The 288,358-nt window shown below is 40.6% G+C and overlaps 3 protein-coding genes and 2 long non-coding RNA genes across 8 annotated transcripts; 3 read left to right on the top strand and 2 right to left on the bottom strand.

Annotated features, from left to right (window-relative positions):
* Positions 1 to 25,352: 25,352 nt before the first annotated feature.
* Positions 25,353 to 217,687, bottom strand: klf8 (Kruppel-like factor 8). 3 transcript variants are annotated; one of them, XM_034177916.1, is made up of 7 exons: positions 217,393 to 217,687; positions 121,795 to 122,112; positions 62,337 to 62,609; positions 61,943 to 62,177; positions 41,873 to 41,984; positions 26,721 to 26,860; positions 25,353 to 26,622 (listed from the first exon to the last, which is right to left on the bottom strand). In XM_034177916.1, the coding sequence occupies exons 1-7, from the start codon at positions 217,417 to 217,419 to the stop codon at positions 26,441 to 26,443; spliced, it is 1,287 nt and encodes a 428-aa protein (XP_034033807.1). In that variant the 5' UTR covers positions 217,420 to 217,687; the 3' UTR covers positions 25,353 to 26,440. The 3 variants fall into 3 exon arrangements, with proteins under 3 accessions (XP_034033807.1, XP_034033806.1, XP_034033808.1); XM_034177915.1 differs by having other exon boundaries at positions 62,337 to 62,612; XM_034177917.1 differs by having other exon boundaries at positions 62,346 to 62,612; positions 217,393 to 217,685.
* On the top strand, positions 192,050 to 207,216 carry LOC117517011. The gene is made up of 3 exons (XR_004562615.1): positions 192,050 to 192,178; positions 195,011 to 195,013; positions 207,202 to 207,216. It is a non-coding gene; the product is annotated as an uncharacterized LOC117517011 (long non-coding RNA).
* A 77-nt stretch (positions 217,688 to 217,764) lies between the features above and the next one.
* On the top strand, positions 217,765 to 232,360 carry rbm41 (RNA binding motif protein 41). Of its 2 annotated transcripts, XM_034177912.1 has the most exons (8): positions 217,765 to 217,896; positions 218,178 to 218,282; positions 220,766 to 220,882; positions 221,735 to 221,936; positions 222,301 to 222,505; positions 225,861 to 226,405; positions 229,455 to 229,602; positions 231,468 to 232,360. In XM_034177912.1, exons 2-8 carry the CDS (start codon positions 218,275 to 218,277, stop codon positions 231,605 to 231,607), a joined length of 1,365 nt encoding a protein of 454 aa, XP_034033803.1. In that variant the 5' UTR covers positions 217,765 to 217,896; positions 218,178 to 218,274; the 3' UTR covers positions 231,608 to 232,360. The 2 variants fall into 2 exon arrangements, with proteins under 2 accessions (XP_034033803.1, XP_034033804.1); XM_034177913.1 differs by lacking the exon at positions 217,765 to 217,896 and having other exon boundaries at positions 218,156 to 218,282.
* Positions 232,361 to 238,325: 5,965 nt separating this feature from the next.
* LOC117516515 lies at positions 238,326 to 240,706 on the top strand. Its single transcript, XR_004562440.1, has 3 exons — positions 238,326 to 238,421; positions 238,526 to 238,723; positions 240,109 to 240,706. It is a non-coding gene; the product is annotated as an uncharacterized LOC117516515 (long non-coding RNA).
* Positions 240,707 to 270,275: 29,569 nt separating this feature from the next.
* Positions 270,276 to 277,164, bottom strand: cldn2 (claudin 2). The gene is made up of 2 exons (XM_034177414.1): positions 276,326 to 277,164; positions 270,276 to 271,155 (listed from the first exon to the last, which is right to left on the bottom strand). The coding sequence occupies exon 2, from the start codon at positions 271,145 to 271,147 to the stop codon at positions 270,317 to 270,319; it is 831 nt and encodes a 276-aa protein (XP_034033305.1). The 5' UTR covers positions 271,148 to 271,155; positions 276,326 to 277,164; the 3' UTR covers positions 270,276 to 270,316.
* Between the last annotated feature and the right edge of the window lie 11,194 nt (positions 277,165 to 288,358).

Below are 288,358 nucleotides of genomic sequence, written 5' to 3' on the forward strand. Positions count from 1 at the left end.
AAACCAACGCCTGCACCGCAACTCAAATAGTTCTGAAACTTTCACACATTACAACTGTCATTTTTCATGTGCATTTCTGTGCTTTGTTTTTTTTTTTTCTCCACTCTGCTTTTATTGCCTTTGTTATTTAACTGTGGCAATTTATTGCTGCTGTACATTTACCATGATTTTTTTTTTCTTCTTCTTTCTTTGTCTACACTTTATTGCACATGTGTGAAGGGCTGTTTGTTAATATAAACAGTGGTGGGCACAGCTAACCAAAAAATTTGCTTCTATAACCATTAAACCATTAACTGAAACATTAACTTTTATAACGTTAAACTGATAAACTGCTAAAAAAAAATTTAGTGGAAGTTACCGCTAACCACTAACTTTTAGTATTGACTCGGTACACTGTCGGCTACTGATAAGACAGTTTCAAGTTTGAGTGCTGCAAGGGCTGCTGGGTAAATTCAAAGGTGATCACAAACACAAAACAAACACACGAAAATTAAATAAATACAAAATAAAACCCCAAACACTGTCATCATCTTTATCAAAAGCAGTAAATCACAGTATTAAAAGTCACAGTTTCTCTCTATATCTTTATAAACTGTTAACGGAGCTAAGGCTTACCAGTATTGCGTTCACAAACACAAAACAGATGCACGATAAATAAATAAATAATAATACTGACTTTTGAGCTGCTTGCATACTATTTTTGTCCACAGTGTAAGTTCTTGTCTTCTTACCAGCGCTTGTGTGCTTTGACCTGTGAACCGGAAGTGTTAGCTTGCTCTCTGCATTCATAAACAAGAACTAACATGTATGATTTTAGGGTTTACAAGCATTTTTGACCATTAAATTGACTCACTTTACCAGCAAAAAAAAAGTTAGCAGACTGAAAGTTAGTGGAACTAAATTTAGTGGAAGCTAATTGGTCCGCTGATGGTTTTCAAAGTTAGCTGAAAACCTAATCCGCTAAAGAAAATGTTAGCTTTGCTAATTAGCGGTTAGCAGATTAGCTGAACTGTGCCCACCACTAAATGTGTGTGTGTGTGTGTGTAGTGTTCAAATTTACACAATGACAATTCATTACTTCCACCATTTTTCCTCAGGTTAACGTGTCCTGGTCACAATGTTTAACTGCATCTTTCATAATTTTTATGAAATCCTTTCTACAATCATGTTTTTTGAGTTTTAGACTGTAATCGCTGTCAAGCAGAGATCAAATACGAACGCAGTTGATGTCTGTGACTCAGGGTGTTACTGTGTGGAAGCAATCGGTCATTTTCACTGACAACCACACCTGCTTCTAATCCATCGTCAAACCAGCATCTATTAACGGTCTAGCTGGTGGCAGACATGTCTAAGAGCTATTGCATAAGGAAGACAAAGTTACTTTTTGGGTTGATCTGGTGCATCAAAGTTCACCAGATTTGAAGTTTGTCTATGTACCCTTTGAATTTAGTGAGTTACAACAATATAATATTTATTGCGTTTGAGTTACTGTGTTAATCTGGAGGGGATGAACTCATTTATCCATCTATTCACTCACTGCATTTACAACGTACATGCCTTGACTTTTCTAAAGCCTGGGAATTGCTGATTGTACACGTTACAAAGGGCTAAATTACTGTGCAAATAAGATAATTAGTGTATATCTGACAACACGAACTTTAGGTACAATGTAAAATAACAGTTCTGAGCTCCCTGCTGGCACACAGTGGCTGAAAAGGAATTTCTTTATCTTTTTCTTTGTTGAAAGTTAAAAGAATGTTCATGTTTTTACCTGTTTTCACATCAAGTTGTCTTTTGGAATGGATCACCACTTTAACTGAGGTAACCCCGACATTCATCTCAGCAAAGCCTTCCATCTCCTTGATGATGTTTGAGCTGAGGGTGGAGTCTAGCACTGTGTTGGTGGTAGCCACTAGATGGCACCAAACACCAGCTGTCAAAAGTGACAGCTTTTGTCATGTTATAAATGGTAAATGGACTGCATTTATATAGCAATTTTCCATCTGCATCAGACACTCAAAGCACTTTACAATAATGCCTCACATCCACCCTGATGTGAGGGTGCTGCCATACAAGGCGATCGCTACACACTGGGAGCAACCTGGGGTTTTAAGGACCTTGGTGATTTTCCGGTCAGGCTGGGATTTGAACCGAGGATCCTCTGGTCTCAAGCCCAACGCTTAACCACTAGACCATCACCTCCCCAAGACATATTCAGTAACTTGGAAATGTTTGTGTATCCATTCCATTGACTTGTTAAAAAAAACTATCTGTAAAAGTGATGATTTTTCATCATATTTAGTTTGTCCAATTCCTTATGGCTTCTGAAAAAATATATGTAACTTCTCAGTGGTTAATAGAATATTTTTGTTAATATAAACAACTTGTTACAACTTGTGTGATAACTGTAGTGGCAAATCAAATCAATTTTATTTATATAGCACCAAATCACAACAAACAGTTGCCCCAAGGCGCTTTATATTGTAAGGCAAAGCCATACAATAATTACGGAAAAACCCCAACGGTCAAAACGACCCCCTGTGAGCAAGCACTTGGCAACAGTGGGAAGGAAGAAACCTCCAGCAGAACCAGGCTCAGGGAGGGGCAGTCTTCTGCTGGGACTGGTTGGGGCTGAGGGGAGAGAATCAGGAAAAAGACATGCTGTGGAGGGGAGCAGAGATCAATCACTAATGATTAAATGCAGAGTGGTGCATACAGAGCAAAAAGAGAAAGTGCATCATGGGAACCCCCAGCAGTCTAAGTCTATAGCAGCATAACTAAGGGATGGTTCAGGGTCACCTGATCCAGCCCTAACTATAAGCTTTAGCAAAAAGGAAAGTTTTAAGCCTAATCTTAAAAGTAGAGAGGGTGTCTGTCTCCCTGATCTGAATTTGGAGCTGGTTCCACAGGAGAGGAGCCTGAAAGCTGAAGGCTCTGCCTCCCATTCTACTCTTACAAACCCTAGGAACTACAAGTAAGCCTGCAGTCTGAGAGCGAAGCGCTCTATTGGGGTGATATGGTACTATGAGGTCCCTAAGATAAGATGGGACCTGATTATTCAAAACCTTATAAGTAAGAAGAAGAATTTTAAATTCTATTCTAGAATTAACAGGAAGCCAATGAAGAGAGGCCAATATGGGTAAGATATGCTCTCTCCTTCTAGTCCCTGTCAGTACTCTAGCTGCAGCATTTTGAATTAACTGAAGGCTTTTCAGGGAACTTTTAGGACAACCTGATAATAATGAATTACAATAGTCCAGGCTAGAGGAAATAAATGCATGAATTAGTTTTTCAGCATCACTCTGAGACAAGACCTTTCTAATTTTAGAGATATTGCGCAAATGCAAAAAAGCAGTCCTACATATTTGTTTAATATGCACATTGAATTACAACATGACAAAAGTGACCACTGTCCAAATGCTTAAGGTCCTGAGTGAAATTTCATACATTTTAATGTTGAGAAGCCAAAATGTATGTAATTGGATTGTATTTTGTGTCATACCAAAAGAAATTGTGTTTAAAAAAGATTACTGTTCTTGTGACAACAACTAAGGCACCAACAATGGCAGTGGAGAAAAGGAGAGAGAAACAATCAATCAATCAATCAACTTTTTTTTTATATAGCGCCAAATCACAACAAACAGTTGCCCCAAGGCGCTTTATATTGTAAGGCAAGGCCATACAATAATTATGTAAAACCCCAACGGTCAAAACGACCCCCTGTGAGCAAGCACTTGGCTACAGTGGGAAGGAAAAACTCCCTTTTAACAGGAAGAAACCTCCAGCAGAACCAGGCTCAGGGAGGGGCAGTCTTCTGCTGGGACTGGTTGGGGCTGAGGGAGAGAACCAGGAAAAAGACATGCTGTGGAGGGGAGCAGAGATCAATCACTAATGATTAAATGCAGAGTGGTGCATACAGAGCAAAAAGAGAAAGAAACAGTGCATCATGGGAACCCCCCAGCAGTCTACGTCTATAGCAGCATAACTAAGGGATGGTTCCAAGAAAGGGAGGATCCAAGAAAATTGGCCAGATTTCTAGAAATGAGAGCTGCTCCATCTAAAGTGGGATGGATGCAGTCTCTCCTAACAAGACCAGGTTTTCCCCAGAAGCTTTGCCAATTATCAATGAAGCCCACCTCATTTTTTGGACACCACTCAGACAGCCAGCAATTCAAGGAGAACATGCGGCTAAACATGTCACTCCCGGTCTGATTGGGGAGGGGCCCAGAGAAAACAACAGAGTCCGACATTGTTTTTGCAAAGTTACACACCGATTTAATGTTAATTTTAGTGACCTCCGATTGGCGTAACCGAGTGTCATTACTGCCGACGTGAATTACAATCTTACCAAATTTACGCTTAGCCTTAGCCAGCAATTTCAAATTTCCTTCAATGTCGCCTGCTCTGGCCCCCGGAAGACAATTGACAATGGTTGCTGGTGTCGCTAACTTCACATTTCTCAAAACAGAGTCGCCAATAACCAGAGTTTGATCCTCGGCGAGTGTGTCGTCGAGTGGGGAAAAACGGTTAGAGATGTGCACGGGTTGACGGTGTACACGGGGCTTCTGTTTAGGGCTACGCTTCCTCCTCACAGTCACCCAGTCGACCTGCTTTCCCGACTGCACGGGATCTGCCAGGAGGGAACTAACGGTGGCTAAGCCACCTTGGTCCGCACCGACTACAGGGGCCTGGCTAGCTGTAGAATTTTCCACGGTGCGGAGCCGAGTCTCCAATTCGCCCAGCCTGGCCTCCAAAGCTACGAATAAGCTGCACTTATTACAAGTACCGTTACTGCTAAAGGAAGCCGAGGAACAACTAAACATTTCACAACCAGAGCAGAAAAGTGCGGGAGAGACAGGAGAAGCCGCCATGCTAAATCGGCTAAAAGCTAGTAGCTACGCAACCTAGTGGATTCCTAAAAACACGCAAAGTGAATAATGTGTAAATAATTTAGAGGTGATTCAGCAGAAGGAGTGCTTTAGTTAAACAACAAGCAGACAAACAGATGAACAGACAACTGACCGTATTTACTGAAGGAGGAAATCAGGATGGTGGTTGTGATCCCAGAAATTTGCAGTATTTTATATGAATTACTATGAATATTCAATCAATCAATCAATTTTTTTTATATAGCGCCAAATCACAACAAACAGTTGCCCCAAGGCGCTTTATATTGTAAGGCAAGGCCATACAATAATTATGTAAAACCCCAACGGTCAAAACGACCCCCTGTGAGCAAGCACTAATGATTAAATGCAGAGTGGTGCATACAGAGCAAAAAGACAAAGAAACAGTGCATCATGGGAACCCCCCAGCAGTCTACGTCTATAGCAGCATAACTAAGGGATGGTTCAGGGTCACCTGATCCAGCCCTAACTATAAGCGTTAGCAAAAAGGAAAGTTTTAAGCCTAATCTTAAAAGTAGAGAGGGTGTCTGTCTCCCTGATCTGAATTGGGAGCTGGTTCCACAGGAGAGGAGCCTGAAAGCTGAAGGCTCTGCCTCCCATTCTACTCTTACAAACCCTAGGAACTACAAGTAAGCCTGCAGTCTGAGAGTGAAGCGCTCTATTGGGGTGATATGGTACTACGAGGTCCCTAAGATAAGATGGGACCTGATTATTCAAAACCTTATAAGTAAGAAGAAGAATTTTAAATTCTATTCTAGAATTAACAGGAAGCCAATGAAGAGAGGCCAATATGGGTGAGATATGCTCTCTCCTTCTAGTCCCCGTCAGTACTCTAGCTGCAGCATTTTGAATTAACTGAAGGCTTTTTAGGGAACTTTTAGGACAACCTGATAATAATGAATTACAATAGTCCAGCCTAGAGGAAATAAATGCATGAATTAGTTTTTCAGCATCACTCTGAGACAAGACCTTTCTGATTTTAGAGATATTGCGTAAATGCAAAAAAGCAGTCCTACATATTGTTTAATATGCGCTTTGAATGACATATCCTGATCAAAAATGACTCCAAGATTTCTCACAGTATTACTAGAGGTCAGGGTAATGCCATCCAGAGTAAGGATCTGGTTAGACACCATGTTTCTAAGATTTGTGGGGCCAAGTACAATAACTTCAGTTTTATCTGAGTTTAAAAGCAGGAAATTAGAGGTCATCCATGTCTTTATGTCTGTAAGACAATCCTGCAGTTTAGCTAATTGGTGTGTGTCCTCTGGCTTCATGGATAGATAAAGCTGGGTATCATCTGCGTAACAATGAAAATTTAAGCAATACCGTCTAATAATACTGCCTAAGGGAAGCATGTATAAAGTGAATAAAATTGGTCCTAGCACACAACCTTGTGGAACTCCATAATTAACTTTAGTCTGTGAAGAAGATTCCCCATTTACATGAACAAATTGTAATCTATTAGACAAATATGATTCAAACCACCGCAGCGCAGTGCCTTTAATACCTATGGCATGCTCTAATCTCTGTAATAAAATTTTATGGTCAACAGTATCAAAAGCAGCACTGAGGTCTAACAGAACAAGCACAGAGATGAGTCCACTGTCCGAGGCCATAAGAAGATCATTTGTACCTTCACTAATGCTGTTTCTGTACTATGATGAATTCTAAAACCTGACTGAAACTCTTCAAATAGACCATTCCTCTGCAGATGATCAGTTAGCTATTTTACAACTACCCTTTCAAGAATTTTGAGAGAAAAGGAAGGTTGGAGATTGGCCTATAATTAGCTAAGATAGCTGGGTCAAGTGATGGCTTTTTAAGTAATGGTTTAATTACTGCCACCTTAAAAGCCTGTGGTACATAGCCAACTAACAAAGATAGATTGATCATATTTAAGATCGAAGCATTAAATAATGGTAGGGCTTCCTTGAGCAGCCTGGTAGGAATGGGGTCTAATAAACATGTTGATGGTTTGGATGAAGTAACTAATGAAAATAACTCAGACAGAACAATCGGAGAGAAAGAGTCTAACCAAATACCGGCATCACTGAAAGCAGCCAAAGATAACGATACGTCTTTGGGATGGTTATGAGTAATTTTTTCTCTAATAGTTAAAATTTTGTTAGCAAAGAAAGTCATGAAGTCATTACTAGTTAAAGTTAATGGAATACTCAGCTCAATAGAGCTCTGACTCTTTGTCAGCCTGGCTACAGTGCTGAAAAGAAACCTGGGGTTGTTCTTATTTATATATTGAGAAAACACTGAATGTACCTGTGCATACATGACAGAAAAGTTATGAATCAATGTTCCAGATATGAAAGATAAAGATGCCCTGCAGAGCCCTGCAGCCACAGCAAGCACCAAGAGCCCACAACTGCAGGGACCAACCGTCCAACAAAACACTGGACATGATCCCTTCATTTTGAATCCACTGTAGCGGTGTGCAAGTCAAAATAATTACACACACACACACACACACACTGTGGATGGAGCAGAAACATGATAACGACTTCAACTAAAACCCCTCCCAGTTACCTCAAAGTGCCGCCAAGCTGAGGCGCATTCCGGCTTCACCGTACTTATTCTGTGAACGTGGTCTGACTGGTCTACGGCTGTTTGAAGTACTTACATTTGTTGTGCTGTATTATACTGTAAAAGTGTTTTTACAGAGAAACTGGAGGAGGGAAACCTGCGAGCAGAGATGTCAGCACCTGAACACTGAAACATGTCCTGCAAAGATCAGCCGGATTGTTCGCCAACTCGTTAACGTAAACCCACACACTTCATACAGCGACTATGGCATAAAAAACAACAACCAGTTTTACAGTGCAAACTGTACCCGGGTCCATTCATGACAAGGCATGCTTCACAGTACTTTTCACAGGAGCATGTTGTAGTTTTTTTTCCTGTTAATATTATTTGCACGCATACACAGTGTACTATGCACATGAACACACTCACTGCTTTTGGGCTTTTATATGTCTTTGCTGTGTCATGACATTAAATCACTATTTTTAAAAATCAGTCATATTTATTTAATAGTTTGAAACATCTTGTTCTTTAACATTAAAAACTCATCTTTGCAGTATGATCATAAACGCCATCATTTGAAAAATGTTTGTCTCTTCGTCCTCCTGCTCCTTCAATGTCCTTTAGCACATTCCCACCAAATTTGGTAAGTGGGTGAAGGTCAAGCTCCAAATTGTTCTTAAAGGTTGTCAAGGTCACTGGGGGGGTCAACATTTTGGTTTGTTTAACTGTTGGTTCCTCTACTCCTCCCAGGTCCTTCAGCCAAATACCAGGAGACTTAATAGGTGGGTGACAGTCCCCCCGGAATTGTCCTTAAAGGTTTTATTTTGGCAAATGTAAGAGTCTTTGGGGTCAAATGTCAAAATTTTGATTTAAATATGTAGTTGGGTTTCGGAATTGCCTGAGCAAGATCAAATTTACCGTTTACTGTCACTGACGTCAAAGGTCAAAATATCAAGTTTTCACTCCAGTTTGCACCAAGCTTTGCACATATATGTTGGTAGGTTCTGGGACGACCACGGCCAGATCAACTTTACCAAAGATCAGTCAATGCAATTCGGGTCAAAGTTCAAAATTTAAGGTTTTGATTCTGATTTGCACCAAACTTAAATATGTAAAGTTTGGTTCTGGTATTGCTCAGGTGAAATCAAATTTACCAAAAGTCAGTCACTGGAATCAAAGGTCACTGAGGTCAGAGTTTTGACCAACCTTGATATGTCAGTAAACATTGACTCTAAAATTACATTTAAATTTAAATCATTCATTTTGCAATGGTCTGGGTTAAGGAATCTGATTTTCAAACTGTTTGGGACCAAAGGTGGGACAGACTGAGGTGGATTCCACAAACTGTGGAAGTGCTGTAATTTGCAAGTTGACCTGATTTGAATGGATTTACTCTCAGATTAAAGTTTACATAAATGATCCTGAATGAATGATGTTCTTGTTCTTTGTTGTATTTGTATGATGTGTGTACGACTGGCGCAGCCTTATTTTGTTTCTTTTCTTTTAAGCTGCACGGTGCTGTATTTTAGTTGTTCTCTGCTCCAGTCAGCTGTTGTTATCTTTGCTTTTAAATATTTTGGCTGTCAGGCCTATAGTCATCTCATTCTCAGGTGCAGTGCGCCCCCATGTGGTCGACAAGTCAATTGTCAGTATTCTTCACTGTTGGGAGTCTCAATGTGAGTCCACCAGTGTGTATTCTTTACCTGTAATGTGAGTGAGTCAGACAGTACAGGAGGTTTGTTCACACAAAAACAAACAAATAAACACATCAACTTGCAGTTTTGAATAAGGATGAATTTTAATATGAGGATGACCTGATTAGAATTTGGTGCATTTGTGCACAATCAGTCCTGACATTTTAATACAGTAGTGTTCAGAATAATAGTAGTGCTATGTGACTAAAAAGATGAATCCAGGTTTTAAGTATATCTCTTATTGTTACATGGGAAACAAGGTACCAGTAGATTCAGTAGATTCTCACAAATCCAAAAAGACCAAGCATTCATGATATGCACACTCCTAAGGCTATGAAATTTGGCTATTAGTAAAAAAAAAAACATGTAGAACAGGGGGTGTTCACATTAATAGTAGCATCTGCTGTTGACGCTACAAACTCAAAACTATTATGTTCAAACTGCTTTTTTAGCAATCCTGTGAATCACTAAACTAGTATTTAGTTGTATAACCACAGTTTTTCATGATTTCAATCAATCAATCAATCAATTTTATTTATATAGCGCCAAATCACAACAAACAGTTGCCCCAAGGCGCTTTATATTGTAAGGCAAGGCCATACAATAATTACGGAAAAACCCCAATGGTCAAAACGACCCCCTGTGAGCAAGCACTTGGCGACAGTGGGAAGGAAAAAACTCCCTTTAACAGGAAGAAACCTCCAGCAGAACCAGGCTCAGGGAGGGGCAGTCTTCTGCTGGGACTGGTTGGGGCTGAGGGAGAGAACCAAGAAAAAGACATGCTGTGGAGGGGAGCAGAGATCGATCACTAATGATTAAATGCAGAGTGGTGCATACAGAGCAAAAAGAGAAAGAAACACTCAGTGCATCATGGGAACCCCCCCAGCAGTCTAAGTCTATAGCAGCATAACTAAGGGATGGTTCAGGGTCACCTGATCCAGCCCTAACTATAAGCTTTAGCAAAAAGGAAAGTTTTAAGCCTAATCTTAAAAGTAGAGAGGGTGTCTGTCTCCCTGATCCAAATTGGGAGCTGGTTCCAGAGGAGAGGAGCCTGAAAGCTGAAGGCTCTGCCTCCCATTCTACTCTTACAAACCCTAGGAACTACAAGTAAGCCTGCAGTCCGAGAGCGAAGCGCTCTATTGGGGTGATATGGTACTATGAGGTCCCTAAGATAAGATGGGACCTGTTTATTCAAAACCTTATAAGTAAGAAGAAGAATTTTAAATTCTATTCTAGAATTAACAGGAAGCCAATGAAGAGAGGCCAATATGGGTGAAATATGCTCTCTCCTTCTAGTCCCTGTCAGTACTCTAGCTGCAGCATTTTGAATTAACTGAAGGCTTTTAAGGGAACTTTTAGGACAACCTGATAATAATGAATTACAATAGTCCAGCCTAGAGGAAATAAATGCATGAATTAGTTTTTCAGCATCACTCTGAGACAAGACCTTTCTAATTTTAGAGATATTGCGCAAATGCAAAAAAGCAGTCCTACATATTTGTTTAATATGCGCTTTGAATGACATATCCTGATCAAAAATGACTCCAAGATTTCTCACAGTATTACTAGAGGTCAGGGTAATGCCATCCAGAGTAAGGACCTGGTTAGACACCATGTTTCTCAGATTTGTGGGGCCAAGTACAATAACTTCAGTTTTATCTGAGTTTAAAAGCAGGAAATTAGAGGTCATCCATGTCTTTATGTCTGTAAGACAATCCTGCAGTTTAACTAATTGGTGTGTGTCCTCTGGCTTCATGGATAGATAAAGCTGGGTATCATCTACGTAACAATGAAAATTTAAGCAATGCTGTCTAATAATATTGCCTAAGGAAAGCATGTATAAAGTGAATAAAATTGGTCCTAGCACAGAACCTTGTGGAACTCCATAATTAGCCTTAGTCTGTGAAGAAGACTCCCCATTTACATGAACAAATTGTAATCTATTAGATAAATATGATTCAAACCACCGCAGCGCAGTGCCTTTAATACCTATGGCATGCTCTAATCTCTGTAATAAAATTTTATGGTCAACAGTATCAAAAGCAGCACTGAGGTCTAACAGAACAAGCACAGAGATGAGTCCACTGTCTGAGGCCATAAGAAGATCATTTGTAACCTTCACTAATGCTGTTTCTGTACTATGATGAATTCTAAACCCTGACTGAAACTCTTCAAATAGACCATTCCTCTGCAGATGATCAGTTAGCTGTTTTACAACTACCCTTTCAATAATTTTTGAGAGAAAAGGAAGGTTGGAGATTGGCCTATAATTAACTAAGATAGCTGGGTCAAGTGATGGCTTTTTAAGTAATGGGGTCTAATAGACATGTTGATGGTTTGGAGGAAGTAACTAATGAAAATAACTCAGACAGAACAATCGGAGCGAAAGAGTCTAACCAAATACCGGCATCACTGAAAGCAGCCAAAGAGAACGATATGTCTTGGGATGGTTATGAGTAATTTTTTCTCTAGTAGTTAAAATTTTATTACCAAAGAAAGTCATAAGGTCATTACTAGTTAAAGTTAAAGGAATACTCGGCTCAATAGAGCTCTGACTCTTTGTCAGCCTGGCTACAGTGCTGAAAAGAAACCTGGGTTTGTTCTTATTTTCTTCAATTAGTGATGAGTAGTAAGATGTCCTAGCTATACGGAGGACTCTTTTTCCAGGCTAAGTGAAGATCTTCTAAATTAGTGAGACGCCATTTCCTCTCCAACTTACGGGTTATCTGCTTTAAGCTGCGAGTTTGTGAGTTATACCATGGAGTCAGGCACTTCTGATTTAAGGATCTCTTTTCAGAGGAGCTACAGCATCCAAAGTTGTCCTCAATGAGGATATAAAACTGTTGACGAGATAATCTATCTCACTTACAGAGTTTAGGTAGCTACTCTGCACTGTATTGGTATATGGCATTGGAGAACATAAAGAAGGAATCATATCCTTAAACCTAGTTACAGCGCTTTCTGTTCTACTGTAATGAAACTTATTCCCCACTGCTGGGTAGTCCATCAGGGTAAATGTAAATGTTATTAAGAAATGATCAGACAGAAGGGGGTTTTCAGGGAATACTGTTAAGTCTTCAATTTCCATACCATAAGTCAGAACAAGATCTAAGGTATGATTAAAGTGGTGGGTGGACTCATTTACATTTTGAGCAAAGCATCGAGTCTAATAATAGATTAAATGCAGTGTTGAGGCTGTCATTCTCAGCATCTGTGTGGATGTTAAAATCACCCACTATAATTATCTTATCTGAGCTAAGCACTAAGTCAGACAAAAGGTCCGAAAATTCACAGAGAAACTCACAGTAACGACCAGGTGGATGATAGATAACAACAAATAAAACTGGTTTTTGGGACTTCCAATTTGGATGGACAAGACTAAGAGTCAAGCTTTCAAATGAATTAAAGCTCTGTCTGGGTTTTTGATTAATTAATAAGCTGGAATGGAAGATTGCTGCTAATCCTCTGCCTCGGCCCGTGCTATGAGCGTTCTGGCAGTTAGTGTGACTCGGGGGTGTTGACTCATTTAAACTAACATATTCATCCTGCTGTAACCAGGTTTCTGTAAGGCAGAATAAATCAATATGTTGATCAATTATTATCTCATTTACTAACAGGGACTTAGAAGAGAGACCTAATGTTTAATAGACCACATTTAACTGTTTTAGTCTGTGGTGCAGTTGAAGGTGCTATATTATTTTTTCTTTTTGAATTTTTATGCTTAAATAGATTTTTACTGGTTATTGGTGGTCTGGGAGCAGGCGCCGTCTCTACGGGGATGGGGTAATGAGGGGATGGCAGGGGAGAGAAGCTGCAGAGAGGTGTGTAAGACTACAACTCTGCTTCCTGGTCCCAACCCTGGATAGTCACGGTTTGGAGGATTTAAGAAAACTGGCCAGATTTCTAGAAATGAGAGCTGCTCCATCCAAAGTGGGATTGATGCCGTCTCTCCTAACAAGACCAGGTTTTCCCCAGAAGCTTTGCCAATTATCTATGAAGCCCCCCTCATTTTTGATTTGCATGATTTCTTCACATCTGCGAGGCATTAATTTTGTTGGTTTGGAGCCAAGATTTTTTTTTTGGGGGGGGGGGGGGGGGGGGGTCCATTTTAAAGCATTGGAGATCATTGTAGATGAACAGCCTATAATTTTATGCACCTGCGTATAGGTTTTCCCCTCTCCAATCAACTTTTTAATGAAACTACGCTGTTCTTCTGAACAATGTCTTGAACGTCCTATTTTCCTCTGGTTTTCAAAGAGAAAAGCATGTTCAACAGGTGCTGGCTTCATCCTTAAATAGGGGACACCTGATTCACACCTGTTTGTTCCACAAAATTGACGAACTCACTGACTGAATGCCACACCACTATTATTGTGAACACCCCCTTTTCTACTTTTTTTAACTAATAGCCCAATTTCATAGCCTTAAGACTGTGCATATCATGAATGCTTGGTCTTGTTGGATTTGTGAGAATCTACTGAATCTACTGGTACCTTGTTTCCCATGTAACAATAAGAAATATACTCAAAACCTGGATTCATCTTTTTAGTCACATAGCACTACTATTATTCTGAACACTACTGTATGTTATTAATTACATGTCAATCAGGCATTAAATCCCCTGATGCACTGAGGGTGTACATCCTGACTGACAGCGTTAACAACAGGAATCCCGCTGCCTTAACATCATCATAATTATTATTTCAGTGCTATTGATGTTGAAACAAAACACAAAGGAAATACAAGCCCAATCCCAATGAAGTTGGAATGTTGTGTAAAATGTAAATAAAAACACAATACAATGATTTGCAAATCCTCTTCAACCTGTATTCAACTGAATACACCATAATGTAAAGATAAAGATATTTAATGTTCAAACTGATAAACGTTCTTGTTTTTGTGCAAACAATTGCGCATTTTGAAATGGATGCCTGCAACACATTTCAAAAAAGCTGGGACAGTGGTATGTTAACCACTGTGTTACATCACCTAAGCGTTTGGGAACTGAGGACATAATTGTTGAAGCTTTGTAGGTGGAATTCTTTCCCATTCTTGCTTGATGTACGACTTCAGTTGTTCAACAGTCCGGGGTCTCCGTTGTTGTATTTTGCACTTCATATTGCACCACATTTTCAATGGGCGACAGGTCTGGACTGCAGGCAGGTCAGTCTAGTACCCGCACTCTTTTACTACGAAGCCACGCTGTTGTAACACGTGCAGAATGAGGCTTGGCATTGTCTTGCTGAAATAAGCAGGGACGTCCCTGAAAAAGACGTTGCTTGGATGGCAGCATGTGTTGCTCCAAAACCTGGATGTACCTTTAAGCATTGATGGTGCCATCACAGATATGTAAGTTGCCCATTCCATGGGCACTAACACACCCCCATACCATCACAGATGCTGGGTTTTGAACTTTGTGCTGGTAACAATCTGAATGGTCCTTTTCCTCTTTTGTCTGGAGGACACAACGTCCATGATTTCCAAAAACAATTTGAAAAAGAAATGAGCCACAAAATATCATTGCTGATGCTCTCTCGCATGAAAGTGATACTCCTTATCTTAATCTCCCTAAGTACCACTCATTTGACAACGTCATTCAAACGGTACCCAATGATCATCCGAAGAGACACAGTACCAAAGTCATCCAGTCCTCACCTTCAATCGCTGGTTCGCGCCCAAGTATCGCAACTGTACATTAAGACAGGAAGATCCAAGACTGTAAAAATTTGAACATTAGTTCTCTTGTAAAGATAGAGTTTGCAAAACTCCTCTGTTTAGCAACCTCATTATCTTAGTCTTCATCCAGGACCATCACAAACCCAGACACTCAGCCAACGTCTTTACTCCATTTCATTTTACTCAAAAGAACGTGCGCAACTTCTAAACAATCAGGGTATCCACAGAGTCAAAGGTCACAGCATTGTCTGTGAAGGTCACTACACCTTTCCTTGCCTTATTTGTCGCTTCGTTGATTACTCCATGGTTGCTGCCAGGTTCACTACCATCACAGCAATGGTCCTCTGTGAACCAGAGTTTCACAGTTCAATTGGAGCCCAACCTTCAAGTGATTTTCCAAGGTACCAAGTAAGAGAATGGAAATTTTTTGAGTTCCAAACTTTCTAGAACACAGTATGAAATATCCTGTCTTGTATATTTGTCAGGGTGCTTTAACTGTAGTAAGTTGTTCAGAGCATTTGTTTACTGTAAACAGGCGTTCTCTCATCCTCAGTCATTTTTACTTTTGCTGTGTCTTTCCTTTGCAAGAACTCTGGTGATCCTGCAACCTGGGTATGGCAACCACCACATCAGAAACAACACCAAGCCAGCAAATGTTCAATTGCACCAAAAACATTTTATTCTATAAAAGAAGAAGAGAGGGAAAGGGCAAAATAATCACAACTGTACAGGGACAAACTGACTTTGAAATACCATGAGTCGCAGTATCAAAAACCTCATGTTTTCCTCACTGATCTTTACACATTTGTTCTGTACAAAAACAAACAAAAAAACTATTATTATAATGATAACTGCATTGCACTGAGTAAATATAGTACTGGCCCATAAGTTACTGCATTCAATAGAAAATACCTAAAAAGTGTGATTTGTTGAAAAAGTGATTGATGGCGAGTGGAGGCGCTATTACACAGTCAGCGACCCTCAAACATCAACTTTAGCCCCGTTAGCATCTCAACGCGTTTTGCAGTCTGTTCACAGGTGAACACTCCTGCTGCATGTGAGAACAAAATCACAGAGAAATACCAAAATACCAAGGAAAACAAGCCCCGGTACAAAACAACAACTGAACCCAAAAAAAAACCAAACAAAAAAACAACAAACAACAGGAAGCAGGAAAAATACACACACATGCTGCAGTCTCACAGGAAAACTTCAAAAGGTTTTAACTGGGTCAAAATATTAGCAGGTGGCTGATCTGAAATGACTGAATGTTGTTGTTGACAGCACGTCTATAATGTGCAGGAAAATCCTCCAGCTGCCGCCGCGAGACGGAGCCAATCGATGTGCTTCTAAAGGCTGATACCGACACATAATGTGTGCTCTGTGGGCTTCAACATTCAAAGAAACAGGGACTAGGGTCTGTACTCTTGCATACAATATTTCAAGTGAGTTATCACCTGGAAAAAAGAGGCCTGAGCATTTCCAAAGGTTCTCCAACTAGTTTGGATCATTTGTTAGGAACAGTTAGCTTGTTTGCGTCTGTAGCTCAATGTCACTTTTCAGATTTTCTTTCACATCATGTTTCAAAATACATATTCAAAGTTGATATTGTCACAGCCAAGATAAACTGATTTTTTTAATGGCAATCAATGAAAACATATGCTATAAGCCTTAGCCATTAACATACAGAGGAAACCAATGCAGAGCAGCTGAATGCTAATAAATTTATGACAGTTACTTTCTTCAGAGTACAGGAATACATGTCAATATGATCTTCAAGAACATGTTCACATCCTGATGAAATTAAGGGAAAGGATGAAGTGGTAGGGCCAAGGGAGAGTAGTGGGATTGGGACAAAAAATGCACTACAAGATAACGCTACATATGCTAGCGCACCAGAAGCTAGCAATAGGAAAGTGACTGCAGCTCGCCAAAGTTAGCTAGCTGAAGATCCAATAAAACAATCACCACAATCCACTTATCTCCAATGAATTGCTCTCTATTTTTTTTTTTTTTTCACTTTCTGAATTTTCTACATACCCTAAGCTGAGTGTACAATTTTGCAACAAATCCGTCAGGCAAACTGTGTTGCCAGATCGAGATCGCTTCCACCATGTTGGGCTGATTTTGAGTATAAAAAACAACACTGGTCAGTTTTGTGAAATTTAGGCCGCTTTTGTCATCTGTGTTGTCATCATCTTTATTTATGTTTTAACAGATTGTACTGTATCTGTGAGACATCATATCAACTTGCTGGGGATATAAGGAGCATAGTTATACTAATGTGCCAGTAGATGGCAGCTAAGCTTTGTGAGCTGTTTTGTTATTTATTTGTTTATCCATAGTGCAGTAAATTGCCACCCTAAGACTGTTATTGCTAAAAATGTCAAATGCAAATGTTGAAATCTGTTATGTCAAATCCCAAGATGTCTTAATGCAGTGGACCTTTGAGGTAACAGAAGTAAACGGCATCTAAAATTACAGTGGCCGTCATATGAGTTAGCTGTCATGTAATTTCTAAAATTTATTCACCAGTAGAAACTGTTCTAAACAGAGACCGATGAGAATGTAAGACAAGTGTATTTGCGTCACGCATTTTCTAAGTTATTAAACCCTTTCTTTCCATCTAGCAAGCTAATTAGCATTGCACAGTACATGATGGCTAACAAAGCCTTCTAAACTGTGTAAATGCTACATTTCAAGTCAAACATTAAGCTGTCAAGTATTCCCAGAAAAAAAAAAAAAAACATAGAATGTGAATGGACAACTTGGTACAGCACTTCCAGGATATTTGTGTCGGCAAAAGCTACGTAACAGCTACGTTTTCTCTTCTACTTATAATTTGCAACATGGAACATACACCAGCCACTTTGATATTTCAATGTGTAGACATGGTATGCGTTGTGTTACTAGTAACAATTTTTCACACTGTGTATATGGAACACTAACTTTTTTCAAACCTTTCTCATGTTAGATGTGTTTTGAATTTGTGGAAAAGGCTTGCTGGTATTGTAACGTGTGCGCGCGCTAATTGTACCTAATAGGCTGCATCAAACTGACTGCAACCACAACAAATTCAACTGTTCAACAGTAGCAAAGTTGTTTCTAAATGTAAAAAAAAAAAAAAACATTCAAAGCCAATGTTTTAGCTGGTTTAATTGTCCAAAAATGTACGGCCAATCAAAAATACATTAATCTACAGGTCAAATAAAATGAACCAATATGTCTTAAAGAAAAGTGGAACTTCCCCAATGGCTAATGCTACTTGTTATCGCACAATATTCTGTTAGCACGTAGTACCAGAACAACACATTTACAGAGCCCTTATTAAGAGGACTACATTTCGGGGTATATTATATATATATATATATATATATATATATATATATATATATATATATATATATATATATTAATAAAAAGCAACAGAAACTCAGCTAATGGTGCTGGAATCTAACATTAATCTGTCTTCAGTTAGCCACTTCTGAATATGGAACTTTAAGAAGAAAAATATTTAAAAACTGTCACACTTGTAAACGGGTAATGAAGACTAAATCTTTGCTGTACTTACCAGAACCCTAACGTGATTTGTCAGGTTTTTTTTTTTTTCCTTCCTTCACGGAGGATCAGACAAGCCCAGTGTCTCACACACACCAACATGCTCACCAACACCACTGCAAGGAAACAAGAAGGCTACTCTCCATGCAACACCAGTGCACACAACACAAAACATTGGAAGAAACTACCAAACAAAACGCATTATTAGATTTTTTTTTTCTTTTTTTAAAGAACATATGAAGAAACACATTTGCATCAAACAGACTTTTTTTCACATTATCTAGTCAGTGTTAAAAATAGAAATTCACCCGTTACATGTACTCTGCACTTTTTGATTATATACACATTTATATACATTGATTCTCTTAATTATTTGTCATTGTCCTTTATGTATTCATTAATAGTTTATAAAAGAAAAGAAAATTGCAATCAAATACATATACTCTTCTAGAAAGATGTGCTTAGTACTGTTTTTTTTTTTAAATGTTTGAGTTGAAGCAGAGAGGTGTTAAGAGAAACGGTTACATTGCATTGCTCTGCAAAAGACAAGAAATCAGTTCATCAATACAAATGACTGGATTTTATTCCCCCAAACATCAAGTTTCTCTCCTATAAATGGAAATCATCTGCCGAATTAAACTTAAATTTGACACTTAATGAAATCTGAGTTTTCACGACAATATCCCCAAACACCAAACAAAGCTGATGTTTTCCTTATTTCTATGCTGTTTCCAGAAAAACAAGTCTTATTAAAAAAAAAGAAAAGAAAAAGAAAAATCAGATTTACTGAGATAGATTTTTTTTTTTTTTTGCAGTATGCAGACAATGTGCTGCGCTCATGGCAACATGATTTTCATCATTCTAAGACACATCACAGTTACACTTCGCATTCATTTAATAGTGTTTGAAATGATAACACCTCTGAACAGTGAAGGAGAACAGCATCACCAAAGAGCAAAACGTCTGTTTGGGTTCAGATTAAGCAGTTTAAGAAGTGTGACCACATCTTCTGCACCATGATTAAGACTTCATGTCTGTGCTTTGTGCCTCTGAGCAAACAGCACTGAGGACTGAAACATGTCGCTAAAAACAAAACAAAACAAAAAAAACTTGATTTTTAAAAATGCTTCTGAAGATGATGGGACTCTGGGAACAAACCAGAGAAGTGATGGTAACACTCTGGCACCCAAAGGTTCCCAAAAATGTTTTTGACTGAAACTGATTTGGAGGTTTTCTAGAAAATACTGCACCATTTAATGGGACTTACATACACCAAAAACAGAATCACATCGTTATGTACATAACTGGCAATGATGAAATATGACTAAAATGTTAAAAAAAAAATAATAGATACAGTACAGTGCAGAAGTCTTTAGCACCCAAATCAATACACCATATCTGAAATTTACAAATAATTTTCAAATGTGCCAGCTTTACATAATTTTCTCTGTTTTATCAAAGAAAATATGACAAAGTAAAATACCTTTACAGATTAAGGAAAATGTGATTACTTTGTATGTTTACAACCCAATATGCGATTTCACAACGTGGTGGGGTTGCTAGCAATTTCATTTGATTGTGGTACTATGGTGGTCTACACATTACACTCACCAGCCACTTTATTAGGCACACTTGTTAAACTGCTTGTTTACACAAACAGCTAATCAGTTACATGGCAGCTACTCCATGCATGTAAAGATCTAGATGTGGTGAAGATGACTTACCAAAGTTCAACCCGAGCATCAGAATGGGCAAGAAAGGGGACTTAAGTGACTTTGAATGTGGCATGGTTGTTGATGGCAGATGGGCTGGTCTGAGTATTTCAGAAACTGCTGATCTACTGATATTTTCACACACAACCATCTCTAGGATTTACAGAGAAAGGTACAAAAAAGAGAATATATCTGTTGAGCAGGAGTAGTGTGAAATTGTTGATGTCAGAGGTCAACAGGCAGACTGGTTGAATGGGTGACTGCGTGATGCCATCATGTCAATATGGACCAACATCTCTGAGGACTGTTTCCAACACCTTGTTGAATTAATACCACAAAGTTCTAAGGCAGCGCTGAAGACAAAAGGGGTCCAACCCGGCACTAGCAAGGTGTACCTAATAAAGTGGCCGGTGAGTGCTTTTAATCTTAATATATTTACAAGTTGTAAATTTCATTCATATGCATGTACAATGTTTTGTAATGACAATAAAATCTTAAAATAATCAATGAGAAATTACTTTATCAATATGTTCTTGTAAAACTGTAACTTTCTTTTACGAAAATACTTCTGCTTAAAAGTGTAATTACACATCTGTATTTTGTTTAGTCTTTCATGCACTCTACTGTAAAACTGTTTAAGATCCTTAAAAAACCCAAAGCCATGCTAAATCTGTTTGCACAGTACTGTATATATGTGGGTGTAGATGGCTTTCAATGAGATTTCTCAATTTTTTCAAGAACTTCTGTAAACCTGTGACTTCTTATGGATTCACCCAATTCTGTCTTCTGATTTTGGTGTAACTCGTAAATGATTTTTGGTTCTTTCGTCAAACGTAACGTTTACTTACTACCACCTCAGAACGCTGGTGGTAATTAGAACCACATCACACAGTCCTGTCCGAGGAACCCGTGAAGAAGTAAAACCACTGCCAACGTGACTTCGTCCCCCACAAAAAAACACTAAAAGACTCTACTGTGAAGACGCCACCCTAAATGATTTCAGAGGGTCTCGTCCATGGACGCAACTACAGTAGTGTTCAGAATAATAGTAGTGCTATGTGACTAAAAAGATTAATCCAGGTTTTGAGTATATTTCTTATTGTTACATGGGAAACAAGGTACCAGTAGATTCAGTAGATTCTCACAAATCCAACAAGACCAAGCATTCATGATATGCACACTCTAAGGCTATGAAATTGGGCTATTAGTAAAAAAAAAAAAGTAGAAAAGGGGGTGTTCACAATAATAGTAGTGTGGCATTCAGTCAGTGAGTTTGTCAATTTTGTGGAACAAACAGGTGTGAATCAGGTGTCCCCTATTTAAGGATGAAGCCAGCACCTGTTGAACATGCTGTTGGTTGACTCCATGCCTCACAGATGTGAAGAAATCATGAAAAACTGTGGTTACACAACTAAATACTAGTTTAGTGATTCACAGGATTGCTAAAAAAGCAGTTTGAACATAATAGTTTTGAGTTTGTAGCGTCAACAGCAGATGCTACTATTATTGTGAACACCCCTGTTCTACTTATTTTACTACAATTTCATAGCCTTAAGAGTGTGCATATCATGAATGCTTGGTCTTGTTGGATTTGTGAGAATCTACTGAATCTACTGGTACCTTGTTTCCCATGTAACAATAAGAAATATACTCAAAACCTGGATTAATCTTTTTAGTCACATAGCACTACTATTATTCTGAACACTTGGAGCAAGGTCTGCATCATGTTGCATAATCAAGTTCAGCCCAGACCAGGAGCTGAAAAACAGCTCAGTTAAGACATGGACAATGCGGGGACAGACAGCAGGGTCTAGGACGGGGGTCGCTCCTGTTGCAACTGCAACTTAGCACAACGTATAAATGAGCCGCTTGGATTTGGAGCCTGTTAGCAGTGACGCATGTCAGCAAGTTTCATGACAAAAGCAAAAGTATGGGATTCTTTGTCGAAGCATTCAGTTAAAATCAAAGCGACCCCCCCCCCGGTGGAAATGTCAGAAAGGACAGCTCTTAGTGTCCCCGTGACATAACGCCAGCAACGCCGAGCCTGACAGCCCGACTCAATGCCTGGTTTTGTATAGAATCACTGACAGATTCCCTGACAGACGGCAAGTTCTGGGTTCATTATCCATCTATTCACTCAACTGCATTTTACAGGGTATGTGCTGAGGTTTTTCAAGAACCGAGGCACGTGACTGTGACCGTCACTGAATCTGAATACATGGACGCCGTCCATCTGTCAGTGGTTCTGGGTTCGCCCTTACAATTCGACTTCAGTTATTAAGGCTCAACGGGCAAGCGGTAAAAACAAGTGCCCGGAACACACACGCGGAGTAGAAAAAAAAAAAAAGTTTAATTCTGATAATGTGTCTGTCTCAAAACACACATTCAAATAGATATACACGCACATGAATGACACGCAAAAACACACACACACAAACTCAGAAAAACTCCCAGATTCCATGAGCAAGTTTCACGTGCAATCTTAAATGTGTCCGTTTCCTCTGCGTGGTTCACAGCCTCACAACACAAACCAACCATCTCAAATCATTAAAAAAAAAAAAATTAATAATAATTCAGTTACGGGCACCAACACCCAACAAAGAAAGAAAAAGAAGAACACACAACTAAAGGTCTTTTTTTTTTTTCTTTTTCTGCAACTGCAACGACAACACATCAAAACCAAATACTGTTACTGAAGGAAACGTCACAAAGGTGTGTGCGCTGGGGGGAACTCACCAATGATTTATGCCATGAAAATAACTTGAAAATGTTCACAGTCTCATAGCTCCCTGTCCCAGTGGGGGGGGGGGGGGGGCGCTAATGTTTGTAAAAAGAGGAAGTGATATCGAACATCACTTCAGCTGCTTTGAAAAAGTTGGCTACACAACTTTTGTCAGGCACCTGTAAACAAACAGTGAGTCAAATAACAAAAACCACCAAAGCTACTTTTCAGATTCTGGGGCTCATTTTGTCCATAGACACGCCCAGTGCGTTAGCCTTGTTCTGGCCATGCGCGAATCACATGTGTTAAAAAGTCCTGAAACATCCTTTGCTCTGTGTTCATGCAACTCATATTTTTACCAAAGTATATATATATAAAAAAAAAACAAGCCTCCGAAACACATTTGTGTTAGCTGCTATTAGCAGTAACATTAGCAGCCTGCTAACATTAGCGGCTAGCTTAAAACCCGCAGTATGTATGACCATATTGTACATGTGTATATTCTGAAAGAAATGTGGTTTGTAGATCCAACTGACAGTTTGGATTTCTTTCTGCTGCTGTGTAAATTGTTTGGGACCGAACACTTTCTTCTTTCTCTGCTCACAGCCTAAATACATACAAACAATTCTACACAGCCTCCCAATGGTTTTAGGCACATTTAGTGTACAGGGCACCTACACTACACATCACTCGGTTGGCAGCGTGTACTACTCGGAGGAACCGGAATGATAATACAATTGACGGAATGATTGACAGAACAGCAGCTTACGATGCCCCCGACACTCAAGATAATGTAATAAGATATTATTATATAAAGCAGAAAGTCTCCCTGTCATGTTCAAAGCACAAACCTATCTCTTTTCTGTCCCAATTAGCACTAATAGCAGATCGCCACAGTGGGAAAAATTGACATTTACTAACACTAGATGGCACCACACAAGCTCCCATTCTGCCATTCTGTCGCTCTTCTGTCAAGCGTTTGTAATGCCAACCTATAGCTTTATATAGTGGTTAAATAACGTGATTATTTTAATGGTGAGACCTGATCATCTCATCAATACTTGTCCTGGGTGTAATATATGCAAAAACGACATATTCTCCCAATTATCAATTGTTCCAGTTCCATTCCGCCTCTAGTTCCGGCGATTAGCAGATCCCCAAATGCCTGTGTCACACACCGAACGGTTCCCCCTAAAAATTGGTGCATCCTGCCTTCACTGCACGTTTCATCAGCTGCGGTTCACTGATTTCACCTCGTTTCTGCTTCAAACTGCACTCCAGTCATCATCTGCCTCAGCGACAGATATCTGAAGCATTTGTACAACAATCACTTACACATAAATTCAGCATTATTTCATCATGAAAGACGGAGGAAGCGATCAGAGCACCGCGGCTACACGAGCTGCTAGCTGATGGGTTCACTGCGCGTCGGTCATTTCAAAGCCTCACAGGTTATCACCTCGTTTCTGCTTAAAACTTACTTTAGAATGATTTAAGAGGTTTTACCTTTATCATCTGATGGTTAATAATCCCATTAATCCATTTGATTGCTTTGGGGGAAGAGACTGTCTCAGACAACCGGCTGAGCTCTGAAAGGACACATGCGCAGTGGAGGCAGGGCGGACCAATTTTTAGGGGCAGACCGCTCGGTCTGCGATACCAGTCAATTTAATGGCCCAAAACCACAAGGTCCCTCGCTATATCGCGGTTCACCTTTCGTGGCCTTGCAGTTTCGCGGATTTTTTTAGTGCAATTTTGCGTGCTTTTTTTTTTTTTTAACAGCGCATTGTGTTCTGCGTCCTTATCAGGCGGGTCGGTCGCGGCACCGGTCGGCATCACCACGATTGCTCTCACTGCCTCCAATGCGCTTACTGAGTCTGCGGGCTCGGTAAACGCCACAGCGAGCCACTCACACCGCCACGCTGTCTGCTGTGTGGAGCTGCGTCCAACTCTGGCAACAGTCCAGAGACTACGCTCACTGTTTTGATACGGAGCGCTCCAGCAGCCCGCAAGAATAGACTTCTTGCGGAAAAATCTGCAGTGCCATTGCATGGTCTTGGTAACTGCAACCGCAGAGCTCCGTGGCCATGACCCCCGGAGGCAGTGAGCGAAGGGAGAGCACGCGCACTGTGTTCTGCGTGTGTCTGTTTATAATCTTCTCGCCCAGAAGAAAAAAGAGTGTTTACACAGGAGAGAAAAGTGAGAAGTGTATAAAGTGTGTAGTGAGGGGTTTTACAGCCTTAAAACATCTATAATAATTGTTAAAAAAAACTAACGCTGACTACTTCGCGGATTTCGCCTATTGCGGGTTATTTTTAGAACGTAACTCCTGCGATAAACGAGGAACCACTGTGTGTGTATATATATATATATATATATATATATATATATATATATATATGTATATAAATTTCAAACTTGATTTTCTGTTTCATCACTGAAGAAGACGGTGGCCTCAAACAGGAGACTTATAGCAAATTTCCCAGCTCTGTTTTATGGAATTAATTTCCAATTGTAGCCTGACAGCCTGTCTGGGTGTTTTTTGTTTTAATCTAAAAGCTGTCACTTTGTTTCTAAACAATCAGAAAATTTAATATTTTATCTTTATTATCTTTGGATCATAACCTCCCGACTGTAGATACAATTTCATGGAAACCTTTTTACACTACTGTGAAAATTATGACATGTTTTTAATTGCATCATTTGGGGGGGGGGGGGGGGGGGGGGGGTTGGTGTCTCTATACAAATCATTTTAAAATTATGTTAAACTGAAAACTGATTTTGAAAACATTGTCTATATTAAATAAATATCCTGTGACATACTCTTTGCTCTGGGAAATGTTTTTGTATCAACTGACTAAAAGCCAAGTTGCTGTAAAACTGATGATTGTTTTGTCATATTATAAGGGGGGGGGGGGGGGGGGCATGTACTTTTTGAAAATACCAGTTTAGTTAGTACATATGAGTATGTACACACACATCTGGCTGATCGGTTGGACAAGAAAGAAAATAATCTATAAAAAAAACAATGTAATCAAGAGGACAAATTGGTGTGTGTGTGGGGGGGGGGGGGGGGGGGTAATCATAAAATATGCTGTTTTGTTAGTGGAATAGTAAAGAGCAGCTGAAGAGATGTGCACCACTCCCTCTTATTTTGAAAATAAGACACACACATGCGGTTTCTCCTTTCATCGACGACTCCTCCTCCTCACCAAAGAATGGATGGATGCATGTGACAGATGGATGAGCGTCCCTGCTGTGGTCTGTCTGTCTATTCGCCTTTGCTGTCTTCAGTGGGGGGCTGTTTGGTAAAAAAGAAGCAGCAGCGCTGGACGGTGATGCCGGGAGCTAAAATCCTACATGCACGTGCAGAATTCCTGATGTTGCTGTGATGTCTAGATGGAGAGGAAAAGGAGGAAGGGCGTGTGGCCTTTTGTTAAATCATCTGCTCCAGCAGCTTAAAATCGTGAGGGGACAGGACATTGCTTCAGAGGACAACACCAGTACAAGATGTGCTGCAAAGGAGTTTGGGAAGGTCAAGGGTTCAAAGGTCATAGCAGGCAATTTGTAAGTGGGTAAAGAGGCGGCAGGTAAGGGAGGAGTCATGGGTCGTGGTTTGAAGGAGGTCAGAGTTCACATCATAACGTGGCGGCGGCGGTGCAGAGAGAGGTGGTCGGACCTGGAGAAGGAGCGGTCGCACTCAGTGCAGCGGAAAGGTTTGATTCCCGTGTGCTTGCGGAAGTGTCGGGTCAGCTCGTCAGAACGGGCGAAGCGCCAGGTGCAGCCCTCCCAGGTACAGTGGTAGGGTTTCTCTCCTGGAAGAAAGAAGAAAAGTAGAAGAGGAGGAGATGTGGAGTTAGAGAGGAGGAGGGAACATGGGGGGGGGGGGGGGGTGCACGGAGGCAGGTCTCACCTGTGTGTATCCTCCTGTGGGCTTTGAGGTGAGAACTCTTGGTGTAAACCTTTTTACAGCCTTCATAGTCGCACATGTGGATCCGCCTCCTCTTGGTGTCCGGTGAATCTGGATCCACGGGCTCTAAGTCTATGACCGACCTGAAGGAGACAAAAGAAAGGAAATGAGGGACATGCTTCTTTCAAATCCCATCACAGATCACAGGACTGAATGGATCAAATCCTTCTCACAACACAGCTGAAATGCAGCAGGATTTTTTTTTTTTTTTTTTAATGTGGCCGTGTATCATGTTCAGGCTTCTGTATCCTGCAATACATTCAGCTTGATTACTCTGTAAATATTACATGACCCCCATCACTAATTTATCTTCAGGGGATTAATTGCTTATTAATGACATGTTCCCTTTAGCTATACAGTTACACAAAACAGCCACCAGGGGCAGGAAACTGAACCGTTTATTCTTAAACTGGCCTGTCTGAATGGTTATTTCGTTGTCTATTACTCAGACAAATAATCCATTATTAAATAATGTGTTTTATCTAGATAAAAGTAGAAATGTAGCTGTTGATTATCCTGTTTTATTAACATTGCAGACTTTTTGAGAGCAATTCGCCCTTTTTTGTCTGCAACTTAACACAGAACTCTTATGACGATGACAACATAAAGCAATGATGCTGAAAAAATAATTAAAACCTAAATATATACAGATAATTTTCCATCAATAATGATGAGCATTAAAAATTAAACAAAATAAAGAACTGTTGTGATGACCTTCTACCTTCAGAGCTGATTTCTTTTGGGAAAACAGTGGTGCTTTAAAAAAAAATAAGAAAACCATGTTGATCAATTCAGTATTTACTGATTATTGACTTGTTTGTTGTCTTTGTGGAGACACACAATGTAAACCTACAAAGTAAAAGTTATGTTTTGAAACTGTAAAATGGATTTATATATATATATATATATATATATATATATACTTACAGAATTTACTGGTAAAATGAATTAAAAATCTGATTAATATTCAAACTTTTTTTAGTATTAATATTTAGAAATGTCAACTTTTGTTTGTTTTGTTACTAATGAAAACAAAAACACCAGCAATGCTACACACAAACATTACGGTGCTTAATAGTTTTGTGCAGTCAAAGCAGAACCTGATGAAGATGTGGTGGATTAAAGTACATTATTTATCACAAAAACATGCAGCTGGGTTTGTTTTATACAACTATTCCAAATGAGGGATTATCACTGCAGCGCAATGGTTTTTTTTCTCCACCATCTGTTTGAGGTCGTAGGCCACCAGGGGGCGGCAGAGTCACTCTGTGGTTGTCAGTTCACCATGACTGGATCTTTCTTTGGTTTCCTCTCCTTACAGCTTCCAGTTTTTTTTTTTGTTTTTTTTTTTTACATTTTCTCCTTTAACAAATAAGCACAAGGACAAAATAAACCACCATCCCCTCCGTTCCATCTTATTCTCATTCCACACCTCATTAACCTGCCCTTCAATGTCCAAAATCAACTTCTCTGTCTTCGAAGCGACATGATGATGAATATTTCTGATAACCTGATATAAATGCTTCTTTAATCCCATCTCTCCCCCCACCCCCACCCATTTTTCAAGGAGGTGTGACGGCAAAGTGAATTACGTAACCTTGTTTACATCACAGTTCAAGGGTGGCTCTGCCCAGCAACACACACAAACAAGCACACACACACACAGAGATAGAAGCATACTTGTACACCCTAAATGTCTGTTACAGTTGAGCGGCCTCACCCTCTGGGCGTGGCAGCAGCTCCATCATCATTCACACAATGGAATCTCAAACACTCCCAACTTCACCATTCACCTCGCACCTCATCTTTGAGAACAAAAACAAATCAGTAAGAAGCATAAAAACACAAGAGTGTCATATTGGTGTAAAATGAGTTTGTAGTCAACTTATATATATGGACTTTGTGTTAAACATCCTCGAATCCAATATCCTCGAATGGCCCACGGCGTCGGTGGAGGCGGTTCATCCAGGCCCGCTGCGTTGGTGGGGGTGATACATCCAGGCCCGCGGCGTTGGTGGGGGTGATACATCCAGGCCCACGGTGTCGGCTACATCCGAGGCTGACGGCGGCTACATCCGCGGCTAGCAGCGGCTACATTCAGGCCCGTGGTATCGGCGGAGGCGGTTCATCCAGGCCCGCGACATCGGCAGAGGCGGTTCATCCAGGCCCGCGGCATCAGTGGAGGCGGTTCATCCAGGCCCGCGGCATCAGTGGAGGCGGTTCATCCAGGCCCGCGGCATCAGTGGGGGCGATATATCCAGGCCCGCGGCATCACCAACATCCGAGGCTAGCGTTGGCTATATCCGCGGCTAGCGTCGGCTACATCCGGGGCTGGTGGCGGCGGCGACATCTGAGGCTGGAGGCGATTACATCTGAGGATCCCTACGGTTACATCCATGGTTAGCGGTAGCTACGACCGTGGCTGGGGGCGGCTGTGAACGAGGTTAGCAACGGGGAGGGTTGGTGTGCGGCGACCAGACCTGTGGTGTGGAGGCTAACGGTGAGAATTGTTTTTGTAATCAATAGTGGCCATACTGAGCCACGATAGTCGGCATGGCACCACCCAGGAAAACAGATAAACTCGAGGAAGATATAGAGGAGATAAAGACCTCATTAAACCGTATATCAAAAGACATGTCTAATTTAGACAAGCTGATGGTGGAGATTAAAGAACTCCAAAATCTGGTTAAAGAGAAGGACAAGATCATTAAGAAACTTGAGCAACGTGTAGATGAACAATTCACTAGAAAAGATGATGTTATAATATCTGGACTAGAAACAAAACATTGGACATACGCAAGGGTGGTGGATTCTGGTGGAGCTAGTGGGGAGGATGCACTACCTGAAGAACGACAATCATTGGAACAAGTTACAAACTTTTTATATCAAAAACGTGTTGTCATCCATCAAGACACGATATTGGACTGTTATACTGTTCCAACTAAAGATAGAAAAAATAAACTACCTAACATTGTTATACGATTTACAAGCAGAAAATATAAGACAGGCAAAGAATTTGAAAGGAACGAGTGTCTATATAAATGAGCATCTAATGAAAAAAAAATGCAGATATTGCTAGGGAAGCAAGACTACTAAGAAAACAAACACATTGTTGCTACATGGGTCTGGAATTGTAGGGTGTGGATTAGAATAAAAGAAGGAACAAACGGTATACAAATCAAAAACATGGAGGACCTTACGAAATACAGACCTGAATAGACAATCAAATATGACGTCTGTTGGTAATTGGACCAACAAAAAAATCAGATCAAACATGGAAACAGATGATAAAATATATGACAGACATTAATATTGATGAAAGTATATTTGACTTAAAAACGATTGGTTGTGAGTATTATACGGTAGAACAGCTGAATAGTGAAAAAAATTGCAGAAGATACCCTGTCACTCATACATATAAACAGCCGAAGCTTGTATTGTAAAATGTCACAAATAAAAGATTATTTAAATCAGTTTAAAAATAGATTTAGTATTGTTGCAATCACTGAATCTTGGCTTAAAGATGATCTCATGGATGAAGTTCAAATGGAGGGATATGAGCTGTATTTTGTAAACAGAAGATATAAAAAAGGCGGTGGTATTGCTCTGTATATAAAAACAGATCTGATGTTTACAATTGCTGAAGAAATGACAATTATGAATGATGTCATAGAAATTGTAACAGTGGAACTTGTACATGAAACATCTAAGAATATTCTAATCAGTTGTATATACAGAGCACCAGTTTCTTGTGTTGTGAAATTTACAGATAAAATAATAGAATTATTCCATCAAATTAAAAACAAAATGCTCTCTATGTGTGGGGACTTTAACATTAACATAGAAAGCTCCAGTTGCCAAAGATTAAGTGATTTTGTGAACTCAATGTATAGTTTGGGGTTATTCCCCTTGATAACAAAACCAACCAGAATTACATCGCAAGTGCAACGGTAATCGACAATATATTTACAAACAGAACAGATGAAATTATCAAGAATGGGATCTTCATGACAGATATTAGCGATCATTTACCAATTTTTTCAATATTTAAATATAAAAATGGGTACAACAAAAAAACTTATAAACTTTAAAAGAGATAAGTCAGTAAAAGCCTTAGAGGCATTAAAATATGACCTTAAAAATCAAAATTGGGAAGAAGTTTATGTCAGTGATGTTAATGTAGCATATAACTCATTTATGAAAATATTGATGAAATCATACAATAAAAATTGTAAATTAATAGAAATTAGTAATAAAAGAGTAAAACCATGGCTGACAAAGGGAATAAAAATGCTTGTGCAAAGAAAAACTATTTATACAGATGCTTTTTAAAATTGCAAACAAAGGAATCAGAACATAAATACAAAAAATATAAAAATAAACTATTAACAATAATTAGGAAACAAAAAAAAGATTATTACAGTGAACAATTAAATAAGAGTAAAGATAATATGAGGGTAACATGGGGAATTATAAAAAGTGTGATTGATAGTGATGGAGCGAAAGCAACTATTCCAAATTACTTTGTTAAGGAAAATAAAGAGATATATGACATAAAAGAAGTTGCAAATGGGTTTAATAATTATTTTTCAAATGTAGGATCAAGTCTGGTGGGAAATAAACCAATAATAGAAGATAAATTACATACACTGGTAAATACGGTCAATAGTATTTTCCTGGACAATGTGGAAAAAGATGAAATAAGAAATATTGTAAAAAAACTGTGTAAGCAAAAGATCAACTGACCATGAAGATTTAGACATGATGACTGTAAAAAGTATAATAGAAATTGTTATTGAACCATTTACTTATATTTGTAATCTGTCTGTCAACTGGCATTTTTCCAGATGAAATGAAAATTGCTAAGGTAGTCCCATTATATAAAAATGGAGACAAACATAATTTTTCTAATTACAGGCCAGTATCATTGCTTCCACAGTTTTCTAAAACTATGGAAAAAGGTTTTGTGACAAGATTGGATAAATTTATTGAGAAACATCATATTTTAAATAATGCTCAGTATGGATTTGGAACAAAACATTTGACAACTATGGCAATTATGGAACTAATAGAGAAAATATCAACAATAGATAATAAGGATTATTTTGTAAGTATTTTTATCGACCTGAAAAAGGCTTTTGATGTTATAGACCACTCAAGACTGCTTCACAAGTTACAACAATATGGAATAAGAGGTGTTGCACATCAGTGGGTAAAAAGCTACTTACAAAATAGAAAACAGTTTGTTCAGATAAATAATACCAAATCAGAATTGTGTAACATTATTTATGGAGTACCACAAGGATCGGTACTTGGACCCAAACTGTTTATTTTGTATAGCAATGATTTTGTGAATGTATCCAATGTGCTTGGCAGCATTTTATTTGCTGATGATACAACTCTGTTTTACTCTGGATCAGATATACAGGAAGTAGCACAAGTGATAAATACAGAGTTGGAAAAAGTTAAACATTGGTTTGATATAAACAGATTGTCACTAAATATTAATAAGACAAATTTTATATTGTTTAATGATAGAGCGAAAAAAAAATAATGTGTCATTACAAATAGATGGAATGGATATACAAAGGGTAAAAGAAACAACATTTTTAGGAGTCATGATTGATGAAGATCTTACATGGAAGTCACACAAATTACATAAAAGGAAAAATAGCGAAAGCCATTGCTGTTTTGCATAAAGTAAAATATTCATTAAATAGTTATGGTTTATTAACATTGTACAATTCAATGATTGTCCCATATTTAACTAATTGTGTAGAAATATGGGGATCAACATATACAACCTATATACAACCTTTATTTATTTTTCAGAAAAGAGCTTTAAAAGTGATTAGTAACAGTGGTTTTAGAGATCCATCTAATCCATTGTTTATTAAGTATAGGGTACTTAAATTTCATGATTTAGTCGATTTGAAAATATTACAAACAATGTACCAAGTTAATAAAAATACTTTACCAACAAACATTCAAAATATGTTTGAAAAAAGAGTAAGTAGTTATAAATTGAAAGGAATAGAAGTCTTTAAAAAACCAAGATTTAGAACCAAAGTAAAGGAAAGGAGTATTGCAGTAAATGGTGTCAAATTATGGAACAATCTTAAAGAAATTAAAGAATTAAGGTCGCTTAAATTATTTAAAAAATGTATCAAATTAGATGTATTAAGTAAGTATGAAACTATGAAATAAGTCAGTGGGCTGCAAGAAAGTTAAAAAAAAAAGGTAATCTGTTAATAATGTTTGGAGTCTTTTAAGTTTAAAATGTAACCTGTCAGAGATGTAATCTATTAATTAATGGTCATAATTATGAAATGGGTCAGTGGTATGTGACAAGTTAAAGAAATGCAATCTGTTAAATAATGTTGACTATGATGCTGGATACTGAAAGATTGTATTGTTAAAAGAGGCAGAAATCATAAAACTTGTTCTTCTTTCTGCTCCTTTTCATTCTGGTGTTGTGGGGCTTTGTTTCTGCTTTTCTGTTTTTCTTTTAAATGAATGAAATAAATATTAAAGAAAGAAAGAAAGAAAGAAAGAAAGAAAGGAATTCTGTGAGTATTTGTGAATAAACAAGCGAGCTTTAAGATAAACATATGTCAGAAGCAGCTGATTTTAGACCACTGTGACATATGTCACAGAAGACCGTATCTGATCCACTGCTTAACTAGAAGCCCTGCTTGGCACTGTCAAAGTTGCGAAAGCGTTCTTCTAACAGTCTTTCCGATAGACTCTTAATTTAATTCAGCACCCCTAACCCTCTCTGCACATGCGGGCCCGCAACGTCAATACATAGGTGCAGAAACTTTCCTTTAATACGTTGTTGCTTTGCATTTCCAGGTTTCTGTTGTTGTTAGACAAAAAACAAACAAACACAACTTTATGTCCGAACACGTCAGAAGCATCTGGACTACAAAATAAGCGGCCATCTTGTACTTATCTGCACACATGCGCGTGTGTAGTTGTAGAATTTACAAGCTATCGTGCATATGTTAACCTCCTGGCCAGCATGTGCGGATCAGTACAAGACTGCTGCCTAGCTTGTATTCCAGCCGCTCGTGAAACAATCATATTCGCCACAGGAGATGTGGTATGCGACTTGGCAGTGACCAGAAATGCGTTTGTGAGTGCGTGATGGCTCAGGTGACAGATGCTGCTGTTGTGAGGTAAACAAAAGGTGATTTCAGTCAGGAATGAAGCACTGTACCATAACCTGACTATATTTTACGATACATGCAATATAAACCAGAAAATATACAAAACTATCATTATACACTAGTATTAATTATATAAACACTGCAATAATGAAAAGGATTAGAAGAAGGTTGAGAAGACAGAAGAGGCTGGATTTGCAATGCATTATCGGATAAGTAGTTCCTTCTTGCTTTGGCAGAATTATGTACACAGTCTTGTACCCTTGCCTTTTTTCCGCATTGTTCTTTCTTCCTTTTTTATCCAAGTAAAATCTTTTTATGGTCAATTCATCTCATAACTGATTGACTTGGTTAAAAGTGTAAAACACTTTAGGATTTAACAAAACATCAGTGGAGAAAATGAATGGGAATTTTACTTTCAGAACTTGAGCCCTTAAAAAAGTGTGTGATCACTGTTGAGCTCTATGCAGGAGGGCGTGGCCACAGGCAGCTCCTTTCCATTTAAAGTGACAGGCACAGAAACATGTCCGATCTCATATCTCTTTATTATTTACAATGTAAGCTGAGTACCTTCTGTTCTGGTGTTAGGTAGGAACAAAATCCAGTGCCGTGGATACAGACTAGTGGCTTGGTGTTTCTCTCAACACCTGATGGACGATCACACGCCAATAAATTCGGCCACAGGTTTATGTACCTCATTATATACAGACTGGTTGTGTCACAAAATTAGGCCAAAACTATATAGATCTGGCCTGTTAACAGTATGTTAAACAGGGTGTCAATTTATTTCCAAAGTGCAGACATGACATAAAATTTGAGAATTTGATCAGAAAACAGGACAAAAGTGACCCAAAGCCTGAACTTTGGATCCGATCTCTTTAGTATCAGGTTTTATTTTATTTTTATATGTGAGAATCTGATAAGCTTTTTACCAGACGAAAGATTTTTCATTCCCAAAGTCACATTATTATTATTATTTATATCTGAAACTCATGTTTCAAATAAAAGCCAGACTAAAACAAATTATTATCATTATATGTGACAAAAACTAATTTGTAAATGTCTGTCATTACCAGTTAGACCAGAATCTCGTCTCTGCTGTTTGCGGACGATGTGGTTCTGTTGGCTTCGTCAAATCAGGACCTTCAGCGTGCACTAGAGTGGTTTGCAGCCGAGTGTGAAAATCAGCACCTTCAAATCCGAGGCCATGGTTCTTGGCCAGGAAATGGTGCTTTGCCCTCTTCAGGTTGGTGGGATGTCCTTGCCTCAAGTGGAGCAGTTTAAGTATCTCGGGGTCTTATTCACGAGTGAGGGACGGATGGAGCGTGAAATCGATAGACGGATCGGTGCAGCGTCTGCAGTGATGCGGTCGCTGTATCGGACCGTCGTGGTGTAGAGAGAGCTGAGTAGGGGGCAAAGCTCTCGATTTACCGATCGATCTACGTTCCGATCCTCACCTATGGTCATGAGATTTGGCTCATGACCGAAAGAATGAGATCACGGGTACAAGCGGCCGAGATGAGTTTCCTCCGCAGGGTGGCTGGGCGCTCCCTTAGAGATAGGGTGAGGAGCTCGGTCACTCGGGAGGAGCTCGGAGTCGAGCCGCTGCTCCTCCATGTCGAAAGGAGTCAGTTGAGGTGGCTCGGGCATCTTTTCCGGATGCCACCCTGGACGCCTCGCTGGGAGGAGGCCCCGGGGAAGACCCAGGACACGCTGGAAGGATTACATCTCTCGGCTGGCTTGGGAACGCCTTGGGGTTCCCCCGGAGGAGCTGGGGGAGGTGTGTGTGGATCGGGAGGTCTGGGCGGCTTTGCTTGAGCTGCTGCCCCCGCGACCCGACTCCGGATAAAGCGGAAGAAAATGGATGGATGGATGTTCAATTTGATGCAATCACAATAAAAGGAGTAGCCATTCTCCACTTTGGGAAGAGTTAGTGAGCGTGCACTTCCATCATGGACGCAGTCTGTTAAAAACTGTCTCTGCTAGAGGCTGAGCTTTGTGCACACTTATAAGTGTTGTCATCGATATAACTATGAAAAATCTAAGAAATACATCTGTGTGATCACACAGCCTAAAAAACAGCTGAGAGTTCCATGTGCACATTCACGGTGGGAGCTAAAACGGGGTTAAAACAGCATCCTGCTCCGGTACAGACAGCAGACTCCGCACACATCAAGATCCCAAATCTGACAGACTCTCTCAAAGTAAAATAAAATTAACAAAGCCCCCCGGCTGTACTGAGGAGAACAAAATACAAAAGAGGAAAAAAACTGAACAGGCACTCACCCACTTGTAGAATGATTTCCAAGATTAAATACACTCAACAAAAATATAAATGCAACACTTTTGGTTTTGCTCCCATTTTGCATGAGATGAACTCAAAGATCTAAAACTTTTTCCACATACACAATATCACCATTTCCCTCAAATATTGTTCACAAACCAGTCTAAATCTGTGATAGTGAGCACTTCTCCTTTGCTGAGATAATCCATCCCACCTCACAGGTGTGCCATATCAAGATGCTGATTAGACACCATGATTAGTGCACAGGTGTGCCTTAGACTGTCCACAATAAAAGGCCACTCTGAAAGGTGCAGTTTTGTTTTATTGAGGGGGGATACCAGTCAATATCTGGTGTGACCACCATTTGCCTCATGCAGTGCAACACATCTCCTTCGCACAGAGTTGATCAGGTTGTCAATTGTGGCCTGTGGAATGTTGGTCCACTCCTCTTCAATGGCTGTGCGAAGTTGCTGGATATTGGCAGGAACTGGTACACGCTGTCGTATACGCCGGTCCAGAGCATCCCAAACATGCTCAATGGGTGACATGTCCGGTGAGTATGCCGGCCATGCAAGAACTGGGACATTTTCAGCTTCCAAGAATTGTGTACAGATCCTTGCAACATGGGGCCGTGCATTACCCTGCTGCAACATGAGGTGATGTTCTTGGATGTATGGCACAACAATGGGCCTCAGGATCTCGTCACGGTATCTCTGTGCATTCAAAATGCCATCAATAAAATGCACCTGTGTTCTTCGTCCATAACAGACGCCTGCCCATACCATAACCCCACCGCCACCATGGGCCACTCGATCCACAACAGTGACATCAGAAAACCGCTCACCCACACGACGCCACACACGCTGTCTGCCATCTGCCCTGGACAGTGTGAACTGGGATTCATCCGTGAAGAGAACACCTCTCTAACATGCCAAACGCCAGCGAATGTGAGCATTTGCCCACTCAAGTCGGTTACGACGACAAACTGGAGTCAGGTCGAGACCCCGATGAGGACGACGAGCATGCAGATGAGCTTCCCTGAGACGGTTTCTGACAGTTTGTGCAGAAATTCTTTGAATAATGTCCAGATCCACTCCATGAAAGAAGATGTCACGCATGGATGGCACGCGATCGCCAGATGGAGAACAATGTCCTACAGCAGCTCTGCCATCAGCTCCTCACAAAGTTCTCTCATGATTCTGGCATATTAGATAGAAAATCCATTATCTCCTGAAAATAACGTATTCTGACATTTTCCAATGTAAGAACTTCATCTGCATGTTCAGGCAGCCTGTAAAAACAGTGCCGTGGAGGCATCCTGTGACACAAACAGCACAGTCAGCACACGTTAGGATCCAAAATTCGACAGACTCAAAAAATTAAGAGTTTCTGGATGAAGTGTGTCTCCTCCTCTCTGTACATTTTATGTAAATCCAAACCGTCACTTTCGAACGGAAGCTCAGAAGCTTCGTTATCAGACGTAGCAGCCTTCATTGCACTCTGTCTGTTGGCTATCAGGATGTTTCTGCTTTTCCTAAAATGTATGTTGCATGCGGAGAAATGCAGAGTAAGACGTTTTCCAGAAACACACCTGCTGACTTGCTGAGTGATAATTAGCAATAAAATACACTAGCGACGACTAATTATTACCATATGTGCACGTATAGATGTACAATCAGGAATACTCTGATGATGTATTACTAACAGAGATGTTACGTAACGTGCCACTTGTCCTTTAAAGTGTTTCTGAGAAAAGTGTTGACCTACATTAACCCCATAAGATATACTAACACATGCAGACATAAGACACCACAAAATGACACACATTAACACACTTTGTATTAACGCAGACCTTTCCCTTCATCGACATTCAAACATTCATAGTGAAAACAAACCATCTTTCACATGTACACTTTCCTTAAGGGGGACATGTTTATCTTTTTTCCATAAAATGTTCTGTCCATAAATGCCTATAAATTTTGGCCATTATTTTTATGAACAAAACAAACATTTTATGACAAATTTCTGCAATATGAAGTAAGTGCTTCTGACTTTTCCCTTTTTCACCACAGCAGATCCATTATGGATCTGTATGTTGATTCGGCACTAGTTTTATGCCAGATGCCCCTCCTGATACAACTCCAAATTACATAAGTGGAAGGGGCAGGTGTAGTCTTGAACCAGGAACCATCTACTCTGAAAACATGCTCACTAACCGCATGGCCAGCACGCTGGTGACAAATTTGTGGTAAATGGTAAATGGACTGCATTTATATAGCGCTTTTCCATCTGCATCAGAAGCTCAAAGCACTTTACAATTATGCCTCATATTCACCCATTCACAGAAACACACTCACACACTGATGACAGGGTGCTACCATGCAAGGTGCTAACTACACACCGGGAGTAACTAGGGATTAAGGACCTTGCCCGAGGGCCTTTGGGTTTTGAACAGAGGATCCTCTGGTCTGAAGCCCAACACTTAACCACCATCACCTTCCCATGGAGGTCATGGAGTATAAGGTTAAAAAAAAAAATTGGTAGAAGTTATGATTATTGTTTATGACCAAGTTAAACAAACCCTATGACCCTTAACAGGAATAAGCAAGTTTGGAACATGGATCACTAGTTGCATGTCGAGATAGGAGGACAAAATTGCCCACTGGGTTCAGAAAGACAAACGGAGGCTTGTTAAAAAAAATATGGCAGATTAAATGTTTACACCAACTCTCCTGGCAAAAACCTTTACAGATGTGTGTCTTATAGCGTACACACAGGAAATTAAGGTAATCAATCAATCAATCAATCAATTTTTTTATATAGCGCCAAATCACAACAAACAGTTGCCCCAAGGTGCTTTATATTGTAAGGCAAGGCCATACAATAATTATGTAAAACCCCAACGGTCAAAACGACCCCCTGTGAGCAAGCACTTGGCTACAGTGGGAAGGAAAAACTCCCTTTTAACAGGAAGAAACCTCCAGCAGAACCAGGCTCAGGGAGGGGCAGTCTTCTGCTGGGACTGGTTGGGGCTGAGGGAGAGAACCAGGAAAAAGACATGCTGTGGAGGGGAGCAGAGATCGATCACTAATGATTAAATGCAGAGTGGTGCATACAGAGCAAAAAGAGAAAGAAACGGTGCATCATGGGAACCCCCCAGCAGTCTACGTCTATAGCAGCATAACTAAGGGATGGTTCAGGGTCACCTGATCCAGCCCTAACTATAAGCTTTAGCAAAAAGGAAAGTTTTAAGCCTAATCTTAAAAGTAGAGAGGGTGTCTGTCTCCCTGATCTGAATTGGGAGCTGGTTCCACAGGAGAGGAGCCTGAAAGCTGAAGGCTCTGCCTCCCATTCTACTCTTACAAACCCTAGGAACTACAAGTAAGCCTGCAGTCTGAGAGTGAAGCGCTCTATTGGGGTGATATGGTACTACGAGGTCCCTAAGATAAGATGGGACCTGATTATTCAAAACCTTATAAGTAAGAAGAATAATTTTAAATTCTATTCTAGAATTAACAGGAAGCCAATGAAGAGAGGCCAATATGGGTGAGATATGCTCTCTCCTTCTAGTCCCCGTCAGTACTCTAGCTGCAGCATTTTGAATTAACTGAAGGCTTTTTAGGGAACTTTTAGGACAACCTGATAATAATGAATTACAATAGTCCAGCCTAGAGGAAATAAATGCATGAATTAGTTTTTCAGCATCACTCTGAGACAAGACCTTTCTGATTTTAGAGATATTGCGTAAATGCAAAAAAGCAGTCCTACATATTTGTTTAATATGCGCTTTGAATGACATATCCTGATCAAAAATGACTCCAAGATTTCTCACAGTATTACTAGAGGTCAGGGTAATGCCATCCACAGTAAGGATCTGGTTAGACACCATGTTTCTAAGATTTGTGGGGCCAAGTACAATAACTTCAGTTTTATCTGAGTTTAAAAGCAGGAAATTAGAGGTCATCCATGTCTTTATGTCTGTAAGACAATCCTGCAGTTTAGCTAATTGGTGTGTGTCCTCTGGCTTCATGGATAGATAAAGCAGAAAAATATTTTCCTTGCAGTTTTGTCAACTGCATTTTGCTGCTTGCTCCTGGTTATCCTGCTTGGTTCAATTTTAAAAAGAACAGTTTGAAAAAGCTCCAATTTCAAATCAAACTTATCTTAAAGCTACAACTTTATATATACAGTAGTGTTCAGAATAATAGTAGTGCTATGTGACTAAAAAGATTAATCCAGGTTCTGAGTATATTTCTTATTGTTACATGGGAAACAAGGTACCAGCAGATTCAGTAGATTCTCACAAATCCAACAAGACCAAGCATTCATGATATGCACACTCTTAAGGCTATGAAACTGGGCTATTAGTAAAAAAAAAAAAAATAGAAAAGGGGGTGTTCACAATAATAGTAGCATCTGCTGTTGACGCTACAAACTCAAAACTATTATGTTCAAACTGCTTTTTTAGCAAGCCTGTGAATCACTAAACTAGTATTTAGTTGTATAATCACAGTTTTTCATGATTTCTTCACATCTGCGAGGCATTAATTTTGTTGGCTTGGAACCAAGATTTTGCTCATTTACTAGTGTGCTTGGGGTCATTGTCTTGTTGAAACACCCATTCAAGGGTATGTCCTCTTCAGCATAAGGCAACATGACTTCTTCAAGTATTTTGACATATCCAAACTGATCCATGATACCTGGTATGCAATATATAGGCCCGACACCATAGTAGGAGAAACATGCCCATATCATGATGCTTGCACCACCATGCTTCACTGTCTTCACTGTGAACTGTGGCTTGAATTCAGAGTTTGGGGGTCAACTCACAGACTCTCTGCGGCCCTTGGACCCAAAAAGAACAATTTTACTCTCATCAGTCCACAAAATATTCCTCCATTTCTCTTTAGGCCAGTTGATGTGTTCTTTGGCAAATTGTAACCTCTTCTGCACATGTCTTTTATTTAACAGAGGGACTTTGCGGGAGATTCTTGCAAATAAATTAGCTTCACACAGGCGTCTTTTAACTGTCACAGCACTTACAGGTAACTCCAGACTGTCTTTGATCATCCTGGAGCTGATCAATGGGTGAGCCTTTGCCATTCTGGTTATTCTTCTATCCATTTTGATGGTTGTTTTCCGTCTTCTTCCATGCGTCTCTGTTTTTTTTGTCCATTTTAAAGCACTGGAGATCACTGTAGATGAACAGCCTATAATTTTTTGCACCTGCGTATAAGTTTCCCCTCTCCAATCAACTTTTTAATCAAACTACGCTGTTCTTCTGAACAATGTCTTGAATGTCCCATTTTCCTCAGGCTTTCAAAGAGAAAAGCATGTTCAACAGGTGCTGGCTTCATCCTTAAATAGGGGACACCTGATTCACACCTGGTTGTTCCACAAAATTGACAAACTCACTGACTGAATGCCACACTACTATTATTGTGAACACCCCCTTTTCTTTTTCTTTTTTACTAATAGCCCTGGATTAATCTTTTTAGTCACATAGCACTACTATTATTCTGAACACTGCTGTACACACACACACACACACACATATATATATATATATATATATATATATATATATATATATATATATATACATATATATATTTAAAAAGACACATAAGGACTGGACTCACCCTGCGTCGATGCTCTGGGCACTAAGGGAAGCTGATCCAGATTCTGTCCCGCTCTCTGCGTCACTGTCACTGTGATACTCCACCGGAGACGTAGAACCGGGTTTAATGCGAACTGCAGAGATGAACAACAACAAAAAAAGATAGAAGAATGAGGCATGATCAGAAGATGGGCAGATGATGTAAAAAAAATTAAGGCAGGAAGAGTGCGAGTCATACAGCAAGGAAGAACGGACAAAACACATGGAACACGAGGGAGGCCACGAGAGGCAAGAAGAGATGAATCAGTAAATGAATGAAATGATGAAATGGATGAAGTGCAACAGACAGAAGTAGGAGAAGGCGGCACTGCAGCAGGGGGTTAATAACTTTTTAACAATGCCTTGATTCCAGCAATTTTCCATGACAGACTTAAACTGTTCTAACAGTCAAGTGATCTATCAAATCTGCAGCCAGTTCTCATTTCTCAGGCTTTCTCTCAAACATCCATCTTTGTTTCAGTGTTTCTAATCCTCTGTTCAGTGAGCATTTTATTTTAATGTGGAAAACAACAAAGTCCAGCCAAAATGCCAAGCTTTCAGACAGAATTAAACATTTTACAGTGTCAAAGTGTGAAAAAGACAAAGTGAACAGATGTTAATAGAAACATATTCTGCAGAACTCAAAGCTAATTTGCAATTAACTTAGACAAATCTCTTGAGGAAATTACAAGTCTGTGTTCACTGCCATCAACATCTGACAGAAGTTTTTAATACCAATACCGGCTCTTCACCAAAGGGAGAAAAGTCTGTTTTACACTGAGGTCCTGTTGAGTCACATATGTGCACGCACGCACGCACACACACACACACACACACACACACACACACACACACACACACAGATGCAAAAGTTTGGGCAAGCTTGGATTTTTACACAATTAAACATTTTGTGACACTTTTTTTTTTTTTTTTTTTTTTTTTTTAAAGGTACCATATTTTCAGGAGTATAAGTAGGAGTATTTTTGTTTATACATGTTTGGGAGGCCCTGCGACATACTCTGGTGCAACTTATATACTGAAAATGACATGTTTTTTTCTTAATTCAATTTATTTAAATTATATAGCACCAAATCACAACAAAGCTGCCTCAAGGTGTTTCACACAAGTAAGGTCTAACCTTACCAACCCCTAGAGCAAGCACATAGGTGGCAGTGGTAAGGAAAAACTCCCTCTGAATCATCAAGCAGACCAGACTCAGAGGGGTGACCCACTGCTTAAACCATACTAACAGTTACAAGGTTTTTACAAAGCTTTGCAAGAGGCAAAAAAAACAAACAAAACAAAACAGAAAACAGGAATTCATAACATGACATAATAACAAAAGAATATGTATTGGATGAGAAGTCCATGCAGGTGGTTATGCCACAGGCAGGGGTCATCCAGCAGCCCCCAATAATTATAATGATTATTTACGTAGGACTTTCCCAGGAATCAAAGTATTAAACAAAATAAACCATAATAATAATAATAAGATAAATGACAGCAATAAAAAGTACACTACAACCAGTGTTGGGCACAATTCCGCTAATCCGCTAACTGCTAATTAGCAAAGCTAACTTTTTTGTTTGTGGATTTACTTTTCAGATAACTTAAAAAAAAAAAAAAAAACATCAGCGGACCAGTTAGCGTCCGCTAAATTTAGTTCCGATAATTTAGTCCGCTAACTTTTTTTTTTTTAAACACAGTAATGGTGAAATATAACACATATCTTTTAATTTTAAAATAATGCACTAATTCTGAAGTTTTGAACATTAACACACAGATGCCAAAATGCATTATGGGTAAACTGAACCTCCGATCACTGATTCCTCCATCCCCTCATTACCCCATCCCCGTAGAGACGGTGCCTGCTCCCAGACTACCAATAACCAGCAAAAATCTATTTAAGCATAAAAATTCAAAAAGAAAAAATAATATAGCACCTTCAACTGCACCACAGACTAAAACAGTTAAATGTGGTCTATTAAACATTAGGTCTCTCTCTTCTAAGTCCCTGTTAGTAAATGATATAATAATTGATCAACATATTGATTTATTCTGCCTTACAGAAACCTAGTTACAGCAGGATGAATATGTTAGTTTAAATGAGTCAACACCCCCGAGTCACACTAACTGCCAGAACTCTCGTAGCACGGGCCGAGGCGGAGGATTAGCAGCAATCTTCCATTCCAGCTTATTAATTAATCAAAAACCCAGACAGAGCTTTAATTCATTTGAAAGCTTGACTCTTAGTCTTGTCCATCCAAATTGGAAGTCCCAAAAAACAGTTTTATTTGTTGTTATCTATCGTCCTCCTGGTCGTTACTGTGAGTTTCTCTGTGAATTTTCAGAACTTTTGTCTGACTTAGTGCTTAGCTCAGATAAGATAATTATAGTGGGCGATTTTAACATCCACACAGATGCTGAGAATGACAGCCTCAACACTGCATTTAATCTATTATTAGACTCAATTGGCTTTGCTCAAAATGTAAATGAGTCCACCCACCACTTTAATCATATCTTAGATCTTGTTCTGACTTATGGTATGGAAATTGAAGACTTAACAGTATTCCCTGAAAACTCCCTTCTGTCTGATCATTTCTTAATAACATTTACATTTACTCTGATGGACTACCCAGCAGTGGGGAATAGGTTTCATTACACTAGAAGTCTTTCAGAAAGCACTGTAACTAGGTTTAAGGATATGTTTCCTTCTTTATGTTCCCTAATGCCATATACCAACACAGTGCAGAGTAGCTACCTAAACTCTGTAAGTGAGATAGAGTATCTCGTCAATAGTTTTACGTCCTCATTGAAGACAACTTTGGATGCTGTAGCTCCTCTGAAAAAGAGAGCTTTAAATCAGAAGTGCCTGACTCCGTGGTATAACTCACAAACTCGGAGCTTAAAGCAGATAACCCGTAAGTTGGAGAGGAAATGGCGTCTCACTAATTTAGAAGATCTTCACTTAGCCTGGAAAAAGAGTCTGTTGCTCTATAAAAAAGCCCTCCGTAAAGCTAGGACATCTTACTACTCATCACTAATTGAAGAAAATAAGAACAACCCCAGGTTTCTTTTCAGCACTGTAGCCAGGCTGACAAAGAGTCAGAGCTCTATTGAGCCGAGTATTCCTTTAACTTTAACTAGTAATGACTTCATGACTTTCTTTGCTAATAAAATTTTAACTATTAGAGAAAAAATTACTCATAACCATCCCAAAGACGTATCGTTATCTTTGGCTGCTTTCAGTGATGCCGGTATTTGGTTAGACTCTTTCTCTCAGATTGTTCTGTCTGAGTTATTTTCATTAGTTACTTCATACAAACCATCAACATGTCTATTAGACCCCATTCCTAGCAGGCTGCTCAAGGAAGCCCTACCATTATTTAATGCTTCGATCTTAAATATGATCAATCTATCTTTATTAGTTGGCTATGTACCACAGGCTTTTAAGGTGGCAGTAATTAAACCATTACTTAAAAAGCCATCACTTGACCCAGCTATCTTAGCTAATTATAGGCCAATCTCCAACCTTCCTTTTCTCTCAAAAATTCTTGAAAGGGTAGTTGTAAAACAGCTAACTGATCATCTGCAGAGGAATGGTCTATTTGAAGAGTTTCAGTCAGGTTTTAGAATTCATCATAGTACAGAAACAGCATTAGTGAAGGTTACAAATGATCTTCTTATGGCATCAGACAGTGGACTCATCTCTGTGCTTGTTCTGTTAGACCTCAGTGCTGCTTTTGATACTGTTGACCATAAAATTTTATTACAGAGATTACAGCATGCCATAGGTATTAAAGGCACTGCGCTGCGGTGGTTTGAATCATATTTATCTAATAGATTACAATTTGTTCATGTAAATGGGGAATCTTCTTCACAGACTAAGGTTAATTATGGAGTTCCACAAGGTTCTGTGCTAGGACCAATTTTATTCACTTTATATATGCTTCCCTTAGGCAGTATTTAGACGCCATTGCTTAAATTTTCATTGTTACGTAGATGATACCCAGCTTTATCTATCCATGAAGCCAGAGGACACACACCAATTAGCTAAACTGCAGGATTGTCTTACAGACATAAGGACATGGATGACCTCTAATTTCCTGCTTTTAGAACTCAGATAAAAGTGAAGTTATTGTACTTGGCCCCACAAATCTTAGAAACATGGTGTCTAACCAGATCCTTACTCTGGATGGCATTACCCTGACCTCTAGTAATACTGTGAGAAATCTTGGAGTCATTTTTGATCAGGATATGTCATTCAAAGCGCATATTAAACAAATATGTAAGACTGCTTTTTTTGCAATTACGCAATATCTCTAAAATTAGAAAGGTCTTGTCTCAGAGTGATGCTGAAAAACTAATTCATGCATTTATTTCCTCTAGGCTGGACTATTGTGATTCATTATTATCAGGTTGTCCTAAAAGTTCCCTGAAAAGCCTTCAGTTAATTCAAAATGCTGCAGCTAGAGTACTGACGGGGACTAGAAGGAGAGAGCATATCTATTGGCCTCTCTTCATTGGCTTCCTGTTAATTCTAGAATAGAATTTAAAATTCTTCTTCTTACTTATAAGGTTTTGAATAATCAGGTCCCTTCTTATCTTAGGGACCTCATAGTACCATATCACCCCAATAGAGCGCTTCGCTCTCAGACTGCAAGTTTACTTGTAGTTCCTAGGGTTTGTAAGAGTAGAATGGGAGGCAGAGCCTTCAGCTTTCAGGCTCCTCTCCTGTGGAACCAGCTCCCAATTCAGATCAGGGAGACAGACACCCTCTCTACTTTTAAGATTAGGCTTAAAACTTTCCTTTTTGCTAAAGCTTATAGTTAGGGCTGGATCAGGTGAGCCTGAACCATCCCTTAGTTATGCTGCTATAGACTTAGACTGCTGGGGGGTTCCCATAATGCACTGAGTGTTTCTTTCTCTTTTTGCTCTGTATGCACCACTCTGCATTTAATCATTAGTGATTGATCTCTGCTCCCCTCCACAGCATGTCTTTTTCCTGGTTCTCTCCCTCAGCCCCAACCAGTCCCAGCAGAAGACTGCCCCTCCCTGAGCCTGGTTCTGCTGCAGGTTTCTTCCTGTTAAAAGGGAGTTTTTCCTTCCCACTGTCGCCAAGTGCTTGCTCACAGGGGGTCGTTTTGACCATTGGGGTTTTTACGTAATTATTGTATGGCCTTGCCTTACAATATAAAGCACCTTGGGGCAACTGTTTGTTGTGATTTGGCGCTATATAAATTAAATTGATTGATTGATTGATTCATTATATGTAAAATGTCATTTTTTCCCAATTTTTAAAAAAGGCATTTGCAAAACTGAAAATTCTGTTTAAGTTGCGATTCAGCAACAACCGTGTGTCATTCACACTGCCATTCAGCAGATGGCAGTGTTCTATGCATTTTGACCCATCTACTGCATGGCTGGACCGCTGTATGTTGTGAAGAGAAATGACTGTTTCTTACAGCAGTTGGCAGGGCGCACAAAAATAGAAGCGCTGGCTCCTTGATTGTGTTGGGTTTGTGATAGTCTTTGATTCTAATCAGAAGCATTGGCGGTGCTTAAACTCAAAAGTGACTTGTTGGTAGCTGAGAATGTACTGACAACAATACTGAAAGTTAGCGGTTAGCAGTAGTTTCCACAATATTTTTTTGTGGTTTATCAGTTTAGTGTTATAAAAAATAACTTTTCAGTTAGCTGATTAGCGGTTATCAAGGTTAACGTTTTGGTTAGCTGTGCCCACCACTGGCTACAACAATGCACGAAAATCCCAAAATTAAAGAGCTGATGATACAGAAACAAATGTGCGACTTATACTCAGAAAAGTATGGTAATTCGGGCTTCTTCATATTAAAATTTAAAAAATGATGCCTGAGGCAGATCTCAAAAGTGAGGGACCATTTAAGCAGGAAAGTATGTAATGGTGAAAGCCACTAAGTCACTCATATGTGTTACCTGTGAAAACTGCAGGCGTTACTAAAAAGGATGAGCCAACGTAAAAGAGGAGCAATTTATTGGGTTAAAGTAAGGCATTCTGGGGGTGAGAAGTTGAGAACAGAGGGGAAGCCAAACGGAGGCATTGCACAAGCACTGAGCATAGCTAATACAACAATTAGGAGAGTTCCGAAACATTAAGGAATAACGGGAGTACTGGGTGACACACAACGAATTGATCAATCAAGGAAAACAACAGTGACAGAAACCATGTTAAGAAAACCGCCCCAAACAACAGTTAGTGACTTCAACAACAACCTGCGAAGAGCAGTGGTGAGAAGGTAACACAACTCACTTCATGAAGACTTTGACATCAGATGTATACAGGCCAAAGCACAAGATACAAACTGCTCAACAGCGGTAAGAAGGAAAGAAACACTGGAATTTGTCAAAGAGTACAGAGATGGGCCAAAATGGATCTGGAACAAAGTTTTATGGACTGATGAGACTCTGGACTAAATTCTACCGACGTGATGGTATGTCCAAAGTGTGGGGGGAGAAAGGATCTGATCACCATCCAAAACACGCAAGGTCGTCTGAAATGTGGAGATCATTTTATTGGGATTGAATGGCAGCTTCTGGAAAAGGCTCACATATCGTTACTGGTGATGTACACAACTCATGATGGCAACAACAGACTGGGCTGAGACATCTACAACAGCATTCTGTCAGCCAGTCTACAGATAAATGTACCCAACACAGACAGATGGAACCTCAAGAAGATGGCCCAAAATAGAGAGCAAAGAGTGAAGGTTCTAGACTGCCTACTGAAAATGAGGTTGAAGCAAGAAAACACTCTACAACAATCACTGATATGTAAAGGCTCCTGTAACAGACTGGAAAAGCAGAACAAACCAACAGTTTAGTATCGTCAGTGAGCCACAGGTTATCGGATACATGGGATATGGAGTAAAATAATATTTTTGTTCCCCTAAACACTGTGCAGTCTGACACTAAAGGATCCATGTCATTTAACTAATTCTATTTTTCTGATAATCAACAGTTAATCTCAAACCAAATTCTTCAATGTAAGTATGTTGGCAGAAAATAGGTAATTAACAAAAACTGATTGAAAAAAAAAAACCCTTAACAACATGTTCAATAAGTTAAAATCAACAAAAGAGTATTCAAGCACCTGCTGACCTACAAACAGAATTAACAATAATAAATGAATATGTTACAAATCTTTAAACATAAACAATCTCTTTATTATATTGTCAGAGCATCCTCTGAACTACACAGCATGTTCATCTTGTACACATTTAGGGTATGGTTTACTAAAGGTTTGGGTCCATCCATCCATCCATTTTCTTCCGCTTCATCCGAGGTCGGGTCGCGGGGGCAGCAGCTCAAGCAAACCGCCCAGACCTCCCAATCCACACTCACCTCCTGCAGCTCCTCCGGGGCAACCCTGAGGCGTTCCCAAGCCAGCTGAGAGATGTAGTCCCTCCAGCATGTCCTGGATCTTCCCCGGGGCCTCCTCCCAATGAGACATGCCCGGAACACCTCTCCAGCGAGGCATCCAGGGGGCATCTGGAAAAGATGCCCAAGCCACCACAGCTGGCTCCTTTCGACGTGGAGGAACAGCGGGTCAACTGCGAGCTCCTCCCGAGTGACCGAGCTCCTCACCCTATCTCTAATGGAGCACCCGGCCACCTTGCGGAGGAAACTTATCTCGGCCACTTGTACTAGCGATCTTGTTCTTTCGGTCATGAGCCAAATCTCATGACCATAGGTGAGGGTCGGAACGTAGATCGATCGGTAAATCGAGAGCTTTGCCCCCCTGCTCAGCTCTCTCTTCACCATGACGGTCTGATACAGTGACCGCATCACTGCAGACACTGCACCAATCCATCTGTTGATCTCACGCTCCATCCATCCCTCACTCTTGTGAGCAAGTCCCTGAGATACTTAAACTGCTCCACTTGAGGCAAGGACACCCCACCAACCTGAAGAGGGCAAAGCACCTTTTTCTGGCCAAGAACCATGGCCTCGGATTTGAAGGTGCTGATTTTCACACTCGGCTGCAAACCACTCTAGTGCACGCTGAAGGTCCTGATTTGACGAAGCCAACAGAACCACATTGTCCACAAACAGCAGAGACGAGATTCTGTGGTTCCCAAACTGGACCCCTCTACACCCTGTCTGCGCCTAGAAATTCCATCCATAAAGGTAATGAACAGAACCGTTGACAAAGGGCAGCCCTGGCGAGGCCAACATGCACTGGAAACAGGCTCGACTTACTACTGGCAATGCAGACCAAGCTCCTGCTGCGGTCGTACAGGGACCGGATAGCCCTTAGCAAAGAACCCCGGACCCCGTACTCCTGGAGCACCCCCCACAGGGCGCCTCGAGGGACACGGTCGAATGCCTTCTCCAGATCCACAAAGCACATGTGGACTGGTTGGGTGAACTCCCATGAACCCTCGAGCACCCGATGGAGGGTGTAGAGCTGGTCCAGTGTGCTGTGACGAGGACAAAAACCACGCCGCTCCTCCTGAATCCGAGGTTCGACTATCGGTCGAATTCTCCTCTCCAGTACTCTGGAATAGACCTTACCAGGGAGGCTGAGGAGTGTGACCCCTCCTGTAGTTGGAACACACCCTCCGGTCCCCCTTCTTAAACAGAGGGACCACCACCCCGGTCTGCCATTCCAGAGGCACTGTCCCTGACTGCCACGCGATGTTGCAGAGACATGTCAACCAAGACAGTCCCACAACATCCAAAGACTTAAAGTACTCCAGACGGATTTCATCCACCCCAGGAGCCTTGCCACTGAGGAGCTTTCTGACCACCTCGGTGACTTCGGCCTGGGTAATGGATGAGTCCGCCTCCGAGTCCCCCATCTCTGCTTCCTCTTCGGAAGATGTGATGATGGGATTGAGATCCCATCGTAAAGGTTTGGGTGTGTTTGTAAAAACTATGAGTACATGAGACTCTGACTCATGACATTCATGTCCATGATGAGTGTATGTAAATGTCTGACCACAACTGTATTAACTACATTCACCCTTTCTTACCAGTTTGAATTTACTGATCTCCTCATACACTGCTCAAATGACAATATTTTTACTGACCTTAAAATAAAATGAATACGACAAGATTCAGTTAAGAATTTGTCCTCATTTTTTTAACTTTTATTTAACCAGGTTAGTCCCATTGAGATTGAGATCACTTTTGCAAGGGAGACCTGAGCAATTATAAAGTTTCCAATTCACCTAACATGCATGTCTTTAAATGTGGGAGGAAACCGGAGCACCCAGAGGAAACCCACACAAACACTGGGAGAACATGCAAACTCCACACACAAAGGCCTCAGGTGGGAATCAATCCCTTGACCTTCTTGCTGTGCGGCAACAGTATAAGTAACCGTGCTGCCTCATGTCCCCACACATCTGAATCATACAACAAGATTCATGGAACTACTTGATCAAACTACTTTTTTTTTTTTTATTGGGGGGGGGGGGGCATTTAGTCAACATAGTGAAAAATCATTTTGTAGTTTGAGCTCCCTGCTTCTTAGTGGCTTTTTAAAAGCAATAATTATAGTTACGCCAAGATATTTTTGGTTCTCCAGTACCTTTAGTACATTATATTTGCAAAGTTAAAATCACACTATTTTCTGACCACTTGAGAAAATTACTAACATGCTTGCTTTTTATATTTTGTTTGACAAACAGAGAGATGCACAGACACCTGACTGATTCAATGGATGGACAGACATAAAGGTATAACGTGTCATAGCTATGGGGTATTTTTTATGTCAAACATTGACACCGTTTTAAGATGCCTATAGCCAATAATACCTTATTATAAAAGGTGTAAAGGTGGGTAAGCATGGGAATGTTAATAAACAAGTATCTTTTGGGTTCTCTGGGTTACCAAAGTTGATCTGGTTTATGGGCTGCATGTTGATTTGGCCCATTTTACAATGGATGTCCTTCCTGGCAAAACACTAGAAGTACATGGAAGATGGGGCAGTTGTGGCCTTGAACCGGATGTGTCAGTCCAAACGGACACATCCAGAAGTGCACACCCATTAACATAAACATAAATCTGTCTTTTTGCTAAAAGGAGCAATTGCATGTATACATAAAGCAGGTAAAATAAGTATTGAACATGACACCTTTTTTCTCAGTAAATATATTTCTAAAGGTGCTTTGTTTCGTAAGATGTTGGTAATAACCAAAGTAATCCATACATGCAAAGAAATCAAACCATAGATGTCCATAAATTAAGTTATGTGTAATCATGTGAAAAGACAGGAAAAAAGTATTTAACACCTGACGAAAGAGAGGTGCAAAAAGGCACGGAAAGCCAAGACACCAGCTGAAACCTATCAGTAATTAGAAAACAGTCCTGCCCCTTTCCAGTGCAAATTAATATCAGTAAGTTTAGTCCCAACTGATGGCCTATAAAAACATGCCTCATTACCAAGGTGTCACACAAGAAATCTCATGATGGGGAAAAGCAAAGAGCTCTCTCAAGATCTAAACAACCTTATTGTTGCAAAACATACTGATGACATTGGTTACAGAAGGATTTTTAAACTTCTGAATGTTCCATTGAGCACAGATTTCTGACAAAGGACTGAAAAGAATTATCAGAAGAGTTGTCCAAGAGCCAAGGACCACTTCAGAAAGACCTGGGATTAACAGATACAATTGTTTCAAAGAAAACAATAAGTAATAGATTCAACCACAACACCCTGTATGCATGCTCACCATACAAGACTCCATTGCTGAAGAAAAACATTGTTGAAGCTTGTTTAAAGTTTGCTGTAGAACATTTAGACAAGCCTGTGAAATACTGGGTCTGGTCAGATGAGACCAAACCTGAATAATTTGGATGTCAAAATACGCAGTGAAGTTTAGAGGTCATGGTGTGGGGCTGTTTTTTTCAGCATCTGGCACTGGCAAATTTCATATAATTGAAGAAAGGATGACTGGAAAAATGTACTGAGACAGTCTTGATAAAACTCTACCAGGATGATTAAAAATAAAACAAGGGTGGACATTTCAGCAAGACAATGATGGCAAACACACAGCCAAGGAAATTTTCAGTTGGTTTCAGAGAATGAAAATAAAGCTGCTAGAATGGTCCAGCCAATCACCTGACTTCAATCCAATGGAAAAATCTGTGGAAAGAACTAAAGATCAGAGTTCACAATAGAGGTCCACGGAACCTTGAAGACTATTTGTGTGGTAGAATGGGGCAAAAATCACACCTGAGCAATGCATGTGACTAGTTTCAACATACAGGAGTTGTCTTAAAGCCGTCATCGCCAAGAATGGCTTTCATATGAAGTATTAAATAAATTTCAGAAAGCGTGCTCAATACTTTTTCACTATGTCATTTTGTTTTATTACACATAATTTCTGTACTTGTTTGTTTTGGTTTCTTTGCATCTATGAATTACTTGGGTTGTTACTGACTAATGGTGGAAATTTCATGTCAGTAGCACCTTTAGAAATGTATTTACTGAGAAAAATGTTGATGTGTTAAATACTGTATATACTGTATTTATAATAGTAAGTATGAAACTTGTACATGTCTGGACATAAACTGAAAATGTCATGTCTTGCTGTGTACCTTACCAAATTGATCAGCCTTACCAAAGCAGTGCACCCACCGGTCAAAAATATAACTGCTAGCAGAGTGTGAATGTGAGTGATTAGACGTGAAGCCCTGATGAATGAAAGCTGCCTTCCTCCGTCTCGCCGTTGGAATGTGTCAGTCACACCGTCCACCCGGGAAGGGCGGGGCAGCTGGACGGGTGACACAAGGAATTTGGGTTGTGTTTATGTCTGAGTGCACTGGTACGTGTGAGAGTGAAGGGGGTGAGCCGATAAGAGAGGTGTTCTTTGTCTCTGGAGACAATTAAAGCACCCCCACTCCTCCATGGACGTAGCCTCCTTCATTCAAAGGCAAAACGACCCATCTCCTTTCCTCTGGACCTCTGCTCCTCACTGAGCCTCCCCAAACTCTCACTCCTGCAGCCCCAGCCCAGTACTGCTCCCATCCTCCCCCTGCATCTACCTATATACCCCCCCCCCCCACCCCCCACACATTGCCCGCTGTCCTCCCACAAAACTCTGCAGCACAAAAACAGCAACATTGGCTCCCTCCTGCTCCTTCCAGGTACAACAACATAACTATCAATGTTCCCATCACCTACACTCGCTTCCTCACTCCACTTATCTTCTGGTTCACTTGTTCAATCGTTTGCCTGCCTCTACTACAAAGTGCACCAAAAAAACTGAGCTATTATTCATTTTCAACTAAAAGCACTCAGATAATACTCAGATATACATATTCTATTTCTACCTAATTTTCTTATTTTATTGTATTATTCCAAGTATTATTATTATTGCTTATCCTTACACAATTTGTTTTATGCACATCTTCCTCTACTCGCACCCATCTTGTGTGTCTTTTTAAGAGCTGGCGTAAAGTGTGAATTTCTCCACTGTGAGATCAATAAAGTCTTATCTTATCTTAGTAATGAGCATCAGACTCATCGCCAATCAACTTATTGTGTTTCATTACATATTATTACCTCAGTTTTCACATGTGTTTGAACTCTGAGTCCACGAGGGCTACTCAAAAACTCACAGGCTGATTTTGAAACTCACTGAAGGGTTGGAGTGGGGGTCAGCAAAGACCCCCACTCATTTAGGTGCGGAACCAGGAATTTTATTTTATTATTTTAACATTCATCATCAATGCCGGACAGAGCATACCACTGTAATGGATCTAGGCAAAGACCCCAACGCAGAGAACCACAACAAAAGGCAATTTGAACAGGTTTTACTGTCCACAGTAGGAGTAAACACAGCTAGGAGTTGTAGGCAAATGGGTATTCAAAATACAGCCCAGGTTCAGAACAGAGGTGAACAACCCTAATGGAGAAAGTTATCCAAAACATGGCATTCAGCTACGGGAGTTCTGTACAGTGACGGTCTTTTAAGGGGTTAGAATAGTAAATAAATGGTAAATGGACTGCATTTATATAGCGCTTTTCCATCTGCATCAGACACTCAAAGCGCTTTACAAATAATGCCTCACATTCACCCCAATGTGAGGGTGCTGCCATACAAGGTGCTCACTAGGCCTAGGTCAGCAGACTTATCCAAAGCAGCAGACTTATCCAAAGCACAGATCAGCAGCCAGACATCATCCTCATACCATAAAGTCCAAGATGCCACACGAAAGACAGGAGCCCAGAATGGCGGCAAGGGTTTGTAATGTGGAATCAAAAACTAACTAAAGCCTAAGTAAATTGGGACAGTAGAAAGCAGGGTGGAATCTAATACAATCTGGCGACTGGAAGATTTTCAAACCACGGCTATAAAGGAAGCCGGTCAATTAATCCCAGAACTTCAAGGGGGCATATAAACACAGAAGGGAAAAAATACAGACACCCAGAGTGAACACTGGGAAAACAATGCATTAACAGCATAAAAATAAATATTACAGGAAAATTCCAAATAACAGAGACAATTACCAGCAACAGGAAAATACTAAACAACATGGAGGAAGATTACCAGAATTACCACAAGAGGAAAATACTAAATTACACATGGGGAAAAATTATCAGAAATTACCATAATATTAGACCAAAACAACTACAGCTAAAACGAGGACGATGCCACATCCTGGCATTATTACCAATTTCTAAATAAAATAAAATATGGACCTCAATTTAAATGTAGTTTGGAGCAGATCTGAATGACTGCTGATCCCCCTGCAATGAAATCTGGTATCTGGGATGTGATGTGTTAAAGAACAGGGGATCATGGTTAAGCCTGATTTATGATTCTCCATTTTCAAAGCTCCATAGCACCGTACCCTCTCCCTAGCCTGACGTGGACCTTCCAAAAATTTAAACTACACGTCAAAATGATGGAGACCACAAGGACCTATGACTGGTCACTTTTGCAGTTTCACACCTTCCTCTCCCTTCAGATTTAATAGTTTTTGCAGTGCACATGCCAATTACATTTCGATCATGGATGAAATAGAGGAAACGTTTAGCAGAAACATCCCCAAATATGACCAACTTTAAAACAGAGTCAAAAAACTACAAAGTTGCTCAAATGACCTGTGATTCATGGAGAGAAATTGCAATTAACATTGGTTTGGAGGTTGATGATTGTATAAAGAAGTGGCGGTCATTGAGAGACAAATTAGTCCAGAAAAGCAAAGAATCAACAACAAAAAAAGACCAGGAACAGGGGCGGTGCAGGTGGAAAGAAAGTCTCTGCCTTGTAGTTAACGTTGCACCCCCAACTATTCTGAAGACATTGGGGAAATTTTGACTTGGAAACATTTTGAAGTTCTTGTAAAGTGGGTGACTGAAATTCTTTTTCTTCCATCTGTTTAGTCTTGCTCCCCCTTTTTTGTTCATTTTAACCAGCACAGAGCAGCCATGCAGATAATTATGATCATGTTGTGTTCACTGTACTGTAAAAAGTGTAGGAATCTATAAAGACAGAATTTACACTGCTGACATCCCTGATGAGTTATTAAAGACTGCCTTCACTGATTTTTCCATCTGGGCTCTGTACGTGTATCTGGAGGACAACCTGTGATTAAAAAAAAACAAACAAACAAACAAACAAACCACAGCTCAGTTGGCAAAGCGCTTGGTCCACTAACCAAACCACCAGTTGTGCCTGAATGTCAAAGTGGAATAATGCTGGACACTGGACCCATAAACTGGGTAGCATTGGCACAACGAATTGCGCGGCAGTGTGGGGTTTAAATTTGTGTAAGTGTCAAGGCACCTTAAGATTCTGTTTTTTAACAACTTCCTGAACTCAGCCATTGTACATCCTTCAGGTATCTCAGCAGTGACATACATGTTTCTGGGTTCCTGGGCTTTGACACAGAGGCGCCTGGGAAGAGCTGATGGAGTCATGAGGTTGCTGGACAGAAGTGTTTGGCGATGCCGATATTTTTACAGGTGAATGAAAGTCCAAGTCTTTAGGGTTGTGGTGTTGCCCGTCTTGCTGTATGGTTGTGAGACTTGCATGCTATGCAGTGACCTAAGGTGACGACTGGATGTCTTTGGTACTAGGTGTCTTACAAGGATTCTTGGGCACTGCTGGAAGGACTTTGTATCAAACAAAAAAAGTGTAGTTCGTGGCAGTAGAACAGGGCCTTTAGCTCCTGCGGTTGAGTCTATTTGATGAAGTTTTCAATTCATTGATAGAGATTTATTAAAATAGATGTTGGGAAATTAAATCAATCACCAACAACATTAGAAGATCACTAAAGCACTCAGCATTTTCAAGAAGGAGAGTGTGCCAGAGACTCCTGTCAACGTTTACAACAGCCATTGAACTAGTTTTCATTCTGGGCTATCGTGGTTCAGGCCGACTCTACTGGGGAACTTTCCTACAGTTTTTCAGAGGGGCGGAGGCTTGACTTAGTGGCCTGCCTGAGCAAATGTCGGCCTTCCCATGCTGTTTGCTCAGGGATAAATTACACCTCCTTGTGCCTCACAGTTCACTACCACTAAACGTGAACTGTCCAGCTCGTTGTTCAAGGTGGACAGTGTGATGACTAAAGACAGGAGGTTAAAATTCAGAGTATAGTTCAAAGAAAGACATCCTCACATCAGTGTTTTTCCACAGTTTCATCGTACACCACCAAATTATACCCTGTGCCCAAAAAGGTCAGGACTTTTGAGGAACAGAATATGTTATGTTGTGACAAAGTTCACTCTCAAGGAAAGGTTAAAGAATAACAGGTGTTTAGTTACTCAGTAACTGTGTTGCTTAGCCTACACAAAGCTAACACACAAACAGCCTAATTTAGTAAGATCCCATATAACGAGTGCTAATTTGTGTGGGCTTTCCAAACGTTTACATATTTTTTTTACATGTTACATATTGAGAATGCTTTGTAGGTCATTTACTAAGGATAATTGTGCACATGACTGTTGGTGGCAACATCATATTAAAAGCAGTGTGTAAATAAGGATTTTCAATGTGTTAGCAGCAGTAAAGGCAAAAAATTAAATTCAAATAAACCACTTGCAGCTATGTGGCTTAAGCTCAGTTACGCAAGGATTTTACCACATAACTGAGCATGTTCACATCCTGGTAATTAAAAAAAAAAGCTCAATGCAACTATCTGTGTGTGCAAACTAAAAAAACAATAAAACACTTTTTAAAATGGTGTTATTATATTGTTTGTCCAGCAGAGGGCAATCATGGCTGAGACCCCCATCACCCCTTAGTCACATTGGCTACAGGAGACAGAGGCAAAGCGACCAGCTGCCATTCATTTTCAATGAGAGTGTGCATTTTACTGTGATGAGAGATGAGTGTTCACTATGCTGCCATCTAGGTGGGGCAAAAATGGAACTCTATTTTATGCAAAAATTCAACTATTTTATGCAAATACAGAACAATGCAACACGGCATCTGCCAACCTAGTGAAGGCAGAGTGACTGCAGCATGATGTACTTTGGTTGGTTGTTGGTTACATTTCTATTTATCTGTAATAAAGTTCATGTTTAAAATGTAAAACATCAAACCTCAGTTACATTTCTTTGTCATAAGGGTTTGATAACAAAATGTTTATAATCATTGCTAACTTGTGTATACATTACCAAATATACCGGTATCGTAATTTTTTTTCTCCCCAATATGGGTATCATATTGGCACTCAAAAATTGATATGGGTCAGGTTCTAGTACAAACTTCACCTATTGGCATGTTCAACACCCACAATTTCGTGCACTCATGTGGACACACTCCATCCCACAAATTCATGAAGGTAAATGTGTTTCATGAATAATGCACGCCATTTTGCACATTAGAAATACGTACTAAACCTTAGTGTGTGCCGTTAGTAAATGAGCATGCCCTGTTTTGCGGGAGCTATGGTGTTTGTCCATGCATTTACGCATGCAAAACTTTAGTAAATCAGGCCACAAGATGTGTTACTATGCTTAAGGATTTATCTGTTTTTCAAAATGTTGGCAGATTTATGACAAGATAATTCTTGTACGAGAAATTTTGCCCTCAACAGTATTCCCTTCATTCATAACTGTCTTCATCTTTTGGGGAACATCAATCATCGAGAACATTTGGAAACTTTCCAGAGTGTGAAGGATAGACAAGGCAGAAAGATGGGAAGTCAAATATAGCACAAACCACAAACACAGATCATGTCCTTGTGTAGAGAGACACATTACTCCTCAGAGACCAAAGGCACACCATAATTTCACTACAGCCTTCACTATTACTTTAGTGCAGGGGTGGGCAATTAATTTTTACAAGGGGCCACATAGGGAACCTGAATTATGTCCGAGGGCCACGCCATCGATAACTCGGCTGTCTCCCATTACAAATTTTACAAAAAATTACCTATTTATAGGTAATTTTTATTATTGTAATAATATGTAAATATTTAAATATACCTAAATAAACCTCTCTAATGATTTGCAACACACAAGCTTGACATTTTTAATATATGTAATAATAATCACAGACCTCATGAGGGCCAGACAGAGACATGCAAAGGGCCGCATGTGGCCCCCGGGCCGCAGTTTGCCCAGGTCTGCTTTAGTGGCTTTTCAACCCATTCAGACAGCAACTCTCTGAGCAGAATCTGACACAGTGTGAAGTACAAACATGGTCCATTTAAAAAAGCTTTTGGAGGCAAAATGGTGTAAAGTGTGTAAACATTTTCCAAAGCTACAAACAAAAAATGCATTCAACAGAAAACACTCCTGCGTAAAAAAACAAAAAAACAAACAAACTAGAAGCTGTGAAAAGGGAGTGTGGTTTAGACAGCGCTAACTAGCTGAAGCTATGCTGATTAGATAGCAAGGATCATATGTAAAAACAAAAGGGCTCATGGTAGCAATGTGTATCTTCAGTCTTGTACTTTAATATGCTATAATATCAACAAATTGTTAAAGTAAGTGAATGTGCAACTCTAGGCACGGTTTTTGTATGAAGACTCCAGAGTTAACGTATACTTGCTAGTTAGCCTAAGATTTGATACAGTAGTGATGTTCCATTTATAAACAGATTTTAAACACTGACTTTTGAAGTTAACATGAGGTCTGGAAGATCAGTTTTCTGTATGAGTTGGTCTTTTGCCTCCCGATTTATTAAAACTTCCACCGTTATAGTCAAACAGCACAAGTTGGGGCTATTAGCTAACTCACTAGCTGCCTACCAGCTGCGTTATGAAGACACTTCATACTGTGTCACAGTGTGGCCTGCACATGTTTATGGACAACAATAATTCAGACTTCAGCAGAACTCATTTTTGTTTTGTTTTGCTTTTAACTAATGTCATTCAGTAAAGTTAAGCAAAGGCTATACGCCCAACCATTGGGCAGATAAGTCATACATTGAACATTACACGTCCAACCGTTGGGCAGATAAATATAATGTCTTACCTTATTCGCCCAACCGTTGGGCAGATAAGTCATACATTGAACACTACACGCCCAACCGTTGGGCAGATAAATATAATGTCTTACCTTATTCGCCCAACCGTTGGGCAGATAAGTCATACATTGAACACTACACGCCCAACCGTTGGGCAGATAAATATAATGTCTTATCTTATTCGCCAACCGTTGGGCAGATAAGTCATACATTGAACACTACACGCCCAACCGTTGGGCAGATAAATATAATGTCTTACCTTATTCGCCAACCGTTGGGCAGATAAATATAATGTCTTATCTTATTCGCCCAACCGTGATCGTGTATTTGAAATGTTTTGTGCATCTAAACTACGTTTTTACACGTTTTAAGGCTCTATTGTGGCGTATGTTTGACACATTTAACAGCGCCGCCTTTAATTACTGCGAAAACACCACAATGGATCAAAAGAGACAAACTTCATAAGCATTTTGAAAGGAAGTCTGTTAAGGACGACGAAACAGTTTTTGAACAAAATGCTGCTTGTTGGCTGTAAGATGGTGTTAGTTTGACACAGTTCCCTGGGTGCGATGAGCCAAACAGAACCGCTTTAGATCACAGCCCCTCCACAGGGTGTGAATCCTCCTGCAAAAAAATATCCGCCTTTTTACCCTCCCACGTTGAAACCGGAAGTGAGTTTAGAAGCACGCGCATTGGTCGGTTGTGGGTGGCCGTATATGCTCGCGTATTTACTTTATTGAACCAACGGTTGGGCGTATAGCCACTCCGGTAAAGTTATTATGAAAAGATAGTTTAATTTTCTCATTGTTAGCTAGCACACAAGAATAACACCACAAGGCAACAAGACAAAAAAATATTATTATTAATCACCCGATTAGTGAATTAATCAATGTGGTAATCATTAATTTTATCAATTATCAAAAACAATCCTTTGTTGTAGCCCTACAGGAAACAGAAAAGATTGAGTACAGTGAAGAGACACCAAAATTAGTCAATTGTTATTCATATGGTGGGCTTTAAAGAAACAATAAAAAGAAACAACAAATAAAGAAACAATGAATGATTAGTTCAAAAAGGTCTGAAATTTCAACTACAGTGGGCCAGAAGAGTATATCAACCCTGTAGTCGTAGGTAGCTACTTAGTTAGCTGTGGCCAGTTCATTTACTGCTGATGTAATGCACAGTAAATATTCCCAACAGAAGTATACATTAATAACTGCAATAAGCAATTATAGATGGCGGAGACTTTAATTATTTTCAAGCTCTACTGTAGATACCCAACTGTCATCCAAGCATTTACTTTCTAGCAGTTTGTGAAAAAAGGAATTTCTGTCACACAAACCAATCATCAATAATCAGTAAGGACCCTGAGGCTTAACTGTCAAAAATGGTTACTTGTAATTAAGATGGTAAAAAGTAAACTTATCTATTATGGAGTTTTCAAATGTCAAGGTACAGTCATCGTTTTTTTAAATCCATTTAAATTTTTATTTCCTTAGCACCATGGTGCTGACATGGCTAAAAGGTAGCACTAATACTGCAGCAGTTATTGTCATAATAGCAATAAAGTAGACAAACATCAGAAGCAGCACTTTCCAGTGTTTATGTCCTGGAAATCCATACATTATGCCACTCACCAGATCCCTCTGAGCGTCCATCGCTGCCGATAAGAGGCACGGTAATGGCTGCTGTAGCAACGCCGTCAGTGGGCATAGTGGTGTAGACAACGGGCAGCGACTGCACCACCACAGGGATGGTCTGTAACTGGCCCACCTTACTGGGCATGCTGACTGAAGGGATGGTGTGGATGACGTGGAGGATCTGCTGGCCTCCAGCACCCTGTGTGGCCAAGATGGAGCCTGGAGACAGAACCTGAGGAGGAGGGAATATGAGAATTCATTACAACATCTAATGACCATTTTATTATACCTGGCATAGTTATATTGATTCTCACAGTTAAAGTGTTACTACTGTGTACCCTGGTCTATAAGCCACTGTTAATGGTGGCAGTAGGTGTTTGTGTGTGTATGCCATAGTTACCATGGAGCCTATTGATTGTACAGTGGTGGGGACGGGTGTGGCTGACAGACTGGGTGGGACCACAATACCACTGGGAGCAGGGTTGACTGTAGCGCTCATCGCAGAGGCTGAGACTGGAGAGGGACGGGGTTTATTGAGTGACAGGTCCACAGGCTCCGTCTGATCGTCAGCAGGGCACGGCTCCGGTGAAGACGGCTCCACCTTACAAGTTATTAACTCCATCTTCAAGTCTGTCTGCTGTGAGCAACTGTGTCCTACATCTGCCTGCTAGAGAGGAGACAGGGCAGTGGGGGGGAAAAAGGTAGCAGTTTAGGAAGTTGCTGGATTAAACAAGTTTCTCTACATTTACTGAACAGTAATTGTAGAACAGTAATTGTGCAAAGGGGAGGGGGGATTGTTTGTTATATTTTTGTTTATTGTGCCATATTTCTATTCATTTTTATGCCGGGTGTTTATATTGGCTGTGGTTTTTATTGTTTTTAATCGTGCGTTGTATGCAGTATATGGGTCCAAAATGAATTTCCCTTTTTGGGATAATAAAGTATATTGTGAACCTTGCTCAGCTGTAGCACCCTTAGTGCACGGTCCTATGTTGACAATCTGCAGTGCATAAAGCAGTTGGATTTATCTGCATGATTGGTCGTGAAGGTGTTTTGGACACAACATGAAATAAACCAATCAGTCTTGTTTAGCATGCTCTTTAAGCGCCACAGTGCACCCGCAACTATTTACAAAGTGAATTCAAGTGAGTTTTCTGGATCATTAACGGATTTGCACCTGACATTACAGCACACCAGTGGAGATCAGCCACCAAAAAAATCTCCCTGATGTCAAACAGTAAGATGAAGTTTTGTATTTTCTGTGTATATTTTGTTTTTGCAGGCATCTGAATGCTGAGTCATTTAAATACAAGAAAAAAAAAACAGCTGCTTTCTGCTGCCACACAAAAGCAATGCTCCAACACAGCGCCTGACCACACCTTAGCTTTCGACCAACACATCCATTTGTGCACAAATGTGCGCTGTTCTACTGGTTGTGAAAATTACAACTGTGCCAGTTGTACAGTGTGAGTTACAGTGCCCTCCAAAAATATTGGGCCCCTTGGAATTGCACACATTATAATTTGTTTATGCCATTTCAAAGGCATGATATGTGATGAAGGGGACTAGAGGAGGATTTTCTTAAAAAGAAAAACATGAAAGTTCAGCTACAATTTGCAAGAAAGTACATCTGAGATGCAAAGCCCTTCTCTGCCCCACTTCATCGTGAAGCTGTATAACTGGTGATACAAAATGCATGATGCACAATTTCTCCAATCACAGCCAGAGAAGCCTGTAACTTCTTCTGGGTTGTCTGGGTGTCTTGGTGGCTTTCCTCACTCTTCTCCTTCTTGCACAGTCACTCAGTTTTTGAGAACTGTCTGCTCCACACAGATTTACCATAGAGTGTCATACTGTTTGTATTTCTTCATATCTGATGTAAATAAAATCCAAAACATATTCAGTAACTTTGAAATGTTCATGTATCCATCCCCTGATTTGTCTGAAGGAAACTGGCAATAAAATTGATTATTTATAGGTATTATACCAAAGAGGCCCATTACTTATGCAACCCATCATCTTGGCTTTTATATTTTTTTTAATTCATTTGCATCAAGTTGTACATATTTGCTTTGAGTTTGAGGAACATAATTTTAGACTTTTATATTAAGAAGCCCGATTTACTTTTTGTATTTGAAATGCCGTAAACAAATTAAAATGCATGAAATACCAAGCGGCCCAATACTTATTGAGGGCACTGTATATTTGCACCACGCCATGTGCTGCTTTGCAGCGGGTGGATGATCGGACCCTTAATGACGGTATCAACTGTTGTCTGCAGTACCAGGTGACATCAAGGGGAATCGACAGATTACAAATGTGGCTGAGTCACATCTCCACCAGCTTTGAGACAGTTGTTACCCCTCTGATTAGGAGCAATGCAAATGAGCCTGGATATATTCTCCTCTATATCAGATGTGCTGGATAGAACAGCATGTTGTGCATCACTGATCATGTGATGGTGCTCAATGTCAGAGTTCAGGAGTGCAAAAAATCTGTTTTTGAACAATATGACAGTCAGTGTTATGAAAAGCAATGAAATAAGGCCCCAATAAGGTGCTGTATCAGATTAATTTTTCCTTTTGCACATGTTAAAAGGCCCTTTGTCTCAATTTTTTGTGTGTGTGTGATTGGGGTTAAACCCACACATGACAAATGTGGTCTGATAGACAACATAAAGGATTTTTAATAATCATCTAAAACCACTATCAGGGTCAGGATGTCCTTTTAGAATCAAAAACCCGAGAACATCTAAATTCTGGGTTTTATTTGATGTGGACGTGGATGCAGCTGGTGCTAAAAGCTTCGGGCCACAATGCTGTGTTTCTGTAGGTATACATCATAAAAACACAAATGAAACTTGAAATTCAAGACGGGTGTGACTCTGTTACTCAGAAACAGAAGAAGAAACTCCAGAACTTTTTCAGGTTCTTTGTCAGACCTTTATTAAAATAGCCTGAGATTTGTTTTGAATTAGTCTCTTTCAACTCATTGTCACACTCTCATAAACAGGAAAAGAAACACAGACGATGTTATTTTTTGTGGACTCAGAATACTCACACCCATACCCTCCCCATCCTCATCGAGAATTCTATATGTGATTTTTGAAGAGTTATCAGCAGACTTGCAGCCATCAAAACCACAAAAATATTTTTCTATGTGAAGGACATTTTTCTTCTTCACCGTCTTGGTTGTTTGTTTTTTTTTTGTTTTTTTTATAAATCTGACATTGTGGAATCCCAGCATCTTGGACTGATGTATTCATGTCACTTGCATCAGACTGGCTGATGCTCCGCCCTGCATGGCCTGCTGGGAGGAACGGTGCGCCCAGCTCGCTCCCAGAACCACCCGGGGCTCAGCTGCAGCATCGCCAGAAAACACAGCGAACAATGGCAGCAGTGTAGGACCCTGGGGGAGGAGGTGAAGAGAGAGAATGGGTGAGAGAGAGAGAGAGAGAGAGAGACTGGCACCAACAGAAAAACAAAAAGACGCCAAGAGAGAAAAGAGAAGAGTGGAAGTGAAACAAGAGGAGTGATCGGGGAATCTGAGCCACCAGTCCAGGTGCTGGCCTCAGTCCAGTTCAGCTGAGCACAGCTCGGCTCTGGGTGAGGCCAAGAGGGCGGAGCAGAGCCTCCGCCCTCTTATTGGGTCACATGCAGCTGGAGGCCGAAGTTCCAAATATAAACTGCTTTCACACATGCAGCCGAGTACTTTTATGGAAGATAATCACCCCTGCAACGGCAGAGAAGTGACGTTCATGCTCGAGTTGTTACGTAGAATTTCCGTACCGCTGTGCTCACACGTTACAGACACTGTGAAATCATGTTCATGTGTGCCTGTCTCTGTGCATCTGCTGTACCATGCAGAAAAAGAGAAAAAATGAAATTAAAATGTCAGCGGGATCGGACACCTTCACGTTTGTCAAAGAGATGGATTCCGCCTCAGAGTGGAATTAAATTTACTGTAGGAAAGCACACATTTATTAAGATGACACATTTATTAAAAAGTCAGCAGGATGGCATACTTGTGTTCCCCATTTTTAAGATGCAATGTGTGAGAGAGAGAATGACAGAGCACACAAGAGATTTATAAAAAGAGCAGTATACAACATTTGTGGCTTTCTCAAAACCAGATACCGTATCTTCTGGAGAATAAGTGATACCAGTGTGTAAGTGGCAACAAACAGGAACTCAGTAGCACAAGCACACAATACATACAGCATGTGCTATTACTTAACATAAAAACGAAAGATAAGAATAAATAATGGAGGTTTGCAAGAAGATGTGAACATGTTGGACAATACACTGGATGTAATTTGACACAGATGAACATTGATTGTTGGTGCACAGTCTTAGAAACACTACAATCAAAACATGTTCAGTTGATTTTTTTATAATCTTCTCTTTAATTTGTGATTTTGTGCAGTGTTGTAGTCATCATTAAGTTCCTTACTGTGTACATGTTATAGTTCTCTACACAGTAATTTCACATCACTACATCACAACTGAATGTTTTAGCTTTGTGGTGCTTTTAAAATACTCTGATAAAGAAACAGATGTATAAGCTTTGTTTTTTCACTTCATCATTGTTGGCAATTTGAAGATGCCACCAACACTATTTTAAGATATATCAAAGTAATCTGCTGCATATAATATTTAAAATATTTTGCCTTATGTCATTTGTCTTTTTTTTTTTTTTTTTTGGTTCACTAAAACTTTGAAACTGTTGGACATCTTCTCCTGATCCCTTATGAAAATGAAGGGAGGGAGGAATGATGGAAAAGCACCAGTACTGAAGACGCGCCCACCACACCAGCTGTCTGAATCTGCCGATTAATGTTCATTTGCATATTAGGCTGTGATTGGCCCATTCTCTTTGTAATGAGCTCAAATTGAGCTCATTTGTACTTGCAGTTTTAAAACAAGGACTACTGTAGAAAAATGTGGACATAGATCACAGTGTGTAGTGAAAAGGTGGGTGGGTACTGGCATATGAAACATGTTTTTGACTGGAATTTATATTTGGCCAATTTTTGACTTTGTTAAGACTAGTATAAGTTGCTGGATGAGAAAATGTGTAGACATTAACGTGTCCGCTGGGTGGTAGTGTTGGAATTCATAGTTGTAGGCATCCTGCAGTCCCTTAGGACCATTAGATCAGCGTTCCTGGTTGTCCACTGTGGAGCTGGAACAATGCCTCCTAAAGCTGAAAAGTCCCACATGGGAGGGGTCAGTCTTTCTGGCACTGTTCACAGAAGAAGGGAGTGGCTGGTCTTTCATTCTGGCTTCTTGTGTTTCTGGGGCCTCTCTTCTTGTCCCACTGAAGCAGCTGCTGATCTTCAAATCTCTGCAGACCCCTTTGGATTTTGCCTTCAGGTGTCACTGTCTTTTGCTAAGGCATCACAAGTGTTTGTGCTGACAATGGTGACTTTCAGATCATGTCTGCATACACCTTTTTAATCATAGCTGTGCTCATCTTAATGCTACCCATTAAGAAGGTCTTCAGGGGTTCTGCCATCCTCCATATGGTGCACGAGCCAAATCTGGGAGCATGCGCTGGTGCCACACTTCCACACATCCATAACACCATGCAACAGCCTTCAGGCAGACAACTGGTCCATCCCCACATTTCTAAAACCACCTCCTATCCGCATCAGCCAGGTGAAGCGCGGGTGTCCCCTTGGCCTTCTCCAGCCACTAGGGTCCTCAACACTCCTATGTGCTGGATCATGCACATGACCAAACCAGAATAATGTCTGTGTTTGAGGAGTGTGGACATTAACAGGATCTTTGCATGGACCAGGAAATTCTTGTTGGGCACTCAAAATAAAATGGCGATCATTCTGACCATTAATTATAATTTAAAAATAAAGTCCAGAGGGTCATCATAAAGGCAAAGGACTAGACAGAAATGAGCAAAGTCAGAGAATTTACCAATGTGGTTGTTTCTGTTTTTAACTGGTTATGTGGTTCTTAATCTATGTTGGTTAGCGTTAGAAGCCTGTGTGTTTCAGATTGTTTATTTGTGCACAAGCAGAAATAAAAGTTGGCCTTAATTGTGGCGGTTACACCCATCTGGGTGTTTGAATAGGGTTCCTGTCCTGTAGGTTTGCTCGTTATGTTCCGCTATTGTCTCGTGCTCCTGTATGTGTGTGGGTGTGTCTCCCCTCATTTGTCATGTGCACCTTACTCCTTGCCTCCTGTGTGTGGGTGTGTCTCCCCTCGTCGGTCGGGTGCTCCTTCCCTGTGTGTGTGTGTGTGTGTGTGTGTATATATATATATATATATATATATATATATATATATATATATATATATATACACACACACACACCATCCGCCTCCCGGCCTCATGTATATGTGTGGTTGCTTCGTGTGTCCAGTCCCCGGTCTGTGCTCCTGCATCTTCCACCTGCTTCTTGTGCGCACTGTTTATTCTTATTTCCATGTCTTAGTTCTGTTGTATTCTGGATTTTGGTTTTGATCATGGTTTTGTTTTGATTGTCTTTTATGTATGATCATTCTTAATTTTTCGTATTGATTTGCTTTTCGTGCACCTCCGAGTTTGTCATTGATTTCCAGGTTTTTATTTCTCTTCTTTTGCAGTTTTGGTTGATTATGTTATTCATTTTCTACTCACCCTTGCTGTCCACAGTATTATCTATCACCGGTTACTGTCCGTTTAGTTATTTATCTCCTTGGGTTCTGTTCGCTCACATGCATCTTTTAGGTCCGCCTCTGTTATTTGCACACCTGTTGTCACTTAGACCTTTGTTATTTAAGTGTTCACTTCCTAGGGGATGTGATGGTCTAGTGGTTAAGCGTTGGGCTTGAGACCAGAGGATCCTCTGTTCAAAACCCAGCCTGAGCGGAAAATCACTAAGGGTTCTTGGACAAGGTCCTTAATCCCCTAGTTGCTCCCGGTGTGTAGTGAGTACCTTGTATGACAGCACCCTGACATCGGGGTGAATGTGAGGCATTATTTGTAAAGTGCTTTGAGCATCTGATGCAGATGAAAAAGCGCTATATAAATGCAGTCCATTTTTGTCTGTATTTGACGGTTCATTGTAAATGTGAATGTCAAAGTCAAGGTCCTTGTCTTTGCCTTTGCCTTGTTTTGCGCTTCCCAAACTTCGTGTAAGCACCTGCTCTCTGTGATCACCTCGCCGTGGTCTTCGTTAGCTGTTTTTGGCAGTTCTCCGTGTAATCTCCTGAGTTTTAGTCTTCGATGTGTTGTGGATATTTTTGGACACTAATCTCCTTTGCACTGTTTGATCTATTTGCTTGTTTTGTCACAATAAATCACCTGGATTGTTACACATCCTTCACTGGCTTGCTGTCTGCATATTGGATTCATCACCGCCAGAATCCATAACATTAATGGACCACATCAAATCCTTTAGATGCTTGAGCTTGAAATAGAGAAATATCATACGTTATGTTGTTGTTAAGTCAGGTGTGCTTAGTTACAAAGAGCTAATAAACACCAATCAATCAATCAATCAATTTTTTTTATATAGCGCCAAATCACAACAAACAGTTGCCCCAAGGCGCATTATATTGTAAGGCAAGGCCATACAATAATTATGTAAAACCCCAACGGTCAAAACGACCCCCTGTGAGCAAGCACTTGGCTACAGTGGGAAGGAAAAACTCCCTTTTAACAGGAAGAAACCTCCAGCAGAACCAGGCTCAGGGAGGGGCAGTCTTCTGCTGGGACTGGTTGGGGCTGAGGGAGAGAACCAGGAAAAAGACATGCTGTGGAGGGGAGCAGAGATCAATCACTAATCATTAAATGCAGAGTGGTGCATACAGAGCAAAAAGAGAAAGAAACAGTGCATCATGGGAACCCCCCAGCAGTCTACGTCTATAGCAGCATAACTAAGGGATGGTTCAGGGTCACCTGATCCAGCCCTAACTATAAGCTTTAGCAAAAAGGAAAGTTTTAAGCCTAATCTTAAAAGTAGAGAGGGTGTCTGTCTCCCTGATCTGAATTGGGAGCTGGTTCCACAGGAGAGGAGCCTGAAAGCTGAAGGCTCTGCCTCCCATTCTACTCTTACAAACCCTAGGAACTACAAGTAAGCCTGCAGTCTGAGAGCGAAGCGCTCTATTGGGGTGATATGGTACTACGAGGTCCCTAAGATAAGATGGGACCTGATTATTCAAAACCTTATAAGTAAGAAGAAGAATTTTAAATTCTATTCTAGAATTAACAGGAAGCCAATGAAGAGAGGCCAATATGGGTGAGATATGCTCTCTCCTTCTAGTCCCCGTCAGTACTCTAGCTGCAGCATTTTGAATTAACTGAAGGCTTTTTAGGGAACTTTTAGGACAACCTGATAATAATGAATTACAATAGTCCAGCCTAGAGGAAATAAATGCATGAATTAGTTTTTCAGCATCACTCTGAGACAAGACCTTTCTGATTTTAGAGATATTGCGTAAATGCAAAAAAGCAGTCCTACATATTTGTTTAATATGCGCTTTGAATGACATATCCTGATCAAAAATGACTCCAAGATTTCTCACAGTATTACTAGAGGTCAGGGTAATGCCATCCAGAGTAAGGATCTGGTTAGACACCATGTTTCTAAGATTTGTGGGGCCAAGTACAATAACTTCAGTTTTATCTGAGTTTAAAAGCAGGAAAGCACCAGACTTCACTAATCAGCTGTAGTTGCAGCAGGTACAAATGGGAAAACATGCAAGGGTTGGTGGCTGCCATTTTAACCAGTCTTCACTCATCAGTGGGTTAATCCATCATACCGAACACTATGAGTGCTTTTTGATTTTTTTCTACAATTCATTATGCGTCAGGTCCATAACTATTTAATCAGTGACAATTTTGCCTCTGTATCCACCACAGTGGGGTTCAGATGAAACAATGATATGCTTCCAGTATGACTTTCAACTTTACTTCAAAGGGTTTAACAGACATATAACATTAACCATTTCGGAATTACACCTATTTTATACCTAGTCTGTAGAGCAGGTAGCTGAGTGGATGAGGAGCTGGCCTGCCAACACAGACCTGGCGTCACCCCTAAAAAAAAATCGGTCCCCACTGCCTTCACTGCACATGCGTCATTTCGGAGCGTCAGCAGCAATTCACTGATTATCACCTCATTTCTGCTTAAAACTGCACTCCAGTTATCATCTGTCTCAGCGACAGTTATCTGAAGCTTTTGTGCAACAATCATTTCTACATAAATTCAGCATTATTTTGTAATAAAAGATGGGGGAGCAATCAAAGCGCATAAAGACTATACTACACACACATCTTAAAGGATTCATTTTGACTCCATTCTGATGATGCACAAAGGAAAAATAACCAGAGTGTTTTCAATGACATCAGAATTTTTGGCGCACCAGCCATTTTGGCCATGTCGGCGGTATCGGCGCCTAAATAATAGATAGACATTCTACCCTCTCCGCTGGCAAATGTTTGCAAAACTTTGTGAGACAGCCGTGAGACAGAGATGGATTCAGTAGTGAAGCAGGATCGCGCTATGAGATGAAGTTAATTGGTGATGAAGATCATGTGAAATCTCGTCATTTGCTGGTCAGCGAATGAGAGTTCACTGGTTGCTGTTATGCACATGGACATTGTGAATTATTATTTTAACCTGGACCTTTCAGAGGACTTGAAAAACTATAAAAGCTTGGATGACTATAGCCAGTTTGTTCATGGCTGGGTCAGAGAAAAAGTGTCACTGATCGTGGAGGACAAATGGAAAAGTAACATTTCAGCACATCCACAACGTGCAGGTTATCTTTGTTCTTCTCCCTCGTTAATGTTTCCTCCTGCTCTGCCACACATGCAGGTAAGATACATGTTAAATACTTTTCAAACTGAAGTTAACTTGCTTTAGTAACAGTCACTGTTAAATCTCAAATGTGGGTGTTTGTGCTCTTGCCGACATTCACGGTCTGTTCAGCTTAATGGTGGTTAATTGTCAGCCTGGAGCTCCGACAGGCTTAAAATAGTTTAAAAATGATTGATTCATGATTTGTCATCCAGATTTTAATGTTCAATGGACAGATTTCAAAATTAGAATGGTCTCGGATCCAATAAGATAATGATTGAAGAGGCCATATTGCAGAAAATCCCCTTTTACATTCTCGCAGAGTTTTCCCCCAAACTTCACCCTGATTCCTGATCACCTTCAGCAATCTAAAGTAATGCAGGTCAGCTCGCTGTCTGATGATGGTGGCAGCCGATGATGCGATAACAATCAGAATCAAATTTATTGCCAAACAAGTTCTCACATAGAAAGAATTTGTTCTGGTGTCATTGGTGAATAAACAACAATAAAAAGAAAAGGAAACAATACTTCTGTAAGACGTAAAGGAGTCAAATAGATTGCTCAATAGTCAAACAGCAAAACTATGTTCACTGTCAAATAAATATAACATAGTGGAATGGGGCTGCGCAAAGGCATGCAGGGATGATCAGTCTGTACTTTGTGGGAGTGGAGGGGGCAGGGTAAATGGGGGTTCTCTGGCATTATTTATGTCTAACTGCGTCTTGAGGTTTTGATCCTGATGGAACTCAGCCGTCTGCCAGAGGGGAGGGTTACAAAAAGTTTGTGTCCTGGGTGAGAGGGATCAGCCACTATCTTCCTTGCTCTCCTCAGGGCCCTGGAGGTGTACAGGTCCTGTAGGGATGGCAGATTGCAGTCAATCACCTTCTCTGCTACGTGGATGATATGGTGCAGTCTGCACCTGTCCTTAGCAGTGGCAGTAGCGTACCAGACAGTGATGGAGGATACACTATTGAGGATTCATCATGAAAGCATCTGAACGCTAAAAACAGATGTAGGTATATACAGAATGGATAGCAGCATACTGCCGAGATGGCCACTTCCGGGTTTGTGACATCACATAAATACACTCTATAGTGTCACTGTCCAAATACCTATGGACTTCGCTGCAATCAAACTGTTATTTGCTTTTAAGCGTGTCTTTAAGCAATCTAAAGGCCTTTATTTATCATATGACTGTACGGGTCAGGACCTTTAAGAAAGCACAGTTAGTGGCATGAAACAAAAGACACTGAGAATCCAAAGAGGGATGTGGCAGACTCAGCCCTCAGCTTCCGGTTTAGCTATTTTAATTATGCAATATTGTAATTTTGTGTGTGTGTGTTCTTGATGTAACATTCACAGGTGCCCTGAATTGTGCTTCACACAGAAATAAATGCAGAGCGTGTGCCAGCATGGGTTGGGCTAAAGAGGCGAAAAGGAGAAATCTGCGAAGGTGGCAAAAAAAAAAAAAAAAAGGGGGGAGAACAACAAGAAAGAGGAAGCAGGTCCATAACATGATTATAGACAGCAAAAAAGAAAAAAAACTGAAAAGAAAATGAAGTGTGAAAGAAGTGCGGGAATGAAGAGAAAGAGAGTGGGTGGGAAAGGCCTCGTGTTGCTATGGAAACTGCGAGCTATCAGCTGACTCCATGTTTTCCACTCGTTCCCCACCCACCAACTCCCTTCCCTTCCCCTCCAGGTCTGTTCATCTTTCCATCACTTCACCTTCCTCCTCTTGTTTTCTTTCTCTCCCCTCTCCAGCGACCACACCTCTTCCCACCCCCTCCCTACCCCATCCCTCACTCAGCCACACCCTTGTTTTTTTCCTCTCTTACAATCATGTCTCATCCTTTGCATTTCCGCCCACCATTTGTTTCTGCAGTGCTCCTCTGTTTTTCTGTTTTCCTCTCCTCACCATTGTTCATCATCTTCACAAAAATCCATTAAAGAAGAAGGAGGATGAACTTGACTCAGACAAAAAAGAAAAGTCCTCTCTCTACTCCTCTGAGCATAGTAATCTATAGAGAGAGAGCGAGAGAAGTTGGAAAAAAGGGATGTAAAACAGCTCGTTATCCTTGCGAAAAAAAGACATCTCAACAACCTCAACACACTTAATAACGTATGAAAGAGTGATGCGCAGAAAGATGTCAGGCTCGTCCCCATCACAATGAAGGATGGCAACATAACCGTTTTGTGGTTTTCAAAAAGCAAAATTAAGATGAATTAATTTCAGCTGTGTTATTTTTACTGTTTCTGCAGGTTTTCTCATGTAGTGATTATCTGTACCCTGGTGATAACAAATGGCTTAACGCCATGTGATAACACCCACAGACACGTTGGGCACGCCACACAGACAAAGCACACGGTCAACATACAGCAGCAGCAGCAGCAAAAAAAAAAAGTTCAATCTGTGATGCTGCTAACTGTCTGATACACTGTCACACACTAATGCTGGAAAATATCTCTGGTACAGTAGTGTTCAGAATAATAGTAGTGCTAAGTGACTAAAAAGATTAATCTAGGTTCTGAGTATATTTCTTATTGTTACATGGGAAACAAGGTACCAGTAGATTCAGTAGATTCTCACAAATCCAACAAGACCAAGCATTCATGATATGCACACTCTTAAGGCTATGAAATTGGGCTATTACTAAAAAAAGTAGAAAAGGGGGTGTTCACAATAATAGTAGCATCTGCTGTTGACGCTACAAACTCAAACTATTATGTACAAACTGCTTTTTTAGTAATCCTGTGAATCACTAAACTAGTTTTAGTTGTATAACCACAGTTTTTCATGATTTCTTCACATCTGCGAGGCATTAATTTTGTTGGTTTGAAACCAAGAATTTGCTTGTTTACTAGTGTGCTTGGGGTCATTGTCTGTTGAAACACCCATTTCAAGGGCATGTCCTCTTCAGCATAAGGCAACATGACCTCTTCAAGTATTTTGACATATCCAAACTGATCCATGATACCTGGTATGCGATATAGAGGCCCAACACCATAGTAGGAGAAACATGCCCATATCAGGATGCTTTCACCACCATGCTTCACTGTCTTCACTGTGAACTGTGGCTTGAATTCAGAGTTTGGGGGTCATCTCACAAACTGTCTGCGGCCCTTAGACCCAAAAAGAACAATTTTACTCTCATCAGTCCACAAAATATTCCTCCATTTCTCTTTAGGCCAGTTAATGTGTTCTTTGGCAAATTGTAACCTCTTCTGCACATGTCTTTTATTTAACAGAGGGACTTTGCGGGGGATTCTTGCAAATAAATTAGCTTTACACAGGCATCTTCTAACTGTTACAGCACTTACAGGTAACTCCAGACTGTCTCTGATCATCCTGGAGCTAATCAATGGGTGAGCCTTTGCCATGCTGGTTATTATTCTATACATTTTGATGGCTGTTTCCGTAAAATTCCACACGTCTCTGTTTTTTTTTGTCCATTTTAAAGCATTGGAGATCATTGTAGATGAACAGCCTATAATTTTTTGCACCTGCATATGAGTTTTCCTCTCTCCAATCAACATTTTAATCAAACTACGCTGTTCTTCTGAACAATGTCTTGAACATCCCATTTTCCTCAGGCTTTCAAAGAGAAAAGCATGTTCAACAGGTGCTGGCTTCATCCTTAAATAGGGGACACCTGATTCACACCTGTTTGTTCCACAAAACTGACGAACTCACTGACTGAATGCCACACTACTATTATTGTGAACACCCCCTTTTCTACTTTTTTTTACTAATAGCCCAATTTCATAGCCTTAAGAGTGTGCATATCATGAATGCTTGGTCTTGTTGGATTTGTGAGAATCTACTGAATCTACTGGTACCTTGTTTCCCATGTAACAATAAGAAATATACTCAAAACCTGGATTAAGCTTTTTAGTCACATAGCACTACTATTATTCTGAACACTACTGTATGTATATCAGCCATAGCAACATCATTCATAAAAGATGCTGCCATTCCATTACGCTGTGGCAAAACTTAGCGTCATTAGCATGAACTCCTGTCACAGTGGTGCAGTGACGTTGTGTGGAACTTTCTAATGCTACCGTGTGGTCCAAGAGGAGATAATCAAAAGCAAATTACGCAACATCCCAACTAAAGATTCAATAATTTAGCAAAATCACTAGCTGAGTAGTGGCCTGATATTATCCGAAGAACACGTACTACCAGGACAATTTTTTTTTTCAATTTATTTTTCATTTATATAGCGCCAAATCACAGCAGAGTTGCCTCAAAGCGCTTCACACAGGTAAGGTCTAACCTTACCAACCCCCAGAGTTGAACAGTGGTGAGGAAAAACTCCCTCTGAGGAAGAAACCTCAAGCAGACCAGACTCAAAGGGGTGACCCTCTGCTTGGGCCATGCTACAAACATAAATTACAGAACAATTCACATAACAATTCACGGACAAATATATAAGAAATGCTATTGGCGCACAGGACAGGAGGATCGCCAACACGAATACAACTCCCATTTCTGGATGGAGCTGCACCTTAAACAGAGAGAAAAAACAGAATCAGGCATCAGAAAGACAAAAAAATACTGTATAATTTGCCACCATTAAACAACAAGAAAAACAGAGAAATACTAAGGTGATCGCCGGCCACTAGCCCTAAACTTTACTAAAAGACCCAGAATTTAGGTAAAGTTGAGGCCGTGGCCCGCTCCAATTACTAATAAATGAATTAAAAGAGTAAAAAGCGTAAAACAAAACTGTACCAGTATGCTAGCCATATGAAAGGGAAAATAAGTGCGTCTTAAGTCTGGACTTGAAAGTGTCCACAGAATCTGACTGTTTTATTGATGCAGGGAGATCATTCCACAGAACAGGGGCACGATAAGAGAAAGCTCTGTGACCCGCAGACTTCTTATTCACCTTAGGGACACAAAGTAGTCCTGCACCCTGAGAACGTAAAGCCCGGGCCGGTACGTAAGGTTTAATTACGTCAGCTAGGTAGGGAGGTGCCAGTCCATGAATAATTTTATAGGTTAGTAGCAGAACCTTAAAATCTGATCTCAGTGGGACAGGAAGCCAGTAAAGGGATGCTAAAATGGGTGTAATGTGGTCGAACTTTCTGCTTCGTGTCAAACGTCTGGCTGCAGCATTTTGAACCAATTGGAGACCCCTAATGCTAGACTGCGGTAAACCAGAAAATAGAACATTGTAGTAGTCCAATCTAGAAGAGCTAAATGCATGGATCAGGGTCTCAGCATCAGCCATAGACAGGATGGGACAAATCTTCGCTATATTTCGCAAGTGGAAGAAAGCAGTCCTAGTAATATTTCTAATCTGGAGGCCAAAGGACAACGAAGGATCAAAAATTACCCCAAGGTTCCTCACTCTGTCAGTGTGATGTATGACACATGAGCCGAGGCTGAGCGTTAACTGGTCAAATTGATGCCGATGTTTCACTGGACCAAGAACCATCATTTCAGTCTTATCAGAGTTTAAAAGTAGAAAGTTTCTAGACATCCAGCTTCTCACTGCTGCAAGGCAATCTTCTAAGGATTTTATGTGAACGCGATTACCAGCAGTTATCGGCATGTATAACTGAGTTTCATTTGCATAGCAGTGAAAGGTAATCCCAAAACACCGCAATATGTGTCCAAGGGGTGCTATATAAAGGGAGAAAAGCAGGGGGCCTAAGACAGACCCCTGTGGAACCCCAAATTTCATGTCACTAAGGTTAGAGGTAGTGTTACTGTACAAAACACAGTGAGAACGACTGGTCAAGTATGACATCAGCCATGCAAGGGCACTCCCAGTAATCCCAAAGTGATTTTCCAGCCTATCAAGTAGAAAATGATGATCCACTGTATCAAATGCAGCACTGAGATCTAACAGCAACAGAACTGTAGTGGTGTCTGAATCCATTGTAAGCAGAAGATCATTCACCACTTTAGTGAGAGCTGTCTCTGTGGAATGATATTTTCTAAAAGCAGACTGCAGTGGCTCAAAGAGATTATTCTCAGTAAGAAAGTCTACGAGCTGCCGTGACACCACTTTTTCCAGAATTTTAGAGAAAAATGATAGATTTGATATCGGCCAATAGTTTGTCAATACACTAGGGTCAAGATTTGGTTTCTTAAGTAATGGTTTAATCACTGCAGATTTGAAACATTTAGGAACAGATCCAGAAGTTAAAGAAAGATTAATAATTTCCAGCACAGTCGGCCCAAGAGTGGGCCACAGGTCCTTAAACAGTTTTGTTGGTATAGGATCAAATAAACAGGTTGTGCTTTTTGTTGACATTACGAGTTTTGTCAGCATGCCTAGTGAGATACTGTCAAATTCTGTAAATCTAGGTAATACCTCAGTAGTGGCGCCCACATCGATAACAGGATGTAGTGAACTGAAAAACAACAAAATGCATTCATATTATCCAATATGTTGTCCTAAGTGGCTGCAAGCTCCACTGGTCTATTTTTATAATGGTTTATACCCCATAAGAACATAATTTTGCAAAATTCAACACATAATAGGGCTAGCCAGTTGTATTATGTTGTGCAAAATGTTGAGCAAGCACACTGATGAGAATGTCAAGAAAAAAAAACCCCTCCATCTTAAAGGGGAACATTACACAGTGAGAAATGCAATACTTTCCTATAAGAAACATACCAAAGAGCTGATGTTCCACACTTTTTACACTAGTCCCGCAAGTACATTTAACCTCAAAATGGTGTTAAAATGACAATGTTTAGCACACTTATTTTGGGGGCCAATATACCATTCAACAAAAAAATAATCATCTACAGCAGGCCTAGTCAACTCAGAAAATGAAAATGACTGTGTAAATCAAATTCTTAAATGTACAAAAAAAAAGATTTAAGGGGATTTTGAATTTGTGACTAACTCACATCTAAATAAAATCAAAAGCTTTCTGGCCAAATAGCACTGCTTTCACTCGCACAACTACACTTTGAAAAAAGCGCTCTGAAATTGACTCCTGCAGAAAAAGAGCATTTGCATCTTTTGTGACTCACAAAATAACTTGAGACATGAAATGCAAGACATTAAAAACAGTGTGCATGTGCTTTAACATCAGTCAACTTAAACAACAGGCCTGTCTGAACGCAACATGAAATGAACACTCGGCGTGCACGTACTTCCTCTGAGTGCAGCCTGCACGAGTGTTGAGTTCTCAGCATTTCTCAGTTCTGCAGCCTCGCCATAAATTGGGTCACCAAGTCTTTTGCTCACAATTAATTAATATAATTGTTAAACTTAAACTTGGGGATGCATAACATGGCCTCAGACAGGGGACTCATCTCTGTGCTTGTTCTGTTAGACCTCAGTGCTGCTTTTGATACTGTTGACCATAAAATTGTATTACAGAGATTAGAGCATGCCATAGGTATTAAAGGCACTGCGCTGCGGTGGTTTGAATCATATTTATCTAATAGATTACAATTTGTTCATGTAAATGGGGAATCTTCTTCACAGACTAAGGTTAATTACGGAGTTCCACAAGGTTCTGTGCTAGGACCAATTTTATTCACTTTATACATGCTTCCCTTAGGCAGTATATTAGACGGCATTGCTTAAATTTTCATTGTTACGCAGATGATACCCAGCTTATCTATCCATGAAGCCAGAGGACACACACCAATTAGCTAAACTGCAGGATTGTCTTACAGACATAAAGACATGGATGACCTCTAATTTCCTGCTTTTAAACTCAGATAAAACTGAAGTTATTGTACTTGGCCCCACAAATCTTAGAAACATTGGTGTCTAACCAGATCCTTACTCGGATGGCATTACCCTGACCTCTAGTAATACTGTGAGAAATCTTGGAGTCATTTTTGATCAGGATATGTCATTCAAAGCGCATATTAACAAATATGTAGGACTGCTTTTTTGCATTTGCGCAATATCTCTAAAATTAGAAAGGTCTGTCTCAGAGTGATGCTGAAAAACTAATTCATGCATTATTTCCTCTAGGCTGGACTATTGTAATTCATTATTATCAGGTTGTCCTAAAAGTTCCCTGAAAAGCCTTCAGTTAATTCAAAATGCTGCAGCTAGAGTACTAACGGGGACTAGAAGGAGAGAGCATATCTCACCCATATTGGCCTCTCTTCATTGGCTTCCTGTTAATTCTAGAATAGAATTTAAAATTCTTCTTCTTACTTATAACGTTTTGAATAATCAGGTCCCATCTTATCTTAGGGACCTCATAGTACCATATCACCCCAATAGAGCGCTTCGCTCTCAGACTGCAGGCTTACTTGTAGTTCCTAGGGTTGTAAGAGTAGAATGGGAGGCAGAGCCTTCAGCTTTCAGGCTCCTCTCCTGTGGAACCAGCTCCCAATTCGGATCAGGGAGACAGACACCCTCTCTACTTTTAAGATTAGGCTTAAAACTTTCCTTTTTGCTAAAGCTTATAGTTAGGGCTGGATCAGGTGACCCTGAACCATCCCTTAGTTATGCTGCTATAGACTTAGACTGCTGGGGGGTTCCCATGATGCACTGTTTCTTTCTCTTTTTGCTCTGTATGCACCACTCTGCATTTAATCATTAGTGATTGATCTCTGCTCCCCTCCACAGCATGTCTTTTTCTTGGTTCTCTCCCTCAGCCCCACCCAGTCCCAGCAGGAAGGCTGCCCCTCCTGAGCCTGGTTTGCTGGAGGTTTCTTCCTGTTAAAGGGAGTTTTTCCTTCCCACTGTCGCCAAGTGCTTGCTCACAGGGGGTCGTTTTGACCGTTGGGGTTTTTACGTAATTATTGTATGGCCTTGCCTTACAATATAAAGCGCCTTGGGGCAACTGTTTCTTGTGATTTGGCGCTATATAAATAAAATTGATGATTGATGAAATTGATAACAGCTGAGACTGTTGTGTTGAGAAGCGCCTGGGAGACAGACGCAATATGTCTACTGGATACGGAGGGCGCTTTAACCATCCTGAATCTGCTTCCTCTCATTTTCCTTCGAGTTTTAGTGTGTAAGAAACACCTCATCCAGGAGTAGAAGCCCGTGTGTGTGTGTGTGTGTGTGTGTGTGTGTGTGTGTGTGTGTGTGTGTGTGTGTGTGTGTGTGTGTGTGTGTGTGTGTGTGTGTGTGTGTGTGAAGCAGAGACAGGGTACTCTACCAGTTTACAATCAGGACACGTGAAATGCCAAAAATTCTGGCAGTGACAGACCTCTCAAACCAGCTTAGTCAGCAGCTACATACTGTATTTATGGGGCCAACATAAACAGCCTTTCTATCAAAGTTCTACCAGGAAATGATGTTTCAAACACTAATATTCCCAAGCAAGTCTATTGCAATTGGGAGTGAGAACTGAAGTAGACTGTTAGAAACTAGACATCCTGCAAACCATAATCACCATCCATTTGAACTGACTTGAACTTATTTGGGTAATCTAAGTATCTCAGAAGTGAAGTATTACGATTGAAGTTTGCTGTCAATATGTATACGAGTACACCTTAATTGTGCCAAAGTTTTCACAGAATTCTGTAACTCATACGGCATTGGGGATGGAATCTGCTATCCCGTGTAACATGTAAACAGGAAAATGAATGGCACATTCTTTATGTAAACAGCATAACTGAAATAATGTACTATTTCAAATATGGTCAGTATTATTGCTGTCCATGTAAACGCAGTCTATGTCTTTGTAACACTATACATAAATAAGCAGCATGTTCTACCTGATATTTTGTCAAGAACAAAAGAAAACTGGCAGTAGAGTAAGCCCTACTAAATGATCTACAGCAATGGTTACCAAAATGTGGGCCACAGCCCTGGAGCTGACCGTGAAAGTACTGTGGGTGGGTTGTTGAGAGGTCTTTAAAACAAATAAATAAAACATGTTTGATGTTCAATTTTGAAAAAAGGTTCAAATTATTCAAAATATTTGAATATTTGTAAAATGTCAGCAGAATAGAGCCCAACTGATATATTGTTTGGCTGATAATATCAAGTGATATGAGTCTCCCAGATACATATCGGTATTTGTGTTATTTTTGACAGTATGAAAACTTGTTTCACTGAATAAACAATGCAGAAAAACACTGACTAATGGATATGGTGCCATTACATAATTTGTTATGCACTTTTTACAATGCTGTCAAGCTTGGCTGGGACCCCCATCAGCCCTTGGTAACATCTGCTACAAGAAGAGGCCAACCAATTGTCATTCATTTTCAGTTATTGCTGTGCTACCAGACAGGCAAGTGCCAAAATAGACGGGAAGTTTATTTTATGCAAATCTTGAGCATTACAACAGTTTTTCCTTACCACTGTTGCTCTGGGGGTTGGTAAGGTTAGACCTCACCTGTGTGAATTGCCTTGAGGCAACTCTGTTGTGATTTGGCACTATATAAATGAAAATAAATTTAAAAAAAAATCACAAGTGAAGGCAGCATGATGGAAGTATGATGGATTTTGGTTAGTTGTTGGTTAGATTTCAATGTTTTTTTTTTTTATCAGATATTTCATGTTTAGACTGTAAAACATCAAGCCTCAATTGTATTTCTTTGTCAAAAGTATTTGATAAAACTGGTATTGTATCGGCCCCTCATGAATCCATGTCAGTCTGGCTCTAAAGAAGAAGTAATAAAACAAAGCTAAGGGATTTAAATTACACTCAACAAAAATATAAACGCAACACTTTTGGTTTTGCTCCCATTTTGTATGAGATGAACTCAAAGATCTAAAACTTTTTCCACATACACAATATCACCATTTCCCTCAAATATTGTTGACAAACCAGTCTAAATCTGTGATAGTGAGCACTTCTCCTTTGCTGAGATAATCCATCCCACCTCACAGGTGTGCCATATCAAGATGCTGATTAGACACCATGATTAGTGCACAGGTGTGCCTTAGACTGTCCACAATAAAAGGCCACTCTGAAAGGTGCAGTTTTATCACACAGCACAATGCCACAGATGTCGCAAGATTTGAGGGAGCGTGCAATTGGCATGCTGACAGCAGGAATGTCAACCAGAGCTGTTGCTCATGTACTGAATGTTCATTTCTCTACCATAAGCCGTCTCCAAAGGTGTTTCAGAGAATTTGGCAGTACATCCAACCAGTCTCACAACCGCAGACCACGTGTAACCACACCAGCCCAGGACCTCCACATCCAGCATGTTCACCTCCAAGATCGTCTGAGACCAGCCACTCGGACAGCTGCTGAAACAATCGCTTTGCATAACCAAAGAATTTCTGCACAAACTGTCAGAAACCGTCTCAAGGATGCTCATCTGCATGCTCGTCGTCCTCATCGGGGTCTCGACCTGACTCCAGTTCATCGTCGTAACCGACTTGAGTGGGCAAATGCTCACATTCGCTGGCGTTTGGCACGTTGGAGAGGTGTTCTCTTCACGGATGAATGCCGGTTCACACTGTTCAGGGCAGATGGCAGATAGCGTGTGTGGCGTCGTGTGGGTGAGCGGTTTTCTGATGTCAATGTTGTGGATCGAGTGGCCCATGGTGGCAGTGGGGTTATGGTATGGGCAGGCGTCTGTTATGGACAAAGAACACAGGTGCATTTTATTGATGGCATTTTGAATGCACAGAGATACTGTGATGAGATCCTGAGGCCCATTGTTGTGCCATACATCCAAGAACATCACCTCATGTTGCAGCAGGATAATGCACGGCCCCATGTTGCAAGGATCTGTACACAATTCTTGGAAGCTGAAAATGTCCCAGTTCTTGCATGGCCGGCATACTCACCGGACATATCACCCACTGAGCATGTTTGGGATGCTCTGGACCGGCGTATACGACAACGTGTACCAGTTCCTGCCAATATCCAGCAACTTCGCACAGCCATTGAAGAGGAGTGGACCAACATTCCACAGGCCACAATTGACAACCTGATCAACTCTGTGCGAAGGAGATGTGTTGCACTGCATGAGGCAAATGGTGGTCACACCAGATACTGACTGGTACCCCCCCCCCAATAAAACAAAACTGCACCTTTCAGAGTGGCCTTTTATTGTGGACAGTCTAAGGCACACCTGTGCACTAATCATGGTGTCTAATCAGCATGTTGGTATGGCACACCTGTGAGGTGGGATGGATTATCTCAGCAAAGGAGAAGTGCTCACTATCACAGATTGAGACTGGTTTGTGAACAATATTTGAGGGAAATGGTGATATTGTGTATGTGGAAAAAGTTTTAGATCTTTGAGTTCATCTCATACAAAATGGGAGCAAAACCAAAAGTGTTGCGTTTATATTTTTGTTGAGTGTATGTGTTATTCTTCATTTCTCTGACATAGTTTAACATAATATAATCTAGGGAAACATTTTATCTTAATCTCATGTGCTGATCAAAATTCTGATTAAAGGTTTGGGTAAACAACCGGTGAAATTCAGATTTCCAAGTGTTTTTAAGTGTAGGAATGGCCAATCTAAATACTGAAGTAAAAATAAAATAAATAAAAGTGTCTACTGTTGGAAATATAACAAAAAACTAAAAACTGCATAAATTTGTTTCTAGTTTTCTAAATAAAAAGTAAATATAAATTCCAGTTTTTCTGTGCAACACTGACAAGTTGTGCTGTGACCAAAATTCATAACCCCAAAAAACAATCATATTAAATACATGATAAGGCATGTTGTAGGCTACACGTAGCCCCCAGGACGCCAGTTTGAGAGGTTTGACTTACAGTGAATGTAACAAAAGTCTTTGGGATCACATCAAATTTGGCAGCCACAAAGTAAGCAGTCTTTGCTTCATCCAGACTGATATCAGCACTACATCAGAGTACTGCTTGCTTTCATAGTAGTAGTAGAGTTTAGAAATGACTGTCTATTACAGTGGTATTACACATTACACATTAGTAGAGGCACAGTGAAGGGATAGTGGCTACATGTGTGTGTGGCCATAATGGATCTAAATTCCAGGTTTGGGATCAGACTGTGTAGCGCGTAAGTGGTTGTGAGTGCACGTGGAAGCCACAGAGCAATATAACGGAACATGAAAAGCATCGAGGGATGAATACACAGAGATCATGTCTGAGGGGTTTCCATGTAGTGTTAACAGTGCCACATGTAAGTGTGCTGGCTGTTTGCACCCAAAGACGTGCTGTGACGATACAATAAAGAGCGAGCACAAAAACAACAGCTGGGAGACATATTAACCACAAAGCACCCACTCTGTGCTTAATGCAGCTCCACCCTCTGCAGCCGCACCCGCCCAATTTAACACCAACTGCCCACACCCTAGATTAAAGACTCGCCCACCTGTTAGCAGGGCCTGCATGCACATGCACACACACGGTTTAATCCCAGCACAGCGCTGTGTGTTTATCCACCGTGTTCACTCTCAGCCTGATGTTACCTAATAGGAGTTGCCAGTGTTGATTCCTCAGGTGCTTAGTAACTTGTTTGTCTCCACCACCCACTCAGAATGGCCTGGCTTGACCCTTAAAGCAAGCTCAAACTGTGTTTTAATTAAAGTTCTGCAAGTCATTGATATGACCACACACTGAAATCTCAGTTTACTCAAAGGATTTTGGGGGAGCTGGCCCTTTTATTTATTTAGCTTTTTTTGTGTATTTGTTTAGCCGGGGTTTGGTCTTTAGGTAGACGACATCAAGATCTGATCAAATCCAAATTTCCATCCAAATCAACCCTTTCCTTGCTGAACCTTAAAGCCCCTGAAAAATGGTATTTTAAGGGTCAAACACAATTTGAGCCAACTTTTTTCAATGTTATAAGCAAAGGAGAGGGAATGTAAATACATAATCTATTCCAATTACATTTTTTCTGCAAATCTGATTAGTTATCGTGTGAGATTTCAGACCATAAATATCACGTAAACGGTGGCAAAATATTAAAACCGTATCACATTTAATGTATTAGTTCGCGCCCTGACCGCGCACACTGCTAAGCAGATGTAAATAATTGCGCTGTCACCTGAGGGTGACAGAAACTAGTGCAGTGAGGACGGTGCTGAACTGTGTGAATTTAATGGATTTAACTGGATTAACTGATGGATTTAACTCAATGCAGCTGATGACATGGAGAAATCTGTGAGTCTACTTACAGAATTTCCAGTTTGGCACGAAGACGCTGTTGCAACGGTAAGCTTTGAAGAGCTGACCACACCCTTTCACAACGATTCGCCGACCGAATGACTTACAGAAAAATAAACCAATAAATCAAAACACTGAAATTTGGTTAGAATGGTGACAACCCCCTTGTGTCTGATGATTTGCTGACGTTAATGCTGGATTATGGTCGCAAATAGCCATCTTACCAGCTCCACTAACGCGTCGCGGGTAAAACTCAATTTGCGACAGTAAAATCCAGCATTAACATCCGCAAATCATCAAACACAACACGGTTATTCTCTAATTAGGTTTTAAGAAATTTAATAACACAAAGACAGTCAGTAAAACTGCCAAAATGTCAGACTAGCATGTTGAAACAAGTTAAAAGTGAACATCTATTGCTCTTGCTTAAATAAGGGTTTTAATAAATTGCAACATTTTTAAGTCACATATAAGAGATTGCCCATTTCCAATGGATCCTGTCCACTTCAAACTAATGATGTTGCAGAATTGGCAATGCGTGGTCCAGTGCAATACCTATGTAAGTGGGTCACAAGAGTTCATTCAAAATAAACAAATAAATGTTGTTGATTTTGAGTTTTGCAATAAAGTTCAAAAAGACCCAAAAATATTCATGATGAGTTAAAATGTCAATAACAAAGTAAAGCAAAGGCATAGGACTAAGTTATGGGTTATCTATTTATGTAAACATAGGCTGGAAATACATATTTGCAATTTTTTTTAAACAAAAAACTAAGAAATCACATGTACATAAGTTTTCACAGCCTTTGACCTAAAGCTCAAAATTGAGCTCAAGTGCAGCCTGTTTCCACTGATCATCCTTGAGATGTTTCTACAGCTTAACTGGAGTCCATCTGGGGTAAATTCATTTGACTGGACATGATTTGGAAAGACACACACCTGTCTACATATAAGGTCCCACAGTTGTTGACGGTGCATGTCAGAGCACAAACCAAGCATGAAGTTAAAGGAATTGCCTGTAGACCTCAGAGACAAGATTGTGTTGAGGCACAAATCTGGGGAAGGACACAGAAACATTTCTGCTACTTTTGAAGGTCTCAATGAGCACAGTGGCCTTCATCATGCATAAATGGAAGACGTTCAGGTCCGCTAGGACTGTTCCTTGAGCTGGCTGCCCGTCTAAACTGAGCGATCAGGGGAGAAGGGCCTTAGTCAGGGAGGTGACCAAGAACCCAATGGCCACTCTGTCAGAGCTCCAGCATTCCACCATGGAGAGAGAAGAACATTCCAGAAGAAAAACCATCTCTGTAGCAATCCACCAATCAGGCCTGTATGGCAGAGTGGACAGATGGAAGCCACTCCTTAGTAAAAGGCACATGGCAGCCCACCTGGAGTTTGTCAAAAGACACCTGAAGGACTCTCAGACCATGAGAAACAAAATTCTCTGATCTGATGAGACAAAAATTGAACTCATGTTTGGAGGAAACCAGACACCATCCCTACAGTGAAGCATGGTGGTGGTAGCATCATGCTGTGGGGATGTTTTTCAACAGCAGGAACTGGGAGACTAGTCAGGATTGAGGGAAAGATGAATGCAGCAATGTACAGAGACATTCTGGATGAAAATCTGCTCCAGAGTGCTCTTGACCTTAGACAGGGGCGACGGTTCATCTTTCAGCAGGACAATGACCCTAAGCACAGAGCCAAAATATCAAAGGAGTGGCTTCAGGACAACTCTGTGAATGTTCTTGAGTGGCCCTGCCAGAGCCCAGACCTGAATCCGATTGAACATCTCTGGAGAGATCTGAAAATGGCTGTGCACCGACGCTCCCCATCCAACCTGATGGAGCTTGAGAGGTGCGGCAAAGAGGAATGGGCAAAACTGCCCATAGATAGGTGCACCAAGCTTGTGGCATCATATTCATGAAGACTTGAGGCTGTAATTGCTGCCAAAGGTGCAACAACAAAGTATTTAGCAAAGGGTGTGAATACTTATGTACATGAGAGTTCTTGGATTTTTATTTTTATAAAGTCACAAAAAAAAAAATACTTATGTACACGTGATTTCTTAGTTTTCTTATTTTTTTAAAATTTGCAAAAATTAAAAAAATTCATGTTGTCACTATGGGGTGTTGTGTGTAGAATATTGTGGGAAAAATGAATTTACTTAATTCTTACTATCACTGTGTGCGTACTTTAATGCATATAAGATTCATTGATTCTTTAAAGTGCTGCAGCCTTTACTAAACCATCAATTAAGAGCACCGCTAATACTGTAATGGATTACACTTTAAGGTCTTCCACTGTATCACCAAAAATGAAAATATATGAACACAAAAATCCTTTATTTTTCTTTTAATGGATATTTGCACTAACTGTGTGCACATAGTAAGAACAACAGGTTTTTGTTTTCTGGCACTCTGATTCATTCAAAACCCACAGTGGTCCTTTCTGCTTCTGGACCTTGTCAGAGCTGCTTTTTGCACTTCATCGAAGCTCTCTGCTGGAGAAAGTGGGCAGGCAGCAATGACATCATCATCCTGCACCAGAGGAGAAAACTGCACCCATCCACTCTGTGCATCCGTTTCCCCCTCAACACGCACGCACGCACGCACGCACGATTCCTCTTTCTCTGGCTGTCTTATCTCAGCCTTTCCATCTCGTATTTATTCTTTTCTCTTCCTGCTGCATCCCAAAAAAGGGGAATGTGCAGCTATTTGAATGGACTGAAAGCTAGAGCATGCACGCACACTCACACCAACAGCGGCCCGCTGGCAAAAGCACAGCAAATAGGCCTCTAACCGACCGTGCACACACACAGCACAAACGCAGTGTTTGACCATGTGTGCTCGTGTGTGTGTGTTGCTGCCCATTGTTGTGCATAAGTGCTCCAGTTTACTGGAGGACAACCGACTTGTTTATTTGTATACATTAGTGTGACACACACAAACACACACACACAGGGCCTCATTGTGTGTCTCAGTACATATGTATATCTCACAGAGAGTTAGAGAGGGAGCGATTACATGGCTGTTCACTGTGCTATGCTGGCAGGTACTCAGCGTGTGTGTGTGTGTGTGTGTGTTAGCCTTTGGCTGAAGTGGCGAGTTTAAACTGGAGAGAGAGAAAGTCCTCTGGAAAGGTGGAGGCTGAAGAGCAGAACTGTGGGGAGGGGTGGGATCAGGCTACACTGCATAGTCTTTTTGGCAACTCCCGCCAGAGCCGCGGTTGCCACGGTGACAAGTGAGCGGAAGCAGAGCCTCCCTCGACATACCCTATTAGGGGCGAGAGAGAGAACGAGAATCAGGGCGAGCGCTTGAATGTGAAAGCAGGGGAAGAATGAAGAGAAAGAGGGAAAAAAGAAACACTGCAATAAGTTTTGCCGAGAAGTCATAACGAGGCCACAGAATGACCTTTGACCTCAAACACACAAACACCAACTTGTGTGAACCAATCACAGGTGTCTACTGGACAATCATCCCCTCCCTTTTTTATCCAGACATTCTCTGCTTTTGGTCAACTTTTAACGACCAGTGACAGACAAAAAGGTGCCGGTGAGCAAAGCACTGCCTCGCACCCAGTTAGGGTGCTTGCTTCTGGAGCAGAAAATTCCCAGTTCAAGACCCCCCCCCCCCCCTGCCCATTCACCATGTGATATGGAATTGCTTCAAGAAGGGCATCGGATGTAAAACCTGTGACAAATCAACGTTTAGAGACTTATCTGATTTTAAGTCCACTTAAAGATGCTGGACCAAAACTATTTTCATTCACGCACATCTTCATGTTATGAGCCACCATTATGTAAAGTGCCACTGATGTCCATAAAATGGTTTAAGGGTAACCGTATTAAAGAGTCATAGACAGAGTGATTCATTTATACACCTGAACTTTTGCTTGTAGGATGTATGATGCCATATTTTAAAGTCGCAGCTTTTTTTTTTCACTAGTGTGGGAGGTCCTGTGATGTATACGTAGGTGTGACTTGTATACCAAAAAAAAAAAAAAAAAAAAAATCATGAGTTCATCAACAAAAGAATAAATGGCAATAACAATACAGAAAAAAAAAATTAAGTTGAAGCACCGGGGCACACCTTTTACTCCAGTAAATACAGTACATAAAATATTTGTTTATAATTAAAACTGTAATTCTGGAAAAAGAGTAAGTAAGTAAGTCCCTTCGGCTGCTCCCTTGTTTGCACTCGGGATCACCACAGCAAATCCAAGGTGGATCTGCATGTTGAATTGGCACAAGTTTTACGCCGGATGCCCTTCCTGACGCAACTCCACATTACATGGAGAAATGTGGCAGGGGTGGGATTTGAACCCGGAACCTTCTGAACTGAAACCAAGCGCATTTACCACTTGGCCACCACCCCTGCTAATTTTGGAAAAAGAGTAATAGACAATATATGTTTAATATATTTCCAGCATAATTAGCCATTTAACCATCATTGAAGCAATCACAAAAACATTTTAATATGCAAATAGATATTTATGTTAATTTGAAAATATCTGACTGGTACTGTACACTGCAGAGATTAAAATTTCTGCCATATCTGTTGGATCAACAGCAAGACTGCATTAAAAAAAATGTGAAAATGTTGGTGAAAAGGTTCAGTCTAATCTGGAATCAAAATCAGAAAACTCTGGGATTTATCTGCCAAATATGGCAGCAAAATAGTAAGAAAACCAAACCAAGGCACAGTCATGTGCTGAGCATCCTTCGCCAGTAATTTGTGCCAGGGCATTAAAACGGTTTGGCTTGATCTCTTTGATAGATACATTAAGAGATATTCAGTGAAGTGTGCCTTTGTGTTCTGACATTGTATTTTGAAATTAAATGAACCAGCTGTTTTGCTGACCAAACCATACTGCTACATCGGGATGCCGTGCACCTTTTGTCATTTAATCTTCTCCCACTATGCACCTTGTTCAGGGTAGGGGTAAAAAACTGATGTAAAAATTCACTTGAGGCGCCAGAAAACACCACCACTTCTCTTACCAGACATGTTTGCTTACAGCGAGGACTCTAACCAAACACAAGTAATGAGCTGGACTTTAGACGACACATTACTTGTGAGGTGTGTTTGTGAGCTCCCAGCAGAAGGAACAGCAAGAGACTCTGCCTCATGGAGACTTTATCTTCAGACGGGAAGCACCACACCCTACTGCTCAAGGAAGCCGCAGAGGTGTGGTCGCTTAATGATCACTTAGGCAACACTGCTCCACTCTTCACCAACATTAACTACAGCACAAACCATTACACGACCCCCCACCCCCACCCCCTCTCACACACACCGATATGACCACAATTCTGCTTTATTGTGTAAAAACCATATATATATGTCTTATTTAAACATGAATTTGGAACAGCAGGTGTAGAGTCTGTCGTGCCTCAGTGTTGTAACCAGACACTGAAACCACACACACACACACACACACACACACACACCTGGAGCCATCACAGCCTTCATTCAGCCTGACGACGCCACACTATCAACACACCCTCTGACAGTCAGCTCCTATATCAGCACAATGAACGATCAATGCACGCGATCAGTTAAAATTAATAATAGCTCAATTCATTTTATTAGTAAACGGAGCGTGCCGCAGCCTAAACTTTATCTAAATACTGGGTCTTTTAGAGAAGCTTAGGGCTAGTGGCCAGCGATCACCTTAGTATTTCTTCTGTTTTTCTTGTTGCTTAATGCTGACAAATTACACTGTATTTGTTGTCTTTCTGATGCCTGATTCGGTTTTTTTCGCTCTCTGTTTGAGGTGTGGTTCCATCCAGAGATGGGAGTGGTGTCTACTTCTGGTACCCTCCCGTCATGTGCATCGGCAACATTTCCTGTATATTCATTTTGTGAATTGTTTTGTAAATTGTGTCTCTAGCATGGTCCAAGCAGAGAGTCACCCCTTCAAGTCTGGTCTGCTTGAGGTTTCTTCCTCAAACCATCACAGGGAGTTTTTCCTTACCACTGTCACCTGTGTGCTTGCTCTGGGGGTTGGTAAGGTTAGACCTTACTTGTGTGAAGCACCTCGAGGCAACTTTGTTGTGATTTGGTGCTATATAAATGAAAATAAATTGAAATAAATTGAAATAGTGGAATTTGGAAGAGCCTCAAAGGCAGAAGCAGATCTGTTCCATTAGCCATGGAAGTGTGTCATTGTGTTGACATACAGAGACAGTCAAAAAGCAGCTTAGCATAGTAAATAAAATAAAAAAACATGCAACAGAAATGACATGCTTCTAAATATGAAATAAGTGTATGTAAAGAGTCCTAATCATTAAAAACTAAATAACTATCCTGTGTGACAACACTTTAGCTATACGTCTGAACTGTTTCATGTAATTTATTCTTCAGGTTTACAAGTTTACAAGAACATCATCATGTTACATTCATTATTCATTGATTATTATTGTTTGTTGTCTTTGTGCAATCATGCAATGAGACATAATCAGAGTATTCCTTATCAGAAACGTGTTGCTCTTTTCAGCAATCTTCTACTTAGTCCCCCTCACCCCACCTTAAAAAAATAAAATAAAATAAAAAAGATTCTTTTAATTTTTTTCACCTTTACAGCACCTGGATGCTAAAACATTTGGGCATAGCATATCTCCTGTTTTGGTTGCCAGGTGATTGTGTAACTATTGACAGTGTGCAGCCACGCCCATTTCTTGTGAAGGAATTTTCCGTTCTGTACCCTCTTATTACAAAGATTTAAGAGACTGAAACTAATACAAACGTGGTGGTATACAACAATTTGGGTTCAACACTAACAATACCACACATATCTGTTGAGGCAATGGCGTGAGGAGCTAGTTTAAATACGGAGGGTGTTTTTTTTTTCTACTTGGGCAATTCTTTTTCCTGTAAATCAAATCAAATCTAAAGACTGATTAAATATGGTGAGTTGTACTAGCTTTTAATAGCTGTATGAACTTTTACTGTACTTACTTCAATGGTAATCAAGTTTATTATAACATAAAGAGCAAACTGAATATGAATTTGTGCAAGTGTTACTTTTTTGCTATTCCTATCAAGAAAACGTTTGTGTCAGAGATAATGCAAGTACACCCTTTCAAAGAGAAAATCAAGTATTAATCCTAAAGAATATTCAGATACTGAAACTGGAATGTACAAGAAATACAGTAAAACTGTCCTAAACCGTCACTGTATAAACCGGATACTCGCACTCACCAGACAACAGCAAAAGTCCCAATGCTTCTGTACAGTTTACTGCCAAAACACACTGAAATGGTGTACAGGGTTCTGTTAAAATTAGAACTTATTTTTGCACTTAAACAAAGAGACTTTAAACAAGGTCGACATACAGGTTAGTTTGCATTAGGTGACTCATCTCTCATCAACTTAAACCCAAAATATTTCCACACCGGAGCTGTGAAGTGTGGCTTTGAAACAGATTCTGTCTGAACTTATTCTTATTCTCAAGAACTTTCTGTCTGGCATTACGCAGTCATCTGCAAAAACATCTATTAGTCTCGAGTAGCACGTTATCTTCACATGGATCACTGACCCTTTGGGTGGGTGCACGAGCACATGTGATGGAGCTGCTGACCATCGACAGAGTAGCTAAGCTGGCATCTGCGACAGCAGTAAGTCTCATTTATTTCTGTTCATTCATCTTTGACGCTGCGCTTAAGTCTCATATCCAACATTAAGCCAATAAAATAATTCTCGTGGCAGCCCTACGCGTTTCACCTGACTTTCCACCAGCTATGTTGTTAAATGTGTATACAGTGACGAAGTAAGAGGAATACTGAAAGAAAAACATACCACAATCCCACACAAACTGTCTTCTTAACATCATTTCTCATCAACGGTGGGAAACGATTATGGCTAACGGCAGCGACGGCAGTGCAAAAAGTCATGACAGAACTGGATCATGAATATAGATACAAGTCTGGGCACAAATTCAGCAACTTTGCAATGACAAGAAAAGTAAACGTCACAGATGTGGTCACCACGAAGCCAAAGATAACCACCAAAACCACCACTAAAAATAAACAAACTCTACCCAGACTCAACCACAATCCCCACACAAACCTGTCTGTCAACCAGAAATATCAAACCCGGTTTCTTGTTCTATAACCAACAACTCCACAGGTTGTTGGTTATATGTTGGTATGGTTGCTGGTATGGTTGTCGCACCTGTCTGATCTTTCTTACTCTAATTAGAAATCTAAAACATTAGAGAATATGACAGCGATTCTTCAATATATCAACTCCAAAAGACACGTTTGTACCGTATATCACTGAGATTTACACAATCAGGCCAAAATGATCAATTTACTCACAATAAGCAATCTTTGTTACAAACGGCTGTCTTTTAAAATCACTCAAAATGCACCACATCACGATGACAACATGCGTTAGTGCCAAGAAGCCTGACTCTGGGCTCAACCTGCCCATAAGCAACAGTCCAATATGGCAGTTCGGTTTCAGTAAAAGGAAAAATGTGGGTACGTATAAATGACAAAGCAAAGTGAGTGACCGATTTTATTAGGTCACAGAATGTGATGTTTTTTTATTTTTTTCATTGTAGTTTTCTGAACCATGTGTACACAGTTTGTGGGGGGAGAAATGGTGGTGCCACCATCATGAGGTCTGGTTACACAAACCTTCACTGTAAGAGTGGGGGGCATGACCTAAAAATTAATATCACGATATTTTTCCACTTATGCTGATGATGGTGATTCATGATGGGAACTGATGCATCTTAAAGTGACAATATTTTTAAGTTTATTAAATTAAAATTTAAGTGTTTGGGGGCCCTCGTTGAAACAGCCTTCAATCAATAGTTTCAGATTTGAAAAAAAAAAATAAAGTGTCAGGAATTGCTGTTCACAATAACTGAATCGCACACCATTTACCTACATTGTACAATATGATTGTAATCGGGTTTTAAAGGCCCACATCAGACATGTAGCCCAAAGGCCCATGGCCATTTTATGGCCCCGATCACAAAATGAACAAACATAAATATCCATGTACCACACAGACTGTATGAAGGAGTAGCAGAGTTCAGACGGTCTGAGTGAAGCAGTTTGAACCAAGACTAAACACACAACAGGCTCATGTCAAAGTACTACTGAGTTATTTTAAAATAATGGTTCATATTAGAGTTGCCAAACATGAGTGTGGCAACTAGTGGAATTTTTATTTATTTAATCAATATCACTAAGCAATTTGCCATGTGGCTAATTGAAACTGCCACAAATTTGCTAATCGCTGGACCGAGGAAAGCAGACGCAGTCTGTACACCAAGACGTCAATACATGCATCAGGTACGGGCTAACAATTTTGGATTGGATTGGATTGCTATTTAAAGTTTGTGTTGGACTGTTTGGAACCTCCTGACCTCAAAGGACCAGTGACGCACAGCAAAATGCAATCCCCTTGTCTCTTGTTTATAAATTAATAAAATATCAAATGACAAGGATCTATTTTAAGTGTTATATAATTAATGTTTTTCATTGCCTCCTTGAATGGACCATTTCATCTTTCACCGCATGAAATATTCTTACCATTGCACAAATGAAAAAAACATTCATTATTTGTGTACTATAACATCGAATGCTGTGTTTCCGTAGGGATGCTTTCACTTCACGCATCAGTCCCCACAATGGAAAACTAACGTCAACATGGCTAGATGCAATGATCAATTTTGGTGTTGTTCATTGGGACACATATCAAGCAAGTTAGGAAACAACATGGCACCTCAAACAGTTATTGTTGGCATGGTAAATGGGCTGCAGTTCTGCATCCTTTTCCATCTCAAACAGAATTCAAAGCACTTTACAATCACATCATACATTCAACCATTCACTTACACACACCAATGTCAGCATGCTGCCACACAAGGCGCTCAACGGCACAACGGGAGCAACTTGGGGATCAAGAACCTTGCCCAAGGGCTCTTACTGATTTCCCAGCCTGATAGAAATTTGAACAGAGGATCCTCTGGTCTCAACTCTAAAGACCTATAAATATAATGCAGCTGCTAAAATACCCTCAGCCGTATGAGCATTGTGTTCTTTGTAATTTGTAGTTGTTTAATTGGTATCCCAGTGTAAAGTACACACATATATGTAATTAATTAATTATATGTTCATTGTTATTTTCATTAATTATTAAGATCCTACTGCCTTATGTACAATTTGTACATGTTAAATAAAGCCCCTCTAGTTATCAATCAATCAAGACAGTATTCTGTTTACATTTTAACGGCGTTGGGCAGGAGAGCGTGCGTGTTCGCATACATGAGCTTTTGACAAGCGCGGAAGTTAGCTTAGAGCTTGCAGAAGTTAGCATGCACACTAACATCCACGACATGTCTTGTAAATCACTCCAGAGGTGGTTATCTGGTTACAAAAACAGCCTTTTCAGTTTTAGAAGTGTGTATTTCTCACTAATTTCTACATAATATATGAGAAACGTTATATTTACACATAAACAAAGTGGTTTGGTAGCACCAGAGAGACCAGCCACTGACGTCACGGTGCCACTCTATGATCGGCTGTCGCCCCCCAAATAAATAAATAAAAAGGATTTGCATGATTCATAGCATAAAAATATGAAACAGAATGTGACATTTTAACTTCTTAAAATTAGTCAAGGTTAGCCATGTTTGAACTTTTCCAAGGTCTGTGTCCCAAGAATGTTCCCTGTGAATTTGAAGACTCTGGCAGTAATAGGAAAGGACTTAGCACAGACAGACGGACGGACAGACGCAAAGGCTTCGCAATACTCGATGGCCATATTTGATGGGCTCAGGTATAAATTTATTGGATCATGGCTGTCAGGTAATTTTGTACAATTTAATTAACAGTAATATGCAAATTATGAAATTCTAAATATACTCAACAAAAATATAAACGCAACACTTTTGGTTTTGCTCCCATTTTGTATGAGATGAACTCAAAGATCTAAAGCGTTTTCCACATACACAATATCACCATTTCCCTCAAATATTGTTCACAAACCAGTCGAAATCTGTGATAGTGAGCACTTCTCCTTTGCTGAGATAATCCATCCCACCTCACAGGTGTGCCATATCAAGATGCTGATTAGACACCATGATTAGTGCACAGGTGTGCCTTAGACTGCCCACAATAAAAGGCCACTCTGAAAGGTGCAGTTTTATCACACAGCACAATGCCACAGATGACGCAAGATTTGAGGGAGCGTGCAATTGGCATGCTGACAGCAGGAATGTCAACCAGAGCTGTTGCTCGTGTATTAAATGTTCATTTCTCTACCATAAGCCGTCTCCAAAGGCGTTTCAGAGAATTTGGCAGTACATCCAACCAGCCTCACAACCGCAGACCACGTGTAACCACACCAGCCCAGGACCTCCACATCCAGCATGTTCACCTCCAAGATCGTCTGAGACCAGCCACTCGGACAGCTGCTGAAACAATCGGTTTGCATAACCAAAGAATTTCTGCACAAACTGTCAGAATCCGTCTCAGGGAAGCTCATCTGCATGCTCGTCGTCCTCATCGGGGTCTCGACCTGACTCCAGTTCGTCGTCGTAACCGACTTGAGTGGGCAAATGCTCACATTCGCTGGCGTTTGGCACGTTGGAGAGGTGTTCTCTTCACGGATGATGCGAAGGAGATGTGTTGCACTCCATGAAGCAAATGGTGGTCACACCAGATACTGACTGGTATCCCGCCCCCAATAAAACAAAACTGCACCTTTCAGAGTGGCCTTTTATTGTGGACAGTCTAAGGCATACCTGTGCACTAATCATGGTGTCTAATCAGCATCTTGATATGGCACACCTGTGAGGTGGGATGGATTATCTCAGCAAAGGAGAAGTGCTCACTATCACAGATTTCGACTGGTTTGTGAACAATATTTGAGGGAAATGGTGATATTGTGTATGTGGAAAAAGTTTTAGATCTTTGAGTTCATCTCATACAAAATGGGAGCAAAACCAAAAGTGTTGCATTTATATTTTTGTTGAGTGTATAACAGGATATCCTTTCATAACTGATCAGCAAAGTGATTCATTCGGATCTGACAGGCAGAAATACACGTAATTAATTACCATGTATGATGTTTCAGCACAAAAGATCTTTTCTTAAGAAGCAGAAGTGATTCAGCACAGGCAATGACATGGTTTGAAAATTTTTTTGGTTCTCTTTCCTTGTTTTCCCTTCTTACTCCTGCCCAATAAAACTATGTTATCCAGATAGTTTGACCAATGATACAGTGTTGCGTATTCGATGTTAGTAAAGCACACCGATGCTATGTGTGCGTATTCGATGTTAGTAAAGCACACCGATGCTATCTGTAGTCTGTCTGAATGCTACAACGTGTGATTATAAGTAAAGGATGAAAAGCAGGTGTCCTGACTTGCACAGGACTTCCCTCTTAACACTGCCTTCTATCTTCTCCCCAAACACACCACACCCTGCAAACAGAGCAAGTTCTGCCGATTCCACATTCTCACACAGTCATAAATACAAATCAAAGTCTTTGCACATTGTCTTGTGGGTGATGGAGTTTGCGTCACAGGAAGAGAGCAGTCTGTGGTCCAACTTCACAAATGCAGTCACCTGTTAAATTCTAATCACAGGAATGCTGGTAGAACAAAATATACGTGATTTCAAAAACAAGCATGGGGGGGGGGGGGTATACACATTAGGATTTATTTACCATATCTTCCAAACTATGTCAGGCCTTATTTATTTTTACTTATTTGGCTGGTTCTGAGATTTACGTCAAAGATATACTGCATTATCATCTACAGCCACAAGAGGGCACTGTCTAAACACATGACCACTGCTCATGTACACTGATCTGAATGAGGAGCAGCTGGTTCTTAGAAAACTAGCCCCTACTTGGTACTCAAATTGTTTGTACTTTGCGGGACAGCCACAAACTCACTGGAGGAGGATGGCTAGGCTAAGGTAAGGCTAACGGTAAAATAAGTTCTTTTTAAAAGTCTATCAATAGTTAGTGAGGTAAATGTGCATGTTTAGCTCTGCAATAACATTGGGTAGCCTGTTATCTTCTGCATAGTAACAGTGTTTATATTATAAATGATGTGCTGAAAAAATTAATTTTGGTCCTGAGTGGAAAAAACAGGGCCTATGTTGTAATAAGATGGAATTTGAATTCACAATCTGACAGCCAGAAGCTAAAATATGCAACTATGTTTAGTCTCTTTGCTGACGTTCAAATAATCTAAAAAAAAAAGGAAAAAAAAAAAGAAACACTGACACAATAATACAAATCAGAAAGTCTTAACAAGGTGTCCTTCTGACTGGAACACTGTGGGCTATCCAAAGAAGGGACAGGGAATTACCAAAGAGGCCTGGCAGAGAGTTTGGCCTCCCTGGCTTCAGAAATGTCAACAGCAAACTCAAAGGTGGAGATGTTAAAGGGTAGAATCATTCTGAACCCATGAGAGAGTCAATCAGGCCAACTTTCATATCACTCAGGACAAACCAGTAACGTCTTATGTGCACATTAGCTGAGGAGAGGTAGAAGTGAAAAACAAACTATTTAATTGCCTCACACCACACTTAGTGTTCAAAACAAAACTTTTTCAATATATGTGATCAAACTTTCTCGCACACATACCATCACTGTTTTTGACACTTTTGAGTCACATGGCGAAATATGTGCAACGTTTCCAAAACGCCAACGTTTCAATCAATGTTCTATCAATGTTTTTGCTCTTTATGAAAGGGGAACAGACCTGCTTCAAGCTGCATCCATTGCCTACTACAAAGAAGTAGTCACAGCGGAAAAAGAAATGAAAACAACACTAATCCTTCAGCACATACTGTCCTTATCTGAGCATCCACACCCTCTCCAGCTCTCGCTTTATTCCTACACCTTCACTTCTCTCTCACCCTTCCTGCACTTCCTCTCGCCACACTGCAGCTGATCTCTTTTACGTCATTTTCTCTTTCTTCTCACTCTCTCGTTTGCTACAGTTCTTCGTGCCTGCTGTCTTCTTGACTCCCCTCTTCCAGCGTGCCTATAGGAATGAAGCTCAGGTGCTTTTGTGTGACGGTGACTCCTGCAAGCCTCGTCTTATCATCACTGTGCACACCCTTTACTCCATAACCTCTTCTGTCTCCGACTGAAGCTCGATATACAAACCTACCTGCCAACACCAGATGCAACAACTTGCCTGCACTGCCAACTGGTGAGTTCAAGTGGTGTGAAAGCAACACTGTATCACTTTTTAGTACAGAAAATCATCAACAAGAGTCTCTGCACCTGTAAACCTCAAGGATCTGGTTGAGTCCCTGCAGAGTCCAATCTGGCATATTCTCAGTTGTGGTGCAAAGTGCAAATGCCAGCAGAGTCACCGAACCAGGTAAGCGCTAACAACACAAGGCAGAGTTTGAGGCTCAGTAGGAGACAACTGTCAGAAATGAGAGGAAAAAGTCTCCAGCCCCTAAAATGGGATTCAAACAATTTAATCATTTTCACCAGTGCAAAGGTGAATCCCATAAACAAAAATGAGGAGGATAAAGTCAAATACCTTCTGACAAAGCAAAAAAAAAAAAAAAAAAAAAAATGAAACAACACAATAGGAAATGATACACTAGGCAGATGGGAAACACACACCATTAAAAAACATCCATTAGCAAGCAGTGAAGCTGGAGATGAGGGGTGCCGGTGATGAACAAGACCCTTCACATTTGCAGACTTCCTAGTCAATGCAGTCAGGGCAAACAAAGCTTTATGGAGGGGTGTGGCGTACTAAAGTGAGAGCACATTTCAACCAAACCCTCATAAACCAGACGTACAACAATATTTATCTCTTCTAACAGCTGCATTTCTTATGATTCACCTTTGGAGTTGATGCAACACTGTGGCACGTTTGGTGGTGGAGACAATAATGCAAACACCTCACAACAGGTGAGATAGACTACTGAAGAACATACTCCATGGACATCTAATCTGATCAAGTTATACAGCATCACGAACCTGATATTAAATGGCTGTTTTCTCTTTTTTTTTCTGTGCAGCATTTCTCATATGGTCACAGGTGTAGGTTTAAACATATAGTCTAACCATAGGTCAGGAGTTACTGTATGTTCATAAGGTACGCTGCGTCATGAAACCTACTATGTCCCACTAATGTAGCACTGCTTGTCAAAGGATTTGATTACTTTATGATTCAGATAAACACATTAGAACAAAACAGGCTGTCAACTGCCTCGTCTGGCCATTCACATTCCAGATTCTGCCTGATTCTGACTTAATAATATCTCAGTGTAATAACAGAATATTCTCATACAACCCCCATTCCAATGAAGTTGGGACATTGTGTAAAATGTAAATAAAAACAGAATACAATGATTTGCAAATCCTCTTCAACGTATATTCAATTGAATATACCACAAAGACAAGATATTTAATGTTCAAACTGATCAACTTTATTGTTTTTGTGCAAATATTTGCTCATTTTGAAATGGATGCCTGCAACATGTTTCAAAAAAGTTGGGACAGTGGTATGTTTACCACTGTGTTACATCAAATTTCCTTCTAACAAAACTCAAAACGTGTTCGGGAACTGAGGACACCCAGTCTAGTACCCGCAAGTCTTTTACTATGAAGCCACGCTGTTGTAACACGTGCAGAATGCAGCTTGCATGTCTTGCTGAAATAAGCAGGGACGTCCCTGAAAAACACATTGCTTGGATGGCAGCATGTGTTGCGCCAAAACCAGGATGTACCTTTCAGCATTGATGGTGCCATCACAGAAAAGTAAGTTGCCCATGCCATGGGCACGAACACACCCCCATACCATCACAGATGCTGGCTAACGCTTTCGTTTTTATTTTTTTATTTTTATTTTATTTTAGCGCTGTTGTCGTGCGTTGCCTGTGCTGCTTCATGGCCTGTTTGGTGCCTTGATTGGGGCACTCCTTCTGCTGAATCACCTCTGGATTATTTGCACATTATTCACTTTGTGTGTTTTTAGGAATCCGCTAGCTTAGCGCAGCTACTAGCTCTTAGCCGATTTAGCATGGCGGCTTCTCCTGTCTCTCCCGCACTTTTCTGCTCTGGGTGTGAAATGTTTAGTTATTCCTCGGCCTCCTTTAGCAGTAATGGTACTTGTAATAAGTGCAGCTTATTCGTAGCTTTGGAGGCCAGGCTGGGCGAATTGGAGGCTCGGCTCCGCACCGTGGAAAATTCTACAGCTAGCCAGGCCCCTGTAGTCGGTGCAGACCAAGGTAGCTTAGCCGCCGTTAGTTACCCTCTGGCAGATCCGTGCAAAGTCGGGGAAAGCAGGCTGACTGGGTGACTGTGAGGAGGAAGGTAGCCTAAACAGAAAGCCCCGTGTACACCGTCAACCCGTTCACATCTCTAACCGTTTTTCCCCACTCGGACGATACACTCGCCGAGGATCAAAACTCTGGTTATTGGCGACTCTGTTTTGAGAAATGTGAAGTTAGCGACACCAGCAACCATTGTCAATTGTCTTCCGGGGGCCAGAGCAGGCGACATCGAAGGACATTTGAAATTGCTGGCTAAGGCTAAGCGTAAATTTGGTAAGATTGTAATTCACGTCGGCAGTAATGACACTCGGTTACGCCAATCGGAGGTCACTAAAATTAACATTAAATCGGTGTGTATCTTTGCAAAAACAATGTCGGACTCTGTTGTTTTCTCTGGGCCCCTCCCCAATCAGACCGGGAGTGACATGTTTAGCCGCATGTTCTCCTTGAATTGCTGGCTGTCTGAGTGGTGTCCAAAAAATGAGGTGGGCTTCATTGATAATTGGCAAAGCTTCTGGGGAAAACCTGGTCTTGTTAGGAGAGACGGCATCCATCCCACTTTAGAGGGAGCAGCTCTCATTTCTAGAAATCTGGCCAATTTTCTTAAATCCTCCAAACTGTGACTGTCTAGCGTTGGGACCAGGAGGCAGAGCTGTGGTCTTATACACCTCTCTGCAGCTTCTCTCCCCCTGCCATCCCCTCATTACCCCATCCCCGTAGAGACGGTGCCTGCTCCCAGACTACCAATAACCAGCAAAAATCTATTTAAGCATAAAAATTCAAAAAAAAAAAATAATATAGCACCTTCAATTGCACCACAGACTAAAACAGTTAAATGTGGTCTATTAAACATTAGGTCTCTCTCTTCCAAGTCCCTGTTGGTAAATGATATAATAATTGATCAACGTATTGATTTATTCTGCCTAACAGAAACCTGGTTACAGCAGGATGAATATGTTAGTTTAAATGAGTCAACACCCCCGAGTCACACTAACTGTCAGAATGCTCGTAGCACGGGCCGGGGCGGAGGATTAGCAGCAATCTTCCATTCCAGCTTATTAATTAATCAAAAACCTAGACAGAGCTTTAATTCATTTGAAAGCTTGTCTCTTAGTCTTGTCCATCCAAATTGGAAGTCCCAAAAACCAGTTTTATTTGTTGTTATCTATCGTCCACCTGGTCGTTACTGTGAGTTTCTCTGTGAATTTTCAGACCTTTTGTCTGACTTAGTGCTTAGCTCAGATAAGATAATTATAGTGGGCGATTTTAACATCCACACAGATGCTGAGAATGACAGCCTCAACACTGCATTTAATCTATTATTAGACTCTATCGGCTTTGCTCAAAAAGTAAATGAGTCCACCCACCACTTTAATCATATTTTAGATCTTGTTCTGACTTATGGTATGGAAATAGAAGACTTAACAGTATTCCCTGAAAACTCCCTTCTGTCTGATCATTTTTTAATAACATTTACATTTACCCTGATGGACTACCCTGCAGTGGGGAATAAGTTTCATTACACTAGAAGTCTTTCAGAAAGCGCTGTAACTAGGTTTAAAGATATGATTCCTTCTTTATGTTCTCTAATGTCATATACCAACACAGAGCAGAGTAGCTACCTAAACTCTGTAAGGGAGTTAGAGTATCTCGTCAATAGTTTTACATCCTCATTGAAGACAACTTTGGATGCTGTAGCTCCTCTGAAAAAGAGAGCTTTAAATCAGAAGTGTCTGACTCCGTGGTATAACTCACAAACTCGTAGCTTAAAGCAGATAACCCGTAAGTTGGAGAGGAAATGGCGTCTCACTAATTTAGAAGATCTTCACTTAGCCTGGAAAAAGAGTTTGTTGCTCTATAAAAAAGCCCTCCGTAAAGCTAGGACATCTTTCTACTCATCACTAATTGAAGAAAATAAGAACAACCCCAGGTTTCTTTTCAGCACTGTAGCCAGGCTGACAAAGAGTCAGAGCTCTATTGAGCTGAGTATTCCATTAACTTTAACTAGTAATGACTTCATGACTTTCTTTGCTAACAAAATTTTGACTATTAGAGAAAAAATTACTCATAACCATCCCAAAGATGTATCGTTATCTTTGGCTGCTTTCAGTGATGCCGGTATTTGGTTAGACTCTTTCTCTCCGATTGTTCTGTCTGAGTTATTTTCATTAGTTACTTCATCCAAACCATCAACATGTTTATTAGACCCCATTCCTGCCAGGCTGCTCAAGGAAGTCCTACCATTATTTAATGCTTCAATCTTAAATATGATCAATCTATCTTTGTTAGTTGGTTATGTACCACAGGCCTTTAAGGTGGCAGTAATTAAACCATTACTTAAAAAGCCATCACTTGACCCAGCTATCTTAGCTAATTATAGGCCAATCTCCAACCTTCCTTTTCTCTCAAAGATTCTTGAGAGGGTAGTTGTAAAACAGCTAACTGATCACCTGCAGAGGAATGGTCTATTTGAAGAGTTTCAGTCAGGTTTTAGAATTCATTATAGTACAGAAACAGCATTAGTGAAGGTTACAAATGATCTTCTTATGGCTTCGGACAGTGGACTTATCTCTGTGCTTGTTCTGTTGGACCTCAGTGCTGCTTTTGATACTGTTGACCATAAAATTTTATTACAGAGATTAGAGCATGTCATAGGTATTAAAGGCACTGCGCTGCGGTGGTTTGAATCATATTTGTCTAATAGATTACAGTTTTTTCATGTAAATGGGGAATCTTCTTCACAGACTAAAGTTAATTATGGAGTTCCACAAGGTTCTGTGCTAGGACCAATTTTATTCACTTTATACATGCTTCCCTTAGGCAGTATTATTAGACGGTATTGCTTAAATTTTCATTGTTACGCAGATGATACCCAGTTTTATCTATCCATGAAGCCAGAGGATACACACCAATTGGCTAAACTGCAGGATTGTCTTACAGACATAAAGACATGGATGACCTCTAATTTCCTGCTTTTAAACTCAGATAAAACTGAAGTTATTGTACTTGGCCCCACAAATCTTAGAAGCATGGTGTCTAACCAGATCGTTACTCTGGATGGCATTTCCCTGATCTCTAGTAATACTGTGAGAAATCTTGGAGTCATTTTTGATCAGGATATGTCATTCAAAGCGCATATTAAACAAATATGTAGGACTGCCTTTTTGCATTTACGCAATATCTTTAAAATCAGAAAGGTCTTGTCTCAGAGTGATGCTGAAAAACTAATTCATGCATTTATTTCCTCTAGGCTGGACTATTGTAATTCATTATTATCAGGTTGTCCTAAAAGTTCCCTAAAAAGCCTTCAGTTGGTTCAGAATGCTGCAGCTAGAGTACTGACGGGGACTAGCAGGAGAGAGCATATCTCACCCGTGTTGGCCTCTCTTCATTGCCTTCCTGTTAATTCTAGAATAGAATTTAAAATTCTTCTTCTTACTTATAAGGTTTTGAATAATCAGGTCCCATCTTATCTTAGGGACCTCGTAGTACCATATTACCCCATTAGAGCGCTTCGCTCTCAGACTGCGGGCTTACTTGTAGTTCCTAGGGTTTGTAAGAGTAGAATGGGAGGCAGAGCCTTCAGCTTTCAGGCTCCTCTCCTGTGGAACCAGCTCCCAATTCAGATCAGGGAGACAGATACCCTCTCTACTTTTAAGATTAGGCTTAAAACTTTCCTTTTCGCTAAGGCTTATAGTTAGGGCTGGATCAGGTGACCCTGGACCATCCCTTGGTTATGTTGCTTTAGACGTAGACTGTGGGGGGGTTCCCATGATGCACTGTTTCTTTCTCTTTTTGCTCCGTATGCATCACTCTGCATTTAATCATTAGTGATCGATCTCTGCCCCCCTTCTCGGCATGTCTTTTTCCTGGTTCTTTCCCTCAGCCCCAACCAGTCTCAGCAGAAGACTGCCCCTCCCTGAGCCTGGTTCTGCTGGAGGTTTCTTCCTGTTAAAAGGGAGTTTTTCCTTCCCACTGTGGCCAAGTGCTTGCTCATAGGGGGTCGTTTTGACCGTTGGGGTTTTTCATAATTATTGTATGGCCTTGCCTTACAATATGGAGCGCCTTGGGGCAACTGTTTGTTGTGATTTGGCGCTATATAAGAAAAAAGTTGATTGATTGATTTTGAACTTACCTCTGGTAACAATCTGGATGGTCTTTTTCCTCTTTTGTCCAGAGGACAAAACATCCATGATTTCCAAAAACAATGTGAAATGTGGACTCATCAGACCACAGCACTTTTTTCCCACTTTGCATCTGTCAACTTCAAATAGCTCGGCCCAGAGATTGTGGCGGTATTTCTGGATGTTGTTGATGTATGGCTTTCACTTTGCATGGTAGAGTTTTAACTTGCACTTGTAGATCGGAATCGGAATAAGAATCAGAATTGCCTTTATTGTCATTGTAATTTGCATTACAACGAGATTTGAGTGCAACTCCAAAAAGGTGCTTTCCGTGGTGCGAGTAATTTTTAGCCAAATAAAAGATAGTGAAATCGGTAAATTATTCAGAGTATATGTACAACTAATACAAACATAAGGTAAAATAAAATAAAATAAAATGTGGACCAAGTAAAATGTAAAACGACAATTATATACAACTGCGGAATCATATTGCACAGGAAAATTGCACATGGTTTACAGATATTGCACAAGAAACTTGAAAGGTGCGGATTAGAGTGATTTGTTTTTGTTCAGTGCAGTGATCGCTCTGGGGAGAAAGCTGTCCCCGAGTCTGTTTGTCCTAGTTTTGATTGATCTATACCGCCGGCCGGAGGTAGTAGGTCAAACAGGTGGTTGCTGGGGTGGGATGTGTTCCCTGGGCCATTTTGATCACCCTCTGCAGCGCTCTCCTGTCTGCTGCTGAGCCCCCCTGTACCACGCTGTGATGCAGTACGTCAGGATGCTCTCAATGGTGGCTTTGTAGAACAACACCAGCAGCTTCTCCTCCAGATTGTTTCTCCTGAGCACCCTCAGGAAGTGGAGTCGCTGCTGGGCTTTCTTCACCACCACTGTGGTGTTGGCAGTCCAGGAAAGGCTGTCAGAGAGCTGCACTCCCAGGAACCTGATGGAGCTGACCCTTTCCACACAGTCCCCTTGGATGTAGAGCAGGGCTGGGTCAGCCCAGTTCTTCCTGAAGTCCAGGATTATTTCTTTTGTTTTTGTGGTGTTCAGCAGCAGGTTGTTAGCTGAACACCACGCTGTCAGTCGATTTACCTCGTCTCTGTAGTCGGTCTCATCCCCCCCGAGATGAGCCCAATCACGGTGGTGTCAACCACAAACTTTATGATGGTGTTTGTGGGATGGGTCGGAGAGCAGTCGTGCGTGTAAAGGGTGAATAGGAGGGGGCTCAGTACACAGCCTTGAGGGGAACTGGTGCTGAGTGTGATGGTGGAGGAAAGGTGGGGGCCAAGTTTCACGGACTGTGGGCGGTTTGTGAGGATGTCCTTGATCCACTGGCAGATGGGGTGGAGACGCCCAGATGTGTCAGTTTCTGGACCAGGATCTCCAGGATGATGTGGTTGAAGACTGAGCTGAAGTCCAGGAAGAGCATCCTCACATAGCTCCCCTGGTGCTCCAGGTGGCTCAGCATGGTGTGGAGAGCTGTGGTGATAGCGTCCTCTGTGGAGCGGTTTGCCCTGTAGGCAAAGTGGTGGGGGTCCTAAATGGGAGGCAGACAGGCTCTGATGTGCTGAGAGACCAGTCTTTCAAAGCACTTCATGACCACAGGCGTAAGTGCAACAGGCCTGTAGTCATTTATGCTCTCCACTGCTGACTTCTTTGGGACTGGAATGATGGTGGAGGATTTGAGGCATGGGGGAATGATGGCCTGTGACAGGGACAGGTTGAAGATGCAGGTGAAAACTCCAGCCAGTTGGACAGCGCACGCTTTGAGTATCTTACCAGGTACACCATCAGGGCCGGTGGCCTTCCTGGGGTTCACCGCCTTCAGCACACGTCTCACTTTGTGTTCCTGAAGTGTTAGCGTGCTAGTGCTGGAGGGTGGTGGGTGTGGAGTTGCTGCTGGTCTGTCGGCTTTGAAGCAGGCAAAGAAGCGGTTCAGCTCGTCTACCAGCAATGTGTCAGACCTAGCATTTCCTGGGTTGCTGCTTCTGTAGTTGGTTATATGATTTATTCCCTGCCACATCCTTCTGGGGTCATTTACAGCGAAGTGGTCCTCTATCTTTTCCTTGTAGGCAGCCTTGGCCTCTCTGATGCCTCTTTTCAGATTGGACCTGGCCGTGCTGTACAGGGCCCTGTCTCCTGATTTAAAGGCGGTGTTGCGGCTTTTTAATAGGGACTGGACTGCACTGTTCATCCAGGGCTTCTGGTTTGGAAAAACCCTGACCCTTTTGTTGACAGTGACAGTGTCAACACAGTTCTTAATGTAGGAGAGTACGGTGTCGGTGTACTCCTGCAGGTTGTGGCTGGAGAATAAATCCCATACAGTCCATGAGAAGCAGTCCTATAGCTGGGAAAGCGCTCCCAGATGTTGTGACGAACTGTGTTAACTGACAGTGGTTTTCTGAAGTGTTCCTGAGCCCACGCGGTAAGATCCTTTACACAATGATGTCAGTTTTTAATGCAGTGTCGCCTGAGGGATCAAAGGTCACGGGCATTCAATACTGGTTTTCGGCCTTGCCGCTTACGTGTAGAAAGTTCTCCAGATTCTCTGAATCTTCTGATTATATTATTGACAGCAGATGATGGAATCCCTAAATTCCTTGCAACTGAACGTTGAGAAACATTGTTTATAAACTGTTGGACTATTTTTTCATGCAGTTGTTCTCAAAGTGGTGATCCTCACACCATCTTTGCTTGTGAACAGCTGAGCCTTTTGGGGATGCGCCTTTTATACCCAATCATGAGTGTCCTCAGTTCCCAAACATTTACTGAGTGTTGTTAGAAGGAAAGGTGATGTAACACAGTGGTAAACATACCACTGTCCCATCTTTTTTGAAACATGATGCAGGCATCCATTTTAAAATGATCAAAATATTTGCACAAAAACAATAAAGTTTATCAGTTTGAACATTAAATATCTTATCTTTGTGGTGTATTCAATTGAATATAGGTTGAACAGGATTTGCAAATCATTATATTCTGTTTTTATTTACATTTTACACAACGCCCCAACTTCTTTGGAAGTGGAGTTGTAAATTCAGTTTTTCTGTACAAATGTTTCATGCAGTTTGTTCTGATTGTACTCCAATAAAACATATTATTCTATGAATGATCAAAATAAGAACCTCTGGGAAAATAACTGGGATCATTTGCACTGAGGGTCCAGTTCAGAGCCCTGCTGAAAATTATGGCCGCTCTCTTGCTTTAAAGAAACTCCCTAAAACTGTAAATCATACGGAGAGGATACAGCTACAAGCATCTACTGAATTTACTGGCAAAGCAGAGACAAGTGTTCAGCCCAGAACAGTCACAGCCTGAGAAATAATACCTCTTGCAACCAAATGACATACACAGTAAAGCTAGGTTGGTTTTAAGAGGACCTGAAAAAAGAAGAAAAAAAGTTGGGTTGTTTTTTTGTAGTTTGTTTTTTAGCGCATTCTGAATTCTTGCTTTAAGATTTTTATCTCATATAAGCAATTAAATTTCATTGAGCAATGGATACATGAAATACAAAATTGAAAACATGAGTGTTAACATTGAAGAGATAATCTTCTAAAATGGCTTTTTGCAACCTTCTAGCTGTCCATTCATCCACCGTAACGTCCACCATAACATTGCTAGGTCTTCCTGCTCCATCACTGTTTTCACCTTGTAGAAAGTAAAGAATGTAAGATAACCTTCCCAGAGTGGGAAATATAGAGTTCTTAAGTGTGACGTCACATATCCAACACAACGCTCAAGCTGGTTCTACACTATGTTTTCAACATGGCCATTTTGTGTTTTGAACACGAATCTGAGTGCAATGTGTGGACTTTTTTGATGCTCATGTAAAGCAGTGATGGACTAAATAAATAAGGGGATGTATTTATACAATATTAACTGAGTCTGTGCCTGAACCACACGCAAGTGCCACCGCTGTTCACAAAGCTTCCAAATCAGAGTTTATACACCAGGAGGATTCGGGTTTTATAGCAGAGCAGCCACTTTTACCACCCGATCAGCCTACTCACTTATTACTGACCATATGAGTACATATAGAGGTATTAAATCAACAACTTTGTGAAAAAGTATACAACAGGCCGTAGACAGATGAAGGTCAACAACAATCATGCAGTTCTAGTCATGTCGGTCTCAGCATTTAGCTTTTAGAAATGAAATGTAAAGAGTAGCACGGCTGTAAGCAGAAGACTCCATCACCCATAGAGACATAACAGAATGGAGAAAAGTAACATTTACCACAACGCAACACTGTTGATTCATGCTGGCTCGCACAGTTCCTCACAGTCACCTGGAAAATAACGACATCTTTCCCCATGATGTTGTCATTTTCCCCTTGTGGTTTTGGCTCATCAGAAAATAAGGACGTTAACAAGTCTATTGTGATGGCATTCATTATTTTCCCTAGCACCGGTTTGTGTCAGGTGGTTGTCAAGGGGCTGTGACGTCATGACTTCGGAGCTCTATAGCCAGATAACAGTTAATTCTCCCTATTGCATATATGCAAAACTGACCCAGAATGCATTGTATTGTCAGCGTCCAGTGTTGTTATTAATTTATTTTTTTCCCTCCAGTCAGGCTAAGTTTCAGTCTCTCTCACATAATAAACAGCTTTGTTTTAAAGTACCTGGTGATAATTCTGTTTTATTTGTTACGTGTCTACAAGAAAGCCGTGCAAGTGTATGATTTTGGAAGAGTGTGACTATGAAGGCTTGCAGATGAAGCTGTGTCAGGTGTCCACAGTAGACGGATCCGTTAACGATCTCAACACAACAACAGCGCTGCTAAGTGCTATTATATGCTAACTGGCTATGCTTGGACAAATGAAAGAATCAAAAACAACAAATGTGATGATGGCTATCGGATGTTTAATGTGAAGCCCAAAGCAACGTCAGAAAGCAGGATGATATTCTCCATCGGTGCTGTGCCACTTCAGGAGAAATAAAATCAGCGTGACGCAGATGTGCTAGAATTTATGATGAATTACTCTGTCCAGGCGGGTTTATACTTACTGGATCTACTTTTAACGTTCGTGTTATGAACACTCTGAGTGACAACACAACCTTAATACGGCTGACACAAATATGGCAAAATAAGAAAAGAATAATAGTACGCCCCTATGGTAACTCGTGACTATGTGCAATGAAGATATCCAATAAGATAATAACATAATCCAAAAAGATAGCATTTGTACCATCAACTTAAAAAAAATAAAAATAAATTGGCGCTTGTAAAAATTTTGAACACTGTACAAACTGGAACTGGCCTTTATATCAAACATGCGCAGCATTTAAATATAACGCAATGCTAAGATACCCTCAGTCGTATAGGCATTCTTCTTTATAATTTGCATTTGCTTAATTGGTATCCCAGTGCAAAATATGCAATGTAATATAATATTAAACATTTCTTCCAATTTACATTAATTATTAAGCTCTTGCTGTCTTATGTTTTTCCTTCCCACTGTAGCCAAGTGCTTGCTCACAGGGGGTCGTTTTGACCGTTGGGGTTTTACATAATTATTGTATGGCCTTGCCTTACAATATAAAGCGCCTTGGGGCAACTGTTTGTTGTGATTTGGCGCTATATAAAAAAAAAAAATTGATTGATTGATTATGTACAATGTGTACATGGTCAGTCAAACAGTCTATTTTGTCACGTGATAATTTCACAAGCACCACAATGGAAATAAGCATTTATGCTTTACTGTGTCATCAGTGTATCATTGATACATTCACCTCTGTATGTTTACTCGTATGTTGATGTTGCAGAATAAACTCAATCAATCATAAACAATATTTTATTTACGTTTTAATGGCATCTGTAGGAGGGCGTGCGTGTGTGCATACATGAGGTTTTGACAAGAGTGGTAGTTAGTTTTGAGTTAGCAGAAGTTAGCATGCACGCTGACATCCGTAAGAGGTCTTGTGAATCACTCCAGAGGTTTTATCAGGTTACATAAACAGCATTTCAATTTTACAAGTGTTTATTTGTCATAGCTTTTATATAATATATGAGAACAAGGTTATATTTACACACAAACAAAATGCAATTAGCAGCTAGCTAGACCAGCCAGTGATATCACCATGCTAACATCCGCAAGATGTCTTGTAAATCACTCCAGAGGTGTTATCAGGTTACAAAAACAGCATTTTCAGTTTAACAAGTGTTTATTTCTCATTAGCTTTTACATAAAATATGAGAAAAAAGTTATATTTACATCTAAACAAAGCGGTTTTTGAGCACCAGAGAGAGACCAGCCAGTGACGTCACAGTGCCGCTCTACTCTGATTGGCTGTCACCCCTGCCCCTCAAAAAAAAAAAAAAAAAAAAAAAGACGGATTTGCATGATTCATAGCATAAAAATATGAAACAGAATGTGACTTTTAACCTCTTAAAATAGGTCAAGGTCTTTGTCCCAAGAATGTTCCTTGTGAATTTGAAGACTCTGGCAGTAATAGGACTGAACTTATGCTGAGCATAGACAGACGGACAAACAGATGCAAAGCCTTCGTAATACCCAATGGCCATATTTTTGATGGCCTCGGGTAAAAAAAATAATAGCTATAAAGACACTGCTTCCACCTGGGAAGGTTACTATACATTTCTGAGTAGACCATGACACACTGAGCCTGGACTTTAAGTGTAGTTTTGCCAACATAGGTGTACCAAAACCTGCTTGGTTCGTTAACTAAGACATTTATACCTACTTGAGACCAAAACACTGATGGATGCCACACTTCAGCCATTTTAAAGGATCAACAAGCATCAAATGACATGTGTATTACCAGTTGTATTGGATGTTGCTTCTGACCTTCATCACAGCCACAATCAAACATTTTTACTAACTCGGTGTAAAACCAATCAATTACCACGCTTCATTCTCCTCCTTCCTCTTTCTGCTGTACTACTCCACCTCTCTGCACTCACCCGTCCACCAATATTTCCTCTTATACTTCCTTATCTCCATCTATCACTCATTCATATATCAATTTATGCTCTGCCCACACTACCCAGACTGCCTTTCACACACTACTTTCATCCCTTCTCTCCAGTCAAGACTGCATCCACCGTCTTTCCCCCAAAATTATTTTCTGTTAACTTTCACCAGTTTGGTGATCAATGAGATACCAATCATATGTGCGATGAATGATCAGAATTTATTCTAACATGATACAAGTTACAGTTTACACAAACCATTTGAACACTACTTTGAGTTGACTGGAATAATATAGGCGGCATTTAAAAACCTAGCCACAGTGGCTCAGATTTGATCTTTCCACCCTGTGACACAGATCTGATTTCATCTCGGCAATGTAAACAAGCAGCATCTGACATTTTTCATGTCAGATTTGAGTCCCTTTCATATACAGTGGCAGGTCTGATACAGATCTCTGGCAAAACTCGAGCACCGTCTGGGTGGATTTTATGCTGTACATTTTTTCCGCATCTCAAATTTCACCTCTTTTCTCTCTGCACTACATTTCCAGCAACATCTGCTAGTAAAATACAGGGAGAGCGTTATTCTGTTCTGGATGTCTTCACCGTTGTTCTCAACATCACCATCTGATGAGTTGATGCCAACAGCGAATAATCCTCGATTCATGCTTCCGAATAATTTACTATAATTGACAACTGGATAACGACTGTAATGTTTTTCATGGACTGCAGACAATGACACCACCTATGGCTATCACACTATACTCATCACCGCGATGGAGACTTCAAACTCTCCCACGGTAGACACCCTTGATGTGGCAAAACCTTTTTTTTTTTTTCTTTTTTTTTTTTTAAATCAACTGTCATATCAAACAGTTACTTCCTTATTTCAGTGACTGGGTTTGGCTATCAGGTGAATTGGTATTAAAAGAACTCTTGTTTTTGCTGCCCCATTCATTGGTTTTAGCAGGTTCCTGAATTCCATTTTTTACACCATCAAAAATTACAGGTGTGTTATGTGATTAGCTCATGAAGTCAGTCTCCTTAATAAAGTTCAACCTTGAAGAACAAAAAAAGAAAAAGTTACTCTGTGGCACTGATCCCGGTGTTCTGACTGGACACCTCTGGCATTTATAAGTGGGGCGTGTATTTGTGGAACATTATAGTAATTTTCACTGATACACATCCACAAGGAATTCAACAGGCTTCCACGTGCAATGTAACAGACATGGGGTCAAATACTTTGCATTATATTTAAATACAAATACTTTAGATTTTCAAATTCCAAATACAAATACTTTGTACTTTTTCAAATACAAATACTTTATATTTTGAGCATTTCAAATACAAATACTTTCTATGAACTATAAACAACAAATCAACACAAAAACTGATAAACCGGTGACAATTTATTGTGAAAATAGCATGACCAAATACTATTGATAAGTAGGATTGAATGTTTTATCACAAATTCACTATTATAATGTCACACACAATCAAACTATCACAATATATATTCTGTTTCCATCAATATTGCATCCTTTTGTATCCACCATACCACAAAACAATAATAAAATGTCATATCTGGTGTGTCTCAACATGGTGTCACAGAGATTCCCAAGTTTGAAAAGTATTTGAAAAAGTATTTTCAAAAGTATTCGGAAATACTTGGGATCGGCGATGTATTTGAAATACAAATAAATACTTTGAATTCAAAATCAGAAAATACAAATACTCCGAAAAATGTATTTAAGTATTTTCAAATACAAATACTTTTGTATTTGGCCCCATGTCTGCAATGTAAGCATTTATCTGGATTCACAAGTGAGAAGTAATAACCAAGAACATGCATCACTCTATCAAAACTGGAATAACTTTAACTTTTGACCCCTATACAAACTGCAACTGATCTTTGTCACCATTTTCCTATTTTTACCCAATAACTCCATAATATTCAGTCAAAGATGGTCCAAAATATACCTTTTGTGATCTTTGTGAACAGACAAATAATGTAGTATACTTTTTAATACGATTGGAGCATTTTTAAATGTTGACCCTTCTGTAATCCTTCATTGACCCCTACCCGGCTACACCTGCCATCCTTGGATGGCCACGATACATTTTTGTGAAGGCCACTGTACACCGAGGCTGGATTGTAAGTGCTGTTTAGTCGCCTGAAGTGGTACTAAAAACCTTCTTGGCCCGTGGACTTTAGAATATAAAGTAGCATTAATTGGACACACAACACTGTCAACTCTTTGTGATGTTTATTTCTTTGCCAAAAGACAAGCTGTGTTGATCTGTGGCTAATCTCATGTTTTTGTAAATTTTTCAATCTGTAAACTGTTGTACTAGTTTAGTTGAAATGAAGCCTCTAACTTCAATTTATCAAGCTGAAAGTTAAAACTAAACATATGAATATTTTTGGTCAAAGTTCTGGTATACAACTTACACATTTCCTTTAATTTCAGACTTAATTTGTTAAGCAGTGAGGTGCTGTACATATGAGAAGCGATTCAGAAGTTTTGAGCCTGGCCCAGAAAACATAGGGCGTGGTTCTTCATCTTTCGCATTCTGAGAAACCAAAAATTTTCAACATTGCACCTAATGAGTCAAAAGGTCACACATTTTTGGGAAATGTTGCTTTCTCAGAATACAAAAGATGGAGAATCATACCATACTTTTTCTGGGCCAGGCTCAAAACTTCTCAATTGCCACATCACAAGCAAAAAGTGCTCTGGTTAATTTTTTACAGGTTTCCGAGTCATGCAACAACTAATAAAACCCTGATACTATTAATGTTGGAATGCAGTTAAGTTCACTAAATGTGAAGCATCAGATTTCACATCTGAAGACGCACGGTGTAAGTCCATTTAAATTTAAAGAATTCTGATCACATTCAGTTGAATTACAATACTGCAGAACAACAGTTTTATAGTCATATAAAGTACAGTGCATACTCCTGCAGACAGCCTGTGTGTGTGTTTATCAGCATTTTATGCTGTTCATCACTTTCTGGTTCTCCGCTTAATATAAAATACATTGAGTTTACTCAGGGAGTAATGAAATGTGCTATATAAATAAAACTCCATTCTCCTGTTACACCAGCAAAGAAAAGCCTCCTCCCTATAGTGTTTCAGACAGAGAGCACTTGTCCTTGGTCCTCATAGAAAGGATCATATTTCATGAGGAACCCTAGTCTCAATTCAGCGTTTATCCTCATCATTGTGATTCATTTATCATTTTGCTGACGTCTCACTCTTCCGCAGAAGAAACTTTGAGAAACGCTTTGACAAACATGAGGAGGAAGGAACGGAGCAGCTGGCTGACACCTGCAGATACCTGACCAAAAGACTTCTGTGTCGGTCAGCGACAAATGTTCATCTCTCTAAAGGCCAACTCAGTGGGTGTGTCTCACACAGTACAAATACCAGCTGTGATGTCACATGACTGACAGAGTGAATGGATTAGACATGCATTTAAATATTGTGTCCAGTGGCAAAATCGTGTAAGCAGTTAGTCTCTGGTGGATTATGGGCTCTGATGGACAGATGACGTCACGTTTCCACTGGCAACATGGAGAACTGCATTCGGCAGAATGGTTTTCAAGACATCTATGCGCGCTGGAGGGAGCCAGATTTAAGCGGGATTTAATGAGGTCTGAACACAAATGTGGACAGAATCCGGCTCGCTCGCAGATGATGTCATACTTCCTTACTATGTTCATGCTCAGACAGCATCTTCTCACTATGCTGGTGTTCAGTGCAGCTGCAGCAGTAACGACATCAAACAACTCTGCGGCGCCTTCTCGTCAAGAAAATCTTCCAGGTGCTCTGATGTGCAGATTAAAAATGCACACAGTCGCGTTGTCTTTATCTTCAGTTAACTCTGGGCCTTCGCTAAATGAACAGCTGTGTTTGTATGTTACCTGCATCTGGACCTCTCTCCGCTTATGCCAAAGCGCCGCTGTGCCAGAGCTTTGGCATAAGCCGATGTCCTGATGCACTAGACAAGCCACGTGATATGAATACACGAGTATCATAGAAGTAAAAAAAAAACAAGTAGAGGACAAAAAACACAAACCTTTCCCTCTGGGAAAGCTATCCACCTGGTGTCGTCTTTGAAGCACACACAAAACTAAGAGACTTAGCAGACATCAGCTGACAAGGAACGCATTTAACAAAAGGTTAGAAGAACTTTTGCAGGACAAAAACGGATAACCAAAATTTGTATCAGTTCCTTATATGTTTGCTTGATCCATCGTGTGTGTAAGAGGCACATTAGCTATGATGTCATGTGCAAGCAGTTAGCATGCTTTCCTCCCAAAGAGAAGGTCTAAGCTTTCAAGCAACCTGTGCCACATTCTGTAGAGTCATACCAGGAAGGGCATCAGACATCAAATCTGTGCCAATCCATATACGGCTCCATGCCAGGCCTGCTGTAGTGACCCAGAGCAGCCAAAAGATAGAGAGACTCATGATGTCAATGTCACCTGACATCCTTGGTCATCTAGTTCCAGACTCAATTAAAAAGTAGCATTCTCATATAAAGCAAAGAAGTCAAAGGCCAGTATGAAGGACTACAATGTGCAAAATGGTAGGGCGAAGAGAGAGTATTGTGACTGGACCTAAGCCTACATTGTTCAGGTAGATCGAGATTCGCCAACTACTCTTGGCCTACTGTATGTCAGTTTAACCGATCAACCAAATATGTCTTGTAAATATGTAACAGTGAGGACCAGGACTGCGTGATTAGCAACAAGTCTTCATAAATCCATGCAAAGAAAAGTCATACTTAATATCTGTGTGTCTGAAGAAGCCCAAACATGTTCCACTGTATCAACATTCCTATTTAAGCTAATATAAAAGAAAAAGTATAAATTATTACATTAAATGAAGCCAACACAGCAGAAAATAAGAGGTTCTCTGGTCCTCACGTGTTAATCAGAACCAATCATTTCAAAGCAGAATACAGCCATTTTTATGATCTTACTGATGGAAATTTTGAGGAGCCACTGACTGACTCCATTAATCCTTTGCATCCCTGCTAATCACAGGGAATTAGGCCAAGCTGTTGTCTTGATGAGTGTCTGAATATGAACATTCAGAGCCAGAAGCTGCTGTCACAAAAGGAAATAACTCCAAACTAAACTGGTCGATAAGTGTTCAAACATGAACTTTAGAGATATAAGTAACTTTTCAGGCGAAAATTTATGATATAGCTATCTGTGCAGTTTCTAGGGATGGGTATCGAGAAACGGGTCCTTTCGGGTATCGTTAAGAAATGATTCGATCCACCAACATCAATAACCTTTTACTTAATGATTCCCTTATCGGTCCTTCAGAGTGGCCGTTGTTTTGAGGGTGTTTGTCAGGAAAATTATAATTTCTCTACATTGATTACAGACCCTGCAGCGGGTCTGTAATCAACTTTTCTGCAGCGCGGCTTTGCTTTGAACCTTGAACCAATCAAAGCAGTGCTTTGCAGATCGAAGCAATGCTTCGATCATTGCTTCGTGGATTAATTTTTTTTTCTTTCGCTTTACCCCCGCTAAAACCCTAAAGAGCATATGGCTGTGGAGTATTATTTACCTTTTGTTATGTTAAACCGACTGTTATGGTCTTCTGAAACAGTTGATGTATTTTTATAACAAAAACGGGACCGATGCTACCACGTTAGCATGTCTATGACATTTTCAATGTTAAAATTAGCATTAACAGTTGCAGCTGTCAAGCGTTGTTGTTGTAAAGAGTCAATGTATTACAAATGTATATTTTGGAAATTTGTTTTTGTTTATATATTATAATAATAGCAAGCACAACAATAATAGTAATAATAAGTAATCTAATGATTATATACAATTTTAGAGAAAGAGATAAAAAGAACCTGAATAAAAACACAACAGAAAAAAATATAAAACCAACTAACATTGAACATACATAAAAAAATAAATACATACATATACTCAACAAAATATAAACGCAACACTTTTGGTTTTGCTCCCATTTTGTATGAGATGAACTCAAGATCTAAAACTTTTTCCACATACCAATATTACCATTTCCCTCAAATATTGTTCACAAACCAGTCGAAATCTGTGATAGTGAGCACTTCTCCTTTGCTGAGATAATCCATCCCATCTCACAGGTGTGCCATACCAAGATGCTGATTAGACACCATGATTAGTGCACAGGTGTGCCTTAGACTGCCCACAATAAAAGGCCACTCTGAAAGGTGCAGTTTTGTTTATTGGGGGGGGATACCAGTCAGTATCTGGCGTGACCACCATTGCCTCATGCAGTGCAACACATCTCCTTCGCATCATCCGTGAAGAGAACACCTCTCCAACGTGCCAAACACCAGCGAATGTGAGCATTTGCCCACTCAAGTCGGTTACGACGACGAACTGGAGTCAGGTTGAGACCCCGATGAGGACGACGAGCATGCAGATGAGCTTCCCTGAGACGGTTTTCTGACAGTTTGTGCAGAAATTCTTTGGTTATGCAAACCGATGTTTCAGCAGCTGTCCGAGTGGCTGGTCTCAGACGATCTTGGAGGTGAACATGCTGGATGTGGAGGTCCTGGGCTGGTGTGGTTACACGTGGTCTGCGGTTGTGAGGCTGGTTGGATGTACTGCCAAATTCTCTGAAACGCCTTTGGAGACGGCTTATGGTAGAGAAATGAACATTCAATACACGAGCAACAGCTCTGGTTGACATTCCTGCTGTCAGCATGCCAATTGCACGCTCCCTCAAATCTTGCGACATCTGTGGCATTGTGCTGTGTGATAAAACTGCACCTTTCAGAGTGGCCTTTTATTGTGGGCAGTCTAAGGCACACCTGTGCACTAATCATGGTGTCTAATCAGCATCTTGATATGGCACACCTGTGAGGTGGGATGGATTATCTCAGCAAAGGAGAAGTGCTCACTATCACAGATTTAGACTGGTTTGTGAACAATATTTGAGGGAAATGGTGATATTGTGTATATGGAAAAAGTTTTAGATCTTTGAGTTCATCTCATACAAAATGGGAGCAAAACCAAAAGTGTTGCGTTTATATTTTTGTTGAGTGTACATACAGAAATAAATACGTGTTTCCTGTGAACACCTAGTGTTTCTTACACCTCCATTTCATCCCTGTCTTATTTAAGTTTAATGACAGTTTGTTTCGGTCAAACCATATTTTCAATGTGTTAATTTCTTCAGTGATTTCCTCCAGAACTATCTGCCAAGATGGAAAACTGCTGCATCCTAGTAAGAGCAGAATACTACTGGAATTAATCTGAATAAGTTTTTTTTTTTTTTCTCACCTAAATGGATGCTGCACTCACTCCAGTTTATTGTCTAGAATAGTCCCAGATTGCATTTCAGAGCTTCTAGAATTCAAACATTTTCATGTGGGTGGTGTTGGGGAGTAATTTTGGGTTTCAGGTTTTTTTGTTTTCACCACTTTCATCCCTGAATATGTGAAATCGTTGAGTCACTTTTCTGCAGATTAAAGTTAGTAACTGGGACTCCCTGTCTTGTTGCGAGAAAGAAACGAGAATCATCCTCCGTTCTGTTCACACAGCTCCAAACACTGTGCGGCTCTCTGCCGAGTCAAGTTAGAACGATAGAATCCAGTTGGAATTAATAACTTTAAAGCGAAACACTTATTTTTATTTATGTCCAGAGATCAAGGATACAGTGACCAATTTCATATTTATTTACTTTAAGACTCAATGAAATACATAGAAAACCTGTAAAGCCTACTTTTAGTACAAAATTCACGAGGTATCGATAAGGGAATTGATAAGGAATCGGATCGATAAGCAGAATCAATAATGGCATCGATATCGATAAAATCTTAATACCCATCCCTAGCAGTTTCAAAGTTTTTTCAATCTCATTCTTATCACCTGGGATACGGTAACACAGAATGAGTCAGGAGGTAAGAGGACTAGGGGCTGACGGGCAACGGAGTCTTTCTGTTGAGTCAGAGTAAACCTAAGTCTAGTCGAACTCGGCTCCATGACCGGGAGTGCGGCCTGTACTCTGACACCTCTCTCTCATTACAGTATGTGTGAAGGTTTTTACCTTTCAGAGATTAGAAGCTATATTATACTAACAGACTGAATAGATCCTCCTCCTTATGTGCTTCTTACACGTTGCAATTTCAGGTAGTGTGTGTGTGTGTGTGTGTGTGTGTGTGTGTGTGTGTGTGTGTGTGTGTGTGTGTGTGTGTGGCACTGCCCCCGGCAACAACACGGGACGGGACTATAACGACAAGTCGAACACTTGAGCTTAAGTCATAGAAATGAGGAATGTGAATTTAAAAATAATAATGATGATAATCTAATGATAATTGCCTGTGTAGGGCAGATAAACCTGATTTCGGAGCATGTAAGCAGGTTTAAATTGTGAATGACAAACACGAGCTTCCTGGTAAAATGTTCCTGCTGTGTGATTTTAATGCTGAAGGTTTGAACTATGAACCGGACATGTTCTGACACGTCTGATCGTAGGCGTTCTGAAACACAGCCACACCCGCTCATACCCACCCAACACCCATCCACACCTCAATCTGTTCATCAATCCCTCCACTTCCTCACCCACAACTCCTCCATCCCTCATAACCCGCCCGCCAGTAACACCTCTCCACCCCGCCCACACCTCCTTCCACATCCCCCCTCCTCACCGTGCACTCCATCTCCTCTGGCTCTGGTTTGATCTGTACCGAGGGCATGTCTGTCCCGCCCTGCTCCTCCTGCGGCTTCCCTCGCCGCTTCGTCTTCCCAGGCTTTCTCGTCTCCTCCTCGCTACCTTCCTCCTCCTCCTCCTGTGCTGACTGAGGTATGGACACTGGCTCCTCCTCCTTCTCTTCTTCTTCTTGGGCTGTGAGTGATGATGTTGGTGGAGGCGGCGGCTGTTGGTGCAGGGTCAGGGCACTCCTCCGCTTCTTCTGGGCGCTGCCAGCACTGCTGCAACTCTTCTTAGATTTAGGAGTTGAGTGGCACTGGAGGAGAAGAAAGAGACATGAGGTGAGAGGTGGAAGAGATGGCAGCTGAAGGAGAGCATGAGGTAGGAGGTTGGGGGTTGTAGAAAGAAGAGGAGGTGTCACATGTGGAGTGGTTGAGGGGAAAGGGGGGGTGGGGAGAAATGGAAGAGCAAAATGTGGAAAAGAGATCATGTGGGAACAAGGTTTTTGGAAAAAAGGTGAAAACCTCCAGGTAAATGGGAAGTTAAAACAGCTAAAATAAAAAAGCAATGAAAAGAGAACGAAGCAAGAGAAGAAGAAGAAGAAGAAGAAGAAAAACGGAAATGTGAAGTTCAAAGGGCAAGGGAGGAAGAGGAGGAAGTCAGGTAGGAGACGTAAGCAAGACAGGAAATGTGAAAATTTGGAGGGAAAAAAAAACAAACAAAAAAAACAGCATTACCTCCTGCTCTCAAAACAGACCCCCCCCCTCCCAAAAAACAGACCTGGCACAAGGGGCAGGGGGGTTAAAAACAGACACACTGAGGTTTAGGTTTGTCTGAAAGAGATAGAACAGAAAGAGGCAAAGACAAAAATAAAATAAAGAAGAGTGAGAGGAAGAAGAGAGACAAATGCCGAATCCTGAGGCTGCCAGCGAGAGAATGAGAGCGAAAGAGAAATAACAGAGAGGCAGAGGGAGCAGGGAGGAGTAGCTGTGAGCTGACCCCTCCCTCCCTTTCAGCGGCAGGCAGGCGGACACACCCTTTTCTGGAAGGAGAGAGAGAGAGAGAGAGAGAGAGAGAGAGAGAGAGAGAGAGAGAGAGAGAGAGAAATAAAGAGAGAGATGGGGAGTGCCGAGCCAGGAGGACACAACACACCCCTTTTTCTGTCTCCATTTTCTCTGTCGTTTCTCCCACATTCAAAGTTCCCGCAGTCTCATCCTCCAAACAAATCCACAAATTAGCAACTGTTGATTTCCAACAGTTAATCGATTTCCAACTGACAAAGCTGTGAGAGTCACAGACTGCATATACAGACTGAGCAAACCCTCCGCCATGTCACCCGAAGGTTCATTGGAAGAGAAGGTTTTGAAGCTGGAATAGGACGGTGCCAAAGGTCACCATCCTGGCAGTGCTGAATGCTGCCCAACTCCCAGCCAGCCTACAAAAGGGCAAAGAAGTGGAGTGAGGGCAAGACCGGTGTGACCTGGGAGGGACAAATGAATTCAGAACATGCCACTCCCCATCAAATCTGGGCACATGCGCTGGTGTCACATGTCACTGCATCTGCAACACCACAGAATCACGTTGGGTCCTGGATGACAATAAAGTAATCTACTTAGATATTCCTCCCATTTGTCAGCTGATGCTGTTACTGTGCTCGTAGCTTTAAGCAAGACCCAGTCTCTGGCTGTCTAAAATTAAACTCAGCCAGAAGAGGACGAAGTTGCACTTCCTTGAATGGCCGCTGGAGGCTGGCTCCAAAAGACAGCACATTCCCACAGAAGCCCATGATAAAATGTCCAAAATTAGAGGACAGATATATGATTACAGAGTGGAACGAAAAGCATTTTTGGTTTTAAAAGCTAGTTTCCTCCTTCATGACAAATTTTCTTTTATATCTCAGTTTAAAATATTTAAATCATAAAGTTATGAATAATTACGGGTGTGTTCAGGTACTGTGCGCACCGCTCAGTCAAGTCACTGCTCCACTCCACCAGCTGTGGCTGCTAGCTGTTGTGGAGGACTGTGTTTATCCTTTCTGAGGATCAGTTTCTTATAAATATCTGTAAAATATCCTAACAGATCATCAATGCTGTCTGTGCGGCAGCATTTCCACAGTCACATTTTAATGTTGTTTTATTTTGCAGGTGATTAACTGATAATGTTAGTTAATTGTCAGTGAGTGAGGAAAAAAGGTCATACTATTTTTATTGCCACCCCAGCCACCCATCATAAAACCACCGCCCAGTCCCCAAAAATATGTTTTACGCAAACACTCGAACTAACGTTAGCCTGTTAGCATTAGCGTGTTTGATAACTCTGAAATGGAGGCATATTCGGCTTCATTTACTCCCAACCAAGTCGTGCAGAGTCTTGCTCATTAAATATTGAGCTAATCTGAAGTTAATTTTGTAAATGAACATTTTGTAAAATTTGTAAATGTATATTTTGGCACAGGTGGAATCTTCTAGAAGTAGTTCTCAACATGATGATGATGATGCAACATTTAGTTCAGGACTTATGTATTATATGATGTAAGAAAAAAAACAAAAAACAAAATAAAACACTGCAGACAAGCACAAACAGTAACGCAATAAACAATAACATACCAATATGAAGAAACATAGCTGAGTTGGTACAGCAAGTTTCCACCAAACAGTAGGCTACGGGTTTGATTCCTGGTTGTGGCAGAGTGTTAAAGTAACACTGAACTTTAAACATCCACAACTATGGTGCACACTGAAAAATGTTCAATATAAAGAAATACGTAGTGATAGTATAACTACATAAAAACACAAGTAATCATAGATGTGACTAAAAATCTGTTAATGGAGCCAATGACACGTTGCAAAAGTGATTTCTGCTGCCAGATTTAGCGGTCATCATTAGTGTGAAACCAAGTCGCTTCCCCTCACTTCCATCCAACATAGTTCAGGTCTGAAAGTCTAAGAGCTGCAGTTTTCAAACCGCTGGTATATGAGAGTGGAAGCTGTGAAATGCAACTTCTTTTTTGGTTTGATCTTTTTCTTCCTTTTTGAGCAGCGTGCTCATCAGCTGCTGCAGAGTCTCTGGCTGTGGTTGCGGCTGAGAGTTCCATGGAATTCTTGGAGAACATAGTCTTCTGAGATCAAATCAGTGTACATCTACACATGGACTGAAAGTGGATTTCCTCCCACCCTGCCGGGACTGTACTTCTTTAAGTCCACCTTCACGTGGAAGCAGATACGATCAAACTGGTATCAAACTCTCTTGATGGGTCTCTCGATGAGTATGGTGCACACGTCATCAATGCAGATAAATGTGATGAAGATCAATATGCCCTACGATGACAAGAACAGAAGCCCATAAAGAAGAAAAGGAACTAACTAATTAACTGACTGACTAAGAAACCACAGCAACACCAGGGCAAGGCCCACTGAAGTTGTATTTCTTTGAAGTCGCACGACAGGCTTTCTGAAAATTTCTATAAGGTTCATCTTCATGCTTCACTATCACTCAAAACATGGGTGTATATTGATTTAAAGTGTATATATATATATATATATATATATATATATATATATATATATATATATATATATATATATATATATCAGGGTTCTAGCTAGCACAAACTTGCGTTACGGTCGTTACAATATAATTTTGGACCATTACGCTTATTTTGGACAGTTACGCTTAATTTCAATACAGCGTAACAGGTCTGTAACCAACCGTTTCTGCAGCGCAACTCCAGTTTGAAGCGTGAATCAATGAAGCAATGCTTCGATTCAATGGCTCGTGGCTCTTTGATTTGCTGCTCTTCAGAAGCGGTAAGTCCGCTTCTTAAACCCTCTGAAAGCCATTAAAATATCATGAGTCATTTTTGTGTGTATTAAAGTCACTAACTGGAGCTCATGTCTTGTTGCAGTCAACAAACGAGAATTGTCCTCCATTCCTTTGGCACAGCTCCAAAGGCTGTGCGGCTCTTTGCTGAGACAGAGTCCGCTCGGAATTAATAACTTCAACACGAATTGCCGCTTAAAATAAAATGACACCTCTTACAAACGTTGCAATACAGACAAGAAACTACAATCGACTAAAATGTTTTTTCCTCCCAAAATGAGACGTCCTGCATTCTTTATGAACCTGACGTGGAGCGCAGCGAGCTGTAGAGCTCAGCTCATAGGTATGGAAAGACATTCATGCCACTAATAATGTCTGAAAGGAAATGCTTTTGACAAAAACTACAGATTTTAGTTCTGTTTATGTCCACAGATCAAGGATCCACCATGTAGAGTTTATTATGTCCAGAGTTTAAGGATCCAGTAACCAATTTCATATTTATTTACTTTAAGACTCAATAAAATGTTGTTCAATTTCAATTTAATCAGCTTATAAAGTGCCAAATTACAACAAAAGCCGTCTCAAGGTGCCTCACACAGAACAGTTCAACATAAAAAAAAAATTAAATAAATAAATATAAATTTAAAAAATAAATAAAAAAATCAAATACCTAATTAAAAACAGAAGTAAAAGAATAAAACATAAAATAAAAACTACTCATAAGAAAGAGAATAAAAATAGGTTTTAAGTCTTGACCTAAAAATGTGCATGGAATCCGACTGCCTCACTGAGGGCCATGTACTGGCTAACCCAGAATGAGATTGCCCACTCAACAAACTTCCCCAGCCTTCTGGACATGATGAAGGGATTTGGGCTGTCGTACCTGGCTTTTCCCCTTTGGGCTTTGGGTACCCCTAGAATGGCCAATTTTAGCTTAAATTTTCAAAATTTTCTTAAATTTTTCAAAAACTGCCCCCCCCTCCCTTTGATGGCAATTTTGGCATTAGTACAATAACTTCAACCTTTCAGCTTTCTATCCAGACATACATCTATTTAAAAATATATATATTATGACAATCTCTTTGCAGGTGAAAAGTTGTGTACTTTTTTGGGACACCCTGTGTAATGACATCATTATGTGCTCTCCTGCAGTTCTAATTATGCCGACATTTTTTGGTAAGTCTACTTGCTGTGCCTGTGGCTGCAAACAGAGACGTATGACCCAGCACAGGTAGATTCCACACTGAGGTGTGGCCTCAACCAATCGGCAAAGGTGGGGCTTCAAGCTCCGCCTCATCCTCTCACAAAAACACACACCCGCACGCACACAGACTGTGGCATTGTGAGGGGACCGAACACCCTCTGTGACTATAAACCAAAGTCAACGAGCTCGGTGTCACACCCTCCCCCCCAACAGAAGAACCACAAGCTCAAAACACACACACACACACACACACAAAACTGCTTTTGCCATGTTCACAACACTGTCGTGGCTTCCCAGCGCCTCGTTTTTTTCCACATTTTGTTATGGTACAGTCTTAATTCTAAAATGGATTAAATACATTTTTTCCTCAAGGTTTTACACACACGACAATGTAAAAAATGAAAAATAAAAAAACTAAATCACATGTATATAAGTGTTCACAGCCTTTGCCATGAAGCTCAAAATTGAACTCAGGTGCATCTCGTTTCCATTGATCATCTTTGAGATGTTTCTACAGTTTAACTGGAGTCCACCTGGGGTAAACTCAGTTGATTGGACATGTTTTGGAAAGACACCCACCTGTCTACATGTAAGGTCCCACAATTGACAGTGCATGTCAGAGCACAAACTAAGTATAAAGTCAAAGGAATCGTCCGTAGACCTCCGAGACAGGATTGTTTTGAGGCACAAATCTGGGGAAGGGTACAGAAACATTTCTGCTGTTTTGAAGGTCCCAATGAGTACAATGGCCTCCATCATCCGTAAATGGAAGAATATCCACCAGGACTCTGCCTAGAGCTGGACACCCGTCTAAAATGAGCAATCGGGCATCATGTTTGGAGGAAACCAGGCACCATCCCTACAATGAAGCATGGTGGTGGCAGCATCATGCTGTGGGGATGTTTTTCAGCAGCAGGAACTGGGAGACTAGTCAGGATTTTTGGGAAAGATGAATGTAGCAACATACAGAGACGTCCTGGATGAAAACCTGCTCCAGAGTGCTCCTGAACTCAGACTGGGGCAACAGTTCATCTTTCAGCAGGACAATGACCCTAAGCACACAGCCAAGATATCAAAGGAGTGCCTTCAGAACAACTCTGTGAATGTCCTTGAGTGACCCAGCCAGAGCCCAGACCTGAATCTGATTGAACACCTCTGGAGAGATCTGAAAATGGTTCTGCACCGACACTCTTCATCCAACCTGATGGAGCTTGAGAGGTGCTGCAAAGAGGAATGGACAAAACTGCCCAAAGATAGGTGCACCAAGCTTGTGGCATCATATTCAAGAAGACTTGAGGCTGTAATTGCTGCCAAAGGTGCAACAACAAAGTATTTAGCAAAGGGTGTGAATACTTATGTACATGAGAGTTCTTGGATTTTTATTTTTAGAAAGTCACAAAAAAAAATAACTTTTTTCATGTTGTCATTATGGGGTTTTGTGAATTTACTCCATTTGGGAATAAAAGGCTGTAACATAACAAAATGTGGAAAAAGTGAAGTGCTGTAAAAACAGGAGGTGGGAATAAGTCACAGTCAAGTCATTCTCAAGTCATGAATCAGCAAGTCCCAAGTCAAGTCTCAAGTCAGCTTTCAAAGAAATGGTGGTCATTGTGACTTGAGACTTGCTGATTTGTGACTTGAGAGTGCCTTGATAGTGACTTTGTCCTACCTATGGTGAAAACTTTCTGGATGCACTGTATATATATATATATATATATATATATATATATATATATATATACACACACACACACACACACGCTACGCAGCTATTAACATGCAATATCATTTTTGAATGCCTGAAGATAGCACGTCCATCAGGGTGAGGACCTGGGCACATGTGCATGGGCACACACTCACGTATGTACACACGGACGGACACACACACACACACACACACATCCTCAAATGGCATGTATAATATGGAATATTTTACTTCCTTATCTAAAGTAAAGTACTGGACATGCAGTTATTGCTTGTACACATGGGTTTTCATACCCAAAGACTTGAAAACAACTTAACTTAAAAACAGAACAGGACTTGAGAGGTGAGAGGTCCTTTGGGAGACGCCCACAGCCTGACATTATCGATCCTGGACTTCAGCAGTAACCTCCAGGAGAGGATCTTTGTGGGACAACTCTCTATTCCTGTCAGCTGGTTGGATTCATTAATGCTAAAGATTTACACATTTAGCCTAATATTTACAAACATCAAGCTAAATATTTAGCTAACTGCTCAGACGAATATGCACCTTAATAAAAGAGCTAATTGTTCCTCCCTGAAAGTCACATTTAAATAAAGCATCTAATGACAGATATTTAACATGTAAGGGTGTGTTTATTCAAATTTGCAACCTCATGGATGTTTTGAGCTATTTTGTAGCCTGCAGTCTTTTAATATTAATTTTAATTGAAGGGGCACTTTTAAAATATTAATAATAAAATGATAATTTTAAAAAAATGGCTGTTTGTGAAAAATTTTGTGGCAGGGGGCGCTCGGAGGGGGGTCTTGCCCTTGGAGTAATTCAGTGTAGAACCTGCTTACACAAACCCGTTAAGGCACAGCTCGTCTCCTCCTCTGTTACCAATAGTAGGATCAATATGGATGCTGATCTGACTCCTAGCTGTCTCCATGGTGGTTGCTATCCAGGAACAGAGATGATTCCTCTGTGCTGTGGAAGTAGCAATGCACAGCACCAGTGTAAGATCTCAGACTTGACAGATTACATATTTATGAGCATTTGCCTTGTGAGCGTATTTCGTGGACTACACACACATGCACACACACACCACAGTGCACTGAGTTTTACCACACAAGCATCAGTGGTATATGAAGTAAGCAGACGTGGTAAGAGTACAGAGCTGTGACTTTCCCAGACATGTGCACACTCAATGACTAAAATGTTTCAAGGATCTGGAAGTCACGACTTAACAGGAGTGTCCCTGGTTCAAATCCCAGCCCACACAACCGTGTTCCATGTATTTCCTCAGTTTGTCATTCTTTACTATGTGATACTGAATACATGTAAACACATTTGAAAAATACACATATGAAACAGTACACTTTCTATTTAGAAAGTACATCAGATTGTTGGGGGTTTTTTTTGTTTGTTTTTTGAGTGGCTGTTCAATTTGATTGTTCTACTCTGGCGGGCTTGTCGTCACCATCTGTTCTCTTTTACAATTGACCACTTCACATGCTGAGCTCATCCATTCACCTTTGGGGAAGCAGTATGAATACTAATTGTTTTTCCTTATGAATCCAACGAGCTGCCACCTTCATGCTGTGCTAATCAATATAACGTGAGAGAGTCAGCGCAAGAGAAAAAACTGAAATGGCTTATAACTGCCAAGAGTCTGCAGACTAAAGTCAAAAAGTCGCTGTTTGAGGTCAAAAAGTAAATGACTGTGACCATCATCTGGGGACATTTGACATCTGTGCCAGTCACGTGTGTTGATAAGTCAGTTGTGCATTGGGCTGATATTTTCATCTTCTACATTTCATACATTTCTTTTTTAGATGGACAAAAGACACCAGCAAAAATGATGATGATAATGAGAAATCCTCCGTAATTATAGGAGAACAAGCACAGGATTACTGGAGTCAGTCACGTTTCTGTGTAGGCTCTCAGTTGTCCAGGTGGTTTCCATAGTACTATGGAGCCAGTCACTCAACATTTGTCAAAGTAACCCAGAAAAAGTACTGCATATTCAGCTCTGAACATTCCAGCTCTTACAGATACAGGTGAGGACCAGCGAGCCTCCTATTTTGGGTCATGTTACCATTTTTTAACATGGGACCACAAAATAAAGAGAGAGTGTGCAGGATGCTGTTGCATGTGTGTCAACAATTCTACAAGTATCCTCGTGTACATCAACATGCCAGCCTAAGTTACACCTAGAGCCCGACCGATATGGATTTTTTGAGGCCAATGCCGCTAACGATATTTGGGTGAAAAAATGCTGATAATCGGTAAATCGGCTGATTTGCCGATAGCCGATAAATCAGCCGATATATATATATATATATGAATAAAATGTTATTTTTTGGACCCTTAACAAAAAAGGTATGAGCTAAAAGCTGAAGCTTTGTTCTCATATTGATTAACTTTATAACAGAGAAGAATTCTCAAGTTCAAAAAATGCAAAAATGCAATTGGAGCAGTTAGGGGGCTATTCAAATGGGCCAACTATTAAGATATCACTCCTGAAAATGATCTTTGCCATATCACATGAGGTAAATCTGCCGTACGATTGGATTTTGAAAAACCATGTGACGGAGAACCAATTCGGATTGGACACTCACATTGCGCATGTCATCACATATCTTCTATGAGGAGTACCAAGATGGCCGATGGTGGATCAAAAGTCCGCGGAGTTAACTTTTCAGCAAAAAAAAAAGTAAGTTTCTATCTCATATCATTAAAAAGTTATTTACAATTTAGTAAAACTTGGTCCCAGCCGTCGTATACGATGGCGCCGGCCCCAGAGGGTTAATGGCGAACAGCAGTAATTCCCAGAACCAGTGAATCTGAATGTTTCAACCTCTTAGCAGTAAACAAAAATTTTTCATGCTAGAATAAGGTCTACACAACGTGGGCTTAATAAAAAGTGTGACCGACGCAATGAAGCACATTTGACACATTACTACATAAACTGAGTTAATCAAACTGAGTTGAACTGAAACGGAAGAAATGTGGGGTGAATGTAATCACAAAGTTATTACAAACAACATCCTTATAAACTTACTTGTATGCTTTTGTTAGCCGATCAATGCAGTGTGATGGCGAACTATGGGGGCTGTTGATGAACACATTTAAGCAGGGGTGTAAGCAGCTCTCAGTTGAATGGAGTCAGAGCTCCATCTACTGGACAAACGGTGCAAAGACATTTTACATTGCCAACACATACATTATTTCAGTAACTGTTCTGTTTATGAGAAATTATCAGCGTTCTATCGGCAAAATTTCGGCCGATAGTGAGTACTTTGAAAAGGGCTTATATCAGCCGATAATATCGGTCGGGCTCTAGTTACACCTGTGCAATAATCATGCTGTCTAATCAGCATCTCGATGTGCCACACCTGTGAGGTGGGATGGATTACCTCAGCAAAGGAGAAGTGCTCACTAACAGATTTAGACAGATTTGTGAACATTTGAGAAAAATAGGTCTTTTGTGTACATAGAAAATGTTTTAGATCTTTGAGTTCAGCTCATGAAAAATTCAAGCAAAAACAAGTGTTGCATTTATATTTTTGTTCAGTGTATCAAAAGTATGTCAGATTTCAAAGAAGTTCAGAGCGTTCTTCAGTTTGTGAACGGCTGCATGAAAGGATAAGATTTATTTTTTCAACCTTTGCAATAAAAAAAACACAACTCAAGTCTTCCATGACTCTACTCATTTTTGACAGTTATTTCCCATTTATTTTGAAAGGCAACAAAATAACGCCTGCAACCCACTGTGGTATTATTAGTGGTACAACAACACCTGGCAAATATGGCCTGTAAGGTGTATTTTTCTGATATACCAGGTTAGATCAACCCTTCATCAGATTTAAAATCTGGCTTTCGCGATTTTGCTTACAGTGAATGTTGAGGACATACATAGATATCACACTTTCTCAATACAATCTTTATCTTTGTCATCTTCAAGTAGTGTTCCGCAAACATGGCGCCGTTTTAACTGCGTCCACACGAAAACTCTGCAATGATGGAAAACACTGTAGTACATATGCCAGGCCTGTATTTGTCACTGTAACACTTCCACAGAAAACAGGTAAGAAAACACGTGTAAGGGGTCAATCTTGAAGAAATACAAACAGTATGGTACTGTGTGGTAAATCCGTCTGGACGAGGCAGTTCTCAAAAACTGAGCAACCGTGCCATAAGAAGAACAGAAGAAGAAGGGCCTTTACTGTCATAGTACATACATACATATATATAGAACGAAATTTGTCCTCTGCATTTAATCCATCTGAATTAAAAGTAAGCACAATCCAACCACTAGGAGCAGTGGGCAGCCACAGTCCAGCACCCACTGACACACCCACGCCGCCACAAGGAGACCAGTGAGAGAAGCCACCAAGACACCCAAGATGACTCTAAAGAAGTGCTAAGCTTATGCAGCTGTGATTGGAGAAATTGATCATAATGCATAGTGCATTTTCAAAAAGTATCATTTTCGGCTGCCAAAAATGTTGTTTCCGTGTGGACAAAACGTCAATACGATACAAACTTATGCAGGTCCACCTAAACCCGTTTCTGTGTGGACAGGGCCTTACTGTCCCCCAGTCTCAAGGCTCTGAAGGCAATCTTTAAATACCCAGTGAAGGTTTACAATACGAGCATCATCAGAGTTGACAGAATATTATAAGTAACAACATGCCAAAAGTGATAATTGTAAAATACAACATGTTATAACTACACTATGCAACAGAGTTTGTTTAGAGCTCTAAAATGCTGCCACATTCACAGTTATTCATTCCTGCCAAAACAAATTCATAGAAGACCGTCTCTCACATGCAACAGAATCATCAAGGGATAAGTCGAGCACTCAGAGGCTTCACTGCTAACAACGTTTAAATATAACGAAAGTTTTAAAAAAAATTCTAATCCAATTACATTTTTTCCGCAAATCTGATTGGTTAATCGTGTCAGATTTCAGATAGTATAATATCGGGGTAACGGTGGCAAAATATTCAACCGTTTCACATTTGGATGTATTGCTCCGCGTCCTGACGAGATGTCATTCCTGTCAACAGGCCAATATTGCGCAACTGCACATGCGCAATATTGTCAGAATGCTGAACTGTCGATTTTTGCGATGAGACACATAATTTGACAGAACACCAGCTGTGCATGCTGCTAGGCAGATGTCATAATGTCGCTGTTAGCTCAGAGCGAGAGAAAGTCGCGTACCAAGGATGCCACCGAAATGGGTGAATTTAAGCTACCATATGAAGGTATTGATGTGGATTCTGACACAGAATTATCGTTTCACATTTGATGGATTTCCACACGTGATGGATTACTCTGCACCCTGTCCGCTGTTGTAGCGATGCTGCCTCACCGACCAAATTACCTACAGAAAAATAAACCGTGCAAACGATGGGAATAACCCCTTGTGTCTGATGATTTGCGGATGTTCATGCTGTTATACGGTCGCAAATATCCATTTTACTGACTCCGCAATGTGATGCTGATAAAGCTCAATTTGCGACGTATAACAGCATGAATGTCAGCAAATCATCAGACACAACAGGTTTATTCCCTAAGTGAACTCATCCTTCAAGTTTTTTTTTTTTTTTTAACTTTCCCATAAATCTGATTTAGACCTTGAGAGCCAGATGTGATGTGAAGCACGTCTTTTAGATATGAAAGCACTGCAGTATACTGTTGACATTTTTAGCCAAGAGAGCGTCTGCAGGAGGGAGGATTTGTTTTTGTCTGTTAAAGACTGCAGACGGTGCAGCTGAAGGGCAAAACTTCACCAGCTGTTAGAGTTAAACTCACTCCCTGACATCTACCTCCTCGCTGAAATTTAATAAAGCTCTTTAACCATTTAAACATGATTTCCACAGTTCTGCCTCAAGACTTCAGCAAATACTTCACTCAGATAAACACAATAAGCTGTTGTGTGGGCCGCTGAAGAGGAGGTACTGCTGGCCCACCACCACCAGAGGGCACCCTGCCTGGAGTGCGGGCTCCAGGCACCAGAGGGCGCTGCCGCCTCACAGGAGCAACCAGGGTGACAGCTGACACTCATCACCTGTGACAGCTGTCACCACTCATCTGATCTGTATCGGTATATCAGCAAGACGTCATCTCCACCTCTTTGCCGAGATATCGTTCTACCTGAAAGGTAATATCCTCAGCCTGACTGCTTGATAGAAAGCCCTTTTTGTGATTTTTGTGAGTGATAGACTTTTTCTCCAACGAGAGGTGGAGGTAGCTTCCCTGCCGTGCAGATTGCTGGGTGCAGACGCACCCACGTTTAATTGTGTTTTTGTTCCTCGCCAGCAGTACCAGGTCCGACACGCGGAGGCAGTGGCCACCTGGGAGTTCGGGACTTGGCGGCTCCAGTATTCCCGGGGTCTGGTGGCGGAGGAAATCGTGTGGTTCCGGTTCTGCTTTGGACAGGCGTCTCCTATCTTCGAGCCTGCCCACACGACACCTTGTAATTGGACCTCTGATCTATTGTGTAATCTGTTGTGTTTGTTGTGCACGTTCGCAACAGTAAAGTGTTGTTATTTGACCTATTCCATTGTCCGTTCATTTGCGCCCCCTGTTGTGGGTCTGTGTACTTACACTTTCCCAACAATAATCAATAGAAAGAAAGTCTGCATGGACTGTTGAATTAAATTATTCTGCATGTTTTGACATTTTCCACTGTGAAAACACATCAACAATCTGTTGTTATGGACTGAAATAAGGTGGCCCCAGCTGCTTCTGACGGAACATTGTGACCAATGCAAATGGGCAAAACGACTACATTTGACAGGTGTTCTCTTTAGACATGAGAGTCCTAAAGACAGTGAGTACTTAACAGAAGGTGACGATTAAAAAAATGTTCTTTACTGGTTAGACACATTAATTGACCATCTTCATCTTTCTATAATGATCCAAGGCACCACAACACACAATAACTGTCACCGCAAGAGTATCCAACCCTGCAGAGTACCTGGTTAACATTTTTAATAACACTTCCTGTACTACCAATTGATAATTTACATACATACAGACACACAAATACACAGTCACCAGCCACTTTATATAGTCAAACCTATACCTTTCTGGAATCTTTGTGATCAGACACATAATGTGGCATAGCTTCCAATATGATTGGAACATTTTTGAATTTTGACTCCTGTGTAATTCTTCAATTGACACCTACCTGGCTGCCTATTGAAAATTCAAGTGGATAATCAGTTTTTTTTTTTTTTCAAAAGACTAATGTCTAAGGATTATGTCTGCCAATTTTGGTGCTTGTTTCCAGAAATGAACAATTGTTACAGTTGTCTGCTCCACTAATGTTCAATGTCACTTCAGTCATCTTTCTCCCCCATTCTGATACTCGGTTTGAACTTCAGCAAGTCATCTTTACCAACTCAAGATGTCTACATGCACTGAATAGCTGCCATTTGATTGGCCAATTAGCTATTTCTGTTCACAAGCAATTGAACAGATGTACCTAATACAGTGGTGAGTGCGTGTATACTTGTAGTAATACGAGTTCCATGCAGCAGATAAACCCAGACGGAATAGAATGTGGAGATAATAACTCAGCGTTTGTTTTATCTTACCCAACGCTCCATCTGGGTGGTACTCAACGTTTCAGGACGTTTTGAATAAAATTATAAATCTACAAAAAAGATAGAAAATTAAACTTTTAAACAGCATGGACTGTGTGAAACTTGTGTTGTGTGTCAGCATACAAACTACACCCATTCTGTCAATCCGGAAAGTCTGACACAAACTGAGAATCTTTTGTAAATCCCATATGATCCACATCTGCTGCTTGGACAAGCAGACTTTCTCCAGGGGAAGGCAGTACAGTTAGGGGGCAGAGAGTTTAGGGAGTCTGTGTGCATGTGTGTGTGTGTGTGTGCGCGCATGTCATACAGCAGATTTCCAGGAATAAAAGGGTGGGGTGGGTGTGACCCACTCTACCCCTGATCCCTCCACAGGAAGCTCATGTGGTGGTCGCGAGGAAGCAAGAAGAAGACAGAGAAAACAGACCCACAGGACTTTCTTGCTGAGACAGACCGAGTTGGTTATACTTAAAAACCTCTACAGTTAAATCCATATGACAAAGATTTCATTTCACAGCTGACTCCTTCTCCCCCCTCAGACCCCCCTCTCTGTCTCTTAAGAGCCACATTTGTGCAGTTTAAGGTCACTGACACCTCGTCAAAGTTACTGAGCGTGACCGAGGTCCTCATCGTCAGGAGGCAGATATGTTTGTTCTTAAATTGATGAGGTTGTTGTCGCGTGGGTGCCACGTGGTGCTGGACTTCTCCCATAAGTCGTTCTCTTGCTACTTTATCATGTTTCGTTGTACGTCTGTTATTGATACTATATGCTTCCCTTCATGTCTGTGGAGAATGCAGCCTGAAGTAAATAATGCATCCTTAGTTACATTTTCATTTTTACCTAAATATCATTTATGAATCCACACAGCCTACTTCATTCACTTCTATTGTACTGTGTCTCAACACCAGAGGGTGCAAAACTGGAACACCTGGAAGCATTTGGTGGGGTAATGAGGTCCATATGTCACAGCACTTGATATCTTCCTTTAGAGAGGGTGTCCGGAACAGTTTTCAAACACGGGTTTGTTCTGAACAGTGTTGTGGGATTACAATCAGTTATCTACAGTACTGATGAAAAAAGTTTCTATCATCCTCAGTGACAGGTTTTAGTCATTCTTTAATTCTAGTTTGTGTTTCTTCCTGCAGTTTGTACTTTTGAGCGGACAGTCACATAGAGGCGCCTGCTCTCTGATGGTCAGGTGAAGGTGGTTACTAGTGGACAGTAGGGATGTAACTATTTGATACGATTTATGAGTCCGAGTTCACAATATGATTTTCCCACAAGTTTTTCTTTAACAGAATGAGCTGCAGGCAAATTATGATTGTAAAAAACTGTGCAAATGAAAATTGTATTTATTCTGAATTAGAAAACAAGAAATTGATTTTTGAAACAAATCCCAGAGACAAAGTAAATAAATAAAAAAAAAAAAAACAGAAGCCACACACCTGACTTAAAAAATAAGAACAAATAGCAAAATATTATATAAATTGTATTTATTTTTCTTGCACCCCCGCCCCACCCCAAATTGGTTCAAAAGAGTCATGTGATTTAAAAAAAAGCGCACTGTGATTGGCTGTCAGGTCAGCCCTGCTCCAGTTTGGAGAAAATGCAGCATTTATCAGTTTATACATTTGGATTACAGCTTGGAAGTTCACGTGAGTTAAGCTCTAAAATATGGTATGCATCACCCAGCGCTGGAATTAAATTAATCTTATTGTGAAAGTGAAGTGCAAAAGCTGTGCTCGGTGAGCAGAATGGTCGTCCAGACCAAACAGTGTACCATGGCAAAATTGGATTTAGGTTGGTTATTTGATAGTAGTTCACTTGTGAATGGCTGTTTAACCAACCTGAAACAAATGTCACTTCAGTCTCTGGTGTGTGTGCGTGTACTCCAGATAGTGTTAAATAAAGTGACTTCAAGCCTATAGTGTGATGGAGATAACACCCATCCTGGTGGTTTACCAGTGTTTGTACTGCTGCCAGTGGGGGTTTTTTTTCAGCCACTTAAGCATTTTCACGTGTTTCACTAGTGCATCAGGAGCTCTATCCCAGAATTTACACTAACAGATGATGCACCGTATCTGGTGATCCATTAGATAGTGTGATTTGTAGCGTATGCTTGGTTGGATTAATCATGAGACATGTCACAGATTGTGACATGCACCACATACAGTATAACACCTGTAACAACAACATCATGGCAGACATTAACACCAAGTCAAAACCTGTTGTATTTTCCCCGCTAATGTTTTTCTATTCAGGTTGATAAAGTAACCTTTAGATTCCCATTTGTGGCCAGTTCACACAAACACCCAATTTTGAAATTTGGTGACACTTTTTTCCTACTGTCCCAGACACACTGTGTCATTGTGTCTCAGGAGCTATTTTTATGGTCCCCCAGGACATTGTTGTTTTCAAGCCTCGTCACCATAAAGCAATCGCTTTATAACTGTCATGTGCTCTTCTTGGCAGACATAATCCTTAGACATTAGTCTTTTGAAAAAACTCATTATCCACTTGAATTTTCAATAGGCGGCCAAGTAGGGGTCAATTGAAGAATTACACAGGAGTCAAAATTCAAAAATGTTCCAATCATTACTGAAAGCTATACCACATTATGTGTCTGATCAAAGATTCCAGAAAGATATAGTTTGGACTATTTATGACTTCTCAGAACGGTGAGCTATAAGACGATTACATTTATTGTTTGTGAATTATTGTATCCATTAACTGGCTGGGAGGGACTAACTCACCCAACCGTTCATCTATATTTTTCCATCTAGAGATGCAAGGTGTCAGTGCAAAAACCACTGAGACATTCAGTAATTGTGGGCTACATCTGTAAAAATGTTAATTCCTTTTCTGTAGAAAAAAAATGTTGTAGGCTGAATACTATTTCTGACAATTATTACTTTTTCAAACAGAGAAAAAGAGAGGGTGAGACAGACAGCCTATATCTGGGTCACTGCTGCCTCTCTACAACCCCCAGCCCTGAGCGTGCATGTGTGTGTGTGTGTGTGTGTGTGTGTGTGTGTGTGTGTGTGTGTGTGTGTGTGTGTGTGTGTGTGTTGGGAGGGGGACTGGGGGGAAAATAACCCACTGTCACACTCTGTTCGTGCCCAAACACACAAACACACATGGTTCAAGCAGAGACATTCCCACACACATGGAGGAGACAAGGCAGCTACCTCCAGCACCCACCCACACACACTTCCTTTCATTAAGACGGGCACATTAATGTAATTTGGCTCAGTTTCTACAGCAAAAACTCTTCTTTTTGTGTTAATATCAAACTAAAACGGTCCTTTTATAGAATTATTATTCAAATGTGCAGCGGCAGTAGCTTCAGTTTAGAGGATCGCAACATAACCAGTGAGAAGAGGAGGAATTAAATTATGCCACCACAAAAAAAAAAAAGAAGAAAAAACCCAATAAAACAGCTGATTCCTCTGATACTGGCCACATACTCACAGCTATGAGAGTTCAATCTTAGTTCACAGTATAAAGTTGTCACGGCTCTTCGACAGTATGCAGTCTTAAAACATCGGTGGGACACCAGGCTAAGAAACTCGGCAGTAGAGTTTACAGAATAATTTACATTATTTCTCACATAGACACACACTTCAGCAGAGCAGACATAAAGGTTCGCGCCCAGGCTAGTTTGAAGTATCGGCAGAAAAAAGGATTCATCAGTCGCTACTTACGTAAAACCGAGACCAGTTTTATAATATTTTTGTGGGTTTGTTGGTATGAGAAAAGAGCCTGTTGTCCCTGCTTCATCTATAACTTCTTGATTAAATGTTGGTGTAAAATAGTTTGACAAAGAAAATCATGCCAAAACTTTTAAGAGATAAGAGAGACTTTATTATCATTGTAATAAACAACGAACCTTCATTGGTGACAACCAGCCAGCAGCAGCAAAGATTAAATATAAAAGATAAAATAAAGAAAATATAAATGCAATAAGGTGCAAGAGACAACAATAGACATGTTATTTACAGTGTAAACTAAGATGTAAAAATTGCACTGTTTAACACAGCATTCGATGAGTAATGTCTTGATATCAAACACGGCTGAAGTTGATGTGAACAATCGTTTACATCACTTGGACTTTTGCTCTTCTGCTAAAGTATCAGTTTATTTACTTATTTTGTGAAGGGACAGCGCAGGTTCACGTACGTATGTCTCCATACAGTGACGTAAACTAGCCAGATTACAGATCTATTGTCCCTGGTACATGTTCCACAGCATGTTTTTTGATTGTGGGAGGAAACCTGAGTGCCGGAAGGAAACCAACACAGACATTGAGAGAACATGCAAACGCCACACAGAAAGAACAGGAAGTGACCCCACAACCTTCTTGCTGTGAAGCATCAGTGCTAACCACCAAGCCACAGTGCCTTCAGCATTGCCAAACACCTGTACCCATCGGCGTAAAGGTGGAGAACCCAGAGAGACAACATGAATGTCACTGTTGAGATGTGCAACTCTCGTGTTATGTGTGCGGTGAAACTGTGGAACCTTCACCACATACAGGTGCACTTCTGATGGCCGAGTCCGGGAAGTCATTGAAATCCTGGATCTTAGTCTTGATCCAGGTCAATCACAAATGCAGACACCTGGACTCCTCAAGCAGAGTCATCAAGCTGTGATCAGTTCATGCCTAATAAACAGGTAAACCACTCTAAGACAACATTAACAGTTACAGAAATAAGCAACCTTAGAAAACCACAGCAGCAGGAAAGTCACAAACAGAGGCCAACACCTGAACTTAAAGGTCACCAGCGTGGGAACTAAAACATCTTACACTTCCTGCGGTGAAACAAGCAGCGAGCACAGAAAACAGACTTGTACAGGACTGCAGTGCTTATGAAATGGACCAGTGACGCAACCTACAAATGGCCTTCATCACCCAGTATGTCCCAAGCCATTTTTTTCCGCTCGAGGCCAACGTGCACTTGGCAACCATCAGTGTGCAACATATTAAATCGTTTGAACATATTTTCATTTTATTGATGGAAATCTGTACATTTTCAAATGCGTTTTTCTTTAAAATCCCCATTCTAAAAAAATGCCAGAGGGTTCTGCATCTCAACTTGCTTCAAATGGATCTCCTAAGCACTGAAGCCTCAACATAAAACACACTTATTCTTTTAAACATTCAAGTGGTGACTCAGCATGAAAAGCAAAATGGTGTATCTCACATGTTCGAAAATTATTCCTAAATCTAATTTTTTTTTTTTTTGCATGCATGCATGCATGCATGCAAAATGTCCCTAACATAAAGGAGCCTTTGTGTTACTCCTTCAGTCTTTTTTCAGAATCCTAGCGCTATGGTCACATTAGCGACAAGTGACAGCAAGCGTCAGAGGAAACATGAGGACTTGCCATTCCTTTTCAATCAAAGGGGCGTTTAGAAGTGGCAAGAGTCGCTCTAAAAATACTGTGCGATGTGACGTAGCAATTGCCAATCTGAGTGACATCAGCTGGATGTTAGCACAAACAAAATAATCCAAAATGGCAGAATACCCTCCAAAACAGCTGTATTTCTGTAAAAATCTAATAAGTTGTTGATATAGTTTATTAAAGGTAGCGAGAAATAAACACTTCTAAATCTGAAAACACAGTTTTTATAACCAGATAACACCTGTGAAGTGATTCACAAGACATCTCACGGAGATGTTCGCGCACACGCCCCAGGAATGTCCATCAAGCGACAAAGCCAACTGATTGTCTCTGCCATTCGTAGCTATCGTAGGGTAACAGTTAAGGGTTGTGTGATGCACCAACAAACAAGGATGCAAAAACATAAGCTTAGATGCAATGAATACACACACAGCACCCTGTTAGAGAAGCCCATCTGAAACACGACTCAGAGGCAACACCACATACAAACACTATGTGAGTACTGCTGGGTCATCAGTCTGTGCAAAAATTGCAGGACCGCTGGCTTCAGTTCTCCAGAAAGTACCTCCCCCACCCAGGAAATTATTGTATTAATTTGATGGTGCCTTTAATATAGAAAAGCAGTGAATTAAATCTGCGAAGAGAAGAAGAAGTGGATACGTTTGGAAGGGTGCACAGGTCAGTTCCCGCTGTCTGATCCAAATATTACACAACTCCTGAAACTGGAGTCTTTAAAGCTCCCGGCCTCCTCCCTTTTAGGCCTCACCTCCAAGAAGGGAGCAGAAGGGAGCCGGACCCCCTCTTAGAGGAACTCAGCGCAAGGCTTTGTGTGCATGAGCCGTGTGAACTTCCTTACGTAGACACACACACACACACACACACACACACACACACACACACACACACACACACACCACACACACACACACACACACACAAACCCCTCCCTTTCTTAATTTCCCTCCTCCTCTGTGTGCGTGTTCAGGAGGGTGGGGTTTGGTTAATAAGTGGCAAAAATGAGTTGGCCAGTTGGGTGGAGGCTGCAAGGATTCTAAACAAAACACCAAGTAAACACTCAAAAAAAAAAAAAGAGGAAGAAGCTGCATTTCAACAAAAACAAAAACTACAGAGCTCCAACAAAACAAATGAAGCTCAGCACTCAGCACAGCCTGTCTTTGCCAAACAGAACCTCTCAGGTGACTCTGGGTCTGCTCCAGTGCTACAATTATGGTAAATGCACAGAAAGCCGCATTATCTCAGATATCTGATAAAATGCTCACAAAGGACAATCGCGGTCGAGTCCAAAACAGCTACCAGCTGCTACTTGCAGCGGCCACTCCGTCACTGGAACCACGGACAAGGTCTACCGACAAAAAGTAGAGATGTACGATATAGGATTTCTGCTGATATTCGATAAGTCAATATTGTCTTATTTTGGCTAATACCAATATATAAACAGTGGGGGATTAGGTCCTTACATTTCACTGAAAAGCATCAAGTCTCTCCTGTAGTGAACTGACACTTATAGAGATGGACGACTTGTTCTACAGTACGTAAGTCCATTTGGCTGCTCTCATGTTTTCACTATAATGTATTTCTCTGGGAACTAATGGCACCGTTTATCTGCCACTTGTCTTGAAAAACAAGACGCTGATGTCGGACCTGCTCTTACAGGGAGAGTCACACGTTGGCCACGGCCATAATTATTCATAACTTTATTGTACCAGGCTCTAAACATGTTTATTTCTGGTGTAAAGTTTGGCTCTTTCATACGAGTGTCTACAGGCACTGGGGAGTGACTCACCTTAGGAGACGGCCTCAAGTGCTCATTCAACGAACTGCAAGATTTGGCATTTCCACATTAGTTTCATTTATCAGCACTCCAGGGCCCAGTTTCAAAAAGCAGTCTAATCTTTAAGTCTACTCAACTAACTTAAGGGGCATTTACACAAGCATGGTTTTGATTCACGACATATCACGACCCGTGTCGTGCTGGAGAGTAAACTCGTCTTTAATGGGTGCAGACAGGACGCTAGAGGGGCACCGGTGTGTGCTATTGTGCACAGAGAATTTTGAAATGTTCAAAAAAAATCTTTCACGCACAAATGTCGTGCTAATCACCAACACGACGTGCAGCTTGTCAAGTGGAGTAAACAGGCAGTGAAAAGGGCGAGTGGTGATGTCAGCGGATCGCATCAGAGCGCAGCTCGTCTGAACGATTATAACAAGAAGTTAAATCTGTTATCAACATAAAAATAAATACTTTAACAGCTGCACACAAGAAGGAAAAACATGCAACTGTTTTATCAAGCCGTGACAGTGTAAACAAGTCAAATAATTACCATTATAGACAGCTCAAAATGCTTTCTGCAGCTTGTTAGGTGCCCGCGTGCGAACGGCTCCAGCTGCAGCCTCCTCTGTGATTCAAGAAATGATTAGATCCATTTTTAACTGCAAATTTGCAAAAAAAGATTAAATAAAATAATTACAACCCCTGGCAATAATTATGGAATCACCGGCCTCAGAGAATGTTCATTCAGTTGTTTAATTTTGTAGAAAAAAAGCAGATCACAGACATGACACAAAACTAAAGTCATTTCAAATGGCAACTTTCTGGCTTTAAGAAACACTATAAGAAATCAGGAAAAATAATTGTGGCAGTCAGTAATGGTTACTTTTTTAGACCAAGCAGAGGGAAAAAAATATGGACTCACTCAATTCTGAGGAAAAAATTATGGAATCACCCTGTAAATTTTCATCCCCAAAAGTAACACCTGCATCAAATCAGATCTGCTCGTTAGTCTGCATCTAAAAAGGAGTGATCACACCTTGGAGAGCTGTTGCACCAAGTGGACTGACATGAATCATGGCTCCAACACGAGAGATGTCAATTGAAACAAAGGAGAGGATTATCAAACTCTTAAAAGAGGGTAAATCATCACGCAATGTTGCAAAAGATGTTGGTTGTTCACAGTCAGCTGTGTCTAAACTTTGGACCAAATACAAACAACATGGGAAGGTTGTTAAAGGCAAACATACTGGTAGACCAAGGAAGACATCAAAGCGTCAAGACAGAAAACTTAAAGCAATATGTCTCAAAAATCGAAAATGCACAACAAAACAAATGAGGAACGAATGGGAGGAAACTGAAGTCAACGTCTGTGACCGAACTGTAAGAAACCGCCTAAAGGAAATGGGATTTACATACAGAAAAGCTAAACGAAAGCCATCATTAACACCTAAACAGAAAAAACAGGGTTACAATGGGCTAAGGAAAAGCAACTGTGGACTGTGGATGACTGGATGAAAGTCATATTCAGTGATGAATCTCGAATCTGCATTGGGCAAGGTGATGATGCTGGAACTTTTGTTTGGTGCCATTCCAATGAGATTTATAAAGATGACTGCCTGAAGAGAACATGTAAATTTCCACAGTCATTGATGATATGGGGCTGCATGTCAGGTAAAGGCACTGGGGAGATGGCTGTCATTACATCATCAATAAATGCACAAGTTTACGTTGATATTTTGGACACTTTTCTTATCCCATCAATTGGAAGGATGTTTGGGGATGATGAAATCATTTTTCAAGATGATTATGCATCTTGCCATAGAGCAAAAACTGTGAAAACATTCCTTGCAAAAAGACACATAGGGTCAATGCCATGGCCTGCAAATAGTCCGGATCTTAATCCAATTGAAAATCTTTGGTGGAAGTTGAAGAAAATGGTCCATGACAAGGCTCCAACCTGCAAAGCTGATCTGGCAACAGCAATCAGAGAAAGTTGGAGCCAGATTGATGAAGGGTACTGTTTGTCACTCATTAAGTCCATGCCTCAGAGACTGCAAGCTGTTATAAAAGCCAGAGGTGGTGCAACAAAATACTAGTGATGTGTCGGAGCGGTCTTTTGTTTTTCATGATTCCATATTTTTTTCCCTCTGCTTGGTCTAAAAAAGTAACCGTTTCTGACTACCACAATTTTTTTTCCTGATTTCTTATAGTGTTTCTTAAAGCCAGAAAGTTGCCATTTGAAATGACTTTAGTTTTGTGTCATGTCTGTCATCTGCTTTTTTCTACAAAATTAAACAACTGAATGAACATCCTCCGAGGCCGGTGATTCCATAATTTTGCCAGGGGTTGTATTTCGTGGTGGAAATAATTATTTTATATACGCAGCATCCAGCGCAGAGCACGTGGCAGCCGGTAGAACAAAGAACGGCATCCAGCTGTGAACACAGCGGGTGGGCTCTTCACGACACAGGTCGTGCTGTTGTGTGAAGCAAGGGCATGCTATTGTAAATGGGCCTAGCCAACTACAGTTAGTCGCCCAACATTATCAGTCTAATCACCGTTTCACATCGATGGCTAAACTTGAAGATTAGCCGTCTTACATTAGTCAATGATTTTCACCAGCATAACGGCCTCGCAAGTGCTGTTGCATCCAAAGTGCGAGAGTTTTGTTTACTTCTGGGTTGATCATTGTCATGAACTATTCAGCCTTTGTTTCGTTAACAGGCTTCATTAACATTTACGGACACATACGAACTACAGAATGACGTGCTTAGCTCTCAGCCTAGCAGTTCTTCTTCTACAGCACTTCTGTCAAGACTTTTTGCGCACACAACTCTGCTCATGGTAACAGTGACACCCGGTGGCTATATGCCAGAACTGCCACCACGGCCAAAAGCAGAGGAAGCTCTCCTTTTAGAGGAATACAAGCGGCATAGGGGTGCTCTTTCATGTTCCATCAAGTGGTGGGACATGATATCCGTCATTTCTTCCTCAGACGTTCTTGTGCAAGTCGGGAGGGCGAGGGTGTCTCTGAAGAAAAATATTTGGGAACCACTGCTAAAACACCTTATAGTTCTTAATTCCGTCAATACTGATGAGATAAAGTGCACTGATGTCTTGATTAATCCCTCAGATTGATTTGACATGTCCTGTCTGAGAAGATCAAAGCTATTAATGAATAGCCTATGTTTTAATTTAGGTCATAACTAAATGCTCAAATGAGATCGGTTAGTCAGGTGGCAAGAGATTTTTTTATAATGATTTTCAGCTGATCGCAGTGGAGTAATGAAACAGTGATAAATGGTTCTGAGTCCTTATTAATATTATAATATCAATAAAACAAAAGAACAACATCTAAAGTGTCTCCAGCTCTTAAAACTGACTGATCGAGCTGTGATCAGCTGCCAACATGTGACCTTGAATATGGATTTATTTAAGCAGTTTGTTGAGTGAAGAACAGCCACTAAAAAAATAAATAAATAAATAAATATAAATATATATATATATATATATATACATACACACACACACCTCGCCAGCCAACATAAAAAAAAAAAAAACTTCAGGCCACACACGAGGCTGCCAAGAGGCAAAGGCCCTGTGCCGTCGCTCAGTTCAGCCCATTCAGTACTTTAACATTTCCCATAATCCCCCTCACGGCCCCTGTGCTTCCCAGTATGCACCGTGGCACCAGCAGAATTCTGGTGTCACAGACCGAACGGTCCGCCCCTATACATTGGTCTGCCCTGCCTCCACTGCGCATGCATCATTTTGGACCTCAGCCACTCGTCTGAGACAGTGTCGCTTCAACCAAAGCGATCAAATGGATTAATGGGATTATTAACCATCAGATGATAAAGGTAAAACCTCTTAAATCATTCTAAAGTCAGTTTTAAGCAGAAATGAGGCAATTCCCTGTGTCACTTTGAAACGACCAACGCGCAGTGAACGCATCAGCTAGCAGCTCGTGTAGCCGCAGCGCTCTGATCGCTTCCCCCATCTTTTATGATGAAATAATGCTGAATTTATGTGGAAATGATTGTTGTACAAAAGCTTCAGATATCTGTCGCTGAGATAGATGATGACTGGAGTGCAGTTTGAAGCAGAAACGAGGTGATAATCGGTGAACTGCAAATGACACATGCGCAGTGAAGGCAGGGCAGACCGTTCGGTCAGCAACACCGGCGTCTCATAGCGCATGTAAACAATGGCTAGCGAGGATGCAGGCGGCATTGATCCAGAGAGTTCATGGGCGATTATGATGATGACACGTTCTCTCAAGTTGAGAGGGTTATCTAGAGGAGGTGTAGCACCTGTGATGGACTTCTGCCATGCCCCGATGTTTTGTTGTCCACACTTCACGAGGTGTGTTTACATTGTGGCCTAAACCGGAACTCTGCTGAAACTGACCTCTTGTGTGAGTCACGGACCGCGAGATGACGCGAGATTCACAACTGCAAAACAGCGAATGCAACAGATCTGCAGTAACATCTCTCTGAGAGCCACGCCCAATGTGGAGGGGGGAAATGAGGGGGAGAGAAACAGAAACAAGTCAGGAAGGGAAAGACTAGAGAGATTGTAATGAAAGAAGACAGGAAGGTAAAGAGGAAGTGCACAAGAGCACAAAGGTAAAGACAAAGTATAAAGAAGCTAAAACAGGGAGAGGGACAAATGTATGGAAGGAAAAGCAACAGAGGATAGAGGAGTAAAAGGAAGAAGAATTCTGTCCCTCACATAGTGTGATCTCACGTCTTCCTCCTCTCTCTTCCTCATTACCCCACAGTCCTCTGCATCCTGTCTGTTTGCACACTTTTAAAAGTTAGCATATTAGCCACCACTAAGCAGTTAAAGAATATTTCCTAAAATAGTCTCAATGTCTGTAAACGCCTCTCCCCCTTACCAGAAGACCACAAGTGATACATCTCTGTGTAACTGGTTACAGCTTTTACTTACTTGCTAGCAAGATACCATCTATAAACCCTCTTGTAGCACTCAGCGGCTCAGAGACACAATGCATATTATATATATATATATAAGCCCTTAACTTTTGTTATAACCTTATTCCAAAATGGAGTCAATTTATTTTTCCCCCCAAAATTCTACTCACAACATCCCATAATGACAACATGAAAATTTTTTTTTTTTTTTGCAAATTTATAAAAAAACAAAACAAAAACTAATAATTCACCCTTTGCTCAATACTTTGTTGATGCACCTTCAGCAGCAGTTACAGCCTCAAGTCTTCTTGAATATGATGTCACAAGTTTGGTGGATCTCTTTGGACAGTTCTGCCCATTCCTCTTTGCAACACCTCTCAAGCTCAGTCAGGTTGGATGGGGGCGTTGGTGCACAGCTATTTTCAGATCTTTCCAGAGATGTTTAATTGGTATGGTCTCTGTCTGGGCCACTCAAGAACATTCAGAATTGTCCTGATGTTGCTCTATCTTGGCTGTGTGCTTAGGGTCACTGTCCTGCTGATAGATGGACCATCACAGCAGTCTGAGGTCTAGCACGCACTGGAGCAGGTTTTCATCCAGGATGTCTCTGTACATTGCTACATTTATCTTTCCCTCAATCCTGACTAGTGTCCCAGTTCCTGCCTCTGAAAAACATCCCCACAGCATGACGCTGCCACCACCATGCTTCACTGTAGAAATGGTGCCTGGTTTCCTCTAACCATGACGCCTGACATTTACACCAAAGAGTTCAATCTTTGTCTCATCAGACCAAAGAATTTTGACGAAGAATATTGATGACGCAATCTACTCACAACTCACAGAGGTTAGAGCCAGTAGCTGCAACATGGCTGAAAGCGAAACAGAGAAGCTGTTGAAAAGGCCAGTGCAACATCCATTATTTGGACTTGGTTCAGATTTAAGCCACCCGACAAGCAGCAGCAAACTCTGTAGAGTGTGTGGGGCAACATTTCCGGCTACAAGAGGTAACATGACTATGAATTATGGAGAAACCTATGCTTTTTGAACCACTGAATGAATACAAAGCAACTGTGTTGAAATGATTCAGTGTTTCAAAGCATTTGATACAATTAAATATGGCGACGCCTGCTGGCCAATCTTCAGTATAGCACTTGCATGGAACAATAAAGGGCAAGGTGTCATGAAACAGTAAGGCACTGTTATGCTAAATAAAAGGTTCTATGTGCATCTTGAAATTTTTGACTATTTTTTTTTGTTTAAAGACATTAATAATATACTTGTGTTATAATGTGATTGTGGCATCATAAAATAGTGTATGTAAGTAGCGATATAAATTGAGAAATGCTTGTGCAGCTAGGAACTGTTATGAAAATAGTTGTACAAAATGATGGAGATTTTGGGGCTTCAAAGATTATTTAAACACAAGATCATTTCAGTGGTGTTAGGCTTGAGTATGTTCCTCTTCTTTAGTACTACCTGTCCAGTTTTGGAAAAGACCCTCTCACACGGCAAAGAAGTTGCTGGCATATGCAGACAGATTTTAATCAACTTGTAAAAAGTTGGATAAACAGCAGTTTAGAAGTTTGGTTTTCCTTGGGGTCTAATGTAACCCATTATGAAATAGTTCTATATATATATATATATATATATATATATATATATATATATGTCGTTATCGAAAGAGGCTGCAATGTATATTGCAATGTGGGTTTTAGACCATATCGCCCTAAGGAGATAAGTGCATTGCAGCGTAACACTACAATGGCAAAACACCTGCAGATAAGAAGAAGAATTCACCAAACTGCTTCACTAGTTCAACAGGCACCATTTTTCCTTAAATGGTTGTTGATATGATAATACTCAACAAAATGAACAGCTGACATTAACATCCACTCTTATTCCCTAAGAAATAATTAGGACGGAGCATTCAGAATTAGATCTTGACTTATATAAGCCCACATTCAGTTTATTTTAATTATGGACCATTACAAATACACTTTGTTTTTGAAGCAGAAAGTCACCACACAGTGAGAAAACATCACATACAGCAAAAAACAGACCCATCAAAACACTTTGAATATCTTTTTATAACTGAACTGCAGCCCCCTGAATCATATTCGAATGGGGAGGTGCTGGGATGTGAGAGATACTCCCTCCTGCCCCTCCATCCATCCATCCATCTTTAGGGCGTGGATCCAAATGCAAAGACAGCCAAAACAACAGCTGACAACTGACTGTCCAGCTCATAGCAACAGGAGGGACACGAGTCAACAATGAACAACCAGAGCTGTTGGCTGGACATGGGGTCAAGGGTGACTGCTGTGACAATATTAGCCTGCATGGATTACTTCAGAGCTACAAAGACACGGAGACAGAAAGTCAGATGTAGAAGAAGAAAAATGTGAAGGTGAGAAGGTAGAGTTCAAAGAAAGAGAAACAAACAGAAAAGTCAGAAAATGAAAAGTCCTGAAGATAAAGGAACAAATCTCAGGTAGCAAGGACAACAACCCAACGGGGGGGGGGGGGGGGGGAAAGAGAGAGAGAGAGAGAGAGACACACAGGTCAGAGGTTGTTTTTCCAAAGTACAAATAACATGGATAACAATGGGACATATTAAAAGGTTATGTCGTTTGAGTTTTTTGAAGATTTACGTTATAAAAACAATTTTATTTGGCACCACTATAAGTTTATTTATTAACCTTTAAATAGGGCATTCATAATATGACATTGCCAATATAATCAAAATTTACGCTGTCTGGAAAAAATGAATAAATACTTCCCCTGAAGGGGAAAAATTCATCCCATAAAAATTCAAATGAACAGATTGCTGTTAACTGCGGTTGGTAGCGACTATAGCAATGTCACATTACATTGGGGCATCCCTCGACTTACAAGAGGGATGCTGGGAAGCACACAGCAACAGCCAATCAGAGTAAAGAGGTACAGTGGTGTCAGGTGGCTGCTTGCACTTACAAAATAACCCAATATGGTGACAAATGCTCCAGAACAGTTTATTTCTGCATAAATCTAATATAGTTCTCATATATTTTGTAAAAGCTGGCAAGAAATAAACACTTCCAAATTTAAAAATGCTTTTGAAATCAGATAACACCTCTGAAGTGATTTACAAGACACCTTATGGATGTTAGCATGCACGCCCCGGGTACAGGCATCACGTGAGGTCAAAGGTAACTTCAAAATCTCAAGCATGCGCACACGCACAGCCTCCTGCAGATAGCATTAAAAAGACAAGAAAATATTCGTTATGGAATACATCAGATTTGTGAACTTGGAAAAGCTGTACAGCTTTAAATAAGTGAAAATGTTTGTGGATCCATATCTGGCTGAAACTCTGATCAACCCTTCTTTGAGCCAAATCTCACCTTTTTTTTCCTAAATTAACTGAAATCTGTTTGTCTTTTTGAAATATCCTCTTAACAGAAAACATTATGTCTTTAGTGGAGTCAATTATGGCATTTAATGTAACTTCGATATGTCCAGTACGTTTATCAAAACTACAATATAAGCAGATTCATTAACATCTAAAAATGCATAACGTGAGCCATTCTGCTTTAAGACATTGCCCGTTAATTTGGGGGTTATTTCACTTTGCATTGTATGCTTCTCTGAATGCAGATGCTTTTAGCACTTTCCTGTTTTTCTCCCCTCTGTTGTTGCCAATAACAACAGATGGAGATTTTCACTTCATCATTGAGTATTTGGTAAAAGCATTCTAGCCTTTTTCCCTAACTGCATGTTCTATCTTCAGTGGTCTCTTTGCACCTATTTGTTGGATTTATTTTTGATGGAAAACAGATATACCACCTTAATTATAATTAAAAATATTCACTCATTAGACATTACAGTAGCTGGAAAAACAAAGCACAGTGTCGCACTGCACTTATCAGCTAGTAACAGCTTGGAAATAGCCTGACTTTGGATTGTAGGTTTTAAGGGGACGGAGCACGCATACACTTTATATATTAAAGTATACGCAGTTCATTTTAAGTTTGTTGCTGCAAAAGGTTATAATAAAATATTAATTGATTATTAATCATCAGCTATTTTGGCAATCAATTAATGATTTAGAGTCATTTTTGATATGTCCAAATTCTCTGACTTTAGCTTCTTAAATGTAAATAGTTTCTGGTTTCTTTACTTCTCTGACAGTAAACGGAATATCTGTGTTGTAGACAAAACAGGACATTTCAGGATGTCATCTTGTGTTTGAAAAATTACAATTGGCATGGTTACGGTTCTAACATCTCAACCTGGATTTCAAAGAAAACAAACTCCTACGTGTATCCACATTACAAATCACAGAGTGTTACCACGTTCTTGTGTGTTTAATTATTGGCTCGAGGTCTTTTCTGGAGTTCTGTTAGCCAGCTCATGTTGCTTCTTTCTCAAACGGTTGATCGCCTCTTCAACAGCTGACAGATGCAGCTAAATGGCACGTGGAAACGTCAGCCAGGTGTTTTGTGTGGAGCGTTCATATTATTTTGTCCGTCTCCCTATTGTTGGCAGAGCGAAGACTCACCGTCCCTGTGAGGGTTTAACTGAGCATGCTGGTAGGAGAAAGAACATACTGTGCATAGAGAGAAATGTACAGAAGAACTGGGTGTGTCACCCAACTGGCTGGCAGAGCGAGAGAGAACGAGCTGTTATCGCACCACACCCTGCTGACGCAAAGTCAGCCACTACTTCCCTACACACCTTCTTATCCACACACACAAACACACAACTAAGAATAACACACACTCTGCAGCAATCATCAAATACACAGATTGTCCTCACACACACACCCACACACACACACAAACAGAGAGCTGCGGTCAAGGCACTTCTCTAAAGGTGACTGACTTCACTGCACTTCAGTTGGAGTGAAGCTCAAACACGACCAAATAAGTCCACATGCAAACAGCTGACAAGAACAGACTCCTGTGGGCGGGGTGATGACTTTTCTGTTGACATTAATCACCTTAACAAGGTTGGTCAACCCACGCACACACATTTAAAAAAACTTTTTATCCTCATTCCTCCCAAGCTGAACCTTGCTGTTATGCTACGGTCTCCAGCTCCTGCAACCGTCCCAAAACAACCAACAGATAGTATTCATAGGCTTCAAGTAAACGGATACAAAATCATGCCCCATTCACCGATCCTGCAGAAAACTGAAGGGAAAGCAAAGCTAACACTAAGGCAGGGTTCTCCCAACCAGGAGCTCTGTGGTTTGCTTAGTGTGCCTCAACCAAGTCAGGACAGGCAAGTTAAACTTGTACAGGTTTAAAGTTCTTTGGAGGTCAGCTGGACTTCCTGGTCCCGTGGCTCTACTTGTGCTTAGCTCAGGGTGGTCTGGTGCAGGCTCAGTGCAACTCTGTCAAACTTTCACACAGAGGACTTAAAAACCTCAAATACCAAGATCTGAGAACAAGTTCCCCCGGAAAACATCCCCACAGCATGATGCTGCCACCACCATGCTTCACTGTAGGACACGGTGCCTGGTTTTCTACAAACATGACGCCTGGCATTCACACCAAGGAGTTCAGTTTGTCTCATCAGACCAGAGAATTTTGCTTCTCATGGTCTGAGAGTCCTTCAGATGCCTTTTGGCAAACTCCAAGTAGGCTGCCATGTGCCTGGCATTCACGCCACCGTGCTCATTGAAACCTTCAAAGCAGCAGGAATGTTTCTGTACCCAGATTTGTGCCTCCAGACAAATCCTGTCTTGAAGGTCTACAGACAGTTCCTTTGACTTCATGTTTGGTTTGTGCTCTGACATGCACTGTCAACTATGGGACCTTAAGGGCAGACAGGTGTGTGTGTCTTTCGAAATTCTGTCCAATCAAATTAATTTACCCCAGGTGGACTCCAATGAAGCCGCAGAAACATCCCAAAGACGATCAGTGGAAACAGGATTCACATGAGTTCAATAGCAAAGGCTGTGAATACTTAAGTACAGGTAATTTCTTAGTTTTTTTTTTTTTTTTTTTTTTTTTTGAGAATTTTGCAAAAACCAAAAAGTTTTTCACATTGTCATTCTGGGGTATTGTGTGTGTTTGTTAAGTTTGAGGAAAAAATGAATTTCATCCATTCTGGAGTAAGGCTGTAACATAACACACACACACACACGGTGGGCCAATAAAATGTTACCGCTTTTTTAAAATTTGTACAATTTCCAAAATAACAAAGACTTCTTTTTCATTTTCAACATTTCCAACATCTGTCAGGAAATTCGGAGAATCCCTCTTGAGATGTGTGGCAATGTCATCACAAACTTCAATGTGCGTGATGCAGCTGTAATCCAAAGAAGAGGAGCGTGGATTCAACATGTCAATTATTGAACTGTGCGAAAAACAAGAGACAAAGTGGGAAACCTTTGATATCAAATGTTAATTTGATGCTTCTGTTACAAGTCTGTAAATAAAATTTTAGAATAAGTTCTCATTTCAAAAACTTGTGTACGATCAAAAAGTGGTAACATTTTATTGGTCCACCCTGTATTTATACATATACACACACACACACACACACACACATACATATATGGGTGATTCTTTAACTACGGGCACTATTGGCCTTGTAAATGTAATTTCCACCACACCATTGCCTTACAATATAAAGCGCCTTGGGGTAACTGTTTGTTGTGATTTGGCGCTATATACATGTGCTCTGATGTCACTGTTTATCTCCATAGAAACTACCCCAACAATCTTTCATACAAACTGTTTAGGGACATTACAGTGTTGTGGTGGAAATTACGGCAATAGTGTGGGACAACTACATTTTGATAAAAAAAAAATCACAACAGTTGTATGACATTGAATATCCCAATTATGTTTTGATTATTTTACTGATATTTTATTCAGAGATATTTTAAAACATTAGAAAAAACGTTTCTTTACCATTCATTTTTATCATTGAAGATCAAAAGTCTGGGTGTGGGACAAGCACAAAACGGCAATATTTGCATATAATGATGCTGAAAAAAGGTGAAAAAGTCATCATAGACTACTAGAACAAATTTCTTAACACACTTTCATTGTAAAGATAACTATAAAAATGTGAAATTTCCCCTTTTTCTGTTTTCATACAATATGATCAAAGGACATAAGTGCCTGTAGTCTAAGAATCACCCATATATATATATATATATATATATATATATATATATATATATATATATATATATATATATATATATAAATAAAATTTGTCCCCCCAAATTTCCCTGGCACGTCAGTATGGAGAGATGAGGCTAAAGTCCATCTTCTTGTGTCACTTGAAATACACATTTCTGTGTATTTCACAATTATTATTACTAATATTATTACTATTTATTAAACATATGTGAACTTCCACATCGACTGCAGGTCACCTTACAAAAGCTCAACACAAGTACAACCAAAGCATGAGGATGTAAGATCATGTTTCTGTGAAATCCTGTGTGTGTGTGTGTGTGTGTGTGTGTGTGTGTGTCTGCCTGCCTGTCTCTATCTGTTTACGAACGTGTCCCTGTAATCATTATATAAGTCATGTGTCGTTCCCATAACCCCTATCTCTCAACACACAGACACACCCTCCCCACCTCACCCACTGCCCCACCTCATATCTCTCTCTCTCTCTCCTCATCCCTCCCCCTACCCCTTCTCCTCCCACATCCCTTTTCTTTTCATTGTGACCGTTTTGGCAGCCCGGCTGTGGTTGCCATGGTGACAGTATTCTTTCCCTTGGTTAATGACCGTGGCGTGGTTGGTTTTGGAGTGGGGGGCAGTAGGGGGGGAGCCGGTGGGTCATCCTCCACCGTCACCACCACATCAGGACCTAATGTGAGGTGACACTGCCAATATCCTCACACAAACTCCGGAGAAAGCAGAACGCACGTCAGCGTGCATGCTGGCATGTGGCAAATGTTCACACACTTTGCACAAGTGCATGCACATACAGCACAGCCACCTCACCCCCCTACACACACACACACACACACACACACACACACACAGTCCCACTTAGAAGCCCACACTGAGCCTCACTCGACCTTCCAACGACAAAGTGTCACCATACGACTGAACGTTCAGCACCAAACCCCCTTCTTCTCAGGCCTCCAAACAAAGTCCAAACACCTCGGAGTTCTCACTGCTGTCATCACCTAAACATACAACACCGTTTCAACTGTTCCACCACATCTAACGTGAGGATTTGCCCTTTTTTTTTTTTTATTCTCTTTGGTTTACATGGCATTTGACTGGTTTCAAAGTGTCCCAAATCACAACCGGGGGAAAAATGGCTTTGCTTGTTTTTCCAACCACTTCAATGGTGCTTTAAACATTTAACAAGACATTAATTTTCACTGCTGTTGGTTGTAAACCAAAAGTAAAATGTAATCTGGCTAGCTCAGATACAGTCTGGGTATAAGAGGTTTTAAAAGCGCTCCGTCAAGGACGCAGCTCGTTTAAAGTGCTTTAGTTTTATGAAAATTGCTTGTAAACCAGATATAACTTGTTTTCGTTCAGGATTTTTCACAGCTATACGCCAATTCACCAACAGGGCTGTCTACACAGTCGCAAATTTTGGTAGTTCCCATGTCGGCCGCCAGCAGCATACAAGTCATGGTGAGGTCCTAACAACAAGAGAGCAACAGCAGTGGTGTTACAATGTCATACATTATGACAGCATTATGATGAAGTGCCACTGCACTGAAAAATTTAAGGTTTTTTACCAAAAATAGGCAGAGGACATAGACATTCCAATTTTAAAACTTTACATCCTGAATTTGAACATTGAAATTTCCTTGGCTTTGAGAAAAAAACAGCTCCTGGCAGTAACTGCTAGACAGTTAACAGTTACGAACTGCTGATGATGACCACGACAAAATTGTGTTTGGGCTAGTAGATGGTAACATTTGAGGATTCCCTCAAATTAGGGCTGTTTGATTAAACGTTGGGATTTTTCTGCCTGCCTGAACCTCACCCTGTAGATTGTGTATTTTGTGTTAATCTGCTAATTTTATGAAATCAGGGAAGTAAAAAGGCAGCGGCCTTCTGTGAAGAAGTCGTGTGCACAAGTGGCTCTGAAATTCTCAGCCACACGGATTCAAATGATTCATTCGAGCAGGTATTACTCAATTTGACAGCATAGTCCATACCTGGATATGCCGACATAATTCAATCTGCTATGCAGATGAAGGTGAGCACATAAATGACTGACCTCTTTAGTAAAATTGTGAAAACACCCCTACAGGGAAAGAGCATAGTCAAAACGCTAGGAAAATTAACCATAACTATAAACCTAAAGCAGACAAACTACATTAGTAAATCCACAAACCTACAAAGCATAACAGACGTTGATAAGTCGGTCACCCTAGTGGGGGGTGGAAACTGTCTGATTAAAATTTAAGTTAATTTTGACTTTTAACCACGGTAGTCCCACTGACAGAGATCTTTTTTATGAACCCTGGAATGAGAGCAAAAAATAACCTTACTTATACAAATAATAAGAATTAAAATTAGTGATAACAAATTCATAAAATAAATGAAATAAGTGAAATGAATAAAATATGACGCCAGGCCAAAGTTAGTAACTAATGGTATGTTGATAAAACATGAATAACAAAGGGGCTACAGATTGCAGGTAAAAAGAAAAATATATTGTATACGTGATTTAAAAAAATACAATTAAGGATGCTGAAAGAAGAAAAAATAAGGATGTACAAAAAAAATTATTTAACCAGCCTCATGAGATCTTGCAAGAAGCGGTATTACAGTGAATCATTAGAAAAAAAATAAAACTAATGTTAAAAGCACCTGGTAAATTTTAAATTAATTCATAAAATAGAAAAAAGTTGTTGAAGACTGCCCTGCTTACTTTTACTACTGACACAATCTTTGAAGAAAAAAAAAACTATAGCAGCTCATTTCAATGAGTACTTTGTTAAAAATATGGGTAAAAAAATTTTGCCAATTTAACTGCATCCCCCAAAACGTTTTCCGGGAATAATAATGTAATCAATATAATCAGGTTTTGTTGTTGTTTGTTTTTACAAAAAAAGGTTAAATAATTTCATGGCTGAAAACCAAAATATGTTGTGAACAGTAATAGGGATTCAGGAACACTTGAACCACCTTATTAGCTTTAATCGACTTTGTTGAACAAATAACAAATGTAACTGGTAAAAGGCAATATGTAGTAGGGGGGGATTCTTAATTTATAGAAAACATCTGATGCCACAGGACGCACCTTACTATTAAATAAATTAGAAAAGTATGTTGTCAGGGGACTGGCACAGAGTTGGACAGCTGGCATATTAATAAATTCAGAATTTTTGAAAATTACATGTGAGGATCATTTGGGACAGCTTTTGGATATGGTGGGGAAGAAACTACAGACATTCATACAATAGTTTGACTCAAACAAATTATCAATTGAAACTGGTAAAACAAACTGCATTATATTAGAAATAAGCCCAGGATTTCAAGCAGAAAAATCAATCAAACTTCTTGGAGTTACTATTGATGAGAAACTAAGACGGAGAATGCACACTAATTATGTTAACTGCAAAATGTCAAAACCCATTGCAATCCTGTGTAAAGCCCATGGTTTCCTCTATTAATATTCATTAATCACTTCATACTATACATTAATAGTGCCATCTATGACATACTGCATTGGGGTTTGGGGAAACACATAAAAACAAACATTAACTCAATATTGTTATTGCAAAAGAAAGCCATAGGAACTGTCAGTTATAAACCTTCCCATGAGCCAACCAACCCACTATTTATCTGCTTAAATATTCTGAAATTCATGGACTTATTTGATTACATTACCATACAAAGCAAAAAAAAAAAACCCACAATCTTCTATTTCAACATCTGTTTAAATTGAAGGACTCCAGTTATAACTTGAGAGGAACATTATTGTTTGGTAATCCAAAGACTAAACTACAAAAAAAAAAAAAATAATAACTGTGTCTCTGTAAAAGGAGCAAATATTTGGACCAACTGTCCTGAAACTATTGACTTATGCTGTACTCTAGCTAACTTCAAAAATACTGTCAACAAACAAAATAATATCTCTTTACAGTATGGAAAATTAATCTTACTGAAGTTGTATTACATGCTAAAGCTGCTTAGAAACTAAAGAAAAACCCAGGAAACCTAAATAAAATGTTTAGCTTCAGGCCGGAATTCACCCAGGTCAGACATCTGTCTGGACCCCATGAAACAACAACGTTGGCACGGTCTAAACCACCTAGACCCAGGTAAATTAGTAGGAAGGAAAATTAGTGAATTTAATAAAAATTTAATTAAGCATACTCATAATTTACAGTTATGGTGGACAGTTAGTCATGAATTTACTGAAATACAAAATGTGTGGACTTCCTTGAAATTTAAATGTAGATGATATGGACTCTACTGATTTATTTAAAGCAACAAGAAGACAAGGGGCACACCGTAAACAAACCATTATGAGACATCGCAACTTAATTGTCTGTCAGCTGCCGTCTCTGGCCCCAACCTTCGTTTTCAACAGAAATTAATCATTGTAGGGATGGTGTTCAACAGAAATGTTCAACATTGTAACAAACATCTGAGTTTCACAACCTGCAAGTTTGAGTTTGCATAACAGTACTGAGGAGACAAAACACCCCAATTATTTGATGTTTTTGGATGTGGAGGTGTTGTCAAATATGCAGAGTACCTATTGCCTGACTTTCCTCATGATAATTGAAAACATGGGACACTAAGCGTGGTTAACATGAAACAATGAGCAGCTTTAACACTGAAAATGTCAAACGTTATGTTACATGATATGACTCCTTTAAATTCTGGGGCATTTGTTCTGGGGAAGTACACAACATGCTGGTCGGAGACATAGCCAACATTGCAAAATTGATAGTCAGAAAATACTCATACATTCCTGCTATGAACCACTTCCAAAGCCTCCAAGAAGGACCACCAGCAGGTTTCAGGTTCCCGTTTCTGTTCCGGTTCAAAGATTAACACTGCAAGCCTCTTACAGGGGCACAGAAGCAAATACCTCAGACAAGAGGAATAACACTAAAACAAAGGACCGTACAACATCAGCAGAAATCTGTACAGATAATCTGGACTGAGCAACACCACAAGCAAGTATCAACTCGCAGACAAACCTGGCTCAGAGCACTGGAGATGCACGGTACAGTCACAGTAGCATTATTAGCATGACTGAACTAGAAGGGCATTCAGCGGAGCGCAGTCCACTGCACTATTGTGTTGTGGTTGGACTGAAATAAAATGGTTGAAATTATATACAGTGTTTTCCCCGAGTATAATTTTTGTTTTCTGTGTTTGGGAGATCATGTGACTTACAGTACCAGCCAAATGTTTGGACACACTTTCCCATTCAATTGATTGGGAAACTGTGTCCATTTTGATTCTGATGCGATATTCTGATACGACTTGTTTTTCGTAACTATTATAACTATCTTTGTAGTACTTTCATAGGAATCAAAGCATTAAACATAAACTCCAATAATCAAAGAAAAAAAAACACAGATTATAAAAAGTGCATTACAAAAATGCACAAAAACTCCAAATTAAAATGCATATATATATATATATATATATATATATATATATATATATATATATATATATATATATAGTTTTTAATATTTACTGTTTTATTCATTAATTGGATCATTTATCAGATCAGAAAAAAAAATATGGGAGACAAATAAATTGTGTGTGTGTGTGTGGACTCCCAGCCACCTTGGGCTCGACCCCGCAGGCCTCAGTTGGTTCAGGACAGCATGGGAAAAGTGCCCTGCACACTCTGCCCTCAACTCCTGATATTTTAGATTGATTCTGTCCATGCTTGGCCCTCCATGTGCATCAGGCCTGCACTAGGGTGCCTCAAAGTGAGCGAAAGAGTTTGGGTCAGAGACCGTCTGCTTTCACCATGCTCTGTTCACATGAACGCTCAACAGCTTTGATGTAACTGCAACAATATTTATGCTGTTATTACTTTAAAAGCAAGTCACCATGACAACAAATCTGTATTTCACATGAGAAATGGTTCATCCCAGAGCATCACCTAAGCACTCAAAAATAAACGGTACTCCTCTTTGGATTTGTTTTTATGACAATAAACAGCTAATAACTAGCTTATAATGTGTCAGGTGATAAAATCAGTCACCCTCAGCAGGACACAGTGTCCTGCTGAGGGTGAGTAATTGTTTAAAAAAAATAAACAGACAAAGTTTTTATTTTTGTTTTAACTGTTACAGATTTTGTGTCATATCAGCTGACTATAGACAGAAACATGAAAACAAACTTCTCCTTCCCAGACTGACAGCTTTATTTTTCTGCATCTGGTCGGTTGGCTGAAAACGTGCTGCAGTGATGCAGTGACTTCAAGAAACGTTTTGAGATTTTGACCTTAAAGCATTCTGTGTGGTCAAAAAAGTAACGCTCTGATGCTGGATGCATCACTTTTTCGCAAGGCAGCCACATACAGCTGCAGACACTTCTTTCTCATTTACAGCAACTGAAAAATAGATGCTGAGAAAAAAAAACGTTATATGGACACCATAACATGCTACCATTTCCAGTGGACAGAACTGGGCTACCGCGGAAAACAAGTTGGTGGACTGTGTGTCTCTGTATAAAAAGATTGAGGCACAAGGTGTTCCTTTGTGAGTAGAAAGTGCACAGATGCAGCAGACCTTTTACCAGTTAAATGTCATTCTCCTTATTTGATGCAGGAGTTTACAGCAGTCTGGATCACAGTCACTGAAATTTCCTCCTGTGTTAAAGCAAAAAAAAAAAAAAAAAAAACACACACACACTACCAGTGACCTGCACAGCAGCAGTGGCCCTCTGCAACACAAACATCCCACTGCAATTATTTCAGTCTAAGTGCAAGTGTATGAGCTCTACACAGCTGAAAAATGCATATCGCCCCCTTTTTGTTAGATCTGGCATTGAACTGGTACTAAAGTAAAGCATGGATACCTGCAACAATACTGTTTTTCCATAATACAAAAAAAGGTAACATCAATTTAGATACAAAAAGTGACGTAAAGTAAATCTAGTACATAGAGAACTCTGATCCAGGTCAGGCGGTGGGAGCATAAGCCGTTATAAACCAGAGTCCTAACACAGCTGAGCCGTCTGAAGCAGCTCACGACAGCTCTCTGACCTCCAGATAAACTTCAACTCTGTTCCTGCCTTGAGTGCTCGTATTGTTTTCTGCACAAGACCATAGGCGTCTCCTTCACAAAGAACAGCCACGCCCGTCTGCATTCACAGGCCGGCTACTGTACAAACCAGCTAACCTACTCGGAAACATGTGAGCCAGCCGTCAGGCTCAAATACCAACACACAACTATAGTATAATCATTTAATTAACTCTACTGAGGATGCTAAAGAGTCACCCATTTTAATGAAGAAAACTTTCTGCAGGATCCAGATCAAAGGATGGAGCCACAAATTTTTTTTCCCCACCTTCACCACCACGCTGTTGTAACACGTGCAGAATGTGGCTTGGCATTGTCTTGCTGAAATAAACAGGGACGTCCCTGAAAAAGACATTGCTTGGATGGCAGCATGTGTTGCTCCAAAACCTGGATGTACCTTTCAGCATTGATGGTGCCTCACAGATGTGTACGTTGCCTATGCCATGGGCACTAACACACCCCTATATCATCACAGATGCTGGCTTTTGAACTTTGCGCTGGTAACAATCTAGATGGTCTTTTTCCTCTTTTGTCCAGAGAACACAACATCCATAATTTCCAAAAACAATTTGAAATGTGGACTCATCAGATCACAGCACACTTTTCCACTTTGCATCTGTCCATTTCAAATGAGCTTGGGCCCAGAGAAGGCGGCGGCGTATCTGGATGTTGTTGATGTATGACTTTTTGCATAGCAGAGTTTTAACTTGCACTGGTAGATGTAGCGACGAACTGTGTTAGCTGATAATGGTTTTCTGAAGTGTTCGTGAACCCACATGGTAAGATCCTTTACACAATGATGTCAGTTTTTAATGTAGTGCCGCCTGAGAGATCAAAGGTCACGGACATTCAATGTTGGTTTTTGGCCTTGCTGCTTACGTGTAGAAAGTTTTCCAGATTCTCTGAATATTCTGATTATATTATGGACTGCAGATGATGGAATCCTTAAATTCCTTGCAAATGAACATTGAGAAACATTGTTCTTAAACTGTTGGACTATTTTTTCACACAGTTGTTCAAGTGATGATCCTTGCCCAATCTTTGGGGCTGCTCCTTTTATACCAACTCATAACACTCACAATTAGTGTCCTCATTTCACAAACGCTTACTGAGTGTTGTTAGAAGGAAAGGTGATGTAACACAGTGGTAAACATACCACTGTCCCAACTTTTTTGAAACGAGTTGCAGGCATCCATTTCAAAATGAGCAAATATTTGCACAAAACAATAAATTTGATCAGTTTGAACATTACATATCTTTTCTTTGTGGTGTATTCAATTGAATATAGGTTTAACAGGATTTGCAAATCGTATTCTGTTTTTATTTACATTTTACACAATGTCCCAACTTCATTGGAATTGGGGTTGTAGAATCAAAAATCTCCTCCCAATTTTTTACCTTATTACTCTGTTTTATGACACATGTATCCAGACTGAAAGATAAATGGTCAAACTGACTTTTGTTCCTCAAGGGACCAATGACCATTAAATCAGTCTTGGCTGACTTCAAGAGTACACTCTAAAAAGTAAAAGTGACATTATTGTACAAAATGCACTGATATCTGTGAGATATGTATCACATCAAGCAAGAACCCGACCATTAATGCAAAAACCACACCACAAAACTGCCTTTGGTCCTGGACAGCAACCACGCAGGCAGACAACTGGCCCATCCCCACCTCTTAACAGTAACCATATATCTGCTGCAGTCATGTGAAAAGTACAGGAGTTACACTTTTGTCTTTTGAAATATTAAGTGCTGTGAATAAATGATTTCTTCTTTTATATTAATTTGACCGATACCATAGTGTTTATGCTTCTTATGATGGTTGCCCGATGTGTGGCGCAAGTTTGCTCAGGCAATTACCATAAGAATAGCATTATAGAGAGTGTTTTGATTGATTGATTGATTGATTGATTGATTTAGAAATTCCAGACAAAACAAACAAAAACACGTTAAAACATATGTCTAATTACAATTCATGGTATTTCAAGGATAACACAAGAATGCAAAATTAATTATTTCCATTGTGGTCCACATAAAACAAACACAAGGCAACAAGATAAAGTCTACATAAATAAATAAAAAAATAATAAAAACACTGAATAAAAAAACACTAAGAAGCAAATAAAATAATACAGTTACACAAATTGGCTGGAATGACTTTCTAGAATACTGTTGAGCAGAAATGACAATCATTTTCTTAAAACAGCCCAAGCAGAGGGTCTGCTTGAGGTTTCTTCCTCAGAAGGAGTTTTTCCTTACCACTGCTGCTCTGGGGGTTAGTAAGGTTAGACCTTACTTGTGTGAAGCGCCTTGAGGCAATTATTTTGTGATTTGGCACTATATAAATGAAAATAAATTGAAATTGAATTGAAAACAGTTCAGATTATCACAATTTTGTACATCGGATGGCAACTGATTCCAACTAATAGCACCAATATATTTAAAATAATTTTTATAATTTGTGATGTATCTTGGAATAAATAATGATGAGTGACTAGAGCTAGTTCTGATGTGTACCTCAGAAACATAACAAAAATAGTTCTGGAAATATTTAGGACAGATTTTAAAGACTGAAATTGGATTTCACTCACTCACTCACTCAGTGAGTGAATCTGCAAAATTTCACCAGCAACTCCTTAAGTAAGTCCCTCTGGCTTCTCCCCCCACTCTGGATAGTCACAGCAGATCCAACAGGAATCTGCATGTTGATTTGGCAGATGTTTATGCCAGATGTCCTTCCTGATGTAACTCCACATTAAATGTAGAATGGGCAGGGGTGATCTTAGGGGCAGTAGGGACCTTCTGCTACTGATGCAAGTGCACTAACCGCTTGCCCACCACAAGTAACTCAGTCACTACTGAACATTTAGGTTTAAAAATTTGGGTTGTGATAAATGCAAGGATCAGCAAACCTCCTGCTTTGATCTGTGTTAGCATATTTTAACATAAATTGCACTTACTCATATGAGTTATGTGCAGGGTTCTGGTGGCTAATAAGATGACTGTTGACTGTTTTCTGATCTGGATATGACACCACCTTTTACTGTGAAGTATGACCTTAGTCTTGATCAATGAAACATCAATATGCGATTCATCTGAGAAAGGTTGGGTGGTGGGTAGCAGATACTGCACCACACAGACTCCGTGCAGCTGGCATCATTAGATCACATGACCATCATGTTGGTTGACATGACGAGTAAGTCACTAATCATATTCTTTATCATTCCCTCATTTTGAACCTTCCAGTTCAAAGGACACATGGTGGCTTTCAATTTTCAATTCAATTTTCATTTATATAGCGCCAAATCACAACAGAGTTGCCTCAAAGCGCTTCACACAGGTAAGGTCTAACCTTTCCAACCCCCAGAGCAACAGTGGTAAGGAAAAACTCCCTCTGAGGAAGAAACCTCAAGCAGACCAGACTCAAAGAAGTGACCCTCTGCTTGGGCCATGCTACAATCATAAATTACAGAACAATTCACAGACCAATTCACGGACGAAAGAAATGCTATTGGCGCACAGGACAGGAGGATCGCCAACACGAATACAAATCCCATCTCTGAATGGAGCTGCACCTTAAACAGAGAGAGAAAAAAACAGAATCAGGCATCAGAAAGACAAAAAAATACTGTATAATTTGCCAGCATTTAACAACAAGAAAACAGAGCAATACTAAGGTGCTTGCCGGCCACTAGCCCTAAACTTCACTAAAAGACCCAGAATTTAGGTAAAGTTGAGGCCGCAGCCTGCTCCAATTACTAATAAATTAATTAAAAGAGTAAAAAGCGTAAAACAAAACTGTACCAGTATGCTAGCCATATGAAAGGGAAAATAGGTGCGTCTTAAGTCTGGACTTGAAAGTCTCCACAGAATCTGACTGTTTTATTGATGCAGAGAGATCATTCCACAGAACAGGGGCACGATAAGAGAAAGCTCTGTGAACCGCAGACTTCTTAGTCACCTTAGGGACACAAAGTAGTCCTGCACCCTGAGAACGTAAAGCCCGGGCTGGTACGTAAGGTTTAATTAGGTCAGCTAGGTAGGGAGGTGCCAGTCCATGAATAATTTTATAGGTTAGTAGCAGTACCTTAAAATCTGATCTCACTGGGACAGGAAGCCAGTGAAGGGATGCCAAAATGGGTGTAATGTGGTCGAACATTCTGCTTCGTGTCGAAAGTTTGGCTGCAGCATTTTGAACCAATTACATGAACCAATGACACACGAGACGAGGCTGAGTGATAACTGGTCAAATTGATGCCGATGTCTCACTGGACCAAGAACCATCATTTCAGTCTTATTAGAGTTTAAAAGTAGTAAGTTTCTAGACATCCAACTTCTCACTGCTGCAAGGCAATCTTCTAAGGATTTTATGTGAATGAGATTACCAGCAGTTATCGGCATGTATAACTGAGTATCATCTGCATAGCAGTGAAAGGTAATCCCAAAACGCCGCAATATGTGCCCAAGAGGTGCTATATAAAGGAAGAAAAGCAGGGGGCCTAAGACAGACCCCTGTGGAACCCCAAATTTCATCTCACTAAGGTTAGAGGTAGTGTTACTGTACAAAACACAGTGAGAACGACTGGTCAAGTATGACGTCAGCCATGCAAGGGCACTCCCAGTAATCCCAAAATGATTTTCCAGCCTATCAAGTAGAATATGATGATCCACTGTATCAAATGCAGCACTGAGATCTAACAGCAACAGAACCGTAGTGGTGTCCGAATCCACTGTAAGCAGAAGATCATTCACCACTTTAGTGAGAACCATCTCTGTGGAATGATATTTTCTAAAAGCAGACTGCAGTGGCTCAAAGAGATTATTCTCAGTAAGAAAGTCTACGAGCTGCCGTGACACCACTTTTTCCAGAATTTTAGAGAAAAATTATAGATTTGATATTGGCCGATAGTTTGTCAATACACTAGGGTCAAGATTAGGTTTCTTAAGTAATGGTTTAATCACTGCAGATTTGAAACATTTAGGAACAGATCCAGAAGTTAAAGAAAGATTAATAATTTCCAGCACAGTCGGCCCAAGAGTGGGCCACAGGTCCTTAAACAGTTTTGTTGGTATAGGATCAAATAAACAGGTTGTGCTTTTTGTTGACATTACGAGTTTTGTCAGCAAGCCTAGTGAGATACTGTCAAATTCTGTAAATCTAGGTAATACCTCAGTAGTGGCGCCCACATCAATAGCAGGGTGTAGTGGCTGGATTAAGGCATGCCGGGATATGTTTAACCTGATGTCTTCTATTTTCTTCTCAAAGTAATCCAGGAAATCTTGTCTTGTAAAAGGAGAGCGAACTACAGGTGGTTGTCCATGCAAAAGTGTTGCCACCATGTCGAACAAGAACTTTGAGTTATGCTTGTTTTTGTTGATCAAATCATAGTAGTAAATCCGCTTTGTAGCCAATAATGCATGCTTATAGTCTAAGATAGCATCACGCCACGTAAGGTGAAATACTTCTAATTTTGAATGGCGCCATTTCCGTTCTAGACCTCTTGCTTTATGCTTGAGGTCACGCAGATAATCACTGAACCAAGGTGACTGTGATTTGGGGGAGCGCGGTTTTAACACAGGTGGTGCAATCATGTCAAGTGTAGTTTTGAGCACTGAGTTTAAACTATCCACAAGTCTCTCTACTGACTGGGTATTTGTCAAATGTGAAGCTAAGACATCAGGCAGTCTAGCTTCGAGTTCAGTCTTAGTCGAGGAGTTGATGCATCGCCATAATGATATATAAAGTTATTGTTCCACTAAACACGGCAGCGAAACTGTAAACTTAATAAGTGAGTGATCAGACACCACTGATGTAAGAGGCATGATGTCAATATTCGTGACAGCAACACCACGTGCGAGAACCAGATCCAGGGTATTTCCACTAATGTGCGTCGAATCCTGAATGCATTGCCGAAATCCTAATGCATCCACAATTTCCATAAATGATTTGCAGAGGGGATTAGAAGGCTTATTTATATGAATGTTAAAGTAACCAATGATCAGAATGTTATCTACACTAGTTGACAAGTTAGAGATGAACACACCAAATTCATCTAAGAATTCAGAATATGGGCCAGGAGGCCTATATACAGTGGCAAAGTAATACGACTGATTTTTATTCTTCTGACCTTGGCAATGTGTAATATCTTGAGCAGAGCGGAGAATCAGCTGCTCAAACAAGTGATATTTGTAACCCCCAACAGCTAATAAGCTAAACCTAGATTTATAAATAAGAGCAACACCCCCACCTTGCTTCGCATCACAAGGGACGTGACTAAATGTATATGCTGGTAGGCAGGCCTCATTTAAGGGTGATTCTTTAACTACGGGCACTATTGGCCTTGTAAATGTAATTTCCACCACAACATTGCCTTACAATATAAAGCGCCTTGGGGCAACTGTTTGTTGTGATTTGGCACTGTATACATGTGCTCTGATGTCACTGTTTATCTCCATAGAAACTACCCAAACAATCTTTCATACAAACTGTTTAGGGACATTACAGTGTTGTGGTGGAAATTACGGCAATAGTGTGGGACAACTACATTTTGTTTAAAAAAATCACAACAGTTGTATGACATTGAATACCCCAATTATGTTTTGATTATTTTACTGATATTTTATTCAGAGATATTTTAAAACATTAGAAAAAACGTTTCTTTACCATTCATTTTTATCATTGAAGATCAAAAGTCTGAGTGTGGGACAAGCACAAAACGGCAATATTTGCATATAATGATGCTGAAAAAAGGTGAAAAAGTCATCATAGACTACTAGAACAAATTTCTTAACACACTTTCATTGTAAAGATAACTATAAAAGTGTGAAATTTCCCCTTTTTTCTGTTTTTCGTACAATATGATCAAAGGACATAATAAGTGCCCGTAGTCTAAGAATCACCCTTAAGGGGAGGACAGCTGTAGGTTTAAGCCAGGTTTCACATAGCCCAATCATATCTAAGTGATGATCAATAATTAAATCATTGATCAACAATGATTTTGAGGACAGTGATCTTATGTTAATGAGACCCAGTCCAAGGACCTCAGTGGGGTTGACAGTTGAACTGTTTGGGTTTAGGGGTGGTTCCAGAGTAGCATATATAAGATGCCTAGAAGTAGGTTTAGGTTTAAGACATTCCACACGCGTTGTAGGTAGCAGACACGAAATCTTTGCTATTGCTGGACCAACCACTGGGCCATCCTCAATTTCAACATCATCCAATATAGTAATGGGTATTAAGTTTGGAAAGCATATCCCTCTATGATTTTTATGGACACGACTACGGACATAGGCCACAGTCTCAACTTGTTGAAATTCCCTCCCTGGCAAATAAACTGCACTATCACCATAGTGGATTTTCTGCACTAAATTCCCCGCTAAGCTAATGGATTCCACACCCATATTTGTCATAAGCCTTGCAGGGTCTCTAATCACCTGCTCGGTGGCCTGCTGTAGATTCCTAATGTTACCCTCCCTGTAGAGCTCTATCTATGTTCGCAGACAAGATGGCGGCGCCTTCCCCAGTAGGGTGGAGGCTGTCTGGCATCAACAAGCCACGGCGGCCCCAGAACGAAGGCCAGTTATCAATAAAGCTAAAACCTTGCTGTCTACAAAACTGCGCCAGCTACCTATTTAACAATGTCAGCCTGCTAAACGCCTCATCAGTACCCTGGGAGGGGAGGGGACCAGAGACTATTAATCGATGCCGACATTTTCTGGCAAGGTCACAAGTCCTCTCTATGTCCATTTTTGTGACCTCTGAGTGCTTCATCTTGATATCATTGGTGCCAACGTGAATAACTATGTGACTATATCTCATGTCATGTTCCTTCGTCTGTCTTCCCTTCTGCAGCATCAGCACCCTAAGATGAGATGCAATGTCGGGAGCTCTGGCCCCAGGAATACATTTAACGTCAGCCGGCATCTGTAACCTGACTTTGCGGGTGATAGAATCCCCTATCACTAAAGTCCGGTGTTTCGGCCTGGAGACAGGAGTGGAAGTCACTTGTGGGCTCAGAGAATTCACATCTGGCAAATCCAAGGGGGAGAACCGATTCACAGTTCACACTGGCGAGTGTGATCGGGGTGCCACAACCGGGCACCAAGCCCTACGGGGCTTCCTCCGCCTAGCCACAGTAAGAAAGCCATCTTCCACACCCGGCGTTTCTAAGATGATGCTAATGGGCTCGCTAGCCGGCCCAACACTAACCTCATCTGGAGTGCCCGTAACATCAAACTCCACTGCGCTAAGAAGCTGCTCTAACTTACAGACACGGCTCTCAGAGAGCCACCCTATTTTCCAACATCACGCAGGATTTACGGAGGGTGTAAAGTAGAATTAGTAGTGTACTTTGTGCACTAAGAAATTCAAGAATGTAGCCAAGCAAACACGAGCTAACCAATAATAAATAAGCTAACCACTCCTAAGGCTCACACAGACGCAAATAAATGAATTAAAATTCACAGCAGTTACACTGAAAAACTAACAGAAGTATTAAACAGGTAAAAACGCAGCAGCTATAAAATACACTAAACACTTGCCGAATGCTAACTGCTAGCGATTCACAACAGGACTGTTGTTAAATAAGGTTCAGAGTAGATACAATTAATAACCAGAAGGGTGCTAAACAGAAATAAAAGAAGCGTATACAACTGTGTGAAGTTCAGAGTGGCGTCACAGCAACAAGCAATCCGTCAGAAGCAAGTTGCCAAATCTGTGTAGTACTTTGTGGTCAGACTAAGGCTTCACCAGTTAAAAAGAGACAGATATTTCTTCCTACAGGTTTCTGTCAAACTCAGAAAGACAAGTTCAACGATTGGAAGTAATGAAGCAGAAGAACTGACAGGCAACTTCTACAAGGAGAATATTTGGTCTTTTAATCTCTGCTGCTTGTTAACGGCTGGTGCATCATGTACTGGTTCATCTTTCTGGTTCTTTTCCACTGCACTGCAAATGCGAGTGCATTTACCCTGAAGATAATTTGCACCAGCGTTCCTTAAAGGTTGGATTACTTTTGGACTGGGTCTTAAGATTTAAAAATTTAGGTATACCCATTATGTGTGCTGATAAGAGTTATACAGGCAAATTTCATCTTTATTCAAAACGTGTTAGTTGTTCATCAGTCAATATGACAAGCGTGTTGACATGCTGAACCAGTTTTACGTGATTGTTGTGTAGTTTGAGGAAGAAAAGGTAAAGTATCCTAGCGCAGTTCGAGGGAAGCCCCTATGCGATTTACGTCACTACTAAAACTGAGGTCATGGGTTTACATTCATCACGTCAGGGGTCGAAATTTCAAATGTTTTCCAGACAGCATGATTTTTGATCATACTGACAGTATTATATTATGAATCCCCTATTTCAATGATAATGAATAAAATTACAGTGATGGCAAAGAAAATTTAGTGTCATGAGTCTAACATTTGTATACTGAGATTAATGTGCCCAAATGTAAATCCTGTTAATATGACATTAGAATCAGCCAGCTGCGCCTTCACCGTAAAAAAGATGACTCTATAAATAGCCGCAAAGCCCTGGGGCAGGCTAGCTTGAGCAAGACCACCTTGCAAATACACTGAGGGGAAAAAGACAGACACCACCAACAAAACTACTTCCCTCTCTTTACTTCTCAGTTAAATTCAGGCTCCCAAAGTTTGCTAACCCACCTTCCCTCTGAAATGCTACAGCACAGATTATTCATAAGAAGACGTCCGCATGACACAGTATCCAATAGCCGACCAATTATTAACAAAATGCATCACTGCCTCGTGTCTGAGCAGACCCAATGCAATTAATGTAGGTTAATTGTGTCACAAAGGTCACATTTTGTTAGATTTGTGGTTGCTTACGTACACAAGAGCATGCAATCAGTATATAATCAGTGTACCTGCTGAGCGATGAAGAACAACTAATGCCATTAGTAGTAGACAATACTAAAGTGTAAGCCTGCTATGCTAGAAATGGAAAATGCAACACGTCAAATAATAACAAAAAATAAGACAAACACTTGATACGTCCCAGTCCAGCCCCAGTGTGCCAAATCCAAAGAGGTCCGTGCAGTCAACAAACAGTGTGAGTTTTGATGCCCAGTAATTTACAAATTAAAAGTTAGAGGGATACTTCACTGATTGCCCCCAAAATATCAGATTTTCCTCAGTGATTACATGAGGCTTGTACTTCAATGGACATCACCATGTTGGCTTGTCATGTGATCACCTTATCTACCAGTGATGTAAACAGTGATGTATGACCCACACAGCATGGTAGCCTATATGTCCTGCAATGATAGAAGTGCTGTTCCTCTCAATTTTGCCAATCAAGATGAGGGGTAGAGTCTTATTGATTTGGAGGAAAAAAAAAAAAAGAGTGGAGAAATGGAGCAGGGGCAGATGATCTGTTCAGACAAGAAACTGACATCAGCCCAAGTGTGGATCAATCAATCAATCAATCAATTTTTTTTTATATAGCACCAAATCACAACAAACAGTTGCCCAGCACACTATAGGCCCTTTTCCACAACACAAAAGTAGCACTCGGCTTGACTCTACTCAGTTTTTTTTGCTTTTCCATTAGGGTTAGTACCTGGTACCTGGTGCTTTTTTTTGGTACCTGCTCAGGAGCGGTTCTGAGCGAGCCGAGCTGATACTAAAATGTGACGTCAACAGGCTGCCGGCCACTGATTGGTCAGAGAATGTCATCACTGGACGGGTCATGAGCGTGCCGTCCGACACGAGAATCAAACCCGCCATTTTTAAATAGTCACAGTGGTATTACAGCGACCATCCTTTTCTTTAATTTCACGGCGAGTTTCTTTACTCGCACAAAATCACACCGTCATCTGTGGATGAGTTGCGGACGTTTCTGTGTTTGGTGGCGGAGGAGAGAATACAGAGAGGTGGATGAAGCGATCCGAAATGAGAAAATCTCCCAGTCTTTGGCTGCTCACGGGTACCGGACATTACAGCAATGTGGAGAACAGCTGAAAGAAAAACTTAAAAGTGAATAGAGAACCACAACAACCAGAGTAGGTCAGACCGTGAGGGCTGGAAACTGCTCAACTGCAGGAAAACTGTTTACGGACACCGAACGGCGAGCAACGGGAGGCAGGATGACCACAACTCAGCCACGGCTTTGTTGGAAGCAACGGATGGTAAGTGTTTTTGTGACTGTAGTCTGCTTGAAAGCACCGTTTAATGTTACTTATCCCATTGGTGGGAAGCACACTTTAACAACCGAAGATTTTGAGTCTAAACTTGTGTCAAAGTAAAGTCGTCTCATGTATGCGGAAATGTGAGCTAGCTGATTGCTAACTAGTGAGCTAGCTAACTCCGTGCTCCGCTTTAAAGTATTAACTTCTGATAGAAAAACACCTAAAGTCAGCACGACAACAAACGTGTACATATGACTAATTTAGTGCCATTACTGTGATGGGTTTTCATGTTCTTTCAAAATTATGCTCCAAATAGTGTGATATGTTGGAGGATAATTATCAAAGAACATAACTTTTATGCAAAGTGACCAAGGGGCAATTCTATGGTAACGGAATTACAACAGCAGCAAAATCTGGACATATGGCATCTAACCACGACAGAATTCTGTTACTTTAGAATTGCCCCAAGATAACTGAAACTCTGGGGAATAATCATACAGAGACTAAAGTGGTTTTTTTTGGGGGGGGGGGGGTCACTTTGTATATATATTTTTTTCTTTTTTTTTTTTTTTACTTGCTTTTGTTAATCACTTCCCATTTCTACCTTCATTACTGTCCAGGCAAGAGAAAAAGGAGCCTGTTCCAGCAGGCTCCCATTAAATGTAAAACTTACTTTACTACGGGATTATGCTTAAACAGCTTTTCAAACTGTTACCATTTAATATAAATCAGTAAACCTTGGTAACCGTTACAAATCAAATTGATGTTACACAAAAGTGGAGACATTTTAGCAAAAAGTACAAAAATGTATTCAAAATTCACAGTGAAACACAGGGGTGTCGGACTGGGGGGGTAAAAGGTACTATGTACCCAGGGCCCAGAGCATGGGGGGGCCACAAAAAACTGGCATTAAATACATTTTTGTGTTGCATGTTATTAATCTCCATACAATTCATGTTGTAAAAGAATATAATTAGAATGAATGTATAAATGTTGCAAAACATAATTGTGTTCTAACAATAATATTGAAAGATCTCTGAGGGCCCTTCCACCCCTGCACAGTTGTACAATGGTTTAGTCCAGGTGCACAGGTGGCACACGCTGCCACACACACACACACACACACCCCCCAAACGGGATCTGACAGAAAGAGGAGGTGTTTAGTAGTGCTGAAACAACTAATCGATTTAATCAATTATTAAAATAGTTGTCAACTAATTTAGTCATCAATTAGTTGTAAAATAACTTTGTTTTACCACAAATGTTTAGTTTCTTCCATATAAATCAACCATTTCTGCAACGCGGCTTTGCTTTGAACCAATCAAAGCAGTGATTTGCAGATCGAAGCAGTGCTTCGATCATGTGCTTTGTTGATTCAGTGTTTTATTTCAGTTCATCTTAATTTTTCCCCTCTAAAACCCCAAAGAGCATATGTCTGAGTAATATTTACTTTTAATGTTAATCTGACCTATTATGGTCTTCTGAAACAGTTGACAAATGTATTTTATAACTTAAAAACGGGACAGAGGCTAACGCGTTAGCATGTCTATGGCGTTTTCAATGTTAAAGTTAGCATTATCTGTTGCAGCTGTCAGCACATTTGTTTTCTGTATAATAATTCATGGTTCAGCATTTGTTGATGTAAAAGAGTCAAATGTATTACAAATTGTAATATTTTATTCATTTATTTTTATTTATATATCAATAATAATAATAATAAAAACAACAACAATAATAGTAATCATAACTAATAATGCCACAATACAGTTTTAGAGAAACAGACAAAAAGACTGATAAAACAAAACAGAAAAGATTAAACCAACAATAAATATAAATAAATATAGAAATAACTGTTTCCTGTGAACACCTAGTGACTCGTAAACCTCCACTTCATCCCTGTTTTATTTAAGTTTAATGAAAATTTGTTTCGGTCAAACCACATCTAAGCTGTGTTTTTACACAAGAAAAAAATAAAATGCAGTAAACTGCACATTTGTGTCTTTTTTCATTAAAATATCTTATTACATATAACATAATACACTTTCGTCAGGCCTTTAAAATACTTTTGTGGACTCTTGCTGTAATATGTTGTCAATGGTTGACATAGCTGCTGTAGGCATCTAAAAATGCTCATAATCGGGTGAAACCTGATAGAAATCTCTTTGTGGTGTGTTGATGATGTATGTATGTGCAAAATAAAACAAAACACCAGGTATGTTTTTGATGAGAATATAACATAACATTGTTACAAGGTCAAACGTTGATGTTGCGTGATAAAGGCCTTTTAATAATAACTCACTTAAAGAAATAATGGCAAAACTCACATGTAAATTAAAAAAAAACCAAAACGATTAATCGAAAAAAATAAATCGACCTGAAAAAAAAGAATCGAACTGATTAGTAAAATAATCGTTAGTTGCAGCCCTAGTGTTTAGGCTGAAATAAAATGTCTTTCCTAAAAAAAAAAAAAAAAAATCAAAGTCCGGATTTGAAAAAAGAAGAGAAAAAAGGACAGGGAAAGAAAACTAAAATGAGGGAAAGCAGCTGCTAACCAAATTCTTTGAAAAGAGAGGTGAGCTTGAAAGCTAGCTATATTGGAGTTGGGGGGTCTGGGGGACCAAACTGCACCATTTTTCTAGAAAATGGTGCAGTTTGGTGCATTCCTGTGCATTTTAACAGATGAGAATGGTGCAATTTGGTGCATTCCTGTGCATTTTAACAGATGGGAATGCACCAAATTGCACCATTTTTCTAGAAAATGGTGCAATTTGGTCCCCAGACCCCCCAACTCAATATTGCTCCCCCATCTTTAAAAAGGGTTCTGACTCTCAGGTGTGATCTAAGATATACATGATTTAGACCTGGTTTGACTATGCATTAGAAATTTGGTGTTTGCGTTAATAAAAAAAGAACGGGGGGGGGGGGGGGGGGGTCTTCAATATAGCTAGTACCCAGGGCCCAGAATTTGGTGCTACGCCCCTGGTGAAACATAACCAGTGTATAACATTTAGGCAAATGATGACAAAGGTGTCCCATTCCGTGTCATAAGGTTTTGCAGCGGTGACTCTGAGAACCATCTGAAACACACACATACAGCATACATATTTTAATTAGTGCTGTCAGGTTATTAAAATAAATGTAATTGATTACAGGGTTTGTGATTAGTTAATCTAAATTAATCATTTAATTGCATGCACACACACATATTTATATATATATATATATAAATATATAAAACTCAGATCTGTGTGTGTTTGGGGCATTTAATAATCTGGTAAAAAAAAAAAAAAAAGGACCTGGGTTATTTCTGTTACACATCAAGGAGGTATCACAGGCTGTGATGTAAATTGATCTTAAATTGGGAGAACTGTCTAAATGTAATTTGGATGGGTTAAATGCAGACAAATTTCATTGTGTATATGTGTACAATGACAATAAAAGGGTATATTTGTCTATAAAAACAGAATCATGGGAGTTTGGAGGCTGATTCTTTCTGCACAATATGACTCCTTTAATAATTATCTTATTAGATTTCATATTTGAATCTGTCCATTGAACATTAAAATCTGGATGAAAAACAAGCTTTTTTAATGAGTTTTAAGCCTGTTTAAGTTCAGTGACTACTTTAAAACTGAACCAACATTGAGCATCAGCGTCAGTAAACACACAAACTCCCACCCACATTGAGATTTAACAATAAGTTATCATAGCAAGTTACTTTGGTATAAAAAGTATTGACATCTAACACATTTATTGCTCTCAGAAACGAGTCTTTATTTATAAACCAAGTCACTGATGTCTAAACAAAACAGAGCGTGACTGTAGGTGTTATAGGTTCCGTAATTAATCTAAATTAACACATTATTTTGACAGCCGCAATTTTAATACTTAATAGCGACAGCCTGCAGTTTTTTTTTTTTTTTTTTTTTTTTTACAAGCTACTTAGGAAGCTAACGATTAGCTTACGTCATGCTCGTCTCTTTAGCAGCTTGTATTTTCTCGTCTTCATATCGTTGTATGAATTCCCAAAGTCTTCTGTACTTTTCAAGTACGCATGTTTTGTCTCGCCGCCAGCAGCTTTCTATTAAAAACGCACAGATCAGTAAACACACAGAGTCCGAAATCGTTTAAGTTTGTGTCACATATAAAGTGGCATCACTGCAGTTTGCTCTGCTGACCCCGCCAATGTTGAGGAGGTTCTATCTGTAGTGGAAAAAGACGCGCCTGGAACCAAACAGAGTCGAGTCGAGTCGAGTAGTGCTAGTTCTGTGTAGTGGAAAAGGGCCTTTTCGTCAGTGTCGCACAGTTGGGGCAGTCCTTGGGGACCCTCCCCCCTTTCAAAAAAAAAACAAAAAAACAAAGAAACTAGTGCAGCTGCAACACAGGATTTTCATGAAAGTCTCTGTGGACCACTAAGATACTCCTTAAACCTTCCTCTACCCTGTTCAACAAAATTCACTGATGTACTGATTTAACAGTCATAGTAAGTACAGATTTCATTTGCGTATTTGGGAGAAAAAAGTTCTCCTTCTTTCATGCTCCATTCACATCTATAAGTCCTCTGTAGAGATATCAAGAGCTAAGGTTTATATACACCTTACAGCCCATCATTTGTGGTCACTTACCACCAGATCCTGTAGTGTGATTAAAGTCCCCATAGATGGGATGCAAGTCTAACTCAAATTACTTCCCCAGCCAAAGCTGGCACCCATTTACAGCAGGGTGGACTGAAACAATGAGGATGAAGTGTCTTGTCCAATAGGCTGTTGTTGGATTGTTTGATGTGTGCGCGATAAGTACTCCAGAAGTCGCTTGTGGAATGCCTCGAAGTGCAAAGCGTTTAGTGAGGTGGTCTAGTACATGCATGCATCATGGACTTGGCTGAATCTATGGATAACACCGCAGCAAATGTCCATAACTTTCCCAAGGAAGGGCAGACAGTCCTTAAATGTGTCCCAGATGTGACAATCAGAAGTATACAACCTTTTTGGAAATATACGCTTCAGACTACACTATCGCAACCTTGGAATAACGCTTTGCCCCCCCAAGCCAATAGCACAAGTGGGACTCCACACTCTCATGAGCGCCACTAGCTTAGCTTATGACAAGCTAAAAGTGGACGCTCTCGTTATGGCAGAACAACTGTCCAGTTTCTGGGTATTCTGTGTTAGTACACGCCCGCGGCCGACGTGCTTGATAAATTCCTGTGTAAAAAAGTAGTTACCAGAAAATTGTGATATATTCCTGTGAGATAATGTGTATATCTCATCTAAATTAATTGTAAAATTTACCAGTAATAAAATTATAAAGATAATTGAAGTTTTAAGAGTGGCCGTAATAAATATTTAAGAAACGTAAAAGTTTATGAGCATTGCAAACATTGACACGATGGAGTTTTATGCGGGAGAGTTCAGAAAGATACGATTGGAATGTTCTGATTACCTTTACAGTTGGCGATGAAAGACTTGGGTGCATGTTAAAGTCAGAACTAGAAGCTGCACTAAAAGAGATCTATCTGGGAAGAGACATTCTGTGTGTCGTTGCTCCAATGAGAGCAGCATGCTGAGTAGTGTGGCGAAAGTAGTCCGACGAGCTCAATCTGTGAGCACGACCTATTCCACAATTCCAAAATAGCAGAGATGTCAGTCCAATGAGAGCGGCACTCTGAGCAGGGTGGTGGGACTCTAATCTCACGAGACTTATGCACCACTCAGTTTAACATCGGTCTATTACACAGGTAGGTGATGCGATGGGGACTCAAACCCAGGCTTGCATACTGATAGCCAAACTACTTAACCCACTGAGCTAATGGCTCGACTGATATAATGTAGCATACCTGCAGTGCTGGCCCATTGTTCTTGCAAGCTACAGCGAAGCATTGTATTATCACATTCATCAATTTAGATCCCAACAAAAACACAGCTATGGTTCTGCCCATTAAATTTTGAGTAAGCCAATGAATAAAAATGTACAATGGAATACAGTGACGTGGCTCATGGAATTTTGCTTTATTGATAATTGTTTAGTTTACAATCGAGTTTCATTAGTGAACTATCACTTTAATTAAGAGTGTCTCACTGTTGGCATTTGTCAACACTTTTTAGAGTGACCAAATAACATCACAGGTCAAAGCAGGTGGCGATCCTATTCTCCTGGCACTGAAAACAATTTTTTTTTTTTTTTTTTTTTTTTTTTTTTTTTTTTTTAACTCTGGCAGACAGATATCTCTGGAGACTGGATGAAAAGGACTATTTGTCCCACTCAAAAGGGTGATCGTCTAGATTGCAACACCTACAACAGTATTACACAGCTGTCTGTGCCTGAAAAGGTGCTCATAAGGATTATTCTCAACAAGAATCAGTCCCACTTATTTGACGCTCAGCCACTGGAGCAGTCTGGCTTCACACCCAAGACATCAGTCAAAGACCATATCCTAAGTCTGCGAGCTGTAACATGAAAAGCACAAATTGGGACCCAGATGCAGGGAATTTACTATAGTAGATAAAAACATGAGGCCTTTTATCAGGCACAGGTTTGGTACACAGGAATCTACCTACACAGGTGACTGTATCCACAGGGTGATCCAAAAGGAGAAATCTTGCATACAGGAAAAAGTCATACAACAACAATTAGTCCAACATGGCAAACAAGTCCTGAACTGTATCCAAAAATTCACAAAACATAAAGAGAGCAAAAATTGGTTAAAACTTGGAAAACAAGGAATAATGAATGTAAGAAAGCAATGCATACAACAAAGACATTCTGGCACAGGGAGATAAAAGGAATGGGTTCAAATACAAAGGGAACCTGAGGACAAAGGCAGGGCCAATAAACCAAAGGAGGAACAGGTGTGGGAAGGGAACAGGAAATGTAAAGTAACAATAAAAAAACCAAAAACAAACAACTGAAGCAATTAGAACAAAATCAGACAAACTCCTACACAACTACTTACTGAATGCAAACCCATTCAATGAGTACTTGAAAATGTTTGTGTATCCATATTTGTCATATGAAAAATGAATGAATGAATTTTATTTATTCGGCACACACACACTTAACAAAAAACTTGTGAATCAAAAACAAAAAAACTCAAATAACGAAAAAACTAAATTTCCCAATTTGTGAAGCTGAAAGGGTGTAGGCAGAAGCAAAAGCTTATAAACACCCACCCCTTTTATCATTTACAATATATACACGCACACATACACACATAAGTACCAAAAGGAAAAGAAAAACAAGCACAGACAAAGATTAATCAGTGAAGCAAATGTCTCAACATAACCGAATAAACAGTGCGCAAACTCAGTTAACCTAACACTTCATACTGTAACAAGTAATTATTTTTATAAAGTCTTTTCAAGCCAACTAAAGTACCAGATAATTTAATGCTATCAGAAGTTATTCCAAATTTTTATACCTCTTACAGAAACACAATGACTTTTTACAGTAGTATGAGTCCTTAACCTAACGCCAATGTTCCTCTCAAATTACAGCTGGACTCCCTTATTTTGAACAGTTCCTGGACATGTTGAGGCAAAAGTTTATTTTTAACTTTATACATGATTTGTATCGTGATATAATCAACCAAGTCCCAGAATTTCAAAATATGTAAACAGACAAATAGTAGGTTTGTTGGCTCACGATATGGTTTATTACTAATAACTCTTATAGCTTTCTTTTGTAGTAAAAATATTGGACTTGTATTTGTCCTATATGTGTTTCTCTAAACCGCAATGCAACAGGTCATATACGGGACAAATAATGAATGATATAACATAACTAACAAATGTTGGGAGAGGAGGTCTTGTGCTTTATACAGGATTGCGATGGCTTTTGAGATTTCAGATTTAATATAAATATGAACCTTCCAGCTTAATTTATCATCAATAAAAACTCCAAGAAATTTGCTTTCAGTTATAATTTCAGCATCCTTTAATAATAAATTTCTACTTAAATTCCTGGGCTTATTTCCAAAAACAACACACTTTGTTTTACCAAGATGAAGCGACAATTTGCTTAAATCAAACCATTGTTTGAAATTCAGTAGTTCCCTCTCCATCATGTCCAAGAGCTGTCCCAAATGATCCCCACTACAAAACACTGTTATATCAGCAATTCAATTCAATTTATTTCCTTTATATAGCACCAAATCACAACAGAGTTGCCTCAAGGCGCTTCACACAGGTATGGTCTAACCTTACCAACCCTCAGAGCAACAGTGGTAAGGAAAAACTCCCTCTGAGGAAGAAACCTCAAGCAGACCAGACTCAAAGGGGTGACCCTCTGCTTGGGCCATGCTACAAACATAAATTACAGAAATAATTCACAGAACAATTCACGGACGAATATACAAGAATTGCTGTTGGTGCACAGGACAGGAGGATCGCCAACTCAAACACAACTCCCATCTCTGGATGGAGCTGCACCTTAAAACAGAGAAAAACAGAATCAGGCATCAGAAAGACAAAAAATACTGTATAATTTGCCAGCATTAATCAACAAGAAAAACAGAAGAAATACTAAGGTGATCGCCGGCCGCTAGCCCTAAGCTTCACTAAAAGACCCAGAATTTAGGTGAAGTTGAGGCCGTGGCCCACTTCAATTACTAATAACATGAATTAAAAGAGTAAAAAGTGTAAAACAAAACTGCACCAGTATGCTAGCCATATGAAAGGGAAAATAAGTGCGTCTTAAGTTTGGACTTGAAAGTCTCCACAGAATCTGATTGTTTTATTGACGCAGGGAGATCATTCCACAGAACAGGGGCACGGTAAGAGAAAGCTCTGTGACCCGCAGACTTTGAATTGAAATTATATCAGCAGCAAACAAAATATAACTCACAAACTTAGAAACCCGACATATATCATTAATATACAGGGTGGGCCAAAAAATGTTACCACTTTTTGATCATACACAAGTTTTTGAAATGAGAACTTATTCGAAAATTTACAGACTTGTAACAGAATCATCAAATTAACATTTGATACCAAATGTTTCCCACTTTGTCTCTTGTTTTATGCACAGTTCAATAATTGATGACATGTTCAATCCACGTTCCTCTTCTTTGGATTACAGCTACAACACGCACATTGAGGACTGTCATGACATTGCCACACATCTCAAGAGGGATTCTCAATTTCCTGACGGATATTGAAAATGAAAAAGAAGTCTGTTATTTTGGAAATTGTACAAATTTTAAAAAGTGGCAACATTTTATTGCCACACCCTATATAACAGAAAAAACAACAGCCCAAGGACTGAACCCTGGGGCACCCCACATGTAATCTTCAAGAATTCAGAATTTATCCCACCAATATGAACACACTGATACCTGTTGTGTAAATAGCTAGCGATCCAATCATGAGCCAGTCCTCTAATACCATACTTCTGTAGTTTATCCAACAGCAAAGTGTGATCTATAGTATCAAATGCTTTCTGTAAGCCAAAAAACCCCTACAGTGTATTGCTTGTTCTCAATTGCATTTGTAATTTGTTCAACAAAATCAATTAAAGCCAGTGAAGTAGTACGATTTTTTTCTAAATCCATATTGCTGTTGACTGAGCATATGATATTTAGTTATGAAATCGTTTAACCTCTTTACAAATATCTTTTCCAGAATTTTTTGAAAATTGTGGTAAGAGTGAGGCTGGCCTATAGTTTGAAAAGACATGTTTGTCACCAGATTTGAACAGCGGTATCACTTCAGCTATCTTCATTTTAGAAGGAAATTTTCCAGTGGTTAATGACAAATTATAAATATAAGTTAAAGGTTTGACAAGAGAATCAATAATATTCTTTATCAAAAATATATCAAAGTTGTAACTGTCAGCTGATTTTTTTTCCTTTTAGTTTATGAACTATGTCAGCAATTTCATTTTCATCTGTTTCTTTAATGTACATTTAATCTAGAAAACAAGTTTTCAAGGATACAATTCGATAGTTTTTTTTCCCCCACATTAACAAAATAGTCGTTAAAATGATCTGCAATAACTATTTTCTTTTACAATTATGCCAGAATGTGTGTAAAAATAAGCTGGATAATCTTTAACAACTTTATTTTTAATGATTTCATTTAAAACCTTCCAAGTGCCTTTAATATTGGTTTTATTTTTTTACCCAATAAATCGCTATAGTACTGCTTCTTACAAGATCTCATAATGTTAGTTAATTTGTTTTTGTATGTCTTGTATTTTCTTTTATAATTTGCTTATACAAAAAGTTTTTCTTTTTTACATGCATTCTGGAGTCCCTTTATGACCCAAGGTTTATCCATTTTTTTACTTGTTACCAATTTTTGACACAAAAATGGCTACAAAAGTGATTATTTGTATTAAAAATAACCTGTATATTGGGCAGCACGGTGGCTTAGTGGTTAGCACTGGGATCAATTCCTACCTGTGGCCTTTCTGTGTGGAGTTTCCATGTTCTCCCTGTGTTTGCGTGGGTTCTCTCCGGGTGCTCCGGCTTCCTCCCACATCCAAAGACAGGCAGGTTAGGTGGATTGGAAACATTAAATTGTCTGTACGTGTGCCTGTGGGTGCCCCACGCCGCCCCTTAACTCCTACTGGTGGTTGGCTCTCACTGCGGTATTGTATCACTTCCTGTTCCGGAGCACAGCGGTGTTTTTCTGTATCTGTTAGCTGTTTAATCTGCGCAGTTAGATTGATCTAGTTATCTAGATTACGATTTGTTTCCCAGTGTAATCTTTACGTGCCTTAACTAAAGCACTCATTCTGCTGAATCACCTCTAAATTATTTACACATTATTCACTTTGCGTGTTTTTAGGAATCCGCTAGCTTAGCGTAGCTACTAGCTCTTAGCCGATTTAGCATGGCGGCTTCTCCTGTCTCTCCCGCACTTTTCTGCTCTGGGTGTGAAATGTTTAGTTATTCCTCGGCCTCCTTTAGCAGTAATGGTACTTGTAATAAGTGTAGCTTATTCGTAGCTTTGGAGGCCAGGCTGGGCGAATTGGAGACTCGGCTCCGCACCGTGGAAAATTCTACAGCTAGCCAGGCCCCTGTAGTCGGTGCGGACCAAGGTAGCTTAGCCGCCGTTAGTTCCCCCCTGGCAGATCCCGAGCAGCCGGGAAAGCAGGCTGACTGGGTGACTGTGAGGAGGAAGCGTAGCCCTAAACAGAAGCCCCGTGTACACCGTCAACCCGTTCACATCTCTAACCGTTTTTTCCCCACTCGACGACACACCCGCCGAGGATCAAACTCTGGTTATTGGCGACTCTGTTTTGAGAAATGTGAAGTTAGCGACACCAGCAACCATAGTCAATTGTCTTCCGGGGCCAGAGCAGGCGACATTGAAGGAAATTTGAAACTGCTGGTTAAGGCTAAGCGTAAATTTGGTAAGATTGTAATTCACGTCGGCAGTAATGACACCCGGTTACGCCAATCGGAGGTCACTAAAATTAACATTAAATCGGTGTGTAACTTTGCAAAACAATGTCGGACTCTGTTGTTTTCTCTGGGCCCCTCCCCAATCAGACCGGGAGTGACATGTTTAGCCGCATGTTCTCCTTGAATTGCTGGCTGTCTGAGTGGTGTCCAAAAAATGAGGTGGGCTTCATAGATAATTGGCAAAGCTTCTGGGGAAAACCTGGTCTTGTTAGGAGAGACGGCATCCATCCCACTTTGGATGGAGCAGCTCTCATTTCTAGAAATCTGGCTAATTTTCTTAAATCCTCCAAACCGTGACTATCCAGGGTTGGGACCAGGAAGCAGAGTTGTAGTCTTACACACCTCTCTGCAGCTTCTCTCCCCCTGCCATCCCCTCATTACCCCATCCCCGTAGAGACGGTGCCTGCTCCCAGACTACCAATAACCAGCAAAAATCTATTTAAGCATAAAAATTCAAAAAGAAAAAATAATATAGCACCTTCAACTGCACCACAGACTAAAACAGTTAAATGTGGTCTATTAAACATTAGGTCTCTCTCTTCTAAGTCCCTGTTGGTAAATGATATAATAATTGATCAACATATTGATTTATTCTGCCTAACAGAAACCTGGTTACAGCAGGATGAATATGTTAGTTTAAATGAGTCAACACCCCGAGTCACACTAACTGTCAGAATGCTCGTAGCACGGGCCGGGGCGGTGGATTAGCAGCAATCTTCCATTCCAGCTTATTAATTAATCAAAAACCCAGACAGAGCTTTAATTCATTTGAAAGCTTGTCTCTTAGTCTTGTCCATCCAAATTGGAAGTCCCAAAAACCAGTTTTATTTGTTATTATCTATCGTCCACCTGGTCGTTACTGTGAGTTTCTCTGTGAATTTTCAGACCTTTTGTCTGACTTAGTGCTTAGCTCAGATAAGATAATTATAGTGGGCGATTTTAACATCCACACAGATGCTGAGAATGACAGCCTCAACACTGCATTTAATCTATTATTAGACTCTATTGGCTTTGCTCAAAAAGTAAATGAGTCCACCCACCACTTTAATCATATCTTAGATCTTGTTCTGACTTATGGTATGGAAATAGAAGACTTAACAGTATTCCCTGAAAACTCCCTTCTGTCTTATCATTTTTTAATAACATTTACATTTACTCTGATGGACTACCCAGCAGTAGGGAATAAGTTTCATTACACTAGAAGTCTTTCAGAAAGCGCTGTAACTAGGTTTAAGGATATGATTCCTTCTTTATGTTCTCTAATGCCATATAACAACACAGTGCAGAGTAGCTACCTAAACTCTGTAAGGGAGATAGAGTATCTCGTCAATAGTTTTACATCCTCATTGAAGACAACTTTGGATGCTGTAGCTCCTCTGAAAAAGAGAGCTTTAAATCAGAAGTGTCTGACTCCATGGTATAACTCTCAAACTCGTAGCTTAAAGCAGATAACGCGTAAGTTGGAGAGGAAATGGCGTCTCACTAATTTAGAAGATCTTCACTTAGCCTGGAAAAAGAGTCTGTTGCTCTATAAAAAAGCCCTCCGTAAAGCTAGGACATCTTTCTACTCATCACTAATTGAAGAAAATAAGAATTTTTATTCAATTCAATTTTATTCACTTTATATATGCTTCCCTTAGGCAGTATTATTAGACGGTATTGCTTAAATTTTCATTGTTACGCAGATGATACCCAGCTTTATCTATCCATGAAGCCAGAGGACACACACCAATTAGCTAAACTGCAGGATTGTCTTACAGACATAAAGACATGGATGACCTCTAATTTCCTGCTTTTAAACTCAGATAAAACTGAAGTTATTGTACTTGGCCCCACAAATCTTAGAAACATGGTGTCTAACCAGATCCTTACTCTGGATGGCATTACCCTGACCTCTAGTAATACTGTGAGAAATCTTGGAGTCATTTTTGATCAGGATATGTCATTCAAAGCGCATATTAAACAAATATGTAGGACTGCTTTTTTGCATTTACGCAATATCTCTAAAATCAGAAAGGTCTTGTCTCAGAGTGATGCTGAAAAACTAATTCATGCATTTATTTCCTCTAGGCTGGACTATTGTAATTCATTATTATCAGGTTGTCCTAAAAGTTCCCTAAAAAGCCTTCAGTTAATTCAAAATGCTGCAGCTAGAGTGCTGACGGGGACTAGAAGGAGAGAGCATATCTCACCCATATTGGCCTCTCTTCATTGGCTTCCTGTTAATTCTAGAATAGAATTTAAAATTCTTCTTCTTACTTATAAGGTTTTGAATAATCAGGTCCCATCTTATCTTAGGGACCTCGTAGTACCATATCACCCCAATAGAGCGCTTCGCTCTCAGACTGCAGGCTTACTTGTAGTTCCTAGGGTTTGTAAGAGTAGAATGGGAGGCAGAGCCTTCAGCTTTCAGGCTCCTCTCCTGTGGAACCAGCTCCCAATTCAGATCAGGGAGACAGACACCCTCTCTACTTTTAAGATTAGGCTTAAACTTTCCTTTTTGCTAAAGCTTATAGTTAGGGCTGGATCAGGTGACCCTGAACCATCCCTTAGTTATGCTGCTATAGACGTAGACTGCTGGGGGGTTCCCATGATGCACTGTTTCTTTCTCTTTTTGCTCTGTATGCACCACTCTGCATTTAATCATTAGTGATCGATCTCTGCTCCCCTCCACAGCATATCTTTTTCCTGGTTCTCTCCCTCAGCCCCAACCAGTCCCAGCAGAAGACTGCCCCTCCCTGAGCCTGGTTCTGCTGGAGGTTTCTTCCTGTTAAAAGGGAGTTTTTCCTTCCCACTGTAGCCAAGTGCTTGCTCACAGGGGGTCGTTTTGACCGTTGGGGTTTTACATCATTATTGTATGGCCTTGCCTTACAATATAAAGCGCCTTGGGGCAACTGTTTGTTGTGATTTGGCGCTATATAAAAAAAAAATTGAATTGATTGATTGATTGATTGATTGAGTGCCAGCCATTTTCAAAGTTCAGAACATCCCAGTGCCAGGATTTCTTCAGCATTTGAGTGTTTTTCAAGACCCACAGAAAATTGAGTTCTATGTCCATGTCAACAACAAACATACCACAAGAAAAGAGAAGAAAAGAAATTGGCTCGATGACGCGTCTTTGGCGCGGGGCGTTACTATTGGAAAAGACGCGTTTTAGAGGCAATGGCATCGAGTGAGTTAATTGGAGTAAGCAAATATAAAAATGGATGGATAACCCATATATTCTTTTGTCCAACTGCACATTTGCTCTGAAAATTGAGGTAATGTGTATAAAAATGGATGTCATTCCTAAATAGTTAATGCAATATTATTGTTAATCCTCTTGAATTAAAGCCCAAAACTCTACACTACAAACACACCCTGACTGTTTTAATTTCATTGCCATTGGCAGGAATTTATTAAAGGTTTGTTTTAAGATTACAGAACTTACAGCACTCTAATGTATATATGTATGTAATGTAATAGATGTTTCTTCCAGTTACCTGTGTTAACCAACCAATGCAGACAGAGGCTGTATATCATCATTCCTGCCTCTTTGCAGACAATGCAGTCTACCTATGGCCTGAACTTGGAAAACCCTAAATCTAGTTCAAATTTCTTTTCCCTCTGTTCATTGTTCAGCACTACAAGATAAGATAGGTTTTCCTTTGGTCAGCTGATACAGTCAACATCATAACTTAATGACATCACATGAGTGTTATGGAGACAAAAGTGAAAATCATTTGGCAGATGTAATAATGACCATAATTGCCGCTGTGGAAGTCTACATGCTCTGTTCTAGTTATTGTCATATTATTCACAGATGAATAACTTGATTGTTATTAATGGTGCAAACTTCACTCAGTGGTTCACTGGAACTTGAACACTGAAGGGTTGACATCAAGGCTGGGGCTATTAAGCAATTTGAAACTGAACTGACATAGTAGACCCCAGCATGTGGTTGGCACCTTAACCCCGAGGCCATCAGTGTGCCCCATTAACAAAAAACTCTAATGTACAACGACAGATCACGAGAAAGACACACTATTCCATCAGATAAATATTCAAGCTGGCACAAAACAATTTCACACTGAACATACCCCTGGGGTGAACTAGTTTCTTCCGTCTGTGGAATATGTTGTAGGAGTAGGTGGACTGAGTAATAGTGAACGTGAAGAAAGTATTTCACCGGGGGGTGGGGGGTGGAACAGACATCCCACAGCAACCAAACTGTCCTGCAGCTGTAAAACATTCAGGTCTATTTCACGCTGCTTTGAATGTAGAAATTAATGATTCAAACCCAAGTGTAATTGGTAGAAATAATTAATTGGGGTGTGCAGTATGCATAGTACTACACCTCATATGCAAGTCAAGACTCTGACCCATCTTGTACGATTATATCCTATGTTAACTTTACTTATGGTTTCAATGAGCCTTGGAGGTTAATGTGACTACACTTCACTGGACGTTTTTAGGAAAACTTGCAATATAAGTCAGCGTTTAGCCAATTATGGGCATTTACTGTATAAGCTGCTCTCACTAAATATATTTCACACAAGACAGTCTCCAACTTTCAATATCAAATATTTTCTGACTAGAACAGCAGCTGTACACCCCTTATAATGACAGTGAATTGTATAGAATGAATTTGCAACATGAAGTTGAATTAAGCCATATGTTGCCCTTGAGGCTCTTTGCTGCTGGTGCTTATCCCAGATTCCTTAGTGGGAACGTGGAGCACCAGTCTGACATAGGTTACTTCCCAACCAAGGTCAGTACATATTTACAGCTGGCTGGACAATGCTGATGAAGCATCTTGCACAAGGATACACACAAGTATCATGACTGTAATTAAACACTGGCTGTTGATCCCGACTCCTTATCCAGCTGAGATACCTACACAGCACATGTAAGTAACAAAGACATATTAAAAAACATAATAAATAATGGATGTATAGTCACAAAAAGCTTGACCCCCACTATGCTATAAGGTAGTAAACGGCCCTTGATCAATGACATCAGTACAAATCCTCTGTGTGCAGTATGTGGGCAGTGACAGTATGAATCACCAACACTCTAGGGGTGGGTAAGGTTAGGTCTTACTTGTGTGAAGCGCCTTCAGGCAGCTTTGTTGTGATTTGGCGCTATATAAACAAAATAAATTAAGATGAATGAATTTTTATTTTCCATGCAGATTAGCATAAAGGACAGAGCTGGAATCTTGGTGAGGTCGCAACATCTACCAGGTCCTTGTGCCACAGTGATTGTGTTGCAACTAACCATTACAAAGCAATACCCAGTTAAGTAAAAACACTGAGATGCAATCTGAAGTCACCCAGTGAACAATTATCACAACACATTTGCTCAACAATCAGTTTTTAAGCAAAGGAAAAACTACAAAAAAAAACTACAAAAACTACTAAAAGACTACGGTGGACATCATGCTCATTTTCTTCACATGTGTATCCGCCATCTTGCATGAGGAATTGCCATGGAATTTATGGGTAAAAAACAATTATTATAAATAGTTTTCACAATAAAGAGAGCTCAGCTGGTTCCATGCAAACAGTTGCTTGATAAAAATAAAATTAATGCGCTCACACTAGCATTGTAAGTGTTCTACTTTTCTTACGAGCCAAAACAGTTACAGCAAGGAGGGAAAAAAAACAAAAAAAAACACACACACACAACAAACCTCATCATGCGTTTGTTGGCCTGCTTCTGCATCTTATCGTTTTTCAGAGTACTATTGGCTTAAAATTTCTGTATGTACGAGTATATTTAGAATCTGTAAAATGTGAGTCAACTGATAGGGTGGTAAAAGTGGCCGCTCTGCCATGAAACCAGCGTCCTTCCAGTGCATAACCCAGCTTTAGAAAGCTTTGTGAAAAGCCGTGCCATTTTTAAGTGTTTCAGGTGTGAACTTAATATTCTCTCAACAAAATGATGACTAATACAGGTGTTTTTTAATATTTAAATAACTCACTATTTGTTTAATTAATCACCGCTGTGCACAAGGAAGGAAAACTCTGCAGACTGCACAAAACGACCATTTTGAAAACCGCGTAGAGCCAGCCCGTTGTCGTGGATATATGACATCACACTTCAGAGTGCAGTAGCATCACTTAACATTAGGTCAGTGATTACTATAACTGTTCTTGTGTACTGAAATCAATATTCATCACTATGTTCATGTAAAACTTTCAGTTGCCTCATCACACAGCCAATTCGGTATTCAGTATTCAGAAGCAGTTTTCTTTGTTTATGCTGAGTTACATTATTCAATACCTTGAACTATATGGCTGCCCGAGCTATTTGTTACTGGCTGGTTCAACAAATGATGATGGCAGTGTCGCAATTCAGAACCTACATCCTTCCAAGGCGATAGCTGTCATCCATATGTGGAATGTGGCTGAAATATTTCCAGGTCACTGTGGGATCCCACCACAACACAATGCCCATTTCTAAATTTTAAAGGTGCAATTGTGGGCTCCATATGCACATATGTAAATAACGTTTATAAGTATAAAGAAGTACTGAAAAGTGATTACTAGACTACAGGCTATACCCAATATGCCAGCTTGTCATGTGCAGGTGCCATGGCTGCTCGGCGACAGTGGGGTAGGGGTGAGATGCTCCATGGGCTAGGTCACCTCGTTTCAGAACAGTTGGTTCAATGCCTGTGGTCTCAGAAGGCCAGATGAAAGATGAGGCCCCTGAACTGTCTGCTTGTCTTTTTCTCTTCTCTATGTTAGCGAGCTGTTGTATTGAATGGTCCAGGCTAGCTAGCTTGTTAGCTTGCCAGATAAGGTTAAATCACTTCAAAGGAGTGTGTCTGTACTATGCAGACTTTTCAAACAAAACTATATCAATCTCTTGAGAGAATAAATTATAATTTGGCATGGAAGAATATTTTGAAACTACATTCTAATCCAATTACATTTTTCCCGCAAATCTGACTGGTTAATTGTATGAGATTTTAGACTGTATAATATCGGCAAAATATTCACATTTGGATGTATTAGGGCTGAAACAATTAGTCGAGTAACTTGAATAATTCCATTACAAAAAATGTTTGAGGGAAATTCTGTGTCTCAAAGCTTCATTTAAGGTCGTAGTACATATGCCAGGCCTGTGTGTGGCACTGTACCGTCCCCAGAAAAAAACAACAAAAAAAAAAACAGAAGAGGACTAGAACATACGCTCTAGTCCATTTAGCACAAAAGCTACCCCTTTCCAACGCAACATCACAGAGTAAATTAAAGCCTTTTAGGAGAAAGATGGTCCACACTGATCATCTGAAATAGCTTACTGCACATTTAAAGTGAAGTAGTGTGTTTGTTTATTTAAAAAAAAAAAAACACTGTTTGGTCCACTGGCTGCTCTCTGTGGGGAGTGACTATTCGTGCGGTGGCCGTCTGCAGTCTTTGCCCAGTGTGAGCGGCTCAGCACTCCCCTCACACCAGGCGAGTCACAGCTCCGTCCTCGGACACACTGACAAACAGTCTCTGAAAGAAGTCCACTTTTTCTTCTGTGTTTTGTTCAGACGTGCACTGAGTGTTTCGCTTTTTGGGCAACACAACTCTTCACAAACACTGTAACTTAAATTAAATTAAAAAAAAAAAAACAGTGACAGCGAGGCTTGCATGTTCAACCTCCAGCTGAAATGCATTGGCTGGGTTGCAGAGAAAGAGGGATAAAAAAAAAAAAATAATTAAAAAAAATAAATCACGCAGAAACCCAGTCTACCAACCTTAAAACTTAAAAATGGTTACATTTTAGAAGTTGGGGGAACAAACAAACAAAAAACAGGAAGCCACATCCCATCGCCATTTCAGCAAAATGTTAAGACTTTGGCCTGACTTTGGCAGAGCTCCTGACACCAGGAAACATCCAAAACTTGTGAAGATGTGAAAAAAAAAAAAAAAAAATTACCCAGGAAAACAGAAAGGGAAACACTAAATTTGACAATCTGCGTGATGGCGCAGCGACATTGTGCCATCGCTTAGGGAGAGCCCTGGACTGTTGATGTTAAAAAAAAAATGCAAAAGTACTTTTTATCCAATTACTCGATTAATCGCCAGAATAATCGATAGAATACTCGATTACTAAAATAGTCGATAGCTGCAGCCCTCAGATGTATTACTCCGCACCCTGACTGGCTGCACGCGCTGCTACACAGATGTCAATAATGGCGCTGTCAGCTGTGAGCGAAAGTTGCGTACCCACGCCGCCTACAAAATGGGTGAATTTAAGCTACCATACGGAAGTATTGATGTGGATTCTGACACAGAATTACCGTTTCACATTTGATGGATTACTCCGCACCCTGACCACTGTTGGAGTGACGCTGCCTCAGCAGTAAGCCTCGCCGACCGAATTACCTACAGAAAAATAAACTCTGCAAACAATGGAATTGAATTAGAATGGGAATAACCCCCTTGTGTCGGATGATTTGCGGACGTTCATGCTGGATTAGGGCCACAAATATCCGTAAAGCTCAATTTGCGACCGTATAACTAGCATGAACATCCGCAAATCATCACAGACAACAGGGTTATTCTCTAATTATACACAAAGCTGCCATCATTATCATCTCTATTTTGGACACTTGTTGCCTCAAATGTCGACATTATCAAAATTTCTTTTGGACATCAAGACAGCTGAAGATGGTCCAAATACTGATAATATAGTAAAATTACTCATTTTTCACGTCAGAAGCCCTTTAAAAAATAATGCCGTGGAGGTGCAGCTCTGCTTGAACTGGATATTTAAGATTCCAGTGAAACACTGGCAACAACTGACTGTTTCTGGTCCCTCCACCCATCCATATCCTGATAACTTAGAAAGGCGTGCGTGTGCGTGTGTGCGTGCGCACACACACAAGAGAAGCGCTCTTCTGTCTCACCGTTGTGATCAAACTTTGCTCGACAAAGTTAATCATTGACTTTTGTGCAGCATCAGCTCGCTCTCATACACACACACACACACACACACACACACACACACACACACACACACACACACACCCTTGAAGAGCTCTTTACTGGTGATGCCCTGCCCAGGAATCTATGACTGACCTCACTCTCATGTCATAAGCCCAGCTGATCCAGGACATGTACACACCGAAACCACATTCAGCTGTGCCTGCGTGCGATGCACAACAATGCTGCTGTAACATCAGCTGACTTCACTTTGCACTATCACAGGGTGCAAATTGTGTTAACAGACTTCCACTTACATGGGGTCAAAAGCAGTTATGTGGGTCAAAAGTAACACAAAGACAGAAAATTAAATACCTTACATTTCACCTAAGTCCACTTATTCAGTTATGCGGCAATTAGAAAACTGCGCTGGGGGAAAAATGCCTGTTGGATTTACATAAATTGAGTGTTTAATGAGAAACAAAAAGATTATGTTATTTGTAAACATTTTGATCATGTGCAACAGATGTAGGCATTTATGTTTCCTTTTTTTCCCCAGTGTACACAACCTGTCATGTTGCCTCAAAGGTTATTTACAGTCATCTATAAATCTATACTTTAGACAGATGACAGGCAGATAATGCTGTGCAAATATTTTCACTCTAGAATCTTGTCAGCATTATGGTCTTTGGTCTTTAAATCGAACTTGAAATGTCACATTCCTCACAGAGGCAAGTACCCATTGAATGCAAGTGTAAAGATTGGCTAGAGATGGGTAGCATTGATATTTGACCAAGCAGATTCGGTAAGAAAGCGGAATCGGTAAGAGTAGCAGTACTGCTACTGATCCAGTACTCTAACGGTGTTCTTATCAGTTATTTTTTTAAAGGTTAAGAAAAGAACAGCATTAACAACGCAATATTTATTCATTCCACTAGTAGTGCAATTCTGATACAAGTAGAAATACATGCTGAAGTTCATGTGACAAAGTTGGAAGCAGTAACGTTCTCTGCAACAACATTCTAACAAATCAATCATTGTGTGCAATATATTTCTTAGATCGTGGGTGTCTTCTCATGGTTGTCTGGAACATTGTCCAAGAGATTTGTTTCTGGGTAGGAACATCATGTCTCTGTGTCCTCTGCATTTGAGATCAAAAAACACCCGGGAAGAGCTTATGGGTCATGAGGTTGCTGGACAGAGGTTTTTGGCAATGATTTATCTTTACAGGAGAATACAGGTCCGCATCTTTAAGGTCCTGGTGTTTCTTGAATTACTTTATTGACTTGGATGCTAATCAGTGACAAAAGATGAGCACTAGATGTCTTTGGTTGATTCCATTCAGGGTGGTTATGATTGAAAAAACCAGCATGGATGAGATTTTATACCATCAGATGTGTGATAAATATTCAAACTACACCAACTACAAAGAGATCCCCACAAAAGATCTTTTTCTATCAGGGGGATTATCTTGGTTTATCATAAACAGTTTACACAAGGTGTCAAACTCAAACAAAGGATGTTTTCTTACACTTCTTTCTGTAATAGAACGTCTGATCTCATCTTCACAAATTACACTGTGATCCATTTGTACACAGCACAGATACAAAGGTGTGTTTGTCATCTTCTTTACAAAGTGGAAAGGACTGCCTCATAACTCAAGGTTTTTCTCTCCTTGCTTGATGGAAGGTGTGATTTATTACAGGAATCTGTTCTTCACACATTTAAGCACTATGAGCAGTTTATAAGATGTACAAGGTGGTTTTTGTCCCCTCTCATTTCAAACAGGAAGGCATCGGTTCATAACCAGCGGAGTCCGAACTTTGACTCACACTATTAAGCAGAAGTCCTTGAAATTTACATACATGCCGTATTTTCATATAGCAGCTGGCATGTCTATAATGTGTGCATATGTTTAAAGGTTGTCCATTTTCAATAGGGAGACCTGTGTATTGACCCAGGGTCTATAGTCCAGATGACACCATAACGTTTTCTGACATGTCCACATTTCAAAACCTCATACGTCATCAGACATGGTAAACTGTGTATCTACCACAAAAATAAATAAATAAATACACATGCACTGACACTGAAAACATCTTTAAGCCAACACATGTCCACACAGAACATTCATGAACAGGAATCAATAAGGGAATTGATAAATAATCAGACAGAAGAGCAGAATCAATAATGGTATTGACAGATATGACACTCAAAAGACGTGATGTGGATGTGTGGCAGGTAAAGTTACAGACAAGAACAGTAAGTGTGTGGTGAGTGGTGGTGGTCGGCTCACCGTCACCGGTGTGACTGCGTGCCACAATATGGATTGTGGAACACCATCCACGCCATAAAACTGGTTTTACGCCAATAATAGTACAGAACCCCCGCCAGGCCAGAAACACTTTATGACAAAGATAAAGATAATGCCATTATCCATTCATTTGTAATTCAATAATAATTTCCGCAGAGCTCTGATCAGCACTGCAGTGCTGAGGCTGAAATGATCACAGCCGGAGACAGCGGGGGTCTGAGCAACCATTAATCCCCCCCACCCCCATCTGGTGAGCTTTGGATGAGTTAAAAGGCCTGTTGAATACTTTTCTTACAGATGTAACTGGTTATGAATGAATTTACCTCAAACAAAAACAGTCATTTTCACAATAAAAATGTTTGATTTATAAAGGCTTTCATCCAGATTTTTAATTTGAAGGAGCAGAAAACAGTCCAATTTAAAACTCTTGTTAAAATATTAAACGGGTCATTTAGTGCAAAACTAATAACAGTTCGCATGGCGTTATGTCCCTGTCCACTGCCCTTATACCTGTGCACCAGAACCTTGTTTGAGCCCCAACGCTGACCTTCAAGTGCACCCCCTTCGCCTCGTGGGAGGTGGCTGTTTTATTCATCTTTGTTTCCATCGCAAAGATTTGTTTTCATACAAGGCGAGAACCTACGAGGGGATATTGAGAAGTTTTGAGCCTGTTGAGAAACCAACATTTCTCAACATTGCACCCAGTGAGTCAAAATTTCACACACTTGCAAGCATTGCTCGTTTCTAAGAATGCAAAAGATGGAGAACCACATCCTACTTTTCCTTGTGCAGGCTCAAAACCTCTGAACCGCCCCTAGTAGAATATCTGAGACAGACTCTTGAGTAGTCCTGCTGCTCCTTTGCATCAAAAACAGCCAGCTGAGGTGGCTCAGGCATCTGGTGAGGATATATCCTGCTCCATGGGCAGGGTACCCTGCTCCTGAGGATACCTCCCTAGGGAGGACTACCAGGCATGTCCAACTGGTAGGAGACCCAGAGTAAGACCCAGGACAGGCTGGAGTGATCATATCTCCTGGGTTGCTTGGAAACACCTTGGGATCCCCCAGGAAAAGTTAGAGGATAAGGCCGAGGATAAGGAAGTGTGGGATGTGCTGCTTTTGTTGGCTGCTGCCATGAAATGGAAAAGCAAAAAAAAAAAAAAATGAAATGAATGAATAAATGGTAGGGATGTGAATCGTACAACAACTCATGATTCAATTCGATTCCGATTCTTGGGGTGACAATTCGATTCAGAATCGATTTTCGATTCAAAGAGCTCTGAGAACTTAAAAAATGTTTAAGAAAATGCAGCTTTACAAGGTTAATCAAGTGATTCGTGATGTAAATTTACTCATCTGCTTTGCTCGTTCGGAGTTGGCTGGCAGTTTAGCGAAGAGCTGACCAGTAGTCGGCAGAGACCGCTGCTCCCCCTCTTTTAGCTCCGGGTGATAGCGTAGCATGTGGGCTTGCAGATTTGTACAACCCCTGGCAAAAATTATGGAATCACCGGCCTCGGAGGATGTTCATTCAGTTGTTAAATTTTGTAGAAAAAAAGCAGATCACAGACATGACACAAAACTAAAGTCATTTCAAATGGCAACTTTCTGGCTTTAAGAAACACTATAAGAAATCAAGAAAAAAATATTGTGGCAGTCAGTAACGGTTACTTTTTTAGACCAAGCAGAGGAAAAAAATATGGAATCACTCAATTCTGAGGAAAAAAAATTATGGAATCACCCTGTGATTGACATTGACCCTGTGCCATGACATTGACCCTACGTGTCTTCTTGCAAGGAATGTTTTCGCAGTTTTTGCTCTATGGCAAGATGCATTATCATCTTGAAAAATGATTTCATCATCCCCAAACATCCTTTCAATTGTCCAAAATATCTATGTAAACTTGTGCATTTATTGATGATGCAATGACAGCCATCTCCCCAGTGCCTTTACCTGACATGCAGCCCCATATCATCAATGACTGTGGAAATTTACATGTTCTCTTCAGGCAGTCATCTTTATAAATCTCATTGGAACGGCACCAAACAAAAGTTCCAGCATCATCACCTTGCCCAATGCAGATTCGAGATTCATCACTGAATATGACTTTCATCCAGTCATCCACAGTCCACGATTGCTTTTCCTTAGCCCATTGTAACCTTGTTTTTTTTCTGTTTAGGTGTTAATGATGGCTTTCGTTTAGCTTTTCTGTATGTAAATCCCATTTCCTTTAGGCGGTTTCTTACAGTTCGGTCACAGACATTGACTTCAGTTTCCTCCCATTCGTTCCTCATTTGTTTTGTTGTGCACTTTCGATTTTTGAGACATATTGCTTTAAGTTTTCTGTCTTGACGCTTTGATGTCTTCCTTGGTGTACCAGTATGTTTGACTTTAACAACCTTCTCATGTTGTTTGTATTTGGTCCAGAGTTTAGACACGGCTGACTGTGAACAACCAACATCTTTTGCAGCATTGCGTGATGATTTACCCTCTTAAGAGTTTGATAATCCTCTCCTTTGTTTCAATTGACATCTCTCGTGTTGGAGCCATGATTCATGTCAGTCCACTTGGTGCAACAGCTCTCCAAGGTGTGTTCACTCCTTTTTAGATGCAGACTAACGAGCAGATCTGATATGATGCAGGTGTTAGTTTTGGGGATGAAAATTTACAGGGTGATTCCATAATTTTTTCCTCAGAATTGACTGATTCCATATTTTTTTCCTCTGCTTGGTCTAAAAAAGTAACCATTACTGACTGCCACAATCTTTTTTCTTGATTTCTTATAGTGTTTCTTAAAGCCAGAAAGTTGCCATTTGAAATTACTTTAGTTTTGTGTCATGTCTGTGATCCGCTTTTTTTCTACAAAATTAAACAACTGAATGAACATCCTCCGAGGCCGGTGATTCCATAATTTTTGCCAGGGGTTGTAGTGTTTCCGAAGTACTTGACTTTCATTTTGCAGATTTTGCACACTGCCTAAGTCATGTCAAGCTCCTCCTTATGCAGCAAATAATAAAATCCAAAATGCGCCCAAACATTTGCTTTCAGCAAAGACGATGCTGGCTGAATTAACTCTTTGTCCGCCATGCTAAACTACAGCCACTGAACTCTGCAGCTCACGAGTGTTTGAAGCACGCCGGACCCCCCCCGCAGGGACGCTGTAGTACGGAAGCCGTTGCCTGACAAACAGTACACGCAGCAAGTAAGCAAGAAATTTTTTTTAAAAATCCTTTTTAAAAATCGATTCTTGTACATTTTGGATGGATTCAGAATCATAATAAATAAGAATCGCGATTCGGACGTGAATCGATTTTTTCCCCGACACCCCTAATAAATAGTAATATGATAGATATAAAACAGTCAACATCCAAAATGTGAAAAATACCATAATAATTTTAGATCATGATCAAACAGGTGAATAATTAACATAACTGTATGCTGCATACACATAAAACAACTACATGCAATCAACAGCATTTCAGGAATAATGTAATTCTCGAAAACCGTTAAAAGTTACTCCGTGCTTAATGCTGGTCACTGACACCAGGCATCGTTTCACTCAGTCATAGAGAGATATGGAGATGCTTATTAATCAAAAATAAACTGCAATCCACTAAGTGCTACATATGAAATTGTACGAAAAGTGACTAGGAGATTGAGATACAGGTGGGCTTTGAACCCTGGACCCTCTTGTTGGCCTGAGCAATATTACAAAATAAGTATCAATCTATAACTGCTGTTATTCATTATAACACTGGACAGAAAGAAAAATATACTCAACAAAAATATAAACGCAACACTTTTGGTTTTGCTCCCATTTCGTATGAGATGAACTCAAAGATCTAAAACTTTTTCCACATACACAATATCACCATTTCCCTCAAATATTGTTCACAAACCAGTCTAAATCTGTGATAGTGAGCACTTCTCCTTTGCTGAGATAATCCATCCCACCTCACAGGTGTGCCTTAGACTGCCCACAATAAAAGGCCACTCTGAAAGGTGCAGTTTTATCACAGCACAATGCCACAGATGTCGCAACATTTGAGGGAGCGTGCAATTGGCATGCTGACAGCAGGAATGTCAACCAGAGCTGTTGCTCGTGTATTGAATGTTCATTTCTCTACCATAAGCTGTCTCCAAAGGCGTTTCAGAGAATTTGGCAGTACATCCAACCAGCCTCACAATCGCAGACCACGTGTAACCACACCAGCCCAGGACCTCCACATCCAGCATGTTCACCTCCAAGATCGTCTGAGACCAGCCACTCGGAGAGCTGCTGAAACAATCGGTTTGCATAACCAAAGAAAATCTGCACAAACTGTCAGAAACCGTCTCAGGGAAGCTCATCTGCATGCTCGTCGTCCTCATCGGGGTCTCGACCTGACTCCAGTTTATCGTCGTAACCGACTTGAGTGGGCAAATGCTCACATTCGCTGGCGTTTGGCACGGAGAGGTGTTCTCTTCACGGATGAATCCCGGTTCACACTGTCCAGGGCAGATGGCAGACAGCGTGTGTGGCGTTGTGTGGGTGAGCGGTGTTCTGATGTCAATGTTGTGGATTGAGTGGCCCATGGTGGCGGTGGAGTTATGGTATGGGCAGGCGTCTGTTATGGACGAAGAACACAGGCGCATTATATTGATGGCATTTTGAATGCACAGAGATACTGTGACGAGATCCTGAGGCCCATTGTTGTGCCATACATCCAAGAACATCACCTCATGTTGCAGCAGGATAATGCACGCCCCCATGTTGCAAGGATCTGTACACAATTTTTGGAAGCTGAAAATGTCCCAGTTCTTGCATGGCCGGCATACTCACCGGACATGTCACCCATTGAGCACGTTTGGGATGCTCTGGACCGGCGTATACGACAGCGTGTACCAGTTCCTGCCAATATCCAGCAACTTCGCACAGCCATTGAAGAGGAGTGGACCAACATTCCACAGGCCACAATTGACAACCTGATCAACTCTATGCGAAGGAGATGTGTTGCACTGCATGAGGCAAATGGTGGTCACACCAGATACTGACTGGTATCCCCCCCCCCAATAAAACAAAACTGCACCTTTCAGAGTGGCCTTTATTGTGGACAGTCTAAGGCACACCTGTGCACTAATCATGGTGTCTAATCAGCATCTTGATATGGCACACCTGTGAGGTGGGATGGATTATCTCAGCAAAGGAGAAGTGCTCACTATCACAGATTTAGACTGGTTTGTGAACAATATTTGAGGGAAATGGTGATATTGTGTATGTGGAAAAAGTTTTAGATCTTTGAGTTCATAACTATAAAAGTGTGAAATTTCCCCTTTTTTCTGTTTTTCATACAATATGATCAAAGGACATAAGTGCCCGTAGTCTAAGAATCACCCTTATATTTTTGTTGAGTGTAAGTCCGGCTTGTACTGAATCCAATTATGACTGCTGCTTAAATATTAACACGTTGTGTGCATCTGGACTGTTTAAGATAGGTAGTTTAGAAGGGACAGCCAGCATAGTTGAACAGACAAAGAGAGAGAGCCACCTACATAACGTGCAGAAGACATCACACTTCCATGTGATGCCTGGAAACTGCATGTAGAAACGCAGCAACGCCCTTACGATAAATTCAGCTACATGCATGTACAGAAAAAAAAAAAAAACAAAAAAAACAAACACACACACACAGTTAAAGCTTTAACTATGGAGTTAAAATTGTCTCAATATTTGTAAATGCACACAGGGTGATCTACAAATAATCATTGATTTGCAAATGTGTTCATATATCCACAAATGCAAATTTCATATTTGTAACTTGTAAATTGGTCTTTGCAAATAATGTTGTATTTGCAAATATAAAACTTAGTTTGTAAAAAAAAAAAAAAAAAAAAATTACATTTGTAAAACTGGAAATTGTATTTGTGAATTGAGTTTCAGCATTTGTGGATGCTTTCCCCTGTGATGTAATTTTGAGACATTCTAAGTTAATTGCTAACTATCAACTAGCGTGGACCTTGGAGGGAAAATTGACTATATCACGATTCGTCAAGAAGGAACATAATCAAGCGAGTCGAGTCTTATCTTAAGTTAGGACAACAAAAGTTGTTTGTACTTACATTAGATGATGGCGACTGCTCTCCTTGTCTGTCCATGTGCGTCCAGCTCATATCAGAAGTCAAAATGAGTCAAATGGCTGAGATCTAAATAGACGGCTGTGTAATGAATGGAACCACACTGCCATCTAGTGGATATCCAGTGTGCGTGAGTGTGTATTTGCGAATCAGTAGGCATTTGTTTGTGGATCTGTGGGGATTTCGCGAAAAGAATGTCTCAAAATTAGTCACAGAGGAAAGCGATGAATACGTGTAATTGTTGATCCACAAATGCTGAAACTCAATTCACAAATACAATTTCCAGTTTTACAAATGTAATTTTTTTTTTTTTTTTTACAAATTTTTATATTTGCAAATACAACATTATTTGCAAAGACCAATTTACAAGTTACAAATATGAAATTTGAATTTGTGGATATCTGAACCCATTTGCAAATCAATGATTATTTGTAGATCACCCTGTGTGCATTTACAAATATTAATGAGACAATTTTAACCCCACATTTAACTGTCACCAATGTCTTATTTGAACATAAGTGTAGAACTACGACTGAATCAGTTTGTTTTGGGTTTTTTTTAATCCTGCCATTCTGACACTTTGCAACATGTGTCAACCTGAAATAAGTGCACATGGCGATTACACAGAAAAACAAAGATCAGCCTCCAGAACATACAGCCTTTATAACAGAGTAGCACTGGGTAGAGCGCAGACCCACACTGCTGAATGATTTCACCATCTACAGCGCCATCTTCTGATGCTTGGATTAAACTCCAGCTGCACTGAGGTGAACCAAGGACAAACAGAGTGCATGTACACAGACACACAGTGAGCTGCTGGGTGTGGGTAATGACTGAATTTATGCCCGTGATCAACACAATGAACAGCTGTTTTACAGTATTTGAGGTCAGCTGCAGTGCACGTTGTAAACTAAGGTAAGTTTATCTGATTAGGAAAAAATTTAAATCTTACACTCAGGACTCCTGTTTGTCTGCACTGTTGGGGTAAACAGGGATAAATGTTTTATATGATTTAATTAGAAATGTGGTGCAGCAGTCATGATATGAGCTGATCGTGTTTCTATGAGACTATTGAGTCATTGATGTTAAAATGTCAGAGTTATGACAGTGACACACACAGTCTTTACAAAGGCCAGTGTGTATGACAGCAATGATGCCCGTCAGGCGGTGCAGCCAGCAACGAGAATTAGGGGTAATTACTCATCTTGGAGGCTTTTTTGAAAGAATGATGTGCACACCGGCTCTGCACTCTTGACCTCACCTTGTCTTGCTACAAGAGAAAGAAGGTGGTACGACATCATTCAAAGAAATGGCTAGTGAGTCTTCACTTGCTCCATTAGCAGAGGCTCATGCGAAACCACAGGACTGCCTAAGGTCACCAAAAGCACCTGCACAGTGTGTGCAGGTTTTCTGTGCAACTGCTCACTCAGAAGGCGGTTTTACTGATGAGCTCCTCCTCGCAACTTACAGTCCAGGGCCTGTATCTGTGAAGCAACTCAAAGTCCTCGCACAGAGCTCCTAACTTAGCCTAAAATTTCCTGGCATCATATGACATAGATGTCATATGATGACATAGTTAAAAGCACCATTACAGACATACGTATATTTACTTGTACAGCAAAACTTGCCTAAACCGTCATCATACCAGCTTCTGGGGAAAACCTGGTCTTGTTAGGAGAGACGGCATCCATCCCACTTTGGATGGAGCAGCTCTCATTTCTAGAAATCTGGCCAATTTTCTTAAATCCTCCAAACCGTGACTATCCAGGGTTGGGACCAGGAAGCAGAGTTGTAGTCTTACACACCTCTCTGCAGCTTCTCTCCCCCTGCCATCCCCTCATTGCCCCATCCCCGTAGAGACGGCGCCTGCTCCCAGACCACCAATAACCAGCAAAAATTTATTTAAGCATAAAAATTCAAAAAGAAAAAATAATATAGCACCTTCAACTGCACCACAGACAAACAGTTAAATGTGGTCTATTAAACATTAGGACTCTCTCTTCTAAGTCCCTGTTAGTAAATGATATAATAATTGATCAACATATTGATTTATTCTGCCTTACAGAAGCCTGGTTACAGCAGGATGAATATGTTAGTTTAAATGAGTCAACACCCCCGAGTCACACTAACTGCCAGAATGCTCGTAGCACGGGCCGAGGCGGAGGATTAGCAGCAATCTTCCATTCCAGCTTATTAATTAATCAAAAACCCAGACAGAGCTTTAATTCATTTGAAAGCTTGACTTTTAGTCTTGTCCATCCAAATTGGAAGTCCCAAAAACCAGTTTTATTTGTTGTTATCTATCGTCCACCTGGTCGTTACTGTGAGTTTCTCTGTGAATTTTCAGACCTTTTGTCTGACTTAGTGCTTAGCTCAGATAAGATAATTATAGTGGGCGATTTTAACATCCACACAGATGCTGAGAATGACAGCCTCAACACTGCAATTAATCTATTATTAGACTCAATTGGCTTTGCTCAAAATGTAAATGAGTCCACCCACCACTTTAATCATATCTTAGATCTTGTTCTGACTTATGGTATGGAAATTGAAGACTTAACAGTATTCCCTGAAAACTCCCTTCTGTCTGATCATTTCTTAATAACATTTACATTTACTCTGATGGACTACCCAGCAGTGGGGAATAAGTTTCATTACACTAGAAGTCTTTCAGAAAGCGCTGTAACTAGGTTTAAGGATATGATTCCTTCTTTATGTTCTCTAATGCCATATACCAACACAGTGCAGAGTAGCTACCTAAACTCTGTAAGTGAGATAGAGTATCTCGTCAATAGTTTTACATCCTCATTGAAGACAACTTTGGATGCTGTAGCTCCTCTGAAAAAGAGAGCTTTAAATCAGAAGTGCCTGACTCTGTGGTATAACTCACAAACTCGCAGCTTAAAGCAGATAACCCGTAAGTTGGAGAGGAAATGGCGTCTCACTAATTTAGAAGATCTTCACTTAGCCTGGAAAAAGAGTCTGTTGCTCTATAAAAAAGCCCTCCGTAAAGCTAGGACATCTTACTACTCATCACTAATTGAGAAAAATAAGAACAACCGCAGGTTTCTTTTCAGCACTGTAGCCAGGCTGACAAAGAGTCAGAGCTCTATTGAGCCGAGTATTCCTTTAACTTTAACTAGTAATGACTTCATGACTTTCTTTGCTAATAAAATTTTAACTATTAGAGAAAAAATTACTCATAACCATCCCAAAGACGTATCGTTATCTTTGGCTGCTTTCAGTGATGCCGGTATTTGGTTAGACTCTTTCTCTCAGATTGTTCTGTCTGAGTTATTTTCATTAGTTACTTCATCCAAACCATCAACATGTCTATTAGACCCCATTCCTACCAGGCTGCTCAAGGAAGCCCTACCATTATTTAATGCTTCGATCTTAAATATGATCAATCTATCTTTATTAGTTGGCTATGTACCATAGGCTTTTAAGGTGGCAGTAATTAAACCATTACTTAAAAAGCCATCACTTGACCCAGCTATCTTAGCTAATTATAGGCCAATCTCCAACCTTCCTTTTCTCTCAAAAATTCTTGAAAGGGTAGTTGTAAAACAGCTAACTGATCATCTGCAGAGGAATGGTCTATTTGAAGAGTTTCAGTCAGGTTTTAGAATTCATCATAGTACAGAAACAGCATTAGTGAAGGTTACAAATGATCTTCTTATGGCCTCAGACAGTGGACTCATCTCTGTGCTTGTTCTGTTAGACCTCAGTGCTGCTTTTGATACTGTTGACCATAAAATTTTATTACAGAGATTAGAGCATGCCATAGGTATTAAAGGCACAGCGCTGCGGTGGTTTGAATCATATTTATCTAATAGATTACAATTTGTTCATGTAAATGGGGAATCTTCTTCACAGACTAAGGTTAATTATGGAGTTCCACAAGGTTCTGTGCTAGGACCAATTTTATTCACTTTATACATGCTTCCCTTAGGCAGTATTATTAGACGGCATTGCTTAAATTTTCATTGTTACGCAGATGATACCCAGCTTTATCTATCCATGAAGCCAGAGGACACACACCAATTAGCTAAACTGCAGGATTGTCTTACAGACATAAAGACATGGATGACCTCTAATTTCCTGCTTTTAAACTCAGATAAAACTGAAGTTATTGTACTTGGCCCCACAAATCTTAGAAACATGGTGTCTAACCAGATCCTTACTCTGGATGGCATTACCCTGACCTCTAGTAATACTGTGAGAAATCTTGGAGTCATTTTTGATCAGGATGTGTCATTCAAAGTGCATATTAAACAATTATGTAGGACTGCTTTTTTGCATTTAAGCAATATCTCTAAAATTAGAAAGGTCTTGTCTCAGAGTGATGCTGAAAAACTAATTCATGCATTTATTTCCTCTAGGCTGGACTATTGTAATTCATTATTATCAGGTTGTCCTAAAAGTTCCCTGAAAAGCCTTCAGTTAATTCAAAATGCTGCAGCTAGAGTACTAACAGGGACTAGAAGGAGAGAGCATATCTCACCCATATTGGCCTCTCTTCATTGGCTTCCTGTTAATTCTAGAATAGAATTTAAAATTCTTCTTCTTACTTATAAGGTTTTGAATAATCAGGTCCCATCTTATCTTAGAGACCTCATAGTACCATATCACCCCAATAGAGCGCTTCGCTCTCGGACTGCAGGTTTACTTGTAGTTCCTAGGGTTTGTAAGAGTAGAATGGGAGGCAGAGCCTTCAGCTTTCAGGCTCCTCTCCTGTGGAACCAGCTCCCAATTCAGATCAGGGAGACAGACACCCTCTCTACTTTTAAGATTAGGCTTAAAACTTTCCTTTTTGCTAAAGCTTATAGTTAGGGCTGGATCAGGTGACCCTGAACCATCCCTTAGTTATGCTGCTATAGACTTAGACTGCTGGGGGGTTCCCATGATGCACTGAGTGTTTCTTTCTCTTTTTCTTTTCTCTTTTTTTTCTGTATGCACCACTCTGCATTTAATCATTAGTGATTGATCTCTGCTCCCCTCCACAGCATGTCTTTTTCCTGGTTCTCTCCCGCAGCCCCAACCAGTCCCAGCAGAAGACTGCCCCTCCCTGAGCCTGGTTCTGCTGGAGGTTTCTTCCTGTTAAAAGGGAGTTTTTCCTTCCCACTGTCGCCAAGTGCTTGCTCACAGGGGGTCGTTTTGACCGTTGGGGTTTTTACGTAATTATTGTATGGCCTTGCCTTACAATATAAAGCGCCTTGGGGCAACTGTTTGTTGTGATTTGGCGCTATATAAATAAAATTGATTGATGGATCCAAACTGGATACTTGCACTCACCGGACAAAAGCAAAAGTCACAATGTTTCTGTATAGTTTGCCATGTAATAAACACTGTACATACCAGATTTTGTATAACAGATTTTGTCTCACATCTGACAAGAAAATGTCGTGCCATCGCAATTTATTCCTGTTAAAAACCGCTCGTATGTACTGGACAGAGTAGTCTGAGTGTGCCCAGTTGCAACAGAGGCATGAAATGAAGTTCAGCACCGATGCTCGCCAAGTGGTCACTGTGTAGTTTAGTGTTTGTCCAGATGAACACTAGGGCTGCCATGTCTCGTCATGACTACGTCGACTATTGAAACCGCCGACAACTAATTTAGTAGTCGACGAGTCATTTGCTTTGAACCTTGAACTAATGAAGCAGGTGCTTCGATCCGCTGCTTTGCTGGATCTTTGCTTTGCTCCTCTTCAAAAGTGGCAACTCCGCTTCTTAATACCTCTCAAAGCCATTATAATGTCAATCGTGAGTCACTTTTGTGTGGATTAAAGTGACTAACTGGGACTCCTGCCTTGTTACGAGAAAGAAACAAGAATCGTCCTCCGTTCCGTTGCTCCAAATGCAGCACCGCTGAGTCAAGTTAGAAAGATAGAGTCCGCTCGGAATTAATAACTTCAAAGCAAATCGCTGTTTAAATCAAATGACACCTCTTTCCAAAGGTTGTAATACAAATAAATTGCAATCGATCAAAATGTTTTTTCCTCCCAAAATGACACGTCCTGGCTGAAGTGCAGCAGCCCAAATGGCTGCAGACCTGCAGACGTCAGCAGCCAGCTGAGCTCAGCTCAGATGTATGGAGTGACAAATCATGCTTCTTGACAAAAACTACAGATGTTTTTATATCTATAGCCAGAGATCAAGGATCCACCAAGTAGAGTTTATTTACTGTATGTCCAGAGATTGAGGATCCACCATCTAGGCTGAATCTCAATTCTACCCCTTACCCCTTACCCTACATTTTGCGTGGGCACGAGAGACAGAGGGGTGTCTCAATCCTCTTTTTGGAGCGAGGCGGAGGGGTAGGCGGAGGGCTTCAAACCCCTCCAAATGGAGTGAATCTGGATGCACACTCTGTTTGGAGGGGTAGGATGAGCTTACCACTGTCTCCACAGAAACAAACATGGCGCTGAAAGAGCTGCACAAATAAAGCGGCTTTCATTACAAATTACGCTGTTTAGAAAGTTATAACTTGCCAAAAAACTTTACAGGCAGTTGCCTATGACAGCAACATGTATGCTGCTGGATGCGTGTTGCGTATATTGTCGTTCTGAAGAATATCGTAACGTCGCTCGTGTGCTGAGGCGTTATAATGCATATACACACGAACGCTACAATAAGACACTTTTATATCTCACAATGGAGAAAATCATGATAAAGGATAAGCACGTTAATTTGTACACAGTAAAATCACCAGTGTAAAACTAACACTGAGTCTCAAATTAACACTGTCAGTGTACATATGCTCCTACTCTGGTCAGAGAGGGACCATATGTTCACTGTCAGTGTTAATTTAACACTGCTGATTTTACTGTGTATGGTCATAAATCTTTGGATAATATCAATCCCTGCTGTTGGATTTCAAGGTCTGTAACACGTGTGTGTATTTTGTAAACAAACAGGGAGCCCTGAACACACTCGTCTCCTAATAAGCTTAGAGGCAGAAAATGAGGAGAAGTTTCATCAATGGGAGTAAGTTGGAAAATATATAAACACACATGTATATGTGTAACACATAACCTGACGTCCTGCTATTATTTGTCAAGGAAATTTCTAAAGGAAATAGGGCTGGATGCAAAAAAAAAAAAAAAGGGAGAATTTGAAAAAGAAATATAAGGTTAACAGAACTAGATGCAGCCCATAACATACATACAGGTGCTGGTCATATAACTAGAATATCATGAAAAAGTTGATTTATTTCAGTAATTCCATTCATAAAGTGAAACTTGTATAATGCATACATTCATTGCACACAAACTGATATATTTCAAGTGTTTATTTATTCTAATTACTAATGAATTAATTATTAATCAATTAATGATTAATCAAACAATACTAATTATTACTATTATTGATTAATTATTATTAGTATTATTAACATTAATGACTAATTACTTGATTCATTATTAATACTATTAATTAATATTATAAATGACAAATTAAATAAATTAATTAACATGACATGATTGCGATACGTCGAAATCTGCGACTTCTTCCATTTCTTTGCATTTATGCAGAAAGGCGAGAAAATAAAAAGAGCAAACAGGCTACTGCAACAAGTTGCATTTCGGTTGCCATGTTAAACAGTGAAGACGGCAGTGTGACACGGGCAGTTTTTTTCTCCTAAGGCAGAGGGGTGTCTCAATTCATAGGGCTAGAGGCATACCCCTTCACCTTACCCCTTGTTTTAAAGGGGTAGGTGTAGGGGTAGGGCCAAGGTGAAGGGGTACAAAAGAGAATTGAGATTGGGGGGTAGAGTTTATTTATGTCCAGAGATCAAGGATCCAGTGACCAATTTTATATTTATTTACTTTAAGACTCAAAAAAATACTGTTGACATAGAAAACCTGTAAAGCCTACTTGTTGCACACAGAAAATTCACAGGAGGTATCGATAAGGAATCGGATTGATAGCGGAATCGACATCGATAAAATGCAATAAGCTGCAATTTACGTATGATCCGACTAGTCGATTAATCACACTAATTGACTAGTCGACTATTAAAATAGTCGTTTGTTGCAACTCTAACGAACACCTGATACAAAGCATTAACTTGCCCCCAGAGAATTGCTACTCACATCAGACAAGCAGGCAACAGATAATGTCGAGCTCAAATCCCAGCACAAATGAACTGCTCCAGAGTTTATTTAGAACCATACAAAGACGACCTCCTCTTAAGGGTCTCGATGCATTCCAATTTGGAATATAAAGTACTGGTGTGAAAATGCCCTTAATCTCTGACATATGTCACAATAGTACCCACAAAACCTCAGATTTCGACTGTATTCCAAAATCTTAAAAAAAAAAAAACCTGATATGCAAAGTGAAAATTGCTACATTACTCAGCAACACAATTTCTTTCATACTTTGAGAAGCTATATAAATATGCTAAAATGTACTTTGCAATACTTTTACTCACTACACTCTGATAATGAGGGAAACACAATTACAAGACCACACATTTACCATACCCCAAATGCAAACTGCAATAATCCTCACATTTATCACAACATGACTTAATCATCAAATTGCCGTAGCCCTAAAATCTACCGATTCTGCACAGAAGAGTGGTCAAGCATCCAACCGGTGTCTGTGAATAATCAGAGAGACTCAACAAACCTTATCCGAAACCTAAACCTATTCTTCCTAGTCTATATTGTAAAACTGACCTTTACATAGAGGGCAATTTTTATTTTTTATTTATTTTCTTAATGAGATACAGTTGCCATGAATGTCCCACAAGTTACTTGTACATTATACTTGAGAGTAACTACCAGACAAATAAATTAAGGCTTCATCAACTGACAGTTCCTGATCCACAGAGCAGCACAACAACCACAGTACTACACAGGCGGTGATCTACAGCCAAATAACTGCCATCTGCAGCTGTAGACAATGACAGCAAATGCTGCAATTAGCAGTGTTAATTAGTCGGATGATAATTTACTTAATCAAGGGCTCCCAAAACGGTCAGGCATTTTTGAAAGGGCACTGTGCAGTTCCCATTTCAGAATGGGACTCATCAGATGTCTCCGCTGCCTAGCAACCTTGAAAATTATTTCTCTTAAATGGTTAAGGGTTAAGATTAGGATGAGATTAAGATTAGGGTTTAATTTCTCAGAAAAACAAAAATGCACGGAAATCTGAACAAGCTTTGCACAGGAGAAATCTGATGTATTTTGCAGTGTTTCACCTTTATTTCCCACACCTAGCGGTAGTGGCACAAAAAAGAAACCAACAACAAAAACACACCACTGAAATCGTGAGGTGCATAGCACGGAACAATCTGAGATGCTCTGAAACGCAAAAGTTAAAGTGATGTGCTCAATGCAGTCATGCCGTAGTCCTACAAAATTTAAACAATGATGAAATGAGGATAAATTTCACAGAAAAATACAGTGCATTTTTATAAGTATAATTTAATGTGCATATTTAAGGTCAGACCCCCCCCCCCCCCCCCCCCCCCCCCCCCCCCCCGGCCGTCATCACTGATCACTGGCAGCTTTTTTTTTTTTTTTTGCATCACATTTTAACTCGACACCCTGGTGAAGCAGGTCAAAACAAAGGGAGGATAGACCAAACATTGCCTGTGGGCTTCAAATTAGCAGCCCTGATTCACACACTGAGCAGCAGATGACTGACAAACGGCCATCCAGATGACGTTAAACAATCACAAAGGTTTACACCTTTATTCATGACACTTTTCTTTCAACAACACAGGTGTTAAACAGGCACCAATGTGAAGGAGTTTCAAAGACCCTTTATATACAAGCGAGGGGGCGGGGCATGTCCAGCTTTTGAGTCCAAATCTGTCAAGCAGATGTCAGAATCTGACATCTGAATCTCTCTAATTGAAAGCTGTGACTGCTAGCTTTAATTGATGCTGGACAGTGGGATATTCACACTGGGTTTACTTTCTCTGAAATGCAAAAAAACAAAATCTGGGAATTTGAATCATGAAGGAATACCAATAGGACATAGTCCCAATTGTCCAACTCCATTTTTCTAACTCCACCTTCTAAAAAAAAGGGCCTGGATCCACTCACATTTATATATTCTATAGTGACGACAGAGCCAGTTAATCCCAAATCTGAACATCGAGCACTGATTGACTGAGCTTGTCTACGTTAACACCACAATCTAGTTGTTGCCCCAGCAGGGTGATGTTTGAGATGATTAAAAAATAAAAATACACAAGTGCTTCCACTTTTTGAAGCGACAACTGATGATACATTGATCAAAAAAGGCATTTGGTCAATTCCATGAGACTGTCACATCCGTTACCTTGTGTGTCACTAGTGAGTTGTGTCTGACTCCTGTGAAGGGGATCTAATGGCCCAGTCACACGGCACTTAACGAAGGGCAACAAGGCCCAAATGAAACAAGAAATCTAGACTTTCATTGGCATCATTTAACCATCGCGCAGCTTCGTTCCTGCAGCTGGCACTTCGTCAAGTTTTTTAAACTGTTGAAAAATTTGAACTAATGCTACCGAAAACCTCAATTCATCCATATTTTGTTTTGCTGTCATTCTTGATTTTTTTATCGTTTGCTTAATTTTTGTAACGTTAGCGTTTAGTTTGACTTCGTTTGACCAGCTGAATGTTTTCACACAGTACAGAAACCGGTTTGTGAGCGCTGCTGCTGCCGCTGCTGCGTTCATGTACCATCAGAAATTACAGGGCAAACTCAGCCTGTTTGCTTGGATTTTTTTTTATGTGGGTGGGGGATCAGCTTCACTGGGCTCAGGCACCTTATATAGGCCAGAATTAATCTTTTGTGTGGACACAATTATTTTGCCACAAGCAATTGCTGCATTTGAAACAAAAAAGTTGTGTAATTTCCAACGGTACATGAACACAGCAGCAGCTCCTGCATGCGCATATTATTTTTTATTAAATATAACAATATGAGTGTAGGAATGACAATCCAGCCCTTATATGTGGCAACAGGTAGATGATTCAGATGATTATATAAGAGCTCTTCTGGAAGGCAGAATTTACGTACGTTGCGGATCAGCTGCTCAGTGATCAGCTGGTGTAAATAACCGCACATGGGAAGTCAATGCGTGGTGTTCACACAGAATGATCAGTTTACTGCTCTGATATATTCAGTCATCTTTACACTTATATATATTGCCCCTTTGACAGTTTCTTGTTATAAATCAATATATGGCTTATGGCCCAGTCACACGGCACACGACGATTCCTCAACAAAGGGAAAAAGTCAAAAACGTCACAATTCGTTGAGAAAAGGTGGACGAAAGAGCTTTTATCACCGAACAGTCTGCGAAGCAAAAGCGCAAAAGGGACGAAAGAGGAAATTAACAAAACCGAAGCTCACGATCTCGACGAAACGCACCTGGAGCCACAGCTGGAGCAGAGTGTGTCTGCGTCTCTGCATTCCAGGACTCGGCGCTGGGACGGAGCTCAGCACCTGAGTCCTGGAGAAACTGCAAACAGAATCTGTGGAGATCTGTGCGCACGTCGGTGGACCACCTGCTCTGGTTCCTCGTCCAGAACAAAAGAGGGATCATCATGTCCATCATTATCAGAATCCACACTGTCTGTTGACACGCTGCACACTCCGTCTTCCTCCAATTTAAAAAAAAAAAAAAAGAAAAAAAAAAGTGCGCCGTGGTCACTGCTGTATCACAGTATTATGTTCTAAGCCATATATATTTATTTATAACAGAAAACTGTCAAAAGGGAGAATAAATATAAGTGTAAAGATGTTTGAATATATCAGAACAGTAAATTAATCAGTGCGTGTGAACGTGCGCATTGACTCACATGTGCGGTTATTTCCACCAGCTGATCACTGATCCACAACGTGAATTCTTCCTTCCAGAACAGCTCTTTATATAATCATTTTGATTCATCCACCTGTTGCCACATGTACAGAAGGACTGGATTGTCATTCCTACACTCAGATTGTTACATTTAATAAAAATAATAAGCGCACGCAGGAGCTCCTGCTGCCGCTGATGCTGCATTCAAGTACCGTCGGAAATTACACAACTTTTGTTGTTTCAAATTCAACAGTTGCTTGTGGCAAAATAATTAATTATATCCACACAAAAGATTAATTTTGGCCTATGTAAGGTGCCTGAGCCCATTGAAGCTGCCCCCCCACAGAGATCAAAAAAATCCAAGCAAGCAGGCTGAGTTTGCCCTGTAATTTCCGATGTACATGAACGCAACAGCAGCCTCAGCGCTCACAAACCGGCTTCTGCGCTGTGTGAAAACGCTCAGCTGCTCCAACGAAGTCAAATTAAACGATAACGTTACAAAAACTACACAAACGCTTAAAAAAACGTCAAGAACGACAGCAAAACGAGACAGACGAATTGAAAATGCTGACAAAGCGCCAGCTGCAGGAACAAAGCTGTGCGAAGGTTAAACGATGCCAACGACAGTCAACGAAGGTCCAGATTTCTTGTTTCGTCAGGTCTTCGTCACCCTTCGTTAAGTGCCGTGTGACTGGGCCATTAGTAACATAATACAGTGATAGAGCAGCCACCACGGCGCACCAGAGTTTTTTTTTTATTTTTTTTTTAATTGGAGTAAGACGGAGTGCACTGCGTGTCATCAGACAGTGAGGATTCTAACGATGAAGAACATTATGCCTCTTTTGTTCTGGACGAGGAACCAGATCAGGTGGATAGACCGATATGTGCACAGATCTCCACAGTGGGTCAGATCACGCACTTCTGTTTGCAGCTTCTCCAGGACTCAGGTGCTACAGAGTGCCGTCCCATTGCCGAGTCCTGGAACGCAGAGATGCAGACACACACTGCCCCAACAGTGGCTCCAGGCACGTTTTGTTTAAAGCGTCAAGATCAATGTTAGTTTCAGTTTCGGTTTGTTCCTCTTTTGACCCTTTTGCGTTCTTGATTCGCAGGCTATTCTGTGATAAAGCTCATTTGTCCACCTTTTCTCAACGATTTGTGATTTTTTTTTTTTTTTTTTACTTTTTTCCCTTCGTTCAGGAATAGTCACATGCTGTGTGACCGGGCCATAAAGCCCCTTTGACACCGGGCCAACATAGAGTTGTGTCATGCGGCGTCATCACAACAGTGAGTTTATGCAGCCAATACCACAATATGCTGAGGGATGCAAAGGGCGACGCGAAATGGACGCAAAAAATTAAACATGTTTCGTTTTATACATTTAACGGATTTTGTCTCAGCGCCGCAAAGCTCGCTCTATGGTAGACAAAGCCACAAACCAGAAATGGCACAAAAAATCTGCCCATAGGGGAAAAAGCCACAAACCAGACAACATTGTCGTAAAAAGCCACAAACCGGATATGATATGGTGAGATGCTGAAGAGCTTTGCTCATTCATGTCTGGGACATATACATATTACATATAAAGGATTCAAAGTGGATATTTTGCCGGATACAGCAAACACGCACCTAGCGCTATTTGACCGGATCTCTTCGCTGACTGGCTAGTTCAAATGACGTAATCGAAGAGTTTATGTCAACATGACAGTGCCTTCGGCATTGAATATTGGTGCTAATTTTTCATCTTTTAATGCTGTTTTAGGAGCCATAAAGTCGGAGGGATTCTATGCCGTTTTGGGTGCCATAAAGTCATTTGAATCGGAACAGAAAATCACCCACTGGCGGAGGGATTCTCAGACGCTAAAAGCAGCTCAAAAACATGGCATAGCCGTGCCCGAAATTATTTCCACCGTCTGTTTTGGGTGCCATGAAGTCGTTTGACTTGAACAGAAAATCATCAACTGGCGGAGGGATTCTATTCCGTTTTGGGTACCATCGCTAAAAGTAGCTCAAAAACATGGCATAGCCATGCGCAAAATTATTTCCACTGTGTGCCGAAAATTATTTCCACCACTATGCCCGAAATTATTTCCACCGCATGGCAAAAAGTGCCGGTACTAAAGTACGGTGGAAATCATTTTTGCAGTCTTGGTAATTTTCTGTGTCGGGCGGGGATGATAAACAACTTATTTTTTTATTTGGCCTTAAGTGGCCTCATTTTGTGTAGCTAACATGATAAAACATTCAAAATGCCATGGTAAACAGAAATAATCTTTTAGATTTGTGATTTCCAAAACCTGCAAATTCAAGACAGAATAAAAACGAAAATACAGAAGTCCACGTCGGCACGTGTGTTTATCCTGTTTTTCTCTGTCAGTGTCATGTCTGCAAAACCTTCAATCAGTCCACCCCTGAAAATATGCCAATTTTCAATAATGACAATCACCAATATCGAGCTACTATCATGAAGGTGAAATAAGGAGATCTTAAACTCCGATCGCCTTTAAGTTCCCGTCCGACCGCGGCCGTTACGTTCCGTCTGTCGGGAATAAAACCGGCAAAACAACGCAACCCACCATTTTGCCGGTGCTGCATACGGCGAAATACCGTCCAGTTCAACTTTGCTGAGGGCACCGCCATGTTGAAATAAACTCTGCGATGACGTTATTTGAACTAGCCAATCAGCAAGGAGATCCGGTCAAATAGCACTATGTGCATGTTTGCGTATCCTGCAAAATATCCACTGCCTAAAGGATTTCGATAAAAGCAGACAAAATTTGCAGGTCCACCTGAAACAATTATATGAGAGTTTTACTATATAGGTAACACGTAGCACAACGCTAGGTTTACATCATTTAAAGACAAGCTGTGCACAGTGTGCAGGCAGAGCACCTGTTATTTTTTTTAGGGGGCTGCTGTCCCTTTAAGAGCCAAGATGGTGTCCTACAAGCTCTTGTGTCTCTCGTTTCCTTCCTGCCAGCTTCTCTGTCACACAGATCACATTTAAAAAACTGAAGCCAGACAAAGACAACAACAACAAAAAAAAGCTTGACAGCGCCTTCAGCTTTCATGAACCCTCTAAACGAGCTGGCTGACGCTGATATTCTGGTACATGTTGAGCTGCACTCGTGTTGTTTTTGTTGTTTTGCTCTTCCTCCCCTCGCAGATTTTTCAGGACAAAGTCTAAAATGTGCAGTTCGGACTTACGTGCTTGTTACGGCTCTCCGTGTGCATCTCGGCTGCCGGAGGGGTGGAGCGGCGGGAGGAGCAGGAGGGGGTCGGCCGGGGCTTTGGGTGTAACTCAGGGAGGAGGGGCAGCTAGTTTTTCCACCTTTACAGTGAATTCACGGTCCCTGCCTCTCCCGGTGTTCGTGTTCAGTTCATATCCGCGGCGTCGAAGTCCGCTTTCCTTCAAATTTCTGTCCGCGCGTGCCGCTTCCGTGGGCGCGTTGTTGCCGTGTGTTGGGCTGGGCTCTCTCTCTCCGCCTGCTCCTCCTCCGCCTCTCCCTGCTCCTGACCCCACCCTGCGTCCCCACCCCTCATCTCTCCGTCAGTCAGGGAGCTGCGCAGCCCTGCAGAGGAGCGACGGCGACGGAAGCGCGCGCGGCTACCGCCCGTGTGCAGCCGCGCGGGCGGGCGGCAGCGACGGAGAGCAGCGCTCGTGTCACCTTCGTGACGTCAGCCTGCGGGCTAATTGAGGACACGAGCTGGGTAGGAGGGAGGGGCGCTCTGCAGCATTACCTTTAATAAATATGGCAGCTCAGTCGCATTTAGAGATGTCAGGCTTCTAAACGCACCTTTTGCAATAAAATGAGAGTGTAGTGGTGCGTGTATTTCACAATCCGCTATGTAGAATGCATGGAGCAGAGTGGGGGGAAATCGATAAATCAGTTCCAAACTTATCAGATGTGAGGCTGTATTATTGTTTTCAAATGTCGTATGCTTGAACTGCAATGTGCAAGGGTCTTCACACAAATATGCCTCATATCTAGGTTGGAGTATTTTCTGTTGGCGATTACGTCGCTTGTTTGGATGTTACTACATTTCCCATGATTCCGCTAGCCGGAACCGAAAAGGAAAGGCGGAAGTATGCGAAGGTAATCAGAATAGTCTCTTATCGATGCTATTTATTAGTAGTTACAAAATAATTTGAGCATTTGATTTCAGTTTATTATAGGTGAGAGACATGCTTAGCAAAAACAAGAAGTTTAAAGTATCAGAATCTGCCACTGAAACCGCTGTTTGTAATAGAACTGGACAAAACCGGCTAAGCTAAATGTTCTGTTGCATTTTCTTATTGACTAGTCTTGTCATTGGAGTAACTTTCTTAATTTTGTTGTAGTTCTATTTTTTCCAGTTGAAAATGTTTAAAGCTAAAAGCGTGTACAAACGTTGCTCTACTGCTGTTATGGACGTTGTACAAAATTCTGTGACCTTTCACCTCCCGGATGTAAACAAATGTCAAAAACAACAAGATACTCTGGTGTTTTTAACAGGCCTGCGTCCTGTAACAATTTTAATAATCCATGTTTTTCTAATCAATGAAACATTTTTGTTTGTTTTTTTACGACATCAAAATTCTCTGATTTCAACTTAAATCTGTACATTTTCTGGTTTATTTGACTGCTTTCTTGACTCATCTTGCAGTAAACAATATATTTGACTGTGGACAAAACAAGACATTTGAAGGCATCATATTGGGCTCTGTTCACAGTTTTCTGACATTTTATGGACCTAACAATCTTAATCAGTTGATAAATATCTCGATTAATTCGCCAAGTCTGAAAGCGTGCACTGGTGCTGTACTTTGGGCTTTGCCGCATCCACGACACCACAAAACCATTCAGGCAGACAACCAGTCCATTCGTAACCCTAGCCATCACTAACCATTTATCTGCTGCAGCCAGGTGAAACGTGGGAAGCCCCTTGACCTTCTGCAGCTGCTGGGATCCTCAATGCTCAGGCACCTGTATGCTGGATCATGCACAGAGAAAGGGGCTACATGGCCAAGATGTCAAAGCTAAAGCCCCCTTACAATGCAAGTGATACTCCTCATTTTAGTCTCTGTTACTAACCGTTTGTTTGACATGAAGTCATTCCAGCGGTACCGAGAGATCCTCCAAAGACCCCTAGTACTAAAGACATTAATTGATTGAATCAATTAAATTGATTATAAAAAATAATAGTTGCAGACCATCAATTGATCTCTCAGTATTTTCATTGTACTGTACAGCATAGGGTAGGGCTTGTACAGCAAAAATATAGTTTTAGCGAGTGAGTTAGTCTACACAACCTGTGTAGACAGGACCTCCAAAGTAATTTATACTGTCATCTTGTAACTCACCATAACAAAAGAGCACATAATGAGAATGAAGGCATTAGAAGGTGGTTAACGTTAATGTATCAAGTCAACTGAAAAAACACCCATTTGGTGGTTAGTGGATGCTGGATGGATTATTGAATCAACTTTTTTGATTCATCAATTAATCTAATAATTATTTTTATTCATTTATTGATTATTTTCTGATTAGGTGATTATCCTTTGGTTAATTCACCAGTAACAACAAAAAAAAAAACAACCATCACCAATGACTGTCAGCCATTGCATTTGAATATTTTGTGACAAAAAAGTTTTATTTTACAATTTTTATAAAATTCCAACATGTAAAAGATATAAAGTGCCGAAAAAATATAAAGGCAGTCATGAAAAAAAAAAAATCTGGAAGAAAATCTTGTACATAGCTTTGCCTCTTCCCGAGGCACAAAAGACACAAGATAAAATCCAAACTTATTTCATAATGCTGCAGCTAACAGCTGTTTTCATTAACAAATGATCTGGGGATTATTTCCTGCATTTATCCATGAGTTGTTTGGTCTATAAAATGTCAGAAAATGATGAGAAATATCAATCAGTGTTTCTAAAAGCCCAAGATTACCTTCTCAAATTACGTGTTTTGTCCACAATCCAAAGATAATCAGTTTATTGCCAAAGAGGAGAAAAGAAATCAGAAAATATTCATGTTTAAGAAGCTGAAATCAGAATTTGAACATTAGAAAAAGACTCAACTTAATGAATCAAATACCAAAGAATTTAGTAATTAATTTAATAATTAATTGTTCTAGTTCTAAATTGTAATTAAATATTTAAGGGATTTTGAACTCTTGGTCTGACAAAACAAGTTATCTTTAGATTTTGACTTTTTTGTTTTAGTTTGTGATATTTGGTAGATTATTTAATATGTTCATCATAAAAACATAAACAATTTTTCATAATGATAATAGTTTGCTCCACCTGATCTCTGACCCATCAATTTGGTCTTCACATTTTGAAGTGTCTTTTTGTTTGTTTGTTATTATTGTATACTGTATTACTCCAATATTGTGCAACCTCAGTTCCTTTTAACAGCTGGCACTGTGAGACTTTTTAACGGTGTTCCGCCAATGGTAACATAAATTAATGCTGTTATCTGAATGTGACATTCATGATGTAGGATATGTGTTTTTTCCTGTGGTAACAGCTTAAATCCCATATTTTTAGTGGATATGTTAAAAGTGTAACACTAGCTGTGCATTTTGTCAGAGTGAGCCGACGTTCCTGTGAGGATGGTCCTTTACTGGAGGAGCAGGAGACCGAGGGCCAGCGGCAGTTCCACAGCCTTCTGCTGCAGCAGCTCCACACAGATGTGGACATCAGCCGGTCAGAAGCTCTCTCTTTGTGTCACCACAGACTTGTTTGCCATGCAGATGTTCTCCGATCATAAATCTTGCAAACAACCTCAACTGAATTAATTGATTTACAGTAGCTCACATTACTGCTGTGTATGAATATTCATGATCACTGATCATGTTTGCTGTGCTGGTGCAGAGCCAGAGGGGGAATGACTTTTTACAAAATCTGAAGTTCAAGTACATTGAATGAATCCGTGTCATGTGGTTAAGAATAATTATCATGTATGCTCTGATATTAGTTGTGTCCACCATAGGATGTACATGCTGGACATTTATGTTTGTCTATTTCATTCTTTGTGGGTTTAAAAAACATACAAGGGATGCTCATCAAGCAAATATGCTGGTCAAAACCAAAAGTACTCATATCAAAGTACAGATGTATCCATATACTTATTATATAACCCATGCAAATAAAAGCTTGAAGGGTATATCAAGGAATCACTCTGTCCGTCCGTTAGCCCATAATTATTGTAAGCACAACTTCTTCTCACCCTGTCTGTTGATTAATGAAACATTGAGTGCTATATGTAGATGTGCATGAAGGCCCATCAAGGGGAGATGTTTGGACATTTATTTTAAATATGGTTTATTTCTCATTTACATGTATGAGCAGATCTGTTGGGCTCGATACAGTTGTTGACCCGTTTCTTAATTCATGTATTCCCTGCAGTGTAGTACTTGGACGGCAAGTGTGTGTATGAGTTTGTGTCACTTAACATAGCTTTGCTTTTTGATTAAACAGCAACAACCTTTAAGTTGATTCATGTAGTCTGCCTTTTGAGCAATCAGATTTCATTTTAGAATCAATTCTTTCACTCAGATGTTTAGCCAAGAGGCAGTGCTTTGCCCCGGCGGCGCTGTACCGGCCGTTTGGGGAGCAGGCGGCTGGCGTGAGGAGCCTGTCTCAGTTCCAGGCCCTGGAAGATGGAGAGAAGGAACTGGTTGGCCTACAAGAACTGGGCCTCACCGAGGCTGAGATCCATCTATGGCAGAACAGAAATGAACCAGAATCGACTGAGAAGGTAAAACCTGCAAGAAGGTGAGAGGTGGCTTGTGTCCAAAAGAACTGTGTTCAGTTCCTGCTCCTGTCTGTGTGGAGTTTGCAGGTTTATTTCAGTTTCTTCATGCAGATATGTACAGGTTACATGAACTGTAAATGAAAGATACTTGGTCTAAAATTGCACCTCTATTGGTGAAAGGTGTGACTGCATGCATACAGACAGAATCAAACAAGCTCATATCTTTTGAATTTCGAATTACCTCCCATTTGGGCAAAATTTCAGCTGTTTTTCTTATTCTGAATGTAAGCAACATATGAATAATTGATTTTAATGTGTATCTGTTTATGTCAGTTGTCTGTCTTGTCATATTTTTGTTCCTATGCAGTCTCATGGTGTGTGTGCAGCTCCTGGCGTGAGGCAGCAGCGTTTGCAGGTCATCAGGGACAAGATTGAAGCCAGGGTGCAGCTCCTGTCCCGCCCACAACGCTTTTCCAGCAGTAGGCCGCTGTCACGCCGGGAGATGGAGATAGAAAGAGCACTGTTTCAAGGCAACGAGCGCCTGGGTTTCCTCACTGCACTTTACCATCGAGGTAAGGAATGTTAGAGCAGCACGCTCTACAGTGCTGCACTGCAGAACAATGTTCAGGTTTCTCTGCAGTCAGTGTATCTGCAGTACACACCACTGTGACAAATGAAGCAGAATTTATTTATTACACTTTAATTTCAGACTGATAAAACTCACCTGCAAAACCTGAGGGAATAATTAAAGAAAACAAGTATTTAAAAATAAAGCAAAAAAGTTAACATTAAAAACAAAGCTGCATGTTACATTTAATTATTATGTTTAGTTATTGACTTCTCTTGTAAAGTTTATATCTTAAACATGTTATGGTTTCTTAGTGAAACCTTTATTTAGTAATGTAACTGTTCTAACATAACATTTTCTGATCATTCTGATAGTTTTGTTGTTGCATTAAAAAATAGAATAATTTCTGAGAATTACTGCAGTGTCTCAAATTTGATATAGACTATTCAGACAATATATGGACATATTAGTGGAATGGCTTTTCAAGGAAATTTGACATGGATCCTAAGTAAGGGTGGTCTCCCATAGCCATTTTTCAGCCCAGGTTTCTGTCCCAATTTCAAAATTGAGGAAATCGGGTGCGATTATTTATTAAGTTTCGTATATTGTATTTTTTTCTTTCCACTTACACAAGAGTGTAACCTCTTAATAATGAATACAACAGTGTATGTATAATTCCTCTTACATGATTTTTTTTTTGCACATGTTCAGAACGTTGCATCCACTTTTTCCCCATACTTTTCCAAAATGCTAAATCTTCTCTGTTGAAATCTCAAAACTGTCTTCTATTGAAGAGTGTAACATGCTTTGTGTCATATTGTGAAGTAGGATCAGAAGGACACCTTTGCTCAGACAAAGCTCCCCATTACTGCATATTGTACCCAATTACCTGTCATCTATTCCATTTAAATTCAGTTATTCACATTACGTGGATCGTAGTTTATCCTGACATCACAAATTTCTAAACAAATATGTTTAAAACCTTCTGGATTCTTCACAAACTGTGTGTAAGCACGTTTAAATTTACCTAAATTTGTTGTTATTCTGCTTACGCACAAATGATGGCCCAGTTTTTCTTGAAAATAGAAAAGCACACCCTTTTAACTAAGTGTGCAGTATATTAACACTTAATTTTTTTAAATCATGTGTTAGTGATTAATTAAATTTACTACTTTAATATAAAGAAATAATTTAATTCACGAATGCATTGACTAAATGTATTAAATAAACATGAACTTGTTACCCTTTCATCCTCATCATTTGTTGCCATCCTTAAAATGTTCAGCTATACCAGTTGAGTTGTTTATTTAATTTACAATGGAGTGTATGGAAATGTTCATATTGCAATGTAACAGATGTGGCTTTTCTTATGTTGTTTATTTGCCTATAATAGATCGGTCACTCACAACAATTTCTACTGGCATTAAATTGGCTTCAGTAGTTGATTTTATTAATAGCAGGGGGTGGCCAAGTGGTTACTGCACTCAGTTTCAGTGCAGAAGGTTCCTGGCTCAAACTCCACTCTTGCGACATTTCTCCCTGTAATGTGGAGTTGCATCAGGAAGGGCATCGGCATAAAACTTGCGCCAAATCAACATGCAAATCCACCTTGGATCTGCTGTGGCAACCCTGAGTGGGAAAAAAGCAAGGGAGCAACCAAAGGCACATACTAGTTGATTTTATTAATTGTTATACAGTAAAACCCACCGAAAGTCATCGTATAAACTGGAGTTTCACACTCACCAGACAAAAGCAAAAGTCCCAATGCTTTTGTATGATTTTCTATGTAATAAACATTGTATATAATGGATTTTGTATAACGGATTTTAGGTCACATCGGACAAAATGTCCTGTCCGATCGCAATGCATTTCCATTGAAAACCCCTCACATGTACTAGACAGAGCAGCCTGGATGTGCCCAGTAACAGAGGTATGAAATAAAGTTCAGCGCTGACACTTGCCAATTCGAGGAATGTGGGTACCGTATTTCCTTGAATAAAACAACGGCCATTTATTTTGTTCAAACCGTGCTCAGAGTCGGCGCTTAAACGAGGCAGGGCATAATTCAGGGCCTGTGATTATTAAGAAAATGTTGCTTGCTACATGCACTGTAATATGGTGTTAAGCTTCACACATATCCCTGGGTGTCAAACCAAACTACTTTATATCAGAGTCCTCTGCCTGGCTACAAACCCTCCCCGGAGCCTGATGTGCACCTGCTAAATGGCTAGGACCCCAAGGGCTGTGATTTATCGTTTTTTCCGTTTTCACTCCTTCCTCTCCTGTCACATTTTAATAGGTTTTGCAGTGTGCCCGCCGATTACATTTTGATCTGAGATCAAATACATTTGGCAGAAAGGTCTGCAAATATGACCAACTTCACAACACAGAGTCGGAAACAGACGCTCAAATGACCCACAATTCATGGGGGGAAATTGTACGTACCGTATCGTTGGTGTGGAGGTGGATGATTGTATAAAGAAGTGGAGCTTGTTGAGGGACAAATTAATCCAGAAAAATCTGCTGTTCCTGTGGTAAATTGCATAAAGACGCAATGGAGAACTTTAAAGGGTCAGGTGCACGTCAACTTCATTGCATGGCCACAGAGTTACAGAGTTGCAGAAGCATAAATCAGGCTTTAGGATGTTAAGGTACCACTCCACAGCGGACTTAGAAAAAAAAAAGATTTTGCCCATTTTATACATGTTCCAGATTTCGATTATAATGGACAAAATTCACTGGTCCACCTGAATCCATTATATGCAAGTTTTACTGTAGTATATTAAAGGGCTTGCAGGGTATATAAAATTCCACAGTTTAGTGTAATTAATTTGCTATTTTCATTAAATGATTATATTTTCATTTAAATAAAATTATGTTGTTTTGAATTGCTGTCATTAATTACAGAAGACCCAAGTACAGTTGTGTGTGTGTGTGTGTGTGTGTGTGTGTGTGTGTGTGTGTGTGTGTGTGTGTGTGTGTGTGTGTGTGTGTGTGTGTGTGTGTGTGTGTGTGTGTGTGTGTGTATGTGTATAGCCACTTTATTTAATAAATTTGATTTATTTGGTTTATATTTATTTAATTTAATTGCCATTCAAGTCATAAACAGTAGAATATAAATAAGTAACCTGTGGGTGAAAAGGTCTGTTATCAATTCTTGAGTTATAACTCAAACATTCATGGTTTCTGTTCCAACCAGGCGTCATAAAAATCTGTTCAATTTGTTTTTGTGTAATACTACTTAAAAAAAAAACAAAAAAAACAGACACATTTAAGTCAACTTAAAAACTTAAAAGGAATACAGTAAGGCCAATGAAATTCCTGTTGTGAGGACATTCTGATGGGTTTTCTATTTCCAGATGAAGATAACCAGGAGGGCCAGCAGGGGGCATCATCCTCTGATCCGGTGGACTCTCTCTACAAAGACGTTCTCAGTGAGGGAAGACAAACTTCACTGCAGGATGCACAGGCAGAAACTCCTGCAACTTCACATGCAACTTCCCACAGGACTGAACCTCACCAAAAAAATTCTCAGAGACACGGTGACCACTTAGAGGCAGGGTCACAGGAGGATGACAGTCAGTCACAAGCTTCTGAGCACAACGCAGAACAGCTAAGAGAAACAAGGAGTTTATGTCAGTCAGCATCACGTTCAGACACGGCAGACCAGGCGTACGCTCCGGACACACCTGGACAAGCAGGAATGGCTTCTCTAGACATAAATATTAGGCAGCAAATCGGCAGACTTAGTGGATGCATGGAGGCGGGGTCCAGAGAACCGCTAACTCTCAGAGGAGAGATTGAGGTTACTTCTCGTGAAGAAATTCTAAAGAACCGTGAATCTGAAGAAGGGATCCGGCGTATTCCGAGGTTCCGTAACTACCACCCAGGAAAACCCTCTAAGGTATCAAGAGCCTAACACTGTACAGTCATGTTTGGTTGATAAGTAAGGGCAGTGTGTCCCAAGGTTGATTAGTTTTGGGATTCAGTGCCCTGCTTAAGGACATTTGCCACAAATCCACAACCAGGGATCAAACTGACTACATATTAGTGATTCATTGATGCCTGCTCTTAAACTGAAATAATTAGAATTTAAACCTTTAAATATTACCTGTGAGCTTATTGGTAGTTAAAACATTTCACTCTATCCAAACACGCTGATGTCATCATATCCGAGTCATAATTTTGTATTTGGCTGTGACACCTTGAGGTTGACATTAGCTGGCCTAAGGGGCAAATAATTTCATTTACTGGTCTCTGAACCAAGGATGGGTGGAAAGTCTTCAGGTGTGACACTCATGGAATTGTCCAAATGGCTGTTCTTCTTCACCCTTCATGTCTGTATCTTCCTGATTTTACTGGTCTTCAACATGTCCACACATTTGCTCTGAGTCCTTCAGACCTGCTCTGTTCACTCCTTCGGAAATGACACGGACTTGTTACTGGGGAGATGACAAGTTAGTAGTATTCTATTTATTATCTGGCCCAACTGTTTCAGACATTTGCATTCTCCATACAGCTCCTCCAGGTAATGTCTCGAGTAGACGCGTTCAAGATTGTAATGCATGTCATTGTCCTGCTGGAACACCCAAGTGTGTCCAAGTTCCAACCACCTAGCTGAGGGTTTGATGTTTTGCTGAAGAATATTGAGGTTGCCGTTTGTGTTTCAGCTGCCCCATTTTTTTCTTCAGGATCACCACAGTGGAGCCAGTGCAGATCAGCACACTAGGATTTGGCACAAGTTTTTTGCCGGATACCCTTCCTGACGCACCTCCAGTTTTATGTGGAGAAGCACACACAGCTCTTCGTCTTCCTTCATCCAAGAACTAACTTGGGCCTAGTGAGATCTGACAGGATCAGACTTTCACAAAGCAGAGCGGCTGTACTGAAGAATATTGAGGTAGTCCTCCTTATTTGTAATTCCATCCACTTTTTAAAAACATGTATTATTTTTATTTATTTTTTTGCAATGCACCAGTTCCACTGGCAGCAAAACAGCCACAGATCATGACGCTACCACCACCATGCCTAACAGCTGGTTTAATGAGTCACCTTTACTCCTCCAAACATATATATGATCATTGTACTCAAATAAATCAATCTCTCATCTGACTGTAAATTTATCCTCAAAGACTCAAAGCTTGTGGTGATATAAAACTGCATCTGATGGGACATTGAGGAGATCAGGAGGGGGAGAAGAAGAAGGAGGAGTTGCTCTAATGAGATGCTCAACTGCTTCAATGCAGGGAACTGGTGGCTGCTCTTGTAGATTATCTGCGTCAACACTCTGATTGCGGATCCGTTCTCTCGCCAGAAAACATCTATAATAATAATAATTTATTCATTTATATAGCGCCAAATCACGACTAATCGCCTCAAGGCACTTCACAAACATCATTTAAAAGCATAATAAAATGAAATAAGATTAAAACACAATAAAAAAAATTTAAAACATAAGTAAAAGAAGTAAAATAAATAAGAATAAAAAAAGACACACAATCATATAAAATACTAATGATAAAACAGGGAGAACAAGTGTGTCTTCAGTCTGGCTTCAAAAGTCTCCACAGAGTCCGACTGTCATATCTGCACAGGCAGGTCATTCCACAGAGCTGGGGCACGGTGAGAGAAAGCTCTGTAACCCACTGACTTTTTCTCTCACTTCCATCACGTACTGAGCCCACCAACGAAATAGCAATGAGTCTCATTAAAGCGCACTCTTAAAGGGAATGACAGATGACACTTTGATTAATTCATACACCCAAAATGCATCCATGATTAATTAATGGAGGAAATTCAGAAAAGGAAAATCTGAATTTTATGTCACTATTGCAAATGCGGCCATGAGCCAAATCTCATGACCATAGGTGAGGATCGGAACGTAGATCGATCGGTAAATCGAGAGCTTTGCCCCCCTACTCAGCTCTCTCTTCACCACAACGGTCCGATACAGCGACCGCATCACTCCAGATGCTGCACCGATCCGTCTGTCGATCTCACGCTCCATCCGTCCCTCACTCATGAACAAGACCCCAAGATACTTAAACTCCTCCACTTGAGGCAAGGACACTCCACCGAAGGAATTCTCGTTCTTTCATGACCGAAAGAACAAGATCGCGAGTACAAGCGGCCAAGATGAGTTTCCTCCGCAGGGTGGCTGGGCGCTCCCTTAGAGATAGGGCGAGGAGCTCGGAGTCGAGCCGCTGCTCCTCCACGTCGAAAGATGCCAGTTGAGGTGGCTCGGGCATCTTGTTCGGATGCCCCTGGACGCCTCGCTGGAGAGGTGTTCCGGGCACGTCCCATCGGGAGGAGGCCCCAGGGAAGACCCAGGACACACTGGAGGGACTACGTCTCTCGGCTGGCTTGGGAACGCCTTGGGGTTCCCCCGGAGGAGCTGGGGGAGGTGTGTGTGGATCGGGAGGTCTGGGCGGCTTTGCTTGAGCTGCTGCTCCCGCGACCCGACTCTGGATAAAGCGGAAGAAAAAGGATGGATGGATGGATGGATATTGCCAATGCGCTCCTTTTGGGCAAGTAATCAGACAAATACAGATAAACAGGCAAAAAGTCTGTAGTTTATCTTCATTTGAAATCTTTTGTCTTTAGCTATCAATAAGAAGTCTATAGAGCTGCCACTGCATTTGAAGCAAGCTGTTAAAAGACCGTAAAACAAAACAAACCTATCAGAACAGAAATATGATCATCATAATGAGTGACTTTTGGTGCATTCTTTAAAGCCGTGAGTGTGAGTGTGTGACAGAGAGAGAGATCTTACACCATTACATTTATTTGTCCAATCGTCTCCAAAGTCCACAGAAATAAAAGTTGAGGATTGCTGTCAGTGTGATGCAGTACCAGTGAAGGAACAGAGGGGGCAGTGTTTAGACAACTTTATGAAGCAGCTGCAGAGATGCATAAATTATTTATTTTATTTTATTTCCATGCAATAACTGCAGGTGCTGTGTGTGAAAAACCTGAGTGCACATGCAACAGTGGCCCAGCTGGTGGCGCTTTTTTCCAGGTTTGAGCCGGAGAACGGGCCGTCCATCATTTACCGTCTGCTGACTGGGAGGCTGAAGGGTCAGGCCTTCATCACCCTGCCAGGTGAGTACTGGACGAAACAATGGAAGAATCTTTCCTATGATGAGTTTGTTGACAGATATGAGTGAATAATTCAATTCAGTTTATTCATTTTATATATCACCAAATCACAACAGTCGCCTCAAGGTGTTTCACACAAAATTCAAAAAACAAAATAAAATGAATTAAAAGATTAAAAAAACACAGTAAAAGAGTACAGTTTTATTGAATAAAGAATATTGCATCTTTTCTTTTCTTTTTTTTATAAATTCTACACCTGATTTTGTGATTAATTATCCCCTATGACCTTTCTGTGATGCTAAAATTATTATGGTGTGTAAATATTCTTATGGCATATACAACTTTTCAGCATTCATTAATATTTAATTTTGTCCAGCAGGATAAAATGTACATTTTATGTGTTGGTACTAAATATATTAATAGCTGCCATTAAGACAAAGGATCCATTTTCATTCTGCAGGACAAGATTTCTTTCATTGTTACAATATAAAATGCAATAAATTTAGTGGACTTAAACTTGTGATATACATTTCAGCTTATGCCATTTGTACAGTTTCACTGTTCAATCCCTGACTTTTTACATACATAAATGTTGTATCCGTGACCATATTCTTTTGGTCATTACCAAAAGTTCATGACCACAGGTGAGGATAGGAGCATAAATCAACTGGTAAATCAAGAGTCTTGCCACCATTCCTCCCAATCTCTCCCCTCCAAGGTTCTCCAACGTTACCTGTGTGATCCTTGAAGTCCCTCAGTATAAGCAGCCTCTAGCAGGAACCTTTTCCAGGATCCCACTAATAGTCTCCAGCAAGACTGAATACTCTGAACTGCTCTTTGGTCCATATGCACAAACAACAACCCTCTTTTTCACCTTTGAAAACTCCAAAATAACTGCACTCAGCTGGGTACTTGTGAGTATCCCCACACCCACCCGGTGTTTCTCACCATGGACAATTCCAGAGAAAAAGAGAGTCCAGTCTCTGTCCAGGAGTTTGGTTCCAGAGCCCCTACACTCAAAAAAATCAGTCATTGGATGAATTCAATTTGTTTGTGAGCAAGATTTCCATCTAATAAATATATGTAGCCCCCAACTCAAATGAAGCACATCCATGCAAGATAACTTAATGTAATGTTGGGACTGTGCGTGAAGTTGAGCCCATCTATTTCTCGTTGGTGTTGACTCAATCTCCCGCACAATCTCAAGCATCAGTCCTTTTTGCAGCATTCACACAAATAATACTGTTTACTTTAAAAAACAACAAAGGTCATTATTTGAGCTTAAGTTGCTGCCAAAGTACTGGAGGCCTTTTGTTTGCAATTTTTGAAGCCTTGTTGCTAACTGCAGGGTCCTGATGCCACTAAGACCATTGTTTCATGTGTTAAAATGGTTTAGAACAAATTTGTCTGGTATATTGGGCTCATGGATGGGGAGACGTGTTTTGATCTTGATTACACTCTGTTAATAATCAAGGTCAGAGGTTGGGGTTAAATTTCTGGCCCCATGCTTGTATATAGGAAAATGGCTAATTTTGTGGGCATGTATTCAAGTATTTTAATGTTTGTGACTGTTTAAAAGCAAATGTAACATTTTCTCCACATGCCTGATATTTTGGGTGTGGTGTCACTGTGCTCTCTGGGAACCTTTTTTATTTTATTTTTGATGTCATCATACATTTAGCATATTAGCATCTGGAAGACCTCAGGGAGCTGTTTCAGCCTCTGTCAAAATGTCGTTGGTCCAAATTGTAGACAACCATGTCCCAACAACAGTCTGAGAAACCAAATAACACTGTCACCATGGCTACAATGTTTATGTGTAACTTAAGACAAACACATCTTTAACATTTATTTTGGTGAATTGGCAGATGCTGAAACGGCCCAGACAGCCTTACAGTTGGTCCATGGGTACCGGCTGCTAGGGAAACCTCTGGTGGTTGAGTTTGGCCGAGAACGACAAACAGAGGAGATACGGAGGGAGGATGAAGTGCAGGAGGATAAGAAGTAGAAGCTGGTCATCTCTGCAAAAATGGAAAGGATTTGTTGATTCAATCAGCAGTTTTAAATGTTCCAGTCCTGGAAATAAACTCTTTGCTGTGCTGTGAAATCATCAGGGTGTACGAAAAACAAAGGAGCGCCACCTAGAGGGCATCCAGCAAAAGGAGGGCAAGTGACGTGTAGACCATAGTTTGACAGACTCGCACTGCCAACAACAGACATAAACACGTATGTCAATGGCTCTCAGGCCACAGACACAGTATTGTTGTGTTGAGTTTTGTAATGTCAGATTATGTGTGAAGTTCATTGAAGTCATGAGTATTGATTTGATCAGTATTAGCCAAGAAGTGTCTGAGAATTGCCATTTGTCATGTCAGTCATGTGTAACTGGAACAGTCACAGGAAACCAGTTAATTACAAAGGTTTCTGTTATTTTGTCCAGCCTGTGGTGGAGGAAGCGTTGATGTTAATGTTGTAATGGTGGGTGGGCTTTTTTTATGGTTTGGCGTGTTTTTCATGTTTGTCTTTCTCACAGTGCGTCTGATGGAACAACAGTATCGTTAGTAGAAAATTACTGTTAAAATGACATGAGTATCGGACACCCACCACATGCAAGTTGAAGGTGGGTCATTTGGATGCATGCAGGCTGTCTGGTTTCAGTGTAGATACAAACATGTTTGACTTTCAGTGGAATCTGAACTGCTGCACAGGAAGTCACTTGTTTTGCAATCTGTATTGTGGCCTCTCTTCAGAAGGCTTTGACTCAAAATAAACAAGGTACTCTGGAATACAGGGACGGACATTTGGCCATTCACTCACATTTGACCAAAAAAGTAGGTCAAGGTCAGCAACCTCTGAGGAGAGTTGTACGATAATATTATGTAATATCTTTAGTTTGTGATGATTTGATGTCAACTAATGGCACTTTGATGACCTGTTTTTAGAGTTGTCTCCTTTAGGACCCAGAAAAAGTAGGTCAAAATTAGATTGATGACAGGAATGAATAAAAAAAAAATCTCTAAATGTTTGCACCAGTTATTCACAGGGAAAGAATCACAGCAGACATTATTTGTGTGTGACAGCTCAACAAACATCATCCGAGTATCCCAGCGTAACCGTTCATTTGATTCCAGTGGTACCCAAGGATTCTCTGGAGACCTGGTATGAAAGATATCCAATCCTCACCTTAAGGTTCAGAGCTGAAAACCATACAGTAGGACCAGAAACATGAGCACCCTAAAGACTTGGCATCACCATACACCTCTATGCAGTGACTCTATGCTTTATAAGCTCTTTCCAGGTGACTCAATCTTACAGGCCAGTGGCCCCGAGACATGAAGGTACATCAGAGGGAAGTGAATCACTGAAGATATTCCACACTTTCACCACAAACAGATGCATCTCACATGAGTGAGTCCAGGAAGTCACTGAAGGCCTGGATATCACAAACCCAGACACTCCCAGGTCTCAAGTGCTGCAATCAGGGTACCCATTGATTCCACAAAGATCACAGCATTGGCCGCAAAGTCAAAGTCTGTAAAAGTTTCCTCACAGACAAAGGGACCTACGTTGCTTAACTCCACAGCGCTTCCAAAGTTTGAAACACCCAGTCCATGCAAGCACTGAACAGTGTAAAAGCCAGAACATTTCCCTGATGGACACCAGAACACATAGTCCGTGGCTCACTACTGCCCAGGGTAGCAATATGTTTGATATGGTATTTTGGTCACCTATCTATAGTGAGGAAAATACACTCAACAAAAATATAAACGCAACACTTTTGGTTTTGCTCCCATTTTGTATGAGATGAACTCAAAGATCTAAAACTTTTTCCACATACACAATATCACCATTTCCCTCAAATATTGTTCACAAACCAGTCTAAATCTGTGATAGTGAGCACTTCTCCTTTGCTGAGATAATCCATCCCACCTCACAAGTGTGCCATATCAAGATGCTGATTAGTGACACACCATGATTAGTGCACAGGTGTGCCTTAGACTGCCCACAATAAAAGGCCACTCTGAAAGGTGCAGTTTTATCACACAGCACAATGCCAGAGATGTCGCAAGATTTGAGGGAGCGTGCAAATGGCATGCTGACAGCAGGAATGTCAACCAGAGCTGTTGCTCGTGTATTGAATGTTCATTTCTCTACCATAAGCCGTCTCCAAAGGCGTTTCAGAGAATTTGGCAGTACATCCAACCAGCCTCACAACCGCAGACCACGTGTAACCACACCAGCCCAGGACCTCCACATCCAGCATGTTCACCTCCAAGATCGTCTGAGGTCCGTGTACCTTTCGTTCAATTGATTTTCAATTAAGAATGAAAAATGAAATAATGAAAAAACGATTCATTTTTCCATTTTTTTTGTTTTCAAATTGAAAACGAAAAAACGAATAATGGTTTGATTTTTCATTTTTTGTTTTTATGTTTAGTTCAAACAAACAAAATGAAAAAGGCATTACAACGTAAGGATTTCATTTTAATATTTTATTTTTGTCGACTTGCTTGACCCGGAAGTAGTATTTCTACACCTGTGTCTGGATGTTTCGCGCACAATGGCATCGTTGGAAGCACACGCTGGAAGATAAATGTAAAGAAGCCCGCTCAAAAATAAGTGACACGAGAGAAGTCAACGCTGAAATTTATCAAAATGGAGAGCTACAGCTACATTTTATTTAAAGCAAATAAGCGAGTGACGCTTAAAGAAGATGACATGACTACCGAGAAGGTCGGCCGGATCTTCCAGGTAATAATTGTCTTTGAAATATTATATGGGGATTACAATACAGTTAAGATCAAAAAATATTTTACAAGAAAGAGCCCCTTTATATTAGTGTATATGCGTGTTGTTACAGAGGCGATTGCTCTAAGACTGCAAGAGAAGCTCAGCTTCCCCTAAAATGTCAAAAAATAAGTGATCAAATATATACTGTGTGTACATGTCATGTGACTAAATATGCGCTACAACGCACTCAACTTTTATTCAGAATCAGCTTCTTATCACTGATAACGACGCGGCTTTTCTCTCAGTGTGGACGCTGAGCGCCCACAGACTTCAATAGCGACACAAAGCATGCAGCAAAACGAGACGAGTCATTGGATAAATGCTGGGCTTTGTCCCGCCCATCGGACGCTCAGCGTGTCTGGGGTTCTATGGGGCAGTGGGCGGGCCTCAGCTGGCCCGGACGCTCAGCTTCTGCATGATGATTGGATGGTCTGTCTGAGGCTGAATCCCTTTTTGATTGACAGCGAAATGAGCGAATCTTTTTTATTTTTTGGTGTAAACATCCGTGGGAGCGTTTTCATTCTGTTCTGAGTTGAACTTTCCTAATCCTCTTAGCGGCATTTTCTTTGGTAAAAACGACTAGCGACGAATCGAACTTCTATTTCTGGTGGGGTTTTTTTTTGTAGCTGCTTGTGTTTGGAGACTGATTTCTATCACTCTCCGACTTCTATCGCAGTTTCTGTCCCTACCGAGCAGCGGGTGCTGTTGAGCTCCTCCACCGTCACAAAGCGCTCACAGGCGGACACACTTCACACGAGCCTCGCGCCAGTCCCAGCTAGCGAACTAGCTAGGTAGCAAGCTGCACATAATGGCAGACAATTTGAATGTTGTGGACCGGATTTTGGTGAAGCCATTTGATAGTCTTCCTTACGAAGAAAAACTTAGAGTTAAACAGCAGGGCAGATCAACTCCTCAGATTAATTTGGTGCAAAATAGCCCAGCAGTTAAGGGATAGAATCGTGCACTTTTTTACAAAAGCGCCAAACTTTGTCCAGGGACTCTTTAAGTTATATTAAGTCATGTCAAAGCGGGAGACATTTGATTTTAGCCCTGTATCCTTCTTTTTTTAAAAGGGTGTTTGCATGGTTATAATACAGTGCCAACCAGATATTTACAATGTTTTCAGTTAAAAAATGGTGATAATCGTCTTAATACCAATAACAAAATAATAATGATAACAACAATAATAATAATAATATCTATAAAAACTGCAACAAAACAACATAATGATGGTGGTGAAGATGTTTATGATTATTATCAAAGATTTAAACAGGTTGCTTGCATATCTGCTTCTGCTGTCACTTTCCCTAGATTAACGCTTTTTCAGTGTACTTCAGTGTAAGCACACTGAAGTACATTTGAACCATCCCTACTTAACCTTAATACATTTTTCATAACCTTCAAGTTTATATTATGAACTTAAAAAGACATTTGGATAAGAGTTTGTCATGAATTACATGCTGTAGAAGGCTGAAAATGGTTATTCTCTTAAACCCAAGTTTTTAGAGTGGAGATATTTATGGATTCAATGTCTCCCGATCTTATATACTTCAGGACACTATAAAGTACCTCTGATAAAGTTTTGGCACTTTTGGAAAAAAAGTGCATGATTCCCCTAAAATTTGTCCCTTAGCCGCCGGACTAAAAGGTAAGAAAAGTAGCTCAGCTCTCAATGGTTTGCAGGCCAAAGTTAAAGCAATAGCCCCCAGTGCAATGTTTGTGCATTGCTATGCACACAGACTGAATCTGGTTCTGTCTCAGGGGGCTAAATGCTTATCTGAGTGCAGAATATTTTTTGCATCACGCTCTGGGTTTGCCACATTTTTCTCAAAATCCACAAAGAGGATGTCTTTTCTTGAGTCTGCAGGCTGCACACGGTTGCCCAGAAATGCTCCTACTCGATGGAATTTCACATCACGGATAGTGAGCACTGTGGCAAACAATTATGATGCCCTCCTGCAAACTTTTGAGATGATCATTGCAGATAAGTCCATGGATGATGACACATTAGACTGTGCCAAAGGCCTTCTGATGAAACTGGAGGATTTTGAGTTTGTGTTCATGTTGTACACATATGAACAAATCTTCTCTGAGACTGATGTGGTGTTTGACACTGTCCAGCAGAGAGCTATGGATGTTCTGTACTGCAAGAAAAGAATTGAGTCTCTTCTTGTTTTTGTCAAAGAGAAGAGGTCAGAGGGGGCTTTCCAAGCTGTTTATGCCAAAGCAGCAGATCTCACATCAGACCCACAAACTGAGCCCATGAGAAAACGCTGTCCGTCACAACTACAGGATCCCAAGGAGTGCTACAGAAATCTGTACATGGCCATCCTAGACAATCTCACAGAGCAGCTACCTCGGCCTTTTGCAAATTTGGAAAGTCTGCACTTCTTGGAATTGGTCAATCCGGGGAAATTTGATAAGATGAGACAAGTGTTTCCAGAGGAGGCATTTCAGAGTGTCCTGAAAAGGTTTGGCCAGTTCTTTGATTCAGGGAGACTGAGGTCTGAACTTCAAGTCCTATATTCAAACCAGGACTTGCAGGGCAACAGGGGAAAGCTATGTGATTTCTTGCTGTTTCTGAAAGACATGGAGTTGGACAGTGCAATGCCTCAGGTGTACAAACTATTGTCATTAGTGGCAACGATTGGAGCTACATCTGCAGGTGTAGAGAGGAGCTTCTCCTGTTTAAAGCAGCTCAAGTCTTATACCCGCAACACCATGGACCAAGGCCATTTAAGCAGCCTAGCTCTGCTGGCCATTGAGAGGACACTAGTCAAGTCCCTGGAAAAGACGCCTTGTTGGTACGACAGGGTCACAGATCATTTTCTTGAAAAGGAACAGAGGGTAGAATTTACATATAAATAAACCGGCACATTTTATGATGTAGCCCGAAATTGAGCTTCCCCTTCTTGAAAGACCAGCATCCGCCACTGGTGTGGTAAGAAAACGTAGTAGTATAAAGTAGTATAAAATGTAGTATATTTTGTGTTAAAGAACAGAGTACCACAAGTACCAGTTACCGTCTAAGACCAACCCATGTTAATCAGGTGTAATGTTGGACAAACCAAGTCTAAATAATTTCCAAAGCAGAGATAAATATAAATGACTAATCCAGGTCTAAATCACAGATATATCTAGGACTGAGCAGGACTAAAACCACCAGTGTTACCAGTACCAGTTTGAGAGCCACAGGTGTAGAACATTAGAAGAGTTCCTCTCCTTTGGAACCAGTCTCCTAGGTCCTATAATTTTGTAACAATGCAACAATGTTCTTGTCTCCTACAGGTAAACAGCACAACAGTCTACTTAACCGATGACACCAATGTGGCCATCTTTCCGAATCAAGATGGTTACTTCAGTTCAAATTGTCTGGTTGAGCGTAGCCACTATGAGGTTCACGGTGAGTGCACAGAGGCACCTGTGGCAGGAACCCCAGACAGCTCACTCCAGCCCCATAGATTTTCTTTTCACCGGCCATCCAGTGTTGCAGCAAGCTCTGTTTCCACCAACAGGGCCAGTGGAAGAACTCTGCTTGCTAAAGGTTTTCAAAGGTAATATTTTTCTGTCTTACTTTGGGTTTGAGTAACAAGTAACATATTTCCAAAAGAGTTGTTATGAAGTAAAAACTGTGAATTGTTAACTTAGATATATGCATCTTTAGGAGCATCTACATTGCAGACTTAGCAGATGGGAAGCTTGAAACGAGCCAGACCCTAACTGTACGCTTTTCGGAGTTTGAAGCGACTGTTGATGGTATCCTGTCCAAAGTGAAGGAGGCTTTTCAAACTGAAGACACCATTGTCTTAACTGATGGCCAAGGAAACAAAATCATGGACTCTGAAGGGACCAGAGGTAAAGTTCAAAGATCTATATATATATATATATATATATATATATTTTTTTTTTTTTTTTATGTGAAAACATTTCTTTACAGGGTCATCATACTGGAAATAGAGTGCTAGGAAGGTATTTGCCCTGAAAGAGGGCCTTTTTCAACAGCTTCAAGGACGAAAAAGGAGGAGATTAAGGTACTAGATCTGCACTGTTTTCCACACATAATGGATTTAAATAAAAATAATAAATGTTTAGGAAAATTATATCAAGTGCTTCTGTATATTTTTGTTTTTATAAGTCGAGCAGATGAGACTGGCCTCAGTGAAACACTGGACAAAATTGAAGAGGTGGTTCTTGCTGCACAGGGACTTCAGGATGTCATCACCACCATAAAGAGCTTAACAGAACTTGCCCATTCCAACCGTATGTTGACAGTGACTGACAGAGGCCCAAGCTGCGGCTGTTAAAGCTGCCTTCACCTGTGTAATCTGTAGAGGTAAGCTTTAAAACAAATGTAATTTATTATGAACATGAATAAAATCATGTCTTTGAGTACCACTTCAAGCTAAGATTTTGACAAAACAACTGATTTGTGGGTCTGTAACAACTATATACAGTGCCTTGAAAAAGTATTCGGCCCCTTGATATTTCACACTTTTAAATTTGTTTATGGCATTTCAAATACAAAAAGTAAATCAGGCTTCTCAATATAAAAATTTCTAAAACGATCTTCCTTAAACTCAAACTGAAAGTAAATCTCTACAACTTGATATAAATTAATTAAAAATATAAAAGCCAAGATGATGGGTTGCATAAGTAATCAACCCCTTTGGTATAATACCTGTAAATAATCAGTTTGATTGCCAGTTTTATTCAGACAAGTCAGGGGATGGATACATGAACATTTTTAAGTCACTGAATATGTCTAGAACATTATTTACATCAATTATGAAGAAATACAAACAGTATGGCACTCTGTGGTAAATCTGTGTGGAGTAGACAGTTCTCAAAAACTGAGTGACTGTGCAAGAAGGAGAAGAGTGAGGAAAGCCACCAAGACAACCCAGAAGAAGTTATAGGCTTCTGTGGCTGTGACTGGAGAAATTGTGCATGGTGCAAGTTTTACATTTTGTATCACCAGTTATACAGCTTCATAATAAAGTGGTATAGAGGAGGATTTTCTTTCACCAAAACATTAAATCTGGGCTTGCATCTAAGATGTACCTTCTGGCAAATTGTAGGTGAACTTTCAAGTCTTCTATTTAATAAAATCCTGTGTACCACTTCAACATGAAGCTGTATAACTGGTGATACAAAATGCAAAACTTGCACTGTGCACAATTTCTCCAAACACAGCCACAGAAGCCTATAACTTCTTCTGGGTTCTCTGGGTGTCTTGGTGGCTTTCCTCACTCTTCTTCTTGCACAGTCACTGTTTTTGAGAACTGTCTACTCCACACAGATTTATCACAGAGTGCCATACTGTTTGTATTTCTTCATAACTGACGTAAATAAAGTTCAAGACATATTCATTGACTTGCAAATGTTCATGTATCCATCCCCTGACTTGTCAGAATAAAACTGGCAATCAAACTGATTATTTACAGGTATTATACCAAAGGGGCTGATTACTTATGCAACCTATCATCTTGGCTTTTATATTTTTAATTAATTTATATCAAGTTATAAAGATTTACTTTCAGTTTGAGTTTAAGGAAGATCATTTTAGAAATTTTTATATTGAGAAGCCTGATTTACTTTTTGTATTTGAAATGCCATAAACAAATTTAAAAGTGTGAAATAAAGGGGCCGAATACTTTTTCAAGGCACTGTATGCACATCTGGCAGTACAATATTAATTACTTTTCATTCAATTTTCAGGTACTGTTGATGACCCTATGGTTACATCCTGTTGTAACAGCATTGTGGCCTGCAGGATCTGCCTTGAACAGTGGAAGAACAACTCTGGATTTTGTCCAAAATACAGAGCCAGTGGAATTGATGTGAACATGCAAAGACTTATTGGTCTTAGCGAAGTTTTCACAGCACTACAAAAGATACTTGAGTAAAATGTTACCTTTACTGTTGTGGCTTGTTCAGGCACTATGTTTTTAGAGTTTAAGTGTTTTTATACCAGTTTTATTGACCCAGCCGCTAAAAGTTCATACAGCTCTTAAAACATTTAATGGGTTTTCATTACAAGTCTTGCAAATATTGCTACGTTTGATTAAAAAACAAACTCTTGCTCATGTTAACACATTTGAAGAATACTGTTTAGGCAACACTTAACGATTGCTTACTTTTTTGTAATCAAGTCAAACAATAGTATATGTATTCAAAATAAAACATTCAAATGTCATGTTTGATTGCCATACAATTACAGTGAGTTTGGAGCCAACTGACAACAGCTTTCGACAACAACTGATGTCAGTGTAACATACTGAGTAACTTTTAATTACATAAACAGAGAAACAATACTTTAGAGAACTATTTACATTTTATTGGAAAAGCTGCTCGTGTACAGTCAGCTATACATTTCAGCTTATTATATGCTTTTATTTAAAGACAACATTGACGTGATCATCCATACAGGGCTGAAACAATTGGATCAAACCACTAAGAGCAGTAATTAAGCCAAAACTATACACACACACAAAAAAGAAGTAATAAACCGGTACACTGACCTTTCATTTCCAATCTATCAGGTAGAAGCCTCAAAAGCCTCACTAGCTCAAATGGTTTTATCTACCCATGGTTGAATAAAAAAGAAATCTACTTATGCCCCTCGGAATCCAATTAAGAAAAAAACAGTTGGTCAATTAGCAAAATCATTACCCCTTGCCCTACACCAATATATTGACAGGTGGAGCAGTTCTCCAAGGAGTCAACCTACAGACACCACCTTGCATGCTCTTGTAGTTTCTTAACTTGTTCCTCATCCCTTTAATTTATTATGAATTAATAAACAAAACATTCATTTCATAAAGTTATTTTCTCGCATCACCTCAACTACAGATTAAACTTAATGCAAAACTAAAAGATTTAAATATGCATGTACGTATTAACCAAAACACAGCACAAGGAAACAATATTATGACATAGAAAGCTCAGATAACTTGATTTAGCAGAATACGGCCCCTTTAGCTGAATCTCTGCGTAACATTAATAAGGTCCAAGAGGGCATTTTGAAAGGGAACAAAGTTATGGTTTGCCACTTCATTAAAAATAATTGAGATGTCCGGGTAGTTCTCACTGAATAGTTGCTCAGCATGATCCATGTCCTCCTCTGCGGTGAAGGGAAATGCACCAAACTCTGATGCCCATGTTAATGATGAACCAAGTTCTTCTTCATATTGGTTGACCACAACAGCAGCACTGGGCAGGAGCTCCTCTGTTACTTGTACTGGACAGCCACCTGCAGCCAATTCATTGGGAATTCCAGAGCCTGAAATTTTTTTTTTTTTTTAAAAAGCATGATTTTTTTTTTTTTTTAGAATGTCTTATCATGAGACTTCAAATTTTACTAATGAAATAGATGTACACACCGGGAATCGTGTGCGCATTCCATGAATTCACCACTCTTTCAAGCCCTATTTCACTCAGCTGACAGGTCAGTTGAGAAGTACAGTATCTGGTTAGTGGATCATTCATTGAAATTCATTCTTGGTCTTGCAGCTGTACAAGAGCCTGCTTCAGAGGATAGTTGACCCGGTTGTTGACCTCAGGCCAAAGCCTTTCCACTCTATGATTCTTTAAAAGAAAATAAATGTTTGAATTGGTAGCAATTGAAAAATTAAAACGTGTAACTTTAAAATATTTCTATTTTATTATTAATTTGTTTGCATGCTTTTTTTATTTTGTATTTACATATTTTATTCTTAGACCTATATATTTTTGGTATCCAGTCTTGGCAGCAATTAAGAATTTCATTGTGCTGGGAAACATGTTTCCTTACTGTGCATGAAAATAAAAGCTTTGAATCTTGAATCTTAAAAGTACTGTAATTTTTTTATTGAAAACTCACTCTCGTAGATGTAGTCTGGCGGTATGCTGGTTTGCTGGTATCATGTCTAAGCTCTGCAAGCTTTTCTTGCACATACAAACACAAGAAGAATTCTCTCCCATGGTCGACCCTAACTTGATCCCAGAGGCCATACTTGATCACTGCAGGTCTGCAATAAAATTGTGTAACAAACAAAACAAGAACAATTACAAAGTAGAAAAAAGTATGCCGTTGACCTTCACCTTGTGTGTGTGGTAATATTGTGTGTGTGTTGTACAAGGAAGCACATCCTCTTGTGACTTTAACGATGTGTATAGCAATGCTGAAACTGTAGATAACAATGGGTAACATATGTATTTATTTACCTGTAAACTTCCTCATATATCACCAAGTTGTTTTTCACTGGCATGGTGCTTTTTGATACTATTTTATTACTGTGTCCATCTACTGCCAAAACATGGGTCACACCAAACATGCCCAACTTTTCGTTCTGATCCATGTGAAATTTTTGACCCATATACTCGGCTTGATATGGGACAGGATTCAGATTCCGGGCACCCTTAAAAGAAAAGAAAATATTTTTTATTAAGCTTTTCCTCATTAATAGCTTAGTGGCAGACCTCATTAACTGCCACTGGTCTGATGCCACAATGGTCAGAGCCAATAGTTTGCCCAGAGTAAGACTAAAACGGTGATGCTACATATACACTACATATTTGTTACAAAATATTCTGTGGTATCGCCATCATAAAAACATAAAAAAGAGGTTTAGTGACTAGCAGGGTCCCAGCAGGCACGAAAACTGAAATCAAACATTATTTAACCTTGACAATTCAATCAATTTAATTTCAATTTATTAATTTATATAGCGCCAAATCACGACAAAGTCGCCCCAACGCGCTTCCCATATTTCAAAACAACAAATTAATCTAAAATCAAAATTAAAAGCAAGAAAAGCACAGTAAAAAGATAAAACAAGAATAAAAAGAAATTACAACGCAAACACAAACAGATTAAAAAATTAATGATAAGACAGTCTAAAAAAGTGGGTCTTCAGTCTTGATTTAAAAATCTCCACCGTGTCAGACTGCCGAATAACAGCAGGTAGATCGTTCCAAAGAGCCGGACCACGGTAGGAGAAGGCTCTATACCCCACAGACTTTTTGTTCATCCTCGGAACACACAGAAGCCCTGCGAACGCAAAGGCCTCGCAGGCACGTAGAGCTTAACCAAATCTGCCAGGTAGGAAGGTGCCAGTCCATGAACAATTTTATAAACCAACCTTGACCTTTTATTTAACCAGGAAAGTCCCACTGAGATTAAGAATCTCTTTTTCAGGGGAGTCCTAGCCCCAATGGGGAACCTATTGTACATGTTTTTAGTGGTAGGGAAAACCTACGCAGACATGGGGATAACATACAAACTCTACACAGAAGGGCCCCGACCACTGGTCCGGGAATCAAACCCTCTTGCTGTGAGGCAAGAGTGCTAACCACTGTTCCACCAAGCCCCAAGCCTTGAGCTCAGGTGCAGATTATTTATGCCAACTGTTATTTTAAAATTAAACTTAATGCCAATTAAAGGTAAAGTTCACACACGTGGTCAAGTGGTTGACATCTGCCAGAACAATCTTGGTTATTCCTAATTTGCATATTTAATAGTTGAGTTAGAACCTGGTTAGCATGTCAACGACCAAGGACAAGGCTCAAAAACTCGGCTAACCACCCCGGTGTCATGATTTTTTCAGTTGTATATTTCATTGGTCACACCTCTGACAGAGAGTGTAAACGCTAGCGAGATTACCCACTCCGCTATAATATCAGACTCACAATTTGATATCAGTCAATAAGCAGCACGTGCCAGACACTCGAAATAACATTTTAATCATTATAGCTGTCACTGTTAACAAATTCTCGCTCCACTTACCTCACGTCGCAGGTCATGATAGGGCTGATGAATATTTTTTAAGATTTTCCCAACCCGACCTTCTCCCGCCCGCACACCTTTGGAAGACAAATACCCTGTCATAAACTTGCGCCCATATGAAGGTCCAGTCTGTAGAAATATGATTAAAAATGTATAAAACACTGTGTAAAATGTAAACTGCCATATATTATTATTAATTATTATTATAAGATCAATAACAACCCATTTTACCTCGTATATTGAGCGAAGCACAGCCATCTCCAAGTCTGCTTGCGAAATGACCGTTTTACGTTTTAAATTGTGCCAAGCACAGAATCGTCTAACGCTCATTTTGGAGCATTTATGGATCCCAATCTCCTGCAGCGTTGCAGAGATTTCGGCGTGTGTTTTGCCTTGATGAAAAAGCTCTTCAACTAAGCCAGCGTGTGCTTCCAACGATGCCATTGTGCGCGAAACATCCAGACACAGGTGTAGAAATACTACTTCCGGGTCAAGCAAGTCGACAAAAATAAAATATTAAAATGAAATCCTTACGTTGTAATGCCTTTTTCATTTTGTTTGTTTGAACTAAACATAAAAACAAAAAATGAAAAATCAAACCATTATTCGTTTTTTCGTTTTCAATTTGAAAACAAAAAAATGGAAAAATGAATCGTTTTTTCATTATTTCATTTTTCATTCTAAATTGAAAATCAATTGAACGAAAGGTACACGGACCGTCTGAGACCAGCCACTCGGACAGCTGCTGAAACAATCGGTTTGCATAACCAAAGAATTTCTGCACAAACTGTCAGAAACCGTCTCAGGGAAGCTCATCTGCATGCTCGTCATCCTCATCGGGGTCTCGACCTGACTCCAGTTCGTCGTCGTAACCGACTTGAGTGGGCAAATGCTCACATTCGCTGGCGTTTGGCATGTTGGAGAGGTGTTCTCTTCATGGATGAATCCCGGTTCACACTGTTCAGGGCAGATGGCAGACAGCGTGTGTGGTGTCGTGTGGGTGAGCGGTTTTCTGATGTCAATGTTGTGGATCGAGTGGCCCATGGTGGCGGTGGGGTTATGGTATGGGCAGGCGTCTGTTATGGACAAAGAACACAGGTGCATTTTATTGATGGCATTTTGAATGCACAGAGATACCGTGATGAGATCCTGAGGCCCATTGTTGTGCCATACATCCAAGAACATCACCTCATGTTGCAGCAGGATAATGCACGGCCCCATGTTGCAAGGATCTGTACACAATTCTTGGAAGCTGAAAATGTCCCAGTTCTTGCATGACCGGCATACTCACCAGACATGTCACCCATTGAGCATGTTTGGGATGCTCTGGACCGGCGTATACGACAGCGTGTACCAGTTCCTGCCAATATCCAGCAACTTCGCACAGCCATTGAAGAGGAGTGGACCAACATTCCACAGACCACAATTGACAACCTGATCAACTCTATGTGAAGGAGATGTGTTGCACTGCATGAGGCAAATGGTGGTCACACCAGATACTGACTGGTATCCCCCCCCCAATAAAACAAAACTGCACCTTTCAGAGTGGCCTTTTATTGTGGACAGTCTAAGTCACACCTGTGCACTAATCATGGTGTCTAATCAGCATCTTGATATGGCACACCTGTGAGGTGGGATGGATTATCTCAGCAAAGGAGAAGTGTTCACTATCACAGATTTAGACTGGTTTGTGAACAATATTTGAGGGAAATGGTGATATTGTGTATGTGGAAAAAGTTTTAGATCTTTGAGTTCATCTCATACAAAATGGGAGCAAAACCAAAAGTGTTGCGTTTATATTTTTGTTGAGTGTAAGTATTTGAACACCCTGTGGTTTTGCAAGTTCTCCCACTTACAAATCATGGAGGGGTCTGAAATTTTCATCTTAGGTGCATGTCCACTGTGAGAGACATAATCTAAAAAAAAAAAAAAATCCAAAAATCACAATGTATGATTTTTTAATTTATTTGTATGTTACTGCAAATAAGTATTTGAACACCTGTGAAAATCAATGTTAATATTTGGTACAGTAGCCTTTGTTTGCAATTACAGAGGTCAAATGTTTGCTGTAGTTTTTCACCAGGTTTACACACACTACAGCAGGGATTTTGGTCCACTCCTCCACACAGATCTCTAGATCTTTCAGGTTTGGAGTTTCAGCTCCCTCCAAAGATTTTCTATTGAGTTCAGGTCTGGAGACTGGCCAGGCCACTCCAGGACCTTGAAATACTTCTTACAGAGCCCCTCCTTAGTTGCCCTGGCTGTGTGTTTGGGGTCATTGTCATGCTGGAAGACCCAGCCATGACCCATCTTCAATGCTCTTACTGAGGGAAGGAGGTTGTTTGCCAAAATCTCACAATACATGACCCCATCCATCCTCCCTTCAATATGGTGCAGTCGTCCTGTCCCCTTTGCAGAAGAGCACCCCCATAGTATGATGTTTCCACCCCCATGCTTCACGGTTGGGATGTTTTTTTGGGGGGTTGTTCTCATTCTCTAAACATGATCAGTGGAGTTGATTCCAAAAAGCTCTATTCTGGTCTCATCTGACCACATGACCTTCTCCCATGCCTCCTCTGGATCATCCAGATGGTCACTGGTGAACTTTAAACGGGCCTGGACATGTGTTGGTTTGAGCAGGGGGACCTTGCTGCCCTGCAGGATTTTAAACCATGACAGCATCATGTGTTACTAATGTAATCTTTGTGACTGTGGTCCCAGCTCTCTTCGGGTCATTGACCAGGTCCTCCTGTGTAGTTCTGAGCTTTCTCAGAATCATCCTTACCCCACAAAGTGAGATCTTGCATGGAATCCCAGACCGAGGGAGATTGACAGTCATCTTGTGTTTCTTCCACTTTCTAATAAATAATCATAGCAGTTGTTGTCTTCTACCAAGCTGCTTGCCTGTTGTCCTGTAGTCCATCCCAGCCTTGTGCAGGTCTACAGTTTTGTCCCTGGTGTCCTTAGACAGCTCTTTGGTCTTGGCTATGGTGGACAGGTTGGAGTGTGATTGGTTGAATGTGTGAACAGGTGTCTTTTATACAGGTAACACGTTCAAACAGGTGCAATAAATACAGGTAAAGAGTGCAGAATAAGAGGGCTTCTTAAAGAAAAATTAACAGGTCTGTGAGAGCCAGAATTCTTGCTGGTTGGTAGGTGTTCAAATACTTATTTGCAGGAGTAACATACAAATAAATTATTTAAAAAAAAATCATACATTGTGATTTCCGGATTTGTTTTTTAGATCATGTCTCTCACAGTGGACATGCACCTAAGATGAAAATTTCAGACCCCTCCATGATTTCTAAGTGGGAGAACTTGCAAAACCGCAGGGTGTTCACATACTTATTTTCCTCACTGTATAAGCACTTGATGATATTGTGACTTTTAAACTTCACTTTCTTTGAACTATGATAGACTTTTTAATCTGGTAACTTTATATATGAAATCCAATCATATCTAACCATATTTTTATATTCTCTAAAGCCAATTTTTATCTAAGTGATACTACTTATGACACCCTAGCAACACTTACAATCCAGCCTCAGTAGCCTATACTGTGGCCTACACAAAAATGTATGATAACCATCCCATGGTGGCAGCTATAGCCAGGTACAGGTCAATGAAGGATTACACGAGGGTCAAAATTTGAAAAAACATTCCACTCATCCTGAAAAGTATTTTATTTGTCTTGATTATAGAGATTCCAAAAAGGTATAGTTTTGGCTATCTATGAATGTTATATGGGGTAAAAACTGCAAACATGGTGACAGAGATCAAGTTCTACAGTGGTCAAAAATTTTACTTGCTCCAAATTTGAATAAAAAATGTGATGTAAATTATTGGTTGAACTAATACAATTATTAAATAGATTGATTACTTTTGACCACGGGAAAGGGAAGTCTGGGGTCCCCTGGTAGAGCTGTTGCCCCACAACCTAATCTCAGATAAGCAGTTGATGAGTGATGAGTGATTACTTTTGACCATGTTGAATGAAGTTCATGTCAGGTTTGTGGGATTTATTGTGTGCTGTTTTGTCTTCCTCTTTTTTTGGGGGGGGGGGGGGTATGCTGTTGTTTTTTTCACTGGGGTATGGTGATAGGAATGATCTTGTCTTGTGTGTTTGGTGTTGGGCGTGTCCCTCCTGTCCTCCCTTCTTGCTTACGACACCTCGTTCTGGATCTTTCCTCACACACCTGTGGTGCATTTTCTCTTGATCACATCCCCTTTATTGGTCACACCTTCTCCCTGTCTCACTTGTGAGATTAAGTTTTGTGCCACTTCCAAGCGTTTGTCCTCAGAGTTTCCTAGTCCTGTTTTTTTTTGTTGTTGTTGTTTTGTTTTTTGTTTGTTTTTTTGTTTTGTTTTGTTTTTTGCTTAACCGTGTATCGACCTGTCTACCTGTTTTTGGATTTTGTCTCTGCTTCAGACTTCGGCTACTGTTGCTTATTTTGGACTGCCTTTTTGTGTACCGACCCACGCTTGCATTAAACTCTCTTAAGTTGAATCATTAATCCTGCATTTGTGTCCACCCTTCTGGTACCGTCAGACCTGTCAGTTCAGTTGGATTCAATGAGATGACTCATGTTATTGGGTAACATGATAACTGAGCATTAGAGATGATGCAGATTGTCTTTTTACAACTCTGTTAATTTGACCAGCACAGTGGATTAGTGGTTAGCACTGTTGCCTCACAGCGAGAAGGTCGTGGGTTCAATTCCCATAGCCTTTCTGTGTGGAGTTTGCATGTTCTCCCCGTGTGTGTGTGGGTTTCCTCCGGGTGCTCCGGTTTCCTCCCACATCCAAAGACATGCGGGTTAGGTGGATTGGAGTATTTAAATTGTCAGTTGGTGTGTGTGTGGGTGTGTCTGTGTTTGTTTGTCTGTTTGTGGCCCTGTGACAGACTGGCGTCCTGTCCTGGGTGTACCCCGCCTCGTGCTCTATGACTGCTGGGATAGGCTCCAGCCCCCAGCAAACCCTCAATTGGACTAAGCGGTAGAAGATGAATGAATGAATGAATAATTTGACCAATAATTAGCATTTTACCAAAATTGGAGTAACTTTTGAACCCTGTGTTGTCGTTGCCTTTTCAGTTGCTCCCGTTTTTGTTCGGGGTCGCTACAGCAGATACAGCCAGATCCACATTGGTATTTGACACAAGAATGCTCTTCCTGACACAACTCCAGTTTTACCCGGAGAAACACAAGCAACCTCTGGTGTTCCGAAGAGGTCTTAGCTTTTGAGATCAGGCTTACACACAGAAGACTGGCTGCTAACTTTTGAACCCTGTACAAACTGAAATTGACCTTTGTCACATTTTTCGCTGTTTTTACCCCATAACTACATAACGTTCAGTCATATAGTCCAAAATACACCTTTCTTCATGATCATACAAACACCTTGAATTTACCTTGAAACCACTGTTGACACTATACCTCGTAGATGAAGTTGTCGTCTCGTACGGCAGTGAATACGTGGGCAGGAGGTCTGCGCTGACTTATGCGACGCCCCCTCCTCTTCCTGAATAACGAATCGATCTGACTCTTGAAGTCATTTTACTGATGTGGCACATGTGGCTCTGTCTGGTAAACTGTTCCACTCTTCTGCAATGCATTGTGTGAAAAAGTACTTTCTAAGAAGGAGCTTAGACCTTTCCTTGAACATTTTGTGACATGACCCCTAGTACCTTGGAGACCTCTCCTAAACTCAAACAAGACATCTGGATCTATGTCTTCCAGTCCATTCACAATCTTGAACACTTCAATAAGGTATGCTCTACGTCTCCTCATTTCTAATAATATTAGGCCTGTCTCTCTCAGTCTGGTATCATAGTCCTTTTCCTGGAGGTTACTTATCATCTTTGTGGCTCTGCGCTGCACTTTCTCTATGTTATCTATATCCTTCTGAAAGTAAGGTCTCCATGCCTGCACACAATACTCCAAGTGCGACCTGACCACTGACTTATAAAGTCTGAGCATGCTCTCCTTGCTTTTGTCTTCATAGGTCCTCCGTATTATACCAAGTACTCTGTTTGCTGTCTTCACAATGGCTGCCACATGTTTGCTGGGCCTGAGACTCTCATGTATGAGAACTCCCAAATCTTTCTCCTCTTCTGCACACTATATCAAGTCATTGCACATAAAGTAATCATATCTGGGATTGCCATGACCCATGTGAAGACATTTACATTTCCCACTGTTGAAGAGCATCTGCCATTCAAGGCTCCAGTCATAGAGCTTATGTAAGTCCTCCTGCAAACTTTAGTATGTCACTGGTTACTCCCTCATCAATATCATTGATATAAATGATGGCCCTAGCACAGAGACTTGTGGGACACCACTGGATACATCAGCCCAGTCTGAGGTCTGACCGTTCACCACAACCCTCTGCTTTCTACCAGTCAGGCAGGCTCCAATCCAATTTGTAACCATTTCACCGATGCCATGCGCTCTCAACTTGCTCAACAGTCTCTGATGCGGTACTTTGTCAAAAGCCTTACTAAAATCTAAGTAAAGTATGTCCACTGGGTTACCTGAGTCTACAGCTTTGGTGATTTTCTCCAAGAATACCAGTAAATTAGTAAGACCTGACCGACCCTGTCGAAACCTGTGTTGGGAATCTTTGACAAGCTTGTGCTTCTTCAGGTGATCTACTATGGCATCCTTGATGATGGACTCAAATACCTTGCTCAGGACAGCAGTGAGACTGACAGGTCTGTAATTACCAGGCTGGGATCTAGCACCTTTCTTGAACAGGGGAGTAACGTTGGCATTTCTCCAATCATCCGGAACTGAACTGCCCACCAAACGTTTCTTGAAAATCATACTAACTAGTTCTGAAATGACCTCAGCCATCTCCTTCAGGACCACAGGGTACAGATTGTCCACACCTGGAGCTTTGTCTGGTTTCAACTTCAGTAACTTTTTCAGTATAATTTGTGGTGACATGTCAACATTCTTGAAAGATTCATCTTCAATGCAGTGAAACAACTGCTTCGGCTGGGGCAAGTTCTCCAGAACCTCTTTGGTGAAGACCGACGAGAAAAAGACATTGAGCAGGTCAGCAGCTTCCTTATCATCAGACACAGTTTCACCTTTCTCATTTTCCAGGGGGCCAACCCTGTCCTTTACTGCCATCTTCCCTCTAGCATACTTGTAGAAGGCCTTGGGGTCGGTCTTTATATTCCTGGCTATTTTCTTCTCAAACTCTTTCTTGGCTTTCTTCACTTCCTTGGTTGCTTTATTCAATGCCTTCTTGTATGCTAGATAATCCTGATACAGTTTAGCCTCTTTCTGTCTTTCCCATAATTTCAGCTTCTTCTTCCTAGCTCTCTGCACTTTCCTGTTCCACCAGGGAGGTTTACTGTTTGGCTTCTGCTTTTTCTTGGGTACATAAAGATCAACAGATTTTTGCAATACATCCTTGAACTCGTCCCACATTTCTGATACACTGTCTGCCTCTCCAACCTCACTCCAGTCATATTTCGCTAGATATTCTCTCATGCCAACATAATTACCGTTCCTTTAATCATAATATTCTCTCTTCCAATCCTTCATTTCTAGATTACATACTAAATCAAATGTCACTACATTATGGTCACTGGTGCCAAAAGGCTCCCTCACTTTCACGCTGTCCACCATGTTTCCATTTGAAACTAGTACCAAATCCAGAATATTCTCTCCTCTAGTAGGATCCTTCACTTTCTGCTCCAGAAAACAGTCCATTGTGAGATCTAGGAATGCCTGTCCCTCTGACTGAGAGTGCAGTGTTTCCCAGTCAGTAGTTCTGTGGTGAAGTCTCCATAGATCAGAACATCTTTGTTTGCATCACAGGCTTTGGCTATTAAGTCATGTAAAGCTTTTTCTGCTATCTCAGTGCTTGATGTACTATGATAACACACACCAATCAGTACACTAGAGTTTGTTCCTTCGATTCTGCACCATACAGTTTCAGTGTTGGGTGTATAGGTCAGGTGTTGCAATAGTACAACATCAGTATCAGTTTTGCAATATATCAAACGCCCTCCTCCTTTTGCGTGCTTTCTATCATTTTTGAAAACCTCATAACCCTCTAGCTTCAGCTCTGCATCTTTTATTTCCTCTCTTGCCCATGTCTCCATTAGCTCTTCTTTCTCTCAATTCCTGTCTAAGATGATAATCTCTCTCTCTTTCCTTCTTTGTTAAATCAGGGCCTATGAACACATTACTCCATTCCCATATGTCTTTCAATTTCTTGGACACTTTTAGCACTTTCTGCTTCATGTTTCTGTTGCCCAGTGTGACTACAACTGGTCTTTTTACTCCTGCCTTTTCCACATTCTCAGGTATCCTTTTCACTGAGACCACATCAACATCTTCTTCATTTAACACATCATGAATCAAATGTTCAACTAATTCTTTGTCATCATTCCATTCTTTTTCATCCCCTTCATCTTCACTGTCTGCCTCATCCTGTATTTCTGCAACATTTCTGATAACAATATCATTCATCCTTGCTTCTCTCTCCTTAATTTCATACACCTCCTCTGACTATTTTGCAAAAATTTCCTTGTAGGGCCCTTTCATCTCTGAGACATCATCTACCTTCTGTTGCAAGCAGTCTATCTTCACTTCCAGCTCATCTTGCCTATCCTTTAGCCCCTGTACCAGTTTTAACACCTCTATGGCGTTTCCATTGCATGATTTACAGAACCAGTGCACTTGGTCCCCTTGTGGTTGGGTTAAGGATGTGTACAATTTGTCTGAAACCCCTTCACATGCACTATGGAACCAAGTGGAACAGTATTCACACTTCAAAGCTTGTGATTTTCCAGTCACTGTCTTTTTACATTGTCCACATTTATTACTACTATGGCATGAAGTCTAAGGCCTTACTTCACATCCACAACGGTGCGGCCTGGTTACCAACAACGCCATATTTACAGTTTCAAGGATCTGGCTTCACCTCAGTCAAGTATGGACAGGTTTTCTTCTGAGTCCGATGAACATGCTCCTCAATACCACTCTTCTTCCATGCAGCAGAGTTGCCGTCAGCTGTTGTTATTGTGTTAGCTTGTTAGTCGCCTGTAAGCCGTCGTGCTAAGTTAGCACTGCAGCTAACTTAGCACATTCCTCCACTCACAAAAACCAAAGTTCCAGCCCCGAAAATTCCACACAAACTACACACACCATTGCTATCTCCGTCCTCCGCGTCACGTTGTCCCATTTCTGTGTCCTTCGCTGCTGATCACCGAAAGACAAAAAGACGCAGACAGCAGGTCCAAACAACAAAATGTTCAGAATAATGCAGCATACTTCTCATTATGACTGCAGCATTTTTAAATGTTGATCTTGTGTAATCCTTCATTGACACCTACTTGACACATGAGGTGCTGTTCCACTGATGAATTTCTATTCACACCTGCTTGGCATCATACAAATGCTGCTTTTAGTGGACCTGTTGAAAAAAGTAGTAACAGTAACATAGAACCACAGTCCTGTTTCCCTGAAATGCCCTAAAAGCACCAAACACACCAGTATACGAGGTCTGTTAGAAAAGTATCGGACCTTTTTATTTTTTGCAATAACCTTATGGATTTGAATCACGTGTAATTGCATCAGCCAAGCTTGAACCTTCGTGCGCATGTGTGTTTTTTTTCATGCCTGTCGGTTGCGTCATTCGCCTGTGAGGACGCTTTATGGTAGGAGTGGTCCAGCCCCCTTGGTGGATTTTCATTGTCAGGAAAATGGCTGAGCGACTGCCGCTTTGCTGCATCAAAATTTTTTCAGAAACTGTGAGAGACAGCCACGTGGAAACCATTCGGAAACTTCAGATGGCTTTTGGTGAAGATCTTATGGGCATCACACAGATTAAGGAGCATTACAACTGGATTAAAGACGGCCCACAGCGGCTGAGGGCGCACCGCGCTTCGAGCGGGCATCGACAGGCTGAAACGACCAGATCATTTCCAAAGTGAAGGCTGTGTTGATCCGGGATGTCGTCTGACTACCAGAGAAATGGCAAGAGAGGTGGACATAGCACTTTTTCGGCACATTACACTGTTACAGGAGATTTTATAATGAAAGACGTGGGGCGGAATTCGCACGTCAGGACGGAGCCGCTAATGGCACAGAACAAAAAGCACCTCCATGTTGAAAGTCTCACGGGACATTCCCAGCTCTTCCACCATTCGGAAGATTCAGACGGCTTTGGGTGGCTTTTCAGTCGAGTGAGTATCCGAGAAATTGTCAAAGAGCTGAGCATGTCACAACATGTCCTGTGAGACCAACACGGAGGTGCTTTCATTCCGCGCCATTAGCGGCTCCGTGGCGAATTCCTCCGCTCCTGTTTTCATGACAAAATCTCCTTTAACAGTGGAATTTGCCGGGAAAGTGCTACATCCACCTTTTATGCCATTTCTCTGGTAGTCAGATGACGCCCCGGCTCAACACAGCATTCAGTTTGGAAATGATCTGGTCATTTCAGCCTGTCGATCGCCGCTCAGAGCGCGGCGTGCCCTCCGCCATTGTGCGCCGTCTTTAAACCGGCTGTACCACTCCTTAATCTGTGTGATGCCCATAAAATCGTCCCTGAAAGCCATCTGAATTTTCCGAATGGTGTCCACCAGGCTGTCTCTCACAGTTTCTGGAAAAATTTGATGCAACGCTGCTCCAGCCGTTCAGACATTTACCTCACAATGAAAATCCGATGAGTGGGGAGGACCAGTGCTCACTCAAAGCGTGCTCACAGGCGAATGACGCAACCGACAGGCGTGGAAAAAACTCACACATGCGCACGAAAGTTCAAGCTTGGCTGATGCAATCACACGTGATTCAAATCCATAAGGTTATTGCAAAAAATAAAAAGGTCCGATACTTTTCTAACAGACCTCGTAAACCGTAACATAGTAATTCATTAAGTGTGACCTCCAGTGGTTGTTAGCGGCTGGCTGACATCATGAGAAAAGTACAGCTTCACAAATACGAGCACACCCACAGACACGCAATAGGCCCTTCATATGATTTCTAAAGTCTTGTTTTATAGTAGATTACAAAGTGAGTTCAGAACATGTCCTTCAGTGTATCTGTGTCCCTACAGACCTTTAAAGACTACTGCAGGCTATTAGACAGAAATATTCTTCATACGATAACTGATATTTTCTGTCCCTGATTCAGCTTGATAACTCAGCCACATGGGGTGTGCAGCCAGTACACTCTGAGTGCCAGTCCCAACCCGGATAAATGAGTGGGGTTGTGTCGGGAAGGACATCCGGCGAAAAACAAGCCAACCCAATCATGCAGGCTAAAAATTGAATTTCCATACTGGATCAGTCAAGGCCTGAGTTTACAACGGCCGCCACCTGTGCTGTTGCCCAACAGGGTGCCGGCAGATACTGGGCTACAGCTGGGCGAAGAAGATGACGAGGAGGAGAACGTGTCCACACACAGCAGGTGAAGGAAGAGGAAACCTAGAAGGGTGGAAGTGAGTCAAGACTTTGAATGTAGGCAGTATGACTAGTAAAGGGATAGAGCTGGCTGATATGATGGAGAGGAGAAAGATAGACATCTTGTGTGTGCAAGAGACCAAGTGGAAGGAAAGTAAGAGGAGGAGCATAGGTGGAGGGGTTCAAGTTTTTGTATCACGATGAGGATAGGAACAGAAATGGTGTTGGGGTCATTTTAAAGGAGTACGTGTTAGAGGTTAAGCGAGTGACAGGGTGAGTAGTGTGAAGTTGGAAATTGAAGGGGTGATGATGAATATCATCAGTGCATATACCCCATAGGTAGGTTATGAGATGGAGAAAGAAGATTTTTGGAGTGAGTTTGATGAGGTGGTGGAAAGTGTGCCCAACATGAAAGGGGTGGTGATAGGACCAGACTTTAGTGGGCATGTTGGCATAAGATGGTGGTTTGTAGGATGACTTTAGAGGTGAAGAAGAGAGGGAGAGCTCAACAAAGGATCAGACGGTGGAAGCTGAAGGAGGAAGACTGTTGTGTGAAACTGAGTAAGCAGGTGAGAGAGGCACTGGACGGAGAGGAAGCAGTTTTGTACAACTGGAAAAGTACTACAGATGTGGTGAGGGAGACAGCTAGGAAGGTACTGGGTGTGACATCTGGACAGTGGAATAAAGACAAGGATACTTGGTGGTGGAACAAAGATGTGCAGGAAAGCATAAGGAGAAAGAGGTTGGAGAAAAAGTTTTGGGATAATCAGAGAGATGAAGAAAGTAGACAGGAGTACAAGGAGATGCAGTGTAAGGTAAAAAGAGAAGTGGCAAAAACTAAGAAAAAGGCATATTGCAAGCTGTACAAGAAGTTGAATAGTAAGTAAGGAGCAAAGGACTTGTACCGATTGGCCAGACAAAGGGACAGAGCTGGAAAGGATGTGCAGCAGGTTAGAGTGATTAAAAATGCAGATGATAATGTGCTGTCAAGTGAGGAGAGTGTGTTGAGAAGATGAAGAGAATATTTTGAGGAGCTGATGAATGAAGAAAACTAGAGAGAATAGGGTGGATGATGAGGCAAGAGAGATTAGTAAGGATGAAGTGAGAGCAGCTATGAAGAGTGGAAAGGCAGTTGGTCCAGATGACATTCCAGTGGAGGCATGGAAATGTCTACGAGAGATGGAGTTTCTAGCCAGATTGTTTAATAAAATCTTGGAAAGGGAGAGGATGCCTGAGGAGTGGAGATAAAGTGTGCTGGTTCCTATTTTTAAGAACAAGGGTGATGTGTAGAGCTGGAGGAGCTACAGAGGCAGTAACCTGATCAGCCACAGCATGAAGTTTGTTGGGAAAGTGTAGTGACACGGACCCACAACAGGGGGCGTAAATGAACGGACAATAGATGAGCCAAAAGATAATTTAATGTTGTGAATGTGCACAACGGAATACAGATGATTGCAGATTTGGAATCAAGTCAAATATACAAAGGTGACGTGTGGGCAGGCTCAAGGATAGAAGACGTCTGTCCAGAGAAGAGCCGGGTCCCACACAATTTCCACTGCCCATGGATCTGGAGCACACTGGAGCCGCCAAGTCCTGAGTCCCCAGGTGGCCACCGTCTCCAGCTGTCAGATTTGGTACTGCTGGCAGGAAGCAGAAACAGTTAATGGTGGGTGTGTGCACACCCAGTAAGACAGTCAGCAACAGTTCCTTTCGGGTGGGAAAAAAACACCTCCACCTCCTGATCTCAACTCTGTTAGAGTTCGTGCAGAATCCAATGTCACACTAACTAATGCAGGAGTGAGGAGCGGGAACGCCAACTCCTCTCGACTTCCACAAACTCAGCCTCAAGCTGCGAGTGTACAAAGGATACGTCTGCAAACTCAGTATCACAGGTTAACAGCTCTCCAAGCTTAGAAGCAAAATACGTTACGACTGTAAGCTTAGCTGATCAAACATGTGCGTAAGGCACCAAAATGGCTGAGAGTTTTACCTGACTGGTAGAACGATATCTCGGCAGGGAGGTGGAGTTGCTGTCCGGCTTTTATGGATGGATGGAATGATGAGATGATGAGTGGCACCTGTCACTCCCGGCTGCTTCCTCGAGGCGGCTGTGCCCTCTCGTGCCTGAAGCCCACACTTCAGGCAGGGCGCCCTCTGGTGGTGGGCCAGCAGTACCTCCTCTTCAGCGGCCCACACAACAAAGTTATGGGAAAGAGTAGAAGATGGGACTCGAAAACAGGTGAACATCTGTGAGTAGCAATATGGTTTCATGTCGAGAAAGAGCACTGCAGATGCAGTGTTTGCTCTGATAATACGTATAGAGAAGGCTAGAAGGAGCTACTGTGTGTTTGTGGATTTTGAGAAAGCTTATTAGAGGGAGCCATGAGAACAGTTGTGGTATTGTATGAGGAAGTCTGGAGTGGCAGAGAAGTGTGTGATAGTAATGCAGGACATGTACAAGGACAGTGTGACAGCAATGAAACACACAGTAGGAATGACAGACTCATTCATTGTGGAGGTGGAATCACACCAAGGATCAGCTCTTGAGTCCTTTCTTGTTCACAGTGGTGATGGACAGGTTGACAGATGAGATCACACAGGAGTCGCCATGGACTATAATGTTTGCAGATGACATTGTGATCTGTACTGAGAGTGGAGAGCAGGTTGAGTCTAGCCTGGTGAGGTGGAGATATGCTCTGGAGAGAAGGGGAATGAAAGTCAGTAGGCGCAAGACTGAATACATGTGTGTGAATGAGAGGAAGCCCAGTGGAATAGTGCAGTTACAAGGAGTAGAGGTGGTGAAAGTAGAGGAGTTTAAATACTTGGGCTCTACTGTCCAAAGTAATGTAGAGTGTGGTAGAGAGATGAAGAGGAGAGTTCGGACAGGATGGATTGGGTGGCGAAAGGTGGCAGGAGTGATTTGTGACTCAAGAATATCTGCAAGAATGACGGGAAAGTTTACTGAGACCAGCTACAGTGAGGAAAATAAGTATTTGAACACCCTGCAATTTTATAAGTTCTCCCACTTAGAAATCATGGAGGGGTCTGAAATTTTCATCTTAGGTGCATGTCCACTGTGAGAGACGTAATCTAAAAAAAAAAAAAAATCCAGAAATCACAATGTATGATTCTTTAATAATTTATTTGTATGTTACTGCTGCAGATAAGTATTTGAACACCTGTGAAAATCAATGTTAATATTTGGTACAGTAGCCTTTGTTTGCAATTACAGAGGTCAAACGTTTCCTGTAGTTCTTGACCAGGTTTTCACACACTGCAGCAGGGATTTTGGTCCACTCCTCCATACAGATCTTCTCTAGATCTTTCAGGTTTGGAATTTGAGTCAGAGTTGGAGTGCTTCTTACAGAGCCCCTCCTTAGTTGCCCTGGCTGTGTGTTTGGGGTCATTGTCATGCTGGAAGACCCAGCCATGACCCATCTTCAATGCTCTTACTGAGGGAAGGAGGTTGTTTGCCAAAATCTCGCAATACATGACCCCATCCATCCTCCCTTCAATACGGTGCCTTCGTCCTGTCCCCTTTGCAGAAGAGCACCCCAGAGTATGATGTTTCCACCCCATGCTTCACGGTTGGGATGGTTTTCTTGGGGTTGTTCTCATCCTCTAAACATGGTAAGTGGAGTTGATTCCAAAAAGCTCTATTCTGGTCTCATCTGACCACATGACCTTCTCCTATGCCTCCTCTGGATCATCCAGATGGTCACTGGTGAACGGGCCTGAACATGTGCTGGCTTGAGCAGTGGGACCTTGCTGCCCTGCAGGATTTTAAACCATGACAACATCATGTGTTACTAATGTAATCTTTGTGTCTGTGGTCCCAGCTCTCTTCAGGTCATTGACCAGGTCCTCCTGTGTAGTTCTGAGCTTTCTCAGAATCATCCTTACCCCACAAAGTGAGATCTTGCATGGAATCCCAGACCGAGGGAGATTGACAGTCATCTTGTGTTTCTTCCACTTTCTAATAAATAATCATAACAGTTGTTGTCTTCTACCAAGCTGCTTGCCTGTTGTCCTGTAGTCCATCCCAGCCTTGTGCAGGTCTACAGTTTTGTCCCTGGTGTCCTTAGACAGCTCTTTGGTCTTGGCTATAGTGGACGCATTGGAGTGTCATTGATTGAATGTGTGAACAGGTGTCTTTTATACAGGTAACAAGTTCAAACAGGTGCAATTAATACAGGTAAAGAGTACAGAATAAGAGGGCTTCTAAAAGAAAAATTAACAGGTCTGTGAGAGCCAGAATTGTTGGTGGTTGGTAGGGGGTCAGATACTTATTTGCAGTAGTAACATACAAATAAATTATTTTAAAAAATCATAAATTGTGATTTCCGGATTTTTTTTTTTTTTTTTTTAGGTTATGTCTCTCACAGTGGACATGCACCTAAGATGAAAATTTCAGCCCCCTCCATGATTTCTAAGTGGGAGAACTTGCAAAATCACAGGGTGTTCAAATACTTATTTTCCTCACTGTATGTTGTACGGCTTAGAGATGGTGGCACTAACAAAAAGACAGGCGGCAGAGCTGGAGGTGGCAGAGCTGAAGATGTGATTCTCTTTGGGAGTGGCTCGAATGGACAGGATTAGGAATGAAGATATCAGAGGGACAGCTCAGGTGGGACGGTTTGGAGACAAATTCAGAGAGGTAAGATTGAGATGGTTTGGACATGTGCAGAGGAGGGACCCAGAGTATAAGGGAGAGGGATGCTGAGGATGGAGCCACCAGGCAGGAGGAGAACAGGGAGGCCTAAGAGGTTTATGGATGTGCTGAGGGAGGACATGCAGGTGGTTGGTGTGACAGAGGACAGGGTGAGATGGAAATGATTGATCTGCTGTGGCGACCCCTAACGGAAGCAGCCGAAAAAAAAAAGAAGCAGCATTCATCTTGATAAGTCATTCTGTTGATTGTCCATAGTAGATTATTCCTCAAAGGGGGATGACGCCAACCACAGGGGTCCTCTGATTTGCTGCTACCCCCGCTCATACAGGAAGGTCGTGGCATTGCGTACTTATCTCAGTCTGTCTGTCCCTACATCCAAATGCTCAGTGTGCACTAGAGCCAGTTAGGAACCTACTGCCTAACCATTACTGTACTACGTACAAGTACTAACCGAGCGAGTATAAGGGACACAATTCTGGAGTATTACACTGTCGCCATGCCCCTTTGACACCACTACCATTTTCATGTATGTCCGCTCTCTACTTTGAATATTCCAAGGAAATTCTTCTTCATTGGTTTCCATGCCACAGCTGCATCATGGAATAGCGTAGTGTAGTCTGTTTGCACACTATGGTGGTAGTATATTATCCGGGACTACAACTAAATGCATCCTGAGTATTCAGACACCCTACAGATTGTGATATACTGCTTTTTGTCTAGTACAGTATGCATATTTTGATGCAGCCTGTGTCTGTTGTGTGTTGGTGGTCGTTGCCGTTAACACTGGCCTTGATGATCCGGTAAACTTGATTTGTGATCTGCATGTTGGGTTTGGCAAAATGGATTCCTAATGCCCATCTTGACAAAACACACTTCACTTATCAGGGCTTGGAACGGGCACTCAGAATGCACTGGCTTGTGCAACCCAGGTAACTTGAATTACCTAGAATTTTTACATAGAATTTTTACTTGAATAAATGTTCACACAGTTTTGGTGGTAATTCACCGCGATCAGTAACATAATGAACTGAAGCACCCTTTCAAAAATCTATTTATGTGACTTCGCCAGACACAGTCCAAGTGTCAAATTCAAACTGCTGAACAGCATTGTTTGTTTAGTTTTATTTGCACGGCCCTCTGTTTAGATTCTGCTCAGGGCCGTGAGCTTTTAACCAACTTCAGCATAAACACAACTGTATTTATTTATAATTAACCAGTTTTCTTCCCAAAAAAACTCCCTCAATGAGCAGGCATCACATGTCTAAAAATATGACAATAATTCATACAACACCATTCATTCATTCATCTACTACCGCATTGTCCAATTAAGGGTCGCGGGGGGGCTGGAGCCTATCCCAGTAGTCATAGGGAGTGAGGCAGGGTACACCCAGGACAGGACGCCAGTCTGTCGCAGGGCCACAAATAGACAAACAAACACAGACACACCCACACGCACACCTAAGGACAATTTAAAGATCCCAATTCACCTAACCCGCATGTCTTTGGACGTGGGAGGAAACCGGAGCACCCGGAGCAAACCCACGCAAACACGGGTAGAACATGCAAACTCCACACAGAAAGACCACGAGAATTGAACCCACGACCTTTTCGCTGTGAGGCAACAGTGCTAACCACTAATCCACCGCACTGCCCATACAACACCACATTTTGTAATATTAAATTTCTCTTTACATGTTAAATTCAAGCTTACCTTAGCCAAACTTGTACATTATTACTTATAATCATTGGCACTCATTGTAATTTATTTATATCAGCCAATACTTTTTTCAGCTGGTAGTGCATTATTATTTTATCATTGCATAAATGATTCTCATTTTTATGATGTTATTTTTCATATAATCTAATGACTTGAATTCTAGTTGTAATCAGTTTTCTTTTTTGTTGAGTTTTATAATCATCACCATAATGTCTTTATTGATGCGGATTGCGTGTCATAATATCTTGTTTCCTATGGCTATGAATGAATACACAGTTTGTATCTCAGACAAAGGCATCTACTCTGTAGACCTCTGAGTAACTGACAGCATCAATAGCAGCTGCACTCCACTTAGTTATTTCAGATACAGTTCCTCAACAAAGCCACAAAAACAAGTGTTTTCAGGGTGAACACAAAGGTAGGAAACAATTTACTCAATTAAAAATATCATTTATTTTTACATGGAAAAAAAAAGCAAAGTGAAGCTTTGTGTGATATTTATTTATTTAACTTGAATTAGTAGAATGATGGCAACAAAACCTTGTGTCACAAATCAACTGAATTGTAATGAAAACATACAAATGTATCCTGCAAAATGCAAAGAGCTGATGGACAAAGAGACAGGCATCAGTGGCCTTGATGGCCACCAGACCTAGCTTTAGAAATGAAAGAAAGGGGCAAACAAGCTCAGCTCAGACTACACATGACTTCAACTGCACCTGCTCCTAATTTCAACCACACATGTGATTATAATTATTCCTGACAACAAGTCCAGGCATGCCCAGCAAAGTAATTTTTGGTCAATCTCATGCATCAAATTTCATCATTTTTAAAATAAAATTTTCAATTTTATTTTTCAAATAAATTTTTTAAATCAATCAAAAATAGCTGTAATGAAGAATGCATAATGGAAAAGATAATAAATAATGCAATGACCATATTACATTGGTCAAAGAATGAACCGTTTTCCCCTCTGGAACAGTTTGTGAATGTAAGGTCTGCTGCTGTTCGTAACACCAGGGGAGCCACTAGAGGAGACTGTGTGGTCCCACTGAGGAGAAGTGCTTTTGGTCAGGCTTCTTTCTCTGTGAGGGCAGCACAAGAGTGGAACACAGTACCTGTGGTCATTAGAGAAATGACCACTTTTAACACATTTAAGGTTAATCTGGCTCGTTGACCATCAAACATGTCAGCACCAAATATCCTGAATATTCTTAGAAAATATATTTAACCTGCATGTTTAATTCTTTATATATATATATATATATATATATATATATATATATGGCAGGGGGAGCTTCTCTCCCCCTGCCATCCCCTCATTACCCCATCCCCGTAGAGACGGTGCCTGCTTCCAGACCACCAATAACCAGCAAAAATCTATTTAAGCAAAAAAATTCAAAAAGAAAAAATAATATAGCACCTTCAACTGCACCACAGACTAAAACAGTTAAATGTGGTCTATTAAACATTAGGTCTCTCTCTTCTAAGTCCCTGTTGGTAAATGATATAATAATTGATCAACGTATTGATTTATTCTGCCTAACAGAAACCTGGTTACAGCAGGATGAATATGTTAGTTTAAATGAGTCAACACCCCCGAGTCACACTAACTGTCAGAATGCTCGTAGTACGGGCCGGGGCGGAGGATTAGCAGCAATCTTCCATTCCAGCTTATTAATTAATCAAAAACCTAGACAGAGCTTTAATTCATTTGAAAGCTTGTCTCTTAGTCTTTTCCATCCAAATTGGAAGTCCCAAAAACCAGTTTTATTTGTTATTATCTATCGTCCACCTGGTCGTTACTGTGAGTTTCTCTGTGAATTTTCAGACCTTCTGTCTGACTTAGTGCTTAGCTCAGATAAGATACTTATAGTGGGCGATTTTAACATCCACACAGATGCTGAGAATGACAGCCTCAACACTGCATTTAATCTATTATTAGACTCTATTGGCTTTGCTCAAAAAGTAAATGAGTCCACCCACCACTTTAATCATATCTTAGATCTTGTTTTGACTTATGGTATGGAAATAGAAGACTTAACAGTATTCCCTGAAAACTCCCTTCTGTCTGATCATTTTTTAATAACATTTACATTTACCCTGATGGACTACCCTGCAGTGGGGAATAAGTTTCATTACACTAGAAGTCTTTCAGAAAGCGCTGTAACTAGGTTTAAGGATATGATTCCTTCTTTATGTTCTCTATTGTCATATACCAACACAGAGCAGAGTAGCTACCTAAACTCTGTAAGGGAGTTAGAGTATCTCGTCAATAGTTTTACATCCTCATTGAAGACAACTTTGGATGCTGTAGCTCCTCTGAAAAAGAGAGCTTTAAATCAGAAGTGTCTGACTCCGTGGTATAACTCACAAACTCGTAGCTTAAAGCAGATAACCCGTAAGTTGGAGAGGAAATGGCGTCTCACTAATTTAGAAGATCTTCACTTAGCCTGGAAAAAGAGTTTGTTGCTCTATAAAAAAGCCCTCCGTAAAGCTAGGACATCTTTCTACTCATCACTAATTGAAGAAAATAAGAACAACCCCAGGTTTCTTTTCAGCACTGTAGCCAGGCTGACAAAGAGTCAGAGCTCTATTGAGCTGAGTATTCCATTAACTTTAACTAGTAATGACTTCATGACTTTCTTTGCTAACAAAATTTTGACTATTAGAGAAAAAATTACTCATAACCATCCCAAAGATGTATCGTTATCTTTGGCTGCTTTCAGTGATGCCGGTATTTGGTTAGACTGTTTCTCTCCGATTGTTCTGTCTGAGTTATTTTCATTAGTTACTTCATCCAAACCATCAACATGTTTATTAGACCCCATTCCTGCCAGGCTGCTCAAGGAAGTCCTACCATTATTTAATGCTTCAATCTTAAATATGATCAACTTATCTTTGTTAGTTGGCTATGTACCACAGGCTTTTAAGGTGGCAGTAATTAAACCATTACTTAAAAAGCCATCTCTTGACCCAGCTATTTTAGCTAATTACAGGCCAATCTCCAACCTTCCTTTTCTCTCAAAGATTCTTGAGAGGGTAGTTGTAAAACAGCTAACTGATCACCTGCAGAGGAATGGTCTATTTGAAGAGGTTCAGTCAGGTTTTAGAATTCATCATAGTACAGAAACAGCATTAGTGAAGGTTACAAATGATCTTCTTATGGCTTCGGACAGTGGACTTATCTCTGTGCTTGTTCTGTTGGACCTCAGTGCTGCTTTTGATACTGTTGACCATAAAATTTTATTACAGAGATTAGAGCATGTCATAGGTATTAAAGGCACTGCGCTGCGGTGGTTTGAATCATATTTGTCTAATAGATTACAGTTTGTTCATGTAAATGGGGAATCTTCTTCACAGACTAAAGTTAATTATGGAGTTCCACAAGGTTCTGTGCTAGGACCAATTTTATTCACTTTATACATGCTTCCCTTAGGCAGTATTATTAGACGGTATTGCTTAAATTTTCATTGTTACGCAGATGATACCCAGCTTTATCTATCCATGAAGCCAGAGGACACACACCAATTAGCTAAACTGCAGGATTGTCTTACAGACATAAAGACATGGATGACCTCTAATTTCCTGCTTTTAAACTCAGATAAAACTGAAGTTATTGTACTTGGCCCCACAAATCTTAGAAGCATGGTGTCTAACCAGATCTTTACTCTGGATGGCATTTCCCTGACCTCTAGTAATACTGTGAGAAATCTTGGAGTCATTTTTGATCAGGATATGTCATTCAAAGCGCATATTAAACAAATATGTAGGACTGCCTTTTTGCATTTACGCAATATCTCTAAAATCAGAAAGGTCTTGTCTCAGAGTGATGCTGAAAAACTAATTCATGCATTTATTTCCTCTAGGCTGGACTATTGTAATTCTTTATTATCAGGTTGTCCTAAAAGTTCCCTAAAAAGCCTTCAGTTAATTCAAAATGCTGCAGCTAGAGTACTGACGGGGACTAGCAGGAGCGAGCATATCTCACCCGTGTTGGCCTCTCTTCATTGGCTTCCTGTTAATTCTAGAATAGAATTTAAAATTCTTCTTCTTACTTATAAGGTTTTGAATAATCAGGTCCCATCTTATCTCAGGGACCTCGTAGTACCATATCACCCTAATAGAGCACTTCGCTCTCAGACTGCAGGCTTACTTGTAGTTCCTAGGGTTTGTAAGAGTAGAATGGGAGGCAGAGCCTTCAGCTTTCAGGCTCCTCTCCTGTGGAACCAGCTCCCAATTCAGATCAGGGAGACAGATACCCTCTCTACTTTTAAGATTAGGCTTAAAACTTTCCTTTTCGCTAAGGCTTATAGTTAGGGCTGGATCGGGTGACCCTGTACTATCCCTTGGTTATGCTGCTTTAGACGTAGACTGTGGGGGGGTTCCCATGATGCACTGTTTCTTTCTCTTTTGCTCTGTATGCATCACTCCGCATTTAATCATTAGTGATCGATCTCTGCCCCCCTCCACAGCATGTCTTTTTCCTGGTTCTTTCCCTCAGCCCCAACCAGTCTCAGCAGAAGACTGCCCCTCCCTGAGCCTGGTTCTGCTGGAGGTTTCTTCCTGTTAAGAGGGAGTTTTTCCTTCCCACTGTTGCCAAGTGCTTGCTCACAGGGGGTCGTTTTGACCGTTGGGGTTTTTCATGATTGTTGTATGGCCTTGCCTTACAATATAAAGCGCCTTGGGGCAACTGTTTGTTGTGATTTGGCGCTATATAAAAAAAAAGTTGATTGATTGATTGATATACATACATACATATATATATATATATATATACATACATACATATATATATATATATATATATATATATATATATATATATATATATATAAATGTTTACTAAATTATATAATAATGTGAAGTGTTTTATGTATGTATTTTAACTAACACTTATTTTTAGGGTGACTGCTACCACCTGTCCAGGGACTGCAGATGAAAAATAGCCGCTAAGGCTAATTCTGGTGTATTTACAGAAATGTTCATTAATGTACATTGTCCCTGTCAAATAAACAAATAAATAAATTTAAAAAGACTATGCAGATTATGGTCATGAGTGCTGTCATTTTTACCTGAAGCTAAAATACCTCGTATGGCCATCGGGTATTGCGAAGACTTTGCGTCTGTTTGTCTATCTGTCTGCCCTCAGCATATGTCCAGCCCTACAGTGTCTTCAAATTCACAGGAGCAGTCTTGGAACACAGACCTTGGACAAGTTCAAAGATGACAAACCTTGACCTATTTTAAGAGGTTAAAGGGTCACATTCTGTTTCGTATTTTTATGCTCATATGGCCAAGGGTATTTTAACATTGTGGGGTTTATATATATATATATAGAGAGAGAGGAAGGAGAGTGTTAGCCAAGTTCACGTCCATCATGAACAACTCCTCTCACCCTCTTCACTGGACTGTAGTGGAGCTGAGCAGCTCCTTCAGTGACAGACTGAGGCACCCTCTGTGCAAGAAGGAACGATACCACAGGTCGTTCATCCCTGCTGCTGTCAGACTGTACAATAACACTGTGAAATAACCATATGCAATAATATGTTTACAAATCATGTGCAATATTAATGTCTACAAATCATGTGCAATAATAATTTGTTTATGAATTCCAGCACTAGTGTCGCCTTATCACATCTAAACTTTACTTCACATACGAGTATTGTAAATAAGATGCTCCTATTTTTAATTCCAATCATGTAAATATATATTTATATATATTTATATATGTATATATATATTTTATTCCTACTTCATTTTCTCTTTTTGTTGTATTGTTACAGGTATTATCATTGTTTTATCTTGCACATGCTGTTTGATGCACACTTTCTTCTACGCGCACTCATCTTGTGTTTATTAAGAGCTGATGTAACGTGAATTTATCCATTGTGAGATCAATAAAGTCTTATCTTATATATGTTATGTGAGGGAACGTACTGTTAATACTCTCTCTGTTCAAGCAAGCTGAAGAAATGAAAACAACTTACAGTAGTTCAAAACACATGTAAGCTGAAAGCCAGTGGCATACTGTAAATACTTGTATCTATTGTCTTTCAGACATCATCATCATCATGTTCACTATCATGACTCACTATGTGACAGAGCCCAGGTATCTTAACACAGGATTGGCATGACAGCTTTGACAGGTGGTGTGTTGTTGCTGAGCTAAGTTTGTCAATTACTGGGGAAATAAGTGGGGCATAATTTTTCATGCCCACACCAAAGACAAACCATTATGAGAGCCACCGCACAACCCCACAAATATGAGTTAAACATCAAAACCGAGGTTAGCTTAGCTTGTTGCTAATTCTTAAGATGAGGTGTGTTTGGGCTTCACTTACTCACGCTCCATCTCTTTACCTATATATGGGTTGGCCCTAGGGACACACAGAGTCACACACGAACGACAATTTATATATAGGATTATATGCCATTTTAATATGGAGATGTATAAGATAACAGCATTATAATATTATTATTATTATTACCATTTTTATCATTATTATTATTATCATTTTATCATTATTATTATTATTTCAGTTATAATGTTAACAAACTCTCGGGGTATCCTAGTTTATCAATTTATTCTGGTCAAATCTTGGAGCATGCACTCGTGTCTACATCCATCACACAGGGGAAGCAGCTTGGGTCCTGGATGGCAACCACCCAAGCAGACAGCTCTTCCTCTTGAAAGTATCTGCTATAGCCAGATGAAACATGGGTGTCCACATGGACTTGTCCAGTTTCTGGGGCCCTCAACAATGAGGCACCTGAGTGCTGGATCATGTCCAGAAAAAAGCACCACATGGGCAACATGTGCTCACAATGGAAGTGATGCCACTCTTCTTATTCTCCCTAAGTAACCACTTGTTTGACACAAAATCATTCCAGTGGTACCCCAGGATCCTCTGATGAGACCTGGTACTAAAGACCTCCAGCTGTCACCTTAGATTACTGGTTAGTGTCCAAGTCTCACAACCATACGGCAAGATGAGAAGACCCTAAAGACTCGGCCCTTCATTCTTGTGTAAAGATATCAGTATCATCAAATACCTCAGCCCAGTAACATCAAGAGTCCAGAAGCTCTTCCCAGGTGTTCTCCATTCTCAAAGTTTCAAAGACCCAGAGACATGAAGGTCACTGCAGAGATAAGAGAATGTCCCAACAAGTCACTGAAAGCCTGGATCCCAGACTTTCCAGTTCCTCACTTATCAATCAGTGTTGCCAATAAGCCTTTCCTTGTGAACAAAAACATCAAAACTGCTGGTTTCCATAACCCTGCTCAACAACATTTCAGATTGATGAATAGGTGAATCCATTCCTCTGTCAGAAATGTACTAAATCAGGGAAGTAAACTGTAAACTTTCTCATTGTTTCACAGTAGCTACATTCTAAAACTCAAATAACATGGACATACCTCCACACAGTACTGTGGAAAGGATTTTGTATGACTTTTATTTGAAGCTGACACTTCTTCAACCTGCGATAGACTGGCCAGGGTGTACCCCATCTCTCACTCCAGCACCCCCATAACCCTGAATTGGAATAAGTGTGTATAGAAAATAGACCAACACCTTCTGTCTGTCTGTCTCTCTCTCTCTCAATACATGTGCTGTTGAAGTTACATGTAGCTTGAAGTAAGCTTTTTGTCAGTTTCTTTCATTTCCAAAGCCTCAGCCTGGTTGCCACCAAGGCCATGCCCGCATGTTTAACACTGTTTGCAGATGATCAGATCCTCATGAGTACCGTTTACATCCATATACGATTCAAGCAAAGCCACCGACTGAATATAAAAAAACAAACAGGCATCACACTTTCACACAGAAACACTAAGGCACAACAAGAGACAACTGCATTAGAAACTTTGAGATATTGGATGAAAATGTGATCTGTGCTGTACTGTTGATGCTGTTATTTGGGATACAGAGACAAATTCTTCACCATTTCCAGGATTGTTGGCTGTGATGATTGTTGAATCAGATGATTGATCTATAATGAAGCCAAGTGAATTTAGCCTTTGCCAAAAGGATAATGAGTAATACCATGTCACCTTTTAAACACAGAGGGTGCACGTGAAACACATCAGCAGCCACCAGACCATTGCATTATGGGTAGTGAACTGGATCTTTACCAACAACCAACAGAGTAGGGCGGAGTTTGTGTATGTGTTTATTAGCAGAAACTGGAAAACATGGTGGATGGATTTTGATGTAACGTCTTACAGAGGTTGCGTTTGCATACACTTCTGAAGGTGATGACAATCTGCAGCAAAAATGTTTATCTCATTGAGAGATTAGTGTACTCCACCGTGATCTTACAAAGGCATAGGGGGAAGTGCCTGTATCTTCAGACGTATCCTGTGATGTCATATCCTGCTGCAGTGGGCTTGTTGGATCCTTGGACTCCATGCATACTTGATTGCGGGCTGTTACTTTCACTACGAACCAGCGTGTGTGCCCTACTGGCCGATTTAGTCCCGCCCATCTGCATGGTGGGGTTGCGGTAGGTCTGTGAGGTGGAGTGTACCCCGTACCCACGAGCTGGGACACCGGTTACTACAGGATAGGGATATCCACCCCCATGCCTTCTCATTCCACGACCGCCATCCTGCGCCTCACAGCATGACATGCACAGCATCCCCCCTCCCAGCATGGAGATGAGCGCAGAGGTCAAGCCAACATACAGACACTCCCCCAGCTCATACTTCATGCTGGCAGGTACAGTGGGTCGGTAGAAGTTCTGCACGACTTCATGCGTGGTCCACGCCATTGGTATAAGTGCCAAGAATCCAGCCATAAGGAAAAGGCCACCACTGACACCTGCTACACGACTCTTAGCTGCACTCGATCCCTCCAAGCAGACAGTGCACTGCATCCCTATGGCTGCCATGGCAATGGCGAAGACTGAGAGTACTAGGGAGATGACCATGAAAGCACGAGAGGCCTGCATGTCAGCAGGGAGTGCCAGCATGGAGTTGTAGGTCTCACACTGGAAGGCCCCGGTGCTCTGGTACACACACTCCATCCACAGGCCCCTCATGTTGGCTACGGCTGTGACGATATTGGAGCCAACATGGGCGGATGTCTGCCAGAAAGGTAGTACAGTGGCAACCAGGGTACCCAGCATCGCCAGCAGGCCCAGGAAGAAACCCATTAACTCCAGAGCTGCAGATGCCATGGCAACGACTGTAATAGAGGAGATACACATAGATGCAAAGAAACTTAAATTAAGAGCAGAAGTCACAAAATCTATATCTCACTGCACCCCAAATACTGTGATGGTTTTAGCAGCAATCTATAAACACTGAGCAGCTTTACACCATTTAATTTGTTACATTTAAGATTAAAGATTGAGAAACTTTCCATTTTCAAAACTCTGCAACAAGGACTATTTAATGTCCCATCTATTTTCTATCCCTGCTTACTCCAATTAAGAGTCACGGGTGGCTAATTGACAAAATGATCTGATCTGTGACTAAAAACTATTCATACCAAACCGTGAGTTTCGTGATCTTTACCAGTCCTGTTATGTTATGCCCTTTGTACAGGCTAATTTGTGCATTGGAAGTTGGCCAGTCACACACTCATCACGCACTGCATGTAGGGCACCAAAGTGCCTGAGGGGCACCAAAAAAATCAAGTTCATGGATCAGCATAATCAGAGAAGTGGATAAAAACACACGCCTGTATCCGTTCTCTCCTTTGACTGAAGGAGAGAATGGATACAAATCTGGACTCAATTTGTCAGTGTGATTTGGAGTAAACACGTTTTCCAGTGCGCCTGTTTAACTTTTATTCTTCACAAAGTGGTGATCTCTGCACCTCTTCTACCTCGGACTTCTTTCCCTCTCTCTCTCGAAGAGACTTTCATGTTTATCCCCGCGTTAAGGGAAACTGCTTAAACGTTCAACATTAAAAAAAAAGAAAAAAGAAGAAGATCAGATTGCAGATCAGATCCCTCCCTCCCTTCCATCCTCGCCTTTCTTACCCAGTGACATGCGCTGTGCCTCACCTGTCATCATGGAAAGAAAAAATGTAAAACGAAAAAATAAATTAAATGGTTATATTTATCCAGTGATTTGTACTATAAAGTTATTTTCCTTTTAACTTCACTAGTTTTAGGTTTTTTTTTTATTCAAATACTGAGAAGACATGTGGTGAGGCAGCAGCCAGCTGTGCCTCACCGTGGATTGCACAATCACTGGGCTAACTGCGGCCCAACATTTTGGTCATATGAACTTAAATTCTATAGGTTAGCTGATGTACATAATGTACAGTGTCAGCCGCTGTATGTGTGTGAAACGTGTTTTGTGTGCTGTGCGATCATAAAATGGCTGTGAAAAGGCACAAAGTGAGGCATGCAGTTCTCCTGCCTCATGTTAGGGGGCACTAGTGATCCCAGGGATTCTTGCAGCAACTCCTCAGCTGCAGAATAAGTGACAGCAAGCTACAAGAGCAGCCGTTCATTTATTTTTTCCTCTCGCCTAGAATTTAGTTTCAGAATGGAGGATTACATATCCAGACTGAAACAAATTTCTAAACTGCACTTTCAGTCAAAGGAGGAGGTAATAAATGAAGGAAGACCAAAGACCAGAGCTGAAAGGTTTGCTTCAGATAACAAAAGAGGCACTCTTTTCAAATGGACTGGGACACACTAAAGTCTGGCTGTGTGAATGTCCAGCAAGGAAGTTCAGAACTGCTTTTTCTGCTTTTCCTGCCTTTCCTGCCTTTCCTGCCTTATTTTCTCAACTTGTGACAATGTCTGAACTCAGATGGGGTATTGTGACCTGAAGAATTTGCAAAGAAGTGTCATCACAAACCAGCGAATGACCACTCACATTCAAAACCAGAAAAGGCTGAAAACCTAGAGTTGGAACAGGACTAATGAAGGAGGACTTTCTTCCCTGGCACTGATCTCCACTGAGACAGAGACTTTAAAACTGAAGGAAGATAAGGAAGATTTCTACAAACAAGTCATTGATAAGTAAAGGTAAGACCATAATAATGTTTTTTTTTAAATGTGCTTGTTTGTGTGATACAGTTTGTATGCGTAAAGAATGCTGATATGAGATTTTAAATGCAGTCCATTTAAACATAACCCGTCAACTGCTGCCAATCAAATGGTGAATAAGCTGCTCTGTGGGGTTCATATGTTTGTAAATCTGATTGTGATGAAGTCAGTGCCTCACCAGCCATCAACCTCACCATGCCACTGTTTTTACCACACCCTAACTTGCGTTGCGCTGCACTCGCAGAGCCTCCCGTCTCCAGCTTGCAGTTTCCTCCATCAGCCAGTGCAGCGAGCTCACCTCCAAAAGCGCCTGACCCTGCCCCGCAGGGACTAAATCAGAATCAGAATCAGAAGGCGAGTCTGATTCTGATTCCGATTAGGGACTAAATCAGAATCAGAATCAGACTCGCCTTCTTTATTCTGATTTAAATCCGACTCCTGCTCCTGTCTGTGTGAGGACAGACCCGCAACCCTGTTCTTTTCCTCATAAGAATTAATTTCGGAGGCTTTACGCACAAGATTACGCATCTGTCCATGCGGCCAGGTGTCCCGCTGGTGGTCATCAAGGTGGCCTGGAGTTGGTCATCTCTTAAGTGTGGGTGTGCTTTCACCACCACGTTTTAGACAGATGTGCAAGGTTGAGATTGAGAGGTTGAGATTAATAAGTGCAAATTTCTTTACAAGGCTAAATACTTGAATACTTTGTTCTGTGTTTACAAAGTTTAGTGCAATGTTCAGTCTCCTGTGGTTGCACAAATCCTTTTTTTTTTTTAATAATGGCGGTGGACACATTCTGAATTATTGCTCATTTCGGGAGGGGGGGCCACCACAAAGCATTTGTGCATAGGGCACCCAAATGGCTTGCACCGACCCTGCCAGTGTGCTTCAAAGCTCACGTTTGTAGCTGTGGGGGAAAAAAATGAAGCGAAAACAATCTGGACCAAAGTCTGTGTCTGATGAAGCAAGAGGCACATGTTGTTGCATGCAGCTTCTCTAGTCACAGACAGAATTTCCATGCAGTGGTATACCCCATTTCTTAATGATTTACTTCAAGCGATACTGATACATAAAACATACTATCACCAGCGGGATTTTATGCTCTTTACCGTGAAAACAAACCTCTACAACTTGAAATGATTTAAATTTAAAAAAGAAAATTACAATAATGGATTGCAACACTCACCACCTTTAATGTAAAACATAAATCATCGCTTTTATACACATGATTTTTGTTTGTTTCTTTGTTTTGTTCGCCAAGTCAGGGGACTAGCTAATGCAAGCACATTTCCAAGTAAGTGAATATCTTGTAGATTTCATTGAAATCAATCAGTTATAAATAGATAAACCATAGCAATGTGTGTCCAGTCTGTCTAGACTGGACTGTGTTCAAAAACAGGTTGACCATGCCAAATGGCGGGCTTACTTGTAGTTCCTAGGGTTTGTAAGAGTAGAATGGGAGGCAGAGCCTTCAGCTTTCAGGCTCCTCTCCTGTGGAACCAGCTCCCAATTCAGATCAGGGAGACAGATACCCTCTCTACTTTTAAGATTAGGCTTAAAACTTTCCTTTTCGCTAAGGCTTATAGTTAGGGCTGGATCGGGTGACCCTGGACCATCCCTTGGTTATGTTGCTTTAGACGTAGACTGTGTTTCATAATTATTGTATGGCCTTGCCTTGCAATGTGGAGCGCCTTGGGGCAACTGTTTGTTGTGATTTGGCGCTATACAAGAAAAAAGTTGATTGAGTTGATTGAAATGGAGATGAGTAAGGAAAGCCACAAATTTTCCCATGACAACACTGAAGGAACTATGACCTTTGGTGCATAGAGAGTTTGTTGCTTTAACAATCATAACTTTATAGCAGAGGAGAACAGAGAAAGAAGACTTCATTAAAAAAAAAATCAAAAGATATCAGAAATCAAGGCTACAGTCATGTACTTTCTGGAAAGAGCGCCATTAAAATGGGTTGGGTACATTATTAACATCATCTTTCACAGTGATAACTCGGCAAAGCTTCCAGGTATCACTTTCATACTCGCTACACATGCTCTTGAGACCAAAATCTTGAATGAGTTCACATGTGAGCACTTTGTGGCAATCGTAACTTAGTTAAAAGTCTTGCGGATGCTGTAACTCCCCAAATATCCAAAAACAACAGGCCTACCTCAAACTCTAACAGTATATTACAACAGTATATTGCTATGTATTATACTTTGCAGTTGTTTTTAAACAGTTTGAGAAACACCTACAATATGTTAATTTAACATTAAATTAAAATGAAAAAAATTTATTAAAATTTTAGTGGGATGGAGAAGACAGGTGGGGACTATATAGTAGTAATTTATATTTGTATTTATTTTTGTATTTGCTGCTTTTGTAATTTCATTATATTCAACTAATTTGCAAATGGAACAGTTAGTGTAGAGCAAAAATTGAAAGATGTGTCAACAATCACTAAAAGGACTTTTAGTTGGTAAGAAAGGTCATCAACAAAGTTGCTAAATTGGCAGCACGATTTAGCTTCTTGGGTAAGTGTACTCTATAAACTCCAGCAACAACAAACATGATTTTACTACTTTTTACTCTTTATTTTGCTTTGTCTTTTATTTGTTTTATTGCCTGTTGTAATTTTATTGTTATTTTTAATTCATTTATTTACAGTTGGGGGTAACTTGGTGCCCATTTTTTAATTATGTACAGCACTTTGGTCGACTACTGTTGTTTTAAAGGTGCTTTAGAAATAAAGGAAGAGTTGAGTTAAGAGTTGAATTTATGGTTTACATCCATTTTTGACCATTAAACTCTATTTACGTAGTTAAATGTTAGCTGACTTAAAGTAAGCAGAACTAGCTTTTGTGGAAGGTAACTGGTCCGCTGCAGATTTTCAAACTTAGCTGACAAACTAATGTGCTAACAAAAAAATTTGCTTAGGTTATAGCTGTTAGTTTATTAGCAGAACCGTGCACACCACTGACTGTATATTTGTAAATGTTCCATTCAGTTTAATCTTGTGTTGGCTCTCTTTAGCAGTTTGTGTTTGGTGTGCGCCCACACTGTTACCGTTGACATGTAAATTTTACAGGGTTATTGACAGATAATGACGAATTGACCTTTGAAATTCTAGTACTTTTATCAATTATTTTATTGCTAATCAACACTGCTGACCTCTCTGTTATTTTTCAAAATCTCTCATTATTACAAGTATACAGCTGAATTTCCAGAAGTGCCAAAGTTCATGTAAACATACTGAATCGAATCAAAGCACGATGAAAAGACGAACTTTGGCGATGTGTCAAATCTCTGCCGGTTTGAATGGTTACAATAGAATAATAAACTTTCCTACATTACCTGAGGTTGAGCTGACAGATGATCAATCCAGGACAGGATTATGAACTGAAGGTTAATGAGGATGAGGACGATGAAGGCACTGTAGATCCTGATGCTTCTGCTTCTCCTCACGTTAAAAAGAAAAAGAAAAATGAAAAGCTGACTGCTTGTGTGCAGTGTCATAAAGTAAGCACTTGTTCTTCAGACCTTGACATGTTACAGATGTAACAAAAGAGTTGCTGTTGTGTTGCACTGCGGGACCAAAACGTGTAGTAGTGCTTTTGGTTGAGAGTTCACTCCCAGGTCTAAACAACTCTTTGACTATCAGAATTTCAAACCCCGTCAGTGCAGGACAGTTCCCACAGTCGGACTACGCACTGTCACTTTTTGTGTGTCTGACAGATGGTGGGCTCTCTTTGTTTAAGCCTCGCTCTCTCCATCCAGACCTTCACCTCCTGTCACGGACACACTAACATGTCTCATAGTCTCACTCGCATCTGTGTTGGCAGTTAGGTTAATCATTTTCTTGTCTATCATTTCATTGCAGAACAGACCTTTGCTGTACTATCGACGCCAGAAATAACAAGACCGGAGACACTCCTGCAGGCTCACTGTGGCTGCTGGAAGAGAATGTGTGTGTAGTAGATTTCTGCATACCAAGTTCTCTCCATGCACACAGTCAATGCTTGAAATAGTTTTAGGCCTGTCTCCCACTGCAGATTATTGGCCCCAGAAATTGCTCACCACTTGCTCCAAAACAGAAAACACTCTGCATTGCATTTTAATTGTAGCTTAAACTGCAGCCTGGTATCAAAATAACTGAGCAGCAAATCCACATTCAAGCAGAAATTATTTATTTCAAGATGCACTAATGAAAAAAAGGCATCTGTAAAATTTACATGTGAGCAATTCTGGTATTGTTCTGGCATGCAAAACTGAAGTGAGATATAAGGGAGCGCTCCAGTTTTTTTCCTAATACAGTATGGAGCTCCAAATCCTTCTGCTGCACAATCACTCTGGCTCCACTCCCATGCCCTGACTTTTGCTAAATAGTATCATGTTTCGACACAATTTGCCTCCAACTATTCTCTGTTTTTGATCAGTAAGTATCCAATGTCAAAATTTTTTAAACATGTTCAAACATTTCCCAATCACTCACAGTGTTGTACAGTGCTACTTTTTTACACCTGATATCAGGCCATGTTTTGGTATCCAATTGTGTTTTTCGCCAAAAAAGGCATTGGGAGACTGACCATACTATTAATGAGTAGCACCAGATGACAGGACATGCAATTATTCAAACTTGTTAGGTGCCTAAATTTATTATTTATAAGTTAACAATATATTTGCCTTTGATGCAAATTGGAAAAAAAACTTGAGCGTTGTGCTGGCAAGCATCAACTCCCAGCCAAGTCCAAGCTGATATGGGTGGAACATTGTGCCCTAATGTTTCAGGTCTGCAGCATTCAAATGTCTCCACCAAGGAGGGAAAAAAAATCAGCAGCTACTTATGTTCTACGTATTCTACCATGGTGGTTGGTTAAATGCTCACTCACTGGCTCATCTTCAACCGCTTACTCTAATTGTGGGTCGCGGGGTGCTGGCGCCTATCCCAGCAGTCATAGAGCATGAGGCAGGGTACACCCTGGACAAGACGCCAGTCTGTCGCAGAGCCACATATAGACAAACAAACACATTCACACCTGCGCGCACACCTACGGACAATTTAAAGTATCCAATCCACCTAACCTGCGTGTCTGTTTCCTTCCTCTGGTTTATTATCTCACCAAACCACATTGAGCCAGACCCCACCAAGGTAACTGCTGTCACTGAGTGGCCCGTTCCGTCAACCTGTAAGCAGTTGCAGTAATTCTTGGGGTTTGCAAACTTTTATCGACGGTTTATCCACAGGTATAGCCAGTTCCCCTCACCGCATTAACCTCCTCAAAAGTCTCTTTTCATTGGTCATCTGCAGCAGACAATACATTTAACACTCTCAAACACTGCTACTCCACAGCACCCATACTCACTCAACCTGACCCTGAGAAACAATTCTTCATTGAGGTTGATGCCTCAGAGTTAGGGGTGGGCGCAGTATTATCTCAGAGAACTGTGGAGGACAACCGGATGCACCTGTGTGCCTTCTCCCGGTGCTTAACGCCAGCAGAGAGAAATTATGATGTAGGTAACCTGGAATTGTTAGCTGTCAAAGAGGCCCTGTCAGAATGGAGACACTGGCTGGAGGGACCTGCAGTCCCATTTATCGTGTGGACAGACCACAAAAACCTGGAATACATCAGAACAGCTAAACGCTTAAACCCCCGGCAGGCCAGGTGGGCGCTTTTCTTTGCCCGGATTAAATTCACCATCACCTTTCATCCAGGCAAAAAAAAAATGGCAAACCAGATGCCTTTACCTGCCCACTACCTCCACGACCATTGAAGCCCCAAGTTCCATTGTCCCGCAATCCATGGTCATGGGGGCCCTGACGTGGGAGGTAGACAAAGTAGTTCAGGAAGCTGTGACTCACCACCCTGATCCCAGCGGGGGACCTCCTGGACGTACCTTCGTGCCCCCTGAGGCACGCTCAGCCGTGATTCAGTTTTTTCACACCTCCAAGTCGGCATGCCACCCGGGGATTCATAAAACCTTAGATCTGATCCGACGCTGCTATTGCTGGCCATCCTGCCAAGCTGATGGCTGTAGCTTTGTTCTAGACTGTACAGTCTGTGCCCATGTGAAGACTCCTCACCGGTCCCCTGCCAGCCTGCTCCAACCTCTTTCGCTCCCAGGCTGCCCTTGGTCCCACATTGGGCTAGACTTTGTCACAGGACTCCCGGCTTCCCAAGGGAAGACTGTGGTCCTCACGGCCGTGCACCAGTTTTCAAAAGCTGCCCACTTCATTGCCCTGGAAAAGTTGACTTCAGCCAAGGAGACTGCTGACCTCTTGGTTCACCACATCCTCTGGCTGCATGGCATACCCCAGGATATAGTGTCTGACTGAGGTCCTCAGTTCACCTCACAGGTGTGGAGGTATTTCTGTGATGTCCTGGGGGTCTCAGTCAGCCTATCCTCTGGTTTTCATCTGGAAACACATGGACAGACAGAAAGAACTAACCATGACCTAGAGACCGTCCTTCGGTGTGTGGCCACTGACCACCCTACTGACTGGAGCTTTCACCTTCCCTGGGTTAAATACGCCCATAACAGCCAGTTTTCATCTGCCAGTCTTATCACCTTTTGAAGCTTTGATTGATTATCAACCCCCCGCTCTTCCCAGCAGCAAGAAGAGGAGCTTTCAGTTCCCTCAGTTCAAGACCACCTTCGACGATGCCGTCAAGTGTGGAAACGAGCTCAGTCAGCACTTAAGGACACTCAGGTTTGGACTCGCCATCATGCAGACTGGAGGAGAACCTCGGCCCCTTACTACCAGCCTGGGCAGGAGGTTTTGTTGTCCTCTCGAGGCATCCTCTTGCTGACTGAATCACCCAAACTTTCTCCCAGGTACATTGGCCCATTCGTCATTGACAAGATAGTTAATCCCACTGCCATGCAGCTCCATCTGCCTCCGTCCCTACGGATTCACCCAGTGTTCCACGTTTCACAACACAAGCCTGTCCTGTCCAGTGACCTCTGTCCTCCCGGACCTGCTCCTCCTCCTGCCTGGATCGTCGATGGCCATCCTGCCTCAACCTGGACCTCAAAGCTCCTGGACGTCTGACACAGGGGTCGGGGCTACCGATATCTGGTGGACTAGGAGGGTTATGGACCAGAGGAGTGCTCCTGGGTGAAGAGGAACCTGATTCTGGACCCTTCTCTAATGTCAGGGTTTTCCCCGGGAGAGCCAGGCCAGATTCTCCCTGATGATCGATGATCCAGGACATTCCGTGACACTCCTCAAGCCTAAGACTTCCAAGAGTCTCACCAGATGCTTCCATGATCCAGACTGTCCAGTAGGACTGAGCCTGTCTCCTCTCTGTGACCTTGACTGCGTCTTCCTGCTGCTTCCAAGCACCCAAGATGTCGGAGCTTTCCCCAGCTAAGCTCAAGGTATCCTGGCCAACTCTCTAATTCCCGTATTAGAGTGAACTGTCTTTCCTGGTGTTCCAGATGCTTCCTGCGCAGCTCCCACGCTGCCCTGGTTTCTGGTTCCTGGCTACCTGCACAGCAACACCACTTTGGAACTCTACGGCTCTCTACTCAGACCACAGCTCTGCTACACGCCAGTTAAGTTACTTCTTATCTCAGTGGGATCCCGTTCTCACTCATTACTGTCTGTGACTGTGCTAAGATAAAGAACTGCTCCAAGAACTCTTCCTAAGAACTGCGTGAACTCTGATATGAAACTGTTAAGAGCCCAGCTGTCTAAGTCCTGCTTAATTGGAACTGCGTCACAACACGCAGCACTTGACCTCTGACCTCTGGGTACATTTTATGAACTGTGAACGATTCCTGAACAGTAAACCTTATTTCCAAAGAAGAGAGTTATTTCCAGACCTCTGAAGAATCCTGTGTTAAGCCTTCTGTGAACTGTGACTGTTTTAAGGCTTCACTGTTACGAGTGCATTCACTCACCAGTTGTGTCTTCATTTCCCTAGTTCCTGATCTCGGAGGCGAGCGTTCCACCTTGTCCTTGTCCCTGAACCCCCTGTTATCATTTCTCCTTCAAGACTGGCTTGGGATACTGCAGCTCCCTATTTTTCACTGCCAGGAGACAGGCCATCTCTCCATTCTGCAGGCACCCCCAGCACAGCATTTTAATTTTTATTCTTATAAATAAATAGCTTTTCCTTTGTAATCTTTCCCGTGTCCTGCTCCCTAGGATTTGGGTCCATTGCCTGATACGGTCCAGTTCCGCACGGACCTCTAACCATAACATTTCTATTCTCTTCCAATTGCCAGGGTTGATGGAAATGTACTGGAATTGATGATGAAAGTTTTCCAAACATTGCCAGATTTTCAGATGTTTAGCATGGTAGTATTTATAGAGGAAATTGGTATAACTCATTTATAATGTCTACTTTATTCCAGTATTAAATTGTTTAAGAATAATACTGGCAAGACAGATTTAATTTTTTCTTCACAATGTCAGATTTTCCGTAGGTCAGGAGCATTTAATTTAATCTTTATTTAACCAGGTTAGTCCCATTGAGATTGAGATCTCTTTTGCAAGGGAGACCTGGGCAATTATAAATTTCCAATTCACCTAACCTGCATGTCTTTAAATGTGTGAAGGAACTGGAGCACCCAGAGGAAACCCACACAAACACGGGGAGAACATGCAAACTCCACACAGAAAGGCCACAGGTGGGAATTGGGCCCATGGTCAACTTGCTGTGAGGAAACAGTGCTAACCACTAAGCCACTGTGCTGCCCTGCATATCTATAACACAATAAATGGCACTTTAAATCAGGGCATCAGACCAGAATTTTTATCAATCGATTTGTTCCGAGCAAAATCTGAATTTTGAATTGAATTTTGGGTTCCCTTAAAAATATCATTCTTGAACTGGTTCAAGCCACATTAAATACTGGTTAATAAATTTCCATGTAATATTGTATGACATAACAATATGCATCATTTCTATTTTTGTAGGCTATATTAGGCTATACATAACAAGCTAGGCTATGTTAGGTAGCCTAACTGGAGCTAGCTAAAGCTAGCTACCTAACTTTGAAGTTAGGTAGCTAGATATTTTTTTTTTTAAAGATATTTTTCTTTACATGCCACCTTGTCCAACAAACAATGACGTAATTTATATAGAAAACCAACATTTATAGCATAAACAGGATGACACCACTACTTTTTTTATTTATTTATTTTTCTCACCACCACTCAGTGAGATGCATGCATTTCAGAAGAAGACAAGCAGCTAACTTAGCAGCAAGTTATTGCAAGCAGAATATATTTTCATTTGTAGTAAACCAAAAAACAAACCAAAAACATGATTAACTGGCTATGATTATTTCTAACAAATGTTTGTTTCTGAACGGTGACAAATATGAAGTTTCTGGTTTTGTTTTTGTTCCTAGTCATCTGTTGCTTGTGGTTTCTGTTCTTTGAATCAGTTCTTAACAGCATGGAAGATTCCAGAAGATACCAAAGTTTTTGGAAGAACTTCTAAAAGCTTCTGAATGGCTAACTGGCGTCAGCATCAATTGGAGAACCTTTAGTTGTATTTAAGGGCCTACCTGAAGAACCAGTACCTTCCTCTTACATTTAAGATTAGGAAAAACAAAAATTTAAAAAAATTAAGTCAAGTGTTTCAAAGCACAAATTTGGATCGCAATCATTCAGGTTCCTCTTTAGACCATCTCTGAAATATTTCTGGAACCACAACTCAAATAAACAAATGTATTAACAAACTGTTGTCCCGAAGGGCAAACAGAACCTTGGGATTGCAATTTAAGGAGTAAAAGAATTAATAAAACAGTTGGAGGCATCAGATATATGTGAACTTGTTCTCTATCATCATGGCCTGAAAGACTACCGAGTAGCGAGGAAGCCAGTATTCTAAAACTGACATGAAAAAGTAAGACAATAGTTCATAGTTCATCACCAGGAAAAACATTTTTAACCCAGGTGTATGAAATTGATATCTGCAAATGTAGCTACTGCTGGCGGGATCTCCCATGACAAAACTGAACAGGTGTTTGCTTGGTGGGTACCACCCACACCTTCTGACTGCTCATGAAGGACCACACTGATCACGTCAAAGGAGACCTTGAAGGGTTCTGAAGCAGATCCAGGTGACTTCATCAAACATATTTGATCTAGAATTATTGCTGGTCTATCATTTCGAGCCAGAGGCTAAGAAACAGTTCATACAGTGAAAATGCTTGTTTTTGCCCAAACTGTTTCTTAGAAGTTATTGCACCTCCCACACAAAGACCACTGAACCCAACTTGGTTTTTCTCCTTTTTATGCCGTATCTTATAACCTTAGTCTTACTTTTATTTATGTTAATCAATTCTTGGTGCACAGTGACGAAGCAAAAATAAAATGAAGTCTTTGAAGACAAGATTACATTTATCCCCTGTTTTAGGAAGCGGCCACATGATTTGTTGGTGTAAAGAAGGTTGAAGAAGGAAATATGACGGGAACGTCCATTACGTCCAAGAACTCTTTTAGAGGTAGCAAACCCAACTGTCCAACACGTAGTCATTTGCTTCAAGGGACATATTTGTTCAAAACTCTGGAGACATGTTAAGAAACCATCTCCAGTCACCGGGGTCTTCAACACGGACTCACCTGTGTGATGTCCAGAAGAATTCACCACATATCACAATGCAAGTGATAGTCCTTATCTGAATCTCCCCAACTAACCTCTCACTTGACACACAGTCCTTCCAGAAGTAGCCAAAGATATTCTGAAGAGACCTGGCATGAAAGACGACATCCAGTCGCCGTCTTATGTCACTGGTTAGCATCCAAGCACGTGTGCCCAGACAGGAAGCACCAGGACCCAAAGACTTGGACCTTTGTTCTCTTGCAAAGATATCAGTATCACCAGTGACCTCATGACTCGATGAGCTTTTTCCAAGCGTCTCCTGATTTCAAAGGCAACGACGCAGAGACATGAATGTCACTGGTGAGATAATAGATTTTGGGGGGGGCGATATGATGCTGAAATTAGGGAGTAAAAAAAAATCTGATACGGTATATTTGATGATAAATCCATAAAAAAGGTTATGATTCTTAGCATCCCCATTCTTAGCCAGTAGCCATGACTACTGGCTTTAACTGTTATTGTGACCTCACACTCTTCTGAATTGGCGCCGTTACACTTCCAGGTGTTGCCAAGCATGAAGAAACAATTGATATATTGTCATGCCAGCTGATGAAGTCCTTTTTTAACAAGCAGAATAAATCATCTGACACGGGATGGATCCAGACACTGAATCATCTCTGGCAGAGGTGTGTGGACCCCCAAAGAGAATTGGAAAAATTAATAAAAGAAAAAATAGCAAAGAAACACATTCTAGAATATATTCTCAAACAGTTAATCCAGCCAAATCCACCTTACTGTCTGTTACATGTTTGAGCATCGTCAAGTATAAACTATTTTTAACTGACAATCTGGTAATATTGTGGAATAACAAAAAAGCACAGTTTTTATTTGGGTTTTTCTGACTTGACACAACATAGTTACATACCATATCAGTGCCCCTCCAGGTGACATGCAGAGGAATGAGCTTCTTTGGTGTTGAAATAAAGTATGTACATGCACGATCCGTACATCCATCAGTAGCTGTATTTGTAGACGCTGTCTTTGCTACTAATCCAGTTTTGCATTTTAAACTTTAGAGTGCTAATCCCCCTTCTCGGCCCTCACATGGCAGCAGCATCATAATGGGATTAGCATGTAATCCAGTCACTTCCCTGCTGAAGCAGACAGAGAGGACAACATCCATAGAAACACTGTGGCATTATTGTAAACCACAGAGGGGTATTATCTGGATCCTCTGCATGTTAATGAGGCAGCCCTTGACCTTTCTTTGTGCTGATACTACAGTGACTGTGACGAATATAACAACATGGTGATGATGTATGATCTTCACTAAATATATCCATCTTCCGCCCGTTGCACAGTGCAGCGCTAATGTCATTGTTAGTTTCCTTCCCATACAGCTGTCATTTCTGCACCCAACAAATACACACTCTAAAAAATGAACCGCTGTCTCAATGAGAAAAAGTGATGTAACAATTTGCATTGATTTTTTTAAAAGATATTTCAACTATAACTTAACTAGAGAAGTATTGTGGCATTAACTCAGATGAAAGTTGAAATAACTTTAAAAAAAATTTATGCAAATTGTTACATCAATGTTTGTCATCAGAGGCACCATCAGGAATTTTGGGCCCCATGAAAAGAAATCGTACTGGGCCACCCCCCCCCCCCCCCCCCCCGACCACCACCATTATAATTGTATTTGGGGCCTCTCTGGGCCCCTGTCAATCATAGGCCCCTAGAATCCTTCACCTTATTCTCCCCTTGTTGGCACCCCTGTTTCTCATTGAGACAGCAGTTCCTTTTTTAGAGTGCACTTGCGTTCCTATGGGTGCGCCTTCGACCTGCAAAAACCTGGACTAATGTCCATCGCAGTTTGTGGCTTGGACAACTCCAAATCAGAAAAACCTAGTGTAGCGGGATGAAAGTCCCGGGTCCCAATTGAACAGACGTTCCCGCTAGCTTGGCTAACGGGGAGTTCCCCTTTGGCTGACCTGGCAGAGGAACGGTCTTTTGGTGCAAGCCACGTGGGTTCGATCCCCCACCGTCGTCCCGGCCACGAAGGTCCTGCTGCTTCATGTGTATGGTACAGCTTGTAGGTGCGTTCAGTGTTGTGGACCCCAACGACTGGACGAGGCAAAGGTCAAGCCCACATTTCAAATGGTTGTTAACAGGTAGACGATTACTTTCGGCAGGTGGAGATGAACCCGTGGTTGACAAATGGTAGGAAGGAGGACGTGGTGAGACATGGCAAAAGCACATCAGTACAGCATGTGTTGGGTGACAATTCTACATGTCAGTATATGATGTTATAGTGGGACAACTTGACATCAGCAAGTAAAGTAGCTGCACAACAAAGGAGCAGCTTTTGGAAATTTAATGTTTAGGTTTAGTTTTTATTCAGTTATTTTTCCGTCAGGTGATGGGCATGTAGCAGCACCAGGAGAAAAACATGAGCACCACTATAACCTGCTGTCTTATAAAACAGCCTGCTTGTTCTTCAGCTCCCTCTAGTGACCTGATATACCAACGTCATGTTCTCTGACCAGCCAGACTCTCTGTCTCTTTGATATTATTACACCCCTGTGTGTGTGTGTGTGTGTGTGTGTGTGTGTGTGTGTGTGTGTGTGTGTGTGTGTGTGTGTGTGTGTGTGTGTGTGTGTGTGTGTGTGTTAATATGTCAGGGATATTATTGTAGTTCTTCCCATCTGTGTGTCTTTTGGTCCAGTTTAATGAAATGTGTTGAAATTGTTGCATGATAGCCAGGGATGAAATTAAGTATTTCTTTAGAGAAAGACTGACCAAAGGTCATACAAACGAGGACCAAAGACATCGAGTTGTTGCCTCACGTCACCGGTTAGCCTCCAGGCCACACAACCTACATTAACTAAGACACTAAGTAAGACAGGTAGCACCAGGACCTGAAAGACTTCTCCAGCCAAGATATTGGCGTTGCAAAACATCTGTGCCCAGTGACATCATGACGAGTATGAGTATGCTCTTCTTCGATGTCTCTTGATCTCGCAGCATTCCGTAAAAGATATGTAATACTGATTCATGTGACCATAATTCACATTTTCACAGTGTGATGGTCCATCCCAGATACCTCCAAGGTCAGAGAAGCTGATGCCACTTCTGGACAAGCTTCTTTTTTGAACAGTAAAGTTTTAAGTGGCATTTGTGATTCTAACTCCATACTGTAGTGCTTGAAAGAGGTTTCTCAAAGTAATCCTTTGCCCACGTGGTTATATCAGCTATTGATGAATGATAGTTCCTGAAGCATTGGAGCCTGAAGGGTCAGAAATCATGGGTGTTAGGCTTAGGGTAGGCTCTTGTGTTTTACAAGTTGAAGTTCCTCCAGATTCTTTGCTCCTCAAGGCCTCAGCCTTTCGTCGATACTGCTTTTGTAAGAAATCATGATTACAATCACTTGTTGACATCACCTGTTTGAAATATCATCATTTGATTTATTTATTTTTTTACTTACTCTATTGTCCCTGTCTCAACTTTTTTGGAATGCGTTGCAGGTTTGAAACGCAGAAATGGCTGTATTTTAACAAATAAAGTGATGTTGGCCATTCAAAACATGAAATATCTTTATTTTATGTCTGCAATGAGATATAACTGAAAGTAAATGCAGTAATCATTGCTTTTTTTTTTTTGCATAATCCATGTCATCCTAGTGAAGCAGCAGGACCGGGACAACGGTGGGGTTCGAACCCACGCGGCTCGTACAAAAGACCGTTCCTCTACCAGGTCAGCCAAAGGGGAACTCCCCGTTAGCCAAGCTAGCGGGAACGTCTTTTCAATTGGGACCCGGGACTTTCATCCCGCTACACATCTCCCCACCATTTTTGACTTCGTCCCGAAGTCACAGGTGCATGTTAGAATACTCTGTGACCCACATCCTGTTCGTGATGCCAGATTGAAGCAGCAGGACCTTCGTGGCCGGGACGACGGTGGGGATCGAACCCACGCGGCTCGCACAAAAGACCATTCCTCTACCAGGTCAGCCAAAGGGGAACTCCCCGTTACCCAAGCTAGCGGGAATGTCTTTTCAATTGGGACCCGGGACTTTCATCCCGCTACACACAGATAAATGCACAGTACAGCCAAGATATCTCTTGTTTTCGATGTCTTGATGGTCCCTCCTCAAAATCACCTTAAGAAACCATTCATTTGATACGTCATTCCAGGGGTACCCAAGGATCCTCCAGAGAGCTCTAGTACCAAAGATATCTAGTTGTGGTACTGATTAACATCCAACTCTTGGGCTTTCATCCCTCACTATGATGACCAAAACACACATGTTCATAGTAATTTGTTGATGATGAAATAGGACGATGGGAAGAATTGGCTAATCAAAGTAAATATTGTATATGCAGCCCATTACGTTTTTTATTTTTAAATTTTGTTAAATTTGGTGCCCTGGGCAAGATTTTTTTTTATCTGGTGCAACCACCAATTACTGTGTTCATGCATTTACACAGAAATTGTATGTCTTGTATTTTTTATGTTTTCTTCATTTTATAAAACTTGCAAGTACGTAGTTATTTAAAAACATATAAAAAACTTTCTTCAAAAATCAAGATGCATCACAGTCCTCCACAACACAGATTCTGTTTTTTTTTTTTTAATTAAATTTCTTTTAAAAACTATGTACTTACTTTGTAATATTTACAAATAAATACTCCGGTATATGGCTTTTAATATATAAATGATCAGTTTGGCCATTTTCTGCCTTTTCTGTTGGTAGGACGTGCACATTTCACGTTTCTTCTGACAAAACCCTGTCTCCCATGAGCAATTTTTAATACCTGAT

The sequence above is a fragment of the Thalassophryne amazonica genome, chromosome 9 (genome assembly GCF_902500255.1).
Source record: "Thalassophryne amazonica chromosome 9, fThaAma1.1, whole genome shotgun sequence".
Classification (NCBI taxonomy): domain Eukaryota; kingdom Metazoa; phylum Chordata; class Actinopteri; order Batrachoidiformes; family Batrachoididae; genus Thalassophryne; species Thalassophryne amazonica.

Bases quoted from the DNA above. Each gene is read 5' to 3' on its own strand.
- rbm41 (XM_034177912.1), top strand. The intron at 220,883-221,734 runs GTCAGAAGCTCT...TCTTTCACTCAG, and splicing joins ACAGATGTGGACATCAGCCG to ATGTTTAGCCAAGAGGCAGT. The intron at 222,506-225,860 runs GTAAGGAATGTT...TTCTATTTCCAG, and splicing joins CACTGCACTTTACCATCGAG to ATGAAGATAACCAGGAGGGC.
- klf8 (XM_034177915.1), bottom strand. From the start codon at position 217,419: ATGCACACGGAGAGCCGTAACAAGCAC. The intron at 122,113-217,392 runs GTAAGTCCGAAC...CTTCTCCTCCAG, and splicing joins CGGAGAGCCGTAACAAGCAC to TGCCACTCAACTCCTAAATC. The intron at 26,861-41,872 runs GTGAGTCCAGTC...TGTCTCCTTCAG, and splicing joins GCCCAGAGCATCGACGCAGG to GTCGGTCATAGACTTAGAGC.
- cldn2 (XM_034177414.1), bottom strand. From the start codon at position 271,147: ATGGCATCTGCAGCTCTGGAGTTAATGGGTTTCTTCCTGGGCCTGCTG.